This window comes from Talpa occidentalis, unplaced genomic scaffold (genome assembly GCF_014898055.3).
Source record: "Talpa occidentalis isolate TD23 unplaced genomic scaffold, MPIMG_talOcc4v2.1 talOcc4.2, whole genome shotgun sequence".
Classification (NCBI taxonomy): Eukaryota; Metazoa; Chordata; class Mammalia; order Eulipotyphla; family Talpidae; genus Talpa; species Talpa occidentalis.
In genome coordinates, this window is record NW_023602073.1 from 64470651 (window position 1) to 64733537 (window position 262887).

The following is a 262887-nucleotide window of genomic DNA, read 5'->3' on the forward strand; positions in this document are numbered from 1 at the left end:
GCCTGTAGGGGTGGCCCAAACCTGACGGGGCCAGATGAGCCCAGGTCTTCAACCCACCTTAGCACTTATGCGCTGTAGGACTTCGGAGCAATTTATTTCACTTACCTACATTTCAGATTTCTAATTGTGAAATGAGAGTGATAACAGTGCCTCCTCCCAGGGCTGCCCAAAAGATGAAAGGGGGGCCTCCCCGGTGGCGCAGCGGTTGAGCGCTGGGTTGCAAAGCTGCCCGGGGCCTCTGCAGCGCTGGTTCGATCCCCGACTGCTCCCAGGCCACTGGAGGAGGGTCCCACATGGCGCACAGACCTCTCCTGCCGCCCGCTGCTCCCCTCAGCAGTGTACTTCGGTCCTTCTGCCTGCTCTGCTCCCCGCTCTGGCTCTGGTGAATTCTCTCACCCTCCCGCGCTTCTGACTATACCCAGTGCTTGTATAAATAAATAAATAAATAAATAAAATCTTTAAAAAAAAAAAAAAAGATGAAAGGGGATACAGGTGGCCAGCCAAGGCATTTATTAATCTTAAGGCGTGGCTGGTTGTGCTGGCTCTCTTCTGCTGGCCCTTCCAGGGCCTCTCTCCCCACTCATGCACCACCCACCTGAACTGACACCCACAGACCCTGCAGGCACCTTCCCTCTGGCTTTTGGGTTTGGTCAATGGGAGAGGGAAGCAGCAGAGGGAGAAGGAGAAGGAGTAAGGGTATTTACCCCCTACCTTCCCTCCCCAAGGATCACCTCTGACTTCTGGGTCTGTCCACACAGCTCTCTGGCACTGAGGCCCTGATGTTGCTCCCCTCATCATTCTTTTTTTTTTCTAAAGTTTTATTTATTTATGCATACAAGAACTTGGGTACAGGCCAGAGGTGCAGGGGGTGAGAGGATTCACCAGAGACAGAGTGGGGAGCAGAACAGGTGGATTGCTGAGGGGAGCAGCGGGAGAGACAGGAGCGGTCTGCTGTGCCATGTGTGGGTAGCTCCCTGGCCGGGGATCGAACTCGTGCTGCAGTGGCTGCGGATAGCTTCATAGTGCTGTGACTTAAGGGCTTGTGCCACCAGGGAGGCCCCCCTCATCATCCTTGAGGGCTGTTACTAGTCCCAGGTACGGCATTGTCCTTTTGGATTTCCCTTCATGCTGCCATACTTCTGTAACTAGTCCCTTTATTAAATTCTCCGCAAATAACCCAGTGTGTGTCATCTGTTTCCTGCCCATCCTCACCAGTACAGGAACTGGTTCCAGGAGCCGTGTCAAACCAGCTACTGGGATTGGACTGGTCATTTACAGTGAAAGCCTCCTTGCAGAGCAGATGATGGCCCCAGGTAACTGCACATGGCGGTGTGCAGGGGTATCGCCATTACTTCAATTGTCACCAGGGTGGTGGGATGAAGTGTAAAGCACTGTGGTGTTCCTGTGGAGAGGCAGGAGGGGACATGGCTGTGGCTCCTCTTCACTGTAGCACGGAGTCATTTGGCTTCTTTTTTTTTAAAAGATTTATTTTATGTATGTATACAAGAACTGGGGTACAGGCCAGAGGTACACAGGTGAGAGGATTCACCAGAGAGAGCAGGGAGCAGAATAGGCAGATTGACTGAAATACACTGTTGAGGGGAGCAGCAGGCAAGACAGGAGAGGTCTGCTGTGCCATGTGGGTATCTCCCTGGCCGGGGATTGAACTCATGCTGCAGTGGCTGTGGATAGCTTCATAGTGCTGAGACTTAACCCCTTGCACCACCAAGGAGGACCCTCATTTGGTTTCTGATGCCCACAGGGGACATGTGCAGGGCGAGGAAGACTGGAAGTCATTGATGTTGGCTGCGGCACGTCAACAATCAGGACACCTTGAAGAGGTGCCTGGTCTCCCATTGACAGACGGGTTCAGAAGGCTAAGGACTGGCCCCAGGTTGTCATTGTAAGGGTTGCCAAGCTGTGGAGCTAACTAACTGCTTGACCTTTTAGTTCTCTTATGCTAAGGTAAGGGCATAGACGGGGAAGGGCTGGGCCCTGAGATGGAATGAGGACACTTGTGCAGACCTGGACAAAGCTGAGGACTTTGAACTCTCAAATTCTCTTGAAATTTTCTTATGTAGGGGTCTCCTGGTGGCCCAAGGGGTTAAGCACAGCACTATGAAGCTATCCGCAGCCTCTGTAGCACAGTTTCCATCCCCGGCCAGCCAGGGAGCTACTCACATGGCGCAGCAGACCTCTCCTGTCTCGCCTGCTGCTCCCCTCAGCAGTGCATTTCGTCAGTCTGTCTGTTCTGTTCCCCACTCTGTCTCTGGTGAATCCTCTTACCCTCCCACACATCTGACCTGAACCTCGGTTCTTGTATAAATAAATAAATAAATCTTTAAAAAAAAAAATTCTCTTGTCTATGGAGACCTCATCCTTAGTTGTCCTGTCTCCCAGGACATCAACCTCAGAGCCCTCCCCACATCCCTGCCTCCTTGGCCCCAGGCCCTTCACCAGTTAGATGGTAGCACAGCCAAATGGAGAAGCGCAAGGCCCACACTGAAAGAAGGCTGCCCAGATGGAAGAGTAACAGGCCTTGCCAAACTGCCTTGGCAGGAGAGTGTGGGAGCGGTCCTGCGGGAAACAGACCAGGACAGTGGAATGTAAAACTCAGTTTGGCCAAACTCATGGCCATGGGTGATCATCCAGGATTTGGGATTGAATGTGTTGGCTCCAGCACCTGGGAGAGGCATTAATAGTCTGCTAGGTTGGTTAATTAAAGCCTGGGTTTAATGGTAGCCTACAGTTAATAAACTCGAGATGCCAGAATTTCCCTGGCATTCTGTAAAGGAAGGAATCTGAAATCCCAGAAAGATGGGAAGGCAGAGTTGTGTGCAATCTGCTTAGCCACTCCTAGTCACATATTTTAAGGGGGCTGGAAAGCACACCCTTTACCAAAGCATTAAGAAATGTGGGTGTCCACTGCCAACACACCATCCAGGGACTTCAGGGCCACATGAACCACAGGTATGGCCGCATCAACAAGCACCAAAAGTGCCCAGGAGGCAGCGCCAGGTCGGTGGTCTGTGTCACCACAGGGTCAGCTTCCACAGATATCACCCAGGGTACGCTGGGAAGGTTGGGAGGCGGAATTACACCATAAACTGTCAGCCTGGAGGACCCGGGTGAGTGAGCAGACACGGTGGACACTGCTGCAAGCCAGACCAGAGCTGCCCCTGTCCATGATGTGCTGTGATCCGGCTTCTGAGAGGTTCTGAGGAAGGGAAAACTTCTAACATAGCCAAGTTCTTCCTTCAGCAGAAGAGCTAGTGAGGAGATGTGGAGGGGGTCTTTGTCCTGTAGCTTAAAGTCACTCAGAGGAAGTTTCATTAAATGCTCACAAGGGTTTTTTTTTTTTAAAGATTTATTTACTTATTTGTTTGTTTGTTTATTTATTTATTTATTTATTTATACAAGAACTGGGGTACAGGCCAGAGGTGTGGGGGGTGAGAGGATTCACCAGAGAGAGAATGAGGAGCAGAAAGGCGGATTGACTGAAATACACTGCTGAGGGGATCAGCAGGCGAGTCAGGAGAGGTCTGCTGCACCATGTGGGTTGCTCTCTGGCCCAGGGAGCAAACTGGTGCTGCAGAGGCTGTGGGTAGCTTCATAGATTACATCTTAGCCCCTTGCGCCACCAGGGAGGCTCCAAGGGCTTTTTGGGAAAAAAGAAAAAAGAAAAGCATTGGTGAGGGCCACCAGCATTCTTGATTTTCTCTGAAGTGCTCTATAGGTTGGAAAGGTGAGTCTGGGGGTGCTGGAAGTGTTATAGGACAGGGAGAGGGCAGCCCAAACCCCGCAAACCTGCCTATTCTAAATGGGTTCTGCCATCCGCCGCATCAACACAAAACATAGGAGACTTTAATGGGAAGGAACTTTAATAAAACTAGGAAACAATACAGGTAAGGCAAAGAGTCTAGTTTCTAAATGAAGCCTCCAGAGTTACCCATCCCCTCGTGGGTAAAAGTCCATCCAAATGGGATTGGCCCAGAACAAGGCCCCAAAGCCTGCTACAAGTCTAAAGCATCTTCCAGTGGAGACCCACAGAAAAGGGTCACAAACAACTGGACAAGCCCAGAAGGAAAAGAGCAAAATCAACATCAAGATAAAAGCTGCCATTGTCACCTCCCCACGGGTCTCACCCACATCTGTGTCACCCAGTCCACGACCAAAAGACAAGCACAGTTTCTTCACGTGTCTCTAGGCTCCATGCGCCTCCTCCAGGTCTCCTTGCTCCATCCTGCTTCCTTCCTCAGTCTCTTCTGCAGCTTCTCCTCTTCCTGCTCAGCTCCACCCTCCCTTGGGTGGGGCAGGGAACCTCCCCCTTTCCTGGGGACCACCCTGTTACAGAAGGATCAGTGGAACTGGATTCCCTGATCTCCATGAAAATGCAGGGACATGCTCAGTGACAGGGATGCGTTCTGAGAAGTGTGTCCTTAGGCCATTTCCTCATTACAGGAAGGGTGTAGAGTATCACTGCACACACCTAGATGGCAGAGCCTGCAACGCACCAAGGCCACATGGTTCAGCCTATCGGGACCACCGTCGTTGACTGAAATGTCATTAAGTGACGTGTGACTATCTATCCTATCGGGGAATCCTGTCAAGGTCAGGGGGTGGTGCTTAACAGTCAAGGGCAGGGAGCCACAACATGGTGCAGGAAAGAATGGTCATCAGGTGGACATAGTGATGGTCCCGTGATCCATGGTCAGCTTCTTTCCACAGGGGCTCCAGGGCTTGTTCCATGGGCCCATGGTGGCAGGGATGGGAGCTGTGCCCTCGCTCAATAGCAACCTCTCCTCTCCAGGCTAGCCTGACTGTGGCCTCTGCTGAGTACCGACCTTCTTACAGCCCAATGCTAAGTTCCTGTTTGTAGACTGATCTCATTGGCCTTATTAGCATGGAAGCATTGTGCTGGATCCTCACAGGAACAAACACATATTCCAGGCATGAAATCACCTTCTCTGCCTGCAATGCTGCTCTCCGCACCACCTCTCGTGGACTTTCAGGGTGTCTATTCCATCACCATGGCATGCCATGCAACACCGCCTCCAAAGGGCACGTACTTTGAAGTAAAAGAAAGTATAAAAGTTCTCACAACTGGGGCCTCCCTTGTGGCACAGGGGTTAAAGACAGCACTATCAAGCTATAGGCAGTCACTGCAGCACGAGTTCTATTCCCCAGCCAGCCAGGGAGGTGACCCACATGGCGCAGCAGACCTCTCCTGTCTCTCCCGCTGCTCCCCTCAGCAGTGTATTTCAGTCAATCTGCCTGTTCTGTTCCCCACTCTGTCTCTGGTGAATCCTCTCATCAACCCCCCCACACACACACCTCTGGCTTACACCCTAGCTCTTCTATGCATAAATAAATTTTTAAAAAAGTTCACACAACCAAGGAATTTACTGGTCTTACCATGTGCTCCATGACCCAGAAGCAGCTGGCTGGACAAAATGGTGGAGTGACTTGTTGAAGGCGCCGTTTGAGCAGAACTAAGGGAATTACAGCCTGCAAGGTAGAGCTGCCAGCCTACAGGACACAGTGTATTCTGTAAACCAGAACCAGAACCATGTATAACCAAGAGGTAGGGGTAGCAGCAACCACCTCACTATTATACCTAAAATCTATAACCGCCTAGAAGAATTGTTATACCCACCCGCATGACCCTGGATTTAAGGAGTTTGGCTATCCTCGTATCCAAGGGATGAACATTTCCACCATGGAAACTTTAGTACTGATGACTCTGAAGCTGAGATGGGCCCTGGCCTTTTGGTTTCTCATGCTACTCAACCAATGGGCACAGAAAGGGGTCATTGTAATATCTGGGTTATTAATCCTAGTACCCCAAGAAAATTAAATTGCTACTGCTAAGTAGAGGTGGGGGCTAGATTCGGAACACAGATCACTGAGGTGCTTCTTAATAAACCTGTCCACTAGTCCTGGTTAACAGAAAACGTTAGCAACCCAACAAAGCCAAGACTACCTAGAACTCAGATCCTATAAGAATAAAGTTTTGAGTTACCCACTAGGTAGAGAATTCTGTCAAGCCAAGGCGCTGGCAAAGAATAAGGAGGGAGATGGGCCTCCCCGGTGGCGCAGCGGTTGAGCACTGGGTTGCGAAGCTGCCCGCGGCCTCTGCGGCGCCGGTTCGATCCCAGGCTGCTCCCCGGTCACTGGAGGAGGGTCCCACATGGCGCGCAGACCTCTCCTGCCGCCCGCTGCTCCCCTCAGCAGTGTACTTCGGTCCTTCTGCCTGCTCTGCTCCCCGCTCTGGCTCTGGTGAATTCTCTCACCCTCCCGTGCTTCTGACTGTACCCAGCGCATGTATAAACAAAACAAACAAACAAACAAACAAACAAATAAAGCATGCCTCTATTAAAAAAAAAAAAAGAATAAGGAGGGAGATCTGGCAGCTGTGATTATGAATCCAATTTTCCCTGCTGACTGAAGTGAAGCACATTGGTGGTACCTAGTATTTTCATTTTCAGTGGGAACATGGCCAAACTAAAGCCCCATCCCAATGACATAGTACCTGCTGGGACATGGATTTTTCATCTGGACAAAGAATAAGATGACCTTCTCTGTGACCCTCCAGATTCATGCTCCCACCCCACCAACCCTGTGCCCTGGGAAGCTGATCTGCATCAAAGGAATATCACACCTTCCTTGGATTTAGTCTGTGGGGGCACCAGCTGGGGATCAGAAGATGGGAGGAGGGCGAAGTCACAGAATTCTCCGGCTTATAATCCTCTCTGCAGGATTGACACTAGGTCCATCGTCTGAAGGTCACAGCTATTAGCAGGCACCCTCTCTACACAGCCCTCATGGACTCAGAGTCCCTATGAGAGTTCCCTCCTCTCTCCTCTTCAGGCCTTGGGTACTGACGCCCCATTGTTACCATAGGGTGCGTAGAAACTCCAGTGGTTTCTCTATGCCCTGTCTACAAATGTATAAACATTCTCCTTAAAACTTTGTTCAGGGCCTCCCTGGTGGCGCAGCGGTTGAGTGCTGGATTGGGAAGCTGCCCGCAGCCTCTGCAGCACCGGTTCGATCCCCGGCTGCTCCCCGGCCACCAGAGGAGGGTCCCACATGGCGCGCAGACCTCTCCTGCCGCCTGCTGCTCCCCTCAGCAGTGTACTTCGGTCCTTCTGCCTGTTCTGTTCCCCGCTCTGGCTCTGGTGAATTCTCTCACCCTCCTGCGCTTCTGACTGTACCCAGTGCATGTATAAACAAAAACAAACAAACAAACAAATAAATAAATAAAACATGCCTCTATAAAAAAAATAAAATAAAATAAATAAAAATAAATTTAAAAAAGAAAAAGAAATACACTGCTGAGGGGAGCAGCAGGCGAGACAGGAGAGCTCTGCTGCACCATGTGGGTTGCTCCCTGGCTGGGGCTCGAACTCATGCTGCAGTGGCTGCAGGCAGCTTCATAGTTTGCGTCTTAACCCCTGCACCACCAGGGAGGCCCTGGACACTATTTCTACACATGAACATCTGACCCCTATGTGCCTGCTTGTCACAATCTGCTAATCTATGTCAGATTTACAGCCAGACCTTGGAGGTAAGATCAGCAATATTTCCAAGCAAGCACTGCTACTTTTCCTAAATTTTCTTTTTCACATCCTCACATCCTTTGTGGCTCACCTCAGTTTAAATGGTTTTTTTTTACCTGTTCGGGTAACATAAAGGAGGCAAGGGATCGTTTGCTAGGTGAAAGAGCTTTGGAGAAAGAGAGACCAGTTAATACATCCCTGTAGTGAACCCCCCCATGCCTGCTAGAGAATCTTCTGCCATGTAACTTCATTTTCTGACCCTGTTCCCCCAACTGTAATGCAGGGATGATGGTGCTTGACTTGCTAGTTGTGAGGATTAAGTGAGCTGTCCATAGGGACAGGCTCTTAGTAGCCAGAGGCAAATGGCACATTTATTCCCATGTGAGGAGCTTAGAGAAGGCACTCAGCTCCCCCTGGGTGCCCTGTCCTCACAGGCATCTTTAGGACCCTAAAGTTTGTGGGGTTAGAGGGAGATCTGGGGGGCTCCTGGAAGGTGGGAACAGTTGTGAGGAAGGGAAAGGAATGCTTCCTGTGGCCAGGGTGTTGGGAGTGGATGGGTGGAAAGGAAACCCCAGCAGCAGTGGTGGTCCACTTGGGCAGTGCCAGGGAGGCGCAGGCCCAAGGTGGGAGTGGGGGGCCTTCTGCTTTCCCATCTCTTGGAAAGTCTTGAAACCCTAAAGAGGCCAGAGACTCTGCACCACCTGTCATGTGGTATTAGAGCCCGGGGCCAGAACCCCCCCAGGCTGGAAGGCGGGAGAGTCAGTCGTTAGGGACTGCACCTGCCTGCCTGCCTCCCCCTCCCGGGGAGAACCCACAGCAAGGAGCACACCTGGGCGGGGCTTGTCTGGGAACTCTGGGTGCCCAAGTCTTCCAGGACTCTCCCCCCTAAGAGAGGCGGCAAAAACGCTATGTTGGCCATACGGGCCTCCCTTAGAAGTCCAAGGGTGCAATTGACCTGATCCTTAAAGTAATCATCAGGATGAAAATGGGGTGAAGAATCAAAAAGTTGGGCAAATGGGGAGAAATAAACCCGCCAAGATATGAACATTTAATAAAGAAAGTTCACAAATAATGTGGACAGAAGAGATTTCAGTTAGCTGGAATAACTGATGAGCTCTTTGGGTGGGAGTGGGATGAGGGGGTGAGGAGGGGGGGAGGGTTGGGGGAAGTAGGGAAAAAGGGGGGGAATGAGATTTAGATGCACATCTTCTATTATACCCCAAAATCAATTTCTGATAGTTAAATGGGGGTTGGGGCTTAAAGGACACAGGAGCCAAAAGACAATGAGACAATGTGGGGAAGAACCCATAGGCTTAAAAAATATGAGATAAATCCCAATAGGAAAGATGAATATGTTGGTTCATACAGAAAAGAAAAACAAAGCATCATAGAGGCCTTTATGCTAATTTTTTTTTTTTTTTTTTTTGGTCCCTGTCCCTTCCCTTCCCCTCCCCCTTCCTCTTACCCACCCAGCTCTTATCTGGTCATCGACGTCCACTAGTTTTTTTGGGGGGGTTTTAAAGATTGATTGATTTATTTATACAAGCACTGGGTACAGTCAGAAGAGCGGGTGGGTGAGAGGATTCACCAGAGCCAGAGTAGGGAACAGAACTGGCAGACTGACGAAATACACTGCTGAGGGGAGCAGCGGGTGGCAGGAGAGGTCTGCGCGCCATGTGGGACCCTCGCCTGGTGGCCAGGGATCGAACCGGCGCTGCAGAGGCTGCGGGCAGCTTCACAACCCAGAGCTCAACCGCTGCGCCACCGGGGAGGCCCAGTGTCCACTAGTTTTTGTGTATGTTTTACTTCATTGAATCTTCTTCTATGTAAATGTCCAATATTTGTTTTTATTCTTCTGACATGCTTTACTATACATAATCCTCTTAAACTACCTCCATTTTGTGAAAATGGCTGCATTGTATCTCTTCTTCTAAGACAAACATTTTAAACTTTCTGTGTAAATATATGACTATGTAAATATATGACTATGTATATACACATTTAAGAAAGAGAAGATGCATTGACTACATGAAAAGCACTGTGCCAACCCCTGTTCATGGGCCAGCTTGCTTAAATAGCACAGGGTCGGGGGTGTTGCGCGCAGGGCTGTGAAGCTGTCCGCAGCCTCTGCAGTGCCGGTTCCATCCCTGCCGGCCAGAGATACCCACATGGCAGGACAGACCTCTCCTGCCTTGCCTATTGCTCCCCTCAGCAGTGTCTTCAGTCCATCTGCCTGTTCTGTTCCCCGCTCTGTCTCTGGTGAATCCTCTCACCCTCTGGTGCATCTGGCCTGGACTCCGGTTCTTGTATAAATAAAATAAATCTTTAAAAAATAAATAAACAAATAGCACAGGGTCCCTGTGAGCTCTTGTCATCCCCATTGCACAGGTGAGGAAAGCGAGGGCTAGGGAACTGAGTGATCTGGTGAAAGTCACATAACTACCGAGTAGTGTCACCAGGATTGCAAGCTGGGCATTCTGGCTTCACAGCCCACACTCTGAACCAAACTATTCTACATCCGATGCCATTGAACATTCTTTGGAAACGTGATTTTAAAAACTGATGCATACCTTTATTCCTAAAAGACTGAAAGTATGTAATAAGTTCTTATCTGTGCCAAAATGTTACTTTATTTTGATATAATTGCCTATGTAACAGTTTTTAAACTTAAAAAAGAAAACTGATGCATAGTATTCACTAGTATAAATACCTCAAACTTCATTCATTTAATCCTTCCCCTCAGCATTGAACAATCCCGTTGTTGCCAATTTCTCTTGGCTTTTACACATACTACATCAAAGAACTTTTTGTGTATAAATCCTTGCTTTATAATGACTAAATATCTTACTATTTAGCTAGAATATATGCCTCCTTGTGAAAGTTCAGAGTCAAAATGACAGCTCTAGCCAAAATGTAATGGAGTCACCAAAAATGGCATTGACGAGAAGTTTATTTTTGAGCAGGGGTTTGATGTGAGGGGCCAGGGACTCTAAGAGAAATCTCTGTACCTTCTGCTCAATTTTGCTGTAAACCTGAAACTGCCCTAGAAAATAACTTCTATTTGAAGGGGAGAGTTTAACAACATGCCAATAAATGTGTCAGGCATCTTTTTAGCTTTAGTAAGGTCAGCCCTCAGGAAACAGTTGCCGCCCTGGTTCTGCCACCGCCAGCTGTGTGGCCTTGGGCAGGTCCTTGACTTCGCTGAGCGCTGAGCGTCTGTTGTCTTGCAGTGAAATGGAACTCACAGAGCTGGGGGGTAGAGGCCTGCTTGTGAAGTCTAGCCTGGGGCTCTGTTCCCTGTAGATGGCAGCTGCCCTCCAGCAGGGCTAGTGACAGGAAAAAGTCTTGCAGACTGTGAAGTGCTTTTTCAAATTTGGAAGGGAATATGAGTATCTGGCTCCTGATGTGGGAGTGACACCCTGGCCCAGTGAGAGAGGACTGAGTTTGGGGGGCCAGGGTAGGGGTGGGAGGGGCCTCTCACCCAGGGAAACGGCTCCGTGGTGGAGCAGCTGAGGTGCAGCTGGGCCTGTGGCCTGGGAGGCTGTCTTGTGGGCGCCTCTTCCCCAGCCCACACCTCAGGTCTGCAGCTGGGTCCTGCTTCTCTCATGTGGCATGGCGGAGACTTGGCTACTGCTCCTCCTGGCCCTCGGGTGTCCAGCCCTGCCCACAGGTAAGCCCTCTCTGTGCCTGACTAGGCTGCCCAACTCCACCCCCTTGCTCTGGTCTCTCTGGGTATGGTTGGATGTCAGGAGGCAGGATAGAGCCATTTGGTGTCCCCAGGGAGGGCCTCACCAAAAGGCCACCATCCTCTTCCCCATTGTACTTGACCTCACAGCTACCTCACTCTGGAGCCCCATGCCCTTGCTCCAGGTGTTGGTAGGGAGGGCAGTCATCCCTAGACATCCATGGAAATTGGGGATGGGAGAGCCAAGCCTATGTTATAGAACTGAGGTGATGAAACACTGGGTGGGCGGCCCTATTCCAACAAAGCTTAGAGTGTCTCACCTTCACTCCCCTTCATCAATGGGCATTCAGTATAGGTCCCAAGGTTATTGGGACCCAAATCTTAGTGACTTCCCAAGATTATTTGCCTCCAGTCCTCCAAAGATTAAGGCTGGAGCTGAAGGACTGAACAAATTCCAGCCTCATCTAGAAGCGTGTGTATGTTTGCATGTATGTCATAAGAGAAGGTTCTTGACTTTTGAGTCAGGGCATTTCCTTGATCTAAAACTGACCCCCAGGATGTCACAGGCTCTCTCTAGATGGGGGCATAAACCACAGCCAGTGGGAACAAGGAGACATCACAGCAGGACACCAGAGCTCTGAGAAGGAAGCTGCCAGGATGAGCAAGCGCCACCTTGGCAGGCTTCACGGAAAAGAGGGAAACTGAACTGAACTTGGAGTGTGTATAGTTGCACAAATGAAAAGGCTTGGGAGTTTGAGTGTCCTGCAACTCCCTCCTTGCCTTCTCTATTCCCTTTATTTGCAATGCCTTATTAATATTAACATGGATAATACACACTGACACACATTACATTCATGATCTCCACTGTGCTCTACCTCTACAATACTGCTGGGTTGTTGTTATTAATTCTATTATATTGATGAGACAATTGCGAATCAGTAAACTAAGTGGACGTCAAAAGTCAAATCAACCCTGTCCCATGAGGTCGTGTCCCAAGCTTGGTTCAGTATCATGCAGCAAAATCTTAGTCATCCTTCCAAGTGGGGTGGTCTGTGGAATTTGGAGTCACAGAGACCTGAGTTCAAATTCTGGGTGGGCTAGTTATTGGCCACATGCTGGGTTTCTAGGTTACTTTTTTTCTTTAAGTAAGTTATAAATGTACTCTTTATTAATTGTATGGTATGTGGATTACAGCTAAAGCAAGCTTTAAAAAAAAAAAAAACCCTCTAAGACTAACAGAAAAAAGACGACACCAAAGCATACTCCACTCAGATTAACAAGTGATTAAAATTCTGCCCTATTTGAATTAGATATATTTTTTAAAGAAACAAAATTTGAAGGCCTCTTTGATCTCATTCCAGACCCTATTTTCTTTCCTTCTCCCCAGAGGTAACCACCCTCCTGAGGCTGGCACAACAAGGTATTGTAAGTGTTTGTTTGTGCATCTGCTGTCTTTCCCATGGGACTGAGTTCTTGAGGGCAGTGACGATATCTAATTAATGTTGTATCCCCAATGCCTGGCATAGAAAAGGTCAGATAAGAGAGACAGGTAATAGAAGGAAGGAGGGTTAAGTGATGGATGGATGGATGGATAGTTAGATGGATCTATAGCTGGAAAGTGCAAGAATAGAGGTGGCAAAGATGGATGATGGCAAAGGGATGGATAAATAGATGGTGGATGAGTCATAGAAAGAAGGGTGGTTAGATGGGTACGTTACAAGAGAGGGGGGCTCCCTCATGGCGCAAAGGGTTAAGCACTGCACTATGAAGCAATCTGCAGCCTCTGCAGCACAAGTTCGATCCCTGGCCGGCCAGGGAGATACCCACATGGCGCAGCAGACCTCTCCTGACTCACCTACTGCTCCTCTCAGCAGTGTATTTCAGTCAGTCTGCCTGTTCTGTTTCCCTGTCTCTGGTGAATCCTCTCACCCCTCCCCCACCCCACAACTCTGGCCTGTGCCCCAGTTCTTGTATGCATAAATAAATAAATCTTAAAAAAAATTTTTTAAATAAAAAAATAAAAGAGTGGGCTGGACGAGTGGGTGGTGGAAGGATAGCAGAAAGGACAGAAAACCAGACGGAAGGATAGTGAGACGCGGGTCTGGGAGGGCATGGACGGGACCCACACAGGTGTGTGCTCTCTTGCAGGTTTGGGTGGCACGCCTTTCCCCTCTCTGGCCCCGCCAGTCACACTGCTGGTGAATGGGAAGCAACAGATGCTGGTGGTCTGCCTGGTCCTGGATATTGCACCCCCTGGCCTTGAGAGTCCCATCTGGTTCTCAGCTGGCAATGGCAGTGCACTGGAGGCCTTCACCTATGGCCCTTCTCTAGCAGCGGATGGCACCTGGACTAGGTTAGCCCAGCTCTCCCTGCCCTATGAGGAGCTAGCAGCCTGGGAGAGCTTGGTCTGCCACACTGGGCCTGGGAACCTCAGTTGGAGCACACAGCCCCTACAGCTCTCAGGTAGGAATGGAGCCTGGGTCCCTACTAACATACCTGGGGCTAGGATATGGGGGAGAAAGGGTGGGCTCCAGGCCATGGGGTCATGAAGGGTGTCCAAGTGCAGACCGTCTGGGTGAGGGGATGCCTGGGCTCAGAGCAGTGTAGCCCTGGGGCCCTGAGTCCTGGGATGTGTATTCATGATATCTCTCAAATCCAGGCTCTGATGCATGACTTCCAAGAAGTAATAGTGCCTCCTCCCTGTTTTATATATATATATACAGATACAGATATAACTCAAGATAAATCTCTATATCAATCTATCGCCCTATATTTGACCTGCCTATTAGGATCAAACAATAATTAAATACTGGGCCTCCCCGGTGGCGCAGCGGTTGAGCGCTGGGTTGCGAAGCTGCCCGCAGCCTCTGCGGCGCCGGTTCGATCCCCGGCTGCTCCCCGGCCACCAGAGGAGGGTCCCACATGGCGCGCAGACCTCTCCTGCTGCCCGCTGCTCCCCTCAGCAGTGTACTTCTGTCCTTCTGCCTGCTCTGCTCCCTGCTCTGACTCTGGTGAATTCTCTCACCCTCCCGCGCTTCTGACTGTACCCAGTGCATGTATAAACAGAACAAACAAACAAATAAATAAATCATAAATAAAAATAAAAATACATGCCTCTTAAAAAAATAATAATAATTAAATACTAAAGGGCCTCCCTGGGGGCCTAGGGGTTAAGCATCAGTGCTACCATCATGAAGGCCCTCCTGCTGCCTGAGTTTGAACCCCAGCCAGGGAGCTACCCACATGGCACAGAAGACCTCTCCTGTCTCACCTTCTGCTCCCCTCAGCAGTGTATATCAGTGGATCTGCCTGTTCTGCTCCCCACTGTCTCTGGTGAATCCTCTCACCCCACCCCCGTACCTCTGGCCTGCACCCCAGTTCCCCTACACAAAAATAAATAAAATTAAAATCTTACAATAAAGGAATAATTCTTTAAAACAATAATTAAATACTAAATTATTATCACTTCTTTAGTATTTACTCTGTTCTCAACATTTTGCATTCATGAAGTAAGTCATATTGCAGTCTCAGAGAAGCAAAGCAGCTTGTCCAAAGCCAGCAATTATTATTACTAACAGATGACTTACTTCCTCCTTTTGGATTATTTGGATTATGGTCACTCTGTCATTTCCCAAATGGAAATGTTTGCTGATTAAATGCTCTGCCTTCAAAAAAGGCTACTAGGAAAATCAGTTCCTTCTCTAAAAGTTCTGAGGCCCCTCTGCCTCCCTGGGGCACAGACAGTGCACAGAGGGGAGTGAGTAGGTGAGGGGCTCTCAGAGGACTTGCCGAAAATGGGCTCAGGGACCCCACGCATGGCTCATTTGTTCACTTATCCAATTTGCACTCACAGCTGCCCTGTGCAGGGCTGGAGTTAGCACTGGGGTGGAGGGCATGCCCCATTCCAGACGACTCACTCCCTTCTCCTTGGCTGACAGGTAAGGCTTCCTCAGCCAGGACCTGCCTCTGGGAGTCTCTCGGGGGTGAGTACTGGGGACCAGGACCTTGGCCTGACTGGTGTCACTGGGGGAGAGGGGTTTGATGGGTGACCCCTTGCTGGGTGGGGGCACTGGCTGACATGGGCCTCAATCCCAGTAGATAAGATGTTCCCCAGGAATTCTTAGACACGAGGTGAGATGCACAGGTGAGAGCTAACAGAAGGGCGCAGCTGTCCTGGACAGCATAGGTGGGTGGTTGCAGGCTTGGAGCCTTGTACACACGGGAGACTGTCTGGGGACTGGAACACCCTCTACCTACTGGACAGAGTCACAGGCCATGGAAAAATAGAGAATTCTGATCTGGTGACTCTCCTCTGCCTCAGCTCCTAATTCCTGCCTGGCCTGCATCCCAAATACAATAAAATGAAGGCTGGGAAGGTATGTTTTGTGATTACTAGCAGATGCTGAGGTCAGACACCAGGGAGGACTTTCCCTGGATTCGGGGGCCAAAGGAGAGGAGGAGGGCAGGAGCAGAATCCCAGCCCCGCCGCCCTGGTGACCATTTTCCTGGGCGTGAGGCTGTGGGCGAACTTCCAGGCTCCTGATCTGCACCTTCTCCCCGCCAGGAACGCGGGGCCTGGAGCTGCGGCTGGGGGCGCTGCGGCTGCTGCTGTTCAAGCTGCTGCTGGTGGACGTGCTCCTGACCTGCAGCCACCTGCGCGCCCAGCCCGCCGCGCGAGGGGACCCGGCCGCCACGCCGGGCCCGCGGGCCCGCCGCCTCCCCGCACCCCCCTCGGCCGCGCGCGCCGGCTGCCCTCTCCACCCGCCGGCTCGGCGCGGTAGGCAGCCCTCGGCGGCCCCCAGCCACCGCCTTCTCGGCTGCGACGCGGGGTCAGGCCGGCGCGGGCTCGCGGGGTCGGCCCCCATGACGCTGCCGTCTCGGGACGGTCGCGGGGTTCACGCCCGCCTTCCGCGTCGGGATCCCAGGGCCCCATTCTGAGGGGAGGGGAGCTGAGCGAGCTTGGGCCTGGCGCGCTGGACGAGCCCTCAGAATTCCTGCCGCAGGCCTTGGGGCTTTTCTGCGACCTGCCCCCTCCTGCAGGGCCGGAGCTCCGGAGCGCTGGCTCCCCCCTCAGACTGAGGGCTTTCTGAGGGGAAGGGCTGTGCCCCTTGAGAGTGGTGATCCATCTGGGCACAGGGGGCATTTGAAGTGCACATCATTAAAGGAGAACTTAAATGACACAAGCAAATAAAAAATATTTTAATTCATGTCTGCTCTGGGAGGAGAGAATTTGGCAAACGTCTGAGAAGTTATCCTTGAGGAAGAGGGCTTCCAGAGGGTGATCCTGGGAATTACAGAGTCGGGGTGGGAGCTGGAAAGGATGCTGTCCCATCTCTGTCTCCCCCACAGCCAGGCAAAGCTCCCACTCTGGCTCCTCACCCTGGCCAACTTCTGGGAGCTGTCAGGGCAAGGAGCCCAGGAACCCAGGAAGGCGGGGTGCTCGGCCTGATGTGTAATCTTGTACAGACTCGACATACGTGATCAGGGCCAGGATCCCCCTGTAATAGGATCACATCCAATGCCAAGAGTATGGATAGTAATTCCAAACTTCCACGTTATTAATCAATTGAGGGTCATTATTCATTTGACAAATATTCGTTGAGCATCACATCAACGCTGAGCCAGGTACTAAAGAGGTTTTTGTTTTTGTTTTTTTAAGATTGATTTATTTATGCATACAAAAACTGGGGTACAGGCCAGAGGTGTGGGGGGGGCAGTGAGAGGATTCACTAGCGACGGAGTGGGGAACAGAACAGACAAATTGACTGAAATACACTGCTGAGGGGAGCAGTGGGTGAGTCGTGAGAGGTCTGCTGTGCCATGTGGGTAGCTCCCTGGTGGGGTAGTGGCTGCGGATAACTTCATAGTTTGCATCTTAACCCCTTGCGCCACCAGGGAGCCCCTTGTTTTGTTCCTTTTTTTGGGGGGGGGGTCTATTTTATTGTTGCAGTTTTTTTTTTTTTTAAGATTTATTTATTTATTTATTTATTTATTTATTTATTTATTTATTTATTTATTTATATAAGCACTGGGTACAGTCAGAAGCACGGGAGGGTGACAGCGGGGAGCAGAGCAGGCAGAAGGACCGAAGTACACTGCTGAGGGGAGCAGCGGGCGGCAGAAGAGGTCTGCGCGCCATGTGGGACCCTCCTCCAGTGGCCAGGGATGGAACCGGCACTGCAGAGGCTGCGGGCAGCTTCGCAACCCAGTGCTCAACTGCTGCGCCACGGGGGAGGCCCTGTTTTGTTTCTTAAAGAAGCTTCTTGCATGATAGAACATAAGGTGCCCACCATGGGGTGTAATCTGTATGTCCCCAGTTTCCCCAGCACTGGCAGGAAATCCAGTCTTTCCCAGTTGTTCTTCTCCAGTAATTTCCCCAAAAATCTCTCAGCACTTTCATGTAAATCCAAATGTCCCTGGGCAACATAGGACAGTTTTCTGGGTCAGTGGTGCTAGCTTGGCCTTCCTCTCCCCCAGGTGGTGATGGGGAACTAATTATACACTAACATTCCCCCATACACACAGTGTCACTGGCATCTCTCAACCTTCTTAGCTATTGTCCCATGAAAACCCTCAGTCTCCTCCGCTGCCCATCTCTCACTAGCTTGCAAAGATTCTCATCTCTCTTTTGGATTCTTGGGTGGGGATGGGGGTTGTTGGCTATCCTACAACTGTAGCTGTGAATCTGCCCATCACCCTCACAGAGACTGCTCCTTCCTTAACACACAAGCCAAGATAGGAGGCAGGCTGGGTCAGGGTGAGGGTGTGGCCAGCTGTAACCTCAGACTTTCTCTAGTCACTGACCCTTCCTAGCTCTTAGCTCAGACGCTGAGCCCAGGGCTCCTGTCAAACTAATTTTTACCTCGGTGTCCTCTCAGAGATCATTTTGTTCATGCTTGGAAGCAGGGTTTTCCTTAGCTTCCACACACTTCCCCAACCTTGCCCCAACATCCCAATTGTGCCCTGCCCTGGATTCTGAGTTTCCAGTGTGGCTGATTGTTATTTTTCAGGAGGACTCCTGGGTCTACATAAATCTAGGACTATGGCCAGGCTCTGAGGCTCCCCTGTTCTTTAGAAGCCTAGAAAATAGAGAGGATATCAGAAGGGAGTTCCTGACCCTGTATACTGTAGAATTCTGCATACTGCAGCCCCTGCCTCTCCAAAGTACCTGCTCACCCACACAATTACCTTCAGTAAGAAGTTACAGTCAGGGTCTCCCTGGTGGCTCAAGGGGTTAAGTCTCAGCAATATGAAGCTTTTGGCAGCCACTACAGCACGAATTCGATCCCCGGCCAGGGAGCTACCCACATGGTGCAGCAGACCACTCCTGTCTCCCCCGCTGCGCCCCTCAGCAGTGTACTTCAGTAGATCACCAGTTCTCTCCCCACTGTCTCTCACACAAACACACACACACCCCCGCAGCTGGCCTACACCCCAGCTCTTGAATGCATAAATAAATCTTAAAAAAAAAAAATGTTAAGGTCAATAAATGACAGCAAAGGGCAGGATCTCTCAGTCCTTTGAAGTCTTCATAAAATAGGAAATTATTCACCCTCTAGGAAGGAAACAACAGGCACTAGGAAACAGGACTTCATGGCAAAAAGTGGGATTTGCAGACCATTTCCCAGAAAAACAACTTGGGCCTGTGTGTGTCCAAAGGGTGCTGAGCTCAAGCGCAGCCTGAAGCAGCCCTAAAGACCCAGAGAGCCCCCTCTGGATGACACAGCAGGCGGAGGTCTCACTGGGCATCTCCTTGTACCCGTTGTTGCTGAGGAGGTGGAAGGGAACTACAATCTCTCATTAGCTGAGTCCTGCCTTCTGAGAGATCAGAATTCAAAGAAGTAAATAATAGTGCAAAAAAGGGAGGTTACGCACTGAAAAGAAAATTAATGCATAAACTTTTTACAATTGGCTGGGTAAGCAGTAATTCTATTAACCACTTCGAGCTTCCCTGCAACAGGCGAACCTGGAACAGCAGCCAGGAGGGACAGAAACTGAAAGCCAGAGAGAATATTATTTCTTTCCATTTCTACCGGGGCAAACTAGGGTTACTGGGGACCGTCTGAGCCTTCTAGGTCTCACCCACAGCGCCGACGAGAGTGACTGGCAATGACAGCAACAACAACAATAATAATTGACAAGCAAAATAGTAAACTGTACAAGCAGGTGCTCGGCGAGGGCTTGCTGCATTTTGACCCCAGAGGGAAGTGACGTGTAGGCAGACGGCGAGGACAGCGTGGAGGGGCTCCCCCACGTCTCCAAGACCAGCGCCTCGAACCCTTGCACTCGGCGCAGCCCACCGCCGCGCGTCCCGGGACTTGGCCTCCCGCCCTCCCAGAGCCTCCGCGGGGTTGGGGAAAGACGCTGCCATAGGTCACTGCGGACACCATGCGTCCTCTCATTGGCCGACGCCGAAAAAATATCGGCCTCCCATTCGCTAGAGGGCAAACCCCGAAAACCCCATTGGCGGCGTAATCCGCGGGCCTTCCGGGCCTGCAGGCGGCCGCGGCGGCCGGAGGCGGGAGCGGGCGGGGGCTCGCGTTGCCGTGGTGACGCCGGGCACGTGTGCAGTCCCGGAAGCGGCGCGGGGAGGCCGCCCGGCGCCCGCCGCGGGAGGAAGCGCAGCCCGGTCCCTCGGGTCGGGTCCGGCTGGGCCATGGAGCCGTTGCCTGAGCCCTCACCCCGGCCCGGCCCCCGCTGTCTTCTGCTTCTCCCGCTGCTCCTGCTGCTGCCCGGCCCGCAGCTGGGCCCCAGCCGTGCCCACGCCGAGGAGACCGACTGGGTCCGACTGCCCAGCAAATGCGAAGGTGAGGAGGCGGGGCCCGCGGGGAGTTTCATGCCGGGGGGCGGGGCCTGCAGGTGAGGGTCCGGGGGGTCCTCGCGCGTTGCGCCTGCTGTGTGCTTGGTCCGGTGCTGGACGCTCCCGGCGCACCTGGGATTTACAAGTCGGTAAAAACAAGCAGTTACCATCCAGGGGAGCAGATGCGTGGTAGAGGAGGGCTGTGGGCCTGGTGAGGAGCATCTAGCCCAGAGATGGGGAGAAGGGTTGTGTGTAGAGTGAAGTCTGGAAAGGCTTCTTGTAGGAAACCCAAGAGGCATGCGGAGTTCGCGGGTGAAGAGAAGCGAAAAGAGAGGGTCCCGTTTAGGAAACCGCAGATGCAGAGGCCTCCCAGCTAAGAAGCAAAGGACAAATTTGAGGAACTGAAAAGACCCATATGACTAGCCTAGGGGGAAGAAGAACCTGAGACACTCCCTTCTGTGCTCACCGCCTAATCTGTAATTCACTGTCTCTCCCCAACTATCTGTGAGCTCCTAGAGGGCAGAGAATTGTCTCAGATTTATTCACACCATGCCTGGTGGCACTCAGTAACGGGGGGAGGGGAGGTGCTGTGTGTTTGTGTCGAGCAAGAGGGGAGTCTGAGGCCTAAGGGCTCACTTTGAGAAGAGCCTGGGAGAGAACTTGGTGAAGAAGATCTTAGGAATATGGAGAAAGAATGAATCCCAAAGACATGGGGGTGGATGTTTGGCACTTGGGTGGATGGGGATAATGTGGGGGGCAGGGGAGAGAAGAGAACCAGCATATAAGCCAACAATCTGAGACTATGAAGAGCCTCCTTTTTCCTCCTTCTCTTCAATTTCTGCCTTATCCTCAGATCTTTACAGTCACTCCTCCCTTCCCTCCTCCTTAACGCCAGCCCCCCCACCCAAAGTTGACTGTAAATCCCTTTCATTCCCATTCAAAGCCTACTGCAAGCCAGATGTCCCCTAAGCACTGGGAAGTGGAGGTAAATGCTCTTGGACATAATCCTTCCATTTGTGAGATTAAAGGTGAAGTGTTTCACAGACAGGCTGACTTCACTGCTCGTATGGATTCTAGTCTGTACCTTTGTTGTAGAGCAACCCCAATACAAAACGGGTTGCCTGACTGTGGGTCCTCACCCGCGCGCTTAAAAGGACTTATCAATGTTCTACTGCAGGCACACGCGAAAGGTTAATAAAGGTTTATTTACAAGGGAAGGGGAAATGAGGAAATGTACAGCTCAGGGAGAAAAGTGGGAGACAAAGTTTTAAATGAGTCCTACCCGATCCGCCGATCAGGAATCCCAAAATGGCCCTCTGAGAGCTGGCCGCGAGCCAGGAGCTGTGTAGCCAGGAGGCGAGCAACCCAAGGCCCACGTGTTTGGTTTTTATATCCAACCTGGCTGCCCAACTCCACCCTCAGGTCCCAGCCACCCTCCCTTGGTGGTGATGGGATTTGTCTTTCCCAGTGTCCTGATGGCTTTAGTCTGGAGTGGGGGTGGGGTCCACAAAGCCTGTATGGGATTAGCTCCGGACATCCTTTACCCCTAACACCTTCTCTCTTACTTCCTTGAATAGACAGATTGAGGGTCATGATGCTTTCTTTTTACTCTTTCTCTTGTACTTGCTGATACCCTTTGAGGATTTCACTTCCTCCTTTTTTTGTTTCCTGTCTTACAATTATATCAAAGAGTCTCTTTTTCTCATAGCCATTCTCATCTTTCTTTTTTTTTCTCAAGATTTATTTATTTATGCATACAAGAACTGGGGTACAGGCCAGAGGTGCGGTGAGGCGGGTGAGAGGATTCACCAGAAACAGAGTGGGAAGCAGAACAGGCAGATGGACTGATATACGCCGCTGAGGGTGTTGTAGAACAACCCCGATGATGGCTTTAGTCTGGAGTTGGGGTGGGGTCCACAAAGCCTGTATGGAATTAGCTCAGGACATCATTTCCCCCTAACAAGGGGAGCAGTGGGTGAGACAGGAGAGGTCTCCTGCACAGTGTGGGTAGCTCCCTGGCTGGGGATAGCTTGATAGCATTGTCTTTAACCTCTGTGCCACCAGGGAGGCCCCATTGCCATCTTTCCTTTAGGAGGTAGCTACAGAGTCATAGAAACATGACACAGACAAGGATCTTAGAGATCATTGTAGCCCAACCTCGTTTTGTAGGTAATTGATAAATTCATTTAAAAGGGATTTTCAGGGCCTCCCCTGGTGATGCAGCGGTTGAGCCCTGGGTTGCGAAGCTGCCCGCAATCTCTGCAGCACCCGTTCAATCCCCAGTTGCTCCCCGGCCACCGGAGGAGGGTCCCACATGGCGCGCAGACCTCTCCTGCCGCCTGCTGCTCCCCTCAGCAGTGTACTTTGTCAGTCTGCCTGCTCTGCTATCCACTCTGGCTCTGGTGAATTCTCTCACACACACGCCCCCTCCGCCCCCACTCCTGCGCTTCTGACTGTACCCAGTGCTTGTATAAATAAATAAATAAATCTTTAAAAAAAAGATTAAATAAATAGAAATGTTTGGCTACCTATTTAAGAAATAAATAAATAAATAAATAAATAAATAAATAAATAAAAGGGATTTTCAGTCACAGGATGACTTGGCAAACTCCAGCCCTTAGGCTCCTCTTAATAGTGTGTTACTTTTATTTATCATTGTTACACTTGATTATTAAATGCTGACTATGTCTGCCCCACAAAACCTGCCTCCTGGCTCAGTAGCCCTAGTGGAACGGGCCTTGGCACAGAGGAAGATAAACCTGCCCAGAAAAAGAGTGGGTGGATGTCCATGAGGGTCTGGGGTCTGTGCCATGATTCTCCTCCAAGTCTGGTTCTGGGTGGGATCCCCAGAGGGGGACTTAAAGAGATAAGGTTTGGAAGAGTTGGGAAGCAAGGTTGTGGGTGACGGGTATAAGAGATGGGTTGATGGGTTCCAGCCCCCCAGGCCTGGAATACTACATGTCAAGGGCGTGGGAAAAAGGGGCAAAGGAGCCAGAAAAATGATGAGCATGCACAGGACAAAAGAAGGGAGAGCGCCTAAATGATTCTGGGTGTGAGACGCCCTCAATTCATTGCACATTCTGAGATCACCCCTCCATGTTTTGGCATTTTCTTGTCTTCCAAGTTCTTCAAGCCCTCTGGTTATGTATATGTCATAAAACTTCACCAAGCAAGCCTCCAGGGGATTTATCTGTTTTGGTGGTAAATTGGTTTTCTACCAAACTCTGCTGTCAGTGTTATAACAACTCTGATGGCATTTAGGCTACAGACCTTCCATTTGGAGGCATCAGAAGCTGCTCAACCACACACAGTCTCTAGCAGCAATATTTTTCAAGTATCCAACACATAGAATCCCAGGATAGAGGAACCCAGAGAAGACCCAGAACATGATACTCACTTCAGGTGCCCAGTTGGAGAGACATAGATGACTGCAGGCCCCTATTGAAAGCGGGTTTCCTGTGGAGACCTGAATGAAATCCAGAGAGGTAGGATTCATCCTGAAGGGCTTCCTGGGGGAGGAGGCTTTTAAGGTGAGGTTTTTAAGGCTAAGGGCCAGAAAAGCCCCTCGAGGGCAGTAAGTGTTTCCCTAGACCTCAGACACTTCATACTCTACTGCTCCTCTTGCTTTAGTAATTATTTGTCTACACTTCTTTGTGCCCCGTTAGACCGAACAGCTGAAAGGGAGGCACTTTATATTCATGCCTGTATCCTCAGGCAGTGCCTGACACATCAGAGTTGCTTAACATTTGAGAAAAGGTAAGAGGAAATGAGAAAATAAATGTACAGAAACCAGAAGGAAGATCTCTGGGGAAGAGAGGGGTGGAACAAATTAAGTGATAGGAATAGAGAGCGGGTGCCGGAACAATATAAGAACTCAAACCTAATAAAACAGCTATAAGAGTCAAATGGGGAATTTTACATGTAGTCTGAGTATTAGATAATGATGGAATTATTGTCAGTTTTCCAAGTATCATAGTTACTGTATCATTAAGCAAGAAACAGTCCTTATTCTCAATGATGCATGGTGACATATTTAAGGGTAAGAAATCATGTCCACAGCTTTCAATATGTTAGCCAAAACTGGGGCCTCCCTGGTGGTACAAGGGGTTAAGTCTCAGCACTATCAAGCTCTCGCCAGCCACTGCAGCCTGAGTTCAGTCCCCAGCCAGGGAGCTACCCACCTGGCACAGCAGACCTCTCCTGTCTCGCCCGCTGCTCCCCTCAGCAGTGTATTTCAGTAGATCTGCCTGTTCTGTTCCCCACTCTGTCTCTGGTGAAACCTCTCATCCCCTGCACCACTGGCCCACACCCCAGCTTTTGTATGTATAAATAAACAAATCCTTAAAAAAAAAGTTAGCAAAAACCATATATGTTATGGAGATCCATTGTCATATTTTACATTATATAATCTAGATTGTGATAAGTAACAATTGTTGAATATGAGCTTTCAGTTCTTTATGATTTTTGAAAATTTAAAAAGTAAAATGATTGAGCCAGGTAGGGGCAGGGAAGAACAGGGAAAAATTATGTCGATAGAGTCAGGGTCAAGAGTGGATACAGGGGGCCTCCCCTGGTGGCCCAGTGGTTGAGCGCTGGGCTGAGGAGCTGCCCGCAGCCTCTGCAGCGCCGGTTCAATCCCCGGCCACTGGCGAGGGTCCCTCATGGCGCGCAGACCTCTCCTGCCGCCCAATGCTTCCCTCAGCAGTGTATTCCATCAGTCTGCCTGTTCTGTTCCCTGCTCTGGCTCTGGTGAATTCACTCACCCTCCCACACTTCTGACTGTACCCAGTACTTGTATAAATAAATAAATAAATCTTTAAAAAAAAAAAAAAAAAGACTTTGATTAAAAAAAAAAAAGAGTGGATACAGGGCAGTGTGTCTTGGAGCCAAATTTGACCCAGTGAAATCCATTTGGTGGTCTGATGCTGGGTCCTTCCTGCCTCAAGTGTTGACTCAAGCCTGGAAGAGGCACCCACCTGGTCTGTGCTGGGTGCTGCCTCCCACCAGATTTGCCTACACTCAAACTGTGCTGTGTCCCCCTCTTCCAGTGTGTAAATATGTCGCCGTGGAGCTGAAGTCAGCCTTTGAGGAAACTGGCAAGACCAAGGAGGTGATTGACACAGGCTATGGCATCCTGGACCGGAAGGCCTCCGGAGTCAAATACACCAAGTCGTAAGAGAATGGGGGACCTACTGGCTGACCTGCTTTGTTCCTGGAGGCTTTGGGGGCTTGGTGTTCCCTTCTCCCTTTCAGCTAGGCAGACTCACCAAAGGGAGGAAGCTCCACCTGACACATAAGTTTGCCTACTTAGTGGTTCTGCCCCCAACCTGTTGTGGGCCCTTCATAAATCCCTGTCAGACCTTATCAGTGATTCCCAGAGTCTTGGATTTCATGGCCCAATGTAATATTTTAAAATTTTGGTAATTTAGGATTACCTGCTTTTAATTTTGCCAGAAATAAATATTAAAAACAAACCAAAAAAAACCCTCCCATCAGCTATGATTATCTTTTCAGACTGAAGTATTTTAACATCAAAATTTAGTCCATTTTGCTTTGTAAAAAAATCAAAATACTGAACCATTTAGCTTTATAAAAAATTTTTCCCATAGAGCTGTTAAAATTTTGTCTCTCTGGTCTGTGTTCCAGCATTTCAGAGCCCCCAGACCAGATGACCTATCTTCCTTCCAGCTCTGACTTCCCGTTGGTGAGATGCGCAGGTGTTGGGGTAGCAGGGCTGGAGGGACGGGCCATAGGCCCGTGGGGGCTGGGAAGGGGGACTCAGCCCCTCTTGCACTATTGTCTCGGCAGGGACTTACGGTTAATTGAAGTCACTGAGACCATTTGCAAGAGGCTTCTGGACTACAGTCTGCACAAGGAGAGGACTGGCAGCAACCGGTTTGCCAAGGTTGGCTTTGTATTTGTCCTTCATCCCAGCCAGGTTGGGCCTGTGTGTATCTAAACTTGTCTGCTGGAGGGCAGCCCTTTGAAGAAGATGTCCTAGGGACTTCCCTCCTTGGCCTCTTCCCATTTTCCATTGACTGCCATTTGCCCTCCTCCTTGCTGGGTGGCAATACGCATATCCAGAGTGGGTTGGCCCATCAGCGCCATGCCTGTGTCAGGCAGAAACACTCCAAGGTAAGTAGGCCCTCCTGGGGCCTGCTCGTGCAGGGAGAGCTCAGGATGTGCAGAACTGTGGGGGTTTGGAAGAGACATTGGAAGACACTTGCGGGCTGGTGATGAAGTGCCCACTCCCTCCTCTGGGCCGAGAAGGCACCTACCTGGGCCTTCAGGGCCTAGTAGAATTTTAATGTACTTACCAAGTGCACAAGTGCTTCTCTCCCTGGATAATGAACTTAGAACAAGGCCTGTGTTTCCTTGTCTTTATGTCCTCCCATGCTAAGACAGTTGCCTCCCACATTTCTCCATCTCAGTACCTTCTAGTGAAGGAGATCAGTCAGAACCCCCTGGGAAACCTGGAAGACAGGCTTATGCTGCATAAGTCTGGGGTATTGTCTTTAAATTTTGTATGGATTTTGTCCTCAATAAGTCATCCCTGTTTGCTTTCATGTAAAAAATGTTTCAGATTATTTTCCATCGTGAAAAAATTAGAAACAACGTAGTCATTCACCAATATGGTGAGTGGTTAAGTGATATGGCCTTCAGTGGATTATTTTGCAATTGTAAAACAAAGAATGAGGTAGCTCTTTTTGAAATGAACTAAAAGTATTGGCATGGTATATTGTTAAGTAATAAAAAAAAAGTGCAGAATAGTTTATATGATTTATACTACTGCTTCTGTAAAAAGCAGGGGTGGAAGGGAGTATTTTTGTACGCACATCTGCATGTATTTGTATACACTCTCGAAAGATAGAGGAAAGAGATGGTGTGCTATCTCTGGTGAGAAGAGCAGAGTCAGCTGGAAGAAATCTTTGCAGCTCAAAGAGTCCTTCCTATCTAAACGTGCCCTCTTCCACCAAGGAAAGACACAAGCCCTGGGAAGAACCCCAGCATGCAGTGGCTTGGATGTAGAGGAGTGTGCCCAGCCACAGCAAGGGCAGAGAGCCAAGACAAACATGTTTCCTAGAAAAGGAGTATCTGTTCAAAGGCCTAAGGACAATGGCAGACCTTCTTGGAAAGATGAAGTTGTGTGTAGGTGTGTGTGTGTGTGTGTGTGTGTGTGTGTGTGTGTGTAGGGATGGTGGGAGGTAGGCCTAAAGGAGAGGAAGGAGAGGTCAAGGGTGAGAAGTTTGGGAGGGTCTTGTCTTTTCAGAGCTGAGCCCTTGGGCCTCCAGCACCACCCAAGAGGGGCCTGGGAATTTGAGAAGGTGTATCTGCTTCTCATGTCTGGTCACCTCCCCAGGGCATGTCAGAGACCTTTGAGACCCTACACAACCTGGTACACAAAGGGGTCAAGGTGGTGATGGATATCCCCTATGAGCTGTGGAATGAGACCTCTGCAGAGGTGGCTGACCTCAAGAAGCAGGTACAAGCCCTCGGGCCCTCAGAAGCTGCTGTGCCCAACAGGTGGGTGGGGGTTGAGTCTTGACAGGCTTCAGTTTCCCTAGAATCGCCGCTGCCTGCCTGTCTTGCAGTGGGTGGTGAGGCACAGGGATTCGTGGGAACGAGCGAGTCAGTGCTGGGCCTTTGCCAACGTGGGGTGTTTGATTCACAGTGCGATGTGCTGGTGGAGGAGTTTGAGGAGGTGATCGAGGACTGGTACAGAAACCACCAGGAGGAGGACCTGACGCAGTTCCTCTGCGCCAACCACGTGCTGAAGGGGAAGGACACCAGTGAGTTGTCGGGAGGGAGAGGGCAGAGTGGGCCAGCTCCTCATGAGAAGAGGGTAGGGAGAAGATGAAAAAGAAATAGGAAATAGGGATATGCTGGTATGTCTGCCCCAAGGGAGCTTGATGGGACAGGGTGAGGTAAGAGGCGCTGAAATCTGCTGGAGACTGACATGGCCCTAGACCAGGCCACTGTGAGCCAGAGGCAGGGACTGTCAGACACCAATTCTGATCACCACTGGCCCCAGTCATTGCCCCTCACCCAGCAAACCAGGCTGTGAGGTCTATCTCCTCCTCATCCAGGTTGCCTGGCAGAGCAGTGGTCTGGCAAAAAGGGAGACACAGCAGCCCTGGGAGGGAAGAAGTCGAAGAAGAAGAGCAGCAGGGCCAAGGCATTGGGTGGCAGCGGCAGCAAACAGAGGAAGGAGCTGACTGGCCTCGAAGGAGACCCCAGCCCTGAAGAAGATGAAGGCATCCAAAAGGCATCCCCCCTCACGCACAGTCCCCCCGATGAGCTTTGAGCCTAACCCAGCATCCCCGGTAGTGAGACCCTGACCTGGAAGCTGAAGAGTCTGGAGCGTGGCTCCTGCGGGCAAAGACAGCTTTCTGGCTTCCAGTCTCCCCGTCCGGGCAGTGCCCTCTTCGACCGGGAAAGATGCAACCTGGGGCAGGACTCAGATCAGCTGTGGTCAGCCGTGCTGGCCTCTTCCCTCTGCCCAGCGTTACTCTCCTGACAGGCTGCAGGCCCACCGCGCGTGTCAGGACTGCCGACGACTATGGTGTGACTCAGGAGGGGCAGGCTTCAAGCTGGGCCCCAGGACTGGAGCCCTCTGGAGCTCATGGGCCACGCCTGGCCTTCACCTCCCCTCACTTCTCCCCATACTGGGAAACAAGGCTGCAGGCCTCCAGTTCCTCCCACTTACCCCTCCTGTGGACACCTTGCTCTCTGCCCAGCCCTCACTAGGGCTCACAGAGTAAAAATCTTTTGGCCTTTTTTGTTCCGATTTCTAAGTCACCTTCAGTCCCATGGGTCCCCTTCAGCCCCATGGGGTCCTGGAACCCTTTTATTGCTCTTCCCTGCCTCTCCCTTCAGCCTTGGGGACTAAGGGTGAGGAGACTGAACCATTGAGGCTCAACCTGCCAACTGAGGGAAACCGCAAATGCAGGGAGGGCCTACATTTTGGGGTGAGGCCAGCACAGCACTCTGGCCTTGCCCCAGCTGCCCTTGGTCTCCCTGAGTGCCCCAAGCCAAGAGGCCTCACTGAGGTTCTCGACACCTGACTGCCCTTATTCCCTCCCTCCTGCCTTTCCTCTCCCCCAAGGCCTTCCCATCCAGTTGTGTAAAGTGTTTACCAGTGACTCCACTGCCCCCGCTGCACCCTGCCTTCCCACCTCCATCTGGCCCTGGCTGTTGGTCTTGAACCTTGCTCCCTGATGACCACACCTGGTCGCTGCTCTTCCAGCCTGGTATGCCTGGCGCTGGGAGGGGAGGACAGCCCAGTCCCCAACAACAGCTGGTTACATCGTGTTCTCTGGGAGCAGGAGAGGAACTGGAAGGCTGACCCCTGCAGAGAAGGGGTGGGAGGCTCAGGCCCCTCCCCAGTCTGTCCTGGGGGCAGGGATCAGGGCAGCAGTAGTGATGACAACTGCACATGCCTTCACTTTAACCCCTAGAGCACACTGTGAGGTGGGTGCTGTTAACTTATAGGCGAGGAAACTGACACTTAAGCTGAGGGATATGCAGGAAGACCTACTCTTAAGCAGCACAGCTGGCTCTCAGATCTGGCTTTCAGACACCATGTCCATTACGCCCCCACCACCCCACAGCTGCCAAGGCCCCTCCCCCCAATTCCTGGCACTGGCAGAGTGATTCAGATTGAACTGGTTTGTTTTCTTGGCCTTAACCCACCCCCACCAACAAGCCTCTTTTAAAAGGGAAATAGGAAGCAGCTGTTGCTTCTTGGAAGGCAGGAAAGGTGGGGAGTCCCACTGGAGCTGCCCCCCTTCCGGGTCACCTGGGGCACCAGTGTGGAGCCTCCCTCTCACTTCCCAGGCTGGGCCCAGTGGGTAGGGGCAGGAGGGGGTGGGGTGGGGTGGGGTAGGGGGTTACCACTAAAGTGTCTTCCAGGGAGGAGGCTCCAGGGTCAGAATTCCTGGGGGCCAGAGAACCCCTGAGAACCTGGGCTCAGCCCTTTTCCTCCCCCAAGTTAGGGCAGTGTGATCATAGAAAATGGAACAAACCTGAAACTTTCTGGCCAGTGAAGATTAGAACATGTCCTTGAAGGATACCTTTTTATTCTACCTCCAGGGCTGTTACCGACCTCTGCTAAAGGCATTATGGGTAGTAAGATTGCAGCCTAGGCTTGGGTGTCATCCTGGACATTGCTCTGAGCATAGGTGATAATGGGGAGGGGGTCAAGGGCTGGGAAACCATTTACAGCAGCCCTCTGGACTGTAAAGGATTTGGAGGCTAGGCTCCAATTCCCCCATTCTGTCACCCATAGCACTCCAGTACCCAGAGTGTCATTGGTCCTTGAAAGTAGGACAAGGCAAAGACCTGTCCTTTCACCGGGGTGTTGACCCAGTGGCCCAATCCCAGACCAGAGGGCAGACACCCCCGGGGGCTGCTTTGCTCTTTGACCTTGGCTTGTATAATGAGCTTCCTTCCCTCCTCCCCCAAGCCCCCACAAAGGTCAGGTTCTTGTACACTCACCACCTCTCCACCCACCCGCCACAGCAAGCAGCAAGCTGCTCCCCTGACCCAGCCTAGAAAGAGCTAAAATCAGGATTTGGCTTCCCAGGTTGTTCTTTGCCTTCCCCACCACATTTACCAGCCTTTTGGAACGTGAATATTGCCTCCCACTTGCTCACATCCCTTCCCTTTATGGGATGAGGGGATGGCCTGATTTCAGTCCCTTTTTAGAAACACGATTAGAACCAGGTTTCCTATACTTACCTGGCCGTGACAGCCACCTTGAATGCCTGTTTAACATTACAGGTGTCAGGGCCCATCTAGCCTTGCTGTGTTGGGAACCTAGGAGTCTTAACAAATGTTAGATGTTTATAAACGTCTCTTCTGGGTCTTTTTTTTTTTTTTTTTTTAAAGATTTATTTATTTATTTATACAAGCACTGGGTACAGTCAGAAGCGCGGGAGGGTGAGAGAATTCACCAGAGCCAGAGTGGGGAGCAGAGCAGGCAGAAGGACCAAAGTACACTGTTGAAGGGAGCAGTGGGCAACAGGAGAGGTCTGCGCGCCATGTGGGACCCTCCTCCAGTGGCCGGGGAGCAGCCAGGGATCGAACCGGCACTACAGAAGCTGCTGGCAGCTTCACAACCCAGCGCTCAACCGCTGCGCCACCGGGGAGGCCCTCTCCTGGGTCTTTTTTTTTTTTTATAGAGGGCATGTTTTCTTTGTTTGTTTGTTTGTTTTTTGTTTTGTTTATACAAGCACTGGGTACAGTCCGAAGCGCGGGAGGGTGAGAGAATTCACCAGAGCCAGAGTGGGGAGCAGAGCAGGCAGAAGGACGGAAGTACACTGCTGAGGGGAGCAGAGGGCGGCAGGAGAGGTCTGCGCGCCATGTGGGACCCTCCTCCGGTGGCCGGGAAGCAGCCAGGGATCGAACCGGCGGCGCAGAGGCCGCGGGCAGCTTCGCAACCCAGCGCTTAACCGCTGCGCCACCTGGGAGGCCCCTCTCCTGGGTCTTGAGATCAGCTAGAACCCACTTCATCAAGAGAGGTTCTGAGTTGTGCTAAAAAGGGGCTGGACTCACTGAAGTCACATTGTCAGGGTCTTGTCAAACCCCAGAGAGAACTTCTCAAAGACTTCCATTGTCCAGAACCACAAAGGCTGATGGAACCGCAGAACCACCGAGGTCAAGTTGTCCCAGTTCAATGATTAAAAGAACTATAGACCCATGATGTACCAGGAGTGAGGACTGTGTCATGTCTGAGGTGGCTGCATCAGGACCTCTATCCTAGAAGCTTCTAGAAGACAGGCTTCTCTCTATTTTCAAGTTTTTGGGTGGCATTTCCATGTAACTTTTTTTGCAAGTTAGAAAATGGTTCTCATCATACCATCAAGTTCCATCTGTCAGAAAGGTATTTTCAAAGATTTATTTATTTATTCATACAGTAACGGGGCACAGGCCAGAGGTGCGGGGGTGGGTGAGAGGATTCACCAGAGACAGAGCAGGGAACAGAACAGGCAGATTGACCCTAATAAATTGCTGAGGGGAGCAGCGGGCAAGACAGGAGAGGTCTGCTGCACCACATGGGTCGCTCCCGGCGAGGGATCGAACTCGTGCTGCAATGGCAGCATTTAGCTTCATAAGTTGTGTCTTAACCCCCTGTGCCACCGGGGAGGCCCCAGAAAGGTATTTTAATATAAATTTTGTTAGAATAAATACTTGGTTGCCAGAGCTCCTACCAAAAACTCGTAATAACCATATAAGCCCATGAGGCTTGTGATATGAAGGGTAACCCCTTAAATAGGGTGCCCTTGTGCAGTGCACAACCTGTCCATCTGTCCACAGCAGCCCTGCATCCCTTTAGTTGGCAAGTGTGAACAAAATTGCTCTTATTTTTTTTATCATAAAAAAGCACCCATTTTTGGGCAACAGATGGCATGGTCTATGCCTAAATGGTTTATGGAAAGACTGTACTAGTCTCAGGGCCGAGCCCTCAGAATCTCTTGAATACCCCCTGATGGCCTTGTTGGCTCTATTAAAGGGTTTCATTAAAAAAAGCTAGAGCAGGGACCTCCCCGGTGGCACAGCGGTTGAGTGCTGGGTTGCGAAGCTGCCCGCAGCCTCTGCAGCGCTGGTTCGATCCCCGGCTGCTCCCCGGCCACCTGAGGAGGGTCCCACATGGCACGCAGACCTCTCCTGCGGCCCACTGCTCCCCTCAGCAGTGTACTTCTGTCCTTCTGCCTGCTCTGCGCCCCGCTCTGGCTCTGGTGAATTCTCTCACCCTCCCGCGCTTCTGACTGTACCCAGTGCTTGTATGTATAAATAAATAGATAAATAAATAAATAAATAAATCTTTAAAAAAAAAAAAAAAAAAAAAAAAGCTAGAGCAGCCACTTTTTTTTTGAGTGTTTACAATGTGGCAAGCACAGCTCTACATGCTTCACATAATTAACTCACTTAATACAGCTAGGATCTCCATAAAACCATGGATTTAAAAAAAAAACAAAACTACTGAAGTAAAATACACACACAGAAAAGTGCATCTAAGTATACAGCGCAAAGAATTTCTATTGTACACCCAAGTCACCAGCACCAGATCAAATGATGAAACATTATTATTGCCCCAGAACCCCCCCTCCCTGACCCCCTCACAACCCACCAAAAAAGCAGGGTCTTTGTCTATTTTATTCACTGCTGTATTCCCCCGTATTTAGTAGACAAGATTAGCTGCTTAAAATCTGTTGAGAGACTGAAGCACAGGAAGGTTAACTAACTTGCCCACGGTTACACTTTCAGTAAGTGGCTCAGGTAGAACGGCCCGCATCCTGACGCCATAATGCCAAAGCACCTACCACTACAGCTTGCTGGAACCCCGTCCTCCCCTCCCAAGGCTCTCATGTGGAAGGCAGACCAGCTGCTGTCTGCTCGTCTAGCTATGTCTTCATGTTTAATGTTGGGAATGCAATCAGGGGAAAATTCAAGTCTTTCTCCCTTTTCAATGTTTACAGTTTTGCATAGCTAAAAGTCAACTTGACCTTTATTAAGCTGCCCTCCAGGACTGGCTTCTCTTTACAATTTTTTTTTTTTTTACGAGGTTTTTTTTTTTTTTTTTTTTTTTTAAAGAATTATTTATTTATTTATACAAGCACTGGGTACAGTCAGAAGCGCGGGAGGGTGAGAGAATTCACCAGAGCCAGAGCGGGGAGCAGAGCAGGCAGAAGGACCGAAGTACACTGCTGAGGGGAGCAGCGGGCGGCAGGAGAGGTCTGCGCGCCATGTGGGACCCTCCTCCGGTGGCCGGGGAGCAGCCGGGGATCGAACCGGCGCTGCAGAGGCTGCGGGCAGCTTCGCAACCCAGCGCTCAATAGCTGCGCCACCAGGGAGGCCCCTCTTTACAATTTTTTTAAGAGGAATACAGTTTTTTTCATTCTTTCTCTAAAGGTGTATTCCCCATCTATTAAGGTTGTGTGGGCCAACCGAACTTAAACTTGTGTTAAAATGATCGTGATTCTGGGCCTCCCCGGTGGCGCAGCGGTTGAGCGCTGGGTTGCGAAGCGGCCCGCAGCCTCTGCAGCGCCGGTTCGCTCCCCGGCTGCTCCCCGGCTGCTCCCCGGCTGCTCCCCGGCTGCTCCCCGGCTGCTCCCCGGCTGCTCCCCGGCCACCGGAAGAGGGTCCCACATGGCGCGCAGACCTCTCCTGCTGCGCCCGCTGCTCCCCTCAGCAGTGTACTTTGGTCCTTCTGCCTGCTCTGCTCCCCGCTCTGGCTCTGGTGAATTCTCTCACCCTCCCACACTTCTGACTGTACCTAGTGCTTGTATAAATAAAAAAAAATAAATCTTTAAAAAAAAAAAAGTCTTAAAAAAAAAAAAAAAAGATTGTGATTCTATACAGGGAAGTGTCACTGCATGCTGGGAGAGAAGCAAGCTGACCTCATCATCTCCAGGGTTGTGACACCATCAAACTCCCCTAAAATGTAAAAGGTTTTTTGGTCCAAAAAAGGAAAACCAAAAACGACACTCAAAAAGTCAGATGTTATTTTGTTAGGAATTACCAAAATGGTCCCGGCATTTTGCTTTTCATCTCATCAAAATGCTCTGGCCTCTGCTGAGTTGTCTGTTTCAGTGAGCCATGTCTAGCCTGTCGCCAGGGCCAAAATGGTGTATCGCTTTTACAGGGAAGAGTAGCTTAATGAGCAGATGGATGTATATAGACAAGATCTTTAAACTGCTTTTACCCAAACGTGACCTGGTCACAGAAAACCTTGCTTCATTCACATTGGTGGAGTTCTCATAGGTGCACCAAGGTTAATAGATTAATTGTAATGGAGTCACCTTTAATTAGTGTTACCACCCACCATCACAGGGACAATGTGACAGTCACTTAAAGGGGGGTTACTAAAGCAGACTGAGCTTACATGCTACATTAAAAAGTCCAGAGGGGGTGGTGAAAAAAAAATGAAAAAAAAAAAAAAAAAAAAAAAAAAGAAAAAAAAAAAAAAAAAAAAAAAAAAAAAAAAAAAAGTCCAGAGGCTCCATTGTCATAAATCTGCTAGCAGAGTCCACTTGAGTGGGTGGCTTCCCTCCTCTCCCCTCCCTGTGGCACCCCAGAGTTCCAGCTGGGGACACAGCAGAGAAAAGAATTTTTTCCTGCAGCTTGGACTGGAGTTTGGTGTCTGTCATCTGACAAGTGAATTTTCACCTGTTCAGAATCAAAACAAAAACAGCCAGGACCTTATGTACATATTCACTTCACAGGTCTAGGATTTTAATGTGTCCTCAAATAGGAATAGCCTTGAGGTTTGTCCAGCTGCAGTTTCCAAATTACAGTCTTTTTGGCAAACATATTATACAGTGGGGGATGAAGAATTTAATCTCAGCAATCCCAAATAATGTGTTGCATATTTAGAATATCACCTATTCTTGCTTTTAGTTAAGTACAACTATGGGTTGTTTCATATTCTGTGGCCCCGGGACTCAGATTTGGGTTACCAAACATTCACACTCAATCAATTCACTTCTCGGCCTTTTGGCTAAGATCATGTGTAGTATCAAAAATTCACAGTCAAGTAAACTAAAGCAAAAGTCAGTTTTGATATATTTCAGAGGACTGAGGACATATACCAATAATTTAGAGAGGAAGGACTGCAATTATTTGGTACACTTTGGTGTAATTAAAGAAGGTTATAATAATTAGATACAATTTTCTACCTAAAAAAATATCAATGACATCTTCATACAGAGAGAAGTTGAAACAAACATTTGTTTGGGTTGGCAGTATCAACTAATAGAAAAATTCCACTTGGAAACTGATTTTATCATAATCATAAGTTCACTCTGTTGAAAAGTTGTGGGAACATTTAAAATGTTCAGAACTATAGCGTGATTAAACAAGCCCCAGCCCATGCCCTTAGTGTAATCATCTAATGGCCTCCCCTGGTGGCGCAGCGGTTGAGCATTGGGCTGTGAAGCTGCCCACAGCCTCTGCAGCGCCAGTTCAATCCCCAGCTGCTGGCGAGGGTCCCGCATGGCGCGCAGACCTCTCCTGCCGCCCGCTGCTCCCCTCAGCAGTGTAATTTCATCACTCTGCCTGTTCTGTTCCCCGCTCTGGCTCTGGTGAATCCTCTCACCCCCCCACACCTCTGGCCTGTACCCTGACTCTTGTATGCATAAATAAATAAATCTTTAAAAAAAAAAAAAAAGAACAAAAGGGAAAAAAGAAGAGCTGAAATAGTCTGTAGACAAGAAAAGTTTTCCTGGGGAGTTGTGGGGTATCATGTTACACCTAATCAAAAAATCAAGTTGTTCTAGGTCATTTTTTCCCTGCCCTCTTCCCAGGTAATACTGTTCCTAGATTAAAAAAAAAGATTTATTTATTTATGTATACAAAAGTTAGGGTGTAGGCCAGAGCAGCAGGTGAGATAGGAGAGGTCTACCGCACCATGTGGGTTAACTCCCTGGCCAGGGGTTGAACTCTGGCCACAGTGATGTAGCACTGAGACTTAACCCCTAAGCCACCAGGGAAGCCCTGTGTTCCTAGATTAAATGAGCAAAATCAAAATACATTTTGGGGGATGTGGGGCAGGGAAAGGAGAGATTGGGGTCAAAATAAGGGGGTTGTAATTGTATGGGGAATATAAAAATAAAATTTAAATTAAAAAAGTTACATGAAAATAAACTCAGTACAAAAACTAAAAAAAAAAAATACATTTTGGAGGGCTTCCCTGGTGCAGGGACTAAGTCTCAGCCATCAATCTATTGTCAGCCACTGCAACATGAGTTCGATCCCCAGCCACGGAGCTGACCCACATGGCACAGCAGACCACTCCCGTCTCATCCGCTGCTCCCCTCAACAGTATATTTCAATGGATCAGCCTATTTTGCTCCCCACTCTGTCTCTGGTGAAACTTCTCACACCATATACCTCTAGTGCACACCCCAGTTCTTGTATGCATTACATAAAATCTTTAAAAAATACATTTTTTAAATAAGTGGCATACCTGAGTTTTTTTTTTTTAAAGATTTATTTGTTTGTTTGTTTATTTATTTATTTACACAAGAACGGGGTAAAGGCCAGAGGTGTGGGGCATGAGAGTATTCACCAGAGACAGAGTAGAGAACAAAACAGGCAGACTGACGAAATACACTGCTGAGGGGAGCAGCAGGCAAGACAGGAGAGGTCTGCCATGCCATGTGGGACCCTCGCCAGCTGGCCGGGATCAAATCAGTGCTGCAGAGGCTGCGGACAACTCCACAGTGCTGCGCTCAACCGCCTACTCCACCAGGGGAGGCCCTATTTTTTTTTTTTTTTTAATTTATTTTATTGGGCCTCCCTGGTGGCGCAGCGGTTGAGCTCTGGGCTGCGAGGCTGCCCGCATCCTCTGCAGCACCGGTTTTGAGCCCTGGCGGCCAGAGAGGGCTCAGACCTCTCCTGCCGCACCCGCTGTTCCCCTCAGCAATGTATTTCTTCGGTCTGCCTGCTCTGTTCCCCGCTCTGTCTTTGGTGAATTCTCTCACCCTCCCGCGCTTCTGACTGTACCCAGTGCTTGTATAAATAAATAAATATTTTTTAATACATACAAGAACTGGCCAGGGGTGTGGGGGATGAGAGGATTCACCAGAGACAGAGTGGGGAGCAGAACAGACAGACTGACTGAAATACACTGCTGAGGGGAGCAGCAGGCAAGGCAGGAGAGGTCTGCTGCATCATGTGGGTAGCTCCCTGGCCGGGGATAGAACTCGTGCTTCAGTAGCTGAGGATAGCTTCATAGGTTGCGTCTTAACCCCTTGTGCCACCAGGGAGGCCCTGAAAAATACATTTTTGTAGGCTTGTTTTATCAAAGAGTTCCTGAGTCCACTCTTTGAATGGCAATTTCTTTTTTTTGAGTATTTGAAAAGATTTATTTATTTATGCATACAAGAACTGGGGTGTAGGGCAGAGGTGCAGGGGGTGAGAGGATTCACCAGAGTCAGAGTGGGGAACAGAACAGGCAGATCTACTGAAATGCAGTGCTGAGGGGAGCAGCGGGCGAGACAGGAGAGGTTTGCTGTGCCATGTGGGTAGCTCCCTGGCTGGCTGGGATCTAACTCCTGCTGCAAAGGCTGCAGATAGCTTCACAGTGCTGTGTTTAACCCCTTGTGCCACCAGGGAGGCACCATTCTTCACTTTCTTAAGTGCATTTTAGAACTCCAGTGTGACAAAGGGAAATCATTCAATAGTCTGTTTCCTTAAAACAGCAGTTCTTATAACACGACCAAATTATTGGCCAACAGATTGAACTCAGTTTATCAACTTATAACTGAACAACTAATTCCTTAACTCCTGATTTAAGGTAAAATAAACATCAAATTTACTTTCAATAAATGAATGCACTTTCCTACCCAAGGAAGGAACTAATTTTCTTGGAGAAGACTTCAAAATAAGCCAACCCCTTGTGGAGGGAGGTGGTTACATATTATGCTTTGATTCAAGGACTTGGCACACAGGTTGCTACCCATGCCTGCTGAGAGGCTAATTCTTTTAATAGATTTTGTTGTTGTTGTTTTTTGGTTGTTTTTTTTTTTCAGTCTAGGAATGCTCAAGTGCATTTTCTCACAAATATGTCAATTAAAGAAAACTCGGAGTTTACCTGCCACTCCCCAGTGCAGTGCCTGTCAAAGGCTACTTCAAACGGCCTGCCTGTGGGGTCAGCATGAGCATAAGCCTCCATTACTTGGACATGGATAGGCCCATTTGAGGCAGACCATGTGCCTCAGAAAGTTAAGAATGATGATGTGGGGCCTCCCTGGTGTCACAAGCAGTTAAGAAGCAACCTATGAAGCTATTGGCAACCACTGCAGCACAACTTTGATCCCCAGCCAGGGAGCTACCCACATGGCACAGTAGACCTCTCCTGTCTCACCCGCTGCTCCTGTCAGCAGTGTATTTCAGTCAGTCTGCCTGTTCTGCTCCACACTCTGTCTCTGGTGAATCCTCTCACCCCCCACACCTCTGGCCTGTGCCCCAGCTCTTGTATGCATAAATACATAAATCTTAAAAAAAAAAAGAAAAGAAAGATGGGATTTGTGAGGGTGCTCCTGCCCCCAGATTCCATAGACAAAGGATGAGGGGAGGAAGGGGTCCTTTGTTCTAAATCCCATTCCCCACTCTTAGGAAGCCAGAAACATAAAGACAGGTAGGGAAGACTGTCTCTGACTCTGCTCAGTGGTATCATCCTTCTGAATTCACCTCAGTCCAGGGTCTACTGGGGGGAAAGGGGCACCTCCTGCTTTGGGAGGAAGGGTGAGTGTACCAGAACTAACCACATGATGGATTTCTGGAGTGACCATGAGCAAAGTAAAGCCTAGATACCAAGCAGTCCCTCTCCTGACCCTGGAGTTCACTCTCTGGGCACCTAGTGGAAAGCAGATGTTCTTAGCAAGGTACTCAGCTGGCAAGGACTTGGAAGGAAGGACCAGTCCCCTCCCTGGGCAGCACTGGAAAAGGTTTGGTGCAGCACCTACGCCACAGAGGTGCACCTGCCTCCAGGTGGGCAGGAAGATTCCTTGGACCAGAACCTCTCCTGAAAGTGGATGGCCAGGCCAACATGTGTGGGGAAACTCTCTGTCCTCCCTTCGCCGGGCTGACCAGGACTTCCTCCGGCAGGACAGTCCTTTAGGTACACCAGCACCTTCCTTCCTGGGGACGGGCCAAACCTGGGAGCTCAGCTGTATGGACTGTGAAGTCTTTTTTCCATTTGGGGTGGGGTAGATATGGACAACCTCGCTGCTCCCTCCTCTCCTGGCTCCTCCCGGGTCTTCCCACCAACTGGGCTAGGAGGCAGGAGCGGGGAGGAGCCTTTTCCACCTTGGAATTGTGGAGAGGTTTGGAGAGGTTTGCGTCTTCACGACGGCGAGAAGGATTTGTCCAGGACCGCCCGGCAGCGCCCTCCCCGTGGCGGGGCAGCAGCGGGCGCCGGGCCGGAGCCCAGCAGGGGCGTGTCCCCGTGCTCACCTGCCATTGGGCAGGTGGGGCCGCCGGGGCTGCTGCAGGGGCCGTACTACAAATAAGGAGCGGGTGGCCACCGACTCAGGCGAGTCGCAGGATGGAGGACAGCGTGTATCGGACCCGCTCCCTGGGGGTGGCGGCTGAGGGGCTCCCGGACCAGTACGCCGACGGCGAGGCGGCGCGCGTGTGGCAGCTCTACATCGGGGACACCAGCAGCCGCACCGCGGAGTACAAGGCCTGGCTGCTGGGGCTGCTGCGCCAGCACAGCTGCCAGCGGGTGCTCGACGTGGCCTGTGGTACCGGGTGAGCCCGGGCGCGGGGCGAGGGATAGGGGTACACTGGGAGCAGCCAGGGACGGCTTGGCCAAGGCCGCCCCACCGCGGGACGCTGCCGGGCCCGTCGGGGCAGCCTCCTCCGCCGCCAGCCGACCAGGACCCGGTGGAGGCAGCAAGCCAGGACCCGGAACGGGTGTGTGCCTGGGCAAGGCCAGCATAAGGGCAAGATTGCCTGGAGGAGGGGTCTGAGGAGACCTGGCCGCGAATAAGGCTGCAGGCACCCCGGGGTGGGGGAGACAGGTTTGCCAGGGCAGTGCTAGAACCAGGTTTCGGGCCAGACGGTCCTAAGCTGGCTCCTGGCTCCAGCATTGTTTCTTCTGGGGTGGCCTTGGGCAGCGTTAACATTTGTGCAGCGTTTGCCAGTGCCAAAGCCCTGTGCCAGGGGCTCTCCATACATCAGTTTTTGAAATCCTCACCAAACCCCATGAGGTAAGGAGGAGTAGAAATTCAACTCCGAGGAGTAAAGGTTTCCCATCCACTGGAAAGAAGATACAGACCCAGGTTGGTTAGGATCTGGCCTGTGCACTAAAGTACCCTGCTGTACACCCCCTCCTGTGCACGGGTTACTTAACTTCCCCAGCCTCAGGATCCGCGCACACTTGTGGAATCCCTGATTGAATAGGTGCTAATAAAACTCAAGCAAAAAGTTGCTACCTGGAGCCAAGAAACAGATTTGCCAGATCCCCTGAGGTCAGTGGAGAGGGCTTGGGGAGCTGCAGCAGAGGAACATATTCTAAGAGTTGGGAAGTGTCTGGCACAGGGCCTCCTTCTTGCCTTCACCGCCCCTGACCGCTCCGCTCTGCCTCTCATCCCTGGCCCTGTCAGGGTGGACTCCATCATGCTCGTGGAAGAGGGTTTCAGCGTGACGAGTGTGGATGCCAGTGACAAGATGCTGAAGTATGCGCTTAAGGAGCGCTGGAACCGGCGGCATGAGCCCGCCTTTGACAAGTGGGGTATGTGGGTCCAGCCAGGTCCTCCAGCCCAGTCACCAAGGACATGGTTCTCTCTGCTCTGGGCTCCTGTAGCTCTTGAGGTGGGGTGTTTATTTTCCTCAAGGAGGAAAAAATACTGTCATTTGCCTGAAAGGGAGGCTTAGGCACCCGAAAAAGGTATTGATGTGAGGGGCTAGTTTTACTCTAGTATATCTTGTCTCTTCAAATAAAAACCCAGGAGCACAAAGCCCTCCTTCCCAACCATGCCTTTCTCTCCCCTGATGGTCTTCCCCTTTCCCTCTCCATGTCCATAGTGATGCCCTCTTCCTAAGTGGATGGGGAATTCCTGTGTCTCAAAGGGGAAGCTGAGACAGGACTGCCTTGGTGGAGATGGGTACTACCAGTACCATGGTGCCACCTGATCCCTCTTCCCCTCCCTGGCCCCCCAGTCATTGAAGAAGCCAACTGGATGACTCTGGACAAAGATGTGCCCCAGCCACCAGGGGGTGGCTTTGATGCTGTCATTTGCCTCGGAAACAGTTTTGCCCATTTGCCAGACAGCAAAGGTGAGAAAGGGTGTGGGCTTGGGCATGGTCCTTCCTATACCCCTTTCCACAGACCCCAAGGCACCTACTCTACCAGAGTAGACTGCTTTTTTTGCCCCTCTCTGTCTTGGTACTGGCGCCCCAGGGGAGGAGAGAGATGGGAGGGAGACAGATGCTGGGGGCCCTGAGCCAACACAGTCTCTGCCCTGCCTGGAGCTCAGGGGACCAGAGTGAGCACCGGCTGGCACTGAAGAACATTGCAAGCATGGTGCGACCTGGGGGCCTGCTGGTCATCGATCATCGCAACTACGACCACATCCTCAGCACAGGCTGTGCACCCCCAGGGAAGAACATCTACTATAAGGTGGGGCCCTGGGAAAGGGAGGGCCCAGAGTGGGAGGTGTGAGCCTGGGGGCCAGGCCCCACAGTGGTCACAGAGCCTAATGCAGCACCACCAACGACAGAGTGACTTGACCAAGGACATCACAACATCAGTGCTGACAGTGAACAACAAGGCCCACATGGTAACGCTGGATTACACGGTGCAGGTGCCTGGAGCTGGCCAGGGTGGATCTCCTGGCTTGAGGTATCCACTTGGCAAGGCTGGGGGCAGAGGGGGAGGAAGGGTGCTGAGCTACAAGCCCTCATGGTTGGTCGGGGCTCTGTTGCAGTAAGTTCCGGCTCTCCTACTATCCGCACTGTCTGGCATCCTTCACGGAGCTGCTCCGAGCAGCCTTCGGAGGCCAGTGCCAGCACAGTGTCCTGGGTGACTTCAAGCCTTACAAGCCGGACCAGGCCCAAGTTCCCTGCTATTTCATCCACGTGCTCAAGAGGACGGGCTGAGGGCACCCACGCCCCTCTACACAGGCACTGCCAGGCCCTGTCCGGGGAAGTGGGCATCTGCCCAGTACCACCTGGTGTGGTCCCACCCCAAACCCAGCCCCCAGAGCAGATCCTGGGGTTGCTGGGAAGGGCTGGCAGTAGCTGGGGTACAGGGGCTTGGGTTCAGGCAAATGGAGTGAAGAACAATACAGTCTGTGCCTTTTTCAGTTCCTGTGTGCCTCTGTTTATGTCAGAAGGCCCAGACTCCAGTGGTACCCATCCTGCCCTCCCCTGAGGCTTACTCCTCCCACCATCCTGCTCTCTATGGACACCCTTTCAAATCACACCACCAGCAGGGGGCAGCAGACACTTTATTTTCAGCCACAGGCAGGGCTCTCTGGACCCATCCGTGAACTCCAGATCCTCCCCACCCCTCCTGAACACATGGACCTTAGTCCTGGGCTGTCCTGGAAGGTAGGCAGGGGATGTCTCTTGAGGTCTCAGGGACCACTCTGCAACCAGGGGATCTCCTGGAGGTAGGCAGGTGGGTGGGCAACAACCAGAGGAAGAGCCCTTTGCTCTCTCCGGTCTCTGTGGGGCTACCAGGTACCTTTCACCATGGAGGGTGGGGTTCCCAACTACAGAAGGCGCTTAGCAGGCGGCAAACTTGCGCTGGATGCGCTTATAGCGGAGCAGTTCCTGCTCACTGACTGAGGGCTGCAGCCGGGCAGCGGCCTGCAGCAGGTCCTCCATAGTGAGCAGCAGTGCAGAACTCCCGAGTTCCAGGCCTAGGGGCAAGGGGGAGGGAAGCCAGGGTCTCCATCCAGCTAAGGAACAGAGGTTGTGGTCTATGCCCAGCAGGAGAGAGCCCTGGGGAGACAGTGTCCTGCCAGAATCCCCCAAATATCAACAGTCCCTCCTCTGAAATCCAGAACCAGATTTGGTTCCCATGAGATTTTTGGTCAGTCTTTGGGGCTAGCGAGTGGCTCACCTTCCTCCAGGTCCCGAACCCGGCGTTTGAGGGCAGCTGTCATGGCATCAGAGCAGAGGGAGTAGAGGTCTGCGCCCGTCAGCTGGGGAGGGCAGCAGTCCAGCACGGTCACCAGGCTCACAGAGGGCTCTAGCTTGAATCTGTTACGGGGATATGGCAAGATTACCTGGCACTGCCTTCCTCCAAAGTCAAGGCTGACAGGCTTATTCTGCATGCTAACCCATCCCTTGACCATCTCTGGGGGTTGTCCTTGACTCCAAGTTTTTGAAGTCTCTCTCTCGCAGGGCATACTTGCGTGTGATGGCGCTCAGCACACGTAGCTGGGAGGCACGGTCCTCGCTCACCCCCACGAACACCAGCTTGTCAAATCTTTAGGGAGACAGGTCTGAGGACAGGCCCAAAGGGGTCTAGCAGAGATGAGAAATATAAGGGTTGGGGTACATACCGGCCAGGCCGCAGAAGCGCAGGGTCCAGGAGGTCTGGTCTGTTGGTGGCTCCGATAACAAACACATTCTGACTGTCGTGAATTCCATCCAGCTCGGCCAGGAGCTGAGACACCACCCTGCAAAGGAGGCCGAGAAGGCAGGAGAGTCCTTGACCCATCCTCAGCCTCTGCCCAGCTGTGGGGCCTTTCCTTGCAGGCCTCTTCACAGGACCTCTACTCAGTTGTGCCCTGTATACCCCCCATGTGTGTCCCTGTTCTCAATGTCCCAACTCCACATCCTCCTTGAGCTTCTATTAAACAATCTTATAAACGGAAGCGCAGGAATTCCCTCGGTTCTGGAAGCTGCTGCCCCCAGATTCCATTCCTGCTCAGACACTCACCTGTCCATCACACCTCCAGAGTCTCCACTTCGCCCCCGGCTTGGGGCCAAGGAGTCCAGTTCATCGAAGAAGATAATGCAGGGAGCCGCGGCCCTGGCCTTGGCAAACACTAAGGAGAGAGAGGCGCACAGGAGGGGAGCTCAGGGGGGTTGAAATTGGGAGATGGGGAGAGAAAGCAGGCGTGACAACCTCTCACTGGCATCCCAGGTACTAGGGCCCACTGCACAGGAACTGCTTGTGGAAAGAAGTGACTATGAGCAGCCGGAGGGTAGGGGTGCAGCACCAGGGCCACGGGAGTCTGAAAAGTGCTGGAAATGCTGCCTCTCCCCACTCACTCACCTTCCCGTACATTCTCTTCACTTTGTCCCACATACATGTTGATGAGCTCAGGCCCCTTGACGCTGAGTGAGAGAAGTGAGTGTGTGAGGTGAGACCAATCAGATGCGTGAACACAATCGATCTCTGCCAGCCCCTTCTGCTCCCCAGCCTCCTGCAGCTCCCAGTCCATCCCACCTGAGGAAGGTGAGGCTGCACTCAGTGGCTACAGCCTTGGCCAGGAGAGTCTTGCCAGTGCCAGGGGGTCCGTGGAGCAAAAGGCCCGAGCGCCTCAGGCCCAGGCTCAGCAGCTCAGGGTGCTCTAGAGGGAGCTGAATGGTCTCCAGAATCTCCTTCTTCACCTCCTGCAGCCCACCCACATCGTGCCAGGATACTGAGGGGATCTGGGAGATGGAGAGTGCGTGTTGGGGATATGCTGGTGGAGGAAGCTCCAGTCCCACCTCTCAGGGCCTGGAGTGTCTACCTTGGGGGCTCCGATGGCCTGCGAGTGAGCAGTCTGCAGCTGTTCCAGCGCCTGTGCGAAGTCCTCAGCTAGGAGGGGAAAGCCAGCAGCACACAGCTCCCCCTCATCCTCCTCACTCCAGCCACCTGCCAAACTGCAAAGAGCAACCCAGGGAGACCTCTGGAGGACCTCATCTCACCCCCCTCCTCCGGATCTTGGTCCCTCCTCCCTTCCTTGCCGCCCATGTTTCCTTTGGCTGTCATTCCCCACCCAGTGCTCAACTTCCTTACCCCAAGTTCTTGATCCTGGAGCAGGCTGCCCGGCTGCTATGGGTCAGAAGGGCATAGAGATCCCCTGCCACAAAGCCCTAGGGAAGCACAGGGAAGGACACATGAGCCAGGCACAGTAAGCAGGAACCCTTGGGGGTTAGTTGGAACAAAGCCCCAACATCAATGCCTCAGGGTTTTCTTTGCCTTCTTTTTTAAGATTTATTTTATTTATTCATGCATAGAAGAACTGGGGTACAGGCCAGAGATGCAGGGGGTGAGAGGATTCACCAGAGACAGAGTGGGGAGCAGAAAAGGCAGACTGACTGAAATACACTGCTGAGGGGAGCAGCGGGTGAGACAGGAGAGGTCTGCTGTGCCATGTGGGTTAGCTCTCTGGCCAGGGATCAAATTCATGCTGCAGTGGCTGGTGATAGCTTGATAGTGCTGAGAATTTAACTCCTGCGCCACCACGGAGGCCCTGCCTCAGCATTTTCTACCCTCACATGCAAGCAGCTGGATTGTGTCCTGTGACAACAAAAGCGGGGAGGGGGCCTGTCCCCTGCCCCCGTACTCACTGCACACCGCCGTGCCAGCTGTGCCAGGTTCACTTCTTGGCCTAAGGGGAGGTGGGCCGTGAGGGCCCGCAGAATGTTGAGCCGCTGCCCCTCTGACAGCACAGGCACTGCCAGTTCATGCAGGAATGCTGTCAGCACATCAGCAGGCAGGTCCTGGGCCCGGCTTGTGGTGGCCACAACCATCAGGGGAGGGCAGCTGCAAACAGGGAGTGGGCAGATGGCGTGTGCGGCTGGCAGCTCTCAGCACTGCCTGGTCCTGATGCCGTGTAGGAAGCAAGGTGGTGGTGGGTGCTGGATGGGACAGGGAAACGGGCACCCCAATGTTCCTGGGTGGAGCGCCAGGAGAATACCTTGAGAGGGGAACCTCACTGAGGGCAGAGGCTGTGCTTTCTCTTCAGACTAGTGTTCCCTAAAAAATACTAGGGAACACCCCATCCTCCTACCTCTGGATAACCCTGGGCTCAGGGCTGTCTGGATGGCAGAGAAATGGCAGCCATGGAGGGGGTGAGGAAGAGAGGCTCAAAAGGCTGAAGGAAGAGGGGACCCAACCCCTTCAATGAACCTGGCTCTGAATAATACCTGGTGAGGGGGTCTGCTTCGAGGAGAAGCTGGCGCAACGTGGCCACCACACGGGTGTCCTCACCGAGTCCATCACGGTCCCGGCCCAGAAGGTCCATAGCTGTCAGCAACAGAACCACAGGCCTGCAGCACCGGGCCTGGGAGAAGACGGCCCGCAACTTTGTCTCCACAGCCCCGCTACTGTCAGCACAGAGGCTGGAGCAGGGCACCTGGGGGAGGGGTCCTGATGAGTATGAGCCAGTGGCAGGGGTGAGTAGGGCAGGAGAATGGGGGGAGGAGTCAGAAGATGCAGATTATCCTGCATCATTTTTTAGGACAAGGATGGGGGAAAAAGTAACATTGGCCAAGTCCTACCTCTTCTTTACCCTAACCTCATTGTCTGGACTGTACACCCAAATCTGGGAACCCCCTCTGCTGCACCTCCCCCTGCAGTGACCTTTAGGAATGGCTTTCGCCATGGTCCCTAGGTCCGGCTGGGCAACCAGCGCGCAGGGGGAGAACAGCATAACACCCTGAAGCAGAGGAAGTACAGCAGAAGTTCCCTGAAAAGACAGAAGCTTATCAAAAGATAACGACCACCAGGAACCACTACAAGAATGCTAAAAATCTTATCCCCTCTTTCTAGAGCTACAAACTTTAATCCCTTATTGTCTTTCTAAACTTCCTTCTTTCTTCTATAAAAGTCATTGCTTGTGGGCCTCCCCGGTGGCGCAACGGTTGAGCGCTGGGTTGCGAAGCTGCCCGCAGCCTCTGCGACGCCGGTTCGATCCCCGGCTGCTCCCCGGCCACCAGAGGAGGGTCCCACATGGCGCGCAGACCTCTCCTGCCGCCCGCTGCTCCCCTCAGCAGTGTACTTCGGTCCTTCTGCCTGCTCTGCTCCCCGCTCTGGCTCTGGTGAATTCTCTCCCCCTCCCGCGCTTCTGACTGTACCCAGTGCTTGTATAAATAAATAAAAAATAAAAATAAAAATAAATCTTTAAAAAAAAAAAAAAAAGTCATTGCTTGTTATGTAGATCACCTCCCTGATGGTGATAGACTGAGCCCATGAGCAAGCCGATTTCATTGATATTCATTGTCCCTGCGCTTTTGGAAAACATATATATATTGGTCACAAACTCAAAGAAAATTACACTCAGATTTTCACTCTTGAAGTGTGTCTGCTTGTCATTTCTTTCACTGACGCCCTGACCACCCTGCACACTTCTCTCAACCCTGAGGTGGCCTCATCGTCTACTGCTGTGCTGGTCCGCGGCACCCCTCCACCTTGCAAGCTTCTCTCTGGTTTGGCATCATGAGAGCACGTCTGGCCTGCTGGCCCACAGCATAAGGCCAGGCTGGCAGCCGGAGAGCGGAGGAAGAGGAAGAAGGGGAGAATCTGGACTGGAGAAAAGATGTAGTTGGGGTTCTACTCTCTCGGTACCCTCACCTTCAGTAAGTGGAGCCCAAGGCGGTTGCAGGCAGCAGTGACTGCTGTGGTCTTCCCACTGCCCGGGGGCCCCTCAGAAGGACACTGCTAGTTCCTGTCAGCAGGGCGCCCCTGCAATCAGAGAACAGACATGTTTCCTCCATTCTGCCAACTTTTGAGTCCCTAGTAACACAGGGACCCTTGGATCCTGATAGCAGATACCCTTTTCTCTCAGCCCAGGGCTGTCACCACACAGTGAGGCCTTTCTCCCACACTTCCTCTGGTGCTCTGGCAGGGCAGGAGGCCTATCCAGCAGTCGACTAAAGCCTTAACTGTGCCTTCACTAAAGCCTTGACTGTCATGCCTGGTCTGGACTGTCCTGTGAGGAGTTGGGGAGGGATCTGGGTACATAAACTGAGGTCCTTTGTCTCTCAGGGCCAGGGTGGTGAAGGCCAGGATGACTAGTAGGCTCCCCAAAGGGAAGAGCAGTCTCAGAGGTTACCCCAGAAAAGGAGCCTGAGAATTCATTCACAGGCTAGCAGGTGGGGCACTAGTCTGAGGGAATCCTCCTAATGTCATCTAGCCAGGGCTTTAGGAACTTCAGAGCAGGCGCTTCTCATACCCCGAGGCTGCAGCCTCACTCACCCTGGCTGGAGGCGAGGCTTCAGGGCAGCACAGAGCTCGGTCACCAAGGCCTCCAGGCCTGGAGGAGACAAGCTGCTCCAGAGAGTGGATTCTCCTGAAGGAACAGGGCTCAGAGTAGAACCCACCTGTGACAGGTGGGAGGAAGCTTTAGTCTCTACACGTTGCTTCTGAGCCTTTCCTCACATCTACCCCCACGCCTGGGGCCTCACCAAGTACAAGGAGGTATGGATAGTGTCAGCCAAGTAGGCACTGGTTGGCCCAGCTGGAGCGTCCCCAACTGTTTTCTTCACTTTAAAAAACATCTCCCGCCACCTGCAGGAAAGAGGCCCAATGAAGACTAGATCCAGATCCCACATATTCCCCTTTCCAAGAGCAAGGGGGCTATGTCAGTTATTCAGATTCACCATAGGGACAAGCTCAAGAGCAGCACAAATGGCCCGAAACATATGGGGGCCGGGGGGTGGGGGGGAGGGGTGGCGGAGGAGGAAAGAAGATTCGTGCTTCTCATTTCCTTGCCTGGATCATCCACTGGTGGGGGGGCCGAGGCGGGGTAGGAACCCTGTCCTCTGTGTCCCTGTGACAGCCATCAGGGAACCCTAGGGGTACGTCTCTCCGGGTAAAGGGCTATTGCACCCCCTAACGAGAAGCCACTGCTGCACTAGGCTATGACCATCTGACCATTTTCACTGGTGTCAGAATAGTCTCTCCCTCAAATTCAGGCCCACCACAGCCCCCAAAAACCTCAGAGGGGAGGGTGCCTTGGCTCCTAATCATCCACAGAAATCTAGCTGCCGGTAGCTTCCTTAATATCATCATCTAACGTTGATGATTCTCTATTTTGGCTGCACATTAAAATTATCTGTGGAGTTTTTAAAAATCCACATTCCTCACAGATGGTAAGAGTCCACACAGTAGGAGGGAGCACGGAATAACTGCTAATGGCCAGGGGTTTCTTTTTGGGGGTCATAAAAATGTGCTGGAATTAGTGGTTTTGGTTGCATGACCTTGTGAATATATTAAAGCCACCGAATTACACTGTAAAAGATTACTTTATAAACAAATTTTTCTGGTATATGAATCATACTTTTATTTTAAAATGAACATTTAAAAATAATAAAAACATATTCCCTCCTCTGGGGGAAAAAAAAAAAAAAGCCTTCTTATGCCACAGCCTTGCCCTGATTCTGTTCCGCTAGGTCTGGGGTGGGTTTCGGGCATCTGTATATTTTGAAAGCTCCTCCAGCCATAACCAGGGCGGTGCAGTCACCAGTGGGTGTCAAAGTAGGGTCGCTTAGCCTACTAACAGGGCAAAGGGTGACAGCAGGTGGCAGTTACTAAGTCAGTTTTCCAGATAAAGACATAATCACTACTCCCCTCTAATCCTCAGGCAACACAATGACAGAGTCAGATTATAATCTGGGCCTCTCTAAGGGCCAATGAGGGAGCAAACCCCTTTGCTCAGAGTCCTGCTATCATAAAGCTGCTCCCTCTGGCAGCAAAGCAGGTGGGAAAGCCTCAAGGTGGAGGGGCAGGCACACCACGTTAGTATCATGAGAATCTTGTAACTATTACAGTTGGCAGTGATGGCAGCAAAAACTGGAACATAAGAAAAACTATGTCCTGCTGTGACTCATCATCATGAAGGCTGGGTGGGATATAACCCAGCAACTACCCCCCAGCAAGTGCCTTGGGTCATAGTGCTGATGCAAGCCCAGGACCCAAGGAGGTAGTGCTCTGGGGGTTGTGGAAAGACTATTCTCTTCAGTGGAGAGCAGTTGGATCACCTCAGGGAGAAGGGTCAGACCTCTGGAACATATATGGGCACTGCTGGGAAGCACTGGATTGTGTACCTGAGTCAGAAAGAAGACAATGGAGCTGACTCCTGTTAGGGAAGCAGAATATAGGGGAGAAGCTGACAAGGCCACTCTACCTTTAGTGAACTTCCTTTTTAGGGATCACAGGAAACTCCCTGCAGGCCTTCCCTTAGAGGGGCTAGAACACTCATATCTATCTGTCCTTGGACGCCCCCACTGCCCATCCAACCTTACTTTCTTAGGACCTGCTCAGGAGAAAGTTGTGCTCAGCCCTGAGAGGGAGGCAGGTCTCTACAGGGCCAAAAAGGCAGAGGTCCAGGAACAGAACTGGCTTGCTGGTCTGTCTGGGAAGGTTGACAGGGTCTAGAACCTGTTTTTCATTGAAAATTATGATTGTTCATAGACATTTGCTGTATTTAAGATGGGAGACTGACGTGGGAATGACTGAGTCATTGTGTGTCACACTGGCATTTTCCACTAGACCCAGTTGTAGATTTGATCTGGGAAAGCTCAGAAGTATCATGGAACTCTAAATGGGGTGATATACAGCACTGCCATCTGGGTACCACCATGTTGAGATTGGGGAGCTTGAGCACTGGCCAGAATCAAGCTCTGAAAATTTGAATCTAAGGATGAATGAGGAGCTCCACACAAGGCCTTTCTCTCTTGGCAGAAAATCCAGGCTGGCTGAGCCAGAAATCTTGGGCTCTTATGCCCCAGTTCCTGCAAGCTGCGCCTATCATCTCACTGAGATTTCCTTGAAAGTTGGGTTATTGTGTCTATCAGTTCTGTTCTCCTAGAAAATTGCTACAGGATAGCAGTCCTGACTAGAGGGACTGGCTGGGGTATGGGGTTTCTTTCTTCTACCTTCACATAAAGCCAAGCAATCTGAATTTTTTTTTTCTCCCCATTTTACTTGGAGCCTCTGTGGTCAGAGAACAGAAAGAGAAAGGTTAGATACCTTGTATGGAGTGTGGCTCATTTGCTCTAAAGAGAGGCTTTTCAAGGAGAGCAGTCACCCCCCTGCCTGCCCTTTGGGGAGCTAGGATTGAAAAGGAGCATGTGCACACTCCACCACGCCCGGCAGACGTCAGAGCCTGGGTCTCCTTCCGTCGAGCACAGGGGTGGAATGGTCCATGTTCTGGCCCATACCATACTGTGGTTGAGAATGGGAAGCCAGGAATCCCATCCTGGTTTAGGCCATTAAATTACCTTTAATGCTTTCCTTTACCTCGGTAAAAACAATCAATTTGAGGATGACACCTCCCACAGCCAACAGGCAGGGGTGTGTGATCTTTTTTTGTCACATGCCTATTGAGAACCTGCAAAGGGTACGTACCTTCTCTCTAGAAAAATGTACACAATAAATGTTCTTATGCACAAGATTATGCCATGCAACTTGGGAGGAGGGGGTCATAGGACTTCTGCATCAAGGTTAAAAATCCCACCCCCAGCTGAAGGACAGGAGGCAGCCGCATACCTGGGCAGTTTCTCGGGACTTTCTTCCAGGACCTCTACTTGCCCAACTGTCGGTACACACAGAACATCCCCTTCCTGGACTGCCCTGGAACACAGCAGTGGCCTCAGTAAGCTCACAGTGGAAGTCAAGAGTGACTTGACATATCCTCCATGCCCACCCCCAGCATGCAGACACCTGCTTAGTGGCCTACTGCCCACCCAGAGATCCCCAGCAGTTCTGCAGGAATATTCAGACCCAGAATGAGCTGGGGGCAGGAGCAGAGAATCAGGTCAGTGAGGGGTAAAGCAGGATGTTGGTTCTGGGCCCCTTTCAAATTAAAATGAGGTACCTAAATCTAGGTACCACAGATTAGGGGGAGGAACAGGAAAGGTGAAATGCTATCATCTTCCTGAAAGGGGTAAAGAGCTAACCTGGGTGTCTGAAAGTGCAGGTAAAGAAGGTGGTCATAATTTCCATTAGTGCTGTAGTGGGGAGAGGACACAATTTCAATGTGTAATTCTTTGGCAAACGGAGGTCCAGGCAGCACTGAGCAGCTTCCTTTGTTTTCGGGGGTGCTGGCGTCTTCCAGATACCTCTAGCAGAGAAATCACCACCTTACAACCTTTCCCCAAGGAATTAAGCTCTGCCCTATCTCTCAGCAGCTAATATATCTATTTTTATCCTCTATCCTTCCCATAACCACAATTCTTATGGGACACGTGGCCCCACTTACTAAAGCTGAATACCTATAGCCTTTAGAAAACAGAAACCTCTTCTAATGGACACCATTAAAGGAGATGTTACCTCCTTTAATCATTCTAGCTCCAAAAACTTCCCTGGTAAAGATATCCTTTCTGTGATACCCTTTGATTGGCACAGAGGTAGTGAAACAATACATTTAATTCCCATAAATTCTTTGAGTCATACCTGGCAACCACTAAGATTAAGTGGACACTGAATTCAGGCTGTGGGAAAAGGAGACACTGAATTCAGACACTGGAGACACTGAATTCAGGCTGTGGGAAAAGGGCATCCCATCTTGCTGATGCTGAAAGGTTTGGTCAGCTGAATGAGCTCCATTAGCTTTTCCTTTATTCAGAAGGAAACCCACACCTGACTCTTATTCATGCATGTTTTATCTTTTGGTCTCCCACAATCGTTAACAGGCCATGCCATTATTCTCCAATAGAACTTTCTATAGTGACAAAATGTTTTAGATCTACAGGAGGCTTTGAGCACTTGACAGGTGACTAAAGCAACTGTAATGAAATGAATTAACTTTATTTAATTTTAATTAATTTACAGAGTCACAAAGTGACTAGCAGTTTCCATAGTAGATTGTACAGGCCTAATAACATACACCACAAAAAGTACATTTGTTCCCCCAAACACAGTTATCTTTTTTCCCTTCCCCCACAATTATCTCCTTCAAGTAAGCTCCTTAAAGGAGAAACCAAAAAGGCAGAAACCAAAAACTTCTCTTGGATATATTTAATATTAAACACCAGCCACCAAAGATAATAAGGAACTCCTCCCTTCAAGGATTTAAAATATAATTGGGAATTAGATAGATTACATAATCATAACAAGGCAGAACAAAATAAATGCTCTAAGAAAAGCACAAAATGCTCTAAAGTTATGTTAAATTTGTGAGAGATTAAGTTTGTGATGGTGAGATTATGAAAGGCTGTGTGAAGGTGGCATCTTTAGATGGACCCTCAAAGAAAAGATGGTAGGATTTAAACAGATGAGTCTAGAAGAACAGAAGGAATTTGAAGTCAAGGGTAAGTATGAGTGAGACCATACTACCCAGCACAAGGCTGGACACATTGTAGCAATTCAACAAGTGCCTAGATTAATATACACACCTGGTAATTTGACTGTGAATCCTACCTTTCACTTGGGCTGGAAGCCCTCCCCACACCATGGGGGCTTATGATATTTTGATTATAGATAATGTGTAAATAAGGCTAAGTGACATTAAGTAAAAAGTCTACGATCTAAGGAGTAAGGAACCGAAATTCTACAGCCCTTGTCTTCCAATTCAATTAAGACAAAGAGGGGTTAAGAAGGAGAAAGCATTCCTGATCTCTGTCCTGTATCCTACCTGAATTCTGAGCTCTCCCACTTCCAAGGGATCACAGCCGAGATTAAAAGCCAGAGTAGCAGGCACGAGGGCCAGTCCATCAGCGAGGGGCTCTCCCAGCTGCCCAGAGCCAGGTCCCAGCCTCTCTGCGAGGTCCCAGTGAGGCTCTAGGACCTGCACCGTGGCCAAGTGTGGCTGGGAAGTGTTCAAGGACTCTCCGGCACGGGTCACCCACACCCATTCGCCCTGAAAGAGGCCGAGGGTACGGAGACAGCGCCGGCTCACCCCTAGTGAATCTCCAGTCCCTCCCAGAACTCCCCGAAGTCGCCGGATAGTGCCAGACACCGCGAAGGAGGACACCACCGGCGGGGGTGGGAGCTGGCTGCTGGCCCCAGTCTCCGGACCCAGTTTGGTCCGCCCACGGAGTTCAGTCACAGCCAGCCGCGTCCCCGGACCCAGCAGCCCTTGTAACGCCGGCCGCGTCTCCAGCACCCGCGGCCCGGGCACTGGCAGCGCCTCTCCGCGCCTCACCAGCAGCGGCCCAACTCGCGGCCCGAGCCCGGGCCCCGGTGAGGTGCCAAGCAGCGCCCAGCCCAGCGCCGGGGGTCGGCGAACGGGTCGCGCCCGCACCCAAGCGCCGGAGCCCAGGGCCAGGACCCTCAGCAGCGCGCGGCTGACCAGCAGCTGCGGGGCCCGGGCTCCTGCTCTTCAGTGCCCGCGCCCGGCCCCTCCAAGGCAGCAACTAGCAGTGCTGGGCCTGCCGGGCTCTCCCCTGCAGGCCGCAGGGCCAGTACCAAGCCCAGTCCCGCCGCGGGCCACGGACCCCGGGTGGCAGCAGCACCGCCAACGGGGGTGTCTCGGTCGGGAAGGGGTCCAGGACCCGCAAGACTGCCAGCGACATGGCGACAGGACACCGACCAGAACAGCGAAGAGCCCGGCTTCCGCAGCCAGCGAGCCAGGCGCGGAGGCGGGGCGCGAGCGGCTTCCGCTTCCGTGAGGGGCGGGGCGAGGAAAGTGGGCGGGGCGCCGGCGCCGCGAGCATGCGCCGAGAGGGTGAGCTGCGCGGGGATCGATCAGGTCGCGCCTCGACAGCGCTAATACCGTCCCTGCGGTTGCGTAGCCTTTACGCACGCGCCTTGAGACTGTCCATAGGAATTTCCTTTCCGCGTCTGTTAGAGGAGGAAAGTCCTCTCAAGTATCCTGCCCCGTAGCATGGACCTAACACTTTATTGAGCGATCAGTGAACTGTCCGGACCAGCTTGTCCTAGTGCTGGGAGCTGTGTGTGAGTGGAGTGTTAGGAGTTTACTCCTGGGTGGAACTCCCCCAGTTCCCACTGTGGAACTGCAGGCACTGAGGTTTGGGGGTTGTGGGGAACGGTGCAGGAGGGGTAGGATGGTAAAACTTACAGACATGCTTATAGGTAGGTAGTAGGTGCTGGCTGAATCACTGCATGTGATTCATGTATCTTGGTGCTGCCACACCTGTTCGAATACATCCTACACAAAACCCACGTTCCAATGCCTCCTGTCCTGTTGGTTCTACTCCCACCAAACTCGAAAAGAAAAGAAACCAGGGCCTCCCCGGTGGCGCAGCGGTAGAGCGCTCGGTTGCGAAGCTGCCCGCGGCCTCTGCGGCGCCGGTTCGATCCCCGGCTGCTCCCCGGCCACCAGAGGAGGGTCCCACATGGCATGCAGACCTCTCCTGCCGCCCGCTGCTCCCCTCAGCAGTGTACTTCGGTCCTTCTGCCTGCTCTGCTCCCCGCTCTGGCTCTGGTGAATTCTCTCACCCTCCCGCGCTTCTGACTGTACCCAGTGCATGTATAAACAAAACAAACAAACAAGCAAACAAATAAATAAAGAAAAAAAAAAACATGCCTCTATGAAAAAGAAAAGAAACCAGCATCGCTTTTTTATCCCTCCTAAGTCAGTTGTCCTCGTCCCTGCCCTCTCTCCCCTCCACCCCTCCCACCCCCGCCCCCCACCATCCTTGCAAAGGACTCTTTTCCTATTTCTACTCTGGAGTGCGACAGGCAGAAACAGTTTGAGGCTTCAGTCATGAGCACTGATCCAACAGTCTGCTTCTCCACATGTGTTGTTAACTTGGATTCCATCCTGTCTCCACCCCCACTCTCTGTAAAAGACACTTGGATGCTGCTAGGTCATACTTCGTTTTTTTTTTTTATATGAGTAATTATTTTATTTTATATATTTTTACATCATTTTTCATTTTTGCACAATGTATGCATTTTCATCTTGGTTATAGTCCCCATATAATTCCCACCCGCCCTTATTTTGATCCTACTCCCTCCTTCCCCCCCCACCCCCACGGTAGTGTGTCTCAGGTTTATAGTTGCTTGTTGATTTTGATTTTTACTTTATTATAATTAGTCTTTTTCCTGGTCCCTTATTTAGGTCTTCTAAATTCCTGCTATGAGTGAGACCATCCAGTATTTTTCTTTTTCTTTCTGGCTTATTTTGCTGAGCATGATCCCTTCCAGCTCTGTCCATGTTGCTGCAAATTGCATGTGTTTATCTTTTTTGATTGCTGAGTAATATTCCATGGTGTATATGTACCACATCTTCTTGATCCAGTCATCTATTTTTGGGCATTTGGGTTGTTTCCAAAGCTTAGCTATTGTAAATAGTGCTGCTATAAACATAGGGGTGCAGGTGCCCTTTTAAATTAATGTTTCTGTGTCCTTTGGGTAAATACCTAGGAGTAGAATTGCTGGATATACTTCCAGTTATTAACAATATATTTGCACTGAGAATACATGCATTGGTTTATGACAATGTATTCTTTCTATAGCTTCATCCAGAAAGTTGGCCTCTGTCCAACTTTCTCCTTTCTTTCATGAGCTTTGTATGAGACACTCTTCTACTTTGTACATTATGCATTCCTGAAAATTTCCTAAAAATCTGTATGGTGATTATTTTATTTACATGATATAAGGTATTTCTATCCACAGGAGGACATTAAAATATATTTTTAAATGGAATATGTTTTTACATATATGATTATAGTGCCAGGAGGTACCTCTAATCCTAAACTTGAAATTGCCTAGATGAACATTTTTAAAACAGCATGCAAGATGCACTAGGTACTTGAATTCACATGGATGAAAGTTCCCATTTGGTAATCCTAAACTATGGTTCTGGCTCCAGCCTCCCAGAGGGAGGAAGTAAGAGAAGGTGGTGGGAGGGCTGAAAAGGATATGCCTGCTTTGCATACAGCAGGCAAGGAGTATGCCTCAGGACTGTGGTGCTCCTTTAAACCTTGGGAATGGGTAAATACATCTGATAGTATCCTGCCCTGGTCAGCAACCATACATACACAAATACCCATGCACAAATAAATGTCATTTCCTCCCACGGTTTTCCCCCAGCAAATAATGGTTGGCATGCAGTCCACTTTGTATTACCTTGAAATCATCATTAGTCATTGAAAGCCAAGTACTACTTTTGTAAAATAACCAGGAGCCTACATTTGTTGCCTTTACCTCTTACCTCTGTTCATCCTTCCAGACACTATGACCTTAATCTTCCTTCCACTTCTCTGAAACTTTTCTGCAAAGATCACCAGCAACCTCTTAACTGCAGAATGAAGGTGATGCTACTTGATCTCTGTCTTAATCTTTTTCTGGAATCAGACTCTATTACTTCCTTTACCACTATGACCAGTTTTCCTCAGACATCTTGGACAGCCTCCAGTAGTCACCCTCAACTTCTCCCTTTCCCTTACCATTTGCCCCACAATCCAATGGGTCACCAAGTTCTGTTGATTCTACACATTTCCCAATTCCATCTTTTCTTCTTCATGCCCATTACCACTGTCTTAAAACTTTGTTCTCCTGCTGCAAGGACCACCGGCTTATTCTTGAGCCTTCTCCATTTTCTTCAGGTGGTCAATCTGCTACTGGAGTTCACTTTCTGAAACAAATTCCTCTAGCCACCTCTAGGTTTGTGTACTTTATAACATTGTATCTTAATCATCTGTTTATACACATGTGTGAACTTCATCAGACTCAATTCCTTGAGGGCAGAAACTGGACACTGGACACTTGGGAAGGATGGGGAGTAAAGGCTGTATTTTCCAGGACATTCAACTATGCGGTTGCTTCTCCACTGTGTTCCCAAGAGTCCAGTCCAGAGGGTCCCCCAATCCCAGGACAATACTGCAGTGCAGTGGGAATTTTTGCAGGAAGGACCCTCTTTACAAAATTACACAAAGAGGGGTTCTCTTCTCATCTCACCCAGATGCCTGCCCATTCAGCCTTCCCCTTTGGTCTTCTGCAAGCCGGGTCCAGGCAAACGGATACCCTCGAAGACTCCTGGGAGCTCTCGCCACCAATTTTGAGTACACAATTAGTGCAACGTGACCCTGACGCCGAAAGGTACTCCTCATTTCACGGCTCCTTCCTTCCCCTCGGACTGGGCGGAGTGGCAGAATGGAAAGAGAACGAGAACCACTTTAGAGCTGGGTTCCAAAGGAAGCGAAGAATGGCCGAGGCGGACGCACACCGACTTCGGAGTGCGGCAGTCGGGGCTGGGCTTCGGCTTCCCTCACCCCCGCCTCTTTGGCTGAGCTCGACCCACTTTAGGGCGGGACCTCCCGCTTCAGCCAATCCTGGGCGCCGAACCCTGGCGGTTTGTACTCTTCCCTTCCAATGAGAAAAAAGGGAAGCTGCTTGGCTCCAATGGCCAATCCGAGGAGGCGGCGCCTGGTTGTCAGGCAGGTTAGGAGGAGTTCGGGCCAATTGGAGGCGCAGACACCGCTCGACCCGGGCGCAGCGCGCAGGCGGTGGCGAACAGACGCCGAGCGGGCCGAGTGCGGCCGAGCCGGAGCAGGAGCGGGGCCACAGGAGCTGGGCCGGGTCCGGACGGGCCGAGATGCCCTATAAACTGAAGAAGGAGAAGGTGAGCGTGGCCTTTACCCCCGCACCTCTGCGTTGGGGCCTGCGTGGAGCTCTGGGAGGGGCCCGAGCCAGGCCCGGGACAACCCCAGACTGACCCTCCCGTCCGGCCCCTGCAGGACTCCCGGGGCCAGCCCTCCGCCCCCGCTGCTGCTTGCACCCCCAACCTGTGCCGCAGCTCGGAGAGCTCCCTCACCTTGCCCGGGATAGAGTCGCTCCACATACATCTCCCTCCGCTCCTCCCTCCTTCTACCGCCCCGGCCCAGGGTAACCTGCTCCCTCGAGATCTGCCCTACTCCCAGGTCACTCCCCTGCGCCCTCCACCCCACTCTCCCATCCCCCATCCGTTTGGGACAGACCCTTGTCTGAGACCGCACCTTTCTCCAGTGCTGCCCCCTTCCCTTCCTCTTCTCGCCCGCTTGGGCCTGGGCCTGAGGCGGCTGTCGCCACTGCCCCCCACAGCCCCTTCTCCCTGCCCGCCAAGCTCCCTGACCTAGAACAGCTCTGCTTTCTCTCTCCACCAGATCTGGCCTAGGCCCCTCCCTCTAGTTCTTCCTTCACACACAAACTTGTAAGCCCTTCCTGACTGAGCCCTTCCTTCTGCTGATGGAACCTCAGAACGTCAGTGCAGGAAGGGACTTCCCAGCGCTTCCAGTGCTATCCCTCATGGTACAGATGAGGAGACTGAGGCCCCCACAGGGAAAGGGACTTGGCCAAGGTCACACAGCCTTCTGGAGGCCCAGCTGCAACATCAGATCTTCGACTTAAATGCCTCTTCTGCTCCAAAGCCTCCTCTAACTGCTGGTCCTAAATCACTCACCTTTCCTGGTCTGAGCAGGCTCCTCCCCTTTTTCCTAATCTTGGGATAGTCTTTGCATCTTCCTCTTTTTTGCATCCATGCTGAATTTCTGTCTTTCTGCACACTATTCTCAAATTGGGGATCTGTCCTAACTGTCAGAATAGTTTTCCTTCTTACCCCAGAGGTCAGGTACCTTAGCCTCTGTCATAGTGTCCTGATACAGGCGACTTCTTGACATTGCCTTCTTTCACCCTTCTCTTCTACCTCTATACTGCCTTCCCCTGTTCCACATCCCTGCCTTTCTCTCCCCTCTGTTTCCTGCTGTTGCTGAGGTCTGACTCAGAGGTGTAGTTCCTTTGAGGTACAGACTCACACAGAGGATGCTAGGATACCAGTTCCAGCCTCCCCCAGCTTCTCCTCCCCTAGGCATGGCCCATGGTGGGGGGGGCTGGCTTTGGCCAGGTGTTCTGCTCACCTGCTTTACCACCCCAGAGTGGTCTTGCTTTCATTTGTCCTCCGATTGACTAGGATGCTAGACTACAATCCCTGACCTTATCTATTAGTCTCTTTCCCTGGAGCTATGGGAGATTTAGCAGACAGCTCTGACTCTTTGTTGTCCCCATAACTTCTCAGGACCTGAGCATAAGGTCGGTGATGGTACACTAGACACTGACCCTCCTGGGACACACAACCTGCTGATCTGGGCAGGGTTGTGTGTGCCCCACTCAGGCCCTGTTCTTGGGGAGTGAGCATGTAGGAGTAGCTTGGACAACTTAGCCATAGACGATGCCCATGCATTCAGCCACACCAGGCACTAGAGGACCCCTTCCAGGAGTGAGGAATGGCATGGAATTCAGGGGTAACTGCTGAGGTCCCCACCATCTATGGTTTTTAGTCCTATCCACAGAAGCCTTTCTCTACTAGGTGACTTGAGAAGAAAGAAATTCTTCAGTAGACTTGCTGAGACTATGGGCGTGAGTATTTGGAAGGACTACAGTGCGTGGAGCCGGGTCTATTTGATCCCCTTTAAGTTTTAACTTGCTGCTTTTGATTTCCAGTTGCATTTGGCCTCCTTACATGGTTGTCAGGTCTTGAGGGGGAGGCAGGTGATGATGTGACTGAGGCTTGCCTGAATGGTGTAGGAGCAGAGAGGAGGGGTGGGTGGAGAATCACCTCTCCCCTTTTCTGCTTCATCTCTTCGGGTCCCAATCCTGGCCACCTTGCCCTGACTCCTCTCTATAGCCTTCCCTGAATCCTTGGTTGGGAATTCACTGGCCCTCCTCCTCTGGATTTGCACAACTCTTGGCAGGTCACTTGTGTTCCCTTGGATCGGAATTAACTGTGGACAAGTCTTTTCTTTTTCCCTGAGATAATAATTAAGCTCCATTTTGGTGTGACTTCTCCTTTGCACACAGTAGGCCTCCATGCCTAGGCACTGAGTTATTCCCCTGGGGAAATTTGAATTCCCTCCTCTTTCCTCCTTTCTGGGACTGATTCCTTTAGGCACCTGGGTGAGGTGCTCTCTCCCACTTTCTTCTTGTAAATAATAATACTAACTTTGACTGACAGAAACATTCTAATGTGCCAGACACTTTGCTAAAGGCAATTAGGTACTCTGATTGTCCTCATTTTTATAGACGAGGATACTGAGGCTCAGAGAGACTAGTTAACTTGCCTGTGACTAGCTAGCAAGTAAGAGTTAGCCTGGAACACAGGCCTGGCTCCAAACCACGGTGCCTTGCAGCACTGGCCTGCTGGACTGGGCTAAAGTGTGTGCACTTCACCTGTTCTGCAGGAGCCAGAGAGCAAGGGTGGTGAGCCAGGTCTCCCCACGCCCACACACACCCACACACACCAAAGCAGCTGGGATCTCTGTAGGCACATTCCTTGAGAGCTCTGTCTGAGTGCTGTCGGGTGGGTGGAGAATTAAAACAAAGAATAAGGAGCTTATGATCAGGTAGACAGATGATGGTTCTGCTTTGTCCAGGAGCCCACATCTGGGGTGTGTGCAGATAGATAGTCCCCTCAGTGTTGTGTCATGCCTGCATCCCCTCCTCTTCCTTTCTACCCCATGCTGTGAGTCACTCCTGGCCCCTTGGCAAGGGTCAGCGTGGCCAGCCTGGTCCGTAGGCAGTGGGAGAAAAGCAAGGCCTTTCCCCTGTGTCACTGCTTGGCCCTGCTCCCCACACCTGGGAATGACTTTCTTCCTCCCCATCCCCAGGGAGCCTTCCCCCCACTGCAGCCCACACAGAGCTCTCATCTCCTGAGAATCATTTTGCCCCTGTAGTCACAATCATTTGATTTAACACTTCTCATTTCAAGGGCCTCAGTGCTATTGAGTTGCAGAATCTCTGAGCCGAAAGTGATTTCCGAGGTCCTCCAATTGGCGATTTAAGACTTGAATCCCTTCTGCAACATGCCTTAGAGGAGGCATGACTGTTCCTCTGCTTGGATGCTCTCAGGGTTGGGGAGCTTGTGGCCTCACTAGGTGACGGTTTCTGTGTAGCTGCTCTGGGAGAAAATTCTTCCTTGTTTAGAGCCTCAGCCAGTCTTCCTGGCCCTTCAGCCCATGGCTCTTGGCCTCTGGGTCTAGAGAACAAGTTGCATCTGTAGTCCACACGGCAGCCCTTCGTTTATTTGTAAAGATCCCTCTTCCCCACCCTCCCCAACCCCCATAACTCCTCCCTTCCATTGTTAACTATCCCAGTTCCTGCAGCTGTTGCTCTTGGGACTGGCCTTTGACTCTACTCCCAGTAAGGATTGTATTTCCCCTGAAGAAAAACTAGGATTTTCTTTGTCCCTCTCAAAGTCTGATGCTCAGGACTGGACTAGATCCTCCAGAATGGTCCCATCAGTGCCAAGGACAAGGACCCGGGGCGCTTCCATGTGCCACAGTACCACGATACAAGGATGATTTGTGGGCAGCTTGCCGTCAGACCTAAATCCTCAAGTCATTTTCACATATTCCCCAACCTGTCCCTGTGCAGTTGCTTTTTTTGGCCCAAAGCATAGGAAGGGATGCTGGGCAAGCCAGGGCTCTGAGCCAACTGCCAGCTCCCCAAGGGGAACTTCAGACTAGTGCTCACTCTTTGAAATAGTTCAGTCCCTCAGCTTGTCCCTGGCTGTGCTGTCCACCCAGATGTTCTTGGGGCAACTTCTAAATCTGGTCGTACCCCTGGGCCTCAACTGATGCCAGTAGCACCCGCTAGTCTGGCGTTATTTGTGATATTCCAAATAATGTCTCCAGGTCTTTCCAGATAGCCTTGGGAGGAGAGTGGTGACCACCTCCCTCCCTCATGAGACCCTTAGTACCCCTCTGCCCTGTAGCCAGAAGCCAGTCACCAGTTCACTCTGTGTTTTTTCCTTAACTCTCCTCATCCTAGTTCTTGCTTGACAGAACCTCTCCCAGGCCCTAAGGCCCTAACTTATCCACCTGCTTAGAAGGGAAAGAGCATTATCAGGCTTAATTAGTGTTAGGGATGTCTTCCTAACCCCTCCATACACCACCCCCCACACAAACACTGACTCTCCCTTTGTATACAACAGCCCTTCCCTACCCTTGGGCTAGGTCCAAAGTAGGTGCTTCTTGGTTTTAATTGACTGATTGATTCACTTGGATAGAGGATAATTACGAAGACCTGAGTGCCCCAGAGGAGACCTCTCCCTTCCCCTGGCATCTGCTAACTCTACCTCCATCTTCTCCCTTCAGGAGCCCCCCAAGCTTGCCAAAGGCACAGCCAAGCCCAGCAGCGCGGGCAAGGATGGTGGAGGCGAAAGTACTGAGGAGGTAATGAACATGGGCACTTTCCCAGTTGTGGTGTACGCCCCAAGTCCTTCAATTTAATGGCTAGTGGAGCAAGGAAGCCCGGGCCAGATGTTATTTGTGCAAAGGAAGGCTGCTTCTGCTGTCTGGGAGGGACCCAGGTGGCTCATCCAGAATGCCCTTGTGCGGGCTTTCCCTCTGCCTCGGGTAGACCACATACGTACGCTCTCTTGTTCTTCAGACTCCCTGGTGACCCCTGTGAAAGTCATTTCTCTGACTAAGCCTTCTATAACTTAGAGGGCTACGAATTCCTTAGTTCTTAGGGCAGAAAGCTAGGGATACTGGATCCTGGGGAGAAGGGAAAAAGTATATGGCTGCCCAGGTAGGTGACAAATGACTTCTGCCTGACTCTGGTGGGCCAGGAGGTAGGGAGAGACTGGTGTCCCTCCATCAGGCAGGGCTGACTCCACTGCCCTTAGTCCCTGCTGAAGGACAGTCTTAAGCAAAGGTCAGTGCAGTGATCTAGGGCTATAAGGCAATAAATGGCAAGTAGAAGGAGCACTGGAGGGTGTAAGGACCTAAGGAAGTCCAGGGTATGCATGTGCAGGTTGGGCGTGTGTACAGTGGCACGCCGGGACTTTGAGTGGGCTTGTGGACATGCTGAACACACATCTGTATTACCTGGAAGTGGATGCTCCCTGGTGCTGCCATAAGCCCTGCCGTATTAAACTGTCTGGAGGAGTGGAGAACAGCAAGCAGACCTCTCCAATTATGGGCAGGTCTTGTGGCTTTGTGGGGGAGAAAAGATCAATTAACAAGTGCTTGGGATTTCGATTTTTCTGGGCACTTCTGGTTCCTATCACCTTTCAAGAGATCAAGCACTGTTCACACTTGTAACCATCATTTTATAATGATTGGAAAAAGTAGACAGGGTAGTTTTCCCCCATTTTGCAGACAAGGTTGTTGAGGTAAATCTCTCCTTCCTTGGCACTTACACAGTCATCTGGTCAAGTCTCCAGGGTAGCCCTTAGCACTCGAGGTAGCATTGTGTCCCCATATGCGTTTCTTCCCACCACACTGACTCAGGGAAGGAGCTGGGTGTGACTTCGAATGTGCGCTTGGCTCAGAGGAGATCAGCAGTAAATGCTTCTGTGGACACTCCCCTTGGGCGCAGGCTCCCCTTCAGGAATGGTGACATCTGGGAGACCCACAGGGAAGGTGGCTAGGAGCCGAAAACTGACATTCAGAGCAGCAAGAGTGACTTAGAAACAGGGCTTAAAGGGACAGAAAGGAAATAGGGACCTGTTCCTGCCTTTTGCGTGATTAATGCCTACTTGTTCAGCTGTTAGATTGGATTGGCATTTCTGTAAAGTAGCCTTCTTGACTCGTGCCCCCCGCCCCAGGGTGGTCAGGGCCCCTTTTGTGTACTCTGCAGCCTCCCATAGTGCACCACAGCGGCACTTAGCCGGAGCTGTCGTAAGATAGTGCGTGTAAATGCCCTGGGTGTTGGGTGTCTCCTGTGTTAGAATGTGGGCTCCTGAGGCTCTCTTCAACATGGAGGGGCCAAGTGCCCTGGAGGCGCCCGTGCTTGGATGCTTTCGGAGTGAATACGTGAACAAGGGAACGAATAAATAAGCCAACCCCAAATAAGAGCTGGCAGGAACCTTTGAATCTAAACCTGTCTTTTTGCAGATGGGAAAATGAAGACTCAAACAAGTTAAGAAATAGGCTGAGACCAACGGCTAGCATTTTTGTGCTGCCTTCCTGGATGGTCTGTTTAGGGCAGTGGTCCATCTCCAGCCCTCTGGAAAAGGAATATTGAGTCCGCTTTGTGGTCTGTGCTGTGAAACACTGCTCAGGACTCACCTGTAGGAGGCGAGCTGCAGGGATTTTGCACTGTGACTTTCTAGAAACACACCCATATGGTCCTAGGCAGAGAGATGGTGGAAAAGTTAGGGGCCAGGCTATGTCGCTCAAGTCATCAAAAACTGTTTTGCACAGTGCTTCCCTTGCCCGTTTTCCAGAATTTGGGCCTCGTCCAGCCAATCGTGTCCGATGTCAGGCACTCTCCAGATCCCGTCCCACTCGATCTGAGTGCTGCCCTGCAGCAGGCAGCGTTCCTTCTCCGGAGCAGGTGCTCATGCGCTGGATTCCTAGGGCAGTCTTTACAAACTGCCACACAAATTGAGCAGCTTAAAATAACAGAAATTTATTCCTGCACAGTTGTGGTGGCCAGAAGTCTGAAATCAAGGTGTGCGTGGGCCATATCCCCCTGAGATGCAGGGAAGAATCTGTTCCATGCTGCTCTCCTAGTTTCCGATGACATTCAACAGACCTGGGCATTCCTTATCTGGTCCTGCGTCACTCCAGTCTCTGCCTCCATCTTCACATGGAGTTCTCCTGTGTCCAAATTTCCCTCTTCTTTTATTTATTTATTTAGTAGAAGAACTGGGGTACAGGCTGGAAGTGTGGGGGGTGAGAGGATTCACCAGAGACAGAGTGGGGAACAGAACAAGTGGATTGACTGAAAACACTGCTGAGGGGAGCAGCGGGTGAGATAGGAGAGGTCTGCTCGCCATGTGGGTATCTCCACAGCCGGCAGGGATTGAACTCATGCTGCAGAGGCAGTGGACAACTTCACAGCACTGTGTTCAACTGCCTGCACCACCAGGGAGGCCCAGAACAGGTAGATTGACTGAAATACACTGCTGAGGGGAGCAGCAGGCGAGACAGGAGAGGTGTACTGTGCCTTATGTGGGTCAGCTCCGTGGCTGGGGATCAAACTGACGCATGGCAGTGATAGCGCTGAGACTTAACCCCTAGGACACCAATCATTGCATTTGGGGCCCACCCTACTCCAGTAGGGCCTCCTTTTAACTTGATTACAGCTGCAAAAATTCAATTTCCAATTAAGGTCCCATTCACAGTTCTGGATCGGTGTGAATTTGGGGGAGTGAGTTTTGACACTGTTCAACCCAATAGATTGTCCTGGGCACTGTGCTTAAGTTCTTTGCTTATACTTAATCTTTTAATTGTCTCATTCAATCTTCACAACACTCCTTTAAGGTCATTCTGCAGTTGTCATCATTCCCATTTCATAGGTGACACTGAGGATTAGAGGTGTTAAATAGCTTTTACTTCACGAGTAAAGAGCAGGCTTGAATTCAGCCTAGGACTCCAGACTTGGGTCTCCTGTGTGCTTAAGGACATAATAATGCTGGCTGGGAGATCCTAGAAAAGTCTTAAAACAGAAAGGGGCCTTAGGAGATTAGGAGTCACAGTGACCTGTCACGGTAGCAAAGGTCTTTTCTGGTCTATCTTTGAAAAAAGCAGTCCCATGGGCCTCCCTGGTGGCACAAGGGGTTAAGCATCAGCACAGTGAAGCTATCCACAGCTACTGCAGTTCGATCCCCAGCCAAGGAAGTGACACAGCAACAGACCTCTCCTGTCTCGCCCGCTGTTCCCCTCGGCAGTGTATTTCAGTCAGTCTGCCTGTTCTGCCCCCCACTATGTCTTTGGTGAATCCTCTCACACACACACACCCCACACACACCTCTGGTCTGTACCCCAGTTCTTGTGTGCATAAATAAATAAATCTTTAAAAAAAAAAAAAAGAAAAGAAAAAAGCAGCCCCATGCCATGGTTGTGCCCTCTCCTGCTTTCTGGGAGTAGGGACAGAGGGAGGGAAGGGGTTACCCAGTTTCCCCCATTTCATCTGGTCTTCCCTATAGCTCGAGTTGGTACATTTCTGGCCTGATCAGTCTTCTACAAAAATCCTCAGTTGACATCTCACTGTTTACAAGTTAAAATCCAAGCTCGACCTCTCAACCCTTCCGAGCTGGCCGCACCCTGCTCTTCTAGCACCTCTCCTGATTTCTTGCCACACTGGGTTTCCCATCTTTAGATAGCCCTTTATTTTTGTTTAGATTTATTTATTTATGCATACAAGAGCTGGGGTACAGGCCAGAGGTGTAGGGGGTGAGAGAATTCACCAGAGACAGAGCGGGGAACAGAACAGGCAGACTGACTGAAATACACTGCTGAGGGGAGCAGCGGGAGAGTCAGGAGAGGTCTTCTGTGCCATGTGGGTAGCTCCCTGGCCAGCAGTTGATCGAACTCCTGCTACAGTGGCTGCGGACAGCTTAATAGACTGCATCTTTTTTTTTTAATAAGATTTATTTTATTTATTTATACAAGAACTGGGGTACAGGCCAGATTTGCGGGAGGGTGAGAAGATTCACCAGAGACAGAGCGGGGAACAGAACAGGCAGACTGATGAAATGCACTGTTGAGGGGAGCAGCGGGCGAGGCAGAAAAGGTCTGCCACGCCATGTGAGATTCTCGCCATGTGAGATTCTCACCGGCAGGCCGGGATGGAATGCACTCTGCAGAGGCTGTGGACAGCTTCACAGTGTGGTGCTCAACTGCCTGCGCCACCTGGGGAGGCTCAGCAGACTGCATCTTAACCCCTTGCACCACCAGAAAGACCCTGATAGCCCTTTAATGGCTCAGGGCTCCTCTTGATGCAGTTTCATTGGCCTGGATTGCTTTCTGTTTCCCTTCTCCCCCACCACCCTTTTTTTTTTCCTATTAAGCTCATGTTTTTCCTTTGAGAACCAAATCAAAAGTTGCCTCTTCTGGCACATCTTCCCTAATTCTTCTGACAGCTAGGTAGAACTCTAGATGCAGTATAGGAGAGAACGCCCCTGTCATTTGGGGGGAGTTAAACTAAAATGATCTCTATTCAGCTAATTCATTATGCAAGAGCTGAGACATTAATCTTTGCATTTTTCACTGCTTTTTATCTTTCTCTTATGGTGCTTTCTTTAGCGCTGAATTACATTTCTATCTCCCCTGTGCTTCATTATTTGGTATGATTAGTAATGGTGGCTGTGTTAGGATTGGATTAGAGCAGGATTTGTGCAGAATGGGCAAGTTTATTTGCCTGAGTGTGAGCATGGTCCTTAAATGCAAAATGCCACTTGGTTGCTGGCGGCCCAAACCTGGAAAGGCTTCTTGGTGTTTAGATCCTGTTGAGAGTTTAGAAGTGGGAGGTGAAGGTGCTTCAGACCAAGGAGATGGCCTCTCGAGAGTCTCAGAAGCGGGACCAGGCAAGACAGCAGGGAAGCAGGGGTGGAGGGCAGCTTGCTATCATCATTACCCCTCCTTGCTCAGATGACTGCAGAAGACGTCTGGGGACTCATCTGCCTCCCTCTTCCAGTGCAGGTGAGTGGAGGAGAAGTTAGAAGCTGGAAGGGTGAACAGAGCAGGCAATGGATATCTCACCGAGGCTGGCAGCCGGGGGCTTTGCAGGCTGGACCAGCTGTCTCTTAGATGCTTCTTATGTCTGAGCCAATGGTCCTTCTAAAACCAGGGTGGCCTAATGGGGTGGGGCTGGAGCGGGCCACTCCAGCCTGCAATAACATAATCCTATGAGGAAGGGACCTTAGGCATTGACTCATTGGGTGGTGGTTTGTTTGTGTGTGTGTGTGTTTTTTTAATTTTGGTTCGTAGCCTGCAACTCTGTGTTCTCTTGAAACCTTACTTGGAGAATGGTTGGGAAACCACTGATCTAGTCCAACTCCCTCCTCCTTGTTAGCAGGGAAAAGTCAGGTCTTGCTTTTCCCTATCTAGCAGAGAATGCCTCCTTTCCCTGGATGTCCCCTCAGTACTTGTTTTAGGGAGGTGCAGGGCAGGATGGAGAAAGACATGTTCTCCCTCAGTCTTGTTCCTCAGCTGTCACTGAGTCCTTCACCCTAGTATCACTCATGCTGCTCTCTCCTACTACATTCCTGCCCCTGCCCAGTGGTCTGTTCTAATGGTTCCCAAGTTGGGACAGGAAGGGCCTGACCCTGACCCCTGGTCAAACAACCAACCAAATATTCATGGAATGCCTGTTAGGTGCCAGTACCTTGGGGACCCAGAAGGGTACAAGTCAAAGTCCTCAATTTAAGAGACTTGCTGCCTAGTGGGGCAGATGACACATGAACAGACTGACGGGAGGCGTAGCTAGAGATGATCACAGAGCCAGTGGAATAGGGAAGAGTGCCAGGGGGTCAGGACGTCAGGGTGAGGCCAGGACACCCAAGGACTTCAGAGACCTGAGAAGCTTTTTAGAAGAAGGTGGGACTGAGGATGGTTTTGAAAGATGCAGTGCTTTCTTGGGTTCCCCCTTTTAAAACAACGATGAGGGAGGGCCTCTCTGGTGACGCAAGTGGTTAAGACGCAACCTGTGACGCTATCACCAACCTCTGCAGCGTGAGTGCAATCCCCGGCCAGGGAGCTACCCACATGGTGCAGCAGACCTCTCCTGTCCCCCTGCTGCTCCCCTCAGCAGTGTATTTCAGTCAGTCTGCCTGTTCTGTTCCCTGCTCTGTCTCTGGTGAATACTCTCACCCTCTGCACCTCTGGCCTGTACCCCAGCTCTTGTATGCATGAATAAATAAATCTTAAAAAAATAAAATAAAACAAGGATGATAGTAGATTCTAAGGAACATTTAAGGTGAACTAGCTTCAGGAATTTCCAGCCTGCATTCCTAAAATTCAGGGATAAGGAAATCATCATCATGGAAGATTCTACTAAAACACTTCTGTGTGTCATATACTGTCAATTTAAATCTAACTCTGAGAGGTAGGGAAACTCTCGTCATCCCCATTTTAGAGATGAGGAAACTGAGGCACAGAGAAGCTCTCTGACTTTCTGGAGCTTACTCAAAGTGGAAGTCAAATCCAGGCCATCTGGCTCAGGTCTGTGCTCTTGACCACTAACAAAACTCCACAGATAGGACAATTTGGTTCCTATAATAGGTAAGTGGAGGCTTGAAACAGGGAAGAGTCTGATGTACTCCAAGCTCTAGCTCCCCCAGCTTCTGTTTCTCTCCCTTTCTTCTCCTGTTGAGGTGAGATTCATCTGCTATATGCAGGAGGAGAGACGCCAGGTGCCTTGCACTGTGTAAGCAAAATCACATCGGCTGGCCACAGGAGAGAGGCGTGTGGTGGCTGCTCTTGCCCCAACTTCCTTGCTCACCCCTAGTCAGACTGGCCAAGGAGAAGGCAAGATAGATGGCCAAGGTGGTAACAGGCACACTGGATCCACAGGCCTGCCCCAGCCTGGATACAGGCTGATCTTCTCTGATCCCCCTCACCTCACACGAGGTCAGTCACAAGCTCCATAGAATCGTTTTTTTTTTTTTTTAAATTCAGATACAAAGATAAAACTATCAGTCACACTATAAATTGGGGGAGGGAGAGGGTCCAAAACAGGAGGGAAGAGCACAAGCATCTATGGTGATGGTTCACAGGTGTCTTGATGGTGGTAATTTTATGGGGACAACACCCGAGAGGAAAAATCAAACATTGTACAGAAAAGAACAGCAACGTGTACAAAAAAATAATCCAGATACAACATGCGCATGCAAAGCATAAAACCTCTGTCTCCCTCTTATCCCAGAGGATTTCAAATTTCTCCCATTCTTATGGTAAGGAGTCCGAGTTTGGGGAGGGGACTGGAGAGGTAAGGACAGCTTTTCCTATGGTGGGGTCCCCTGGTTGGATGTGGCCTCACTCTTCCAGCCCTCCTGAGTCTCCAAGTCAGGGCATGGGCTGTCCTGTGGCCCAGCCGCTCCTTTCCCAACAGGGTGTTATTACCTGGACTGTTGGAGTAGCTTTCGGTAGACGGCCTTGCAAGCACCTGTATTTAGGCTTCTGAAAAGGGCCTTTAAGGTGCTATGCTGCCTATGTCTGGGAGGAGGTAAAGGGATTACCTTTAAAAATTAGCTCTTTCAAAAAAGAAACTTCTCTGAAGAGGAAATGCAAATGGCCAACAGGCATATGAAAAAATGTTCAACATCACTTGTCATCAGGGAAATACAAATCAAAACTACCATGAGATACCATCTCACACCAGTGAGAATGGCACATATTAAAAAAACTAGCAACAACAAATGTTGGCGAGGGTGTGGAGAAGAAGGAACTCTCCTGCACTGCTGGTGGGAGTGCAAACTGGTCCAACCACTATGGAGAGCTGTGTGGAGATTTCTGGACCTACTAAACATAGAGCTTCCATATGATCCAGCAATTCCACTCCTAGGTATTTACCCAAAGGACACAGAAACATCAATTCCAAAGAGCACCTGCACCCCTATGTTTATAGCAGCACTATTTACAATAGCTAAGCTTTGGAAACAGCCCAAATGCCCAAAAATAGATGACTGGATCAAGAAGGTGTGATACATATACACCATGGAATATTACTCAGCATTCAAAAAAGATAAACACATGCAGTTTGCAGCAACATGGATGGAGCTGGAAGGGATCATGCTCAGCGAAATAAGTCAGAAAGAAAAAGAAAAATACCGGATGGTCTCACTCATAGCAGGAATCTAGAAACCTAAATAAGAGACCAGGAAAAAGACTAATCAATGCAAAGTAATAATCAAAATCAACAAGCAACTATAAACCAGAGACACCCTAAGGGGGGGATTAGGGAGGGGCAGGGAGAGGAAGAACTAGAGTCCAAATAAGGGGCGGGGGGGTGCAGTTGTATGGGGAATATAACCAAAATGAAAATGCATACATTTACATTGTACAAAGATGAAAAATGATATAAGAATTATATAAAATAAAATATTTTAAAAAACAGTTGAATAAAGAAATTGTGATACATTCAAAAAAAATTAAAAAAAAATAAAAATTAGCTCTTTCAGGCCTTCCTGGTGGTACAGGGGTCAAAGACACTGTACTATCAAGCTGTCTGCAGCCCCTACAGCACGAGTTTGATCCCCAGGCAGGGAGCAGCCCACATGGCGCAATATACCTCTCCTGTCTTGCCCGCTGCTCCCCTCAGCAGTGTATTTCAGTAGATCTGCCTATTCTGTTTCCCACTCTTTCTGGTGAATCCTCTCAACCCCCACACCTCTGGTCTACACCCCAGTTCTTGTATGCATAAATAAATAATTTTTTTTTTTTTAAGATTTATTTATTTACACAAGCACTGGGTACAGTCAGAAGCATGGGAGGGTGAGAGAATTCACCAGAGCCAGAGGGGAGAGCATAGCAGGCAGACTGATGAAATACACTGCTGAGGGGAGCAGTGGGCAGCAGGAGAGGTCTGTACGCCATGTGGGACCCTTGCCCACAGCCGGGGACTGAACCGGCGTTACAGAGGCTGCGGGCAGCCTCGCAACCCAGCGCTCAACCGCTGCGCCACGGGGAGGCCCAGTAAATAAATCTTTTTTTAAAAAAATTAGCTCTTTCTCCCATTGTAGACAATTTAGTCACCTTTCATTCCATTACCACAGGAGCGCATCATTACACAATGCTTGACTTGCTCTTGTTCTTCCCTTTATTATTTTTTCAATTTATTTTATTTATTTATGCATACAAGAACTGGGGTGTAGACCAGAGATGCAGGGGAGGGAGGGTGAGAAGATTCACCAAGGACAGAGTGGGGAACAGAACAGGCAGATCTACTGAAATACACTGCTGAGGGGAGCAGCAGGCAAGACAGGAGAGGCCTGCTGTGCCATGTGGGTAGCTCCCTGGCCAGGTATCAAACTCCTGCTGCAGTGGCTGCCCAGTGGATGCCAATAGCTTGATAACTCAAGTGCTTAGACTTTAACCCCTGCGCCACCAGGGAGGCCCCTTGTTCTTTCCTTTTCTTAACTAAGTTTTGGGTTGTGTGCTTGTGTTTTAATATGGCTGACTTATTTTGCATATGCAGTTTATCCTTGTTTAACTTAGCATAGGCAGCAATTTTGTCCCATTACATGGTTTTGGACTTTCTGTTGGGTTTTATTAAAATTTTTTTATCAGCATAATGTACTTCTTTCAGTCAGTCAGATAGTACGTATGGACTTGCAATGAAATGGGCAGCCGCAGCCCTTCTCCTATTGCTCTGGGGTCACCCTTGCAACTCTTAACTCTTTTCTTTTTTCCTTTTATCAATTTTTAAATTTTTTTATATTGTTGTTCATACTGTTGCAGTGTTTGATTTCTCCCCTCAGGTGTAGTCCCCATAAATACCCACCTCCACATCACCCATGAGCCACCACCTTGGTCCCTTATGCTCTTCCCACCCATGTTTTGATCCTACTCCCTCCTTTCCCCCTGCTTTAAACCTCAGATCTATGCAACTCTTAACTCTTTCCTTACAGATTGACTCCTGAATTTCATAGTAGGATTCTTTGACAACTTTAAACATTTTTTTTGAGATACTATCTGTTGACTTCCTGCTGTGAAACATTAAGGTCTCAGAGTCTTCCACCTCCATCAGCTGTCTCCCCTCCATCAGATGTCTCCCAAAATACTTATAACCAGTTTTGGGTAAATTATTAAGACTGTGTAAATATTTTTCACAGCTGAACTTTCTATGATTACATTTAGTGCACAGTTTTTGTAAACATAATTTTAACTCCATAATATTCCACTTATTTATTTGCTGTTCTAAATATGGCTGTGAAAAGCATGCTGCACAGACTCTTTTTTTAATATTTAGGATAGAAGCTGTGTTTCTAGCAGCTAAACTACTGAGAGACATTGGAATGAATTTCTTTAACTTTTATCTTTAACTTTTTTTTAAGATTTTTTTTTTTTAAAAATTTATTTATTGGGCCTCCCCAGTGGCGCAGCGGTTGAGCGCTGGGTTGCGAAGCTGCCCGCAGCCTCTGCAGCGCCGATTCGATCCCCAGCTGCTCCCCGGCCACCGGAGGAGGGTCCCACATGGCGCGCAGACCTCTCCTGCCCCCCGCTGCTCCCCTCAGCAGTGTACTTCAGTCCTTCTGCCTGCTCTGCTCCCTGCTCTGGCTCTGGTGAATTCTCTCACCCTCCTGCGCTTCTGACTATACCCAGTGCATGTATAAACAAACAAACAAACAAATAAATAATAAAGATTTATTTATTTATTTACACAAGCACTGGGTACAGTCAGAAGCGCAGGAGGGTGAGAGAATTCACCAGAGCCAGAGCAGGGAGCAGAACAGGCAGAAGGACCGAAGTACACTGCTGAGGGAGCAGCAGGTGGCAGGAGAGGTCTGCGCGCCATGTGGGACCCTCAACCGGTGACCGGGGATTGAACCGGCGCTGCAGAGGTTGTGGGCAGCTTTGCAACCCAGCGCTCAACCGCTGAGCCACCAGGGATGCCCTTTTTTAAGATTTTTTAAAAAGATTTATTTATTTATGCACACAAGAACTGGGGTACAAGCCAGAAGTGTGGGGGGTGAGAGGATTCATCAGAGACAGAGTGGGGAGCAGAACAGGCAGATGTACTGAAATACACTGCTGAGGGGAGCAGTGGGCGAGACAGGAGAGGTCTGCTGCGCCATGTGGGTCAGCTCCCTGGCCGGCTGGGGATCTGGGGATTGAACTCGTGCTGCAGTGGCTGTGGATAGCTTCATAGGTTGCATCTTAACCCCTTGCACCACCAGGAGGCCCTGTCTTTAACTTTTAATTGATGAGTGGTCATACATTTAGTAAGTAGGTTCAGTAATCTTTGGTGTACTGTTTAATGAATTTTTACATTTGTTCATGCTGTGAATCCCCTCCCAGATGTAGTCAAGACATAGAATGTTTCCATTACTCAGAAGGTTCCTCAGCCCCTTCTTAGTCAATAACTATACCTTACTGCCACCAGCACTGCCATCTCTGCCCTAGGAAGAAAGCCACTTGCCTGCCTTCTGTCACTATCAGTCCGTCAGTTAGTTTTGCCTATTTAGGAACTAGAATGAATATATTTTTTTAATTGAAATAACATTGGTTTATAGCACTATATAGGTTTCAGGTGTCCAGCATTATAAATCAACACCTGTATATACTATGTTATGCCACCAAGTCTAGTTTCCATCCTACACCAAACAATGGTCCCCGTTTACGCAATTTACCCTCCTGCTTCCCCTCTGGTAATCACTGTTTTGTTGTTATTGTCTAAGAGCTTGTTTTTGTTGTTTTTTTAATTCTTTTTTTTTTTAAAGCTATTTATTTATGCATACAAGAATTGGGTACAGACCAGAGGTGTGGGGGTGGGGGGGTGTGGGGAGGCGAGAGGATTCACCAGAGACAGAGTGGGGAACAGAACAGGCAGATTGACCAAAGTACACTGCTGAGGGAAGCAGCGGGCGAGTAAGGAGAGGTCTGCTGGGCTATGTGGGCAGCTCCCTGGCCAGGGATCAAACTCATGCTGCAGAGGCTGTGGATAGCTTCGTAGTACTAACACTTAACCCTTGTGCCACCAGGGAGGCCCTTGTTTTTGTTTTGTTCTTTCATTTATTTTGTTTCATCTCCTATGAGTGAAATCATATGGTGTTCCCCTAACACCCTCTAGGCCCATCCATGTCGCCACAAGTGGCAGGATTTCATTTTATCACTGAATAGTTGTAATGAATGAATATTTGGGAAGCTCCTGATGCACAGGCAACAGGCGTCGCTTTGTGAGATATGCCTTCTTGGCCACTCTCTCCAGGGGTTGCTGTAGCTCCTTCAGGGCAGGAGACAGCTACTCTACACCCAGGCCTGTGTGGGCACAAACAGACTAGGGGATTGTGGGTGGCTCAGGCCCGGGTGGAAGGTCTGTCTCGGGGAGTGGACTTCAACAAGTCACTTGTTTGACCAGGCCCAGCCCCCGCCCCAGCCCCCGCCCCAGTCTCAGACACCATCATCCAACAAGCGGCCCAGCAACAGCACGCCGCCCCCCACGCAGCTCAGCAAGATCAAGTACTCAGGGGGACCCCAGATTGTCAAAAAGGAACGCCGGCAAAGCTCTTCCCGCTTCAACCTCAGCAAGAACCGCGAGTTACAGAAGCTTCCTGCCCTGAAAGGTACTTGAAAAAATTCTCAGGGGCTGGTGCACCAGGCCTTGAGGACAGTGGGCATTATTGGAGTGGAAATCTGGGGTACTTTGGGGTGATGGGAGCTTTAGCGAAAGTGAGGGGATATTTCACTGGGGCTGAGGTACCCAGGTAACAGGGTGGCAGCAGGAGAAATAGGGGAAGGCCCTGTAAGGTGAGTAGGGTATAGTATGAAAGGACTGGTGAAGAGAACTTGACTTTTGAGCCTCCCCCTCCACCCTCCAGATTCACCAACCCAAGAGCGGGAGGAGCTGTTTATCCAGAAGCTACGCCAGTGCTGTGTCCTCTTTGACTTTGTGTCAGATCCACTCAGTGACCTCAAATTCAAGGAGGTGAAGCGGGCAGGACTCAACGAAATGGTGGAGTATATCACCCATAGCCGTGATGTTGTCACCGAGGCCATTTACCCTGAGGCTGTCACCATGGTGGGCACAGGGAAAGCGGGCAGGAGTGGGGGGCTTTGGAGAAGCCTGGATAGAGCACTAACCTGGGTGCCACCCCTCAGTTTTCTGTGAACCTCTTCCGGACGCTGCCACCTTCATCAAATCCCACCGGGGCCGAATTTGACCCAGAGGAAGATGAGCCCACCCTGGAAGCTGCCTGGCCACATCTTCAGGTACCAGGGAAAGGGCGCAGGTTGGCTGTGGCTGTAGGGAATGGGGCATTCTGAGCCCTGCAGCAAAGGGGTATCTCCCAGTCCTTGGGGACACTTCCCAAAGTGGATGCACCTTTCCTTCCACAGCTCGTGTATGAGTTTTTCTTACGTTTCCTTGAGTCTCCTGATTTCCAGCCAAACATAGCCAAGAAGTACATTGACCAGAAGTTTGTTCTTGCTGTGAGTCCTTGAGGTTCTTCTTCCGTTTTCTTCTACTCCATGAACATTAACCCCAGTCCCCTTACTCCAGTACCAGCGCTTTCTTTTTTTTTTTTTTAAAGATTTATTTATTTATGCATACTGGGAAGAACTGGGGTATAGGCCAGAGGTGCAGGGGGGTGAGAGGATTCACCAGAGACAGAGTGGGGAACAGAACAGGCAGACTGACCAAAATATACTGCTGAGGGGAGCAGCAGGCAAGTCAGGAGAGGTCTGCTGCACCATGTGGGTAGCTCCCACATGGCTGGGGATCAAACTTGTGCCGCAATGGCTGCGGATATCTTCATAGGTTGTGTTTTAACCCCTTGTGCCACAGGGAGGCCTGTGTAACAGCTCTTTCTTTGGATGCTGAGTATATTCAGTGGTGTCGTATGAGGAAACTTTAGGGGATTAAATGAACCCATTCTGCCCATAAGGAGCTTCCAGCATAATGAAAGGAAACAAAAAAGCAACACACTGGATATGCAAACATGCATCCAGAGGTGGTATCCAGACAGCATTTTGAGGGGAGTGGTATAATAGAATCACTCTTTCCTGAGGCTAGTGCCCAGGCCCCTTCTCCATGGGACCTCTGAGTTTCCCTGGCCAGAATCCTGTGTTACCCCAGTCTCAGCCTCCTGTTCATTTGCCACCTCTCCTCCTGCCTGCTCCCAGCTCCTGGACCTATTTGACAGTGAGGATCCTCGAGAGCGGGACTTCCTCAAGACTATCTTGCATCGCATCTATGGCAAGTTTTTGGGCCTCCGAGCTTATATCCGTAGACAGATCAACCACATCTTCTACAGGTGAGGGCAGGAGCCCAGGCTTAGGAGTCAGGCAAGCCCCTGCTAAGGTGGGGTGGAACAAGGGAGTGGGGGTGCTCAACAGAATACTGGTGGGACATCAGAGGTTATCAGGAGAGGCTTTTTCTTCTCTCAGGTTCATCTATGAGACAGAGCATCACAATGGGATTGCCGAGCTCCTAGAGATCCTGGGCAGGTGAGAGGTGGGGTACGGCACAGAGGACTGAAAATGGTTGGGATGAGTGGGGCATTGAGCTTGGACCTTTGACCCTTTGGTCCTCACAAACTTTCTTAACTCCCAGCATCATCAATGGCTTTGCCTTGCCCCTTAAGGAAGAGCACAAGATGTTCCTTATTCGTGTCTTGCTTCCCCTTCATAAGGTCAAGTCCCTGAGTGTTTACCACCCTCAGGTGAGCTGGCTGCTTCTGATGACCCCCCACTCTGGCAGCAGAGGGAGGGAGGGAGGTATTCCAGCTGGGAGCGGGTGGCAGAGGGATCAGATGGGAGAACCCCTCCATTTCCATTTTGGGGTCTTGCTTCATCACTGACCTCCCTGAGACCCACTGAACCCTGCACTTCTCCTCCTTTTTACCTCAACCTTTTGCAGCTGGCATACTGCGTGGTACAATTCCTGGAGAAGGAGAGCAGTCTGACTGAGCCGGTAATTCCCCTTCTGGGCCCCAGGGTCCACCTCTTCCTGGTGCTGTAAGCTCAGGAAGGAAGTGGCCTGACAGGTGACGTGGTTTCCTCCGAAGAAGCAAACCTACATACACCTAGGAAACAGGTCCAAGGCAGAGGAATAGGAACAGTTAGCTGAGGCCGCTCAAACTGTAACCACCAGGTTTGGGGAGGGAGGGCAGGAAAGGTGCCTGGAGAACCAGGCAGGTGTTGAGTGAGTGAGACTTTAACCCCATGTCCTCCTCACAGGTGATTGTAGGACTTCTCAAATTCTGGCCCAAGACCCACAGCCCCAAAGAGGTGATGTTCCTGAATGAACTAGAGGAGATTCTGGATGTCATTGAACCTTCAGAGTTCAGCAAAGTGATGGAACCACTCTTCCGCCAGCTTGCCAAGTGTGTCTCCAGCCCCCATTTCCAGGTGAGACCCACCCCCAGCACATCCCAGCCTATGCCTCCCAGAAACCGAGGAGGGTCTGCAGCAAAGCAAGCCGCAGCCTCGCTGAGTCCCGCCTGTCCCCACCAGGTGGCAGAGCGTGCTCTCTATTACTGGAACAACGAGTACATCATGAGCCTGATAAGTGACAATGCTGCCCGAGTCCTCCCCATCATGTTCCCTGCACTCTACAGGAACTCCAAGAGCCACTGGAACAAGTAGGGGCTCGGGTGGGCATGGGTGGTAGGGATTTGCTTTTGGGACTTATGAGGGTCTCACCCGGTCACTCAGCAAGTGGGGCTGGTGCCCGCTGCACGCTGATAGGACCTTAAAGAGGCAGAAGCTATCTATGTGAGAGGGCCCCAGCAGAGCAATGGCCTGCACTACATCTTTTCTTGCAGTCAGATATTCTGCAGCTTTGGAGACTTGATTCCATGCTGTGAGAAGCTGGTATGAGCCTCTTAGCGTATGTGCTGAATCCCTGTGTTGTACAGAGGCTTTCCTGCTAAAAGCAGGTGCACTATGGTGTAGATGCAGTCCATCAAGTTGCTGAGGCCATGAGTCGGGGCTGGAGAATGGGTAGGAAGTGGTGGGAAGCAGGTAGGAGGGGTGGGGCAAGGAAGGACTGGTGGACCAATATTTGTAAAGGCCCTAAAATGCCAACCTTAAATCACCTGACTTGGCCAGAGAGATGAGTTTACACTGTGCAGAGGTGTGAAGTGGGGTAGTAAATGAGAAAGCTTTTAGCAGAGATAACCGCCTACGAGACAGCAAGGTGGTGTTCTGGCACTAGGAGCAGGCTCTGGCCTCCTACACCTCATCTTTCTTCTTGGGGCAGGACAATCCATGGACTTATCTACAATGCCCTGAAGCTCTTTATGGAGATGAATCAGAAGCTGTTTGATGATTGCACACAACAGTACAAGGCAGAGAAGCAGAAGTGAGTATCTCTCCACTTGGGGGACTTTCATCTTTCCTCAGCAGCCTCCTTGGCTTCTCTCAAGCCTACCCCCAACCCTGTCTGTGCTCCTTTAGGGGCCGGTTCCGAATGAAGGAAAGAGAAGAGATGTGGCAAAAGATAGAGGAGCTGGCCCGACTTAATCCCCAGGTGAGGTTTTTTTGCTGCCACCCTGAACCAAGGGGCCCATCTTGGGCTTGGGGAGGGTGTGTTTGAGGAGGAACATGAAGCAGGCAGGTTCACAAATTCCCGGTGTGGCACTCACTCATGCGCCTGCCTACTTTCCTTCTCAGTATCCCATGTTCCGAGCACCTCCACCACTGCCTCCTGTGTACTCGATGGAGACAGAGACCCCCACGGCAGAGGACATCCAACTTCTGAAGAGAACAGTGGAGACAGAGGCCGTGCAGGTGGGAGGGCATGGAGGGAGGGGGGGCCAGAAATCAAAGACAGCTCTGGAAGGGAGAGAAGACAGGAGCAGCAGAATCAAATAAGGGGAGGAGACAAAAGAACTGCTTGGAAGTTGGTTGCCACGTCTTGCCTACTCCCTGTCCACACACAGATGCTGAAAGACATGAAGAAGGAGAAAGTGCTGCTTCGGCGGAAGTCAGAGCTGCCCCAGGATGTGTACACCATCAAAGCACTGGAGGCACATAAGCGGGCAGAGGAGTTCCTAACTGCCAGCCAGGAGGCTCTCTGACCCCCTCACCTTCCCACCACAGGGCCACAGCCCATTCAGCCCTGGGACGCTGCCCCGCCCTCCACCCTCTGCTCCCCACTGGCTGAATTGGGGCAAGGCAGTGTCTCTCAAGCTACTCTAGAGAGAGGATGCGGGCATGTGAAGCAGGGACTCCCCCGTCCCTCTTCTCCCTAAAATGTGTTCCTCGCCTCCCTGTGGCTAGTACAGACAGGCTGAGCACTGAGATGCTCAGTATTCAGACAACTTGGGGATGCCTGTCCCCCTCCTGCTCCTAACCCTACGGCTACCTGAGGCTGCTGAGAAATACACAAGGAATACATACGCTCCTCTTCTCTTCCCTTCATCCCCATTTGAACTCTAGGCATCTCCTCTCCCTCCCCTGAGAGGTACATAGGGAGCAGCAGGAGATGATCTTCACCAAAGTTACGTCAAGCCCCACTGGCCCCTGGAATGAGGAGGCCAGCCCCCAACAGCACAAATAGGCCCCCAGCCACAGCAGTGTGCAGGCTGATGGGTTGTATTATTTCCTCTTACCCCCAGCCTGACCAAGACGCCAAGAGGCCAAACGGAGAAAAGTATAACCATGGACAATAGGTGATGGATATTGTAGGGCCCTGACGGACCGGAGAAGGGAATGAACGAACACCTTACCCTGTGCCCCCTCTTTAGTGAGCAGCAGCCCCAGGATCACAGACATAGAAGGGACCACCCTGGGGCTGATTGCTTTCCTGTGCTGTTGGTTCCCAAAGCTAGGAGAAAAGAAGCAGGGAGCGATGCCCCAAGCATGGTTCCCCCCAACACCTATTTATTTCTCTGTGCTGATGCTGGGAAGGCCAGCCCTTACTTGTTCCTTTCAGACACCCTGGATTGGGGCAAGGGGCTGAGGAGGGCCACACCCAGGTTCCAGGGGCACAGGCAGTGCAGCTTTTGGCTGTGTACATAGGGTGCTTTATTCTCCACAGAGTGATACATGCTACGGTGGGTTGGGCTTGGGCCAATGTCCCCATATGTACAGAAATGAATAAAGTGGGTCTCTGAGAAGAAGTCTGATTTGCCTTGATGTGGAAAGGGAGATGGGAGGATGGAGATACATATGACAACCAGGGGTGTGTTCAGTCCTGTGCTGGTTCCGGCCTGGAATGCAGGGAGATAAGGCAGCTCTCAGGGTGGTCACTTCCACGCAGGGGTTGCCTGCCGGGCTTGGAGGGCCTTCTGCACCACATCTTCCCACTGGGCATCTGATATCTCCCGAGCCCAGGCAGGCACCCCTGGCGCAGGCAGGCTTACTCCAGCCATCGTCCTCTTCACCAGCTCTACATGTTCTGAAATCATAGCCAGAGACCAGTCAAAGGATAGAAATAATCGAACCAGCTACCCTCCCGCCGAGTCCTCAGAGGAGCCCATCACTCTCAGGCTAGCACGGTTCATCTAGTTATTTCTTTTTTTTTTTTTTTTTTAAATTGCTGTTAAGTTTTTTTTTTGTTTTTTTTTTAAGATTTATTTATTTGTTTATACATGCACTGGGCACAGTCAGAAGCGCGGGAGGGTGAGAGAATTCACCAGAGCCAGAGTGGGGAGCAGAGCAGGCAGAAGGACCGAAGTACACTGCTGAGGGGAGCAGCGGGCAGCAGGAGAGGTCTGCGCGCCATGCGGGACCCTCCTCCGGTGGTGGCCGGGGAGCAGCCGGGGATCGAACCAGCGCCGCAGAGGCTGCAGGCAGCTTCACAACCCAGCGCTCAACCGCTGCACCACCGGTGAGGCCCATCTAGTTATTTCTAGGCAAACCTGCCAGTCCCTAAGTCTAGCAGATTACCGTTTCACCTGAATTCTTAAATCTGCAAAACCTCAGCTTAAAATTAACTTTTCGGAAAAGGGTGTTCTTCTGTGATTCTGGCTCTTTTAGTCCGTTCCTTTCCTCCGTAATTATTCCAGAATGAAAGACTGATCTGTTATACCTGGGTCCATGGGAATAGAGCTGTGGTTGCTGAATGCTGTAGCTCCCTCTTCATCTTCATCCTCACTCTCTAATGGTGGGTCTGGCAAATGAAGCCCCAGAGCCTGCTGAGCCAGAGAAGATAGTTTAGGGGCAGCCCCTTCAAGGATCCCACCTTCACCTACACAAGAACAGTGCTTCTCTCCACCATACCTGGATCCTATCCTGGATATCAGCAACTACATCTTCTCCATCCCCCACTGGCGCCAGCTCCACCTCTTCTTGTTCAGGATCTTGGTTCAAGGGCTGGTAGGAGTAGCCAGCTGGGCCTGCCCCGTTTTCCTCCTGCTCTTCTTCAGGCTCCTCACTGCTCCAATCCCCAGTGCCTTCTGTAGGGCCTTGTTGCGGCCCTAGTTCCTCAGTGTGATTGGGGAAGATACGCTCAGGGCCCATGGTGTCTCCTCCTAGAACTACTGCTGCCATCCGGGCAGGGGCTGCAAAAACAAGGAGGCAGGACAAGTACTGGATGAAATAAGGTCCCCTCTCAGCCTCTCATTCAGCTCCTCGTAGTGTCTTGCATCTACAAACCACTTCAACGCGCCCAAGCTTCCTGCACTGCACCCCACTCCATCCCAGCCTCTCCAGTGTGGGCCCCCCACCTAAGTATGCTCTTAACTAGCACCAAGGCCCACCCCACTTGCTCCGCCAATTCTTAAACAACAGCCCAACCGGGGCCCAAATGTCACCCCGTCCAGAATCCTGCTCCCCAACCCCCCACGCCTGACTTGGGAACTTCGGGTAGCCAAACAGGCTGCCTCGAGCCAGGCGTACCCGCCCCTTCCCCGCCCCCCCCCCGGGGTCCCCTCTATACCGCCTGACAGCGCCCTTCAGGCCCCAGATGCTTCCCTCCAAGGGCCCCAGCTGCGATGTCTCCCACCCGCCCCCACCGAGTCTCGGCGCCGCGGTCGCCTCGCGCCTCACCCGCTCGGAGCCCGCCGTGGAACCCGCGCCTCCACTTCCGGCCGGGCAGGACGCGCCGGGCTCCCGGCTGCCAGCCCCGCCCGCGCCGCGCCGGACGCCCGAGGCCCGAGGCCCGCCCCTCGCGCCCTCGCCCTCCCCGCGCGGACGGCCAAGGACTACATTACCCGGGAACCCCCACCATTTTTTGACAATCGTCTGCTGACGCGCAGAGCCCCGTGCGGGCCCTGCCCACTCCGCCGCCCCTCACAGCCCCTCCGAGCCCCGCGGACTACAAGTCCCGGGAGGCCCCGGGGACGGCGCCGGGGCACGTGCGCCCGCAGCCCGCCGGAAGGACCGCGGCCGCCGTGTTTATCTCGTTGGGCATCGGGGCGTCAGTTGGCTGCAACGGGTTCCAGCCTGCAGGCAGCGCGAGGAGCCGCGGCCCCGCCCCGGCCCGGCCTGGCAGGTAGCCCGGGAAGGCCTGGGGCGCCGGGAAAATTGGAGGGGCTGGGGACGCCCTTTCCTGGCGTGGGGGGGAGGGGCCTGAGGGATGGGGTGGGGGTGGGGTGGGGGGAGAACCGGGAGCACCGAGGGCGAGGAGCGCGTTCGTGGGGAAGACGGGCCGGGGAGGATGGTGAGGAAGCGGGTGAGCGGGACCTGCTGGCTGGAGGGACGCTGGAAGGACTTGGAAGGCGGCTGGCTTAGGAGGGAGACGGAGCCGAGGAATGAAAGGAAAGGGGAGGGGGTTGGCGGAGGAGGGGTTCGGGGTGCCTGCGAGACGGGGATAGCGTCATGTGTAGGCAGGAGTATCTCTGTCCAAAAGAGGTTAATGAATCTTAGCTTTTCCCCCTGGGGGACGAGGGAAAATGGAGGGCTGCCGAGGTGGAGCTCGGAGTGGTGGGAGAAGGAAAACCGAGAAAACTGCAAAGCTCTCCGGAGATCAAAAAGGGCCAGAAATGGGGATTGAAAATTGCAGGAAGCCAGGGAGGGTGGTAGGTACATGAAGGGAAGAAGTTTGAGATGCGGCAACGGTGGAGGATTGTGGAGACCCAGAGATGAGAGGAGCCCTTGAGCTCTTGGGGGCTTGTTCTCCCTGATCTTGAGTTATCCTTATGGAGGAGAAGCTAAGATTCTCCACCTTTCGATGGAAATGCCTCTGTCTTCCCTGTGAATTCTTTACCTTGACATAGCTGAAAGGGGGGGAGGGGGGTTGTAGAAGGTATAAGGGAAGATGAAGGACTCCCTTGCTTAAGCTTTTCAACCTCCCATCTGTCCCCACAAGGCCTGACCCAAGATCTTTTGGATTGAGGACAGGAGTAATGGATTGAGAGTGGTTTCCCGCTGGGGCTATTTCAGGTTTGGTAGGGTGGCTATTTAAAGCATGGGGTGGGGGGTGGAGGAAGATTGGGTGGGGGTGCTGGCAGGCCAGCTGAAAGCCATGTCTCCTGCAAGGGGCCTCCCTTACATGAGCTTTCTCTGGGCCTGAGGTTCTGCCTGGCTCTTCTCTCTGCCAAGGATAGATAATCCATCCAAAACCCAGCAGGTGCCTGCCAGCGAAGGCAGTGCCAGTTGCAGAAGGGTTTGTCTGACAGAGCCTTCAAATGTACCCATTATCTTTATTTGGCAGGTTGTCTTTGAGAGACCATGATCTCTCTTGCCTGGGTCTTTTTCTTGTTCTGCCCAAGTGCATTTTGGCTTCCCATTGTCTTTCCAAGGCACTCTGCCACCCCTTCCCCCTCCCAGGGACCCAAGTGGGAGAAGAGCTGCTGGAAACAGCTTGTTCTCTACCACAGTAGCAGGCTTGGAGAAGTGGCTAGAGAGAAAACCCCTCCCCCTCACCACCCCCACTCCCTCAACCTCCAGCAGATACATACCTTTCTGGCTTAAAGTTCCTAGTCTTGGCAGCATACCAGGCACAGCTGTCAAAGGAACTCTTCGTGCCTGTGAGGGGCCCTGGGTGACCCTGATGAAAACAGCTCAGCTTGACAAGACCTCCTTATGAGGAGCTAATCATCCATGGTAACATAGGTAACATAGAGATCCGTGCCCTGGATCAGTCCCACCCTGACCTGTATGGGGGGCTGTTCCACTCAAAAAAACTAAAAGCTTTTCTACTTGGAAGCACCCATGCCAGCTTTCAATGGACCGTCTGGGGCTGGCTGAGCTATTAATAGCTCTGAGTATTTTGAGATCCCTCTCCCCACCTTAAAGAGCACAGAGATTCTTAGAGAGGTGGCAGTAAGCAGAGCAGAGCCAGAGAACAGAAGGGAGAGACCAGAAGGCACCAGGCCTGCAAAGGGGGCCTGGAGCTTGTTCCAGGCCAGGGATAGGGTGGAGCCTCCATAAGTAGGGGTGACCATGCTGAGTCCTTGGTCAGCAAATTCTGAGCTGGCATTCAGGTCGGACTGGCCCCACCCTTTGCTGTTGGAGAACACAGGGCCAGCACCAGCTCTCTGACCTCAGGAGCTCCCCTGGGGCAGGGCCAGCCACCTGAGCTGCAGAGGGGTGGTGTGGGAGGGCCATCAGGGTGACACAGGCAAGGGCTGGTCCTGGGCAGAGTCACGTTGGGCCGGGCAAAGACCTTGCCTGAGGCCCGTGGCCCTGATTTGTATGCAGGTAGCAGAGGCAGCAGGCCGTGCCGGGGGGGCATGTTGCTGTAACCAGTGGCCCAGGGGATGTTACGGTGGACAGTGCACCTGGAGGGCGGGCCCCGCAGGGTGAACCATGCTGCAGTGGCTGTTGGGCACCGGGTGTACTCCTTCGGGGGCTACTGCTCTGGTGAAGACTACGAGACGCTACGTCAGATTGATGTGCACATTTTCAATGCAGGTAAGCTGATGCTGGGACCTGCCCTGAGCGTCCACATCAGGGAGGGGAATGGGTGGCTGGCTAGTGAGAGCTGGTGGTGCTCCCTGTGACCAAAGGGATTGGGGAATGGAAGTCTGGTTTGGGAAAAGGTAGACAGCCTGGAGGGAAGTTCCCAGGGCTGAGCAGAGCTGTGCCCACAGTGTCCTTGCGCTGGACAAAGCTGCCCCCGGTGAGGCCCGCTGCCCGCGGGCAGGCTCCTGTGGTACCCTACATGCGTTATGGACATTCAACCGTCCTCATCGATGACACAGTCTTCCTTTGGGGCGGGCGGAATGACACCGAAGGAGCTTGCAATGTGCTTTATGCCTTTGATGTCAGTGAGTATGAGTCTCAGAGAGACTATGTTCTGCCAAATGGTACCTCATGTGGCTGGGAAAGGTATGGGCCGAGGGTGCTGGGAATAGGGCCCCCTGCCCCCCATAGTCTAGGAGGGAATGTCAGAGGTTGCTCACCCGGGCCGTTCTCTTACCTTTTTCAGATACTCACAAGTGGTCCACACCCCGTGTGTCAGGAACAGTTCCTGGGGCCCGGGATGGACATTCGGCTTGCGTTCTGGGCAAGACCATGTACATTTTCGGGGGCTATGAGCAGCTGGTAGGTTTGGGAAGAAACTAGAGCTATAGGGTGGGAATGACAAAGAGGAAGGGGAGTTGAGAGTGCTGGAATGGGAGGCTTTAGCTTGTTTGCATGTTGAGGGGATGGATAGAGGGCCTTGGTGGGAGGTCACTAACCCCCTCTTTTATTCCTCCCTCACTTCCTTTTCCTACTCAGGCGGACTGCTTTTCCAATGATATTCACAAGCTGGACACTAGCACCATGACATGGACCCTTATCTGTACAAAGGTTTGCCATTTCTTCCTCCCAAATCCTCACCCTCGGTTGAAGAAATTATAGGAAGTGCAAACAGTGACAGCAGTTCCCCCTCATCCTCCATGCTCACCCCCCCCCCCAACTTCATCTCTCTCTCTCTCTTGTCCAGGGTAATCCTGCACGCTGGAGGGACTTCCACTCAGCCACAATGCTGGACAGTCTTATGTATGTCTTTGGGGGCCGTGCAGACCGCTTTGGGCCATTCCATTCCAACAATGAGATTTATTGCAACCGCATACGAGTCTTTGACACCAAGACCGAGGCCTGGCTGGACTGTCCATCCACTCCGGTGCTTCCTGAAGGACGCCGGAGCCACTCAGCCTGTAAGTGTCTGGTGTATCCCTTCAGACTCCCCCTTTTTGCTCATTGTCCCCACACTCTTGACGTTCCTCTCTCCTTCCAGTTGGCTACAATGGGGAGCTATACATTTTTGGTGGCTATAACGCAAGGCTGAACCGGCACTTCCATGACCTCTGGAAGTTTAACCCTGGTAAAGAGCTCTGCCTTTAGAGGAGGAAAATAGGAGCATTTGATGGGGGAGGAAAAGAAAAGAGTAATCCTGAGTAGGTGAGGGGTGGGAGACAGAAAGGTTATCTGGATTGGGCAGATATTGAACCTCTGTATAAACTTCTCTTTAGTGTCCTTCACCTGGAAAAAGATTGAACCGAAGGGGAAGGGGCCATGTCCCCGCAGGCGCCAGTGCTGCTGTATTGTTGGTGACAAGATTGTCCTCTTCGGGGGTACCAGGTTCGTAGGAGAGAGGGTGCGCTCAGGAATGGACCTAAGTCTGTGGTTAACATGGGAGGTATTTGAGTGGAGAGTCTCATGGGTCATCTTTGTTCTTTTGCTGCCTGCAGTCCGTCTCCTGAAGAAGGTCTGGGAGACGAATTTGACCTCATAGATCATTCTGACTTACACATTTTGGACTTTAGTAAGTATGCTATTTCCAAAGGCATCACTGAATCCTAGTCTTTGGGTGGCGACATCCAGAACTGGGCTTTAACATCTTCTCCCCCACTCCTTTAAAGGCCCTAGTCTGAAGACCCTGTGCAAACTGGCCGTGATTCAATTTAACCTGGACCAGTCCTGTTTGCCCCACGACATCAGGTATAGCAAGTGGTTGGAAAGATGGGGGATCGGTTTAGAGTGAGTAGGCAGCACAGGCATGACCTGATTAGCTTGCTCTGGCTGGAAAAGATAAAATTTTTTATTCTGTTGGACTTACAGTCTACATGTGGAGAATAAGGTAGAAGGAGATCTAAAACTGTCAACTGGGTAACTTATATGAAAAAGTCCTATTTTTTTTAAAGATTTATTTATTTATGCATACAAGAACTGGGATGTAGGTCAGAGGTGCAATGGGTGAGAGGATTCACCAGAGACCGTGGGGAGCAGAACAGGTGGATCTACTAAAATAAACTGCTGAGGGGAGCAGTGGGCGAGACAGGAGAGGTCTGCTGCACCATGTGGGTCAGCTCCCTGGCCAAGGATCAAACTCATGTTGCAGTAGCCAGTGATAGCTTGATAGTCCTGAGACTTTAACCCCTGCGCCACCAGGGAGGCCCAAAAAAGTCCTGTTTTTAAAATGAAGTTCAGAATTATCACTTCCTGAGATCAGAGCCCATACATTTGTTTTTGTTAACATGCTGAGAAAGTTTGATTAAATCTTAAAACCTAACTGCAAAGTAAAAACAAGCTTAGGAGCCTCTGGATCACATTAGTTATAGAATTGAGAAGTCCTTCCTAGCTACTTCCCTTTGAATTCCATGTCTAAGTCACCGAAAAGTTATTTTGTGTGTAACTCTGCCTTTCTGGATCATTCCGAGATACTTCCCTCTCCTTGTGTCAGTTCGGTTTAACTCTTAGTTGCGGAGGGTCTATGTGTTCAGTGTTTGGTGACCTGGAATGTGCAAGGCTGAATTGATGTATCCCGGGCTAGCTAGGCTTAATACATGCAAGTACCTAATGCCAGGTAGATTGCAGTGAGGCATAAGTGGCATTAGGAGCTACTTGATGAATCTTTGTAGAAAGAATTGTCCAAAACAGAGGGAGAGATTTAATTTTAATATGGTGGAACAAGTGGGGTAGGGAGGAAGGCATTACAAACATGAGAATTGACAATGAAAACAGGCATTCTTGGTGGGATGTGGAGTGACTGGTTGAATCTTAGCACAGGAGGAAAGGTAGGTTGGGAAGTTTACTGAAATGTGTACACAGATGCTTCCCTCCAGGTGTTGGACACAGCAGTATATTTAGAAACATAAACAGAAGTCCTCATGAGCTTGTAGGTGGAGGAGTGGGTGGTACTCTTCTGGTGGTGAGTGAGGCATGACTGTTAAAGCTAGTAGGTAGGGGTATGAGGAAGAGGTGGCTGGGGTAGTTAAGCTTTAGAGGGACTCGTGTTTTATAGCTTTGTTGGAGCAATTCTGGGCTTGAGGGTGAAGCTCCATGTTCTGTCCTTTCTGCTTTTCCTGTTGTCCTTCTAGGTGGGAGCTGAATGCCATGACCACCAACAGCAATATCAGTCGCCCCATCGTCTCCTCCCACGGATAGGAGGACATTTCTGCCACTTCCCCTCCTGAGCCTGCTGTTGTCTTCACTGCCCCTACCCATCTCTCACCTGCCTGCCCCTTTGGATACTGGACTCGATATACCTCCATGTGGAGTTGTTGGACTAGAGGTGTCTTCTGTGCTGTGAACTCAGTGGGGAGCTATGGGGGGCGGGGGCAAGGTCCCTCCCCGCCCCGTGGGCCAAGGGCCCCTTCCCCTTGGTGCTTTGTCCCATTCACCTCCCTCCACTGCTCCTGGGTCTCTGTTCTGCCTCAGACCAGCCACTCTGCTGGGAAGTGAAGAGAGTGGGGGAAAAGGGAGAAGCAAGCGGTGTCTGAGCCACAGGAGCTTCCCCCACCACCACCTTATTTCCACCCCCTCCCCTTGCTTGAGCCACAGGCATTGGTTAGGAGCTGAGGAGCTGCAGCTGTTGGCATGAAACCTTATTCCCTCCCTGACCTGGGAGGCGAGGACCAGCAGATAACCCCACCCCGCCCTGAGCTGTTGCTGTACCCTGTCGCTCTCAGCCAGCTCAGATTTTATAAAAATGAATCAGAAACTTATTAACGTGTGGTCTGGTTTTGTGGAGTGGGGTGGGGGCGGAGACGTCTGCAAGCGGGCAGGGTGCTGAGAAGGGGTGCCCCTGAGGCTCTGGCTTCTCAACCGAGAGCATTAAGAAACCAAATGCGGCCCCGGCCTGTGCCGGGTTTCTCTTAGACCCGGACGCAGCGCCATGAAAAGGGGGCGTTTTCCGCTCTTTCGTCAAGTTGTGAGGCCCGAGCGCCAAGGCCGCCGGAAGGGGCGGGGCCCGCGCCGGAAGTGGCGCCATTTGTCCTCGAGCAGCCACGCGAGCCGATGCCGAAAGCGAGCCCCCGCGCCGGGGCGGCCGCCAGGTCTCCCCGCGGGGCACGGGGCGGCAGGGACGATGGCGCGGGCCCGGACCTGCGGCAGGGTGAGGACACGGAGGCGGGCGAGGGCCATCGTGAGCGCGGCGGACGGAGAGCGCACCGTGTGCGGCCGGCGCCGAGCCAGAGACGCAGCTCGCGCGTGACGCCAGCCTCCCAGAGCCGGGCGGACGCCGGACGCGGCGGCGCCCTGGAAAGGGGGGTGTGCGAGGGGCGCTGGCTGTGCTGTTAGGACGTCCCGAGCGGTTTCTCAAAGAGAGGATGGAGGTTTTCCGCAGGGAGCAAACATGTGCAGAAATAGCTCGGAAAGGGCATGGGCTGCTGGGGAAGGGCCCCGCAAACATTTATGGAGCATCTTGCTTGTAAACAAGCACAGGTGCTGGAGAGAGGGTGGTAAATAAAGCATTCAAAACCTGCCCTCGTGGAGCCTGCCTTTCGGAGACAGTACTGGTCTAGGTCATTTGGGTGCTCTCAGACCATTATGAAGCCTAAGGCTTTTACTCACAGCAAGGTGAAAGCCTTTGGAGAATTTTGAGTTCTAGGATAGCACAATCTGAAGTATGTGTGTGTGTTTGTAGGAGAAGAGATGATACAATCAGATTGCATTTTAGATGCCGCCAGTTGAAGTGGGGAGCATGGCTTTGGGGGAGTGAGATTTGTGGTGGGGCAACCAGTTAGGAAGTGCGAGCACTGCCTGAGAGGTGCTGACAGTATGAACTGGAACATTGACAATGGTACTAAGCAGGGAAAACAGAGGCTCTGGAGAACCCTCTTCAAAGAGGGTGGAGGGGCTTTCCTGGTGGCACAAGGAGTTAAGTCTTAACACTATCAAGTTAGCAGCAGCCACTGCAGTAGAAGTTCGATCCCTGGCAGGGGAACTGACCCACATGGAGCAGCAGACCTCTCCTGTCTCACCCGCTCCTCCCGTCAGCAGTGTATTTCAGTCAGTTCGCCTGTTCTGCTCCCCACTTTGTTTCTGATGAATACTTTTACCACCAGCACCTACCCCCTCAACACATACACACACCTACACACCTCCGGTCTACACCCCAGTTCTTGTATGCATAAATAAGTCTTAAAAAAAAAAAAAAGAGGGGGGGTGTCTGGAAAACAAGGGTACTGTGGCTTATTCTAACTCTGACCTTACATATACACCCACCTTAGCAAGGTGAGGCCTCAGGTAGCTGGAACAGCTAGGGATTTCTTTGGCAGCATAGCACCATTATAGCCTGTGCTGTCTGGGACTTGTGACTAGTCTGATATTGGAAAGGATAACTTACTCAAGGAGTATCTTTGTATCAGTGGGAAATGCTGAGCTGAGTTGTGCTCCTCCACCACCCTTCCACAGACACATCAGACATGTCATTTGAGGAGCTGTTGGAATTACAGCATCAAGTGGAGACTAAGGCATACAAACAATTGGCAACTGGAAACAGCAAGAAGAAGCAAGGTTCTAGACCACCTGTCCAAAGTGCATGTGTTGCAGATAAGCACAGGTGAGAAGCAAGACCTTGAGGGGCGCTCTGCTTTCTTGGGTGGCAGGTGGGAGACCTTTAACCAAGACTGGAATCCCTTTGACCTTTAATTTCTCCATAGGCCACTGGAAATGTCAGCCAAGGTCCGGGTGCCATTTTTGCGTCAAGTTGTCCCCATCAGTAAGAAGGTGAGGAAGAGGCAGAAAGTACTTTCTCAGTGAAAGGAGACTGAACAGTTGTTTCATATTCTCTTCGTCCTCTTCAAAGGTAGCTCGGGACCCCCGCTTTGATGATTTATCAGGGGAATATAATCCTGAGGTATTTGACAAAACATATCAATTCCTGGATGACATCCGAGCTAAAGAGAAAGAGGTATGCAGCATGATACTGACTCATAGGGGCTTTGGGGGTAGGCAAAAAAGAAATTAGGGCACAGATTGGCAGGGAGAGGAGAGTAGGAAGCAGAGTGATGGGCAAACTCTTACGTTCAAATCCTGACTCTCAGTTTACTGTGTGACCATTGGCAAATAAACCTCTCTTGGTTTTCTAATCATAAAAAGAGATATTGCTCATTTATAGTGTCATTGAATTAATATCTATGAACCTGTTAGAAGGTTGTGCTTAGCACAGAATCTCAGCTGACATTAACCATCATTCATTTTCCAATGTGGAGCTTGTGAAAAAACAATTGAAGAAGCACCGTTCAGGTGAGAAGCATGAGAAACTGCAGCAGCTTCTTCAGCGAATGGTGAGTAGATAAGAACTGTGGGTGGGGTGATTCAGTCCTTTCTATTCACGCACTTCATCCTTTCTCACCTTTGCACCTCAGGAGCAGCAGGAATCCACACAGCAGGAACGAAAGCGACAGCAGGAGCTGCGCCTGGCCCTGAAGCAGGAGCGGCGGGCTCAGGCCCAGCAGGGCCATCGGCCATACTTCTTGAAGAAATGTGAGTGGGGCACAACTGTTACAGGCTGGTTACAGGGAAAGGAGTTTGGTGAACATAGTAGCAGGATACTGGGTTGGGGGTCCATGAGCTCCCTAAAGAAGGCATGAAGTCTAGATCTCACAGTAAATTGGAGGAAACTTTTTTTTTTATTCCTGTCTTTTTTTTAAAAAAAAAGACTTATTTAAGCATACAAGAACTGGGTGCAGGCCAGAGGTGTGGGGGTGAAAGGACTCACCAGAGACAGCGTGGGGAGCAGAACAGGCAGACTGACTGAAAATCACTGCTGAGGGGAGCAGCGGGTGAGACAGGTCTGCTGCACCATGTGGGTCACCTCCCTGGCCGGCAATTGAACTTGTGCTGCAGTGCCTGTGGATAGCTTCGTAGTGCTGCGACATAACCCCTTGCACCACCAGGGAGGCCCTCCCATCTTTTTTTTTTTTAATCAAATGTTATTGATATACCTTTCATTTTCATGACTGTATGGTTTTGGGATATAGTGATTCTTAAATCCTTAATAAGATGATGAGCACGAAGCGTCACTTTTATCTCTTGCCCCCTCCTGCCCACATGCTAGGCCTGGCACACAGATGGTGCTCACAGTTGGTTGAACTGAGAAAGAGTGGACACAGAAAATGTCTTGCTTACATGCATCAGTGAACTCCAAACAACACTGCCCCAGCATAGTGGCTGAAAATTACTGATCTGGGAAAGGGAAAGAGAGGGGCCTCCTCCTTTGCTTACCAGCCTTCTTTATTTTTCCCTGTCGTCTAGCTGAGCAGCGCCAGTTGGCCCTAGCTGAGAAGTTCAAGGAGCTGAAACGCAGCAAGAAGCTAGAGAGCTTCTTGAGTCGAAAAAGGCGCCGGAATGCAGGCAAGGACAGAAGACATCTTCCTTTGAGCAAAGAATAATACAGAATTTCTTCAGCTTGGCCACTGCCACAATGAAAAATGGATCTGTGGGGACAAACATGGGCTTGGTCTGTTTTAGTTCTTTCCCATTCGGGGCAAAGGAGCACAGCTGCCCTGGAGCGAGGTTGGCTCAGAGAAGACCAGCAGGTTCTTGGATCGCCCCTAGGACTGGATAAGAAGAGCTGCTTAGCCTTCTGCCATGTCAGTGCCTCTGCTTGGCTCTGGTCATCATGTTCTCATACCCTCTCCCATCTTGTCTTAAACCAAGGAAAAGGGCAGGGAGTGCCTATAAAGCCAGTCAAGACCATGGAGTCTGTCCATGGTGCCCAAGGCTGGGACTTACTATATAAGAACCAGTTCATAAACATTATTTTCACTTTATCTCTTTTGCTCTGCTTTCTTGGGAAGGGAAGGGTTTTTGGGTAGCCTAACTCTTTTTAGTGGGCCATGTGAGTAGGCAGCAAAACCTAAGATTCCTGCAAAGTGTAAAGTCAGATCAGAGACCTATTTAAACCCAAACAGATGACAGTAAACCAACTCCACAACTCACCTGCTTAGCTTTGGTTTTGGATGTAAGGGTGGTTGAAGGTGGGCATAAAAGAACTTCCCCATCTAGGCAAAAGAAGCAGCAGCTCTCCTGCCTGCCTGTGGCTGTGCAAATGTTCGTCTTCACAAAACTGGCCCTTTGCAGCAGCAGCAGCTCTTTCAGCCTACTCTATATGCAAGCATTTCCTTTTCCTAATAAACCTGCCCTTTTAAAATGTTAAAAAAAAAAAAAAAAAAAAAGCCAAAAACTTCCCCATAGCTGGCACACTAGCTCTCAATTCTGTTTGGGTCTAGAATTCACAATAACCAAACTGTTAATTCTTTTTTTTTTTTTTAAAAGATTTATTTATGCATGCAAGAGCGAGAGCTTGGGTACAGGCCAGAGGTGCGGGGCCGAGGGGTGGGGTGGGGGGCGGTGTGGAGGGTGAGAGGATTCACCAGAGACAAAGTGGAAAACAACAGATTGACCAAAATACACTGCTGAGGGGAAGAGCAGGCAAGACAGGAGAGATCTGCTGTGCCGGGTGGGTAGCTCCCTGGCCCACTGGCCAGCCAGGATCAGCTGGGGATCAAACTCCTGCTGCAGCGGCTGCGGATGGCTTCACAATTCTGTGCTTAACCCCTTGTGCCAGTAGGGAGGCCATAATATTTTTTCAAAGATTTCTTTTATTGGGCCTCCCTGGTGGCACAGGGGTTAAAGTTTCAGCTCTGTCAAGCTATCCCCAGCCACTACAGAAGGAATTTGATCCCTGGCCAGGGAACTAACCCACATGGCACAACAGACTACTCCTGTCTATCCACCTGCTCCCCTCAGCAGTGAGTTTCAGTGGATCCCCCTGTTGTGCTCCCTACTCTGTGTACTCTGTGTCTGGTGAATCCTCCCACTGTTATTATGAATTATAGACCTAAACAGAATTGAGAGCTAGTTGTGCTAGCTGTTGCAAAGTTTTTGGGTTTTTTTTTAATTTATTTTTACAGGGCCCCCCCGGTGGCACAGCGGTTGAGCTCTGGGTTGTGGGGCTGCCCGCGGCCTCTGCAGCACCAGTTCGATCCCTGGATGCTCCCCGGCCACTGGAGGAGGGTCCCACATGGCGTGCGGACCTCTCCTGCCGCCCGCTGCTCCCCTCAGCAGTGTACTTTGGTCCTTCTGCCTGCTCTGCTCCCCGCTCTGGCTCTGGTGAATTCTCTCACCTTCCCGCGCTTCTGACTGTACCCAGTGCTTGTATAAGTAAATAAATAAATCTTTAAAAAAAAAAAATGTATTTTTACAGAGCAGGAAGCAGAACAGGCAGATGACAGAAATACACTGCTGAGGGGAGCAGCGGGCGAGACAGGAGGCCTGCCGCGCCATGTGGGATTCTCGCTGGCCAACCAGGATTGAACCCACACTGCAGAGGCTGCGGACAGCTTCACAGCACGGCACTCAAGCAGCTTCGCCACTGGGGGGGGGGGGGCCCTCAGCAGTGTATTTCAGTCTGCCTATTCTGTTCCCCTCTCTGTCTCTGGTGAATCCTCTCACCCCCACCCTACACCTCTAGCCCGTACCTCTATTCTTGTATGCAGAAGTAAATTTTTTTTTAATATTTATTTATTTATGCAAGCACTAGGTACAGTCAAAGCATGGGAGGGTGAGAGAATTTACCAGAACCAGAGCGGGGAGCAGAGCGGGCAGAAGGACCTAAGTACACTGCTGAGGGGAGCAGCGGGCGGCAGGAGAGGTCTGCGCACCATGTGGGACCCTCCTCTGGTGGCTGGGGAGCAGCCGGGGATCGAACCGGCGCTGCAGAGGCTGTGGGCAGCTTCGCAACCCAGCGCTCAACCGCTGCACCACTGGGGAGGCCCATGTTTGGAACATTTTTATAACTAGATCAACTTGTGGTCCTTTGAGTGTAAAGTAGCTGTAGGGGTGTAAGGAATTGAGGCTTAGGATGGTCTCAGGCAGTCAATTACCAAACTTCTGTCCTCTAAGTCATCCTGGAAGTGTTTGCCCTCCTAGGAATGGAATGTTCTGAGGATAAAGGAGGCTTCTATCTGTACAGGTGCTGGTGAGAGAAGCGTAGAGCCAAGACTGCTCCTGTGGATGCCTGGATTTGGGCAAATCAACCAGGCCAGAGTCTGGAAGTGGGGTGAGATTGTGTGCTGAACGTGGCAGGCAACACAGGAGCTGGACCACAGACTGCAACTTGCAGGGTAGGGGGCCAAAGCCAGTATGTTCTTGAGAATCACTGGAGACTCTTCCATTGTAGATGAGCAAGTGAGCACTCCTGGCTGAGGTATAAGATGGCTATGTAGAATGAATAAGGGGTTGAGCAAGTCTGGTGAGTAAAAAGCTGGTAATCTATGGCTCAGCCGTGCAGACCCCATGGGTGAAGTAGCAGCACGGGCAGCAGTGGGAGAAAGTCCCATCCTGTTCTCTACATTAGCATGCATGGCCTTATGACTAGATCTTGCAACAGGGGGCTTCTTTGCATTTCTGGAGGGACGAGATAGGCCCATAAAGAGCATGAGAAGCCAGGAAAATGCAAAAAACTCTGCTCTTGAGAGTCAGGTCAAGAATAAGGGCATGTCTAGTGGACACTAATAAAGTGTGGATTCTGAGGTTAAGGGGGAGGAGAAGAAGAGAGAAAGGGTCGAGGGAATATAAGGGGTAGAATGGAGGAAGTGTTAAAATTCTTTAACTGTCTTGGGAAAACCCACTAAAAATTACAAATAATTTTTAAAATATATGCAATGTTATGTCAATGTAATTAATATATTTTTTAAGATTAATTTTTTATTTATACAATAGCTGGGGTACAGGCCAGAGGCACGAGGGGGGGGTGAGAGGATTCACCAGAGACAGAGTAGGGAGCAGAGCAGGCAGACAGACCAAAAGCACTGCTGAGGGGAGCAGCAGGCGCGACAGGAGAGGTCTGCCCCGCCATGTGGGAATCTCCCTGGCTGGCCAGGAATCGAACCCGTGCTGCAGAGGCTGCAGACAGCTTCACAGTGCTGTGCTCAACCTGCTGAGCCCAATTAATATGTTTTTAAAAGATTTATTTATTTATGCATACAAGAGTTGGGGTGTAGGCCAGAGATGCGGTGGGTAAGAGGATTCACCAGAGACAGAGTAGGAAGCAGAACAGGCACATCTACTGAAATTCACTGCTGAGGGGAGCAGTGGGCAAGACAGGAGAGGTCTGCTGTGCCAAATGGGTCAGCTTCCTGGCCTGGATCAAACTCATATTGCAGTGGCTGAGGACAGCTTCATAGTGCTGAGACTCAACCCCTTGCGCCACCAGGAAAACCCCTCAATGTAATTATTAAAAAAAAAAAAAAAAATACAGGCATGGTCTGGGCCAGTAAAAGAGGATAGGTCATAATCTCTACACAAAGATTAAGAGGCACCTACAAAGTACAGCAACCCTAGTGTGCTGGGGCTTGGGGGTGGAGTGTGGGGGTGACACTGCTGCCTGTCTTCTGCCTTGAAGGGTTACCCTGGGCCAACAGGATGGTGCTGCTGCAGGAACTGCCAGCAGAACCCTGGGCCACCACACTGCAAAGCAAAGCAGGCATGGGGCCCTCTGTCCATCAGCCTCCTTTGCCTTCTGCTTTGTTGCCCCATCCTGGTTGTACTGACTCTCCTAAGTCCTGGCTTCCTTTACCCCTCATGAATTCTACAGATCTTACTTGATTTCCAATTGGGTTGCATCCCATTAAACCCATGGTAAATCTGAAGTCTCATAAAGTTGAAAAATGCAAATTTAATATGGGCTTCCCTGGTGGCACTGGGGTTAAAGACACAGTGCTATCACGCTATCGCCAGCCACTGAGGCATGAGTTCGATCCCTGGCCAGGAAGGTGACCCACATGAAGCAGCAGACCTCTCCTGTCTTGACCGCTGCTCCCCTCAGCAGTGTATTTCATTCTGTCTGTTCTGTTCCCCACTCTCTGTCTCTGGTGAATCCTCTCCCCCCACCCCCAACTCTGGCCTGTACCCCAGTTCTTGGATGCATAAATAAATTTTTTTTTTTTTTTAAAAAGATTTATTTAGGGCCTCCCCTGGTGGCGCAGCAGTTTAGCCCTGGGCTGCAAAGCTGCCCGCAGCCTCTGCAGCGCCGGTTGGATCCCCAGCCGCCCAGGGAGGGTCCCACATGGCACGACAGACCTCTCCTGCCCTGCCCGCTGCTCCCCTCAGCAGTGTATTTTGTCAGACTGCCTGTTCTGTTCCTTGCTCTGGTGAATTCTCTCACCCTCCTGCGCTTCTGACTGTACCCAGTGCTTGTAAAAATATATAAATAAATCTTAAAAAAAAATAATAAAAAAAAGATTATTTATTTATACAAGAATCAGGGTACAGGTCAGATGTGCGGGAGGGTGAGAGGAGTCACCAGAGACGGAGTCAGAACAGGCAGACTGATGAACTACACTGCTGAGGGGAGCAGCAGGCAAGACAGGAGAGGCCTGCTGTGCCATGTGGGACCCTCCCGGCCAGCAGGGATCAAACTGGCGCTGCAGAGGCTGCGGACAGCTTCGCAGCTCAGCGCTCAACTGCCTGCACCACCAGGGGAGGCCCAAATAAATAAATCTTTAAAAAAAAAAAACAACTCAATATTGCAAATGTAAAAGTCTTTAGTGTTGGTGGTTTACCCTCTTGAGCATGAGGCTAGGCGCTGCGGCTCATTGAGGCTGCCAGCATCACGACAGTATCATGGTTATCGACAGCCGGAGGAAAGACCAAAATACAGAATTTGAAATATAGTTTCTACTGAATGCTCATCACTTTCATACTATTGCCAAGTTGAAAAGTCCTAAAGGTACCCACTGTTTGAGGATAGTCTGTATTCCCAATCTCAGAACTGAGTCATTCCTAGTCCCTTCAGGTCTGTTCCTCTCCCACCATCTGACTCTTCCTTACCCTTTTCTCCCAGTGTTTTCTGTAGCTGCTTTCTCCCTCTTGCCTCTGAGCTGCAAAAACCACAGATTGAGGATGCTTGGGTCACTCATTTCCTCCTCCCCTAAAGGCCCCAGCCAACATGCAGAGCTCTGCCCTGCATTGAGTCTCCCAGCCCCGCCTGCCCTGGCTCGGTGTGGGTGGGGCCAGGGGAGCCAATCCCAGCAGCACAGAGCACACCTCCCCCACTGCGGTGCCACCAGGCCCTCAGGGCTACTTAGGGCCTGGCTTTGGCCACTGAGTGCAATTCTGCTGGGAGGGGCAAAGGCAGAGCAGGGGAGAGAGGGGCCCCCATGGCCTCAGGGCTGCAATCCTATGTTAGTTTATATCCAGATCCTGAAGCGTCTGGGATAGAGTACATATTTAGGTTCTAGGGTCTCACTCACCGTCACCCTACCCACCTTCTCCAGCACTGAACCCACTGGTGCGTGTGGTGGCCAAGAGAGGCCCTCGCTGGCAACACCTTCACCGGGTCAAATGTCCCTCAGAGCACCACAGGGATTCTCCTCCAATTCCACAAATGAGGGTAAGGGAGTCCCACTTGACAATGTCTGAGGGACATGTCATCTGGTGCATGGCGAGGTGGGCTGGGTCTCTGGCCTGCCAGGCAGAAGCACCTGAGCCTATGCCCACCCACCGAGCAGGGGCTGAGAATTCGTTCATGTTCATTTACTCCCCCTGGCGAGAGGGGAATGTTAAGGCACGCCTCACTCTCTCTCCAGTCTGCCACCCTTTTCCTAACACAATGATCCTGGCATGGTCTGCGACAACCAACCCAGAGGGCTCTTCTCCCCTTTCAGTCAGGAAAGCACCCTCCCTATCAAATCCCTAGAAGCCACCAAATGCACACAATCCATGTAGTCAAACTCCTGCATTTTATTTCTGTAGAAAGCTCCAGCCCTTCCTAGCTCTGACCCCATCTCCAGGGCTACCGGAAGGTAGAGAAGCTCTGGGTGCCGGTGCAGGAGGCATAGGGCACACCCCGAGAACGAATCTGGAGGGTGTGGAAAGTGAGTGGAGGGTTGGGGCCCGAGGAGCCTGGGTTCAGAGACTCAGTGTGAGGCTCCATCACGGTCACGGGGACTGCATAGGACAGCGTCTGGGGCCGATCATCGTGGCGTCTCACCGTGCCCCTGCCCAGCAGGTGTAGGATGCAGGAAAGGACATCAGTACTGCTGCAGGCAGACCCCCTCCCAAGGCTGCTGACCAAACCCCTGGGAGGACATGGGCCCTTCTGCCAAGCCTCCAGCACCTGAGAGGAGACAAGGGGACATGATAGGTCAGGCACCACCTACTTCCACTTCTGGCTTCCCCTCGGACCACAAGCTGCCAGGACAAGAAGCCCTGAGGACATTAGGCGCACCCCATCCTTGCTCTTCACCTACGCACGGGCTCCATAATGGACAGATGCTTCCAGTATGGCCCCACTTCCAGTGGCCTGCCCCTCCCACAGCTCCCTCGCAGCTCCGGCCCACCCCCATTTACCAGGCAGACTAGCTGGTCAATATGCAGCCCCTCATCCCCATGGGCCTTGAGGATCCGGACCACGAGGCAGTCTAGCAGGTTCCGTCTCTTCTCCAGGTTCCGCCCCTCCTCATCCTCAGCTTGCAGGTATGTCTGAGGTGGGATGAGCCACACATTGCCCCTCCTTGGCCTGGGCTCCTCGCTGCCATCGCGAACCTTGAGCACCCCTGAAATAAGCATCACTGGATGGGATGCCCACAAGGAGGCAGGCTCTGGCTCAGAGCAGAGGCCTCTGTGGCCTAAGTACCTACCTCCTGGGACATCCTTTGGCTCGTGAAGGTCCAGGGGGCCTCTTGAAGCCGTAAGAGGCCCAATTGCCTGGTTCAGCATGTCTGGAGAGAGCCCCGAGAGTGCTAGCAGACTCTCCACAGAGACCGCCTTAGAGAAGATGGGGGAGATGTTCAGAGTCTCCCTATGGGGTGGTGCAGAGAGGGTGGAGGGGAGGAGGACAGGGGATCAAAGTTTAAAGGAAAGATGAGGGACAGGTGGGAGAGAGCAGGGAGGTGCAGAGGGGCTGGGCCACCTGCAAGTCGTTGAGATACAGCAGCAGCCACATCTGCACGGTGGACACATGTAGGATCTGGTCCCCAAACTGTATTTCAGCCCGGCCTAGCCACGTCCACTGCAGTCGTCTCTGTGGCTCCCGCTCTAGGGCAGGGTAGCTATGATCTGAGAGGAGGTGAGGGAGGAGGGAGTTGGGGCAGGTGAGGACGTACCACAGGTGAGCTTTGTCCCTGCTCCCCTCTGCAGAGTGTGCTGCCAGCGTTGTGGACACAGTGGTCTCTGGCCTGAGCTTTCAGAGCTCAGCCTTCTCTGTGCCCACCTGCTCCCTGGGTAAGCCTCAGACACCTGCAGCCTGCCCTGTGCATAAGCCTGCTCCAGGAGGGCTCTATTAGAGCCTTCAAGTAGATTCACCCCCTTTTTTTAGGGAACCAATATCATCAAGCTAGGAATCAAACTGGAATGTCTGTGAAAGGAAACAATGTCCTCCGGATGAGTATGGGAGCTCCCTGAGGGCAGGGTCTGAGTCTCTCACCCACCTTTGTGACTGCCCAGATCAGGGATCAGCCCCCAGTGGGGAGCTTAGGTTACAGATTTTGCCACTAAAGAAAATCCTCTCTAGTGGCCTCCTGCCTCCATTCCCGACTGCACATTAAGAGAATCCTGGGTTTCATTTTAAGGACTGGAAAGGCAACAGTCAGGGGATCCGGTGTCTGATAGCACCCCCCCTCCACCTCCACAAAGTCCTGCCCTTTCTTCTCAAATCCACCCCATCAAGGCTCCCAACCCAGGGTCCTTCCCAATGTCCCATCCTCTTCCCAGCCCCCAGCTCCCGCCTCCTGGCTCCTCACTCTTGTTGTAGAAGTTGGAGTATCGGTTCAAAGTTCCCCTCAGGTAGGTGGGCAGGCAAGTTCTGGGGTTCAGCGTGTGGCAGATGGTGGCAACAGGCCAGCAGCGTGATGACAAGACCAGCACAGACACTTCAGGCATGGCGCCTTCATAGTAGAGGTCCTCGTTCTCCTCCTCCTCCACGTCTGCCACCGCCGCCCCAGGTTCCTTTGCTTCCTCCTCCGTCCTCCTCTCGTGCTCTTTGCCACTGGCCTCACGGCCCACCTGAAGAGGAACACGGGGTTGCTCACAGCCCACGGACCAACTCTGGATGGCTGCGTGGCTCTCTTCCTCTCTCCTCTCCCATCAGCGAATCTCTCCCCTGCACCCACCTGAATTTTCTTCTCCGAGTCCTCCAGCTTCAGGAGTTCCTGATCGAGCCGCTGGAGCTGGTAGACGTGGAACTGGCGCTGCAGCTCCTCGGAGGTGCTCAGGCTCCGTAACATCTGCTGGGGGAGGCGATTGGGGAAGCAGGGACCGATCTGCTCCAGCACAGCCCCCTCCAGCCAGCTCGTGCCCACGCCCAGGAGACGGTCCGCCATGTAGTGTCTGCAGCACACACAGCCCGGGTCAAGCCTTGGTGTGGGCACACAGTTTGGCCCAGTCCCCCGCTTCTGTACTCCAGGCTACCTGGACCAGGTGCCCAGGCCCGGTTGTCTTTCTGCCTCCCCCACCCAACTCCCAAGATCCATTCTCACTGGTAGTAATGCTCAAAGGTGGTGGCTATCTCCAGGCCAGAGAAAATGAGGACAGTTTCCAGGCATCGCTGCAGCTGCGCCAGCATCTCCATTCCTCGGGCGCCACCAATCCGGCTGCCCTGGATCCGCTGGTCAATGTGCCGGGCAAACTGCTCACTCACCTGCAGGTGGGGAGCATAGAAAACCATGAGTGAGGGAGTGAGGAGATGAGGGCAGCAGTGGAGAAGCTCTGAGGAAGGAGATATGAACGGCTAGCAGCTTCAAAAACTGGCCAATGCTTTTATAAACAGTTTTATCAAGTCTCTAAGAACAGTGGAAGCTAATAATATTAATAAAGATGAAAAATGTTTGTCACATTGAGCATGTCTAAAATAAAACTAATGATAATAATTAAAACAAGGAAACTATTTAGGTATACGGAGGGTCACACTGCAGTGTGACTGATGACATAGTGACCAGAGGCTGAGCGGTGCCCTTTGGTGCCCAGGCTGCTGGTGACAGTTCACTTCAGCATTTGCTTAACTGGGCGTCTCCCTTAGAAGGGCTTGGAGACGGGAGGGGAGGGGCTTGATCTATCTTCAACTCTTATCACAGTGCCTGACACATGTTAAGCACATGTTAAATATTTACACAAGAAGTGGGAATGGTGGATTAAATTATAGTGTATTCATTACATGGAATTTAAGCAAGAGTGAAAAATGAGGATGAATAACAGCACCAAAAAGGCTGTTAATGGCATGGTCAAGAGAAAACAAGACAGGTCCCTCCCTGGTGGTGCAGGGGTTAGTCTCAGCACTATGAAGCTATCACCAGCCACTGCTGTCTGAGTTCAATCCCCAGCCAGGAGGCTTGTCTCGCCCGCTGCTCCCCTCGGCAGTGTATTTCAGTCAGTCTGCCTGTGCTGCTCCCCACTCTGTCTCTGGTGAATCCTCTCACCCCCCTACACCTTTGGCCTATATCCCAGTTCTTGTATACATACATAAGTAAATCTTTAAAAAAAAAAAGCAAGACAGAGCATGTAGCACAGTACATGATGTTAAATCACGCATACCAACAGAAGGAAGGACATTGAGATATGCTGGGGGTCACCGTTTTTTCTTTCTTTTTTTAAATTTTTAATAATATGTTTAAAATATTTTTATTTTTATTTCATTTTTAAAGGTGTGATATGAAGTACAGCTATTTTTTTTAATTAATTAATTTATTTACACAAACACTGGGTACAGTCAGAAGCACGGGAGGGTGAGAGAATTCACCAGAGCCAGAGCAGGGAACAGAACAGGCAGACTGACGAAATACACTGCTGAGGGGAGCAGCGGGCGGCAGGAGGGGTCTGCGCGCCATGTGGGACCCTCCTCCGGTGGCCGGGAAGCAGCCGGGGATAGACCCGGCGCTGCAGAGGTTGCGGGCAGCTTCGCAACCCAGCGCTCAACCGCTGCGCCACCAGGGGAGGCCCAATGATACGTTTATATACCAGTGCAGTGCCTTGCTGAAGGGGAATGGAAGGCGGGTCACGTTGAGGTAGTGGGGGAGGGAGAGGCGCAGGGGAGGCTTACATGGGCAGCTTTGAGGAAGGGGAGCTTCAGCAGGGCACCAGCACAGCCGTTCTGCAGCGCCAGCAAGAAAGCTGCCCGTGGGCCAAACAGCTCAGAGCTTGACTTATGCAGATGACTGAAGTGTTCACAGTAGCGTGGCACAAAGTCGTCATCCCGCCAGTGTGAGGTCAGGAAATGGTTGACCTGGAGGGGAGGGAAGAGGAGGTAGCGTGAAGAGGTGACTCCACATGCCACCCCCTATTCCAGGGACCAGCCTCCCTCCCCCCCCACACCTGCCCTGCGCACCTGCTCCTCCACCACAGACCGCCAGCAGCGGGTCAGGTTTCTCATGATGCTGCTGGGCAGTCCCCGAGTAGCCAGGGAGCTCCAGTCATGGCTTCTATTTCTGCCCTCTATGGAGACAGAGGAAGGGGTCGGGGCGAGGTGGGGGCAGACCCTAAGCTCTGGATCCCCATTCAAGGGTGAGCCCTGAGGCCTTTCCTGACTTGCTGCTACCTGAAATGATGCTCCTGGGTGGGGGTGACACAAGCTTGGAGAATATATAAGCTGAGCATGCCGGGGGGGGGGGGGAGGTGAGGAGGGACAGAAGCCTGCAGTATGTGTGTGCGTGGTGGAGGGCATGGGGAAACGTTCCTAACTGAGCTCCTGCAGGAAGCCCAGCACTCATGGAGCCCAATTCCCAGTACTCACTGGGGCGAGCAGTGGTCACCACCAGAGGGGGCGCCTCACAGGGCTCCACGTGCACCAGCAGGTGGGTGAGGCGGCGCACTCTTGAGGAGAAAGCTGCTGCGCGGCTCTGGGGGTTGTGGGCAGCCTCCCGACACTCCAGGTACTGGTCCAGCAGCCAGCCCAGGGGGCTGATGCCGTCCTCATCTGGAGGCCAGGAAAAACAAGGAAGGGCATGACTCCAGGGCAGCAGGGAGACACTAGGCTGGGCTGGACGGGAAGGCAGAGAAAGAGCAATCGACAGTGATATGGGGGTGGCAGTGAGGGGGGGAGGCAGGTCCCTTCTGATTGGTTAAGCTGGCACCTGGGAGACATGGGAAAGGAGGCGGTCCGGGGCTGTGAGGAAAGTGGCACTAGGGCACATAGGTACCAAAGGGCCAATGGCATCATCTAGGTGGCTTAAGGCTAGAGTAAGCAGGAGCTGACTAGTGGGGAAAAGCAATGGGATGGGAAGGGGGCTGGGGGTCGGGACTGTTACCGGGGGAAGTGATGTTCTGCACCAGGGGGCTGACCAGGGCCTCCCAGCAGGTCTTGCCCAGTGCCTGGGCAGCTTCATTGTCGGGGAGGAAGTGATCAGCAAAATTCTGCTCCTGCCGCAGAGCCCCATTGAGTCTGGGGATAAGGGTGGGGGAAGGAAGGCGCCAGGGATGAGAGGCATAAATCACCCCGGTATCCACTCAGCCCAAGACTGCCGGCTAAGCCCCAGTAGCCAGACCGAAACCCCAAGCCCCACCCCCACCTGTGTTAATAGACACATCCCATTCCCAGCCCACCAGACAAATCTCTTTATTTTCCCTTCCCCAACACAGAACACTCCTGCCCCCTCCCCAAGCACATCAGACCCCTCCTCCATCCTCCTTCCTTTGTGTCCCTGGTCCACAGTCATCTGTAACATGCCTGCCTCTCACACACACCTAGAACTCAGGTGCAGGAGGCTCCTGCGGTCCTCGGATATGTCCTGGCTCCAGGCCTGCGCCCGAACCATGTAGAAGAGACGTGTGTGACGGCACAGTTGTTCCCTGAACACTGGCCAGAACGTGGGCTTGGGGCCCAGGATCTCCAACCCCCGAATGCGAGTGTCAATGCCGCCCTGCAAAGCACACAGGCCTATTATCACCTGCTCCATGTCCTCCTCAAGCCTCACCCTGGAGCGGCCTGTGACCAGGCAGGCGCACTGACCCAATATCAGCAACAGTGACAGGGCCTAGAGCCCCTGCCCAGGACCATGCCCCATGACCCTCCCCTACCTGCTGGCAGCGCTTTATGCGGATCTGTATGATGGGCCAGAAGCGGTTCAGATTCTCCAAAAGGATCACCCGGCTGGCGGAGGGCATCACGTTGACCTGGCAGGGGGCAGAAAAGGGCTGTCACAGTGTGGATAGAAGTGTCCAAAGCACCCACATCTGCAAGCATTCCCTCCTTGCGTCTCCCTTCCCCCAGCCCTGGGATGTGTGGGGTCCCGAGGAAGGGGTCCTAACGCCTCACTGCTTAGGGCCTGATGCAGTCACAAAGGCACAGGGATAAAGAATACGACTTTCTACAGGGCTCAAAACAGGGAGGAATTCAGGGATCTAGAGGTCTGGGCAAGAGGGTACATCCTGTGAGGGGTGGCCCAATGGCACAGAGGTCCCTACCGAGTTGAGTTCTGTGTTAAGGGAGCTGGTGCTGTCGCCGCCGAGCACCACCACTCTGGCCGGCATGTAGCTTGAGTCTTCGCCAGCCACCAGCAGATTCAGCTGCCTGGGAGCAGGTAAGAGGAATCATTAGGAACCGGAACCAGTCATATGCCCTTGCAGGCAGGCCCAAGGGGACTCTTCAGTCATGTTCAGGGGATGCTGCTCCCCGCCAAGACAAACACAGGGGACTCATGAGAAAGTGTATGTGCGGCTCAGCATGGGCATGGAGCCTGTTACCTGACGAGGACGCCCTGGCGCATGTGCAAGGTGATGTAGTGGGAGCCGGCGCTGCCGTTGGACTCCCAGTAGGTTTTGGGGTTGCGGTCTGTCAGCTTGCTGGCCCGGTGGGGGTTGGAGGACACCTCCACCTTCTCCCAGCACTTGTCCTCCTTCACTTCCACACTGGAGCCTGGGGGCAGGTGGGAAGGGGGTGGGCTCACAGCCTGGAGGGTTGAGAGAAGAAAGGGAAGGGACGAGGGAGCAGGCAGGGAAGGGGCGAACGGATGCTGGGGTGGGTGTCGGGAGAAAGCAGAGGGGCGCACGAACCCTGGCACAGGTGCCTGAGGAACACGTCAAAGAAGGGGATGTTGATGGGTCGGTGGGTTCGTCTGTGGTCTTCGATCTGGCCCAGCACCATCTGCAGCCATGACAGAGAGAGAAGCAGTGCGGGAGGAGGCAGGGACACAGAGAAACACATGGAGAAAAGGCCCAGCAGCAGAGGGACTTCCTCCAGGCCCAGACAGAGAGGGGCACAGGGGAAGAGGGTGCAGGACAAGAGCCCCCGTGGTCAAGACATAGCTGTTGTTCCCAGTTGCAGGAACAGCTCCCTTCTCCCTGACCCCACTGTTCTGGTTTCATACTCTTTCCCAGCTCTGAACCCACAGCTTCCCCCCACTTCTTCCTGACCTGGATGCAGCCTCCCAGGATGTTGGTGGTGAGCTTCCGATAGAGGTGGGCGTGCTTCTCACACTTGAACACCATGTCCCGCAGCTCCTGAGCCAGCTCCAGCTTGCCCAGGTGCTTTTCCAGGGCCTTGGAGATGGCATCTCGGGCTCCCAGCTGATTCAGCACCACGGCGTAGTCCCTGCTCACTGAGGTCAAGCGGTGCAGGAAGAAAATCAGTTCCTGGAGCACCTGGGATGGGAATGAGGAGGTGACGGTTGGGAACAAGGCCCAGGCCACAAGGGCATCTTCATCTTTACTTCCCTACACAGCGGAAAGTAGGAGGACAGGCGGGGGTGGGGGGAACGTGAGCGCCCGGTGACATAGGAGAACCAAAACCAAACAGAAATGGGAAAGGCAGGAGCTCCCCTGCCACTCTGGGTTCTCAGCTACTGACTGGCAATAGGGATAGAGACCACCCAGATTTGTTCTTTTCAGGCCCCGCTGTCCCAAGAACCAACTGCAGGGCTATGTTGTGAGATGCTCAGACCCCCAAGCACAGATACCTGGCACACGGGATGGGGCCAAGAGGGGCTGGCTGTGCTTGGACACACAGAGTGCCCCTGTCACCATGACAGACCCCTTGCCAAGCATCTGTGCCCAGGACCTTCATTCCCCTTTCTCTTACATGCCAGCCAAAAAGGAGTCACTGAGGCTCTTAATATTTTTAAATATATATAAAAGCACACATAGTTCATTTCGCAAAAAAAATATATGTGTGGAGGGAAACACAGAAGGTGACATGAGTTAATACAAGTGGTTACTAATAGGAGTGTGGAGGGGGCATTAGAACAGGGACTGGGGTGGTGTGAGGTTTTTCAGTGTATACCTTATTATATCATTTTGATATGTGAACCGTGGGAATGTATTACCTATTTAAAAAAATGAAATTCAATTTTAAAAACAAAACCCAAAGCAAGAGCAAATGCTCCATTGCATCCTCCAGAGTCCTGCCCAAGGGGTCGGCCTCCCCAGAGGCTGCCTTCTCCCTGCAGCCCCTTCCCGCTGCAGGGCAGGGGTACCTCTCGATCAGTGTCTGGGGACCGCAGGCAGGTCATGCAGGCATCCATGGCCTCATGCCAGGGGAGCAGCAGGGCCTCAGGGATATCCGCCAACTGCTTCAGGATTCTGGGGAACAGGAGGTGGGAGGAGAGATAATCAGCCAGCCTCGAGACCTGATTGCCCGAACCTGCCTTGAATCTCCCCCTCACCTGAGAACGGCCAGGTGCAGGGCCCTGTTGGCAGCTGGGGTGTCAAGGCTCTGCATGAGCACCAGGAAGGGCTGGGGCTGCCGCAGGAGCTGTTGGAGGATCGGCTTGACCTCACTCTCCTGGGCCCCCTCTGAGCTGAAGGCTCGTTCCAGGTCCTGGAAGATCTTCCCAGTTGGACCATAACCCTCCACCAGATGCTGCAGGGGAGTGCTGGGGCACTGAGCTGAGGGGTCTTTTGCTATAAGAAGGAGGAAGCCAAAAAGGAGAGACAGATTCATAAATCTCAATCTTATTTCCCAATTTTTCCTAAAAAATTTAGATTTTTGTCTTAAAAGATAGGTTTGGAGGGGCCTCCCTGGTGGCACAAAGGGTTAAGTCTCAGCACTATGAAGCACGAGTTCGATCCCCGGCCAGGGAGCTGACCCACATGGCGCAGCAGACCTCTCCTGTCTCGCCCACTGCTCCCCTCAGCAGTGTATTTCAGTAGATCTGCCTGTTCTGCTCGCCACTCTGATGAATCCTCTCACCCTTCTGCCCCTCCTCTCTGGCCTACACCCCATCTCTTGTATGCATAAATAAATAAATCTTTAAAAAAAAAGTTAGGCTTGCGAATCTCATAATAATACTAAGTGTACTTATAAGAAGATAGCTTCATAACAAATTTTAAATTTTATATTGTTAAAATAGCAGAGTGTTTCCTGTCTGCAAAGAGCAGGGCATCTCCTTACATCTGAAAGCATGCAATAAAGTTAAATATGAGGATTTTTGAAGGCTCAAATCTTTTTCAAGTTTCTAACTTCACAGTCTCCTTTATTCTTTGAGGGACCACAATGGCTGTGCCTCCATTGATTATTTATCTCTAAGTTTCAGATTTTTCCTTAGGTGCTATGTCTTCCAGATAGGATTGCATATAAATCTGCAAAGATCTCTCTCCCAGGCCGATGCCCTCCTAGAGGCCAGTCTGCAGAGCTGCTTTGTCTGTCTGGTTCCCACCTTTCACTTTGGCTGCATCTGCTGATTCCTGAGGTTGGTTCTGGGCTTCTAGCAGGGATGGGTAGACCAGCTGCCCTGCCAGGGCCTCGGGCCCATATTTCCTGTAGACACGGCAGTTGAGCAGGTCCCTGAGAGCGCTGTCATCGAGTCGCTGAGGCAGAGCCAGCAGCAGGTCCTGTGCCAACTCCATGGGCACAGCCAGCTCAGCCAGGATCTCATCATCCAGAATCTGTCACCAGGGAGAATTTCTCAGTGCAGGCATCCCAGCAAGCACAGAGGCTCCAGGACACTCGTAAGGGCAGGGACCTCTGTCTGTACTTTCTCCATCCTGAACCTCCCCTGGTTGGCAGCTGGCTCCTCCCATCGGGTTACCAACACCTCCAAACATTCTAGACCCCTGCTCTGCAGTCCCTTACTCTATCAACCTCTGCTTCCCATCCAGGGTCTTCTGAGTGCTCTATCACAGACCCTTCAACCCCTGTGTGTCTCCAAGCCAACTCTACCTCTCCATCCAGGTTTTCCTGGAGAATCTGGAGGACCTCCTGATGGTCAGGTCCATCCAGCTTCTTGATGAAGAAGAGGAGCTCCCACCACTCGGCCTGGGTCAGGTGTTCACTCTCCTCAGCGTCCTCATCCTCAGGCAGCACGTAGGGCACGGCGTAGAGCTCTGCCATGGGCTTCCACCGCCAGGAGGGCAGGGCTGTGGGGATGGGCCAGGGGCAGTGATGTCGCTGCCCATAAGGAACACTTTTCCTCTGCCCAGAGCTCACCCCTGCTCCCCCTCTGGGCTCACCTATACCCAGCGCTCCACTGATCACTGCCCCCCGGTACTCCTCAGCCTCGACCACGTCCTCAATGTCTTCCTCAAAGCCCAGGATCTCCAGCATGTGCCAGTGCACCCAATAGGTGCGGCCCGTTGACTCCCACAACACCTGGAGAGTAAGGGGCCAAGAGAGAGGTAAGACTCACTTAACATCTGACTGTAGACCAAAGATAGAGACAGTCTCTATCTCTCCAAATAGTAAAACACTGGCATTTGGAGAACATGAATATACATATAGAACACGCTCTCCTCAACCTGTTTTTGATAGCTTATGTCCCTATTCTTCCTCTTGGCCCCAACCACCCTGCCTCCCTGACCCTGACCTTTGGGTCTTTCTCTATCAGTTTTTTTTTTTTTTCCTGAGAGTGAGTCTTCTTGACCTCATAGCTTCCTAAACCCAGATTTTTGTCAGGCATCCAAAAGGCCCCCCTCATTGCAAACCCCCTCTCACCATCCCAGTCTTACTGATGGATTCTATTTCAGAGGCCCCTGCATAAAGCCCCAGCTCTGCCCCACCCAAGAGAGATCTCCACATCACACGGGCTCACCTGCACAGGGGGCACGCCATTATTGCTCTGCCGGAACTCACCCTCGTCACCGGCACTGATCTCTTCGTAATCATCCAGCATCCGCACTCGCATCCCTGGCTGCAGGGTGTCCCGCACATACAAGGCATAGGTATTGCCACTTGCAAACTCAGAGCGAGGGCGAAAGCGCCTTGACCTCCTGAGGGAGGGCCGAGAATGGGCAGCGGGGAGCCCTGGGCCTGCTTCTGCTGACTGGGGCTGGAAGATGGAACAGGAGGACCGTGTGGAGGGCCCCTCCTTGCTTGAAGCCCAGTCCCAGCGCATGGCCTGCACCAGCTCTGAGATCAGGGTGCCCATGGCCATGCAGAACTCCAGCTCCAGCCGACCCCTCTCCCCACTCAGCTCCTCAGGAGCAGCGTTGTTCTGGGCTCCGGCTTCCGTAGCACTGTCATTTAGCTGATCCAGGAGGGAGGTGACATACAAATAGTGCTTTACCAGGGAGAAGAGCAGCCTTCCAGGGACCTGTGGGATACAACCTTTGGCTTAAGGTCCACCTTGTTCCAGCGTTAGCCTCTCTTACCACACTGCCCACTGTGGACAGATGCAAAGGTATGGTGCCTAGATTTGTTCACAGCTCCCCACCCAATCCCTCCACAGAATACCTGTGGCAGCTGAATGCCCTCGAAAGACATGGGGTGTTCAGCGAGTGTGGCCTGTGCAAACAGAGCCAGCAGAGCACAGCGGCTGTCAAAATCCAGTTGTTTCTCAATGGCCTCTTGCTGGCTCAGAGACAGAAGAATCTGGGTCCGGGTTCCTGTAACCCACACTCCAATCAGTAACTGCTCCCTAACATCACCCTTCCCAGGATCTTTCTGAGGCCTTCTGCTCCCTTTGTTACATTTTTTCCCCCCATCACACACTAGGAATGGCATGATTTGCTGGATAAATCAGAACTATTTTACTCTTAACAGTCTAATAGTCTAAACTCTTCCTCTGCATAGAAAGCCAATTAACATGAGGTTCTTGGGGATTCAGTCCTTTCTCTGCAGAGTCGCCCCCACCCACCTCCCCTTCTTCCAAAGAGAAGGACAACAAATCATTTACGTACTGATGAGATCAGAGGCTCCTGCCACAGTGTCCTGTGAGGCCCCGAGCCGACCCAGCCCTTCTTCTGCTCCCCCTTCCTCCCCACACTGCCCCTCACCAGCATCATGGGAGGCCAGGGCTTGTATCATCCGGCCCGCGCTCCAGCGGATCTGATAGTCAGGACTACTCAACATGTGCATGAGCAAGTCCAGGACCCTTGGGTCTTTGAAGACCCCAGTGAGGGGCTCGATGCTGGCGTAGGCGCTGAGCACGTGCACAGTGTGAAGCAGGGGAGCAGGAGGGGTGCTGCCCACACACTCCTCCAGCTGCCGAAGGGCCCTCTGAATCAGAGACTTCACATCTGTTTCCATCTCTACCAGCACAGATTTGTCGAGGGTCCCAGCCTCCCCTGCAGTCTCCGGGGAGGGCGCGATGACCTGGCCATCCTCGCCCAGCATCTTGTGGCAATTGGCATAGATCTCATCGTTGGACATCCACAGCAGGATGTGCTCAGCTTTGCAGTCCACTTGGCTAGCACCTCCGTCCCCATCATCCCCACGCCTGAGGATGAGCCAGCGGATCTGGTACTCAGGATGCCCATCGTGGCCCACACGCTGGCGGATCAGTTCATCTGGATAGGCATGCAGGCCGGGGCCCAGGGGCACTCTGAATTCCCTGTAGCGGAGCTCCCCCACCATCCTGGCACCTGGGACACACAAGGAAAAGAGAACAGGCAAGCAAATGAAAGTGAGAGGGTGAGAGGGGAGGTCAGCAAATCAAGGGCATCTACGAGTTGGGGAAGCAAATGCGGCAACAGCTGTTGGTCTGGGGCGGGGGTGGAGGAGTAAAGCAGAGCCCAGGAGTTGCCTGCTGCACACAGAGTGGGATCAGGCCTAGGCAGAGGAACATAAGGGTGTTTGTTCTGGGAGAACACAAAATTTGGGTGCTAAAAGGAGGGTCCAAGACCCCACAGCCTGGAGTGGATTGTTTTGGGGCAGTGGGAAGGGGATAGTGCGGGTAAAGCAGGCTTGGGGTTACAAGTGAATCTTATAGGCCTGGAAGTAGGGGGGACAGCAACCCTGGGAAGAGGGCCTGCAAAATGCAAAGCAGGATGGGGGGAGCGGTGGGGAGTGAGCGCTTGAGTGCATATGGAAAGGGGTGCTACCTCCAAAAGTGGAAGGACGTAAGTGTGAGTCGCAGGGTTAAGAGACCCAGAAAATTGACGGTGAAATGAGGGTGTATGGAGCGATGGGCTTGGAGGAGGGGCTGGAGGAGCGGATGACTGGAGGCCCGGAGTGGCAAAGCCGATGGGGGGACGCGAGGCCCAGGACAGGGTGCACAGGAGACCGGATGGGTGAAGGAAGGGTGCGAGGCTTGGTGACAGGGGCTCAAAATCCCGAAAAGCTGGGGCACGCGCGACAAGATGGGGTCGGAGGGTAGGCCGGATAAACCAGAATCCCAAGTCATGGTGGAATGGGGGGCCGCGGGGCTCGATGGGCGAGCAGACGGAGGAAAACCCAGGGTAGGGGCAGGGGGCCGCGGCGGGGCTCTGGCCACCTCAGAAGTCGACGGGGGTCCTGGCGCGAGGCCTGTCCTTCGCAGGGCTAGGGACGTGGCGCAGGCGATGGCGGCGGCGCTGGCGGAGATTTGGGCCGCGCCTGGGCCCCCGAAGGGGTCGAGGAGGAGAGGCGGGCGGGGGCGTGCCTCTGCGGGACGGGAGGGCAGGCAGGGGGCGTGGCGCGCGGCGCTGAGCGCTCCGGGGCTGGGCCTCTGTCACCGCCTGCCCTGCTCGCGCGCCGAGGCGGGCCGGGGCGGGGCGGAATTCGGTCCCAGCCCCCGAGGACGCTGCCAGCCCAGCCCAGCTCGGCGGGCTCCGCCGCCCGCCTGCAGCTGCAGCTCATTTCCGCCAGGCCCAGCGGAAAGCTAGGGGCCCTCGGAGAGCGCCGGGGCGGAGCCGCCCGTGCCACCTCGGCAACGCTCAGCACCTCCTCCTTCGTGCCGCCCTTTCCTCTTCCTTTTCATCCTCCCTCCTGCCACCGGAAGTGCCTTCCCGGGTTCCCAAAGTCAGGACTGGAAAAGACCTTGGAGGTCATTTATCGTCCCGGCACCCCCTCCCCCATTCCATATAAAGGAGCTGAGGCCAGGAGGATGGCTGCAAATGAGGGGGTGTAGTCTCAGTCTTTGCTCCGTATTCTTTCCTTGCTTCTTACCCACACTTGTTTGCGCCTTTCCTTTACCGGGTGCAGTATGTACCTTCCCGCTCCCCGCCAAAACAGTAACCGATAAAATAGGGGGTCATTTTATTAAAGTCCAGACATCAGCTTTGGGCAGCAGCTGTGGGAAGATTCACATAACTCTTCATGGGGGGCAGTGGTCGAATCTTTCGGCCTGCCCAGCCCCCTTTGCGATGCCATAGTCCACTGGAAGGTCTCTTGCCCAGCCAGCGATTCCGCCCGGCCTTGCCAATGACTCGTTTATTATGATCAACGTTGGATACTCGTCCCACTATTGCTGTGCAGGTTTCCAGCACCTGACAAAGAAAGCAGACAGAGAATGCACTTTGGGGGGGTAAGGCTGACAATGCTGAAGCTATGGACTCTTGGGAGGCTTCTACACTCCTTGAAAGAAGGGACAGGACAGGGGGGAAGCATAACTTAATTGAACCTGGGGCCTCCCTGGTGGTGCAGGGGGTTGAGCCAGAGAGAAACCCACATGGCGCGGCAGACCTCTCCTGTCTCGCCTGCGGCTCCCCTCAGGAGTGTATTTCAGTCAGTCTGCCTGTTGTGTTCCCCGCTCTGTCTCTGGTGAGTCCTCCCCCCCATCTCTGGCCTGTACCCTAGCTCTTGTATGCATAAAAAAATCTTAAAAACAAACAAACGAACAAACAAAAAAACTGAACCTGAGAGTAGGTTCCATAGTAGTTGAAAGGACACACTTCCTTCCCACTATTCCTTATGGTACCAGCCTCACAAGGCATGCCTAGTTACACAGATCCAACTAAGGAACTTTGTAACACAAAATACCTGGGAGCTATCCTGCCCAGGAAGGAACATTCCCAAAATTCCTCCTCTGCAGATCCCTCCCCACCCACACACCTGCATCTGCCTCTTAGAAGGTAGCTGGATGATGGCTGTCCCATTCACCTTCCGTAGCAGCACACCACAGGTTCCTGGGGGAAGGGAAAAGCAGCTTTGCACTCTCCACAAAGGAGGAAGTGGTAGGGGAATTCACAGCAGGATATTAACAACTCTTCCACCCCCCCACTATTCTTGCTTTGCCATTTAGGAAAAGATACACTGAAGCAGGTGCATGTTAAGTTTTAGGTCAAAACACAAGCACTTCTTCATCTTCGTTTTCCTTGTTGGCCCATGGGTTCAGAGAATTGTGACCTCAGATTCCCTTTACCTTCCACACTGTAAGAGCCCCAAGTTCCTCCTTTCTTCATACCTGCGGCTCGGATATACTGGGCCCCCCGGCCTGGCTCACTCTCCACATTGTTGATAAGTGTCCCCACAGGCAAGGCCCCAAGAGGATGTGCATCCCCTTCCCGGGCAGCAACTAGAAGACAGAATTTCATCAGCACCAAAACCCTTGGCGCCTCCCAGCACCGCTGCCCCCCACATCAGGTGGCCATGTATCACCTGCCATTCGACCTATCTGATCAGAGTTCAGGATTATATCTCCAGCCTGCATGTTTTCTGTGGCAATGATCCAGCGTTTCCGTTTGCCCCCAGCAACCAGAGCTATGTCTGCCGACCTAGTCAAAGTGAGAGACAGGTGAGCAAACCATCTAGGTATCTCACATCTTTTGAAAAGTCACAGAGCAGTTATTTAGGCACGCATCATCACCGCATATCCCAAACTTGCCTACAGGGATCATAACGGACGATGATGACCTTCTCCTCAAAGGGTCCTGGCTTGGTTTCCTCCTCAGGCCGGAAACGCAGAAAGTCAATCATGCGATAACGTTGCTTGTGGCCCCCACCAATACCATGCACTCGGATTCGGCCTGTGGTCAGGACAGTGAATCAGATGAATCAGCTTCCAGCAATGGGAACAGGTCTGCCCTGGGCAGAGGGCAGTGCTTCCCACATTATGACACACAAACAAAAAATAAAAAATTAGAACAGCAACAAGTAAGTGGGGATAGGAAAACACCTATAGAATGCTTTGCAAAAACAATTATATGATTATGGAACTGTAACTTCCAGATAAAAATCTCTTCAAATTACCAATTTAGTAATAGTGTAAAATTTCAAGTAAATAGTACTCAATTTTTTCCTTTCCTTTTTTTTTTTTGTAGATTTATTTATTTATACAAGCACTGGGTACAGTCAGAAGCGCGGGAAGGTGAGAGAATTCACCAGAGCCAGAGCGGGGAACAGAGCAGGCTGAGGGGAGCAGCAGGCAGCAGGAGAGGTCTGCGCGCCATGTGGGACCCTCCTCTGGTGGCTGGGCAGCAGCTGGGGATTGAACCGGCGCTACAGAGGCTGCGGGCAGCTTCACAACCCAGCGCTCAACCGCTGCGCCACCGGGGAGGCCCAATAGTACTCAATTTCAACTTCTATAACCTTCTGTAACCTTTGAAGGTTTGAAGAAAAATATGATACTTCCTGTATGTGGCCAGGTATTTCAACTACCTAGATTGTCATTGGCACACAGACCACTTGCCTATTGCTTTATATTCTACTCGGGCTTACACACATACTACATGCAGAAGTCTACTAACTGCTTTTAACTTATATTTCTCTGCCTTACAATGTGTTAAGTATAATAATATACAGATCTTGGGTTCTACAGTGTTCCTCCTTTATTACTTAATTTCTCTTGCTCCCACCTGTGTGGTCTCGACCCCCAGATTTCCTCATCTTCACTGGTGTAACCGTATACTTGGTACGACTCTTCCAGGACCCAAGGTTGGCACTAAGAGCCACAGATGTAAGGAATGGGCGGCAGGGGAGCAACATCGAGGCAAAGGGCAGCTGGAGGACGGCATTATTTGTTACCTAGAGATAAACAGAAAACTCCTTCGCTTGAAAGCTTATTAAAGAAGCATCAGAGAACAAAGGAAGAGGACACAGATGAAGTTTAGATTATAGCCCACTTCTTCCTTCAAGTGTCAAACCAGCTGTCCAAAAACACCCGTCACAGCTTGCACAAATAGCAGCGCAGAATGTTTATCCAGGTGTATGTGTTGATTACCTCTCCTCTCACTCACCTCTGAAGTATTTCTTCAATGGAATGTTCTGCACTGGTGCATCTCCTTCAAATCTTACTCAAAGCTCCCCTTCTCCAGAGAACTTTTCCTAAACAACTTCCTTTTGTAGAGTAGGTAACTTCTACACATCCATGTACCACCATCAACACCAACCATCTACATTATGCTTCTGGGAGTTTTTCAGATATAGGTGGAGGAGAGGGATCATTTCTGTACTGTTCCCCACTGTATTCAAGCATTTCACAGAGCAGGTTGCTTTGGAATTTTAAGTATGCATCTGCCAATCTTCTACCATTAGCCCCAGAGAAGCAAGATTTACCACTTCTCTTTTCTGTGTCTCACCAATTGCCCACTAGGGACCTTGTGATACTTCATTTTAGGCTTTTATTCATGGTCTGTAGCCTCACATTCTGTAATTTCAGCAATAACTTATCCTTAATGGTTAAGAGCCCAGACTCCTTAATTCCCAATAGCTGGTGTATGATCTTGCCCCGTTTATCCATTTTCGCATATGTAAAGTGGGAATAACAATTCTTACGAGTAATTAAAAGGAGTTCACTTATTTAAGACGTCTATTACTTATACTTGACTTAGGATAGGTATTCAATGAATATCAGTTATTACTGAAACTGTACAACCGGTGTTCTGTAAGTCACTTTCACCTCTAATATCTCATCCGAAGAATCCCGAGGTCCGAAGAAACAGCAACACTTACAAAACTGAAAGCCAAGGCTGAGAGTGACTTATTCGAGGTCACCGGCCAGCGTGAGTTCTCACCAGGCTGACATTCCCCGCCTCCCATCTCAGGGTGTCCCCTCTCGGCGCACCGGAAGGAAACAGCCTCATTCCCGGGTAAAGTGAATTACCTGGGAGCCCGGGAACAGGCTCTGGCTTGGAACAGCGGCCGGGGGCGTCAGGCTCAGGGAACCCAGAGCGCGGGTTAGTGCCCGCAGGGCCATGAATGTGGCCAGGCTCCACGGGGCTCAGCAGGCCACCATTACCTTCAGCCAGGTCTCCCGGCGCTGACGGATGACGCTAACGGTTGCAAATGCCGTCGCTCTCTCCTACGTTAAGGAGGCGGGCCGAGAATCCGACAGCAGCTGGAGCCACACCTCCTTTCTGCCTTTCGCTAGACCAGAGCCAATCCTCGGACTTCTACGAGGTCGCGTGACTGGACCATAGGCCCCGCCCCGCGGAGCCGTCAAAACAATTGCCTCGAGCGGCAGCCATGATGGATTTAAAGGGGCAGTACCGGCAAGGGCGGTAGCCAGACTCAGAGACTGCGGGTGAGTGTTTGACTGTACTTTTGGGCTGAGGGTTGAGGTCCCGCTACTTCTTATTCCGCGTTCTCGGAAAGATGAACAAACTCCCTCCGACCGACCTTACACAACTCTAAACAGACTAAAAACTCCGCCCCCAGCGAATCTTCCCGCCCCTCAGTGATCAGACAGACAGACAGACAGACCGCCCCGCCCCTGCGCTACCGACTGACTCAGTGACCCTGGGATTGCCCGGCTCCTGTAGCTCCTTGGCGACGCGGACCTCAGCAGTTCACCCGCGCCCCCCACCCCTCTTCTGCGTCGCCCAGCTCTGTCTTTACCCACTCTGGGCCCCAGGTCTGGTCGATAGCCTGGATCACTCCTCAGTCACATCCCCAGGCCTGGAGACCAACTCCCAGCGCCGCATTTCCCTGTGACCCTGAAGCCGCTCCGCAGACCTGCCTTTCTTCCTGCTTCATCAGGCGCCCGCGAGGCACCCTAAAGTGACTCCTCTCAGAGCCTGTTAGTAGGTGATTGTGACAGACAAAGCTATGCAAGTGACTAGGCTTGGAGTGACCTGGTCTTTTTCCCTACCCTTTCTCAGACACGCCCCTTGCCACAAGGCTCAGATCTAATCTCGCTCTTTTCTTAGGAGAAAATAGCTCCCCAGGCTTGGGTTGGGAGGCTGGTTTCAGGCAGAGGAGGGACATGGGTCGTCTTGAAGACCTGTAGGCAAGGGAGGGAGGGTGTTTGTCCTGGGTGGGGCTCTGGCCAGGCCCTCTGGGTGGCTGTGAAGTGAGTGAAGAGGTGGGAACATTGGACTTCTGGACTTTGGGCAAGGCACATCCTTTTGAGTCTCTGGCCGCTGAGCAGAATTTCTTCTCTGCTCCTGCCTGAGCAGGGTAGCCAAGGGCTGTACTCTGTATACAGGTAAGAGGACTTTAAAAATGAGAAACAGGCCCTTTGGAGGAAGTAGGAAGACAGCCTGAGGTCAGGGTTGTAAGGTATGAAGGCTAATGTGGAAAGAAGCACAGCTGACCGGGTTTGGCTTAGTTCAGTGGGTGATAGATGTGCCTGAAGACCATGTGCCTTCTGGGATCCCTTCATGTGGGTCCTGCCATGAAGTCTTTCTTATTTTCCCTCTCTTCCTACCCCCCCACCAACATCTCTGCTCTTTTTGTATATCTTCTGTCTGCTTTAACCCCATTGCCTTTACAGCTCTCACCAAACACCCCTTGTGTACCTGCAGCGCTCTCATCTCTTGATTCCTTCTTGTAACCCAAGCTCTCCAACTCCTTTTCTGTTCTGTTCCCAAGTTCTAAATCCCTCTGCTAGTTCTAAGTATCTTCATTCCTTCTACAGTCATTCTTACTCAAGTCAGTTCTCCTTCCTTTCTCTGTGTCCACATCCTTGACTTTGTGTTTAGTATCGTATTGTGTTTAGTATAGTGGTCACTCTCTCTCCAATTCAACCACAGGGTTGCACATGCTCTCTCTCTTGTTCCTTCGCTTGGATCCCCACCATCCTGTAACCAACGTGCTCAGCCTCTTTTTCTTTTCTTTATGCCAAATGAGCTCTGTTGTTTCTCCCTAGCCCAGTCAAGGTCCCCTGACCAGGATGTCGGGCCTGGTGTTGGGGCAGCGGGATGAACCTGCAGGACACCGCCTCAGCCAGGAGGAGATCCTGGGAAGCACTCGGCTGGTGAGCCAAGGGCTGGAGGCCCTACACAGTGAACACCAGGCTGTACTGCAAAGCCTGTCCCAAACCATTGAGTGTCTGCAGCAGGGAGGCCATGAAGAAGGTCTGGTGCATGAGAAGGCCCGACAACTGCGTCGTTCCATGGAAAACATCGAACTGGGGCTGAGTGAGGCTCAGGTAAGAGAGAGGAGGTAATGTCAAGTGACCCAGTGTAGATAAACTGTTGTCTGATTAGAGATATGGAGGCCCTTGTCTTAGATTGTTGAATTCATTCAGCAAAAATGTATTAAATTCCCTACTATGTGCCAGGCATTTGAGATACCTCACTGAGCACAATAGTCAAAAATTTGACTAAATTTTAGGCAGATAATACACAAATAAGTAAGTAGTGACAGCATGATCATTGCCAAGCATAAAAATAAAGCAGGGAAGGGGGTTAGGGAATAAATGGGAAAAGAGCATCCTTAGCAGAGCAGGTGGCAAGGACAACCTAGAGCTTTGCAGTGAGTTCAATGAGGGGCTAGTGAGACTGCAGTAGAATGAATGAGGGGAAGCAAGGTAGAAAATGCTTTCTACCTTGGAGAGGCAGTAGGACTGGGGGGCGGGGAACAGGTCAAGCGGAACTTAAAAGCCATCCATCCTGAGGACTTTGCTTTTGCTTTGAATGAGATGGAAGTTACTGGAGGTTTTTTTTTTATATATAGTTTTTTTTTTTTTTTATAGAGGCATGTTTTATTTATTTATTTATTTTATTTGTTTGTTTGTTTTGTTTATACATGCACTGGGTACAGTCAGAAGCGAGGGACAGTGAGAGAATTCACCAGAGCCAGAGCGGGGAGCAGAGCAGGCAGAAGGACCGAAGCACACTGCTGAGGGGAGCAGCGGGCGGCAGGAGAGGTCTGCGCGCCATGTGGAACCCTCCTCTGGTAGCCGGGGAGCAGCCGGGGATCGAACCGGCGCCTCAGAGGCCGCGGGCAGCTTCGCAACCCAGCGCTCAACCGCTGCGCCACCAGGGAGGCCCTACTGGAGTGTTTTGAGTGGAGGAGTGATGTGGTTTAACTTAATATTTTAAAAGGCTCATCTGGCTGCTAGGTTGAGAATAGACTCTAAGGGAACAAGGGCAAAAGCAGGGAGGCCAGGGCCTCCCTGGTGGCGCAGGGGCTTAAGACACATCCTATGAAGCTGTCCGCAGCCACTGTATTAGAAGTTCACCTCCTGGCGAGGGAGCAACCCACATGGCGCAGCAGACCTCTCCTGACTCGCCCGCTGTTCCCCTCAGCAGTGTATTTCAGTCAATCTGCCTGTTCTGTTCCCCACTCTATCTCTGGTGAATCCTCTCACACACACCCCCCCGCACCTCTGACTTGTACCCCAGTTCTTGTATGCATAATAAAATAAATCTTTAAAAAAAAAAGCAGGGAGGCCAGTGAAGAGGCTATTGCAGGAATCCAGGTAGGAATTAATGTGGCTTGACCCACAGTGGTGGCAATGGAGGTGGTGAGAAATAGGGTTCAGGGTCTATTTTGAAGGTAGAGTCATTGCTATCCAACCCCACCACCAGGCCACTGCCAATCTTACTGCAGTTTTACCGGGCTCCCCTCCCACTTCTCCCTGAATACTTCTATTCAGAGTCTGGCATTCACAGAATGTACCCCCACCTAGGTGATGCTGGCTTTAGCCAGCCACCTAAGCACAGTGGAGTCGGAGAAACAGAAACTGCGAGCTCAGGTGCGACGGCTGTGTCAGGAAAACCAGTGGCTTCGGGATGAGCTGGCAGGTACACAGCAACGGCTGCAGCGCAGTGAACAGGCCGTGGCTCAGCTGGAGGAGGAAAAGAAGCACCTGGAGTTCCTGGGACAGCTGCGGCAATATGATGAGGATGGACACACGGCAGTAAGTTTGTGTAGGCTAGCTGGGGTGCTGGCAGGGCACAGCTGGGGGCAACACTCAAAACATGGGGGCAACTGCTCCATCAGCAACAGGGGCCAGCAGTGCTGCCTAACCTAACCCCGTCTGGCAGAATTTAGGTCTTGATACCATCTCTAGATGACAGCAACAGGAAAACAGTGTTCACTCATTCAGTCAATGTTTCATTAAATGACTACTATATATGCCAGGCTCTGTACACTCCTCTGGGTATGTAACAGTGAACAAGGCAGACAGAGTTCTTACTCTCACAATTACAGGTTTGTGGGGGCAAGACAGATAAGCACCTGGACAATTCAGGATCCTAAGTGCTATAATTAGGGAAGCATAGCCTAGTTGAGCAAGGCCTTCTAAGATTTGCTCTCAAAATGTGTGAAAGTTAACCCTCACTTAACACACACTTATACATCTCTACGCCTTGGAGCAAGAAGATACGTTTAGGGGTGCTATAAAGAACCATAAAAGGATTCCTGTCAGGCCTCCTTAGTGGCCTAGGGGTTAAGTCTCAGGACTTTCACCTGAAGGCCCATCTCAATGGCCTGAATTCAATCCCTGGCCAGGGAGCTAACCCATGTACACAAGTATGGCACAGCAGACCTCTCTGTCTCGCCCGCTGCTCCCCTTAGCAGTGTATTTCAGTAAATCCGCCTTCTCTGCTCCCCACTCTGACTTTGGTGAGTCCTTTCACCCCCCCACACCTCCGACCTGTACCCCAGTTTTCTATGTAAAAATAAATGAATAAAATCTTCAGAAGTATATAAAAAGAGTTCCTGCCTTCTAAGTTTATAATACCTATAGGGCCAAGGCTTATACATAAGCACCCTTTGTGACAAGGCAAAGCAGCAAGGGTTCAGTCTGGATAAGTGGTTCTGCCAATGTGGGTGGAATTCCAGAGAGATGGGTTCCTGGGGGCTAGAGTGGTCTGAGAAAGAGTCACTGAAGAGGTGGTGTCCAGGTAGGATTTTTTCATTTCAATGAATTAGGAGTTGGGATGGATTTTAATGAATGATGAAGGAGAGGAAGAGGCTTCTAGACTCAGGAGAGGGGTTGTCACAGATGAGGCTGGAAAGGGAAAGAAGGTAGATTTACATGGGACACATTGGTGAAGCTGGACAGAGGGGTTGGGGGGTGTTTGTACAAGGCTGCAGTGCCTGGTCGGGCAAAGCAAATTTTCCTGACATGGAAGGAGGTTAGACAGTGAGGGTAGGGCACTTACCCCAGAGTGAGCAATGGCACATGATGGGGACAGGCTGAGTTAAACACTTTGGGTATGTGTCAATAAGATCAGACACACTCCCAACCCTCAGGAGAGACAGGACAGACATATAATCACTGTAAACACATAGGGATTGGCAGAGGGCTATAATTATAAGAGTTGAGGAGCAGAAAGGTGGAGGCTGGAGATTGAGGGTGCTTAGAAAGGAAACTAGATTGGAAGGAAAGGTAAGTTATGAGATTTTGGCTGAAGCAGTTCTGGTTTTTACAAACAAGAGGGGCCTGAGCTTGGTGAGACAGATGCTGGTCTTCCCAGGGCCATGAGGGACATGAACAAGGTCTTCTCCTTGGCCCCACCTATCAGTGACTTCACAGTTTAGAGCAGCCTTAAAGAACCTCCTGGAGCTATCTTGGCCCAGACATGCTGCTACTTCCCTTCCAGGAGGAGAAGGAGGGTGATGCCACGAAGGATTCCCTGGATGATCTCTTCCCCAACGAGGAAGAAGAGGACCCCAGCAACGGCTGTGAGTTTCACATTGGTGCTGGAGGGTGCGGTGGGAGGCTGTGGCCCACCCTGTACACTGGATGTGCTCCATCCACTGCCTCTGCCAATGGGACAGGGACTTTGCTTTCCTCAGCCTTCCCTTTGTTCATCAACATTTACTAAATACCTATATTGTTAGGCACTGCTAGGGAGGTAGGAATGACACAGGTCCTTGCCAGGTTAAGTATTCAGTCAGGTGGGAGAATGACCCTGAAGTGGAAGAACACGAACTCCTTAGGGCAAAGAACTAAGTCTTTCTTATCTTTGTATCCCTGGCACAGCCCCTGGCTTATGCTTATTGAGTAAATGTTTGTTTAATGAATGAATATCATTGAATGAACTATGTGTACAGGTGCAAGAAAGCAGACAAAAGAATAGCTATTGAGGCATATCTTGAGTGAGGCTGGTGGGGGGCAGGCACAGGCAGGGAACAAAGCAGGGGGAGGCCAGACAACAGAGGTAAAAGGAGGACTCCCCTGAAAGTTTCCTGTTCATTTTCTGGGATGGTTTAGTGTCCCGTGGCCAGGGTGCCCAACACAGTGGATATGAGATTCCAGCAAGATTGCGGACACTGCACAACTTGGTGATCCAGTATGCAGCCCAGGGTCGCTATGAGGTAGCCGTGCCACTCTGCAAGCAGGCGCTGGAGGACCTGGAGCGCACATCTGGCCGTGGCCACCCTGATGTCGCGACGATGCTCAACATCCTGGCCTTGGTATATCGGTGAGTACTGCTTGTCTCCTTGTCTCCACATTCCCGCCTTGATCTGCCTTTGCCTCCCATTCCTCCTCTCCACAGGTTCCCTCTTGGCCTCCTGGACCTTCCACGTATACCCCACTTGGGGCTTTCTCATTCTCTCCATAGCTGTGCCCTTGACCTCAGAGAATACTTATCGCAGCCTATTTGCATCAGAAGCCTCTCCTCTGGATGGGGTCTCTTTCTGTCTCTTGCACCCTATAACTAGCAGCCTCCTCCTGGCTTGGCCATGTTCTGTGCCCAGGTGCAACTATGCAGGTGGGCTGTTCACACCAGGCTTCCTGTCTCCTTGGTCATCCCAAAAGGAAGGAGAGAATGAGATGGCTTGGAGGACAGGTTTTAGGGTAACTCTTTGTCACTTTTGTCCTTTTGCAGGGACCAGAATAAGTATAAGGAAGCTGCCCACCTGCTGAATGATGCCCTCAACATCCGGGAGAGCACCCTGGGCCGGGACCACCCTGCTGTCAGTATTCCCTGTTCTCCTGTGCGCTTTTGATTTCTCTCAGTTTGTCCCTCTGCTGCCACCAGCCTGCCTACTAGGGGTGCTCAGGAAGGAGGCATGAGGATTCCTTTCTTGCAGGCATTTGTCTCCCAAGGCCAGTGGTTGAACGTGCTGAGACCCAGTAGCTCCTTATAGTTAACATTTGTATATTATGAATTTAATTTATAAATAGTGAAACCTACTTACCTATGAAATTTCCCAGAAAGGTGAATAATAACCTATTAATATAAGAGAAATAAAGAAAATAAATTATAATAAAATAATATATAATACATTATAATCAAGTAAAAATACGATACAGTAACAGTTATATCCAATACATCTATGCTAGAAAGTAGATGTACTGGATACAACATCTGCTGTATGATAAATAACTTTAGATTTAGGAGAAATAAGACTAATCAGCTGTTCTGTGTTAAGAAGTGCTAGAAAAGGGCCTCCCTGGTGGCACAGAGGTTAAAGACACAGCACTATCTAGCTGTTGCCAGCCAATGTAGCATAAGTTTGAGTTTGATCCCCAGCCAGGGAGCTACCCACATGGCGCAGCAGACCTCTCCTGTCTCGCCGGCTGCTCCCCTCAGCAGTGTATTTCAGTTGATCTGTCTGTTCTGCTCCCCACCCTCTCTGGTGAATCTGCTCACCGTCCCCCGCACCTCTGGCCTGTACCCCAGTTCTTGTATGCATAAATAAATAAATCTTTTTAAAAAAAAAAGAAAAAAAAGAAAATCCAGGGTTAGAATAAGTAATGATAAAAAAAGGAGAAAAAAGGAGAGAAGTTTTGACAGACCAGGTTGATTTGGAGTGAAAAGAGAGAGCAATAACCTAAGTAGGGTGGCTTGCCAAGACAATGGATAGATTTTCAAAGTAGACAAAATGAGAAAGAAGATATTTTGGAAAATGAACTCATTGTGTAAAAATAATTCCCTGTCTTATGACCTGTGATAGGCAGGAATGATGTACCTTAGAAAGCCTGACTCCTGTCTTCATATCCCACTAGGCATCAGAGCTTACATCCAGTGTTGGGATGTCTGCCAACACATGCAGAAGCTGGCAGAACATCTGTGAGGTCCTTGCTTTCCCAAAGGTTAATGGTGCCCCTAATCTTGAATAGCAACTGAAAAAAATGCTTCCCAAAATGTCTAAAATTCCCCTAGAGGGCGATACCATCCCCCCACAGAGAACCTCAGAGCTATCCTACTCAGTAGTTTCCCCTCCCAAGCCTCTGGCTAGGGTAGACAACCCATTTCTCTTGGCATTGCAGTGAGTGGCCTTGCTGTGCTGTGGAGGACTCTGATTCTCCAGGTCCTTTGCAGCACCAGCGTCTGATGGGGACAGGCTTGTCTTCGTAGGTGGCCGCCACACTCAACAATCTGGCTGTGCTCTATGGCAAGAGAGGCAAATACAAGGAGGCAGAGCCGCTGTGCCAACGGGCATTGGAGATTCGAGAAAAGGTGCCTGGGCCCTCTCCCCATTCTTCCCTGATGCTCTGACCCCTCTGCCACCTCTCTTCAGGTCTGTCCTCTTTCCTCACATTTTTTTCCTCACCCCCACTATGTCTGCCTTATTTCCCCTTTTGTCATTCCTTCCCCCTGCTCCCCACATGTGTGTGTTCACGCAAGCCAGTGCCACACACACTCATAGTCATAGACATCATCCTTCTTTTGCCCCCCTTCAGGTCCTGGGCACTGACCACCCAGATGTGGCAAAGCAGCTGAACAATCTGGCCCTGTTGTGCCAAAACCAAGGCAAATATGAGGCTGTGGAACGTTATTATAGGCGGGCACTGGCCATCTACGAAGGGCAGCTGGGGCCTGACAACCCTAATGTAGCCCGGACCAAGAATAACCTGGTAAGGGAGGAAGGGCAAGTGGGCAGGAGGAGGGGAAGGGGAAGGCCATCGGGTCCTGGCATCTAGAGGCATCACAGTCTGGTACATTAACCTCACTTTGCGCCCATCTCGGGGGCTGCCTTTGTGGGTGAGGGATGTATCTCATTCAGTGGTAGCCTGTTGTGAGTAGAATGGAATGGGAATGCCCTTGACCATGTAGCTAGGAGAAGAGTTAGGAGTAGCAGCTCTGGCGAAAGTGATAAAGAGACCAAGAAGTAGAAATCTCTGAGCTGGCCCAGTCCCTGTCTTCGTCTCTTGCTCCTTTTTGCCTTCTTGCCCCCAGGCTTCCTGTTACCTGAAACAGGGCAAATATGCTGAGGCTGAAACACTCTACAAAGAGATCCTGACCCGTGCCCATGTGCAGGAGTTTGGGTCTGTGGATGGTGAGTGATAAGGGCTGGGGAAGGAGCTATAGGGAGGAAAAGAAATGTCGTTCAAAGGTGGGAGGGGGTTTAGTCCACAGTGATTCCCAGGGGGAGTAAGAACCCTTTAATTCATCCAGCTCTGTTCTCTGGCTCCCCCGATACTGTCCAGCTCTTTTCTCTAACCTCACCACCTGTTATATCACCCCCAGATGACCACAAGCCCATCTGGATGCATGCAGAGGAGCGGGAGGAAATGAGCAAAGTGAGTGGGGCTCCCTGCCTGGGGAACCAGGGCCTCTGTCTTACTCCTTCTGATAGCCCAGCTCCTTACTTCCCACTCGGGCACCAGTCCCAGATGCATGGTGCTTACCCAGTCTATACCCTAACCCCCTGCCAGCCTGTGCCCCAGCTTCTCTTTACTCTCATTTCTGGCTTCCCCTCACCCTCTGTCCTCCTGCAGAGCAGGCATCGTGAGGGCTTCACCCCCTATGCTGAGTGTGGAGGCTGGTACAAGGCCTGCAAAGTGAGCAGGTGAGCTGCCAGTGGTGCCCTCCATCCAAGCCCCCTGGGCCTATTTCCTTCTTCCCTCCTTTTTTTTAAAAAAAGATTTATTTATTTATGCATACAAGAGCTGGGGTACAGGCCAGAGGTTCGGGGGGGGGGTGAGAGGATTCACCAGAGACAGAATGGGGAGCAGAACAGGCAGATTGACTGAAATACACTGCTGAGGGGAGCAGTGGGCGAGACAGGAGAGGTCTGCTGTGCCATGTGGGTCACCTCCCTGGCCGGGGAGTAGTTGTGGATAGCTTCATAGTGCTGACACTTAACCCCTTGCGACATCAGGGAGGCCCCTCTTCCCTTTCTTTTAAAAAAGATTTATTTATTTTGGCTTAGAAGAACTGGAGTGTAGGCCAGAGATGCAGGGGGTAAGAGGATTCACCAGAGACAAAGTGGGGAGCAGAACAGGTGGATTGACTGAAATACATTGTTGAGGGGAGCAGTGGGCGAGACAGGAGAGGTCTGCTGCGCCATATGTGGGCAGCGCTCTGGCCAGCGTGTAGGGGTGATAGCTCTGAGACTTAACCGTTAGGCCACCAGGAAGGCCCTTCTTCTTCCCTTTGACCTTCACTTGGCCTTAACTCTGCTTCCTCTCTTTCTTGTCTTTTCTGAATTTGTTCTCTCGTCGTGTCCTGGTCTCTCCCCCCACAGTCCCACAGTGAACACCACTCTGAGAAACCTAGGTGCTCTGTACAGACGCCAGGGAAAGCTGGAGGCAGCGGAGACCCTGGAGGAATGTGCCTTGCGCTCCCGGAAACAGGTCAGCAATCAGGAGGGAAGATGGTGCCTCGGGAAGGCCTGCACTTGGAGGTTGAAGACCACCAAGGCTTCCTTTGAGTGTTCAAAAGAGGAGAGGCTGAGGAGAAAGATGGGGAGAGGATGGCGAGGCCCTCTAGTGGTTGTGGTTGTTTTTAATCATGTTCTTACTCCTCACCTGCCTTTTGTGGTCATGACTCCAAATTCAAAGTTCACTTCATGAAATTGGACCAATTTTCTTTTGTAAATTTTTTTAAAGATTTATTTTATTTATTTATGCATATGCGAGCTTGGGTGTAGGCCAGAGGTGCGGGGTCGCGGTGGTGGTGGTGGTGAGAGGATTCACCAGAGACAGGGTAGAGAGCAGAATAGGCAGATTAACTGAGGTACACCACTGAGGGGAGCAGCCAATGAGGCAGGAGAGGTCTGCTGTGCCATGTGGGTCAGCTGCCTGGATGGAGAGCGAACTCAGGCTGCAGAGGCTGCCAACACCTACATAGTACTGAGACTTAAATCTTTGTGCCACCGGGGAGGCCCTAAATTGGGCTAATTTTCTCACACCAACCTTTGAAGAATTCACTCAGGAGAGGCTGGGTGATATGGATGAGGGGTTTGAGGTTGAGGGGAACCCTAAAATAAGAGTTTCTCAAATTGTGGGTCTTGACTAACTAGTGGTTGGGAAATCAATCCATTGTGGGCCATGTATATAACTGTATGTATATATCTATACACAGGGCTGTACTGCCAATAGAAAAGGTGAGTGTGAGTCCAGTATGTGTGTTGTGGGACGTCACAAGGAAAAACATTTTCCGTACTGTAGGTGATGGTGAAAAAAAGTTCGGAAGCCCCATTCTGAGCAGTTAAGTAATGGAAAGTCCTAGCTTCTTCCTTTTCCTTCCAGGGCACTGATCCCATTAGCCAGACCAAGGTGGCAGAGCTGCTTGGGGAGGGTGATGGTGGAAGAGCCTCCCAGGAGGGCCCTGGGGGCAGCGTGAAATTCGAGGGAGGTGAAGATGCCTCTGTGGCTGTGGAGTGGTCAGGGGTAAGTCGGATCATTGCCCCTCCTGCTGCTGGTGGTGAGAGACTGTGAGCTTGTCCATGTAGGATTCAAAGACATGCCCCTACCCCTTAAGTTCAGTTAGCCCATCTGCTCAGGGGTGTCTCTGCCAGCAGCTTTTGACAGGGCTCTTGTTCTCACTAGGCTTTGGGAGGAAGGGGGAATGTATGCAGGAGAAATGGCAAGAGTAGATTTAGAAGCCAGTCTGTGTGGGTTCCCCTTAGCTTCTGTTCCCCATCCCTCTCCACCAGGATGGCAGTGGGACCCTGCAGAGGAGTGGCTCTCTGGGCAAGATCCGGGATGTGTTTCGGAGAAGCAGTGAACTCCTAGTGAGGAAGCTCCAGGGAACAGAGCCTCGGTCTTCCAGGTACACAGTAAGACTGAGATATGGCAAGGCAGTCAAATAAGCACCTGCTGCCAACTCCTCTTGGCCCCTCATCTCTGGAGGAGAAAGTATCTTGGAGAGAAATATAGGAATGACCATTGAGAGAGGGCTTGGGAACAGCAGGTGCTCCAGGGGAGGGATAAAGATACCCAAGGAGGTGTTGGTAACTCTGTGTGTGTGTGTGTGTGTGTGTGTGTGTGTGTGTGTGAGAGAGAGAGAGAGAGAGAGAGAGAGAGAATATGTGTGGTGAGTAGGGGGTGGTGTTAAATGGTAGGGAGGCAGTAATTCGATTTCCTGTGGCAGGGCCTTAGAGTCTCACCGCTTTAGAGCCTCTCAAGGGGAAGAATGAGGCCTCAATTTTTTCTTTCTCCGATGTAGCAGCAATATGAAGCGGGCAGCCTCCTTAAGCTATCTGAACCAACCTGATGCCGCCCCCCTCCAGGTGAGAGCAGTGCTTGTGAGTTGGTGGGTGAGAAGGGGTAGCCACTGAGCAAGCCCCTTGGGAGTTAGGAAGAGGGGTGAGTCCTCTGAGATGAAGACTCCAGCCAGGGATCTGAAGTTAGGCACACAGGAATCAGACAGACAGCTGGTTGGGTTAGTGATCACCAAGGGACAGTTTCAGGCCAGAAAGAGCACCAATAAATTCATCAGGAGGGGGATAGACATTGATGTTCTCTAAACTGGTGCTTTGCAGTTATGAATAATTCAAGAATGATTTGGGGGATACTAATTGCTCTTCCTCATGCAGTCACTATATTCTTCACTCTGGGGACTCAGATTTGAAGGGGTAAAATATTAAATCATCTCCATTTAAGGAAACAGTGATGACATCTTAATGTGAAATGGCTACTTATATCAACATATTCAAAGTATTTGCCAATATTCATGTGGCTCTTCCAGGTTATTTTCTCTACCAGATTGTGGCCTTCTAGAAAATCCTAGCAAAGGCTAAACAAAGCCCTAGAGTTTGTTGAGATTACAGGCTCGCTCCTAGGCTCAGGGGTAGACTGCAGCCACGAGCTGGCTCCATTCCAGGCCACAGTTTTTGGGAGGGTGAGTTCCTGGACTGATGGGGTGATGTTTTCTGTTTCAGGCCTCCCGGGGCCTCAGTGCCAGCACTATGAACCTCTCTTCAAGCAGCTGACATTCAACACCCTCCCCAGGTCTGCTGGGCTGCCCAGCAGCCCTCACAGCATTCCCTATTGCTCCTGGCTCTTCCAACCCCAAGAAGGGAGAGCAGTGAAGGGGGAGCAGTTAACCAGAAGATTGCTGCTGCCCTTAGGGTCTTGGCTCCCTCCTCAGGAATTTTCTTCCAGAAGGACCCTCAGGACACCCTTTTCCCACCCTTTTGGTCCTCTAGAGTAGCTATCTCAGAGGCCCCCAAGGTGGGCAAGAAGCAGGTATGCTCCTCAGAAATGTAGCCTGTTCTGGCTTTTCTGTCAGAGGGTTTGGGGCTAGCCACGCTGCCTTGCCCTGGCCTCTTGTTCCCTCTGCTGCCTCACTTCAGGTCCATGTATTTCACTTTTCTTAAATAAAAGATCAGGTAACTATTCTGTCACTTGAGTCCTGTTTGAAGAGGGTAGGAAGTTGTGTGGGGCCCTTCACAGAAGGACGAGGAACGGTGATGGATGGGGCAACGGGAGGAATGTTGATTCTTGGGTCTCTCCTCTCTTCCTTCCCGTTTGTGTCCTCTCCAGCAGGGCCTGCAGGAAGGCATCTGGGGGATGGGGGGAGGAGGCCCACAACCCAAGGAGAAGGTACTGTGGACTGGGTTGTCAGGGACATGTGGTGGCCATGTGGCAGGACCCTGGAGTCCTGGCGCCACTGCTCCCAGCCTGTGAGGCCCTCTGTGGTTGCCCCTCCTCTTCCCAGCTGTGTGGGGGAAGGGAGGTCTAAGCAGGCCTGGGGGGCCCTCCACAGTCAGAGGGGGACGAGACACTATCCATCCCTTCTCTGCATATCCTGAGGCCTGAGCAGCAGCTGGGGCCCATCTTCTAAAGCTTGACTCCTCCTGACCCGCCTCCTACACCCCTTGCTGCTTTCACAACAAAGAAAGAATGTGGGGGTGGTGGCGCTGGGGGTGGGGGTGCCTGGAACAAGGGCTGTGCTGGGCCTCCCCACAGCTGGAGACTTGGCCAAGCCCTGACACAGCCCAGACTGCCTGGAGATGGACTTGGGATGAATTTGTCAGTTTAACAGCCTTTAGCCGGGCTGCAGAATCCAATTTGTTTCTACCTTTGGGTTCACATTGGTCCAGAGCCAAACCAGACCCCAGCCATGCACTGGCCCCTGACTTCTTCAGACCACGTCTCTCCTGGGGCTCCACAGTATCTCCAGGTACCTTGGTCTGGGGACACCAGGGACACCCTCAGTTTCAGGTCAGTCAGCATTACGGGTTGCTGAGAAGTGAGCCAGACACCACTCGAAGAACTTGGTTGCATCCCCCAGGGAGGAGCCCCCAGAACTGACCGTCCCCTCCCAGGGGCCACGGAATCACAAAGGTCACTTGGCTTCCCTGCGTCTCCGCACGCTAGGCTACAAACGCACGGCCGACGCGCCGCTGCCTCGCTCAGGTCTCCCACACTCCCCGGGGCCTCTCTCCAGTCCACCATCCACTCCCAGACCCCTCCCCCAACCGCGAGCTCCTCCCCGCCCCGGCGGGGAGGGGGCGTCGAAGGGGCGGGGCGCTGCGCCGCGGCCGGCGGGGAGGGGGCGTCGTGGGCGGGGCTTGGCTGCGGCGGCAGCGCGCGAGGACTCGGAGGTACCGGGCGCGCGCGGCTCCGGCTCGGGACGCCTCGGGCTCGGGCTCCGGCTGCGGCTGCTGCGGCGGCGCCCGCGCTCCGGTGCGCTCGGCCTCCTGGGCCCGCCACGGAGCGCACTCCGCGCCCGCCCGCGCCTCTCCCCGAGCCCGCTGCGATGGGAGCTGCGCGGGGAGCCCCGATCAGCCCCCGCCGGCTGCCTCTGCTCAGCGTCCTGCTGCTGCCGCTGCTGGGCGGTGAGTCCCGGCGAGCCGGGGGAGCGCGACTCGGGAAGCGCGGGAGCCCCGCGGGCAAAAGGGGGCGCCCGGGGAGGTGGGTTTGGCGGCTGGAGCCGGGAAGACACCCTGGAGAGGTGGAGAGGTTCCCGGCGGAGGGGCGCAGGGAGCCTGGGGGGCCCAGAGGCTGGCGAAACCGCCGAGGAATGAGTCGCGTCCCCTCTCCGGGAAGCGTTTCCAGTCTCCACAGAGTTTTCCCGGCCTGAGCGGAGAGTTTATTCGTGAGCTGCCGGGAGTTGCCAGCTCTCGGGCCCTGGTGGGGAGTTTCTCCTCGGGAGAGAAAAAGACTGCCCCCTCCACCTACTTGGGGGGTGCAATTAGGTGGCCGGCGGAGGGGGAGACGGAGTCCCTCCGGCAGACGCAGCCCAGGTGAGGGAGGCCCGCCCGGGGCCGGATGCGGGACCGACCTGCGGCGCGCGGAGCGCAGAGCTTTGTTACCTACGCGGGCCCGACGCTCCCGGCTCCCCTCCGCCAAGTTCCCGGGCCCAGCTGGGGACCCCTTATGGCCCTGCTGGTTAGGAAAGGCGAAGGGGAGAATTCGGGGCCCACCATCTCCGCCGTATCCTGGGCCCGCACCCTGAGCCCACTCCCAGCCTGGGTCGAATTCGGGGAGTGGAGAGTCCCGGGCTGTCGCGGTGACTAACGTGTGAAGGCCGCTGCCAAAATCGGGCATGGCCGGCCTGCAAAGGTGCGGACGGGATTTGTTCTGCTCTTCCTGGATTCCCATCCTGTCTCTCCTCTTTGAGTAAAGACAATCTTTTTCAACGGGCAGAAAGGCAGGAGAGAATTCATTCTCTCTTTTCTTGGGAGGGCTTCAACATTTTGATGGGGTGTGGCCCTCATCCCTAGGGCAGACAGGATCCACTCCCCCTGCCCCTTGTTTCCTAGCTTGGTCACACCTGAGAGTCACCCCTGAGGTGGTGAGGCGCCTTACAGTAAAGCACCCATCTACCCGCACACCCCAAGCAACCTGGACTGGAAATAAGCCGCCACCTTCCAAAACAACACATCTTTGGTGATGATCCTTGCAACAGCCCTCTCTGGGGTGGCTCGCCCAGGATACCTGGTCTACCAGTCATTTCCCCCCCATCTTTGAAGAATGACCTTGGGGCGGGAGGCGGTAGAGAATTGCCTTTTCCAGTATCTCCCTAGCCTGCCAGTTGTCGAGGGGTTTTAGGGCTGATGAAATCAACATCTCTTCCACCCCTAGTTGGAAATGGAGAGAGGTAATTGTAACCCAGGACCAAGAGAGGTAAGCACAGGCTGCTGGTATTTGTGGGTGGTGTTTCTGGAGCTGCCCTGTGTTCCTTGTGATGTGTGGGGTGGTTATGGCTCATGGCAGAATCCACATCTGCTCCCAGAGGAAGTATGGAAGTTTTTCTGTGGAGCCAGGATGGGGGGGGGGGCGCCCAGCCATATGGGCGAGCAGCCTGAGCTCACAGGCTTCCTAGGTCGTCGGGCTGTTTGGGTTTGGTGTGTGGCTGCCTGATCCGCTGCCATCACTGCTCATGTTTAGAGTTCTGGAGTCAAGGGAGATTTTGGTGGAGACAGGCTCTTGTTCAACAAATGCTAAATTCCTAAATTCTTTCCGTGAGAAGACGACTCTGATGTTAATCGATGTTAATCCGGTGACGGGTGTTTAGCGAAAGGGGGGCTCCTGTGGGGGGGAAGTTAGGGCAGGCTGAGGGCTGGGGACTGGAGGTCTGGAATCTCCTTTGGGGGTGGGGAGATGTCTTGTGCTCAACAAAGGAACATTTTAATGAGAGCCTTAAATCAGTTCCACCAAATGTGCCTTGGTGTGGAACCTGTCCATGTGCTGTAAACAATTTGAGCCCAGGCTAAGGCGCCTGCTGTCTTCAGTGAAATCCAAGGACTCAACCCACCCCCGGACGACATGACTTCAGGGGGCAACGATTTTTTAATAGATTGCAGTGGATTTTTCCATCTTATTGTTTAACTGTGTAATTAACTGGAGTTGTAGTGAGACCCTGCTGTTAATAAGGCTGGAGTGAGGGACCTAGGCTGGCTGGGTATGTGGATTAGACCATTTTGAAGTTTGGGTAATTATGCTGTAAATGACTGAGTAACTTCCCAAGCTTTGAGATCCCTGTTGTGATAAATACGGTGGAGGAGAGAGCTTGATGTTTGAAACCTGGCATTCTTCGCCCCACCGACCGACTGCTTGGATGGCCAGTTGTGTCACTGCCTATCACTGTTCCCATCCCCCTCCCGGGTTTCCTTCCTCCAGGCTCTTGTTTCTCTGGGAAATTGAGTTGTCACATTCTGAGACGGCTGTCCTGCAGATTCCTCAAGGCTCTGCCGCCTGTAATTCAGATCTAGGAGTTGCTTTTATCAGCGATGACTTTCCTCAGATGTTGGCAAGTATGGTAGGAGAGCAAATCACTTGCCAAAGAGATGGAGTCAGCCTGGTGCTCAGAGCAGAGTGGAGTGGTGCAGAGTTCAGACCCAGGAGGTGCAGTGGCAGAACAACGGCTCTAACTCTTGACAGGCCTGTGGCCCTGGGCAAATTTCTTGACCTCACAGTTTGCCTCCTCTGTAAGGGGATTTACCTCTGGAGCTGTGCTGAGGATTAAATGTAAAGCAATATATAAAGGGCCCCTTTCTTGTTCTTCTCTCTCCCGTGGTGTTCTTCCAACTTACCTTTCCAGCTTTCCAATCAACCCCAACACTAAACACTTCTACCTACTGGAACCTTCCATTCCAGCCCAACTAGTCTGTTTACTGCCCCCTACAACATCTGTGGTTTCTCAGACCTTTTTTTCCCCTCTGGCCAGTTCCCTGGTGTGTAGTGCCTCTCCATCTCTCTTCTGCCATTCTTACCTCCATCTCCTCCCCAAAACTGTCCTGTGTCTCTTGCCAGAAAGTGGGTGCTTGTCGAACTTTGGAACTCTCATTCTTGGGACACCCTCCATATTTTTGCCCCAGTTGGGTTTTAATTTACTGAATTAAATTCATTTACTGAATTCCCTACAGTGTTTTAATTGTAATGGTCCCTTACCTAGGTTTTTTGTAAAGGTAAGTGGACCTTTTGGGTATAGGGCAGAACAATCAGGGCAAAGGTCAACATCCCTTTGCTTCGCAGGCATTGGGGGTCTTTTGTGCTCCTTCCAATGTCTTTCGGGTGGGAATGCCTTCTGATCCTCCTGTGCCTGCTCTACCTTGACCCAGGCCTCTGTTCCCCAGCTGTCTGTTCACTGTGGTGATTTTCTGAGTTTTGATGTGCCAGGGCTTCTGGCATTCTCTGAGACTTCTGGGTGTGGGCAGTCATCTCTGTGTATGAAGCTGACCTGCCACAAAAGGCTTAAAAACCATGAACTATGTAGCGGCCAGCCAGGTGGCATCAGTACCCTCTAGGAGCATGAGTCAAAATGAGTCTGCCTTTTAACAAGGTCCCAAGTGACCGTACCCCCCAATTCCAGAGTCAGTCTAGGCATCCTCCTTTGTAAACTAAAGGTACAGTGCTTTCCTGTTAGGACAGTGCAAGTTGGGAGTCCTGTGTCTTACAGTGTGAGAAGACTTGCTTTAAATAACTTTCATTTCGTGTGAACACTTTTGGTGTGATGTTTGCACTTAAAAATCACCTCACTTTAGCTTGAATTGAGTTCGACTTTGTCAAGGAACTTGTCCATTAAATATGTGACTAGAAAGTTTGCAACATTCAATGTGATGTTCAGTCCTTTCTGGAGTGCCCGCTTTTCCTAGTGGAACGGATGTCTCATTTTGTAATGAAAGCCAGCGAGGAACTTGGACTTGCTAGGAGAAATCTGGTGGATGGACTGCTTTTCAGGAATCCCGTTGGTTCATAAAGGAAGGCATGTCCCGCTGGGCTTTAGCAGTCGTGGTGTTAGCCCTTGAATGATTTCATGTTTTGGAGTGACGGGGTCTGTTTGAGTTTGTGTTTAAGCCAGTGCAGTTTTGTGAGACTCATCTGGGATGGAGAGTGGCCAGGTCAGAGCTCATGTTTGAGCCAAGGGCAGTTTGGGAATGCGCATTGGTGTTTTCCTGATGGAAGAAAGGGTCATTAAATAGGGTTGGGTGTCCTTGGCCTGTGTCCCTCAGCTTCCCTCTGCTCTCCCTAACCTCACTGCTGCTGTGCCCTGAGATACCCCTGGCTGCGCCACGTGGCAGGGTTACAGGCTTGGGCCATGGTTGCTGGCACTGGCTCTAGCCTTACCCTCAAGCCGCTGGCCTGCCCATCTTCTTGCTCTGGCCCCCATCTGCCTGGTGCTTTTTCTAGAAGGTATGGATGTCCTGTCATAGTGGTCGGATTAGAGTCCTGTCCCGGGGTTCTCTGAGTTCATTTGCCCACTGCACATTTGGCTGGGCCGAGCCCCCTGGCGCTTTAGTGGAGCTGGCGCAAGAGCTTTACAGCTAATCATTGGTTTGAGGAAGCCCTCTGTAGTATGTCACTTTTTCCATCCTCTTTTCTTCTTTGTGTTTAGGCCATTTCCCTCCCAGTAATGCTACGCAAGCAGCAGCAGCTCAGGGAGGAAGCTTTGCTGGAAGGGGCAACATACTCGGACGCCTTCCCCTCTTGCTGCTTGGCTTGGGGTGGCCAAGCCCTTGTGTTCCTGTGCTCACAGGCACTGAATGAATGAATGTGTCCTGCAGATTGCAAGTTTCTGTGAGAAGTTTAGGCCCAGATGAGCAGGGTACGCCCTTGCTGATTTAGGCTTGTATGTAACTTCTGAAAACTGAGGCCTGGGATAGGGATTGTGAGTGTTAGGAAGATACAGATTTATGTTCTCAAAAATGTAGTCCAGAGACCACTGGGGAATATAGTAGGGAGGGCAGGTAACCAGAGGTATTGGTTAAAATTTGAGTTGTTGGGGCCTGACGTAGACCTGCCCACTGGAACCTTTGGGGGAGGAGCCAGAGAGTGGACTTTATTTTCTTAGTTGTTAGATTCTGTTGTATTTTTTGAATAGCTGATCCAGTTATATTAAGTTCAGATTTCAAAAGGAAAAACCCAGGCCTCCCTAGTGGCACAGGGTTAAAACAGTACTCTCAAACTATCTCCATCCACCGCAGCACCAGCCACTGCAGTCTGAGTTTGATCCCTGGCTGGCCAGGGAGCAACCCACATGGCGTAGCAGACCTCTCCTGTCTCACCCGCTGCTCCCCTCAGCAGTGTATTTCGTCAGTCTGCCTATTCTGCTCCCCACTCTCTCTGGTGAATCCTCTCACCACCCGCACCTCTGGCTTATACCTCTGTCTCGTATGTATAAATAAATAAATCCTTTTTTTAAAAAAAAGGAAAAACTCCATTTTAAAAGAGCTCTCCAGGAGATTCTTACCTACATTCACGCTTCAGAACTATTAGGTAGCCATAAGGAGAATTTGTCTGTCTAAAATGGAAGTGTGTGGGCCTCCCTGGTGGCGCAGCGGTTGAGCGCTGGGTTGCGAAGCTGCCCGCAGCCTCTGCAGCACCGGTTCGATCCCCGGCTGCTCCCCGGCCACCAGAGGAGGGTCCCACATGGCGCACAGACCTCTCCTGCTGCCCGCTGCTCCCCTCAGCAGTGTACTTCGGTCCTTCTGCCTGCTCTGCTCCCTGCTCTGGCTCTGGTGAATTCTCTCACCCTCCCGCGCTTCTGACTGCACCCAGTGCTAGTATAAATCAATCAATCAATCAATCAATCAATCAATCTTTAAAAAAAATAAAATGAAAGTGTGGTGATGAGAAAGGTTGTTATTGAGCGGCTTAGGAAAGGGTCAATTCAAAGTGGTTATCTTATGGGTGAAGCTAGCCAGGTTGAGTGGGAGGCATGAGGAAGACAGAGATGTGAGTCAGATGAAGTACAATGAAAGATACCATTTGAAAAAGTACTAAACAAGATAGAAGAACTTTCCAGAATGTGTAGGACAGCAAATCCACAGTGCAGGAGCCAATGGGGAGTGGGAGGGCCTGAATGAGGAGCGAGGATTGACATTGCCAGTGATACAGGCTGCACAAAGACATTGGGCTGGCAGTCTGAAAACTCAGGTATCTTTTTTGACATCACACACCATCGATGCCTGATGAAGGAAGAGAAGCGATGTTTAGAGTCCTGGGACACCCACTTTTCTGTATTTAGTCCTGGTTCTCTTGCTGCCTAGCTGTGTGACCCTGAGCTGACTGATTAATCTCTCTGAGCATCAAGTTTCCTGAACTGCAAAATGCAAGCGGTGCTGCTCCCTGCCTTGCCCCCTCTGGGAGGCTATGGAGTTGGTTGATCCTGGGAATCAGTCTCTCTGGTTCAGCCCCGATGACTCTTTCCATTAACTGTCCTGACTCTCTGGCTCCCTTTAAGGTGTCAGCCTTTCTTTCCAGGTCTCTGGAAGGTTTGTGAGGGCTCAGCAAAGTCCCTCTTGACTGGCAGCTTTTAGAAGTGGTTTCCCGGTTCTAAAGCACAGCTTTCTGAACTGGTCTTAGTAATCCAACAACAGCTCAGAAATGTGGGCACAGCTGCTTTGTATTTCCTGGTGGGAACCCTTTCTTCCTCTATCCCAGCAACAGATTCTCCCCAGGGTGGTCCGTGCTGGTTCAGGGCCACCGTCTCCCCTGGCCTGCTGAGTTTCTTCCAGGGAATGGGTAGTAAACTGCTGCTTACGGCCTTGGCAGACTTTTATGATATCCAAGGGAAAGGCTTCTATCATCACGGATGGCTGTGGGGTTTCCTCAGTCAGTCACTCTGTAATTTGTAGGAACTTCTATCAGTGCACCGGGAGGTTTCTGAGGTGCTGTGTGGTCAGGGGTAGAGGGTGCTCCCTATAGGTGGTTAAGGAGGCAAGTGGGCACTAGCATGCACGCCCTCTCCCCCAGAAGATGCACCAGCTGTCTTTTGTCCCTTTCTTTTGTCAGCATCGTGGCCAACGCTTGTCTGCTTTGGGGGTGGCCGAGGTGTACCGGCAGCTAGCTCATGCAGTGCCTCTGTGCAAGTCAGAAGTAGATGCCCTTCCTCCACCTGAGTGCTGCTCCGTGCCAGGACACAGGGCTTCGCTGTGGAGAGCAAGCAGTGTTCTGGTGTTTGCACCTTGGTCGGGCACCTGGAACGGTACCCCATCTCTGCAGTCAGACATGGAATGAGGCTTCTTGCAACTAGTGGCTCTTTGCTTCTCAGCTGATGGTGCAAGATGATTTTGTCTGTTTTACAGTATGTTCCCCAGTGTTCTCCTGCCTCCTGTGGTGGTGGGCAGGCCCCTGCTGCTCATAACATCAACAGGGAAAACCTAGGAGGCTGGGGCCCGCCTCTATCAGTGCACAGGGAGGTTCCTGAGGTGCTGTGTGGTCAGGGGTGGAAGGTGCTCCCTGTAGGTGGTTAAGGAGGCTCTACCCACTCCACAGTATTCTGTAACTGCTGAAATCTTGACCTGTTTTCTGGGCTCTTCTCCAAAGGATTCTACAGCCTTGAAAATTGTGGCTCCTGTCCTCGTGTGATAATTGATAGGAAAGACTGGCTGAGTCTTCAGGGAAAGGGGCTGCTCACTGTTTCTTTGACATTTCATTGGCGCTTCAGGCTTGTCTCTTTTCTGTGTCCTCTCCCTGGGACACCAGGGCCTTCCAGGGCCCCGGTAAAGTGTGGGGCATTATTGATCTGGAGGAATTCCTGTGATAGAAGTGGAGTCACTTCAGTCACGAAGATAGTCCTCACTTCTGGGTACCTTGGAGGCAAACAGCCCTCTTAACCTGAGGAGCCTGGGAGGGACACCCAATGGATAGGCTCCCTCATTTGCCCCAGATGCCTCCTCGGACATTGGGCAGGCCCACCTACCTCTTGGACTCAATTCAGGGACAAAAGGCCTTGGAGGCCCTTCCCTGTGGTGACCTTTGAGGCTAACGCAGTATTGCTGAACACGGCCTCCACCTGTGTTTCTGTCACACCTTTAGGCTCCTCCTCGCCCTTGGTTTTGGGGAGAGTGCTTTAATCTGAGGGCTGCATTTCATTCTGAAGTCTCTAGTGCGTGGGCACAGATGCGTTTAGACTGGACCAACTGGTGATGTGGGTATTGGGGTGGAATTCCCTGGGTGCAAAAGGGAATAGAAAGATTGGAGTACATTTTGGAGAGGTTTGCCAGGGAGTATTGAGGATGAAAAGCAAATTAAAATGGGAGTTTTTCCTCTGAAAGTATGAGAAGGCTGCTTAGTCTTCAAGTATCTGAGGACTGCTGCCTGGGTGGGGAACACCCTTTCCTTTTTTTGCACAGAAGGGAGAACAGATGAAGAGAGGCTTAAAGTTGGAAGAGGGGCGTGTGTGCACTTTGGGGGTGCTGCCTCTGTAATAGACAACTGTGCCAGCTTTGCAATTCATAAAATGCTTTTCGGTCACACTGAGGTTTGATCCTATTGATAAAGCTCAGGTAGGCCGGATGAGGGGAGGTGGATTTTTATTTTTTTGGAGCGGTAGGGGAGCTGGGAAGCATTTAAGTAAAGAAACTGAGGCCCACAGTACGACCTGCTTAGGACGGCAGAGCTGGTAAGAATTCAAGCTGTGCTTCTGTCCTCTGTGTGTGTCATCACCAGAGCTATGAAATGTTACACACACGTGCTTTGGAACCAGGTGAATGCTGGGAAGTGGATTTTGCAGACAAGATACCTCTCTAGGGGATTCGCTGGTGGCACAGGGGTTAAAAACAGCACTGTCAAGCTATCACCAGCCACTGCAACAGGAATTTGATCCCCGGCCAGGGAGCTAACCCACATGGCGCAGCAGACCTTTCCTGTCTTGCTCGCTGTTCCCCTCAAGCAGTGTATTTCAGTAGATCTGCCTGTTCTGCTCCCCACTCTCTCTCTGGTGAATCCTCTCACCCCACATACCTCTGGCCTGTACCCCAGTTCTTGTATGCATAAACAAACGAATCTTTTTTTTAAAAAAGATACTTCTCTGGGCAGGCTTAGGTGCATTCCTGCTAGTCAGAGGGTGGCGCATCCTCTGCTCTTTCTACATAAGGTGTGTATCAATACCTTACACGTGGAGAACTCTTCCGGCCCACAACACGGAGCATGCAAGGCTGCCAGTTTCGCCTCCCCTCCCCCCCTTTTTTCTGTTCCAGAACAGCCAGATTAAGGTTTCTAATGTCTCATTCAGAGATTTTAAAGTTTTTAGAATTATGGTCAGACTCTGTCTGTGTCGCTTTGAAGTCCAGGATCTGGTCCCGGGTCCCCAGGACTCGCGCTTTTCTCCCGAATCCATGAGCCTCAGTCTCCTTGTCTCGTACTTCTTGGAGGTCACAGGTAGTTGCAGGCCCAGGCTTGCAGAAGTGCTGCCACATTCCAGGCCAGTGTGCCTGCTGGGAGTTGTGCCCTGGGAGACCACGTAGGCGGTAAGAGTCATCCTGCTGTGGTTAGAGAGCTTGCTGCTCTCACGACGTGTGTAGAGATGTGCCCACGCTTGGCAGTGTGGCCCTGCCACACGGTAGGGGCTCCGTGGATGTGCGTTCCCCTTTCATTTCTGATGCTGGAGGCAAGTCTTCCTGCTCAAGATATTTCAGAAGAGGTTGGAGAAGAGGTTGGTCATTACCTTTGACTGTGGAAGATGCACCTTTGCTGGTGTCAGGTCGCCTTTCCCTTGGGCCAGCCCTACTCAGTTTGTTCTTCTGCTTCTGAAGTTCTCATTTTCCAATCTGAGAACCTGTTTTCTGTCCTGGAAAGGTACAATGTCACACTTTGGTGTTGTGACTGGGTCATAGATCGTCTATTAAAGAAACCTTAAAGCTGAGCTGTTTTGGGGCTGGGGAAAAAGAGAAGGAGGCTTCAGGCTTGAGGGTTCTTAGAAAGGTGATGTATGAGGATAGTATGAGACCTCAAGTTCATTTTCAAAACAAATCACAAACGAAATCCTTGTCTTTCAGCCTTGGTGGTGGGAGTGTGTGCAACTCCAGCTACAAAGAGCAAATCATCTTAACCAATTAATTTAGCAGGTTAAACCAATGGTTAAACTGATCAATTAAAAAAAATGCCAACTTGCTAGCAGTGCCTGTGATCTGGGCTCCTCCTCCACCCCAGGGGTCTGGGCCTCCTGGTGGGGGAGCTGCCATGGAAAGGGGTGGAATGCTGGGCCCTGGAACAGCCCTGGGGGTCTGGAGGAGGATCTCTGTCTTCTTTCTAACCCCCACCCCCATTTTGAAAACTTAAAACAAAAGGCTTTTATTTAGTAAATACTCCATACCCTAACTTGGTAAGTGTCCTGAGTTGCTTGTTGGGGGGGGGGGAGGGGTGTGTGTGTGTGTGTGTTGAGCGGGGAGGGTGTGAACTCGCTCCTTTATTTCTGTATGAGAGGCTGGGTACTCTCTACCTTTGTTGTGAGGGCCTTTTGAAGATGGTCTGAGAGGTCCCTCTGAGCTGGCCTACTCTGTCTACATCAGTAATTTTGGGCGAGTCTCTACTTGAGCTTCCTATTGAGACTCACTTTCCCAGGTCCCCCAAAGCTGCCTCTGGCAACCCAGAAAGGGGGTAGGCGAGCGTGGATCCAACCAGGTCTGGGCTTGGGTGGCACCTCTCTCCGTCCCCTTCCCACCCCATCTGGATCAAAGGAACCTCCTCAGGGAACAGGGAAATGCCTCTCCTGATGCCCCACCAGTGAGTAAACAGCCAGGGCCTCTTGCAGCGTTTGAAGCTCCGTGCTTCAGGCCCAGAGGAATGCAGAACATTTCATTTTAGGAGTGGACTTAGGTTTCCACTGCTTTCGGGATTTGCAAATTTGAAACAAATGCCCTCATTTAGCAGCAGGCAGGCTGGGCAGTAAACCGGGGCTGTTTAAGGGCGTTTATGGCGGTCACAGGTATTTGTGGGAAGAGGGACCCCAGCAGGTTTGGGAAGGGACAGAGGGTTTATGGTTAGGTGGGCTGTACAAAGGCCTCAGCCAGGTCTCCGGTGGAGGGTTGTTGTTAGGTGGGCTTTGTCATAAAAAGCACTGCTGCCCCCCACCCTCCCAGCCCCCCAGGAAGTATCTCCTGGCAGACAAAAGGTTTTGGGATGGTGTTTATCCCCCAGGGGCTGATGCTAAGGGCCTTGTCCCTCTGGCTTGGCTGCCAAAGTATCGGATTTCCAACAAGCCCTTCCTTCTCCCACTCCCAGGGCTTGAAAGGCTCGTTAAATGAGCTTTATATATAACAAGTTGGCTGAGAGGTCCCCCCCCTGTCACTTCCAGCCAGATTTGTGAGGACGGAGCTCAGGGAAACCTGTTTTCCTGTTTTCCTTTTGTTGTTGTTTCTGGAAGTAGGAGCCTTGAAGATGCAGTTGCAAAAAGACCCTGATTTTAGGGACCAGCTGCCCTTGAAGGGGCTGCCTGGGGAAGGCTGGCTGCCTCCCAGGGACATTCTCCAGCCCTGTCAGCAACTGAGTTTTGGCTTCGCAGAGACCTTAGGCAAGTTACAACCCCTTTGAACCTCACTGTCTTCTTTCCTAAGATGGGGATAATAATACCAGTCCTCCTGTTCTGCTCCCCACTCTGTCTCTGGTGAATCCTCTCATCAACACTCCCCCCCACCCCTGGCCCACACCCCAGTTCTTATATGCATAAATAAATGAAATCTTAAAAGAAAAAGAAAATCCCTGGGTCCTCCCTGATGGCCTAGGGGTTAAGTCTCAGCACTATCACCACCATAGCCTGAGTTGGATCCCTGGCCAGGGAGCTACCCACATGGCGCAGCAGACCTCTCCTGACTCGCCCGCTGCTCCCCTCAGCAGTGTACTTTGGTCATTCAGCCTGTTCTGTTCCCCACTCTGTCTCTGGTGAATCCGCTCATCCCCTGCACTTCTGGCCTACACCCCAGTTATTCTATGCAAAAATAAATAAAATTATAAAACAAAAAAACTAAACCCTAAAGGAATCTAGAATGGTATAGCCATGTATCTTTAGGTAAATGACAGGATAGTGGTCTCGCCCACTGCTCCCCTCAGCAGTGTATTTTGGTGGATCCATCTGTTCTGTTCCCTTCTCTGGTGAGTCCTCTCACCCCCACCCCTGCACCTCTGACCTACACCCCAGGATACAATAATACCAATCCTGCTAGAATTTTTGTGAGAATTAAGAGAAATAGCATTTTTATTAGTTTTAAGATGTTCCCTCCTCCCCCACAACTTCATATCTTTGAAATTAAGTTGTAACATAACCCAGTCTGTTTAACTGGTACTTTCAGGGGAATATGAACAGGGGTGCCCCTTAAAATTGGTGGTATCTTCGAAATTCAGCATATGTGAAGGACTGTCATACTGTGAATGCCTGTAAAAGACAGAATATTGTGAGGTGATTTACCACAAGCTGTTTTTGGTTTCCTGTACATCAGTAATTTTCAATAGCAACTGTTTTCCTTTTGGCCCAGTACATAAAATAACAAATGATGATTCAAGCATAAGACTTCATGATAAAGTATGTGTGTGGTGGGGGCGACACTTTAAAGTTCTCAGAAGGCAAGAGATGTCCAGAGGAGGAAGCAGATATCCTCAAGAAGGCGAACAGTCTGCTAGGAAGAGAAAATGCTCTGTTGGGAGATTCCCATTTAAAAGGACCAAGCTATTCCTGGCAGAGACTGGAGACACACTCCCAGCATGGGTTTTCTGGTAGGCAACTGAAGGCAAGACTAGCAGACGGACTAATCCAGACAGAGAAGCCTGGAGTGAGAGGATGGAGACCTGAGTGAGGCAGGCCGGAGACAGGAGCTGTAGGTTTTCTTTTCTTCCCTGCAGCAAGGATGTGTGGGGTTGATCCAGGCTCTTCATGCTGCCTTGTATAGCTCAAGCCTTTGCTCAGTGTCCCCTGTACGCCTTCAGGTCACAAGTGCCCAGAGAATGGGGAGATCTTCATCTGATTGATTTGATGGTAGGATGGATACCTGTGAAGTTTGGTTCAGATAGGAGGTAGATGAACAAAGATAGGTCCCTTTTATAAGTATGAGTGATACCTAAAGCATGGCTTTTGGCCATGAGAGGGTAGATTATATGTAGATTTGTGTTCCAGCCTTCTGGGTGTTCACTTTGCAGGTTTTTAGTAGCATTCCACTTCAGGGGTTTCAGAATATATCCCCACACACACACCTTTTTTTTTTTTAAAGATTTATTTATTTATGCATACAAGAACTGGGGTGCAGGCCAGGGTGTGGGGGGTGAGAAGATTCACCAGAGACAGAGTGGGGAGCAGAACAGGCAGATTTACTGAAATACACTGCTGAGGGGAGCAGCAGGCGAGACAGGAGAGGTCTGCTGCACCACGTTGGTCAGCTCCTGCTGCAGTGGCTGTGGATAGCTTCAGAGTGCTGTGTCTTAACCTCTTGGGCCACCAGGGAGACCCCCCTCCCCTTTTTAATTGTAATATAATTGCTATAGAATACTGTATTTGTTTTAGGTGCATAGTGTAGTGATTTGATATATGTCTATAATATGAAATTAATGCATGGTTAGTTTTTTTTCTTGTGATGAAACTTTCAGGACCTCTCTTAGCAACTTTCAAATACACATTATGTATGGCATTAAGTACAGTCACCATGCTATAGGTTACAGCTCCCTGTAGGTTACGCCCCCTGGACTTACTTTCTCTTCCGGCTGGAAGCTTATGCCTTTTTACCCACTTCACCCATTTTTCCAGCTCCCATCCCATGCCTCTGACAGCCACCCTTCTGTTCTGGTATCTTCGAGTTACTTTTTTTAATGACAGAATGCATTCTTTTTCTGTTGTCTCTCAGAATAGGGGATGAATAATAGATTACCTCCGAGGCAAGAACTCAGATGCCCCAGGGGCTGGGAGTTGCATCCCCTGTAGGAAGTGAATGCTCTCCTTTCACTTTTTTTTTTATTAAAGATTTATTTATGCATAAAAGAACTGGGGTACAGGCCAGAGATGTGTGTGTGTGTTGGGGGGGGGAGAGGAATCACCAGAGACAGAGCTGGGAAACACAACAGTCATAGACTGACCGAAATACACTGCTGAGGGGAGCAGCGGGTGAGCCAGGAGAGGTCTGCTGCGCCATGTGGGTAGCTCCCGGCCGGGGATTGAACTTGTGCTGCAGTGGCTGCAGAAAGCTTCATAGGTTGCATCTTAGTAACCCCTTGTGCCACCAGGGAGGCCCTCCTTTCACTTCTTTTGGGGGTGTTTTGAAGAACAAGGCTTTGGAGATGATTTGCCTTCAACAGTCGTAGAAGGGTTGTTGAGGTGTTCATAGAAGGTCAGTGTTCTAGCCTGAAAACCTTTGATGTACTGGTTAGGTCATTTTTTATGACCTACAGCATATTTTGGGAGGCTTTCTAAATTTTCTACCAGGGAAGCCGATCTTCCTGTCTTCTCCATTCCTTGAGGGTTGAAAGAGTTGTGGTACTTTTCAAACCAGGTCAGTGAATACTTTGAAGTCCTTTTTATGTCTAAGGCACCCAGGGAGATATGTTTGGGCCCTCAGTTGTCCTGAGTTTAGCCAGCTGCCCAATTTGGGTCCTGTTCCTTATTTACACCCATGATCAGAAAAACCTGGAGAGGACCTGCAGGGTCCCCCATGGGTAACCTGCCAGCTGCTGGCCTTGGAGGTGATGACCAAGGCAGCTGAATTAACAGCTGCCTGTTCCCGGCCAGGCCACTGCCTCAGCCCTGCAAGAGGTGTTGATCAGGCTGAAGGGGCAACAAATCCCCCTGAGCCCCAGGTTGGAAGTAAATTAGTTAAAAGTTGCTCTTAGACTCCTGACAAATTGCTTTCAGTTTTTGCTGCCAAAGAGAACTCTGAAAACAGGGTGAAAATTGGGTTATTTACACCGTTTCTGTTTTTGTTGCTTCTATGAACTTGGTGAAGGAGGGCGCAGATCCAAGTGAGCTTTTCAGAAACTCTGTTTCTCAGGTAGCTGGCGCCAGGTGAAGGGGAGGTGAGGGTGGGCCCTTCGGGTGAAGTGCCCTTGAATGCAGGATGTGTGGTGACCAGGACAAGCCTTTTGAGGTGCTTGGGACCTGCCCCTTTCATTAGATCAAAGAAATACCTTTTGTTTTCAGCTCACACTTTCCTCTGCCCTGGAGCCAGAGTCATAAAGAGGTGGAGTTGTGAGGGTCTGCATCTGGTGGTTGGGGTGGTGGGTGGAGTGGGGGGTGGGGCTGGAAAGTGGATCTGTTCCTCACACTGTGTACTTCCTGCCTTCTCTGCCTCTGCCCTGAGTGTGTAGGGTCTGCCTGGGCCAACCTGGGCACTTTGGGTTCTGCTGGGCCAACTGCCTCGTAGGGCCCAGTCTGAGCTGGGCTATAAGCTGGTGAAACAAGCCACACAAAGACCGATTTCACTCCAGGCTAAGTGTTTTGTTGCTGAATCATTTGCATTCATTAAAAGTAGTGAAGGGTGAGTGATATTTAAGGCAACAAGACTGGGTTTGCTGGGGAGGCCTCTGCCTTAGAACCTCATTAAGAATTCTTGGGGCCAGGGAGAGGATGGTGCAGCTCATTCAAAGCTTACTTAACTTCTGACTGCCTTGGGCATAGGCCAGCTACTAAAATATGAAAAATGTTTGCCCAGCAGCCCCCAGAGCTTGGCCAGATTGCCCTGGCCAAAGAAAACATACACTTACAATTCATTATTTAGCCTCCTCCTGCGAGCTTGCTTGTGTCTCTTCCTCCCCTGGGACTTTGCTGGGGGCGGGGTGGGGTGGGGTGGGTGGGGGGGGTGGGGTGGGGGGGGTGGGGTGGAGGGTTTGCTGGGAGGCGAGTGTATGTGCAGAAAGGATCTTACCTAAAACACTCCTCCTCATCCTCTCTTCCCTGTTCCCTACTGATGGACTTTACCTTGTGGCTGAGGGGTTGCTGTTTAAAACAAAGCCACCACAGATACCTTCTACCTGTCTTTGCTCCTGTGCTGATATATCTAGGATAAATTGCCAGAAGTGGAGTCTCCTGTTAAAAGATGTGAGCATATTAAAATTGTGCACAATATTAGGTGTCTCTGTTTCTTTTTCTGGAGAGGGATTTTCATCTTTCATCCAGAGTCACTATAGTGCAGTGGAAATCCCATGGGGTGATGTGAAACTGGAGCATTGCAGGGGGGACCCAGCAGATGTTGTTAATAGTCATCCCAAGACAGCCAGCCTAAAGCAGGGTGGTTCCAGGTAACTCAGGGTGTACGGTGGTCCAAGTCCACAGGTCAGATTTGCTTGTCTCTGAGACGTCTGTGTTCTGTATTCTACATGATTGAGCCATGAGCCCTACTCTTTTTTGTTTTCCATTCTGTCAGAGTGGAAACTTGATGATGAGCTTGGTGAGGTGGGTGACGTTATCGTCCTCAGTTTTTCCTCAAAGCCTGATCCTGTCTCATGTGCTCAGAGGTCGCTCAAGAAGTTCTTAGATCCCCAAGACCAGAATTTGAGTCTTGGAAATGGCTTCACTTTTCTGAATACCAGTTCTTTTTTTTTTTTAAAGATTTATTTTATTTATTTATGCATGCAAGAACTGGCATGTAGGCCAAAGATGCAGGGGGTGAGAGGATTCACCAGAGACAGCGTAGGGAGCAGAACAGGCAGACTGACTGAAAGACACTGCTGAGGGGAGCAGGGGGTGAGACAGGAGAGGCCTGCTGCGCCATGTGGGTCACCTCCCTGGCTGGGGATCGAACTCCTGCTGCAGTGGCTGGGATAACTTGATAGCGCTGAGACTTTAATCCCTGTACCACCAGGGAGACCCCTGAATACCACTTCTTTGTCTATAGTATGAAAATAATAATACCTCGCAGGGCTGTGGTGAGGGTCTAGTGAGCTAGGGTCTGTGCAGGTTGTGTGGTGTTGCCATAGCTCATGGGAGGCGAGCCTCAGGGACAACCACAAGACCTCACCAACATGCTAGGAGCCCTAAGGTGCTGCTTGTTGTCTAGGTTTGTTTTTCCCTCTTCTCCATTAACTACTATCCCATAATTGCTCTGGTATCTGTTCCCTCCCCTTATAGCCCACTGTCCACGGCTTACATCAGATCTTTTTTTTTTTAAAAGATTTATTTATTTATTTGTTTGTTTATTTATTTATTTATATAAGCACTGGGTACAGTCAGAAGCGCGGGAGGGTGAGAGAATTCACCAGAGCCAGAGCGGGGAGCAGAGCAGGCAGAAGGACCAAGTACACTGCTGAGGGGAGCAGCAGGTGGCAGGAGAGGTCTGTGTGCCATGAGGAACCCTCCTCCAGTGGCCGGGGAGCAGCCAGGGATTGAACCGGCGCCACAGAGGCTGCGGGCAGCTTCGCAACCCAGCGCTCAACCGCTGTGCCACCGGGGAGGCCCTAACATCAGATCTTGTCAGTTCTCTTTTTGGACACTGCCAGGGAAAAGACTTTTAAAGGCAGCATCTTTTCCTCTCTGTGTTCAAAAGTGTCAAGACGTACTTGATGAACCTGAGCTTAAGAAGTCAGATGAGGGCCTCCCCGGTGGCGCAGCAGTTGAGCGCTGGGCTGCGAAGCTGCCTGCGGCCTCTGTAGCGCCGGTTCAATCCCCGGCTGCTCCCTGGCCACCAGAGGAGGGTCCCACATGGCGCGCAGACCTCTCCTGCTGCCCGCTGCTCCCCTCAGCAGTGTACTTCGGTCCTTCTGCCTGCTCTGCTCCCCGCTCTGGCTCTGGTGAATTCTCTCACCCTCCCGCACTTCTGACTGTACCCAGTGCTTGTATAAATAAACAAACAAACAAATAAATAATAAATAAAAATACATGCCTCTTAAAAAAATAATAATAAAAGAAAAAAAAAAGAAGTCAGATGAGAAACAACAGGCTGAAATGAAGGGAAGCTGACTTATAGGATGAATAATAAGAAAGGGACTGACTGAGATAACAAAGGAAACAAAAATGCAGAATTAAATTTCCCACATAATTTTTTTTTTTTATTGGTTTCCTTTTTTTAAGATTTATTTATTTATTTATACAAGCACTGGGTACAGTCAGAAGCACGGGAAGGCGAGAGAATTCACCAGAGCCAGAGCAGGGAACAGAACAGGCAGACTGAGAAAATACACTGCTGAGGGGAGCAGCAGGCAGCAGGAGAGGTCTGCGCGCCATGTGGGACCCTCGCCGGCAGCCGGGGATCGAACCGGTGCTGCAGAGGCTGCGGGCAGCTTTGCAACCCAGCGCTCAACTGCTGCGCCACCAGGGGAGGCCCTCCCACATAATTTTTAAAGATGAGATGAAAATGATGAAATGCAAAGATATTCAAGATGATAGAAAGTAATAAAGTAGTGTTAGCAGAATTAAGAAGCAAGGAGTATGCCTCGGCAATCCTAGGAGGCCATGAAAGCAAGTAAAACACAATGCGTACTACAAAGGAAGAAGCATTGTAGTGTTTAATCATAACAGCAAAGATAAATATACAGTTATGATCATAAATTTTAGTGGAATAAGTCTCCCACTGAATTAAGACAAAATTAAGATAGAATAAAAAACTTTCATGCTTTTGACATGAAACCTCTAAAAGAGGGACATTTGTTTTATTCTTTTTTTTTTTTAAGATTTATTTATATATACAAGCGTGGGGGTACAGGCCAGAGGCATGGGAGGGTGAGAGAATTCACCAGAGACAGAGCAGGGAGCAGAACAGGCAGACGACCTAAGACACTGCTGAGGGGAGCAGTGGGCGAGGCAAGAAAGGTCTGCTGCACCATGTGGGGATCTCCCTGGCAGGCCGGGAATCAAACCTGCGCTGTGCACTGTAGGGGCTATGGACAGCTACACAGCACTGCGCTCAACCCACTGTGCCACTGGGGAGGCCCTATTCTTCTTTTCTAAACTTTGGGCCAAGACCTTAACTTCACTCATTATTTATTTATTTAATATTTTATTTATATAATTCTTACATCATTTTTTATTTTTGCACAATGTATGCATTTTCATTTGGGTTATATTCCCCATACAGTTGCACCCCCCCTTATTTTGACCCAAATCCCTCCTCTCCCAGCCTCTCCCCCCCTAGTGTGCCTCTGGTTTATAGTTGCTTGTTGATTGTGACTTTGATTTTGTATTAATTAGTCTTTTTCCTGTTCACTCATTATTTAAAAAGTACTTTGATTATTGATTTTCTTCTCAATGTAACTTTTTTTAAAAAGATTTATATATTATGCATATAAGAGCCAGAGGTGTGGGGGGTGGGGGCGAGAGGATTCACCAGAGACAGAGTGGGGAACAGAACAGGAAGATCGACTGAAGTATACTGTTGAGGGGAGCCGCGGGCGAGACAGGAGAGGTCTTCTGTGCCATGTGGGTTGTTCCCTGGCTGGCCTGGGGATTGAACTTGTGCTGCAGAGGCTGCTGATTGCTTCATAGGTTGCGTCTTAACCCCTTGCGCCACAGGGAGGTCCCTGAATGTAACTTTGAAGTAAATACATTTGACATGAAAATAATGTAGAATTGATAAATTAGATCCATTGCTTAAAAAAAAAAAGTTTGGCAAGTCCAGTGAAGAAAAAAGAGAAAAGGTCAGTAGACAAGAGATTGAAAAAGAGGCTTTATCCACATTTTAGCTTTGCAACAATTTCTTGTAAAATACTGGGGGCTTATAGGGACTGAGAAGCAGCTTACTGTAACATGGGGCAGACTTAGAAATGTATACTAAAATTATAGGTGTGATGATTGTCACAGACAAGATTTCTAAAATGATCAAGTTTCCCAAGGTTCAATGCCATGTTACGGAATCTATGCTAGGAAATCACGGAAATGTATTCTAGAACCATTAGATTTGCTGAATAGACCAGTCACTATTAGAAACAGATGCAAGATAGTAAAAACAAACCAAAAAAACACTGCAGAATGTTGTATCAGAGGGCTTTGAAGGGACATTTCAAAAAATGTTGAGGAAACGATCCTTATGGTGCTTTGTAGACTGTCACAGAGCCAGGGCATGACGGCCACCCTGTGCAGGTCACAGTCGCTTTAACCTTGCTCCTGAATGCTGACAGTGCAGAAGAGAAGAGTACCCTACTTAGAGATATTGGTATAAAAGTCTCAAGTAAAATACTGGTAAATTAAATCAAATAGCATGTTAAAAGATAATATACCATAAACAATTAAAGGATTTAGTCCCTCCACAATCATGGATCATTTATTCTCACATAATTTATCAAAAGAAGCCAGAGGAGGCACATGTCGTATCTTAGTAGATACAAAGATGACTTCAGATACAAATGAACAGATACAAATGAATTCCTGGTGGCGCAAGGGGTTAAGATGCAACCTACAAAGCTATCTGCAGCCACTGCAGCATGAGTTCGAACCCTGGCCAGGGAGCTACCCACATGGTGCAGCAGACCTCTCCTGACTCACCAGCTGCTCCCCTCAGCAGTGTATTTCAGTCATCTGCCTGTTCTGTTCCCCACTCTGTCTCTGATGAATCCTCTCACCCACCACATCTCTGGCCTGCACCCCAGTTCTTGTATTTATAAACAAATAAATCTTAAAAAAAATCTCAAACCACAGCCAACATTATCCTTAGAAATGAAACTATAATGCTGTTCTCTCATTAAAGAAGTCACTACATTTAAAATACTGACTCCTATGTAATATTATTCTGGAAATTGTAGCTGAAATATTGTAAGAAAACTTAAGTCAAAGTAAAGTTAATGTTATTTGCAGATGGTATCATTTTTTCACATGTGAAACCCAACTATCAACTAAAACTACTCAAATCAGTAAGAGTTGAGTCATTTGTCAAATAGAAAACTACACAAAATCCAGAAGGTTTATTACTTATCAGTGAGTAATCTTTTAGAAAATACAATGGAAACATTTACCCCATTCACACAATCAACCAAAAAGCCATGAAATGCTCAGGCACAAAACAAAACATTGGGAACTGTATGTTGACGGAGTCAATGCAACTCATCTGCCTTCTGAATTCAAAACCATTAGCGGAAGGGGAGAAGGAACTGGACAGAAGGAGTTCAGTGGTCACTGTATTAGTGATACAGGCTCGGTTAAGGAACCTAGTTTTAAGTTTGTCTGATGCATCTCTGGAAGAGAGGAGGGGAACACAAGACTATGTGCGGGGTGGGTTGGGGGTGTGGACAGTTCATCCCATTCTAAGTTGGGGGGGGTGGAGGACGAGTCAGAACCAAATGTGCCCCATCAGGCATCCCTTCCCCTGGGGCTCGTGGGGGGAGATGGAGTGATGCCCTGGTGGCACCCCCTCTGCTGGCATTTCTTCTCTCTGCTCTCAGAACTCAAGGGTAGAAAGCCCTGGATGTTGGCGGAAGGTGTGAGCGTCTGGATTCTTCCTTCCCGGGAAGGGGCGCAGCTGTCTGTCATTTCTTCCTGCCTTTACCTCAGGAAGGGCTCCTTTGTAGATCCTTCCAGACACCTGGAGAGCAGGGTAGATTTTCCCCTAGGAGCCTCTCAAATAAATGAAAACAGGACAGTATTTAAATGAATTTCAAGTCAACTCGCACCCAAATGTGAAATTCACTTCCTTTCTATTTCCCAGTCCAAATCATGTGCAAACACAGTTTCTTCAGACAAGTAATGATCATTGAGAATAGGAATCTTCCTGCCTCTTCACTGCTGCAGTCCCAGCACCTAGAACAATGCTGGCACATAGTAGGTATTCCATAATTTAATCATCATTTTGGGGGTGGGGAGATGTACAACATGTAATGCAGGACAGGCCTTATATTCTTTTTGTTTTTTTTTAAAGATTTATTTATTTTATTATTTATACAAGCACTGGGTACAGTCAGAAGTGCGGGAGGGTGAGAGAATTCACCAGAGCCAGAGAGGGGAGCAGAGCAGGCAGAAGGACCGAAGTACACTGCTGAGGGGAGCAGCGGGCGGCAGGAGAGGTCTGCGCACCATGTGGGACCCTCCTCCGGTGGCCGGGGAGCAACCGGGGATCGAACCGGCACTGCAGAGGCTGCGGGCAGCTTCGCAACTCAGTGCTCACTGCTATGCCACCAGGAAGGCCCAGGTCTTATATTCTTGATCTTAATGACGACAAGGGGTTAAGACGCAATCTATGAAGCTCTCTGTAGCCACTGAAGCACAAGTTCGGTCCTTGGCAAGGGAGCAACCAACATGGCGCAGCAGACCTCTCCTGACTCGCCTGCTGCTCCTCTCAGCAGTGTATTTCAGTCAGCCTGCCTGTTCTGTTCCCTACTCTGTCTCTGGTGAATCTTCTCACCCTCCACATCTCTGGCCTGTACCCCAGTTCTTGTTTGCATAAATAAATAAATCTTTAAAGAAAAAAAAAGATAAAGATGGGGAAAAATAAGTACATTGAGTAGAAAACTTGCAAGACATTTAGCTAACAAGTAAACTCTAAAGATTGCTTTATCCTGTTAAGGACAAACTTTATCTCAAATGAATTGTAAATGAAAACAAAGTAGTATTTTACGACTTTCAAATTGGAAAGATTAGTAAGTATCAGAGTTAATAAAGAAGCATGAATTGGCCCAACATTTTCAAAGAGCAATTTGTCATTTATCAAAAACTTAAATTATATTCACTTTGTTTCAAGGGGAACTGTGTTTCTAGGAAGTTATCTAAGGAAACAGTCATTAATAATATTGCCTGGTGTCTGTACAGAGAGATTCAGTTGGAACTTTGTTTGTTATAGCAAAACCTTAAAACCATCTGAATTATTGGGGTATTGGGCAAATAGATTATGGGTCACTGATACTGTGAAACAAAGCGGTTGAAATGAGCAAGCTGGAGCCATGTGAGCAGACATGGAAAGATAATCTGTGTTTAACTGTCCAGCAAAAACAAGTTGCAGAACAACAGGTGTTGTGGGTTGAATTGTGTCCCCCAAAAGAGTATAGTCACCTTCTAAGCCCTGGCATCTCAATGTGACCTTATTTACAGATGTAATCAAGTGAAAATGTCAGTGGGGTCGGCTCTAATCCTCTGAGATGAGGTATCCTAAGGAGAAGAGGGGAGGCCCAGAAAGAGAGGGTTGCCATTTGATGAGGACGGCAGAGATTGGAGAGATGTGTCTACAAACAAGGAGCACCAGAGATTGCCGGAAAGTCCAGAGGCTCGGGGGGAGGTGGGGAATAGACTCCCTGGAGCCTCCAGAAGGAACCAGCCTTTCCAATACCTTGATTTTGCCCTTCTGGCCCTTAGAACTGTGAGACAATAAACGTTTGTTTTAAGCCACCCAGTTATGGTGTTTTGTTTAGGCAGTCTTTGGAAACAAATAGAACAGGGAAGCATTATTCCATTACCATGCCTTCTGTCCGTGTGCCTGCCGCTCGGACCTTGACAGAGAACTTCCAAAGCCCGTTTTCTATCCTAATGACCACCTCCTCCGAAACAGGACTTGCTGTGGTGGTGACTTGCTTGGTCAAGGGACAGCCTAACAGGGTAAATTTAAATTTGTTTTTCACTTCCTTTGTCCCGCCTTCCAAACCAGTATTCTAATAGCCTTTTGCTGTGTTCCCCTCCTCATCCCTTAAACTCCTTAAATTGACATCCCGTTACTTGGCGTTCTTCTGTTTTGTCTTTGTCCTTCTGTTTTGTTCTATTTGTCAAGCCCCTTTCTTCTAAAATCTTGCTTTGAAGACTCTTCTTCCAGGATTTGTCCCTGCCAGCTTGGGCTCTCATTGGGAGGTCACAGCTTGCCTTTTATTTTTATCTGTCACTCTGGGTGATGACTCTCCAGAATCTAGTAATTATGATAAACTTGCCTCTGGAGCCAGACATCCTGAGATTTGAATCCTGCGTTTGTCACTCACTGGCTGTGTGATGTTGAACAAGTTGCTTTACCTCTCTGTGCCTCAGTTTCCTCATCTGCATGATGGGGGTCATAGTACCTACCTCACGGGGTGGTTGTAAGCATTAACAAGCTGTTAGGGTTAAAGCTCTTGAAACAGTGTCTGGCATATAGTAAGCGGTCAGTAAGTGTTAGCTATTATTGTAATTATATGTTTACTTGCCTGACTCCCCCACTAAACCGAGATACTTAAAAGGCAGTAATTGTGTGTTTTTCTGTCTCCATCCCCAGTGTCTTGAAGAGTACTTGGCACAAGGTAGGCTTTGAATAAATGTTTGTTGAATTAATAATGATAATTAATGTAATTGCTTACCAGCATCCCCTGTTGGACTTTGCCCCCTCCTCGTTCCCCATCATTCAGTCTCTGCCTTGTGAAGCCACATGGACCAGCTGGTGTTCCTGGCACCTCCCAGCAGGCAAGCCACCTGCCATGGAGAGGACCACCAGTGTGAGACCAGCCTCTGCCCACAGGAAGCTTAGAATCTAGTGGGGGAGACAGTTTTTTTTTTTTTAAAGATTGATTTATTTATGCATACAAGAATTGGGGTGTAGGCCAGAGGTGTGGGGGGCAAGAGGATTCACCAGAGAAAGTGGGGTGCAGAACAGGCAGACTGACTGAAATACACTGCTGAGGGGAGCAGCGGGCAAGACAGGAGAGGTCTGCTGTGCCATGTGGGTTGCTCCCTGGCCGGCCTGGGATCGAACTTGTGCTGTTGTGGCTGGCAATACCTTGACAGCGCTGCCTTTAACCCCAGCGCCACCAGAGAGGCCTGGGAAGACAGTTTTGTAAGCACATGGAACATTCCACAATGTTAAGGTGTTTTTTGAGGAGATATAATCAGATTACCCCCCACCCCCAACCCTTTGCCGGGAAACTCGATGATATTTGCTGCTTTTGTTAGAACAGCATTAAGTTTTTTTTTTTTTTTTTTTTTTAATAAATTTTATTGTTATATTCCCCATACAATTGCAGCCCCCCCATTCTGACCCCAATCCCTCCCCTCCCACCCCCGCCCCCCTAAAAGTGTCTCTGGTTCATAGTTTTTTGTTGATTTTGATTTTCACTTTCTTGTAGTTATTCATTTTCCTGGTCCCTTATTTAAGTTTTCTAGATTCCTGCTATGAGTGAGACCATCCGGTATTTTTCTTTTTCTTTTTGGCTTATTTCGCTGAGCATGATCCCTTCCAGCGCCATCCATGTTGCTGCAAATTGCATGTGTTTATCTTTTTTGAATGCTGAGTAATATTCCATGGTATATATGTACCACATCTTCTTGATCCAGTCATCTATTTTTGGGCATTTGGGTTGTTTCCAAAGCTTAGCTATTGTAAATAGTGCTGCTATAAACATAGGGGTGCAGGTGTTCTTTGGAATTGATGTTTCTGTGTCCTTTGGGTAAATACCTAGGAGTGGAATTGCTGGATCATATGGAAGCTCTATGTTTAGTAGGTCCAGAAATCTCCATACAGCTTTCCACAGTGGTTGGACCAGTTTGCACTCCCACCAACAGTGCAGAAGAGTTCCTTTTTCTCCACACCCTCGCCAACATTTGTTGTTGCTAGTTTTTTTAATATGTGCCATTCTCACTGGTGTAAGATGGTATCTCATGGTAGTTTTGATTTGCATTTCCCTGATGACAAGTGATGTTGAACATTTTTTCATATGCCTGTTGGCCATTTGCATTTCCTCTTCAGAGAAGTTTCTTTTAAGCTCTTCTGCCCATTTTTTGACTGGATTATTTTCTTTGTTGTTGTTGAGTCTCATCAGCTCTTTGCAGATTTTTGTGATCAGTCCTTTATCATTAGTGTTGGGTGCAAAAATGTTCTCCCAGTTGGTGGGGTTTCTCTTTGTTTTTGTTATTGTCTCTTTTGCTGTGCAAAAGCTCTTTAATTTGATGTAGTCCCAGCTGTTTATCTTTGCCTTCACTATCACTGCTTTGGGTGATGTGTCTGTAAAGATGTCTTTGATGTGCAAATCACGTAGTGTTTCGCCTATATTTCCTTCTATATATTTTATGGTTTCAGGTCTTATGTCTAGTTCTTTAATCCATTTTGAGTTGATTTTTGTGTATGGTGTGAGGTGGTGGTCAAGCTTCATTCTTTTGCATGTAGCGACCCAGTTTTCCCAGCACCATTTATTGAACAAACTTTCTTTGCTCCAATGCATATTCTTTGCTCCTTTGTCAAAGATTAGTTGACCATAAATCTGTGGGTTTATTTCTGGATTTTCTATTCGATTCCATTGGTCTGTATGTCTGTTCTTGTTCCAATACCATGCAGTTTTGATGATTATGGCTTTGTAGTATAGTTTGAAGTCTGGGAGTCTGATGCCTCCATTCCCTTCTTTTTTTTTCAGGAGAGCTTTGGCTATTCGGGGTTTTTGGTGATTCCATATGAATTTCATCAATAATTGTTCTATTTCTTTGAAGAATGACATTGAAATTTTGATTGGAATAGCATTGAATCTGTATATTGCTTTTGGTAGGATGGCCATTTTAATAATGTTTATTCTTCCAATCCATGAGCAGGGGATGTCTCTCCATTTCTTTGTGTCTTCTTCTATTTCTTTTAACAGTGTTTTATAGTTTTCTTTGTATAGGTCCTTTACCTCTTTTGTTAGATTTATTCCCAAATATTTGATTTTTTTTGTTTCAATAACAAAAGGGATGGTCTTTTTGATTTCTTCTTCTTCAGATTTATTGTTTGTGTATAGGAAGGCTACTGACTTTTGCGTGTTGATTTTGTATCCTGCCACTTTACTGAACTGATTGATGAGTTGAATTAGCTTTTCTGTGGAGTTTTTGGGGTTCTCTATGTATAATATCATATCGTCTGCAAATAGTGATAGTTTGACTTCTTCTTTTCCTATTTGGATTCCTTGGATGTCTTTCTCTTGTCTTATTGCCCTGGCTAGGACTTCCAGTATTATATTGAAAAGCAATGGTGAGAGTGGACATCCTTGTCTTGTTCCAGATCTTAATGGAATTGCTTTCAGCTTTTCACCATTGAGAATGATACTGGCTGTTGGCTTGTCATAGATGGCCTTTATGATGTTGAGGTATGTTCCTTGTATCCCCAGAATTTCAAGGGCTTTTATCATGAATGGGTGTTGCACTTTGTCGAAAGCTTTCTCAGCATCTATTGATATTATCATATGGTTTTTATATTTCTTTTTGTTGATGTGTTGGATAACGTTGATTGATTTTCGGATGTTAAACCATCCTTGTGCCCCTGGAATGAATCCAACTTGGTCGTGGTGAATTATCTTATGGATACATTGTTGGATTCTGATAGCTAAAATTTTATTGAGGATTTTTGCATCAGTGTTCATTAGGGAGATTGGCCTGTAGTTTTCCTTTTTTGTGTTGTCCTTGTTCGGTTTTGGTATTAGTGTAATGTTGGCTTCATAAAACGTGTTTGGTATTGTCCCTTCCTTCTCAATTTTTTGGAAGAGTTTGTGAAGGATAGGCACTAATTCGTCTCTGAATGTTTGGTAGAATTCATTTGTAAATCCATCAGGTCCTGGGCTTTTGTTTTTGGGGAGGTTTTTTATTACCATTTCAATTTCGCTAATTGTAATTGGTCTGTTTAGGTGTTCTATTTCTTCTTTATCTAGCTTTGGGTGATTGTAGAGTTGTAGGAATTTGTCCATCTCCTCTAGATTGTTAAACTTGTTTCCATATAACTGTTCATAGTAGTTACTGATTATTCTTTTGATTTCTGCTGTGTCCGTTGTGATTTCTCCTCTTTCATTGATGATCCTATTTATTTGTGCTTTCTCCCTTTTTTCCTTTGTGAGCCTGGCTAGGGGTTTGTCTATTTTATTGATTTTTTCAAAAAACCAGCTCTTGGTTTCATTGATCTTTTGGATTGTTTTTTTAGTTTCAATTTCATTTATTTCTGCTTTGGTTTTTATTATTTCTTTTCTTCTACTGGTTTTGGGGTTTTTTTGTTGTTCTTTTTCTAGATCTTTGAGCTTCGAGATGAGGTTGTTTCTTTGCGTTCTTTCTTGTTTCTTGATGTGAGCTTCTATTGCTATATATTTTCCTCTTATTACTGCTTTTGCTGCATCCCATACATTTAGAATATTAGTGTCCTCCTTGTCAGAACAGCATTAAGTTTTAACAAGCATTTGTGGGCACAATAGCAGACAGAATGTGTATTCAGTTATTTCTGTGGTGGCACACTGTTACCTAACTCCTTACTCGTTCTCCAGATTTTTTCTAGAAAGCTTCATAAGCTTTTTAATAATGAATCTTAGATCCTGAGGCTTCATCAGGTTCATATTTGACTTTTTTTTTCCCCCCATGTAGGTTCCCTTCAGTAAACACATAACAACATCCGGTTGTCTCTCTGGAATTAACAGCCATCAGTAATCATTGCTAGGTTTCATTCGGGTTTATATTAGCTGGTGACATCTATAAAGACAAACCTTTCCTTGTTAATGATTTGGTTACCCTGAGGTATAGCTGTGTAATGAATGTATTAGTTTTCTAGCATACTTCAAAGGTGACCAATGGAAGGTTGGGGGACCTTTTTTTAAACAGTCATGAACCCTTAGATTTTATATGTATCTGGTGTGTTTAAGTCAAGATGGTTCTTATCCTCCTGGGTGCTTAAATAGTCCTGTCTTTGGCTCACTGGGGCCTTTTCATGTCTGCCCAGAACCTGAGACATGATCTTGCTGGTTGTTGCTCGTCTCCTCATATATAAGATGTACCAGGCTCGTCTTGTACATTTCCTGCCCCAGAAGTGAGTCAGCCACTTCTCCAAGGAGGAAGGACATGAATTTTTTAGGCTATTGGTACAATATTACCAAACCACTTTCCGGAAGCCAATTATTATAATTTACACTCCCATCAGCAAAATATGAGGCCCATTTTCTCTGTATCCTCACCAGTGTTGTATTATTTTGAAAGCCTTGGCTGTTCATTGGATGAGCTGTTTAACTTGTTCTCATTTGCATTTCTTAGATGACTAGTGTATTGGAATGTTTTCTTCTATTTATGAATCGTATTTGTTTGGAGAACTCTTCATGTTATTTTGACTGTGTCACAACTAGAACTTTAGTAATTATTATGTAGAATGTTAGTAGTAGTTCTATTAGGTTCTAGTAGGTTGCCGTTCATGATGTAGAACACTGGAAGTTAGAATTCCATTTATCAAGGCTAGCAGCCCCTCTTCTGTTATTTGCTGGAAATAATTTTCCTAATTTGCCGTTTTCTGTTGAGAGTGGTTTACAACTCCTATTTTAATGCAGTCAGGGAATTTTCTTTCTAAAGCAGAGAGTTCTCCAGTCCTCTGTGGAGACCTCATAGGATCAGAAAGCTGAAGTCTAACCATCTCTAGGTGGTGGCTGGTGCATGTGCGCTTGGTTTACTCTCCTCACCTAATAACTGCAGTTGTCATCCTTGAGGCCAGAGACCTGCTTCCTACCAAGATGGTCTGGAACTGCTTCCACCCAGACAGACTCTTGTTTATACTGAAGGTGCCTCTGACCTGAAGAGCTTTCGGATGGGAGTGAATGGAATTGTGAACAATTGCTAATCAGGGCATTGCCCAGGCTCCCCGGGCAGCAGGTGACAGACTGAGGCTCCAGCAATCAGCAGCTACGCCAGGGGCTTCACCAACCCAGGGAGGTGCCCCTTGATCCGTGTGGCCCCATGTATGTGTGTCCAGGGGCTGGGGGCTCAGTGTTTCTGTAGGGCAGTGGTGGGACAGAGATTCAGACCTAGTGTCTGTGCAGAACTCCTCCACCCAGATGGCAGGGACTGAATGAGTGGTGAATGGTGTGGGCACTTTGTAGCTGCCTGAAAGGAATGCCAGCAAAGGCCTGGGAGAGAGATGGGTGTGATAGGATGTAGCTCCTAAACGAGGAGAAATAATGGCTAAGAGCCCAAACTCCCATCATATCTAACTTAATGCCTACCAGGCACTGTTCCCAGCGCACTACATTGCTTGAGATGCGCATGTCAGAACCTAAAAGGTAGACCGTGTTATTAACACCATTTTATGGATACAAAAAAGGGATAATAGGATCACAGTTCACACAAAGCATAGTTGAGCTGTTCATAGTACAAGCACCATTTGAAGACAGGAAAGAATAGACAGTTCACCCAAGACCAGATTCTTAAAAAGTGGGAGAGTGGAATTTGAGTGCCGGCAGTCTCAATGCAGACTGGAGCTCTCACTCCCCCTCATCCTGCCTGTCCGCCATCTATTCATGTAGCTCTTCCAGCTTCCCAGAGAGCATTTTATCTTGTAAAGGACCTGCAAGGGTGCAGAGCAGCTGATTTTACCAATTAAATTAAGACCTGGAGAACAGTGATGTGCTCAGAGCCAGGTCCAGGATGCATTTGCTAACTAACTCATCTAGCATCTAGGTCAGAGCCTTTGAACTTTCTAGGAACATCATCGCCCTCAGATAGGCACACAGTGCCAACCTGGTCCCTTGGAGAGTGCCCAAACTGCCAGGGTCTCCTGAACATATGGGTCTTATTCAGGGCTTTGCTGGGCACAGCTCTGACCTCTGGACTCTTGGGGTCCACGTGGGGGATCCTGCTCTTGAAGTTTTCGGGTCTGAGCCCAGACATGGTCCTTTCTGAAAGTTGAATGCTTTGCCCTTTGAGGAGCAGCTAACTGAGTTCCAAAAGTAGCAGGACTGCTGGGTCAGGGTTCTGGAAAATTGGGTGGAAATTGCCCTGCCGTCTTCTTGCTCCTGGCTTAATGGCTCAGGCCATTTTTAGATGTCAGGAAGTATAACAATAGGGTGCATTTGTCTTGGTGAATAATGGATGAACCTGAGGAAGGTACTGTACTTTTCCCGGTGAATTATTTACCAGGAGCCTCTAATTTGAGGGTTTTCCATTATAAATGGTCTGAATCTGGTATGTGTAGAGCCCAATTCCTCTCCTCTCGCCTTCCCACCCCCCGGGTATCCTTGTAGCCTCTCATGTCTAATGCCTGGTGTTAGCATCCCTGGAGCCTGATGCTAGGGACTGTCTGAGTTTGGAGTACCGGGGGTTGCTGGGGGAGGGTAGCAGGAGGCGCTGGGGAGAACCTCCCTTCCAGAGACACAGGGAAGACCTACCAGGGGTTTCTTGGCCAGAGGAGGCTGCGGGAGATGAGGGGCTGGGCCATGGCAGCCCTGTGTGTGCACACCCGCATGCACACACAGATTTTGTCCCTGTCTCTGGTCTCTCTCTGACTGTTAGTCTCTCTCTCACTCATTTTGTCTCTGTCTCTGTCTCTGTCTCTCTGCTTGTTGATCTCTCACCCTCTCCCTCTGTCAGGGTCTGCATCTCTCCTTCAGCTTGTCTATCGCTCTGTCTCTTTCACTCTCTGTTTCTGTCTCTCTGTCAGTCTCTCCCCTGTCTCTGTCAGTCATTCATTCAGTCTCTGCCTGTCTCCTTTTTTGTCTCTGTTTCTTTCCATCTCCCCCCAACCGCTTTGTCATCTCATGTCCTCTGTCTCTGTCATTGTTGCCTGCCCGCCCCTTCTCTCCCTCTGCGTGACTTCAGAGCCTGTAACAGGCACCCCCTGGAATGGAGGGACATCCAGTTCCAGACTTAAGTGAAGCCAGACCTCGGTGCCTTCCAGACCCCGACTTAAAGATCCACAGAGTCAGCATGAAATAAACTTTAGGTCTTTGTCATTTTTTTGGCTATTTGACTCAGTCTTTGTGTCAACCAGTCTGAGGGGCTTATTTCTTCAGCTGTTTGTGTGTGCTTTATGTTTTGTGTTTGCCCCCAAAGTAGCTTATCCGGAGACTTTAAGCATCTGGTGATGAGTTGCAAGTTTTTTGGTGCTTTTAAAAATAACTTAGAAGGAGTTGTATCTGTCCATTATTCATCAGTCTGTATGTTTTCATCTTGTTATTGATTTGGAGATTGGAATACATACTTTGCTGTCTTTAGCCAGAATGCTTTTTCCAAACAGCTGATTTTTGGGAAACACTGTGACTCTTTTAGGCTGTTTTCCTTTAAAGAAAAAAAAAAATCATTGGTAATGCAGTTACGAGATTAAATAAAATAACAAAATTAGTTTTGCCTTATTAGAAAGTTTGTATTTTAGGCAGTAAAATGAGGACTCTGGGAAGTCTTTAGAAAAAGTCTGGTAGTCGGACTCTAATGTGGCAGCTGACCCCCCCAACCCCTACCCTGTCCTCTCCCTGCTGCTGAGCTCACCTAGTGACATTACGCCAGTCTCCATATATCTGAGAGATAGTTGAGTTGAGAACATGGCTGCAGACACTCCCTACAACTAGCCTTCTCCCCCTCCCATGTCTGCCCGGGCACACGTGGCTGAGAGGAGAGTGGGTGATGGCAGGCGTGGATTTCCAGCACAGAGCCAGGAAGGAGCCCAGCGTCCAGAGGGCACCCGTGACTCTACAATCCAGTGGCTATTCCAAGTTTCCTCCCGTGCTCTGGAGTTTTCTCTTTGTGTCCCAGGTTGTGGCCTTAAGTCTAGAGCATCCCTTCCTTGGGACTCCGCCTGGAGAGAAGGGTTGGTTTCTAGAAGCAGCTGTTGGACAGACAGGTGGAGAAGGAAAGGAGGGCTGGGAGAGGCGCCCTCTCGCTCCTGGACTCTGCCTCAGATCCGGGTGCTCAGGGGACAGCCCTTAGGCTGCCATGGGGTGCATTCGCCCCCTGCACACGTGTTAAGCATCCCTGAATGTCACCAGCTGTGTGGCAAATGCAGCCCCCAAGCCGCCTTGAGCGGCTTGTGCTTTCCACATCACACATAGCAAAGTGATTTCCTCATATTCCCCACTCTTGTCTGCTCCGGGAAGTGATTTGCAGAGCACTTCTAAATATAAAAGCATGAGGCTGACTCTTTCTCTTAGCCTTTAAAACCAGCTGAGGTCCAGCTTCTTAGTGACTTTTTGGGTTTGGGGCAGGAAAGGTAATAGGAGAAGCTGGTGTGTGTGTGTGTGTGTGTGTGTGTGTGTGTGTGCGTGCATGTGCGCATGTGCACACACGTTTCTCTGGGTTCAGTGACACCCAGGCCAGGGCAGGGTGCTGGGGGAAGGGGCACAAAGAAGAGTGTAAAATTTTCAAATTGTGGACAGCTATTTTCAGCTGCTTTCTTGTTTAAAAAAATTCATGTGCTTCTCTCCCCCAACATTCATCTTTTGGCAACATTGGCAGGATATAGGAGATGACCACAGGGAAGGACTCCAAAACAAAGGGCTAAGTGGAATAAGCAAGAAGCTGAGTGTGAGATGCCTTGTGCAAGATCACTTCTGTATGTTAAAAATACCTGCATGCGAGATAACAGTCCTGTTTTTCCAGAGCATATGCAAGCAAAGGGGCTTACATTAGCTAGAATGTACATAGAATGGTCACGGGGTTAGATGTGGATAAAAGGGAGTAAGTGAAAGAAATGAGAAGCAGCCAGTGTGGCACTTTTTTTTTAAGATTTTTTTTTTAAGATTTATTTATTTATGCATATAAGAACTGGGGTACAGGCCAGAGGTGTGGGAAGCGAGAGGATTCACCAGAGACAGAGTGGGGAGCAGAACAGGCGCATCTACCAAAATACACTGCTGAGGGGAGTAGCGGGCCTGACAGGGGAGGTCTGCTGCGCCATGTGGGTCACCTTCCTGGCTGGGGATCGAACTTGTGCTGTACTGGCTATGGATAGCTTGAGTGCTGTGTCTTAACTTCTTGTGCCACCAGGTAGGCCCCCAGTGTGGCACTTTGGGGACGATACAGACATGGGAGCCACACAAGTCCAGGGACACTGCCTTTTATGGGGGATAGCACTGATTTCAGTTTCCTCCTCTGTGAAATGAGACTGATCAATGTGGAAGGTTCTTTGAATTAGCAGTGATGTGCCCATGGGGGGCTGGAAGTGGACAGAGGAGCAAAAGCAGCACTGTCTAGTGGAACTTTCTTTAGGCATGGAACTGTTCCATGTCTGCTCTGGTCGGTATGCTGCAGATAGCCACATGTTACTCCTGAGCACCTGGAATATGGCTAGTGTGACCAAAAGAATGAATTTTTATTTTATTTTAATTCAGTAAATAGTCCCATGTGGCAAGTGGCTACCATATTGGGCAGAGCAAATCTAGGAGAGATTTTTATCTCTAAGAGCTAGCTAGGAAGGGTTTTCCTCATTGAATGGAGTTGAGGCCACTCCATTCTCTTCCCACTCCGAGGATTCAGCAGTGTTGGGATGTACGCAGGGTATAAAGGGCAGGAAATTTGGAGTGATCTGCTGTGGCCATTATGGTTAGGTCTGGGGTCTATGCCTTATAAGCCTCCAGGGGTGAAGCAGAGGTGATTAAAAAGATCTCAAAAAAAAAAAAAAAAAAAAAGAGTCTCTTGGGGTTTCTGAGCCTGTCTTAAAAATTTTTTTAAAAGATTTATTTATTTATTTATTTATTTATTTATTTATTTATTTATTTATACATACAAGCACTGGGTACAGTCAGAAGCGCGGGAGGGTGAGAGAATTCACCAGAGCCAGAGCGGGGAGCAGAGCAGGCAGAGGGACCGAAGTACACTGCTGAGGGGAGCAGCGGGCGGCAGGAGAGGTCTGCGCGCCATGTGGGACCCTCCTCCGGTGGCCGGGGAGCAGCCAGGGATTGAACCGGTGCTGCAGAGGCTGCGGGCAGCTTCGCAACCCAGCGCTCAACCACTGCGCCACCAAGGAGGCCCTGTCTTAAAATTAATAAAGTATGATTGGGTAAAATCAGATAGTAAACAGTTTTTAGTTTGCCCTTGGTCTCCCAGGGAGGACCATGATGCACTTACCCAGGCACTGTTCTCCACTGTGATCTCCCAGAGCCTTTTATTTTTGCACCTGAAATCTGAGACCTGGTTTGGACCAGGGCATGGGTCCCCCTAATGAGTGGTGTGGAGCCCACACATGTCCCTTTCCACTTCTCTGGATGACACGTGCCTGGACTCTTCGTCCCCTCTGGGGTCCCTGCATGCACTGGCTGAGCACCATGGAGGTCTTCCTAGGGTTGAGCTCCTGCCTCATTTCTCTGTCTGTCCAGCAGCCCTATCACCTTCCTTATGACGTAGATGTGTGATTTCTGCAGGCCCCTCCCTGTGTCTTCAGGAGAATGCTAATTGCTGTCTCTGTCCTTGAGAGGGCTGGAATGAATCTATCCTTGGCATAGAGGATAGATTGCCCTGGCAATTCTGCTCTACACCCCCACTAACATTCAGCAGGCCTTTGGGCTCCCCTTAGTCCAAGGGCATTTTAATCAGGAGAACACAGTTCTCTAGAATTTGCTGGATTTTTTACTTCCTTGAAAAATATGCAGACGTGTGTGTGTGTTTCACTTAAATGTCATTGAGTGTCTGAGGGTCTGAGAGAGAAGCCCTAAACCCAATTTCGAAGGCTGTCATTTTCCAAGTGAGGAAACAGAGGCCCAGAGAGGAAAGTTAGGTTGGCCAAGATAGGGTAAAGGCACACAAGATTTCAGGTCAGACAGACTCTTGTGACTTTATTCTCCCATAAAGGCTGCGGGGTCTTTATAGTGTGGCCCAGGCTCCTTGAGGGGTCAGCAGTGTCAGGCAGGACACAGAATGCCCGCTCATAGTCTAGCTTGGAGTCACAGCACAAGGGGGTGGTGGGAAGGCAGGCTTATCAGTGCGTCACAGGCAGTGAGTGCTCAGCACCAGTGTGTGGCCAAGCGAAGGGGAGATCTCTCAGGGAGGCAGGATACAAGCTGAGTGGCAGGAATAGAAGTAGCTTTGTCAGAAGAGATGCTGGTCTCTGTTTGCCGCCCCCAGCTGCTTCCAACCTGCACACCTGCCATTGCTAGAGTCGCTTGTAATCCCTCCAAGCCTGGCCCTTCATTTGCCAGGCTTGAGGGAATGGCTGCGCAGCCAGCAGTGCAGCATGGAGGCTGGGGAGTGAGCCCTTTGTTTCTGTAACTGCCTCTGAGGCTGCAGTGAATCCAGAGTTAAGGCTTGGTGACTTTCCAGTCATCCTCTCATTTGTCTAATTTTACAGATAATAAAACTGCCGAGGGGTGGGGTATTGGTTGGCTGAGGCCATTCTGCTTGTTAGAGGTTGTGTGGAGAGTGGAACCCTGGTTCCCCTGTCCCGTGTTCCTTCTGCCTCATGCTGTGCTTCACTCTCACTGTTCTTTAATTCATCACAAGCATTTAAGGGTCCCTAAGGCTGAGAGGTGTGTCTTGCCTACAGCCCTCCCTGCTCTAGCAGAAGACAGGCTGTTTCCAGGGGCACATGATTTTGCCAGGGGGGCTAGGGGCACATCTTTACATCTTTTTTTTTTTTTTAAAGATTTATTTTTATTTATTTATGCATACAAGAACTGGGGTCTAGGCCAGAGGTGCGGGGGTGGGGGGTGGCGTGAGAGAATCCACCAGAGACAGAGTGGGGAGCAGAACCTGTGGATCCACTGAAATACACTGCTGAGGGGAGCAGGTGGCACAACAGGAGTGGGTCACCTCCCTGGCTGGGGATTGAACTTGTGCTTCATTGGCTGGCAATGGCTTGACAGCACTGAGACTTTAACCCCTGGGGCACCAGGGAGGCCCCTGTGGCCACATCTTTAGCCACATCTCTGCTGGCATATTTGTCCCTCCTGTCTTGGATACACTTGATACTGGGCAAAAGGACCCACTCCTGCCTTGGAGATTGAACTCTAGGGCCTCCCAGCAGTGGGCAGGGTAGGTCTGAGCTGTGGTTTTCATCTGAGGTAGAAGAACTGGCCCGCTAGGTTGTTTCTGCCCTAATCCCCTGTGATTTTGCTCTGTTCCTCTAATCCGGATGTGGGAGCCTCTCCAGATATTTACAGTTAAATCCCAAGACAGGAAAACTCAATGGACTCCCTGGCTCTCCTCCCTCCCACACTGTTCAGAGAAGGGCTGGGGTGGATCCTGGAGGGCCCGGGGTGGGGGGGGGGGTGTTGGTCAGGAGCTTGGAGAGCTGGAGCTCACCTCCCTGGCGGTGCAGGGGTTAAAGTCTCAGCACTATCAAGCTATTGCCAGCCACTGCAGCATGAGTTTGATCCCCAGCCAGGGAGCTACCCACATGGTGCAGCAGACCCCTCCTGTCTTGCCTGCCGCTCCCCTCAGCAGTGTACTTCTGTCAATCTGCCTATTCTGCTCCCCACTCTGTCTCTGGTAACCTCTCAACCTGCACAACTCTGGCCTATACCCCAGTTCTTATATGCATCAATAAATAAAAATAAATCTTTGAAAAAAAAAGCACTTTCACCTCAGCTTTTCTGTATCCACTGTGGTTGGTTTTCAGTGACCTTCTAAATCTGGATGTTCTGGGCTTAGTAAACCTTCTGGGTTGCTGGTTGCTGGCACTAAAGCCAAGTACAGTATACTGGTGGTAAACTGACTGTAGCTAAGAGGGACGTTCCAGGCCCCCAGATTCCCAAATAGCACTGCAGCATTTTGTGTTTCTGCCAACCTGGGTGAACCGGGAGGGTGGGGGGAATGCTGACTTAACTTGCTGATGGTCTAAATAACTTACTCCTGCTGCAACTGAGAGTTGTTCCTTTAAAAATTACAATTGTCTGTGGTCTGTGAGCCTGTGGCATGGCTCAAGAACATGCAGAAGTGTGCCAATTAAAACCTTGAAGGCCACGGGCTCGGTGAGTAGTAAATTGACCCTTTTGAGGTGAAGAGTGGGGAGGGACTGTTCTGTGCCAGGGAGGAGCCCTGGTTCCCCTGGGTCTTCTCGGTTGCCACCTGAGAGTTTCCAGATGGATGGGACTTGTGAGGAAGTCTGTCTTCTTGTGGGTGAGGGAGCCTGGGGCTGCTCTCTGGCCTGGAGTATTGATGCTGTTGGGGTGAGGGCTGCCCTCCTGGACTGTGCCCTGATGCTGTCGCTCCAGACAGGGCGCAGGAGGTTGGCAGGCATTTCCCTCGGGTGTCTCTGTGTGCCTTGCAGGACCTCCCTTGGCCTGGACTCTCAGGTCATCTGGGAGTCAGGCTGTCTCCCCCAGGGCTCTGGAGCCAGACTGAGCCTTAGGTGTGGCCCTGGTGTGGAGGAGTAAGCCTCCCTTGTGTGGCTGGCTGACCTCAGGTGTGGGAGAGGTCACAGTCACTCACGTGATCACACTTTGCTGCGCTTATGCCCAAGCCAGAGCCAGCCCAGGCCATCTTGGTATCTCAGCCTGAGGCATCTGTCCAAAGGATAGAATTTTCTTTAGTGACAGAGAGAGAAGTCAGATAGAATCAGTGGGTCAGGTTTGGCAGGTTCTGGGGCCTGTGAGGGTGCTGGGGGGTGCTTTTCCAGACTGGGAGGACTAGCCGCTGAGAGATGCCGGAGTGGCCCAGATGGGGACTTGGACTGAAGTAGCCGAAATTACTTCAGAGCAGAAAAACTTCCTGCTGCTCTCTGCTCTCCATAAAATCATGTTTACACATATGTGTGTGCACACACCACACGTATATACACATGGTAGCCTGGGCCTGGAGCCCAGAGAGCAGCAAGGAGGGTGGGCATCGGACCAGACGCTAGTTGGGTGGTGGGGGGCGGGGAGCCGGGGTTGGGCTGCTGCCCACACAGCCTTTGTCAGGGGACTGGGGCCAGGGCACAGGCAGAGTGAGTGTCTGCATATAGATGGCTGTTGGGGAGCCAAGGAAATGGCTTGGAAAATGTCCTTATTGGGTATTTGCAGCTCCAGTTTGGCTGGGGTCGGTGCCTGGTATGGGCAGATGGCTCTGCCTGCCTGTCTTTATGAAGGGGCTTCTTGAGCTCCCGGCGCCCAGCCGGGCTGCCCCAGACTGGGGAGCAGCACCATCCATGTGCTTTGTGCTGCGAGGAAGTCTGTCTTCTTGTGGGTGAGGGAGCCTGGGGCTGCTCTCTGGCCTGGAGTATTGATGCTGTTGGGGTGAGGGCTGCCCTCCTGGCCTGTGCCCTGATGCTGTCGCTCCAGACAGGGCACAGAAGGTTGGCAGGCATTTCCCTCGGGTGTCTGGGTGTGCTTCACAGGACCTCCCTTGGCCTGGGCTGTGACTTTGTGTTTGTGAAACCACTTAGCCTCACACAGCCTGAGTGGTAAGGATGGCGCTACCTTACAGCAAGAGAAAGGGGACAGAGGCCAGGCTGGGGTGGCATTGCTGGAAAGGGCAGGGTCAGGGCTTCTGGGCCTCAGTGTAGCTGCTACACTGGGCCAGCTGTTCCACGAGGGCCTATGCGAGAAAGGCATGATTCCTGGCGTGGCTAAATTGTGAAAGGGGACAGTTGGGAAGCCCAGGACCAGTGTGTCCCCAACCCACAGTACTGGGAGGAGTACTGCCTCAAGTCAGAAGCAGAAAAGAGGCAGGAGTGTACTGGTGGCTGTACCACCTCAAGGCAGGTACTGCCTCAATCTCCAAAAACTTTGCCCTCCATTTCTTATTGTTGGTATCAACCAAAGCTTCTGGACTCTTCTTCACTTCCCAGACCTGCCTAGGGTCTGGCATTTCTGCTCCTGTGTCTGCCTCTGAATCTCCTGCCCATTTCACCCCAAACACTATGACAGACTAACCCCTCCTTCAAACCATACAGATGGCCAGTCTGGCACCCCTCAGACTGTCTTCTCAGCAGATGTGGGTGCCACAGTACCAGGCAAGCCTCTTGAGTGAGGAACCTCAAGGCCGAGGTGGGAGCTCCCAGCTGGGTTTGGGGGCTGGGTGAACGCTGGGTGGCTGCTCTCCCCACCTTCTGTAACATGTAAAGTCTGTTCCAACCAAGCACTAACCAGGACCTGCTGTGAGCTGACGTCAAGACAGAGGACCCCGTGGCGCTGGCTTTGATGTGTCCCAGGGCTGCCGTGAGGGCGCACGGGGTTCTGAGTGGCAGTCTGGGAATGCACCATCTCTTACCACAGCTCTGGAGCAGCCCTGGCCCCAGGAAAGGATGCTGGAGGCTGAGCTGGGGTCCCTCTGAGTCATGCCATCTTTTCTCCCAGCTCAGCTTTCTGTGGCAAGCAGTCTGTGGTTCCTGCAACCCCACAGGCCCTTTTTCTTCCATTCTACCCCCTACCTGATTATTTCCCTTCAGCTGCTCTACTGTGGTGACTCCTCCACGAGGGTCTGGAGAGGTCCTGGGCCCGCAAGGAGGGAGGTTTCTCGTGCTCTTAAAATGCTGTCCTTGGGCAGGAAGTCGGGTGATAGTATTATTAAGGGTAGCTGCTGTTTGCTGAGTTAGCACACTCCGGGGCGCTTCCGACAAGTAACGGAGTTCATCCTTCATGACTGCCTGGTAAGAGGCAGAGGGAGCTGAGGTGTGGACAGTCTGCATTCCTTGCCCAAGGTCAGAGCCACTGAGTGTGATGGTCAGAATTTCAGCCTGACCTGTCTGACTCTTAAACTGATGCTCTGATGTGTGGGCGAGACTCCTGGCTCCCCCTGTGTCTGGAGAAGCTGAGCGGGGGTGGGAGGTGAGGGGGGCCAGTTTGCCTGTACTTTGACTTCAGGTGATCCTTCTTTGACCTCTGGCAAGCATCCCAGAGTTCGGGACTAAGGGTCCCAAGCCTTTGGTGAGTCACACTGGCAAGGACCCTTTGGAGCTCAACCCGTCCATCCGTGTCAGGAAAAGGTGATTGGGAAATGTTCCAGACGCCTCCACGTTCTCCAGCTCTTGCCCCACATTTCCTTTGAGGTTACTTCAGTTCAGCCAGTGCTCGCTGAGTGCCTTTGTGTGCCTGGCATTGTCTGCAAGAGGCGTGTCTCTCTACCTGGCCACGGAGAGTAAGAAGCATTGTAGGATCAGATGCTTCCAGGGTTGGTTTTGAGTTCCTGGGCAGGGCTGGGAAGAGCATGGGGCTGGGAGCTGTCTCCCTTGGCCTGGACCTGGCTCAAATTTGCTGTTTGTTCTTGAGCAAATTCTCTCACCTCCAGGACCTCAGTTTACCCATATGTACCACATAGTTGTGCTAAGTCCAGCAGGGGCAGGGCCATCCTCCTGTGTGGGAATAGGAAGTGAGATGAGGATGTTTGGATTGTCAGGGTGTCTGGGGGTGCTGAGCAATGCCCAGAGGGCAGATCTGTTAATGTGCACAGTGGGCGGGTGAGCCCAGCCTGGTAGAGAATTGGTCTACCTATAGAGCCGACACTGCCCCAGGGACAAGTAATATGCTGCCCTGGGCTGCTTCCTGCTCCCAGACTTGTCTTGCAGGCTGACCCTGTCGATGTGTTGGGAGATGAAGCAATGTGAGGGGCAACCCCTCATCACAACCCCATCTTGGGGGATCCTTGACTAGTGTTGATACTGATTTTATGAGATTGGTTCTTGTGCCCTGAAGAACCAGACTTCTCTAGGGACTTGGAAGCGCATTCTTTGGGGCCAAGATTAGCCTCTGGTTTGGGAGGGGCTGGAAAGGCCCCCACCCCCACACCTCCCAGCCTCTTCCTTTTGGTCCTGGCTAGTCCCACTTTAGCCAGAGGCAGAACCTGCTGCTTCATGTAGCAGCCCTGGATGACCCGTTTCTTCTTCCTGGAGGGGAAGTGTGTTTTCTTCTGTGCCATCATCCACCCTTGGCAGGTGACTGGTGTTTCAGGTCCAGCGGCCTTGGGCCTCTATGTGGTGCCCACGTGGGCCAGGAACAAAGCCCAGTGTGTTACTCCTGCTGCTATAACCATGCCACCTGCCCAGCCCTGCCCTCTGCCTCCCAACCCATCTGCTGCTCAACACAGGCTTCTCACCCTCCCCTTTGTTCCCTCTGGCTACAGTTCTGCCTTCAGTTGCAGTGGCCCCTGCTCTGCGGGTGGTGCCAGTTGGAGCTCACCTACACCAGTATAGGAGTGGGGAACAGGTTCAGGTGCAAACCTGGGAATTTGCCCCACCTCAACTTACAACAGAAAAGCCAGCTTTGGCCACCTGTGGGATCTTAGGTACAGAGTAGGATGTCTGGGTGGCCCTGGCATGTTTTTGGCAGTAGCCCCATTTCTGGAGATCATCCGCTTTTCCTGTGATGGAGTGAGTTCTCTCAAAGAAGTCCCTGGGTGATCTCTGGGCTGCAGATTCTGTGGGTGGTATTAGAGCCCTCCTCCCTGACCTGTTGGCCATGTCTGATGCCAAACCCTCAGTGGATGTGTGAGTTTGAGTAATCTTTCCAGGGTGCTCTTTGGATTGTGGCTAAGCTTGGCTCAATGTCCTGGATCCTAAAGATGGTGGGGAGGGTTGCCTGCCAATGTCCCCCGCTCCTAGGCCCTCATCGGTACCTCCTGTGATCTTGTCTCCCAAGCTTAAGACCACTAGGGAGCCTCCCTGTGCTCCTTACCACTTTTTGGGCCTCCCTCCCTCTTCTGTGCTCTAGTGGCACCACCTGCCCATACCATTAACTTGGCAGGAGCTTCACCGTGTCCTGTGTAATTGTCCCGTGTCTCCCCTGCAGACTGGTGTCCTGGACGGTACTGATCTTTGCATTGTGCGGAGTGCCCTGCACACTTTAAAAGTTCCTCTGTGGATACTAGGCAGTGTGGTCTTCTGGTCATTCTTACTGCACTTATTGGACATCTCCTGTTCATAGGGTGCTGGGGCACCTGTTAGGACAGTGACTGACCCCAACTCTCCATGTGCCCATCTGCAGGTGCCGAGGCAGCCATTGTCTTCATCAAGGAGCCGTCTTCCCAAGATGCACTGCAGGGGCGCCGGGCGCTACTCCGCTGTGAGGTTGAGGCCCCTGTCCCTGTACATGTCTACTGGCTGCTGGACGGGGCCCCTGTCCAGGACACGGAGCGGCGTTTTGCCCAGGGCAGCAGCTTGAGCTTCACAGCTGTGGACCGGCTGCAGGACTCTGGAGCCTTCCAGTGCGTGGCTCGGGATAATGCCACTGGAGAGGAGGCCCGCAGTGCCAACGCCTCCTTCAACATCAAATGTGAGTACCGGAGCCTGTGCCCAGCCTCCTGCTGCTACTCCCTCAACTATGGAGTCCTCCAGCACCCTTCCTTTCCCCCTGCCATACCCTTTTCCCGTTGAGCAGGACAGGCAGAATGCAGTTATGTTCAGCTTTCTGCTTGTGTGACTAAGAGGAGGTGAAAAGTGTTCTTTTTTCCAAAGGCTTATTCTTTCCCTCCCAGTCTTGAGCCCATTTGTCTGCTGAATGCTTTTGAAAATGGCAACATGGCCAAGTGTCAGGACTGATCTACCAGGGACTGGGTGGGCCTCTGGTTCCCTTGTCTGGACCCTCCGCTCCACAGGCCTCCCACACACAGCCTCTTAGCTTTGGAGCCTCCACGTTCTGTCATTTCCTGTGCGTTCTCCTTCCCTTCGGCCCTTCCACCCTTGCCCTGTGCTGCCTTTAACTCTGCAACCATGGTACCTGCTACAGGGATTGAAACGGGTCCTGTGGTCCTGAAGCATCCAGCCTTGGAAGCAGATATCCAGCCACAGACCCAGGTCACGCTACGTTGTCACATTGATGGGCACCCTCGGTAAGGAGTCGACTTTGAGGGTGGGGGATGGAGAAGGGTATTTGAGACAGGTAGATATGTCTCCCCAAAGCCTGGACTCTCTTCAGAGGCACCTCCTTTCCCACATACGCTTCAGAGGCACAACCCTTTCCCATATATGCTCCACGCCAGCCCTTAGTGACCCCAGAAGAGGTGACATTGTAATACAGAGTGATCTTGGATTCTGGGAGCTTCGAGATTTAGTATGTCAACCTGTTTCTGCCCCTGATTTGTTATGTGCCCTTGTGCAAGTCAGTTTCCCTCCCCAGGGCTCAGTTTCCCCCTGTAAACTGAGTAAGGATTGGCTCATGTCCTCTGATTTTGTATTGTCTCCACTGGCCACTTGAGTCTCTCCAGCCCCCCTGCTTCTGACCTCATTGGCCCCACAGGCCCACCTACCAGTGGTACCGAGATGGGAACCCTATAGCCGATGGTCAGAGTAACCACACGGTCAGCAGCAAGGAGCGGAACCTGACCCTCCGGCCAGCTGGCCCTGAGCATAGTGGTCTCTACTCCTGCTGTGCCCACAATGCCTTTGGCCAGGCCTGCAGCAGCCAGAACTTCACCTTGAGCATTGCTGGTGAGCTTGGGTATAGATGGAGGGGGTGAGGTGAGGGTGGGAAGGGCCTCCCTACCCAGCCTGCTCATGAGTCTCTTCTTACCTCTGCCCCAGATGAGAGTTTTGCCAGAGTGGTATTGGCACCCCAGGATGTGGTAGTGCCAAAGAATGAGGAGGCCATGTTCCATTGTCAGTTCTCAGCCCAGCCACCCCCGAGTCTGCAGTGGGTCTTTGAGGATGAGACTCCTATCACTAATCGCAGTCGGTAAGGCTTTGGCAGGGGGCCCGCAAGTGTGATGATACAGGTTGTGTGCTGTACACGAGTCCTCTAAAAGAGAATGCAGTTCCATCACAGACATCAGATGTATACATGTATTACTTCACATTTACAGCAGATGGCAGTGAAATGTCCTGCTATTATAAAATGAATCCAACAAAAAGAAGAGCCTCCAGGAATGGCTCCTTTTTCCAGTTTGCACAAAGGCACGGTGTGAGCTAGCAATAACTCTCTCCCCTCCTCCCCACATGGTTCTGGGGGAGGGGGAGCCGCATAGAGACCCAAGGATGGAAGGACACAGGATCTGGGTAATAGTAGTCTGTATTGTAAGGTCCTAGATGGCAAGGATGCCTTACACACACACACACACTCTCTCTCTCTCTCTCTCACACTCACACACACACACACACACACACACACACTTTTTGGAGGGAGCAAACCCTTCCAGAAAGTGCTAGGAGGCTAGGCAGTACCAACCCCGCTATAGGGACTTATGTCCTTCCCCAGGTCCCGTGAGCACCTTGGGGTCTTTGTGGGTATGGCTCGTTAGATTGGGGGCTTCAACCCTGACCCCAGCTGTCTTCCACTCTGGGGACAGACTCAGTAGTTCATCTGATGTAGCCTCTGGACTTTGGACTATTAGGAGCAGCCTTTTCTAAACTCTGTGGGAAGGTGGCTCCTCTGTCTCAACAGCATGCTGTTGATTGCTCCATCTCTCACTTGCACTCTTGCTCACCTTGCCGCCCCAAAGACTGAGTCTCTTGTAGCTGGAGTACACCCACATACAAGTGTGAAAATCTGCACACATGCATATCTATACACACACACACACACACACCCATACACACACACACACACCCATACACACACACACACACACCCATACACACACACACACACCCATACACACACACACACACCCATACACACACACACACACACACACACACACACACACACACACCCCATTGTGGTTTGTGGGCTTCCTTTGCTCTGCTCTGTCCTTGGCTGATTCTGACATCTCTGACCCCTGCTGAACTGGGTTTTATCACATGCCTTGCCAGAAGGAGACGCCTTCCAAATAGCACTCTCTCCCCTCTGCAGTCCCCCACACCTCCGCAGAGCCACGGTGTTTGCCAATGGGTCCCTGCTGCTGACCCAGGTCCGGCCGCGCAACGCAGGGGTCTACCGCTGCATAGGCCAGGGGCAGAGGGGCCCTCCTGTCGTCCTGGAGGCCACGCTTCACCTGGCAGGTGGGATTCTGGGCCTGGGTTGCTGAGATGGGGACTCTTTTCAATGTTGGGATGAAGAGATTTAGACTCTTGACTCCACTAAGAAAGCAGTTTGCAGGGCAGAGGGAAGAAGAGGCTGCTGGGGGAGGAAGAGGTGATGCAGAAAGTTGTAGGCGAGGGTGTATGTTAGAAAGGGTCAGAGCTTGCTGTGGGAGAATGTCAGGTACCTTGAGACCCATAGTAATTGGGCTGTTTCCCTCCCGCTCACTTCTCCGCAGAAATTGAAGACATGTCACCGTTTGAACCACGGGTGTTTACAGCTGGCAGTGAGGAGCGTGTGGCCTGCCCACCCCCCCAGGGTCTGCCAGAGCCCAGTGTGTGGTGGGAGCATGCAGGAGTCCGGCTGCCTGCCCATGGCAGAGTCTACCAGAAGGGCCACGAGCTGGTATTTGCCAACACAGCCGAGAGTGATGCTGGCGTCTACACCTGCCATGCAGCCAACCTGGCTGGTCAGCGGCAACAGGATGTCAACATTACCGTGGCCAGTGAGCACCTGGAGGTCGAGGCGGGTGGAGGGAAACCAGGTCCCAGGGAGTCTTGGCCTCCGGTGTGATGGACAGAGGCTTCCTTGGTGCTCACCTGCGGCCCTTTCAGCTGTGGGCCCTGCAAGTTTGGGAGTTAGCCCTCTGCTGGGAGGGAATGTTGGAGAGAGCCAGCCACAGAGGTTGGGGTGACAACCTTCACATCTGATGGTCCTTTGGCCACAGACTGGAAGTTCTCGAGACCCAGATCCTAAAGCACAGGGTGGCCATGAGTGGCAAGTCACCCACCTTGCTAAGGCTCAGTTTCCTCATCTATAAAATGGGGCCAATAACTACACAAAATGGAAAGATCCATTGAATAAGATTTAAGATCTTAAGACATAAAGATTTTTCCCTTTTGGGAAGGTGTTGGTCAGCAAAGTTATAGGTAGTGGTTCTTTTATTTGTTATACTTTTTAAATTTCTTTTTTTAAGTCATAAAGTTTATTTTTAGTCATTGAGTTAAAAGTTTCATTTGTTTTTTTGAATTTTTGCATAGACGAATTGGTGGGTAGGCTAGAGATGCGTGTGGGGGTGGTGGTGAGAGGATTCAGAAGAGACGGAGTGGGGAGCGGAATAGGCGGATACACTGAAATACACTGCTGAGGGGAGCAGTGGGTGAGATGAGAGGTCTGCTGCACTGTGTGGGTAGCTCCCTGGCCGGGCGTGGAACTCGTGTTGCAGTGACTGGCAATAGCTTGATTGTATACTGAGACTTAACCCCTGTGCCTCCAGGAAGACCCCCTTTCTAAATTTCTATAATGAACATATTACTTGTGAAATAGGAGGAGGGGGAATACAATAAGTATAACTGAGAGAACATATGATACAGACTTATATGCTTATGATTTATTCACGTTATTTACTTTTTTCCTCACACCATGCCTGTTTTAAACCCCTGCGATAGCTTAACAGGATACACAAGGCAAACTCTTAAACATAAACACACACATTTTGCAAATCTGATTCTTCACTGACCTTTACATCTTTCCAAGTAAGGAAATTTTGGAAATTTGGAAAGATTTTGGCTATGGGCAGGGCTTGGAAATTTGAAGTTGTAATGATATTATTGCTATTAAGATATGAAACCGCAGAGACAGGCCCTCTGGTGCTCAGGTGCCTGGTGGGCTGGGTATGGACAGGTACCCTGTGCTTGTTGTGCCCCAAGATGGCAGACCCTACGGCAGGCAACCTTTCTCCAGTCGGACTCTACTGGGGGTACCTTTAGGAATCTGGCATCCCACTCTAGCTCTCCTCACCTGCACACTCTGGTGGTGGGACCCAGCAGAGTGTTTTACGAATGCTCCTGGTGATGCCAGTGGGTGGAGAATGTGGCTGTGGGCAGGCACCAGCAGGGCTGTGGCCTGTGCCTCATGCTGTCCTCTGAGCCATCAGCTATTGAGGTCCGAGTTGAGGTCGGAGTGCGCACGCACACAGGGCCGGACAGGGCAAAGGGACAGGGCACAGCGTTGAGAGGAGTGCGTGCTCTGCTACTGCATTCTTTCAGCAGATTTACCCAGGGCCTTTTTTGTGCTGGGCACCATTCCCCTTACTGGGAGTGCAGCAGTAAGCAAAGGAGACTGATACTGCTCCTCTGGTGGAGCTTACAGTCTAATGGGAGACCAAGCAAATGAGAAAGACAGCCACATGAACAGAGACATCATTTTAGGTGGCAGGAGAGCCTTAAAGAAAAACAGGTGGTAGAGAAGACAGGGTGAGGGCATGGGGTTGTTTAGCAAGACTTCAGTAGGGACCGCTGTAGTGGTGCAAGGGGTTAAGATGCAGCACTATGAAGCTATCTGCAGCCACTGCAGCACAAGTTTGATCCCTGGCCAGGGAGGGGAACCACATGGCACAGCAGACCTCTCCTGCCTCGCCCGCTGCTCCCCTCAGCAGTGTATTTCGGTGCAGCTGCCTATTCTGTCTCTGGTGAATCCTCTCACCCTCCGCATCTCTGGCCTGCACCCCAGCTCTTGTATGCATAAAGAAAGAAAACTTTAAAAAAAAAAATTAAAAAAAAAAAAAAAGACTTCTGTTAAAGGTGAAATTTGAACCAATGCTTAAGTGAATGAAGGAGCCATTGTGGGAATAGTCCCTGAAACAGAAGTGGTGGTGGAGGGACAGTGTCACTTGTGTGGCTTGAGGTGCAAAAGTGTTGGTGAGTGGGATGAGGTCTTTGCTGGTTTTGAGAAGGAGGGTGAGGTTTTCATGAGCTCTCCTGGCTTTCCAAGGAGACTGGAGTATTAGAGGTCAGTGTCTAAATAGGGTGACCAGCTTGGAGATGACTATAGCCTAGGGGGGACTATAGTGGTGGAAGTGAGAGGTGCTTAAATTTAGGACCTGTTTTGGACCTACAGTAAGTGGGGTCTGTGTGGAAAGAATGTGCTGGAGAGGGCTGTAGAGAGATAAGTCAAGACTAGGATTTTGGCACTTGGCTGGTGGTGCTGCTGTTCACCGTGATGGGGAAAACTGTGATGAACAGGTTTGGGGGGCAGTCAGGAGTTTACTTTCACACACAGGAAGCTTGAGATGCCTGTTAGACTCCCTGCTGGAGATGCCAGAAACTCAAACATGGGGTTGGGAGTGGGTGGGCAGGCGTTGGGATATGGGTGTGGGAATCACCTATTCATGTGGTATGGAAGGCTGTGGACTGGGTGAGATCACTCAGGGAATGAACGTGGCAAAAATGGAACAGAGATCTGAGGACTGAGCCTGGGGACATAAGGGTGTAATAAAAAGAGGAAGGGTTTTAGAGTTGTAAAGACCAAAGTTTTCATTCCTACCTCTGTCATATATTAGCAGATAACCTTACCTTTGAATCTCTCTTTTCTTCATTGTAAAATGCTATTATAGATATACACATCTGGGCTGGTGGGGGAGCAGTTGTGGCCCTGACTGAAATAATGTCCAAAGGTGCTGGCACATTGTTCTTCACTAAGGCCTAATGCAGCAGTTACCACCTGAGAGGGGGTTGGGCTTCAGATTTCAGGGCCTACTAAGGTATTAGAGTTTGTTGAGATTGGATCACTGTTTCTTCTCTGCCTTGCTAGCTGTGCCCACATGGCTGAAGAAGCCCCAGGACAGCCATCTGGAAGAGGGCAAGCCAGGTTATTTGCATTGCCTGACACAGGCCATACCAAAACCCACGGTCATCTGGTACAGAAATCAGATGCTCATCTCAGAGGTGAGAATGAGGATCACTGGTGTGTGTGTGTGTGTGTGTGTGTGAAGTGATGGACTGCCCCCCTCCCCCCCCACTGCTTTCTTCTGTGTTCACTTCCATTGTCTCCTTCCTGGCTGCCCCCAGGGAGGTGTTGGTGTGGGCTCGGGATGAGACCTCTCGTGGTCCCATCTTGTGTGCTGCAGGACTCACGGTTTGAGGTCTCCAAGAATGGAACCTTGCGCATCAACAGCGTGGAGGTGTACGATGGGACATGGTACCGCTGTGTGAGCAGCACCCCAGCTGGCAGCATCGAGGCTCAAGCCCGAGTCCAAGTGCTGGGTGAGCGGGCACGTGTGGCATGGGGAGAGCGCCTTGCCTGGTGGGCAGGAGAGTGAAAGGGGAGGAGGAACTCAGGGTTCAGGATCTTCAGGCCTGGTCCCGGACTATCTAGTTGCCTCAATTCCTCCTCTGTCCACCCACCCACCCTCATTCTACTGAAACAGAAAAGCTCAAGTTCACACCACCACCCCGGCCGCAGCAGTGCATGGAGTTTGACAAGGAGGCCACGGTGGCCTGCTCAGCCACAGGCCGAGAGAAACCCACTATTAAGTGGGTACGGGCAGGTGGGTACTGAGCGGGCATGGGATAAGGGGCAGTCAGATGTGTGCATGTCCGAGGACCGACTGAGCGCCCAGCACTGTGCCAGAAATTGTGGGGTAGACATGAAATAATACAGCCAATGTATAGTCCGATTAGGAAGGAAAAAGCCAGATACAAAAGTCTGATTACAGCATTGGGCAGCATAGAAAGTGACCAAGATGATGAGTGATCAGAGAGGACCAGACAGTGCTGTTAATCCCTCCTCCCTCCTCTCTTTTTCCCTTTCCAACATAAAAATAACATGGACTCCTTTAGAAAATTTTGGAGGAAAAAAATGCACAGTCCCACCATCCACCATCTTTGGGTGCACCTCCTCTTTTTCTCTGGGCATCTTCCTGTTTTTGCATAGCAGCTTTACTGTACAGACAATTTTCACTCGTTTAACTTATCTGAGTAAATCGTACTTACTATAGAAGCAGAAGGGGCAGATAACTGTCTGACTATATCCTTTTAAACGTAGCATTACAAGCTTTCCCCCACATTTTATACATAAACCTTGGTTTTGATGGTTGCAATAATACTGCAATGATTAGATACACTGCTTTTACTCAGATATTCCCTAAATGTTAGATTTGGGTAGTCAGCCGTCCTCCCTGCCTCCCTCCCGTTCTCCATCTCCCTCTCTGTTTCTCTCTTTTTATTGCCGCAATAAACATCTTTAAACCAGAGTTTTTTCTGGATTTGGGTTTATTTCCTTTGGGAAAGATTCCCAGAAATGGAATCATTATGTAGAAAAGGGCATGCACATTTTTACAACCCTTGATGTGGTTTGCCAAATTGTTTTTTAACGGGCTGGACCAGTTTTTACATTTCCATTAACAGAGAGGGTTAGAGGTTGTAGGTTCTAAGGAGGAAGCCTGCTCTCTCTGCTCAGGTGGTCTGAGGGAGCTTTCTGTGGGAGGTGGGGCTCAAGATGCATCTGAAGCCTGGGATACTTTGGGTTCTGGGAGTGAGAAGTGACGGGCAGGAAGCATGAAAACAAGGCCAAGTCTCAGCCCTATCAGGAGTCCACTTTGGCAGAAGTGGAACATTATATAGGGTAGTAGAAGGAGGTGAGGCTGGACAATTGGAAAAGGAGGAAATCATGGGGACTGAAAGCCTGGCTCAGGAGCTTGGACTTTGCGGGTAGCCAGGAGTGGTGGCCCGCTTTGACGGAGAGGTGAGTGACTGCGGGCATTGCCAGCCACCATGTAACTCTGGCCCACCTCTTAACTTCCCTTTGTTGCTCCTACAGATGGGAGCAGCCTCCCAGAGTGGGTGACAGACAATGCCGGGACCCTGCACTTCGCCAGGGTGACCCGCGATGATGCCGGCAATTACACTTGCATCGCCTCCAACGCGTTGCAGGGCCAGATCCGGGCCCACGTTCAGCTCACCGTGGCAGGTACACCTGGGCCCGGGGCTGGCAGGCCCTGCGGGACAGAGCCCCGCACCCTGCTGCCTCCTTGCTCACTGCTTCCTGCCCCTGGCCGGGCTCTTCCCACCCAGTGTTCATCACCTTCAAGGTGAAGCCGGAGCGCACCACCGTGTACCAGGGTCACACAGCCCTGCTGCGTTGTGAAGCCCAGGGGGACCCCAAGCCGCTCATTCAGTGGAAGGGCAAAGACCGCATCTTGGACCCCACTAAGCTGGGACCCAGGTAGGGCCGTCTCCTGCCCATACTCACCCCGTCACCCCGGGGGCCTGTGAGGTGGGCAGCACCATGGCTTCTCTCCTGGCAGGATGCACATCTTCCAGAATGGCTCCCTGGTGATCCACGACGTGGCCCCTGAAGACTCAGGCCACTATACCTGCATCGCAGGCAACAGCTGCAACATCGAGCACACGGAAGCCCCCCTCTACGTCGTGGGTATGGGCCAGGGAGGGGGTCCTGCTCAGGAGTGGTGGGGCTAGACTTCTTTCTCATCTTCATACTCAATGGCCCCCAAGTACCTGGAAAGCACTTAAATCCTTGTGGTGGTGGTGGGAAAAATAGCTGTGTCCCCATGGCTTTGCCCTGCCACAGGCCCCGTTTCCTTACTTAGAGCTAGACTGCCATTTATTTCACACCCTATGGCCGTGTGTGTGTGTGTGTGTGTGTGTGTGTGTGTGTGTACACTCATTTCAAAATGCTTCCTCTCGGGGCTCCCCCCGCCCCAGCCACACATATCCCTGGGTGTGCAGGGAGGGTACTGGGTCACCAGGCAGCCGAACCTGGTGCTTGTGCCTTGGAGGGAAGCTGTGCCAGATGAAAGGATCCATTAGGGTCAGGGACTTGGGGTTCGGGAGCAGCCTGTCCTGCCTACCAGCTCTTTGCCCTGGGGGATGTTCTTTCTCCTCCAGGGACTTTCTCCTGCAACTGTAGATGGGAGAGGTTTAAGTGAGCAGTTTTCAGACTTTTTTGATTGAGTAGCAAAATGATTCTTCTAGACAGTGTTATGTGGAACTTTACATAGACAACAGTGTAACAACAGGCCCCTTGGTTGAGATCACTAGGGGCAGTCCAGTTTGGGCTTTGTCCCTTCATACCCCTACTTACTCCTAGGCCCTCTTTCTGGGACTCTATGCTTTGAAAAGCCCTGAGCTAGTGGATCCCCTTTAACAAATGACATTTCTTGAAATGCCAGGCAATGTCTAGGATTCTAAACTGGAATCCCAGATGATGCTCTTCAGGGCCTGACTTAGGAAGCCTGTTAACACACACTGTGTTTGTGGTGGTGCTTTGGCAGGTGTGTTTTTATCTTTGTCCCTGGCTGCACAGCCAGCTTGAAGATCACCAGTCTTATCTTCAGAGCTCCCATGGCATGGCCCTCGTTAAAACCAATGAAGGTGGTGACCCTACCTGGTCTCTCAGGCCGACGAGTGTTGGGGAGGTTGTCCATTGTGGGGTGCTAGTAGAGAGGGAGGGCTGGGGCTGGCTGCAGTGGCTTCTACCCAGACCTGCCTGTATGTGTCTCAGACAAGCCTGTGCTGGAGGAGTCAGAGGGCTCGGGCAGCCCTCCCCCCTACAAGATGATCCAGACCATTGGCCTGTCCGTGGGCGCAGCTGTGGCCTACATCATTGCCGTGCTGGGTCTCATGTTCTACTGCAAGAAGCGCTGCAAAGCCAAGAGGCTTCAGAAACAGCCTGAGGGCGAGGAGCCAGAGATGGAGTGCCTCAATGGTGAGGGGCCCCTCTAGGTGGGAGGTGGTGAGGGCCCGTTCGCTGCATGGAGGAGAGCTGCAACCCTGAAGGGAAGGGTCGGCCATGCTGTAGTACTGGGTGTGGGAACCTGGGCCTAAGCATAGCTGCCTCTCCTGCCCTCAGCCCCGCTCCCCCAGCAGGATGCCTGAAATTGGCCTATTCCCAGAACCCTGGCTTCTGAGCAACAGGTGTCCAGACTTCTTTATTGGTGCCTCTTAGGCCAACCTCCAATGTTTTCTTTGATATTTCCAGTTTTTTTTCTTCCTGCTAGGTTAATTAGCATAGGTGTGCAGGTCTCTGTTACACCTGTTTGTCTACTTCCATTAGTCTTTAAGTTCCCCTCACTGCCATCTGGCTGGTTGCGTCCTTGGACCCTCCTCTGACTGGGAGCTCCCTGGGAGTGCTGCTGGGTCTCCTGTCAGCAGAGGTTCTGGAGCAGGGCCTATGTCTCCATCACCGTGATTCCCCTGGTGCTTCTTTAGGACTTTGTATATAGGAGGCCCTGTGAAAGCAAAATCCTTGTGTGGAAATGGTGTCCAGGAGCAGTGACTCAGATTAGATGTGTGCAGTTTGTTCCATTCCTGAGGTCTGACTGACAGCATCAATAAGTGCTCATGTCCTACGGGATGCCAGTTTCTCTGGCCTCATCACTGGTTTGTGGAACACCATGACTGTGTCCACTGGGCAGAAGTCAGGGGTTGGGGGAGAGAATCGAGGCCCCTGTGGTGGAAAGAATGTCAGGTTTCTTCTTCATGCTTCCTGTGCTCCTTGTCCCCAGGCGGTCCTGTGCAGAACGGTCAGCCCTCTGCAGAGATCCAGGAGGAAGTGGCCTTGACCAGCTTGGGCTCCGGCTCCGCAGCCACCAACAAACGCCACAGTACAACTGACAAGATGCACTTCCCGAGGGCCAGCCTGCAGCCCATCACCACACTGGGTATGATGCTGTGCCACAGCTTCCCCCACTAATATAGGCCACCAGTGGTGATTTGAGACTAGATCAGGCTGGTAACTCTGAAGTTCCTGAAACCTTGCACATTGGAAGGGGCGGGGGAGCATGGGGTGATCCTGTCCAGTGTGCCCCCCGTGCCTTTTTTTCACACGCCTTCATTCCTCTGCATTATCATTGCTTGATATTTTCTTCTCATGTGACTCCATTTTTCTCTTTCTATTTTTTTTTAAAGATTTATTTTTTATTTATTGATGCATACAGATACTGGGGTATAGGCCAGAGGTGTGGGGGATTAGAGGATTCACCAGAGAGAGAGTGGGGAGCAGAACAGGCAGACTGACTGAAATACACTGCTGAGGGGAGCCACAGGCAAGTCAGGAGAGGCCTGCTGCACCATGTGGGTAGTTCCCTGGCCGGGGATCGAACTCATACCATAGTGGCTGGTGATAACTTGATAGTGCTGAGACTTTAACCCCTGCACCACAGAGGTCACATTTTTGTCTTTTTAAACCTAAGGACCTCCCTGATGGCACAGGCAGTTGAGCGCTGCACTGTGAAGCTGTCCACAGCCTCTGCAGCGCAGGTTCAATCCCAGCTGGCTGGCGAGAATCCCACATGGTGTGGCAGACCTTTCCTGTCTCGCCTGCTGCTCCCCTCAGCAATGCATTTTGTCAGTCTGCCTGTTCTGTTGCCCGCTCTGTCTCTGGTGAAGCCTGTTTTAATGTGGAAGACAGTGAAGCCCAGGAAAGGGCAAGTGGGTTGCCTAGGGTACACAGCAGAACAGGGCTGCCACACAGTCCAGGGAGGTGGGTGCAGCAGAGACCCTCCCCACCCAGCGTGTGACAGGAGAGACACCTCCCGAGTAAGGGGCTTCTCTGCTTGAGTGAAGGCAGCTGACTGACTCCAATCTGTACCCACAGGGAAGAGTGAGTTTGGGGAGGTGTTCCTGGCAAAGGCACAGGGCTTGGAGGAGGGGGTGCCAGAGACCCTGGTGCTTGTGAAGAGCCTGCAGAGCCGTGATGAGCAGCAACAGCTGGACTTCCGCAGGGAGTTCGAGATGTTTGGGAAGCTGAACCACGCCAACGTGGTGCGACTGCTGGGGCTGTGCCGGGAGGCTGAGCCCCACTACATGGTGCTGGAGTATGTGGACCTGGTATGCTGTGGCAGTACCCTGACGGGTGGGGGTGGGGTGGGACGAGGCCCCATGGGATCGTGTCATGTGGCGTCAGCCATCCTGCCATAGCCACCTTGAGATGCTGAGCTTCCTGCCCCCAGCTCTCAGACCCCTGCTTCTCCTTGATCAGCACACCACCCCTGCATTTTGCCAGCCCCTGTCTGGGGATTGGTCCTATCTGGGTAAGACCCTGAGCATGTTCCTGGCTTCTCTGCACACTTCATGAGTGCCTTCCAGGTGCTTCATGAGTGCTTCCCTGACTCATTTTTGGTTTGTTATTTTTTTCCTTTTCTCTAAGCCTTGTCTCACTTTGACTTATCTAAACCCAGTTTCTTTCCTTCCCAGCACCCCTGCTGTTTGAGGCATCAGTATGGACCCCATCACCAACCCTTCTTTGTAGTCTAGTTGTCATGCCCAGATCTGCCTCTTGGTCTCCATTCTCTGACTCATCCCAATCCTACCCCTTAGGTCTCAAAGTGCTACTTACCAGCCTCCCCACCCTGGGGCAGGAGGGGAGGAGCAATCCTTGATCTCTCAATTGGCCAGTGCTTATGAGTCCATATTTCTGCTGCTTGTGTTCCCCCCTTTTTGTTTATGTTTTAGATTAGAGGGCAGGGGCTTTGGGGCTCCCCTGTGGGTAGGAATGACAGTCCTCTCTTTCTGACTGAGAAGCTTCTGGGATGCATAGCCTATATATGTTTAAATTCTTGTCAGTCTTGCCCTGGGAAGGGTCAGACTGGCCAGGGGCTTCTCACACCTGGCTGAGCAGGTACTCAGGGTGCACCTGCTCTGTTTGATGCTTTGGAGATAATGGCTGGGCACTGACCTCACAGAGACACCGCTCCACTTTTCCCTCAGGGGGACCTCAAACAATTCCTAAGGATTTCCAAGAGCAAGGATGAGAAATTGAAGTCACAGCCCCTCAGCACTAAGCAGAAGGTGAGGACAGGGAGGGAGAGGTCCTCAAGGGTGGCCTGGGAGGGAGCTAGGGCGGAGATGGTAACTGAGGTTCCACTGAATGATTGCTGCCTGGGGGCCAGGTCCTGCGGTAAGTACAGTAACCCCCTGAAAGACGTCACTCTCACTCTCCTTACTTTGTGGATGAAGAAACTGATGCGTGGGGAGGTTAGGTGACTTGTCCCAGTTCATGTGGCCTGCAAGTGGCTTCATATCACTGTGTGCCCTCCACATGGAAGAACTGTTCTTTGCCCTTGCTGCTGGAACAGGACAGCTGCCCCCTCATGGCAGTACGCTGGAGTAGCGGCCTGTCTGGGGGCCTGCTGGACTGGGTGTGGCCCTGAGCATGTTTCTGTAGCCTCTGAGCTGGAATACTCCTCTGTGAGTGGCCTGCCTGTGTCTCTCACTTTCACTCTCGCTTAGACCGTAGGCTGCCTGCCCAGCTTTTCCTTCTGGCTCTCCTGCGTTCTGGACAGTTTTCCTATGCTGGGCCCCATGTGGAGCAGACCTGGGTTGACACAGTAAAGAGCTTGCCCATTACCCTCTGCCCCACCTTATTGGATGCCTTCTCTGGTGCAGCTCCTCCTGCCCACAGCTTCCTCCCCACCTTTCCCCTCTGAAAGGGAGCCACCCTTTCGTGAGGCTGGGTACCCCTCCTCCAGCTGACAGCAGAGTGTCCTTATTAGCCAATCAAAATCAGGGGCAGGTAGCAGGAACTGCTAGGACTCTCCCTCCCAGGTGACCATTCCTTGCCTTGGAGTTTGACCCAGGTCACAGACTCTGGGGACACGCCAAAAGCCCGGGTTGGTTGATCAGTCGTGCGAGAGGGACAAGATTTGTGCCCTTCAGGCTGGCTTCCTCCCATTAACAGTGAACTTACTAAGGTCCAGGCAGGGCAAGTAACCTGGGCCCCTGTACGAGTCCCTGCCTCCATCCTGTGAAGCTGTCTGCGGTGATTAGGTGGGAAGCCACAGGACAGGAGGTGCTGTTCTACTGAGGTGGATGTCAGGACCTCAGAGCTCACAAATCAGGACTCACGTGCAGCCAGCAAATTTACTGAGCTAGCCATGGCCCTGCGAATCATCTGCCAGGCACTCTTGGGGCCCTTAGGATCTAGTGGGGAGCTTAGGTAAATGAGGAAGATAAGTGCTTTAAGCACTTCAGGTAAGATGTGAAAAGTTAGTGAGTGGCATAAACTTACGAGATGTCGAAGACAATTCATGTAGCTAACGTGGACAGTGTGGTTAATGAAGATGGTTTCCTGGTAGAGAGAGCCATGTGAGTTCACTTCTCAAGGGCAGGAAGTAGTTGAATGGCAGGAAGGGAATGGCTTCAGGAGAACAGGGAATCAAGGTAGGTTTCTCTGGCTGAGTAGACAGGCTGACAGAAGTCACTTACTTTCGTCACGTGACCTGAGGGACTCTTATTTGGCGGAAAGTCATTACCACCTTTGTTAGAGAGCTCACCCACACTTATTTGTTTTTCCTTTGCCAGAACACCTTAAGTAAGTTGAGTCCTATACTCTACATAGATTATATCTTATCAGGATGGAGGGGGAATTGGTTTTAAAAAGTACAGATTTTGGGCCTCCCCTGGTGGTGCAGTGGTTGAGCGCTGGGTTGTGAGGCTGCCCGCAGCCTCTGCAGCGCCAGTTCAATCCCCAGCCACTGGTGAGGGTCCCACAAAAAAAAAAAAAAAAAAAAAAAAAAAAATGGTACAGATTTCTGGACTAGACCTCAGATGGACGGAATCAGAATATCTGAGAGCAGGGCCTGGGGACCTGCATTTTTCAAACAAGTGCTACAGCTGATTCCTAAACTCCTTAAAGTTTGAGGATCCCTGGTGTCTGACAGTGGCTTTGAAATGTTTTTGGATACCTGACCAGAAGCAATTTTACATCCTGACCAGAGCATACATACACACACATGACTAAAATTAAACTTGCGTAAGACTGTATCCAACATACTTATTTCCTATCCTATTTTTTTCCAACCTACTAACCTGATTTTGAGATCCATACAAGTCCCCATCAGCAGTAAGACTTGTAGATATGTGTGCTTATAATTTAGCGAGCTGCTGTATCACTTTATATTTGAGGGTATGGGGAATGGAAGGAGGAAAAGTTACCTTTTTTTTTTTTTCAATTTTTTTTTTTTATAGAGGCATGTTTATTTATTTATTTGTTTGTTTGTTTGTTTTTTGTTTATACATGCACTGGGTACAGTCAGAAGCGCGGGAGGGTGAGAGAATTCACCAGAGCCAGAGCGGGGAGCAGAGCAGGCAGAAGGACCGAAGTACACTGCTGAGGGGAGCAGCGGGCCGCAGGAGAGGTCTGCGCGCCATGTGGGACCCTCCTCCTGTGGCCGGGGAGCAGCCGGGGATTGAACCGGCGTCGCAGAGGCTGCGGGCAGGTTCGCAACCCAGCGCTCAACCGCTGCGCCACCAGGGAGGCCCGGAAAAGTTACCTTTTTAAAGGCAGGTGGAGTGGGAAGTGGCAGGCAGGGTGTTCCAGCCTCCAGTTGGAAGGCAGGTGCAGTACTTGGCGTGAGTGGGCGGGGGTGTCTCCGGAGAATTTCAGGACGACAATGAGATAGTGATGGAAATCAAAGACATGGGCCCTGGGTGTTGGCATAATTGTAGGTAGTGCTTGTTAGGGTAGCTGATAAGATGATGGAGATTTTGCAGTTGAAGTATGGTAACCTGTGATTTCTCCATGGGTTACATGTAAGCTAATGACAGAGCAGTAACAGGGTCAGCTTAACACACCTGGTGAACAGCACATTATGCAGTCCGATGTCAGGGTGGGCGACAGAAAACCTGGATGCAAAGAGTGCAATAATGTCAGCTAGAACCCCAGGCAATCCTTTGGAGTTTTCAAATTGGAAAGGAAAGGGTGTGTCTGGACTTAACCAAAGAACAGGTTTTCATAACAGTATTTGAAAATGAATCCTCTGACCATGTGATGGTGTCTTCCCGACAGTAAGGAAATACTTAATTGGCGTGGGCCTAACAGAATTCCCTTTTACTGCTCTTGCTTAGCCAGTATTTCCAGAAGGACAGCCTCTGGAAAGATAGCAAGTTAGTCACCATGCCAAGTCCACTCTCTTATGATTCCCTCGACTAGCAGTAGATTGCTTAGCTTGTGAACCAGATCAGAGAGCAGCCTGCGGGAAAGGTCCAGGCTGAGGAGGGCAGTTACAAAAGGCTTTGTCTCTTAGGCCACCAGGCAGGGATGGACAATGCCCTGGATTTTGAAGCCTGAAGCAGAGTCTGCTTATGACGACTCTTCCAGGATCCTCTGGCCCTTTGACTGCCATTGGCTCTTGGGGCAACCTGGCGATGGCAGTCTGGGGACAGTTTCGGGAGGGTGGCCTCTGCTTGTCTGTGGAGGCCCAGCGCAGGGCTCCACACTCAGGAATGGCTCAGTAATCTTGTCATCTGACCTCTTCTTTAACCCTCTTCATTAAACCCTTTCAGTTGGAAGCTATCCAGGAATTTTGTGTCTTTTGAGAAAGAAAATGCACCAAGATGGGATTTCCCCTTCCCCCCAACTCTGGCGGTGTCCTTATTCAGCACCACTGCATGTCAGTCAGTGCACTGTTGTGTACGTAAGTGGTTTGGGTCAGCACTAATAGAACTTGCAGCAGTGGTGGAAATGTTCCTGCTAGAAGAAACACACAGCTGGCCTGCAACTGGTTAAATAACCCTCCGCAGGTCACAGGAACTTGGCATTTCAGTTTGCCTTGCTCTTATATACAAGGAAGTGCTGTCGATCCCACATCCCCCTCAGCGTTTGCAAGCTAGGTTTGGATAAGCAACAGGGATGAAGGGGCCCTGGGTCTTGGCCAGCACGCTTCTGGGGCTCTGATTTTCCCCGTTTGCCAGATCACTTCTCCCTGGTGGCAGCACCCTCTGTGGGTACAACTCTTATTGCTTCTAGAGGAACCCTGTCTTGGCCATCCCTGCTAGGTTCCCTCTGTACCAAATTGTGTATGGTCTCCAGAGGATGCACAGTTAATATTTGTTCAGTGCATCGATACCTACCATAAAAGTGTTAGTATAATTTAATTGCCATTACTTTTAATGTTGTATACTCTATGTATTATAATACATTCACATGGTTCAAAATTTTAAAATTCAGCAAAAAAGTGCCCAGCTCTCTCAGACTTTGGAAAATAGTTTGAGATTATTTTGTGGAACTTGAGATACTCATAGTCCATGATCCAGGCCAGGGTACAAATTCCTCATGCGTGTGTATACCAATGAGAACGTTCACGTTCTGTTCTTCAAACTAGAACCAGCCCAAACAGCCATTGGCATTAGAATGAGTGCGTGAAGGTGTATCGATGATGGGAAAGGGTTCAGTACAGTGAGTGAAAGATTCAGGCATAAGAAAGTATAGAGTTTTAGGTGTTTTCAACCTTCAGTCCCATCTGGTTTCACAACCGGAAGAACTGCGTTATATTATTTAGGAAAGTAGGTGTAAGTGGTAAAGACATAACAAACAGCCGAGAAGTTATCATTATTATAAAAGTTGGGATCATGGTTAGCTCTTGAGGGGAGGGGGAATGTATGATGAGGAAGCAGCCCTTGGGGGCTCCTGGAGGGGGTGCTAACATTGTTGGGTGAATCGGGTGACCATTGGGTGTGGGTTTTATAATTATTTGTGAAAGCAAGCTATATTCCCTGAATGTATCTATATGTAATTCACAATTGGGGGGGGAAACATAAACCCATAATAAACATAAATTGAGAAAAATGTGAACCCCAAGCTTCCTTCAGTTCTATTCTCAAGTTTCCAATCCCCTCTGCAGAGGCAGCCAGCCTTGGGTGTGTATCTACATTCACACACAACGCAATACATTTCACGTTTTGTTTTTAATTTTTTTTTATTATTATTATTTTTTTTAATAGAGGCATGCTTTATTTATTTATTTTTTGTTTGTTTGTTTGTTTATACATGCACTGGGTACAGTCAGAAGTGCGGGAGGGTGAGAGAATTCACCGAGCTAGAGCGGGGAGCAGAGCAGGCAGAAGGACCGAAGTACACTGCTGAGGGGAGCAGCGGGCGGCAGGAGAGGTCTGCGTGCCATGTGGGACCCTCCTCTGGTGGCAGGGGAGCAGCTGGGGATCGAACCGGCACCGCAGAGGCCGCGGGCAGCTTTGCAACCCAGCGCTCAACCTCTGCGCCACCAGGGAGGCCCATCATGTTTTGTTTTTAAAACAAAACCAGTAGAAAACATGTAATTTCAAAGTTAAAAAAAAAAAAAAAAGAGCACCCCATGAAGAATGTAAGCTATGCTTACTGCCCAGCTTTTCTCATAAAGGTACTATGTGTTCTCCCTGGCCCCAACAACACCCACCTAAACCAGCCCCCCTGTTGGAGTGCTGGGGTGGTGGCCCAGGCGCTTCATTTCACTTAATCCAGTTCTTTCTGGCACCCCCACGAGGCAGGAGTGCTGATCCAGGCCAGGGTACAAATTTCTCATGCGTGTGTATACCGATGAGAATGTTCACGTTCTGTTCTTAGAAGCTTCAAACTAGAACCAGCCCAAACAGCCATTGGCATTAGAATGAGTGCATGAAGGCGTATCGATGATGGAAAAGGGCTTAGTACAGTGAATGAAAGACTCAGGCATAAGAAAGTATAGAGTCCCCATTTTGCAGAGAAAAACGCAGACACGCCTGTGACTTTGTGGTTGGGCTGTCTAACCATCACGCCCATGGTACCGAGTCCCCACCATGAGGTATCCAGGGTAGTTACCCTGGTTCTAGGTAGTTCTGACCAGCCTCTTTGTCACTCCAGGTGGCCCTGTGCACCCAGGTGGCCCTGGGCATGGAGCACCTGTCCAACAACCGCTTTGTGCACAAGGACCTGGCTGCTCGCAACTGCCTGGTCAGCGCTCAGAGACAAGTGAAGGTGTCCGCGCTGGGGCTCAGCAAGGATGTCTACAACAGGTAGAAGGGCATAGGGAGGGGGGATGGTGGGGCAGAGGGCAAGTATAGGGGACAGCTTAGTGGCTAGAGGCCTGGAAGAGGGGCAGAGAGATTTCTCTCTCCAAAGGGGCAGCAGGGTTCTGTGCCAGCGGGCCCCAAGTCCCTGATGCTTTTATATATGTGTGTGTATGTATATGCATGCACGCACGCACACATGTGTATACATGTATGTATATTTGTTCCTGTGTACACACATGTATAAATATATGTAATGATAAATATACTTTTTAAAAATAACTTGTCAAACTTTATCACGTTTGATCTGTATTTTAACCGTTTGTATGGTTCCCTTGGTAACTTTCATTATTTTGAAGTCTAAGTCTTCAAGCTCAGCACCCACAGCTGGAGGTTACTCTGGAACGCCTATGCGGACCATGTTGTGTCTCTGAAAACTTCCCCCTCAAGTCACCCTGGTTCTGAGTCACCCGGTTTGTGTGACTCTTGCTTTTGTCCTAAGGTTCTTTAAATGGTCTTTCCTTTTAATGTGTTTTTGCTTTTTTTACTGTTTTTTGGCATCCCTGGGTGCACTGAAATGATTTTTCACATTTATTAAACCAATATAGAAGTGATTATCAGTTTTTTAATATAAGTATCTAGACAAAGTTTGATTCTTTTTTTATATAAGATTTATTTATTTAGGGACCTCCCTGGTGGTGCAAGGGGTTAAACACCGCATTATGAAGCAATTCTCAGCCTCTGCAACACAAGTTCGATCCCTGGCGGGCCAGAGAGCAACCCACAGGGCGGAGCAGACCTCTCCTGTCTCGCCTGCTGCTCCCTTCAGCAGTATTTCAGTCAGTCTGCCTGTTCTGTTCCCCACTCTGTCTCTGGTGCATCCTCTCACGTACCACATTTCTGGCCTATACCCCAGCTCTTGTATGCATAAATAAATAAATCTTTAAAAACAAAGATTTAGCTTCACAGTGCCATGCTTAATCCCTTGTGCTACCAGGGAGGCCCCAAAGTTTGATTCTTTTTTTTTTTAAAAGACTTATTTATTTATGCATACAAGAACTGGGATATAGGCCAGAGGTGCAGGGCGGGGGGTGAGAAGATTCACCAGAGACAGAGTGGGGAACAGAACAGGCAGACTGACTGAAATACACTGCTGAGGGGAGTGGCGGGCGAGACAGGAGAGGTCTGCTACACCATGTGGGTAGCTGCCTGGCTGGCAGGGGATCGAACTCGTGCTGCAGTGGCTGCGGATAGCTTCACAGTGCTGTGCTTAACCCCTTGTGCCACCAGGGAGTCCCCAAAATGTGATTATTAATGAAATTTTTTTAACCATCTAACCCCATGTGGATGTCTCCAAACTCCATCCCATATCTACCCTCACCTCTACCTTGTGCTCAGCAGGATTGTCACCAATTTCTCTGAGTATCTTGATCTAGAAAAGATGGGTTCTGGTATAATACCGAGACTTGGGGTGAGTGTGGGCTGTGTCCCTCACCATACCCTGTGAGCCGCAGAGGTCTCACCTTCTCTTTGCGTGATTCTCTTCCTGCAGTGAGTACTACCATTTCCGCCAGGCCTGGGTGCCCCTGCGCTGGATGTCTCCTGAGGCCATCCTGGAGGGTGACTTCTCCACCAAGTCCGACGTCTGGGCTTTCGGCGTGTTGATGTGGGAAGTGTTCACCCATGGAGAGCTGCCCCACGACGGACAGGCAGACGACGAGGTGCTAGAAGGTAGGCGGCAGTGTTGCCGAGGGGGGATGCCAGATGTTCTTCAGGTAGAGAGCTTTCTTGGGGTTCTGGGACCTGCTCGGCCTGCATCCCTCTCTGGTATTAGCAGGTACACAGACGTGGCCACCCTGGTTACTGAAACGCTGAAGTACCTCCATACTGGCTGGTGAATAGTCCTTGCCCCTGGGGCCCATTGCAGCCCTGGGCACTGTCTGTTGCTCATATTGTATGAACCCTGCCTCCAACAGCTAGAGAGAGTTGGGGCCGAGAGCATCACCCCCATAGGAGGCGGGAAGTTGTGTAGACTCCCAAGTCAATGCCCACCCGCACTGGCAAGTGCCCCTGCTGTCAGAGTCACCCTCAAGTGGCTGCCTATGGGAACTGCAGGCTCCGCAGATAATCAGACAGGTGGCTAAATGTTTTCACTGACACTCCACCCACCATCTTCCTGCAGACTTGCAGGCTGGGAAGGCTAGACTCCCCCAACCTGAGGGCTGCCCTTCCAAGCTGTACCGGCTGATGCAGCGCTGCTGGGCCCTCAGCCCTAAGGACCGGCCCTCCTTCAGCGAGATCGCCAACACCCTGGGAGACAGCCCCGCAGACAGCAAGCCGTGAGGAGGGAGCCCTGGCAGGCTGTGCCTCAGGATGGCGTGGGCGGGGGAGGACCTCTTGAGGGGCACCTGCAGTATGCTGGGCAAGATCCCCATCCTTCTTGGCCCCGGGGGCCTCGCCCTGGCACCACAGGCACTGCTGAGGTCTGGGCAGAGCCTGGGCTTTCCTCCTCTTCCTCTCCCTAGCCCTTGGGGAGACTGATGCAGACCCAGACATGGTGACTAGGACCTTGGGCTGGGCAGTTTTCTCTGCCACCCCTCCCCCCATCGGGGACAGTGTGGGTGCCTCAGGTAACCCCAATATCTGGCCTGCGTCTCCTCCCCTGACCAGGTTCAGTTCTGCCACTCACCTGCCACCCTTATCCAGGGAGGGTGGAGGCAGGCTGGAGATGAGCTGGATTGAGGGGAGTTTCTTAATATACTCAAGTTCCGGGGGTAGTTCTGGCCTACTGGCCCACCTCGGGGTATGTAGCAGGGTCATGGAGGACAACGCCAGTGAGTCCTCCCCCGTGGACTTGTGCACACCGACCCTGACCCATGCCTCCCTCCCCACCCTTCTCTCCTTTCCTCATCCTAAGTGCCTGGCAGATGAAGGAGTTTTCAGGAGCTTTTGACACTATATAACCCGCCCTTTTTGTATGCACCTTGGGCGGCTTTTGTATGTAATTGCAGCGTGGGGTGGGTGGGCAAGGGAGGGAGGGGAGGCCCTGGAGGAGATGGGGAGGGTGGGCCACCCTGCCTCACATCTTTATTGTTGTTGTTTTTGTTTGTTTGTTTGTTTGGTTTGTTTTTTTTTTTTTTTTTTACACTCGCTGCTCCCAATAAAGAAGCCTTTTTTACAACCTGTTTCTGAACCTCATTCCCTGCTGATGTCACTTCCTCCACACCCCCCACCCCAGTAGAAGGGGCCATGTGGCCTCACAAGTCTGGGGGAGGCCTGGATGGGAGTAACTGGCAGACACTGGTCATTCTGTCTGGTGTTGAGAATGTGGGCCTGGAGGAGGTGAGGCTCTCTCTTACCCTGTGACCCCGTGTTGGTCTCACCGCCAGCTGCTTATTCTAGTCCTCATGCTGAGGTGGGGAGGGTACAAGTGTGAAGTGGGGACGAGTTAGAGTTGCATTGGAGGAGTTAATGACAGATTCCAGTCTCTGGAACTCTTTTAGACACTAGGAAGGAGGACTAGATGTTGATGAGCTAGGAGATGGTACTGGAGGCTGCTTTGCTCCAGGGCTAAACTTTTTTTTTTAAAGGATTTATTTATTTATGCATACAAGAACTGGGGTACAGACCAGAGGTGGAGGGCGTGAGAGGATTCACCAGAGACAGAGTGGGGAACAGAACAGGCAGATTGACTGAAACACACTGCTGAGGGGAGCAGCAGGTGAGACAGATGTCTGCTATGCCATGTGGGTAGCTCCCTGGCCGGGGATGATCTTGTGCTGCAGCAGCTGCGGATTGCTTCATAGTGCTGTGCTTAACCCCTTGTGCCACCAGGAAGGCCCCCCTCAAACTGTTTGATTCCTGCCCAATATTATTATTTCGGTTACTTCAGCCTGGTTTCCGCCCTTAGCTCTAATTCCTTCTAGTTCTCACTTCTTATTAATGAAACTAATAACTAGTATTTATTGAATCTTTGCTCTGTACCAGTCACTTTGCTGAGCGCTTAACATGTGTTATCACATTTAATCTCTGCCACTACTCTGCTAGCCAGATGTAATTGTTCCCATTTCATAGGTTAGGAAACAGACTCAGGGAGGTCAGAGTTTCCCCAAGGTCACCTAGTGCTGCTGTTTTTAGGCAGCATGTTCCATCCCTCAGGTGTGTTAAAAGTTAAAAAAAAAAAAGAAAACAATTTCTCTAGGGCAGAGTTTTTCAAACTGGGTTTCCACCAGCATTAAAAAAAAAAGTAGGGCCTCCCCTGCTCCTGGTGGCGCAGTGGTTGAGCGCTGGGTTGCAAAGCTGCCCGCAGCCTCTGTAGCGCCGGTTCGATCCCTGGCCACCGGGCGAGGGTCCCACATGGCGTGCAGATTTCTCCTGCCGTGACCGCTGCTCCCCTCAGGAGTGTACTTCATTTGTCTGCCTATTCTGTTACCTGCTCTGGCTCTGGTGAATTCTCTCACCTTCCGCACTTCTGACTGTACCCAGTGCTTGTGCAAATAAATAAATCTTTAAAAAAAAGTTAACAATAGAAATTATCCAATTATATGCCTTAAGGGTTAGTATTGTTTTACAACATTTGTAATATTTGATACCGGTTTTTGTATACTGGGTGTGTACTAGGTAACGATGCTGCATAAGAAACCTCAAATCTCATTCACAATTTATTTTTCTTACTCATGGACCTGAGGGTTGGTGAGGTTTGGACTTGGCTGAGTTCAGCTGGGTTTGGCTCCACACCGTCGGTCTGGCTGGGGTCTGCTCTGGAGCATGGTCTCATAAAATGGCAGGAGCCTGGAATCTGCATGCAGTCTGCCTCTTTCTAGTCCTGTCCCTAGAGTGTTTGACCTCTCCAAGCCAGATCATACAAGAGCATTTAAAACCACAAGTCTGTTAACATTTTATCCATCAAAGCAAGTCACAATTTGAAACCACCATCAATACTGGCAGGAGTTACTGCAAAGTCACATGATAAAGGAAGTGATGACTAGTTCTAACACAAGGTGTGAAGAATGGGAGCAATAATCTAATCACCACACTGCTGTGTAAAAATGATTTCTTAGGTGGGCTGTCCTCAAATACCAGAAAGGCACTATTCTAGAAGGTCTAATCACTCCCTGGCTTCTTGACTCTGCAGTTGCTGCATTGCTGGCCATCTTCCTCTCCAGATACTCCTCTCCTGCCTGTGGTGATGGTAGGTCCACTCCCCCTTCACTGGCCAGGCCTTCTCCAGCACTGGGTGGGATGTCTTCCTTTTGCCTGCCCCAGATGTGGCTGTCCTTCTGAGAATCTGCCCTGGGCCTTCCTCTCTCCACATTCTCCCCCTCGGGAATCTCACCTCACTTTACCTGGCTTTCACTGGCCTTTCAATGTGGGCAGTTCCCAAAGCACTAGCTCTATTTGCAGCCTGTACCTCAAGCTCCAGACACATTCTCCCCATTTTCCAGTGGATATTTCCCTTTGGGCCCAAACTGAGCTCTCTCCCTAAACTATGCGCCTACTAAGTCACTGCAGTATGAGTTTGATCCCCGGCCAGGGAGCAATCCACATGGCGCAGCAGACCTCTCCTGTCTCACCCGCTACTCCCCTCAAGAGTTTATTTCAATCTGCCTGTTCTGCTCTCCACTCTGTCTCTGGTGAATCCTCTCACCCCCTGCACCTCTGGCCTGCACCCTAGTCTTATATGCATAAATAAATAAATCTTTTTTAAAAAACCCACAAAATTATTCCCCTAGTACAATTTTCTGTTTCCATTAGTGGTAATACCACTGTATGGAGAAAAGTCACCCTTACTCCATCTCTATCCATCATAGTCTCTGTTCAGCCCCTCCCTGTGCAGTCTACTACCAAGATCCATTTATTCTACATCTGCCCTGTTTCTATCTTGCTTAATTTTAAGAGGGGAAAAAAAATTGTGTAAAAGTAATACTGATTGGGCCTCCCTGGTGGCGCAGGGGTTAAAGTCTCAGTGCTATCAAGCTATCGCCAGCTACTGCTCATGAGTGCCAGGAGCTAACCACATGGCTCAGCAGACCTCTCCTGTCTTGCCCGCTGCTCCCCTCAGCAGTGTATTTCAGTAGATCCATCTGTTCTGCTTCCTGATCTGTCTCTGGTGAATCCTCTCACCTCCACACCTCTGGCCTTTATTTATTGTATGCATAAATAAATAAATCTTTAAAAAAAAGTAATAATTGGTCCTCCCTCGTTGTGCTAGGGGTTAAGATGCAACCTATGAAGCTATTTGCAGCCACTGCAACACAAGTTCAATCCCTGGCTAGGGAGCTACCCACATGGCGCAGCAGACCTCTCCTGATTTGCCCACAGCTCCCCTCAGCAGTGTATTTCAGTATATCTGTTTGTTCTCTGTTTCTGGTGAATCCTCTCACACCCCATACTTCTGGCCTGTACCCCAGTTCTTGTATGCATAAATTAAAAAAAAAGTAATATTAATCACGGAAGAATTCAAATGGCACAGACTTCATAAAGCAAAAAATACACACCTCTGGTCCCCAGACACCACTCTCACTGGTATTATTAGTGTTTGGAGCATGGCCTTCCAGACTTTTCCTGGACATACTGTCTCTATCTATTTCTCTTCTAATGTTGCTATCATAATTGAGATGCCTTTACTTCTACATGAAGTTAATTCCATTGAAAAATTTTAGTGTTAGCAATTGATTTTTTTGGTGTCAGTAATTTTTTAAAATAATTCTAATTATTGTTTTGATAGGGAGATAAAGGTCAGGAGAAAAAAATATGAGTCAAGATGGAATGGTATCATATGAGGAAATGTGTATGGAATTTTTTAAAAAAGATTTATACATGTAAGAGCTGGGGTACAGGCCAGAGGTGTGGGGGGTGAGAGGATTCACCAGAGACAGAGTGGGGAACAGAACAGGCAGATTGACTGTAGCTGGAATTTCTGATGGAGGTCTCTTCGTGGCCTGGGTGTGAGTGCCGCTATTTCCAGGGGGCTATTGTGATTTAGGCCTTATCGGAGAAAGACTGAATTCACATTCCAGAGAGGGCTGATGGGGCTTATCTGAGCTCAGTGGCTGTGTGGCGTCTATAGTAAACTTGAGAGCAGATGCCTCATCTGTGATGACCACTCAGTTTCGCTCCTGGCTGCAATGCTCCAGTGGCACTTGGGTCCACAGTTGCTAAAAATCCCAGTAGTGAGAGAAGCTACTCACATTTTTGTGTCAAATGATATTCAGGTTTCTATGTCAAAATAAGATTTTAAAATAATGGCCCAGGGCCTCCCTGGTGGCACAAGGGGTTAAGCAATGCACTATGAAGCAATCTGCAGTCTCTGCAGCACAAGTTTGATCCCCGGCCTTGCCATGGAACTACCCACATGGTGCAGCAGACCTCTCCTGACTCACCCCCTGCTCCCCTCAACAATGTACTTCAGTCAGTCTGACTGTTCCCCACTCTGTGAATCCTCTTAACACACACCCTCCCCCCACCCCCTGCATCTCTGGCCTGTACCTCAGCTCTTGTATGCAAAAGTAAATCTTTAAAAAATAGGAAGGGCCTCCCTGGTGGCGCAGGTGGTTGAGCGCAGCGCTGTGAAGCTGTCCACAGCCTCTGCAGTGCCGATTCGATCCCCGCCGGCCTTGGAGCAACCCACATGGTAAGCAGACCTCTCTTGTCTCGCTTGCTGCTCCCCTCAGCAGTGTACTTCGTCAGTTTGCCTGTTCTGTTCCCCGCTGTGTCTCTGGTGAATCCTCTCACCCTCCCGTGCATCTTGGCTGTACCCTGCTCTTGTATAAATAAAGTAAATCTTTTAAAAATAAATAAAATATGGCCCAAACAAAATACACTTAGGAGACAGTTTTTGGTTTTGACCAAACAGCAGGGTCGCTGCACATGGAGTAATCCAGTACAGTGTGGGTGTCGGTCCCCTCCTACCCTGTGGTGACAAGTAACTGAATATGAAGCTATCCTAAGCCAGGGGAAGGATCTGTGGTACTAACACTGGTGCTAGGAATAGGGTGAAATTGGAGAGAGGGCAGCCTATTCTCTATGTGAAGGAATGCTGAGAATTGTGCTCATCCTGGTCACCCTGCCCTGTGGTTGTGGCAGAGAGCAGTTCTCTGAGGTGTCACTGCTGAGGACTCTTACCCCGTGTCTAAACTTGGGGTCTCAAATGGAAGTCTTCAGAATGAAACCCCAGGCTGTGGTGGTAAGTCTGTGCTGCAGACAAACCATATTCCCAGATACCATTTGTGGCCCACAAAGTCCTTCTGGAACCTATTTATCCATTTGACCTGTTCTTCCTCTTCAGCTCATGTGTTACATACATTTAACTGCCTGTTGTGTAGAGTAAGTTAGGAGGGCCTCCCTGGTGGCCAAGGGATTAAATCTCAGCGCTATGACCTCCATCACCTGAGTTCAACTCCCAGCCAAGGAGCTGACACACACATGGTGCAGAAGACCTTTCCTCTCACCTGTTGCTTCCCTTAGTAGTGTGTTTCAGTAAATCCACCTGTTCTGCTCCTCACTCTGTCTCTGGTGACCCTGGCCCTCGCACCTCTGGCCTACACCCCAGTTGTTCTATGCAAAAATAAATAAAATCTTCAAAAAAATTGGGTATTGGGGAGTAGGAGGGCTTTTAACTCCCATATATAAGGGGCTTGATGCCCAGTGTGTATACACTATCTTAGAAATCTCAGAACAAACTGTTTTTGGATTGTGAGTCACAGTAAGAAAATGTAGTTGACATTGTCATCTAGTAAACATATGCATGGAATCATTATGAAATCTACAATATCCTACCCTCTTGACCTGTAAAGTGGTGGTTGTATATGGGTCAATCTAAAAATAACAAGTCTTATGCAATACTATTGTAGGGTAAAGAAAATATCAGGCTTTTCTGCCCTTCCGCCATCAGGATAGATGATGGATCCTTGTCCTGAATGCATGCCTGATGGTGGGCACCTGGAGTAGGGTGTGGGCATAGGTAGATGGGATTCACCCGGGGTGAGACTGTGCTTTTAAGGGCGGCGTCACCGGGTGGGGGGGACGCCAGCAGCAGCAGCAGCAGTAGCAGCAGCAGCAGAAGCCGAAGCAGAAGCCGAAAGAGAAGCCGAGAAGCAGCAGAACGAACGCCAGAGAGCCCAGATAGAGTGAAGACTTGCTGGGGGCTGGGAGGCCTGCCAGCACCCCTGCCTGCCATATGCCTGGTGAACCCCAAATAAAAAACCTGCAAAACTACTGAGGACTCTGACTCCTCCTTTACCCGGTCTGCATGGGATCAGAAAACCTGCACTGTGGCCAGTCCGGCCCTTACAACTATTTACCCTTGCTTTTGGTGATACCCATTAATTTATTACTTTAAATATTGGTTGCAGTATACGAAATTGATTTCGTTACCAGTACAACTAAAGGGTCACACCCAACTGCTTTATTTAATCTTCACTAAAAAAGTTTAACGCGGCCTCCCTGGTGGCACAAGGGGTTAAGCACAGCCCTGTGAAGCTATGCTCAGCCTCTGCAGCATGAGTTGGATCCCCAGGTGGCCAGGGAGCAACCCACATGGGCAGCAGACCGCTCCTGACTCACTGGCTGTTCCCCTCAGCAGTGTACTTTGGTCAGTCTGCCTGTTCTGCTCCCCACTGTCTCTGGTGAATCCTCTCTCTCTCTCTCACACACACACACACACACACACACACACACACCCCGTCTCTGGCCTGTGTCCCAGCTCTTGTATGCATAAATAGATAAATCTTTAAAAAGTTTAACACAGGAATCATTTTTTCCTGCCCCCTTAAACATTATACTTACCTAGAGATGAGGTGATTATCTCTATTAACTCTATGCTTCAGTCTTTATGGCTTTAAAAAATGTGTATCACGAACTTCACGGCATGGGTACCAACAATGAATACGGTTTGGAGAGGTCAAACAATTGTTTACAGGTACATTCCAAATTTGAATGATTGCAGCAAAGCCCAAGATCCACACTCATTGTGAACCTGGGCTCTGCAGTACCCCAGTTCTAATCTTCTCCCCCTCCTACGGGAGCTTTCCCCGGCTTTTCAGAGAAGGGTGTGTGTATGTGTGTGTGTGTGTGTGAGCGCGCGCGCTCGCTAACTTTCTGTGCAGACACTTGGCCCCAGGCCTTTGCATAGCCGTGGGGTGAGCTTTATCTGCGGGAACACCTCCTCCCCCAGCCCAGCCCGCAGCTGGAAGTCCTCATTGAGCTCCCCCCGCCCCCTCCCTCCGGAACCGGGAGGCCCGCAGTCTTTCCCGGTCTTTTGCACACGCACGTCTGGCGAGGACGTCCCCTCCTCTCTGGTGCCGGGAGTGATGAATGCGGGCCGGGGAGCCGCGCTGGTGGGAAAGTGACGGCGTCTTGAAAAGAGAGGGAAAGGGAGAGGAAGTCGGGGGGAGGGGGGGAGGGGGGCGGGCCGGCGCTCGGCGGCGGGGGCGCGACGCGTCTAGACGTGGGGCGCCCAAACTTCTCCCTGCCCGATAACTTCGCTCCCTCGCGGAGGCGCGCGGGGGGCGCTAATGCCTGCGCGCCCTTGGCATCTGGGTGCTGGTTTATCCTTCCCCGCGACTCGCACCAGCTCCCCAGGGGCTGCCAGCGTCTGCCCCCAGCCCCTCCAGAGCCGGCTCCCGGCGCCGTCCCCTCTCCTCCGCGAGTCCGCGCCCCGGTCCCCTCCCGGGCTTCCTCTCCGCGGGCCCCTCCCAGCTCTCTCCACCATTCTCCGGCCGGCGGGGCGGAGCTGGCACCTCCTCTCCTGTTCCTTTAAGAGACGTCAGCTCCTCCTCCTTCGGAGTCGCCGTCTGACGCGCGATGACAGCAGCGAGTTCGGCATGTTTATGCAAATGAGCGCCCCCTGCGGGCCAATAGGGAGCGGAGGTGCCGGAACCGCGGACCAATGGGGCGGGGGCGCTGGGGCTCACCATATAAGGAGCGGCCTCGCCATAAAAGGAAACATTGTATCTCTTTATATGGGGGGAAGGGTCGGGGGATCCCTCCGCCGCCAGCGCGTGGTCCCGGCCCCCTCCACCCGCCGTCTCGGCCGCGGCCAGCAGCCCCTGCCCCCGGGGGACGCTGACGGCCGCCGGGCGCGCCGCCCTCGCACACGGACAGGGGCGCTCCGCGCGGCCTGGGGCAACCCGGGCCCCAGGGGCAGCAAAGTGAGGGCCCAGGTCGGCCCGGGCGTGCAGGGGCCCCGGGTTCGCGGCGACGGCGGCGGCGTCGGCAGCGGCACTCGCAGCAGCAGGCGCGCCGGGTTGCGCCGGGAAGCCCATGGCGGCGGCGGCGGCCCCGGTTCCTCGCTGACTGGCCGCCCGTCCTCCTGCACCGAGCGCCATGTTACCGAGCCAAGCTGGGGCCGCGGCGGCGCTGGGCCGGGGCTCGGCCCTGGGGGGCGGCCTGAACCGGACCCCGACGGGGCGGCCGGGCGGCGGCGGCGGGACTCGCGGGGCTAACGGGGGCCGGGTCCCCGGGAACGGCGCGGGGCTCGGGCCGGGCCGCCTCGAGCGGGAGGCTGCAGCCGCGGCGACAACCACCCCGGCGCCCACCGCGGGGCCCTCTACAGCGGCAGCGAGGGGGAGTCGGAGTCGGGCGAGGAGGAAGAGCTGGGCGCGGAGCGGCGCGGCCTGAAGCGGAGCCTCAGCGAGATGGAGCTCGGCGTGGTGGTCGGCGGGCCCGAGGCGTCGGCGGCGGCCGCGGGGGGCTACGGGCCGGTGAGCGGCGCGGTGAGCGGGGCCAAGCCGGGCAAGAAGACGCGGGGCCGCGTGAAGATCAAGATGGAGTTCATCGACAACAAGCTGCGGCGGTACACGACCTTCAGCAAGAGGAAGACGGGCATCATGAAGAAGGTACCGGGCCGGGCGGCGGGCGGCCGCGGGAGACCTGGAGGGTGGGGACGCGCTGGGGGACCCGGGCGGGAGGCAGAGCCGAGGCGGAGGCGAGAGGCGGCCGGTCCGCGGGAGGTGTGTGGGAGGGGAAGGCTGTTACCCCCGGAGGGTGCGAGGGGAGGGGCCGCCCGGAAAATGTGGGGAGAGGGGAGATGCCGGCAAGGTCCGGCGAGGAGGGAAAAGGCGCGGAGGTGGGAGTGACGGGCGCGGGAGAGGAACTGGGCCCCGGCAGGGCAGCGTGAAGGGGCAAGGAGCGGGAATGCGAGGCTGCCCTGGAGGTAGCTAATGGGACGCGGAGGTCAGCGGTCCAGAGCCTCTGGTGTTGCGGGGAGGGCGCCAGAAGGGCTGGGAGCAGAAGAGACGGTGTGGAGGTGAGGAGGCTGGAGCTGTATAACAATGAGCGAGCATGTGTAGGAGGAAGGTGGGCTCCACTATAGTAGTGCCGGCTGCGAGGCAGACAGGACTGGGGACCAAATTGGGACTCAGGAGCTCCCAAGGTAAGGGAGCAAACAGGTCAGGGGAACAGATGTCGTCTCCACCAAGTCCCCAGGTCTTCCATGGCATCCACTGGAAACCCGCACACTCCTTACAGGACAGGCTTCAGAACCATCTGGACTTGGGACAAGTGGATTTTCTAGGGAGAATCTGTGTGTGGAGTTTGGGGAGAAGTCAGGGAGGGCTGCTAAGTGAGGTGCCTAGATATTCCTCCTCTTATAGCCAATTATCCAGTGAAAAGTTGAGGAAAGGAATGGTGGTTGGTGGGCCCAAGGCATTGGCTGGCATAGATGATATGGAATAGAAGCTGAGGAACTGGGAAACCAGAAACTAGAACCCTGGAAAATTGGCTGGTGTTTATGTCTGTCCCATATAGAAGCCAGACTGCTTCCAAAGGGGGGTCATGGAACTTTATTGGGAGTGAGGATGCTATCTGTGGGTCCATCCTTGAAGGTCCCCTTCCTGGGCTCATGACAGGGGAGTACCTGCTGCTGATCTACTCCATCTCCCATCACACCAGACACTTGTATCAAGACAAAGAAAGAAAGAAAAAAAAAAAGAGGTAGCACAGTATTATAGGGCAGAAGGACAAACATGACAACAGGTCAGGGCCTGTGCCATTTCTGGGAAGAAACATGGGACAGGTTAGAGCTCAGATGGCCCCTTATTGCTAATGTCTGCATGACTTCCAGCGTAGTATCCAGGTCATCTTGGTCCCTGAGACTGTGAGGAGGGCGTGGGAGCCATCTTCCCTAAGGCTTCAGCTACCTGAGCCCCGTTCCTCCTGAGGCTGTCACCATGTCATCAGGGGGCCATGACTGTTTGGGGTGTCCACAGGTCAGTGGGGTTGCACCTCAAAGGAGAAGCATGGATAGTTTTGCTGCTCTCTAGCTTACCTGCAGATATCCTGATAGGACCCCCACCCCAAAGAGTAACTGGAGGGGAAGGTCATTGTGGGAGTGGGGGCTTGAGAAACAGTGTACTTCCTCTCTTTCCTACTTCCCAAGGAAGGTTGAGATCAAAAGTTTTGCTGACCTACCCATCTCCTCCCCACCTATCCCCAGGCCTATGAACTGTCCACGCTGACAGGAACACAGGTGCTGTTGCTGGTGGCCAGTGAAACAGGCCATGTGTATACCTTTGCCACTCGCAAACTGCAGCCCATGATCACCAGTGAGACTGGCAAGGCACTGATTCAGACCTGCCTCAACTCGCCAGACTCTCCACCCCGCTCAGACCCCACCACAGACCAGAGAATGAGTGCCACAGGCTTTGAAGAAACAGACCTCACATACCAGGTGTCGGAGTCGGACAGCAGTGGGGAGACCAAGGTGTGTTTGGGTCGACTCTCTGAGGGGAAGTAACAGGAGGGGTTTGATTGGCAGAGGGGGGGTTCCCTCTCACCCTCTCCCAAAACAGGTGGATAAGTGCCCAATGATGTGGAGTGGAGCTGGGTTAGTGCTCTTCTTCCTACTGGACAGGTGTCCATCCTCGCTATCCTGACAGGAGGCCGGCCCCCTAGATAAGCGGGCGGCCTCCGTGCCCATATAAGGCCGGCTCCGGCTCCCCGCCGGCCTCCTGCTCGGAGCCCGCCTGCCTGGCAGGGCCCTTGCATTCCTCCCGCCAGCTGTCTCCCCATGGGGGCGGGGGCGTAGCTTAGCCCGGCCCTCCCGGCAGGCTGGGTCTCAGGGGAGTAGGAAGGGGCATTCATGGGTTCCAGGGTCCTGGGAACCCAGCACTGCGGGCTGGCGTACTGACTGATGGAAGCTACCTTACCAGCCAGCTGCCTACCTCTTCAGGAAGTCCGGGCCGGGCACGTTAGGGAGTGTATTCAGCTGTTAGGGAAGCCGGCCCTAGTTACGCCTCCCCCTTCCTTTTCCCGGTAAGGGGAAGGGGCGGGGCTTCCTCCCTTGCTCGACTGGGGAGCTCCACCTTCCGGGTGGCCCTTCACTAACTGACCAATCGGAGGAAGCGGCACTGTTTGCCTTAGCAACGCCTCCGCCAATCAGGGTTTTCAAGTGCGACAGCTTAGCAAACATTTAGCGCTGACCCAACCCCAACCTCGAGTCCCCACAGTTCTCATCTGGTCTCAAGGCTTCCTCCTTACCCTTCTAAGAACAAAGGCTCCCTGAGGGGACAGTCTGCCCTCCCTTCAGTGGCATGTCATCTTTAATAATTTTCAAATTCTTAGCAATAAGGTTCATTTATTTCCAGAAAATTTTCTTGAACGAATAAATTCATTTTGTAGTTTAAATCTTAAGTTTTTGTTGGGATAAAGTGCTTTACTGCCAACCTCCCAAGATCTATCAAACCCTAAGTTCCCTGAAAAACTTTGTTTCAAAAGTCTGGCAAATCAGAGCTGGAAGATCCCTTTTAAAGAGGATATAGGAGACCAGCCCACTGATATTTACCAAAGAGGAAAACTGAGGCTTAGATAGAGAAAGTCGTATTCCCAGGGTCACACAGATGGTCATTGCCAGTACTGGGAACAGACTCTCCCAGCCAATGTGATGACCACAACCCAATGGGACAGAGAACTCAAGGAATTATGATGATGATATCATTATCATGTGAGCAGCAACTACTTATATTGCCTTTTTATGTGCCAGACATGCTCCTGAATGCTTTGCTTTTGTTGGTCTATTTAATCTTTACAACACCAGTGGGATGGGTGTTATTTTCCTTTTATAGACAGGAAACTGAAGCCCAGGAGCTCAATAACTTGCCTAAGTGTCTAGCAGCAAGTAAATGGCACAACTGGGATTTGAACCCCAACTTACTGGTTCTGGTCTGGGCTGTCAATTCACATGAAGCTTCTGTAGGGATGGGACCTGGTAGAAGCTCACTGCTCCATCTTTACTCTGGGTGTAGGACACACTGAAACCAGCGTTCACCGTCACCAACCTGCCGGGTACCACCTCCACCATCCAGACAGCACCCAGCACCTCAACCACAATGCAAGTCAGCAGCGGCGCCTCCTTCCCCATCACCAACTACTTGGCACCAGTGTCTGCTAGTGTCAGCCCCAGTGCTGTCAGCAGTGCCAATGGGACTGTGCTTAAGAGTACAGGCAGTGGCCCTGTCTCTTCTGGTGGCCTCATGCAATTGCCTACCAGCTTCACCCTCATGCCTGGTGAGTCACAAAGGACACATTGAGCCTGCTAAAGAGTGGGTTTAGGGCTGGCACAGGGAGAACCTCTTCCTCAGATCAGAAGGAGTATGACAGGGGCCAGAATTTGAGGGGAGCCTCTTCTGTCCCGTTGGTAGGCATGTACCTCTCCACTGGGGCCCCCACTGTCCTTGTCTTATCTAGCTTGTCCATCCCTGTGCCCCCATTGCCACAGAGACAGTAGTATTCTGTCACGTCCCTACATTAACTGGGGTGCCCATCATGTCCTTGATGGTTTGCTACCAGCTCCTGTGTCAACTGAAGAGAGCAGAGTCAAGGGCTGGGGGTGAGGGAGGAGGGGAGGACAAGAGTAGAGTGTGGAGCCTTGGGACACAAAGATTTAGGACCTGAAGGGTCTCTTGCGCCTAAGGAAAGATAAGGAGTACAAGTTGGGGACCAGTGTGCCAGTCCCTGGGCATGTTTGAAGGTGCTTGTTGCAGGTGGCCAGAAATAACAGAGAATGAACAAGTCTCTATGTCTCATAGGAGGGACAGTGGCCCAGCAGGTCCCAGTGCAGGCCATTCAGGTGCACCAGGCCCCACAGCAAGCGTCTCCCTCTCGTGACAGCAGCACAGACCTCACGCAGACCTCCTCCAGCGGGACAGGTATAGCTTGAAACTCTGTCATCTCCCTGCCCTGCCTCCCTCAAGAGGCCTAGCAGCAGGTGCCCAACAGTATCCTATAACTAAGGTCAGAGAATTTCTTAATGTGAGACTGAGGCTTTTGACTTAATCCTAATCCTTATGGGAAAATCAGGTGAGGGTGGCTGGGTTTTGAATCAGGCCCTGCAGTATGGCTATGAATTCCAGGAAGAAACTAGGAAGGAATCTTTGAAGGCACCCTCTCATTTAGATGAGAAGTCTGAGGTCCAGAAAGGAGAAGTTACTTTCCAAAAAACATACATTTGCTTAATTACCAGGAAGGATTTATAGAGCAATTGTCTCCTGTGGGAGGATGTCCTAGGTTTTGAGTAGACTTAATTCCCCTCGGGTATCATTTCAGAAATGATGAGACCCTTTTTACAATGAAATTACTTTTAAGTTCTGGTTATTTATAACCTGTTACACAAAGTGTGACCTATGGGCAGGGAGCAACAGCAATCACCTGGGGACTTGATAGAATGCAGGATGTTATGTTTTTGTTTTGTTTTTATTTTTGCATTTATTTTACACTCAGTTAATTCCAGGGCTATAAATTTTTGTTGCTTTGGTGTCTTCTGAGATATCCTTTTCTTCTGTGCCGCCTCCTCGTCTGGTTTAGGATCAGTCTATTCTTTTTCAGTGCGGTCATCTGAAGTGGGGAGGGGGAGCCCAGAGGGTGACCTGACCACAATCTCTGGAGGTCCTGTGCCACATCTTGGGGTTTTGTTTACCTGGATGTGCTCAATGACCCGAGAAACTATATCTGAACCCTCAGTTCAGCATTACTCTTTGCATTTTTAAGCATGTGCAGTAAAAATTCAGCACCTTTTTGAGACACTGGTCCCGCATCCAGCCCCACTGTTTGGCCTGAACACACCTACCAACTCCACCCGCCACTGTAACAATGGATGGCACGCATGGCTTCCAGAGAGTAATGTCCCTCAGATTCTGGGTGGCTTTTTGGATATGCACGCCCTTGACAGCCTGGGCGGCTTCATGAATTTTCTTAAAATGAACACAAAGATTTGAACCTCTTGATTTGCATTGCATTGTGGGGTTTTCAGGGGCCAGTAAGTAGTGAACCTTTTTGGAGATTACCTAAGGCTCACAGGAAGAAGATCAGAAGTGCAGACTCTTGGGCCTCCCTGGTGGCACAGGAGTTAAAGACAGCACTATCAAGCTATCGCCAGAAATGCAGATTCTTAAGCTTCATCCCAATCTCCTAAAACAGAATCTGCATTTTAACAAGATCCCCAGGTGACTGCATGCACATAAACATTTGAGAAGTACTTGTTTACAAGATGAATGTGTTAGGCACACATTTAGGAAGAGGAGGGAGTGATAACAAAAAAGGGGACCATGGAGCCCCTAAAATGGGAGTATCTTAATTTCCTTAGGGTGGCAAGGGCCTTAAATTAGAGTGCTCAGCTGAGCACAAATAGTGCTACTCACAGGAGTGCTCACAAATAGTACTCAAACAGTGAGTAGCATAATGTGACAGGATACGGTAAAAGGTTGGGGCTATTGTGGTCAAGAAAAAAGTCAGGTTTTTCTTAAGTCTTGTCTAACTTCTAACCTGGGAAGTGGCAAGAGGTGTGGAATTCCTGGGGTGGGGTGGGGGAGATCGGTAGGGACCAATGCTGACCTCCCTGATGAATGTCTGTGTTTGCCAGTGACATTGCCCGCCACCATCATGACGTCATCCGTGCCCACAACTGTGGGCGGCCACATGATGTACCCTAGCCCCCATGCAGTGATGTACGCTCCCACCTCGGGCCTGGCTGATGGTAGTCTCACCGTGCTCAATGCCTTCTCCCAGGCGCCATCCACCATGCAGGTGTCCCACAGCCAGGTCCAGGAGCAAGGTGAGTGGGGGGGGGGCAGGGTGGGGAGAGTGGGATTGAGGAAAAGAAGACCATCTCCTCCCTTAATGACATACACTTACATCCCCCCCCCCCCCGATGTGCACACTTACACACACACATACACAAACTCAGATGCCCACAAGCACACCTACACATAAATACACACACTCTGGTATCATGCTTATCCACTTGGACACTCATGCACATATGAACATTGACACCCATTTGCATAATTTTCTTTTAAAAATTTATTTATTTATACAAGCACTGGGTATAGTCAGAAGCACAGAAGGGTGAGAGAATTCACCAGAGCCAGAGCGGGGAGCAGAACAGACAGACTGACGAAATACATTGCTGAGGGAAGCAGTGGGCGCGGCAGGAGAGGTCTCTCGCGCCATGTGGGACCCTCGCTGGCCGGCGGGGGATTGAACCAGCGCTGCAGAGGCTGCAGGCAGCTTTGCAGCCCAGCGCTCAACCACTGCACCACCGGGGAGGCCCCCCCACTTGCATATTTTGACACATTTGGACATACCCCTTTGACATATATGAGACTCTACCTGGTCTATGCTTTTATCATTATCCCTCCAATATCTGGAAGTTTCACTTGAGCAAATGATGTATCTCCTGGTTTTCCAATGCAGGTGGTGTCCCCCAGGTGTTCCTGACAGCTCCATCTGGGACAGTGCAAATCCCTGTTTCTGCAGTTCAGCTTCACCAGGTAAGTAGAGGCAATTTTCACCCATCCCAGCCAACCAGCCATTTCTTTATCTTGGCCTTAGGAATTGAGCACGGTGAGACTTACCAGCACCGTGCTGCCGGTCTGTCAAAGGCAGGAGGCCTGTTTTCCTGGTTAGGGCTGTGGTGGGCAGGCAGGCAAGCAGTGGGGAGCCTGAGCTGACCCTCCCCTTCCTTATGTACTCTCTTCCCTCCAGATGGCTGTGATAGGGCAGCAGGCTGGGAGCAGCAGCAACCTCACCGAGTTACAGGTGGTGAATCTGGATGCCGCCCACAGCACCAAGAGTGACTGATCCGCCCTGCCGCCCTGGGCAGATGGCCCAAGGGACGGCACCACTTATTTATTGTTGCCTTTTCACGTTTTCTTTATACACATGTTGACGGGCCGCAGGAGGGAGGCAGGGAGGAGGAGTGGGCAGCCACAGGACTGAGCCCTCTCACTCCAGCCAAAGAAATGGGCCAGCCTGCCCTCCACCCGGCCCTCCCTCATCCTCCCCTCTTTCCGGCTCCACCTCCCATTTCTGTTGATGGTGAGGCTGTCCTCCCCTCTCAAGATTCCCCTTGCCGGCTTGACTCCATGTTTGCCATGAGTATTAGCTTACCCAACGGGACCGTGCCCCACCTTCCCACACACAGGCCTCTGTGGGACTAGGCACCGCGTCCCCCCTCCCCCCTGAGGAAGCAGTTGGGGTCCTCTCCCCAGCCTCCTTGCTGACCCCAGGTCAGTACTATGTCTGCCACAGGCTGGGTCAAAAGACCCCTACCCCTGCCCCTCAGGGAGCCAGCTGGGGAGATGGGCTTCTTCCCTCATGCCGCTGCCCGCGGCCCCTGCAGCTCTGGAGAGCCGGGCCTGTGTGCAGAGCAGGCCATCCGCCCTGCCTCGCCTTGCCTCTCTCCTCAGACCTCCAGGGGCTCCTGGGTTGGAGGGAACCACCACTGTTCCCTTCTCCTCCTGTCTTCCCCCCTCCTCCCAGCTGCTTTACTTAAAGTTGATTTTGAACTTTTTATTTGAGGAGACAAAGTGAAAACAAATCTATAAATATATATTTTTAAAATATTTAACTTTTTTTTATGGCGTTTTTCTCGTCCCCCTCCCCACCCAAGCTCCCCTTCCCTGGGGAGCCCTGGGGCTCCCCAGAACTGGCTGGGCCTCTGGGGGGAAGAGCCACCCCAAGAGCTTGGGGCCCACCAGTGTGGGGGGGGAGATTCTGGGATTGCCCGGTCCTGGATTGTTTCCAGGAGAAAACCGGGGGAGGGGCCCTCAGGCCATGCCCCAACGGGGTGGGGAGGGTGAGCCTCCGCTCTGGGCCTCTTTTTGCCCTTTAGGGCTGTTGCTAGGGAGAGGGAAGAGGGAGACCAAATGTGGGGGAGGGGGGAGGGTGTCAGATAGAGGCAACTGACTTCATTTGTGCCACATGTAAGGGCATTGCAGCCTTGTGCTCCCTCAGGCCTGCAGCTGCCTGGGGCCCAAGTTGCAGTGAGCAGGGTGGGATCTGGGAGGGGGTGAGAGGTCAGAATGGGGGTCAGAAGAAATGGGAGCAGCTCTTGGGCTGAGTGCAGAGATAGGGGAGCCAGTAATGGGCAGCTCTCCCAGGGAGTGAGCAGCTACTGTAACTTTTTTAAATTAAGACAAAAAGCCTTGAAGAAAATGACTTTATTTTTCTAAGTGTAACCTCAGTATTTATGTAATTTGTACAGGGGCCGTGCCCCACCCCCTTCTGCCCTCTTTGGGGTAGACTTTGAGGGTGGGCCAGCATAGGGGGAGGGTCTTTTACCCTGTGTCAGAGCCTACCTTCACCACCTATATCCAGAAAGGGAGCTTTTTCAGAACTGGGCAACACTTGGGGTGGAGTTTTATAAACCCCTTATGACTGCCTACAGTAGGAACAAGCCTGCTTCTGTGATTAGGTGAAGGGGTGGGGGAAGTTTTTATGCACAGCCTAATTATTAAGGGGATGATTTGCCTACATGTTTGAGAACCCCCTAACCTCTAAACCCATTGCTGTCTTGCCCCGATTTGGGGTGCCAAGATGGAAGTCACCTTTCTGGGCTTTCTCCTGGACATAGCTGGGGCTTATGGGTGGCTTACAAGGCTGGGGCATGGCAAATCAGGGGCCAGAGAGTAGGGGAGCTTGGGACTCAGGTCTGTAACTGCCCAGGCCCTTTTCTCTGCTCTTGTTTCACTCCACCATCACTCACTCACTCCCCGCTCCCCCACCCTGGGGAGGAGACCTTGATGAATTCCTCCTCTCCTTCCCACAAAAGACAGACCCTGTGAGTGAATCAGGCAAAGTGCTTATAATGTGTGTTGTGTGAGCATGGCCTTGGGAGAACATGGCATTCGTCAGGGATAAGGTGGCATTTATATGTGCGGCGACCCTTGGTGTTTCCCTTCCTCGGTGGCTCTGGGGGGTGTGTATGTATGTGTGTGTGCCCGAATGAATGTGTGTGAATGTGGGGTGTGTATGTCAGTGGTTTCTACTTCCCCTGGGATGCTGACCCAGGAATAGTGGACATGGTCACAGTCCTATGTACAGAGCTTCTTTTTTGTATTAAAAAAAAAATACTCTTTCAATAAATGTATCATTTTTGTGCACAGACTGTGGGGTCTTTGCCTTCATTTTTCTATATAGGAAGCGAGGTGTGGGTAACACGAATCAAACTTCTAAAACTAATCAAACCTCCAAAAGTTGCTGCCTGGCTGCTTGCGGAAAGAACGCTAACAAAGGTGTGCTTTGGCTTGTTGAACTCATTGAAGCATCATGGTGGGGGGGGGCGGTGAGGAAATGTGTCGGCCAATCCGAAGCAATGCTGAAGGGTTTGGGAAAGTCGTGGGCACGTGACTTAAAAAGCTCAAAAGACAGTCCCCTAGCCGGGAGTGTGGTTACGGGGGTTCCCCCGGGATGAGGAAGGCACCTGTACTGAAAATCGATTGGAAGATGGAAGAGGCCGCCTGCTGCGGCAGGGCGAGAAGCTGGGGGACCGCGACGATCCGTGGTCCCCGGCCGCCCCCGCCACGCCCACGCCCCGCCCCGCCCCCGCGGCGGCCTGCGGCGTCTGCGCATGCTCCACGGCCGAGCTGTTGCGTCGCGCTCGGCTGTGGGCCGCGGCGGGACCCGTAGACGCCGGGTGGTGCGCGCTCTCGCCGTGTGACTCGGAAGGGAGCTGCGGAGGAGGCGGGGCCAGGACGGCGGGACCGGCCGCTGGGTTGCCGCGGCCACGCCGGGCGGTGGGGAGGTGAGAGGAGAGTCCTGCGCCCACCCGGTCCCTGCCCCGACCCCTCCCCGGGCCCTTCCCCACTCTGGGGGACTGAAGAGCCACGTCTTGCTCTCTGAGATAAAATCGGTCCTGACAGCGTCCCCGGACCGCACCCCCCAATCCTCGCCCAACCCCCCAAACCCGTTTCCACTGCCTTACTGACCTCGCCCCGCACTGGGCTGCTCTGCAAGCTTGGGCCTGACCTCGCTGTCTGCACCTTCCTGCCTGCCGCCTCCTCCCAGAGTCCACATCTCACCCCCACATCTTCGCTTATTGCTCGTTTCCTAGGCCCGCCTTACCTTCCCTCCGTAGGCCTGTCAGATGGTTTTACTTCTCCAGCCTGCTCAGGAGTCCTCCTTCGCCAGGCATCCCCTCATGCTCACCGGGTCCCTACCCTCATGGAGGTCCACATCTCCTGTATTTCCCCTTCTCCTGCTCTCATCTATGTCTGCACCCCAACGTGACGCCTGCCCTGCTCACCATTTCTTCATCTGGGTTTACCTCCCAGTTCTTACCCCACCATTCCCTGTTGCCCCCACAGGACTTCATATCACCCATGCCTTTTTTTTTCCTGATCATTTGCTTAGCCATCACCCTGTTCCCATTTATAATCTTTGGGCTTAATCACTTTCCATTTATCTGAATCTGCTCTTCCCTTCATCTAAGAATAATATAGATTATGTTTATGTGTACTCTGAGCTATATGCTGTTATAAATGCTTTACCTATACCAACTTAATTAAGTTTTACAACTTTATGAGGGTGGGTATTATTACCATCTAGCAGGAGGAAACTGAAGCTCAGAGGTTAAGTAATTTGTCCAAAACTAAGACATAGTAAATGAAAGAGCCGGAATTCAGAGTCACGTGTTTGCGACTCTGAAATCTGCGCTATATTGCCTTTCTGATATCTCCACCCTCTCCTGACCTCGTTCCTTGCCCATCAGTTGTATGATTACGGCCTTGATCTACATGTACCTGACTTAGCTCCTCACCATACATACAGAATAACTGCAGTATGGGGGCCTGGTCTTTTTCTGCCATAATTTTTTCTATCCGCAGGCCACTTCTCTTTTCATAGTTCTCAATTTTTCCATCCACTCATCTGGAATTGGGGGCCCATAGCCCAGTCTCTTTCATCTCTGGTTTCCATATCTGCCACGACCGTTTATGTCCACATTCCAGTTGCTTTACCTTGTCATTTGCAGTCCCTATCCTGCCCTTCTTAACCTGACTTTCCTCACTTGTTCTGACCCCACTATCTCCTGTTGCTGTCCTCCCTGCTCATGCATGTCATCCTTTAAGTCCTGTCTCTTCCATTTCTTTTTTTTTTTAGATTTATTTTATTTATGCATGCAAAAACTGGGGGCTAGGCCAGAGGTATGGGGGGTGGTGGTGAGAGAATTTACCAGAGACAGAGTGCGGAGCAAAACAGGCAGATCTACTGAAATACACTGCTGAGAGGAGCAGCAAGCGACACAGGGGAGGTCTGCTACGCCATGTGGGTCAGCTTCATGCCACAGTGGCTTAGGCTTGATAGTGCTGAGATTTAACCACTGCGCCACCAGGGAGGCCCTCTCTTCCATTTCTTAAACCCTTTCATTTCATCCTCTCTGTTTTTGGTCCAATCTCATACTCTTAAATCTCAAAACGTGTCCTTCCTATTCTTGGCCTTTCTTCTTTGGCCTCTAACTTCCACCATGCACCCTACACATCACCACCCATCCTATCTGAGTCTCCAGATTTTACCCCCTCCAAGTCGTTTTTTTCCCTTCCCCATACTTCCTGTATCTTTCTCCTTGTGTCCCAGGAGGTCAGGATGGTGGGGGAACGGCGCACTGGGGACATCATGGTACCCTTGGGGCCCCGGCTGCAGGCATATCCTGAAGAACTCATTCGACAGCGGCCTGGGCACGATGGGCGTCCTGAATACCTGATCCGATGGAGTGTCCTGAAGTGTGGGGAAGTGAGCAGAGTGGGTGTGGAAGAGGGCAAGGCAGAGCACATCCTCATGTGGCTGTCAGCTCCCGAGGTCTATGCCAACTGCCCAATGCTGTTAGGTGAGCGGGCACTGTCTAAGGGACCTCAGCATGAGCCAGCAGGGGGTTCAGGCAGCTTTCCCCGAGATCCAGGAGGCATGGATGACGTGGCCATGGGAGAGATGGAGGCTGATGTACGGGCGCTGGTGCACAGGGCTGCCAGGCAGCTGGCAGAAGGTGGGACTTCAAGCCTCACGGCTGCTGTACTACACACCATCCACGTGCTCAGTGCCTACGCCAGCATCGGGCCCCTCACTGGGGTCTTCAGGGAGACGGGAGCCCTGGACCTGCTCATGCACATGTTGTGCAACCCTGAACCTCAGATCCGTCGGAGTGCAGGCAAGATGCTGCAGGCCCTGGCAGCCCACGATGCTGGTAAGAGTCAGCCCGGGAAAGAAGGAAAACATTGGAGAAAGTGGGGCCATGAGGAGTAAGATCAGGATGAGGAAGGATTTCCCAGCCCTGTAAGAACATCTAGTATTTTTTGTGACTATCAATTCATTACAAAGGCAAAACAGTAGGTTAAGAAACTATTGCAGGTATATAAACATAAAATGGTAGTACCCGGTTTATTTGTCCATTCTCAGTACAGTAGCAGAGAAGAGAATGAGGTAGGTTTGTTTGTCTTTTTAAATCGTAGGTTGGGATTTACTGGTTGCATTTTTCAAAAAATGCAAGATAGTATGTAACAGTAAGCTAAGTTGTACAGCATGCAATACATGTATCAGTTATATGTATCAAGTTACTCAGCGAAGTGTATATGTGTGTATAGCTTACCCGATCTCACTCACAAAGAAGCTGGAAAGCCTCAGAGGCAGGACAGAGAGAGTCTGAGAAAGGCAGGGGAAAGTATTGAGATTGCTAGAGGATTTGGATTGGGTGTGGATTACAGGGAGTCGGGCTCACGTCCTTCTGTCACTGAGCCAGCAAGATGGCATCGAGCAGCACATGGATTTTGACAGCCGCTACACTTTGCTGGAGCTGTTTGCAGAGACCACGTCCTCTGAGGAACACTGCATGGCCTTTGAGGGCATTCATCTGCCGCAGGTACTCTGGCAGCTGTGGGGGAAATGTGTGCAAGGTGTAGGGCATCATTTCCAAAAATGTGGTTCAGGACTGTGCATCAGCACCAGAGCCACCTGGTTAAATGGAGGTTCGTGCCCCCTCCTCACTGAGAATTTGTGAGCTAGAACCCAGGAATCTGTGTTTCTAAGACATTCTGATGTGTTTCTGACATAAATCAGTTTGAAAACTACAGGTCTGGGGTTGAGGCCCTTATATTCTTCTGTGGAGGATGATATTCAGGGGAAAAGAGAGAGGGGCTGAAGCTGGGAGAGGATGAACCTACACTGAGGACTGTGTCCTACAGATTCCAGGAAAACTGCTCTTCTCCCTGGTGAAACGCTACCTATGTGTCACTTCCCTGCTGGATCAGCTGAATAACAGCCCAGAACCAGGGGCTGGAGACCAAGGCTCCCGGTTCCCAAGGGAGGAGCCGGGCCGGGAGAAAAGCCGGAGCCAGAGGGAGCTGGAGTTCAGTATGGCTGTGGGCAGCCTCATCTCAGAGCTGGTGCGGAGCTTGGGTTGGGCCCGGAACCTCAGCGAACATGGCACGTCGCCGCCTCGGCCTACTCGGTCCATCTTTCAGCCCTGCATTTCAGGCCCCAGCCTTTTGCTCCCCACCATCACTGCCACCCCAAGACGGACAGGGCGGGCCTTCCGCCAGCGCTCTGAATTCTCTAGCCGCAGTGGCTATGGTGAGTACGTGCAGCAGACGCTGCAGCCAGGGATGAGAGTGCGGATGCTGGATGATTATGAGGAGATCAGTGCCAGAGACGAGGGCGAGTTCCGGCAGAGCAACAATGGTGTGCCCCCTGTGCAGGTGAGCCCGTGCGGTGGGGCGGGGTTTCTTCCGGGGGCTTTTTTTGGTCAGGCATAGGTGGGTTTGCCATTCAGGGGGCTCTGACAAGGAGAAAACCCCCAAGGGAGTTGGAATGGTAAAAGGTGTGCCACTTGGGGGACTGAGATGATCTGGTGGGCTGTGAGATCAAGGAGATACTCACACCCAGGAAACAGAACTAGTATATCCAGAGACCCCTCCACCCCCGAGCCCTGGAGTTGACTAGGAGGGGACATTGGAGCAGGCGTCATCAGTGTTCGGGTGAAGATGAGAGGCGGGGTGTGCATCCTGGGCTCTGTGATCCAGGTTTGGTCCCAACCATGTCCTTGTAAGGCCTGCATAGTCCAGGGTGTGGAGGGCTGAGCCCTCTCTATTATTCTTTCCCCTTTCTTCCTCCCTCCATGCCAGGTCTTCTGGCAGTCGACGGGCCGTACCTACTGGGTGCACTGGCACATGCTGGAGATCCTGGGCCCTGAGGAAGCTTCTGGGGATACAAAGGGGAGAGGGGCTTCTGTGTTGGGCACAGGTGAGCTTTGGAGGGAACACATACAACATGTTTCTAAACAGAGGAGCAGTGACTGGGATGAAACACGCCTGACCGGGCGCTACCCCAGAGATTCAGATATCCACACCAGTCCAGGTCGATGCTGAAACCCCATGCTTGTATCCTTAGCATTTCCCTCCTGGGACTGGAAACCTGCAGATGGGCTCTACTCCTTGCCATACCTCCAGCCTGAACCTCAGAAGAAGGAGGAATTAGGATACCTGACCCAGGCTGAGTGGTGGGAGCTGCTCTTCTTCATCAAGAAGTTGGATGTATGTGAGCAGCAGCCAATTTTCCAGAATCTTCGGGAGAACCTGAACGAGGTATTACAAGCCTGAGATACCGTGGTTGGGGGGCCAGGGGGCGGGGTGAGGGTGTTGTAGTGGCGTTAGAGAGAGGATTCTCCCTATGGAGTTCTGGATACGGGACTTCTTAGCAGGAGGCTGGAGCTGGAAGTTACAGATTGAGGGGTCCTACTGGGAGAAGAGACAAATGCTGTGAGGGGCTAGTACATGGAATGTGTGCATGGCATGGTGGGAGGTGGCCATCCTCCCTGTTCCTGAGACCTTGGTGTCTGCTCATCCCTGTTGACAGGCCCTGAGTGAAAAGGCTCTAGGTGACATCTCCGTGCCTGTAGAGATGGCTGAAGGTCTGCTGCAAGTTCTCAGTAATCGGTTTGAGGGCACCACTCTCAGCGACCTGCTCAACTCCCAGATCTACACCAAGTATGGGCTGATACCTGATGAACTAAGCAGCTTGTCTGCTTCACAAAGTCACTCCTGTACCCCAGATCCAGAAGAGGAGTCCAAGTCGGAGACCAACTTCTCAGAGGAAGAGACTGAATGTCCCAGAGCAAAGGCTGAGCCCCCTAAGGCAGAGCCTTCCAAGGGAAAGACTGAGCCCCCCATGGCACAGAGTGACTCCCAGCTGTTTAACCAGCTGCTCGTGACTGAGGGGATGGCTCTGTCCCCCGAGATGAAGGAGGCAGCCAGTGGTGAGTCAAAGTTGGAACAACTATGGTCCCCATAGAAGTGGGCTGACAGGGTAGAGGGAAAACCATGGAGAAAGGTCACATCTGCATGGGAAATGCTTGGAAGCATGCCTCCAATCTTCCTTTGACCTTGACCTCTGCAACTGCACCCTTCCTTCAATATCCCCAGAAAAAGAGTCTCCAGTTTTCAGGGTTATCTTCATCTTCATTGTTTGACCATTAAATTCCTCACACAGAACTGGAAAGGCCTTAAATGCAAGATCTAGCACGAAACGTGTATTAAAATGTCAGTACAATAACTGACGCTTAGCTTGAGCTTTAGAGATTTCCAACTTGGAGGTGCCACAATTTCTTTTAAGCCACTGCCTTTCCCTCACCAATTTCAGAGATGGCCAGAAGCTTGCGGGGGCCTGGTCCACGCAGCATCCTGGATCAGCATGTGGCAGCGGTCGTGGCCACCGTGCAGATATCCAGCTTGGACACAAACCTGCAGCTGTCAGGGCTCTGTGCCCTCTCTCAGGCTGTGGAGGAGGTCACTGAGCAGGACCATCCTCTGGTTCATCCTGACAGAACCCTGAGGTTAGCATGGAGGGAGGGAAGACATTTTGGTGTAAGCGGTCAGCAGAGGAAGATGGTGGTAGGGAAGGAGGAGCTGTGAGGTCAAGAATTAGGAAGCCGAGGGGAGAAATGGGAGCAGTGATACAGGACAGAATATTCAAATGACTAATGTTCTTGAAGTCCTTATTCTCTGCAGGTGCTGTGCTTAAAGTTTCACTCGCACTCTCTCATTAAATCCTCCTATCACCCAAGGAGGAGTTGATAACTCTTCTTAGAGAGTTGTATGGGTGAGGAAACTGAGGTTTAGAGAATTCAGTCAGTTGCTGAGTTTACAGCAGAGCTAAGGGTTCACATCTGGGTCCTTTTGGTTCTAGCACATGAGTGCTATTTTCTTGCTTTTCCCCCTTCTTTTTTATCCCTCCTTCCTTTCTTTCTATTAAAAAACCCCCAACACTTCCTAGTTACATAAATGCACAAATACAGTCTCTTTTTAGAAGAGCTGAAGACTGTGAAAGAACAGTTGTCGCTATCGGGCCAGCGTGTCCTTCCTACCTTCTATATAGCCTTACATTGCTGGTGTCTTTGGAACTAAAACATTTTCTGAGTTTCTGCTTTAGTATATGTCATCACACCCTATGTGTTTCTGCAGTGTTTCCCCCACACTCCAGTATGTCTTAGAAGACTTCCATGTGTGTCCGCTTAGAAGTGCCTCACTATTTTCCCTGCGGTATCATTATATCCGAGTTCAAATACAGTGTTCCTGTGGAGCTGTTGCCCTCACATCTGGCAACACCAGATATCAGCATTTTCAAATACTATCAAATTGGCAAAATTTAAAATCATGGGTATCTCCTTGTTTTAATTTCTAATGAAGTTAGGCATGCTTGTGTGCATTTGTTGTGTCTCCTCTATAAATATTCTATTCTTTTGGCCTTTTTCCTACAGGGAGTCTTTGTCTTTTTCATATTGATTTATAGGCATTTTTGATATTGGTGCTTCAGACCAGCATTCCACTGAACCTTCTTCTAGCCCACATTGCTCATCTCTTAGCTCTGTCTGTAGTGTCTTGTGGCACTAAAGGTTTAGATTTTTATGTTCCTGTATTTTTTAACTTTTTTATGACTTCCAGCTTAAAAAGGGTCTGCCCTATTACTGGGTTATTAAAGCATCTCCCATATATTTTTTAAAAGTATGAATAGGAAAAGGTTTCCCTATGTTTTCTAAAAATATCTGTGATTTATTTTACATTTATTTTAGGATCTGCTTGCAGTTTAATTTTACAAATGGAGTGAAGCAGAGCTTCAGCCTAAAATTTTTCAGATGGGTGGCCAGGTGTCTTTAGGTCTGGCCTGTCCTCACTGGCTAGGACTCTGCTCTCATCTCTCCAGCCATCTATTGTTCTGTTGGATACACGCTATCATTTCCAGAGATTGATTATTATAAGGTTACATTTTGATAGATAATAGGCAAGTCTACCATTATTTTTTTCCCAAACACTTTGTGCCTCTTCTTGCCTGTTTTTCTTCCTGTGCTGGAATCTGCCTGTTATTTTTTTTTCCCCTAACTTTTTAGGCACTTTGATTAGAATTACATTGAATTATAGATTTGCTTCCTCTATGAGGAGAGAGACAGAGACAGTTCAACTGCAGAGGAGGGGGATCAGGAATGAGACTAAGGCAGGCAACAGATTGGATAGGAGTGGTGGGGGGTGACAGATTAGATCTTGACTCATAAGGTTGAGCAGGTAGTCAGGCATACCTCTTGGGTTGGGATACCCCAATGTCTGTTCTCTGTCTCAGAGAGAAGCTAGTGAAGATGCTGGTGGAGCTGCTGACAAACCAGGTGGGAGAGAAGATGGTGGTGGTGCTGGCTCTACGCCTCCTCTACTTGCTCATGACCAAGCATGAGTGGCGCCCCCTCTTTGCCAGGGAAGGTGGCATCTATGCTGTGCTGGTTTGCATGCAAGAATATAAGACTTCTGTCTTGGTGCAGCAGGCAGGGCTGGCGGTGAGTAGACTGGGCCTTAGGGGGGATGGAAAGTGATGAGTGAGATGGGCAGGTTGAGAACTGCTGATTTTGAAGAGGTACTGTAGTAATTTAGACCAGAGAGGAGATGTTGGGGCACAGAGATGCTGATGGATTTAAGAGTTCCATCTAGACAGTCTTGGAGAGTGAATGCGTATTGAGAGAAAGGGAGAAGGATATTTTCAAGAATGACTCCTGGGTCTAAAATTGAGCAGCAGAGTAGATGAGGTGGCCATTTACTAAGTGGAATGTTGGCAAAGGAAGAGGTATGGGAAGAAGGTCAAGAGAGTTTTGAGGTATGTTGAATTTTCCCATGACTTTTCAGTTACAATTAGGTATTTGGTTAAAGACTGATTTTCTAGATGTGACAAAGTATTTCTTTACCATTTGATCTGAGAGATACCCTTACATAAAAAATACCCCCTCACCATATTTGGGTAAAACAGTCATCATTGTTATTGCTTTGCCATCCTGGGTCAGAGAATAGAGAAGTGGAGGGTTGGAGGGGGCCGAGTTCATAGAAGACCTGGCCTCCTAACTACTCCAGACTGAAGCATTGGTTGCTGGGAGCCATGGACAGGGTGTGTTCTGTAGAGCCTGGGGGTTGCTGAGGGGCCAGGTAGGCCTCATCCAGAGCAGTTAGAGAATGAATTCCAATAGTATAATGCAGCGGCAGGCATTGGACACGTGTCCTGTTAGAGCACGCTGTTCCAGGGAGAGGCCAGGAGACTCCCTTCATGGGACCAACTAGATGCTGCTCCCACCAGAGCAGCTAAGCAGTCATAGTCTAAGAATTCCCTTGTCCTTTTACATTCTTGCCCTGCAACAAAATTGTATTTTTTCAAAGTCTACGGAATCCAGATGATTGGGGGATAGTGGGGAAACCAAAGGGAGAAAGCCTCATTAAGAGGTAGGATTTTTCTTGAAGGCTCCAGGCCATATAAGGGGGGGTTTTCCTGAAAATTACTTCTAATTTACTTAAGCCCTGGAGGGTTTCTTCTCAAAAGTCACCCCTTTCTCTAGGAGAGACACTCTCCACTATGATGAGATAGTGTTCCTCTTAATTTAATTTTCTCTCTAGTACCAACAAACAAGTTTGCACATTACAAGCTTTTTAGCCCCCTTTAATTCCAGTCACTCTGCCTGTGAGGAGAGCTGGATACTGGTTTCGGATGGACGTAGGTTTGGGAATGTTGGCGTCTATGTAGTTATTGAAGCTATGGGAGTGGAGGAGGTGATCAGGGGAGGGAGTGCAGAGTGAAGAGAGAAGGGAACAAAGCACTTCCTTGTTGAAGGACTGAGCAGAGGAACTCCAGAGAGGTTGACAACTCAGAGGATGCAAGAAGGAAATCAAGGGAAGAGAGGTTTGCAGTGGGATGTGTGGCTTAGTGAGGCGGAAAGGAACTTTAAGGAGCGCCATTGAAGGCAATTCTATTCCGCTGTCCCGAGGGGTATTTGCAGGAGGGTGGTTAGCCTGGGTGCTGGCAGAGAAGAGTTGCAGGCTGATTTTACATGCAACTGTAGACTTTCTTTGTCCCTGTTTTGTTCCTACATGTGATATCCTTTTTACATGTGATACCTCTTTCGTCTGCCTCTGCTCTTATTTGCAAACAAGTCAGCTGCCCTAAAGTTTGAGGTCCAGAATGATGACCTGGCTCTTCCCTTCCTCTGCCCATTCCTAATTCTGCTTCCACATCTCTCTTGCAGGCACTGAAGATGCTGGCCATCGCCAGCTCCTCGGAGATCTCCACTTTTGTTACTGGCCGAGAGTCTATCCACCCTTTGTTTGATGCCCAGATGACCAGAGAGATCTTCGCCAGCATTGACTCAGCCACCCGCCCGGGCTCTGAGAGCCTGTTGCTTACTGTCCCGGCTGCCGTGGTCCTGATGCTGAACACTGAGGGGTCAGGGCCTCCCCCTCCAAACATCAACCTCCTGCTAAACCCCAAGCCCTGCAACTCCTCTACCCTTTGTTTCCTGTGCCTCACAGAAATTCCCATCTCGTTTTACCTTTGAATGAAACATTGGTGGCCTGCTCTGACTGTTTTTGGAAGAGAGGCCAAGTAATTGGAAGAGTCCCAAAGAGGACAAAGATACCCTGACCTCTCTTCCTGGGTTTAGGAAGAGTGACCTAAGGTCAGGGGCCCGATGTCCTGGCCTTGGAGGGGCCACTCCTCCCCAGCTGCTGGGCACGCCCCTCTATACTGCTTCTTATGTCACTTGCATTCACTCTCTTTGAATTTCTTCCTGCTTCCTTCTTCCCCCCAGGTGCTCCTCTGCCGTAAGAAATGGCCTGCTCCTGCTCAACCTGCTTTTGTGCAACCATCACACTCTGGGAGACCAGATCGTCACCCGAGAGCTAAGAGACACCTTATTTAGGCACTCGGGTATCACGCCGGGGACAGAGCCCATGCCCACCACACGCACCATCCTCATGATGCTGCTCAATCGCTACTCGGAGCCACCGAACAGTCCCGAGCATGCAGGTACCATGTGGAGGGGGTGCGCCTGCTGAGGAATGGACAGTGGCAGCTGTGGTCAGGAAGGCTAATCTTGACATCCTGAGCACCTAGCATTAATGGAAAGCTGTGAATCTTTAGGAAATAAGTGAGGGTTTTGGTGTTCAAGCTAGGTTCTTCCTGGCCTAGAGGAGAGGGGGACTTTAAGTAAGTACAAGGAAATTGCCTGCTCTGAATGGTTTAAACATCCGAGGATTCACATCTGTCTGGGCGGGATTTGTCTTAGTGGACAACGGAAGGTTGGTTGAAATGACTTGCGAAGAGGCTTTCTTTGCAGGAATCGTAACTTCCGTAGAAAGTTTGTGACTCAAAACATGAAATATTGATGTCATGGGGAAGAAACTGCTTGTATTTAAGAAATAAGTGAAAACACAGAAGTATGGGGGGATATTGAAATGATCACTAGGTGTCTCTTGATCTGTATATCTAAAGCCACCAGCTAGGTAGGGCAGGGTGTGGTTATAAACCTAATGTGTTTTGCTTATGTAACAAAATAGCTAACATTTAATATCAAAAGGTTTGTATGGCTGTATATTATGTACACGGTTTTTTCCCTCTGGTGTGTCTGGGCAGCAGCACTGGAGACCCCCGGCGCCCAGGGCCAGGATGGGTCCCCTGAGCTGTTGATCCGATCCCTGGTGGGGGGCCCATCCGCAGAACTCCTCCTGGACTTGGAGCGCCAGCTGTGCCGGGAGGGTGGCCCAGGGGGCGCAGTGAGGCCCCTCCTCAAGCGCCTCCAGCAGGAGACCCAGCCCTTCCTCCTGTTGTTGCGAACTCTGGATGCCCCTGGGCCCAACAAAACTGTGCTGCTGACCGCCCTGAGGTGAGCCAGGCAGGGCCTGTGGGGCTGGTGCATGAGGGGGTGAGGGGAGCTGGCAGGTGCAAGGACCTCACTTGTTTCCATCCCTTCACTCAGGGTCATGACCCGGCTGCTGGAGCACCCCGAGGCAGTGGTCCTCCCCTGGCATGAGGTCTTGGAGCCCTGCCTCAACTGCCTGACTGGCCCCAGCAGTGACTCTGAGGTACCAGAACCATGGCAGGGTGGGGAAGGAGGGACGGGAGCCTCTGGGGCACCAGCTACCTTGTGAGGCCCTGGCGCACACAGCATAGACTTTCTGGATGGGTCTGCACCCTGGAAGGGGCAGGTAGGAAAGAGAAGGCTAATGTCATCTAAGAGTCTCCAGATTAGGGTCTTTGAAGTATAAACCTTTTGGCTGCACCTGGATTTTAGATTCTGGCTTTAGGAGAAGCCTGTCTGCACCCATCCAAACGCGCTCTCTTCTTGTCAGGATTTGCGAGTCATGGAGCAAGGTTCAGGCACCTGCATTGGCTCTTGAGATAGTGGGCCCTGTAGAAAGAAGCCTGGGAAGCGCTGCTCCTGCCTTCTTGCTCTGGGGGTTCCAGCACCCCAATATTCTGTTCCAACCTGTCTTTGGTACTCTCCTTTCCCTGGCTCCAAGTGTCTCCAGAGCCTTAACCCCACTTTCCTGTTACAAAATCTACCCCTCACCCCTCCGTGGCCTGCTCCCCGCTTCCTATCTATTCAAGTCTTTGCTTTGGGTTCAGATTGTTCAGGAGCTGCTCTGCTTCCTGCATCGCCTGGCCTCAAAGCACAAGGACTACGCGGTGGTGCTGTGCTGCCTGGGAGCCAAAGAGGCCCTCTCCAAAGTCCTGGACAAGCACTCTGCTCAGCTGCTACTGGCCTGTGAGCTTCGGGACCTTGTGATAGAGTGTGAAAAACACGCCCGGCTCTGTAGTAACCTCACCTCCAGCATCCTGGCTGGCTGCATTCAGGTGAGGCGGGGTGTCTGCAGCTGGGAGAGACTACCCCCAAAGCAGGAGATTGGGATTCATTGTGTATCCTGTTTAGTATCCCTGCATGGCACGAATAGTAGCAAACCTGGGGTACTCGTTCCCCAGTCCTTACCTCACAGTCCTTACCACTTCTACCTAAAATTAGGAGGAAAGGGATCGGGTATTCTGCTGCTCTTGACTTTTTCTCCATACCCATTTCCGTGTCTTTCTCCTCCTCCTTGCCCCCTTCTCTCTCTGTCACGACTGCAGATGGTGCTGGGCCAGATCGAAGACCACAGACGAACCCACCGACCCATCAACATCCCCTTCTTTGACGTGTTCCTCAGGCACCTGTGCCAGGGTTCGTGCGCCCCTCTGCTTTCTCCCGACATCCACCCCAGCATCCTTTCGCCCCTTCCCTGCCTGTTCCCTCGTCCCTTCCCTTTCTTCTCTCAACCCGCCAGGCTGTGAGCCCACCCCCTTCCCACCTGCCCCCAGGCTCCAGTGTGGAAGTGAAGGAGGACAAGTGCTGGGAGAAGGTGGAGGTGTCCTCCAACCCCCACCGGGCCAGCAAGCTGACGGACCGCAACCCCAAAACCTACTGGGAGTCCAACGGCAGCACCGGCTCCCACTACATCACCTTGCACATGCACCGTGGTGTTCTGGTTAGGTATGAACACACCGATACACATGCACATACTCACACAGGTGTGACTGTTCTGACATGCCCTAGTGTACATCCCCAAGTGCCCACATATGCACAGTTCCCTCCCTCCTGGCACCCTTGTGTCTGAGGGACACACTCAAACCTTTTTTGTGCAGTGAACAGACACATTGACCTGTTTTCCCTGTGCTAAGTACAGACATCCCCTCGCTCCCTGAGCCTGAGGACGTGCTCCCCACGCAGGTACAGATGTCCCTCCCTGTGCCTGGTGTTGAGGGAGATCAGCAACTCACTTAGCCACTCCTCCTGGGGCCATTTATTTAAGGTATACTCTGGGCCAGGCACTGTGCAAGGGACTGGTGCTACAAGGACAAGACATATGGTACCTGTCTTCAGGGGCCAGACAAGTAGGCAGAGCCAGATCACACATAGTTTCGTGAGCTAAGACATTTGAGCTTTGTTTCAAAACTTGGGGAACCCTTGAAGGATCTTAAGAAGGGAAGAGACAAAGCTAGATTTTTTTTTTCTTTTAAAGGTTTATTTATTTATTTATACAAGCACTGGGTACAGTCAGAAGCACGGGAGGGTGAGAGAATTCACCAGAGCCAGAGCGGGGAACAGAACAGGCAGACTGACGAAGTACACTGCTGAGGGGAGCAGCGGGCGCGGCAGGAGAGGTCTGCGCACCACCATGTGGGACCCTTGCCCCGTAGCCAGGGATCGAACCGGTCCTTCAGAGGCTGCGGGCAGCTTCGCAACCCAGTACTCAACCGCTGTGCCACCGGGGAGGCCCAAAGCTACATTTTTTATTTAGAGTGCTCTGCAATCATGGGTGTTTGAGTCAGAGGCCAGGAGAGAGAGTTGGAAGGTATATGCAGGGGTCTAGTTAGGAAATGATGACCATAATGTCCTCAGTTAGGTCAAGGGAATGGGGACAGACAGTGAAGAGACAGTGGACTGGGAGATTTTAAAATTCCCCTGGGAGGTTGGGTCCATAGGACCCCACTCTTGACTGGATGAGGGAAGCCGTGAGAGGAAGTCACAGTGACAGTGAGCATTCTGGTGTTTCCCAGGAGAGAGAGATAGGAAGAGGAGCAGGTTTCTGTGGACCGATGGTCATTCCATTTGGCCATGTTGATGCTGAGGTGCCTGTGGGGCAGGACACGGAAATGTCTTTGGAGTACAGAGCATGAAAGCTCGGCAGAGCGGTCGATGGTTGAGGGTATCCAACTCCATACTCTAATTGGAGTTACTAGGATATTAATACTTGGTTGAAACCCTGTGTTTAAATGAAATCACTGGGGAAGACAAAGGGAAACTCAGAGGGGCTGGGGAAGATTGACACTTCAGGAGCCAGCACAGGGACAGGGTCCAGAGAGGAACTGGGGTGGAAGTTGCTTTGAACAAGGCCAGAGCCCCTATCCTGAATGATTGGTTCTTCCTCTCGCAGGCAGCTGACCTTGCTGGTGGCCAGTGAGGACTCAAGTTACATGCCGGCCAGGGTGGTGGTGTTTGGCGGTGACAGCGCCAGCTGCATTAGCACTGAGCTCAACACGGTGAGCTCAAAGCCATTTTGTACAACGAACAGGCTCCCACAGTGACCTGCTTCCATGTCTGGAGTTTAGATGTGCCCTCCCTCCCTGAGCCCGGCATGCTCCTTGCCCTTCTCGTCCAGTTTGTCCCAGGTCCTTCCTTATCAGAAGGACCTAGTCCCTGGGGAGTCCTTCCCCCTCCCCCCTCAGCAGGCATTCCCTTGAGTAGAAAGAGTAGAATTAGGGAGGTGGGCCCACATAGACCCCTGCGCTCAGCGTAGGAGGCTGTGAAGGGCATACACAAGGGAACCATCACGGGCTTAGTTTTACCATCAGAGGTTTTTTTTTTTATTTTCAGGATTGATTTATTTATGCATTGAAGACCTGGGGCACAGGCCAGAGGTGTGGAGGGTGAGAGGATTCACCAGAGATGGAGGGGGAACAGAAATAGGCAGACTGACAGAAAAACACTGCTGAGGGGAGCAGTGGGCGAGTCAGGAGAAGTCTGCTTCACCATGTGGGTCACCTCCCTGGCCGGGGATTGAACTCGTGCTGCAGTGGCTGCAGTAGCTTCATAGTGCTGTGTCTTAAGTCCTTGCGCCACCAGGGAGGCCTGTCAAAGGTTTTTGCAACTGTACTTCTGGAGGTTACAACTGTCCCTCTGCCTCTTCTCCCCTGTTCCGCAGGTCAACGTGATGCCCTCCGCCAGCCGGGTGATCCTCTTGGAGAATCTGAACCGCTTCTGGCCGATCATCCAGATCCGCATAAAGCGCTGCCAGCAGGTGGAGTGGGGGATGAGTGGGGGCTGGAGGTCGCGTAGGGCTCGAGTGGCTAAGTTCGGTAACTCTTGCGGGTTCAGCCTCTCGCCATGGTTTTGCCTTGGTCTGCTTGAGAAAAGACCAAGAAGCCTGTTAGGTGCAGAGCTTGGGGATGTCTTGAGTGGCTCTAGGGAACTCCGGGCGCGAGACTTGGTTTTGGTAGTGCTTGGTGTCTGGGTGGCTTAGGTGACAGATATATCTGTGTGTTACAGGGTGGCATCGATACCCGGGTTCGGGGTGTGGAGGTCCTGGGGCCCAAGCCCACTTTCTGGCCACTATTTCGGGAGCAGCTGTGTCGCCGTACATGTCTCTTCTACACAATCCGGGCACAGGCCTGGAGCCGGGACATAGCCGAGGACCGCAGGCGCCTCCTTCAGCTCTGTCCCAGGTGGGTGGGCAGGAGCTGGGCAGCCTTGCAGGAGGAAGGAAGGTGGCTAAGGGAGCAGGACATTGTTAAGAAGTAGGTGGTTCTGTGCTTCTGAAAGGCAAAGCCCAGGTAGGGCACCAGGGGAAAATGAATGTAGGTGCAGATAGGGAGAGCTGGGGAAGGGACCAAGCATGGTGATGGGGAGCCGACTGTACTTGAGTGGAAGCCTCTGGGAAATCTGTGCCTCTAATCCTTGATGGTACACTGTGTCTTCCTAGGCTGAACAGGGTTTTGCGCCACGAGCAGAATTTTGCTGATCGCTTCCTCCCTGATGACGAGGCGGCGCAAGCACTGGGCAAGACCTGCTGGGAGGCCCTGGTCAGCCCCCTGGTGCAGAACATCACCTCCCCCGGTAACAGTCCCGACCTCGCCCCACTAACCTGCTCCTTGTTTTTTAAAGATTTATTTATTGGGCCTCCCTGGTGGCGCAGCGGTTGAGCGCTGGGTTGCGAAGCTGCCCACAGCCTCTGCAGAGCCTGTTCGATCCCCAGCCACCGGGCGAGGGTCCCACATGGCGCGCAGACCTCTCCTGCTGCCCGCTGCTCCCCTCAGCAGTGTACTTCGTCAGTCTGCCTGTTCTACTCTCCGCTCTGACTCTGGTGAATTCTCTCACCCTTCCGTGCCTCTGACTGTACCCAGTGCTTGTATAAATAAATAAATAAATCTTTAAAAAAAAAAAGATTTATTTATTTATGCATATAAGAACTGGGGTACAGGCCAGAGGTGTGTGGGGGTGAGAGAATTCACCAGAGACAGAGCGGGGAACAGAACAGGCAGACTGAAATACACTACTGAGGGGAGTAGCGGGCAAGTCAGGAGAGGTCTGCTGCGCCATGTGGGTAGTGACTGCGGAAAGCTTCCTAGGTTGCATCCCAATCCCTTGTGCCACCAGGGAGGCCCTAACCTGCTCCTTGTGCTTATTCCCAGGGGTCACCTGAGTTAATGTTGTTGGTTCTCTTAATTCCTCTCTTTATCCCTAAAGGCCCATCACCTCAGTGCTCCCCTCCCTTCTGCCCCAGGCACTCACTGCTCCCTAAGACACTGGTATTTCACTCTTCCCTTCTGCCCCTTCTGACTTGTTGCCATATCCCCAGACTCTGGCTGAAACCAGCCTTTGTGAGGGTCGGACACGGGCCCTGGTGTCCCCAAAACCTTTTTGTACAGTTGTTCTTGTCTCTCCTCCTCCCGGCCTGTCCTGTTCCCATTTTCCATGGAGGCTTGTTCCTAACCTGTCTTTCAGATGCAGAAGGTGTGAGCTCCCTGGGATGGCTGCTGGATCAGTACTTAGAACAGAGGGAGAGCTCTCGGAACCCCCTGAGTCGAGCAGCATCCTTTGCCTCTCGAGTTCGTCGCCTGTGCCACTTGCTGGTACATGTGGAGCCGCCTCCTGGGCCTTCTCCTGAACCACCCACTCGGCCTTGTACGTGTCCTGGCTTTGGCTGGTTGAGCTGAGGATCTGGGCAGTGGTGATATCTGGCTCCTCCCCTCCTGGGTCTTTCTCTTCTTACTGCTTTGCTGTGGGCCTTCTTGGGGTCATTCCCCAAGGTCCCTGGACTCCCTGCCGGGTGAGATGAAGCCCCTTCCTTTGCCCTCTGTCTCCACAGTCAGCAAGAACAGTAACGGTCGGGATCGGAGCCCCGAGCCTTCACCAGTGCTGCCAAGCAGCAGCCTGAGGAACATAACCCAGTGCTGGCTGAGTGTGGTGCAGGAGCAGGTGGGCAGAAGGAGCTGAAGTCTGAGGAGGGGGCGGGCTGCTGGAATGTCCACATCCTGGGACTGCTTTGTATTTTTCCTTTCTCCTCAGGTCAACCGGTTCCTGACTGCAGCCTGGAGAACCCCAGACTTTGTGCCTCGCTACTGTAAACTCTATGAGCACTTGCAGAGAGCAGGCTCAGAGCTCTTTGGGCCTCGGGCAGCCTTCACGCTGGCTCTGCGCAATGGTTTTTCAGGCGCCCTCCTGCAGCAGTCCTTCCTCACTGCTGCTCACGTGAGTCCTGCCGGCTTCCCTGTCAAGCTCATGTTCAGTGCTCATCTCTTTCTGCTTTGCCCTTTGCCCTCCCCTCCCTACTCTCCTACTCCATCCATTCCCATTAATGGTTTGCCAGTGCCCTTTCCATTGCCCCCAGATAAGTGAGCAGTTTGCCAGGCATATCGATCAACAGATCCAGGGTGGCCTGATTGGTGGAGCCCCTGGCGTGGAAATGCTGGGGCGGCTTCAGCGGCATTTGGAGCCCATCATGGTCCTGTCTGGCCTGGAGCTGGCCACCACTTTTGAGCACTTCTACCAGTGAGTGCAGGTCTGGAGAGAGAGGATGGGAAGCCAAGAGTCTAATGGGGAAGATTTGGGTCTTAGAGGGAAGAAGAGGGAGGGGCACGGGAGGAGAGACTACTGTGGCTGTGGCAGTGGTGGAAAGGAGAGGGAAGGAAGAGGTGAGGTAGGGCCTGAGACTCAGGCAGGCTGCAGCAGAGGGAGTGAAGAGCTGAGTGCCCACACTGAGACTTGGCCCGGGCTGTGTGTGCTGCAGACACTACATGGCGGACCGTCTCTTGAGCTTGGGCACGAGCTGGCTGGAGGGGGCTGTGCTGGAGCAGATCGGCCTCTGCTTTCCCAACCGCCTCCCCCAGCAGATGTTGCGGAGCCTGAGCACCTCCGAGGAGCTGCAGCGCCAGTTCCACGTCTACCAGCTCCAGCGGCTTGACAAGCTGCTCTTGGAGCAGGAGGATGAGGAGGAGCCAGGTCTGGAAGAAGAAGAGGTAAGAACAAGGGAAATAAGTGGGAGAACAGGAGAGCAGGAGAAGACTAGACCAAAGAAGGGAGCCCAAGGGCCTTTGAAATCCTTCTCTCTCTCAGGACGAAGAGGAGGAAGAAGAGACTGAGAAAGAACTATTTGTTGAAGATCCGAGTCCAACAGTTTCTATACTGGTCCTGTCACCACGCTGCTGGCCGGTGTCCCCACTCTGCTACCTGTACCATCCCAGAAAGTGCCTTCCCACAGAATTCTGTGATGCCCTTGACCAATTCTCCAATTTCTACAGCCAGAGTGAGGAGATAGGGAAAGGAAATTTGAGATTGGGGTGAGATCTGGGGTGGCGAGAAGGAAGAGGCGAGAATTAGCGCAGAATTGTGTAGATAAGAAGAAAAATGGTTGTGGGGGTCAGCAGTGTCCTAGAGGTGGATGAAAAATCCTAGGGTTAGAGCTCCATTGTATCTGTCTTAGCTCTTTCATCTTTGTGTGAATTTGTTCTGTGTTTCTTTTTATAACTTCAGGTTACATGCTTCTTTAATTTTTAGTCTTTTCAGACTTCTATCAAAATAAAACTGCCTAAGGCTATTCCTTTCCCTCTCAATATTGCTTTAGCTGCATCCTGTAAGGTTTTTTAATTTTTGTTTAAAAATACTTTTTTAAAATTGAGGTATAATTAGTATTAAGAACACAAGTCTTATTGATAAGACTTAAGGAATTTTAATATCCAGTTGCGCCCACATTACCACCTACCAGATATAGAACATTTTTAGCATCCCAGAAAACTGTTTCCTTCATGACCCCTTCTAGTCAGTCTTCTTCCAAGAGAAACCTTTATTCTTACCTTTATCACCATATTTTTTTTGCCTGTATTTAAATATCATATAAATGGAATTACGGACTATATATATTTTGCTATGTCTTTTTCTTCTACTCAACATGTCTGTGATAGTTATTCAGGCTATCAGTTGTATCATTACTTTATTCTTTTGTATTACTGAGTTATATTCCATTGTAAGAATATATTTATGCTTTCTGGTTTTTTTAAAGATGTATTTATTTATTTATTTATTTATTTATTTATTTATTTATGCATAAAAGAACTGGGATGTAGGCCAGAGTTGCAGGGGGTGAGAGGATTCACCAGAGACAGAGTGGGGAGCAGAACAGGCAGATCTACTGAAATATACTGTTAACGGGAATAGTGGGCCATACAGGAGAGGTCTGCTGTGCCATATGTGGGTTAGCTCCCTGGCCGGGGATTGAACTCAGGCTGTTGTGGTGATAGTACTGAGACTTAACCCCTATGCCACCAAGGAGTGCCCCCCCCCTTCTGTTGTTGATGGACATTTGGGATGTTGCATAAATTTTTACAATGTGGTATTTTAATTGTTTAATTCTAAGAATTTTCTAGTTTCCATTATTATTTCTTCCTTATTAGGTATTTAGAAGCATATTTTAAAATTTCTGAACAAATTTTTCTTTGTTTAGTTATCCTTTTATTTTGGATTTCTACCTACCCTCCATTGTGGCCAAAGAATGTAGTTTCTGTGATTCTGACTCTTTGCAATTTATTGAGACTTCCTTTTCCAGCCTAGGAGATGGTCAAATTTTATGTATTCCATGTGTGATTGAGAAGATTGTGTATTCTACAGTGACTGGTAGGAGATTCTACATAGTTCACTAACTTGACCTTGTTAATTGTATTGTTCAAATCTGTAACCTTACTCATTTTTGTTACTTGAAAGAAGTGTTGAAATCTATACTGATGATGATTTTAAACTTCTAACATGTCTGTTTTGCTTTTTGTATGTTTTTACTACCGTCATAGATACAAGTTTAAAATTATTGAGCAGTGCTGTCTAGTAGAACTTTCTGCAGTGATGGAAAAGTTATTTTCTGCCCTGTTAGTATTGATAGCCATTCATGACAATTGAATACTTGAAATGTGATTAGTGTGACTGAGCAACTCAGTATTTAATTTTATTCACTTTAAGCAGTTTACATTTAGACTGCCACACCTGGCTTGTTGCCGTGCAAGTTTATACACATTTAGAATTTCCGTGGTCTTTTAAGCCTTATTATGATATAACCTTTCTTTCTGGTAAAGCTTTTCCTCATAAAATCTATTTTGACCTGGTTTTAATAGTCCACCAACATTCTCTAGTTGTTATCTTTCTATCCTTTTACTATTTTTGTATGAATCTTTTATGAATACATAAAATTTTCCATTTTAACCATTTTAATTTAGTTATCCTTTCTCTTTAAATTTTATTTGGAAAGAATTTCAAATTTACAGAAAAGTTGAATGAATCATACGAAGAACACCCACATACACCTTATCCAAATTTTTAAACTTTTGTTCATATTTTGCCCCATTTGCTTTTATCATTTATGCTCTCCCTCTCTCTGTATGTGTATACCATGTTATGTACATAGATGTGTGTATATGCGAGTATACACATACTTGAACCATTGAGAGTAAATTATATATATTCTGGCCCCTTGCCTCTAAATACATATAGCCTAAGAATAAAGGTATTCTCTTCCATAACCACAGCTCATATGTCATTTCAGTGACTTAACATTGGTATGTCATAATCTACTTTCCATATTTCTGTTTTGTCAATTGATCACATAATATCGCCTATGGCTTTTTTTTTTTTTTAAGTCCGCGACAGGATCAAGTATAGGATCACCTGTTACATTTAGTTGTCTTGCCCCTAGTCTCCTTTAATCTGGAACAGTACCTCAGCCTTTCTTTGTCATTTGTGACATTGACATTTCTGGAGACTATAGTCCTTTTAAATTTTCTAAATAGTTTCTCCTTTTAAGTTTGTCTGGTACTCCTTCATGATGGGATTCAGGTTATGCGTTCTATACCCTTTACTAAATCAATGATGCTGGGTACTTCTCAAGGCATTATATCTGGAAGCACACAATTTCCATCTACCATTCGTTGGTGGTGTTAATTCTGACAACCTGTTCAAGAGCTCTGTTTGATTTCTCCGCTGTATTATTTTTTCTCTTGCTACCATAGTAAACAATCTGTTAGGAGAGTTACTTTAGAACCATACCAGTTTGTATTCTCATCAGAATTTCTCCCACGTCATTTTACTTTTAATTTTGTTATGCTGTAACGTTTTAGTCATGTGTCTTGTAAATACCTACTGTTTGTTCTTATTCAACCTATAGTCTTTGAGTTGTCCATTTTGGTCTGTTTATAATTATTATGAGTAGTTATATATTTGCTTTTATTTTTAATTTTCTGTTTTCTGTTTTAGTTTTCCCTCACATTTTAAAATTTTAGATATTTCATATATATAGAAAAGTATACATAAAACATGTACAGTTAGAAGAGTAATAATAAACTGAACACCTTTATAGATATAATTCTATCCTGATTTTTTGTGCTCTTTTTTCTTCTTTTGGGTTGATTTTTTAAAAATTCCCATTTTGTTTCTATCCGTTTTGGAAGTAACACATTCTGTTTCTACAGTTGACTACTCTTGTATTTCTAATCTATATGTTTAACTGGTTATTATCTCTTCCCACCATCTTGAATAATAAAAGCACCATAGAAAATCTGAGCTCCAGCTCTGACGTGCATGGTACTTGTTACTGTTGTTTAGTATTTTAGCATTTTCTTTTTTTTTCACCTTCCAACTTAGTCATCATTGATTTGTTGATGTACAAACTTGTTATCATACTGATTGCTTCAGTCACCATTCCTTTGCATTTTGATCTATCTTTCTGAGTTCAGTCTTCTGATGTTTAGCCTTTTGCAGTTTCTTCATTGAAAATTTATCAGTTATTATTTGAGAATGCCTTATTTTCACTCTCACTTACAAATATTTTCATTATGATAAACGTCAGACGTCCACAAACACAAAAATAAGTGCAACAGATAAACTCCAATGTACCAACATAGTTGAATTCTTGGTCAATCTTGTTTCTTCTCTGCCCACCCACTTTCCCCAACCCTTAAACTTAAAAGATTAGGACTCTTTTTCTAAAAGTAAGGACACTACAATCATCAAATCTTTGGAAATTAAGAATAACTCCTAACATCATAAAACATGGAATCAGTGTTCATATTTTCCTGATTTTCTCAGTTATTACAGTTACTCATTGTGCTTATTGAGGATTCAAACAAAGCCTATCCATTACATCTGATTGTATCTTTCATCTCCCTAATCTATAGGTTTCTGTCTCTCCCCAACTCCCCCCTTGGAATTACTTAATTATTTCTGGAGGAAACTGGGTTGTTTGCCCAATACTTGTCCACGAGGTAGACTTTGCTGCCGATATCCACATGGTGTCTTCTGGCATGTTCTTCTGTCTCCTTTATTTCCTGAAAACTGGTAGATGTAAATGCTTGTTTAGATTCAAGTTTGATTTCTTGGGCAAGAATACGTCTTAGGTGGTAGCTTGTGCTGTCCCGCTGCGTGATGTCAAGGTGCATCCATGGGCTTCAGACTGAGCTACAGTTTATATATAGTTTTCCATCAACTTTTCACTAGACAGTCATTTGTCATCATTGCTCTGATGTGTCATTTTAGGATTCTGAGCTGATAATGTGCTAGCTTTGTCGTTCCTTCTTCATGTACTAGCTGATAAAGAAAAAAAAAAACCTTCTCATCAACTTTTTGGTTGCCCTCAAGTTTATCCAGGAAAGACTTGATTCTTTCTTCCTTCCCCTATTTTTAACCAGTTTTCAAGATAATGTGCTGCTTCTCTAGCATCCTCCAAAGATGATAGTTTTTTTTTTTTAAATGTCATTATGAACTCATGGATTTTAAAATAGTACATGTGTTTCATTCTATCACAGGCGTTATCTTTTGATGTTCAAATTGTTCCATCTTTGGCCAGAGGAAACCTCCTGGTTGTCTCCTTTGAATTCATTGTCTTTGATAGCAGTGTCCTCAGTTTCTAGTGTGAGCAAAGCATCCCTGGCTCACCTTGCTCAAGGAAGAGGGAGAGACCCAGCCTCATAGGTCTGGAATACTGTTGGCTCATTGAAGACAAAACCAGGTTTCTCTTTTTCCATGGAGACTGCCTGCTCAGGGCTAGCACAGGATGGATACCTGTGGCTTGCCAGGGAGGTAGGCACAGAGAAGGCTGAGCTCTAGAAGCTTGATGAAGCACCTGTAGGTCTGTAAATGTTGGGGCCCTCCTTCCCGGAGAGACTAGCAGGAGCAAAGCTTAACTAATGGTACACCCTCATCTCAACCCCTAACGCCCTTGTTTCCCCTACTCTGTCCCTGCCCATCTCTTCCATACTTTCCCAGGTCAGAACCATCCAGTCCTAGACGTGGGACCACATCGGCGACTGCAGTGGACGTGGCTGGGCCGGGCTGAGCTGCAGTTTGGGAATCAGACCCTGCATGTGTCCACCGTGCAGATGTGGCTGCTGCTGAATTTCAATCAGACCGAGGTGCCTCAGATTTTCAACCTCTCCCTTCTTTTCCCTCTTGTCTACCACTCTGCTCCGCTTCCATCTTTCCTCCGCACTTATTTTCTTTCCCTGACTATCTGCTCCTGACTGGCCCTGTTTCTCCTCACCAGGAGGTGTCAGTAGAGACCTTGCTGAAGTGGTCAGACCTCAACTCAGAGCTACTGCTCCAGGCACTTCTGCCCCTCACCTCTGAGAATGGCCCTTTGACCCTGCATGAGGGTCAGGACTTTCCACACGGGGGTAGGTCACTGGGGCCTGCACTAAGCCTCTGCTTTTAGGGGATAGATTCTATGAGTGGGGAGTTGTGTACTAGGGAATAAAAATGGGGTCTTCACCCCACTCCGGTCCCTTTTCCTCCTCGGGTCCTGACTGGGAGTGGATTCCAGGTGTGCTGCGGCTTCGTGAGCCTGGGCCCCAGCCCAGTGGGGAGGCCCTTTGGCTGATACCATCTCAGGCGTACCTGAATGTGGAGAAGGATGAGGGCCGGACCCTGGAACAGAAGAGGAACCTCTTGAGCTGTCTTCTTGTCCGTATTCTCAAAGCCCAAGGGGAAAAGGGCCTCCACATTGATCAGTTGGTTTGTCTGGTAGGCAGAGGGGACCATGAAGTTGGGAGGGGAAGGGACTCATGCTTGGTGGTGGAGGTGGGGCTCATGACAAGAGAAGGGAGAATTCTATCTGAGACCCTGTAGGGTGACATTTCCATCTGTGCTTTCTAGTCCTGACAGGGCTATTAGATAGAAAATCGAGGCAAGACCTGCTTGTTTACCGTGTGCTAGGCCCTTTCAGAGTTTACAGGATTAAGCCATTTAATCCTCACAATAACGCTGTGATGGAGGTATTTTTATTCCTACTTGACAGATAAGAAAAGTGGGGCTTGAGAAAGTTAGTAATTTATCTATAGTCACATAACTAGTAAGTGGCAGAGCCAGGCCTTGAACCCAGGCAGACTGACTCTTCTAGGTCAGAACTGCCTGTCTGTTTGCTCTCTTCTCTTCCAGGTACTGGAGGCCTGGCAGAAGGGTCCAAACCCCCCCGGAAGCCTGGGCCGTGCTGTTGCCGGGGGTGTGGCCTGTACCAGTACAGATGTCCTCTCTTGCATCCTGCACCTCCTGGGCCAGGGCTATGTGGAGCGGCGTGATGACCGGCCTCAGATCCTGATATATGCCACCCCTGAGCCCACAGGGCCCTGCCGGGGTCAGGCGGACATCCCTTTCTGTGGCAACCAGACCACCAAGACCTCCAAACCCAGGTAACCGCCCCAGCCGCATCCCATCCCCCCTTTGTGTTGCTGTCCCCCGCCTCCTAGAGCTAGCCTTAGGCAAGGGACCCAGATGCAGAGCTCATTTTTGGATGTCTCTTGTTCTAAGCATTTGTGAACTACTGTGCCGATATGTATTGTGTGCTCACTGTGCTCTGCTCAGTGAAATAATATAATCTCTGGCTTCTAAGAAGCCTGTTCTACAGAGAAATTTGTCATTGGCTTTCCCTAGTTAGCTGGGACCCCTAAAGCTTTTATATCAGGTCCAGCTCACCAGAGGTGGTTGTGGCACTGCTTTTCATGCCTGCTATTTGTATTGCGTATAAAATGAGTTCTCTAGAGTAACATTCCTCAAGCTTTCATGTGCACACCCGGAGTTCTTGCTAAAATGGAGATCCTGGCTCCCTCATGGGGAGTGGTGCTCCCTGCTACCTGTGCTGCTGGTCCACAGACCACACTGGGTAGGAGGGTGGGACACTGCAGTTTCTCACCAGACATGCTGTTAGCACTTTGGGTGGGACCTAGAGGGGGACTGTCCCATCCACTGAAGGTCAGAGCATTCTGGCCCCCGCCCACTGGATTCCCACAGGGCCCCAAGTCATTGCCACAGCGGGCCTCACCCCAAACCATTCTTGCTTCTAAGGAGGGCCGTGCTCTGACAGTTGGCTTGGATGGTTATTTGCAGGCTGGCTAAGCAAGCGTGAGCAGGGGTGCACAAGCCAGAGGCCCACGGGGGTTTACTTGGGAGGCTGGATCAGCAAGGCAGGGAGACTGACTGCTGACTCTTCTCTCCACCTAAGCCCCAAAGCTGTGGCAGCTCTGGCATCCCTGCAGCTGCCTGCCAGCCGCACCATGAGCCCCCAGGAGGTGGAATGGTTGATGGAGCAGACGGTGCGGCAGGTGCAGGAGACACTCAACCTTGAGCCAGATGTGGCTCAGCACCTTTTGGCTCATTCCCACTGGGGCGCTGAACAGCTGCTGCAGAGCTACAGTGATAACCCTGAGCCACTGCTGCTGGCCGCGGGGCTGTGTGTTCCCCAGGCCCAGGCTGCCCCTCCACGCCCTGACCACTGCCCCGTCTGTGTCAGTCCCCGGGAGCCCGATGACGACTTGCCCTCTCTCTGCTGCACGCACTACTGCTGTAAGGTGAGGCCTGCCACTTTTCTCCCATCCCGGGCTTTCCCCACGAACACAGTTCCCAGGGGGTTCTTGGGTTCCAGCCTCAGCACTGCCGGTTCCTAACCTGGACGTGTTTGACAAGCCTTAGTCCCTCTTAAATTTGTTTTGTCTTCTGTAGTTGGTGCCACCTGCTTTGACACTCTGACGGGTGGTGGTGAGGAGCCAGTGATACCTGTCAGTGGTTCTCAAACTTTGTTGCATATTATCATCTCCGGGAGCCTTTACATATCCTGATGCTTCTCTAACCCCTAAATCAGAATCTTTAGGGCTAAAACCCAGGCATTTGGTATTTTAATACCTCTGCAGGTAGTTTCAGTGTTCAGTCAAGTTTTGAGAATTTCTGATACACACACCATACATTAAGGCACTTTGTAAATGAGAGGTGCTGCTAAATTGGTATGATGATAGTTATGGTTTCCTTGTCACCATTCAAGTCTCTTTATCTCAGAACATCACTTCCTTTATCATACGCTAATTTGTTACAAAAATAAAGAACAAATGGTGTTAGCCAGAAAACAGCACAAAAGGAGAGGGGAATTATGGAAAATCAGGGCTTGCTGACACAGAGAAGGCTGCAGATGGGGGCAGAGTAGTCCTCAGTGGAAGGGGATGAGGGGCCCAAAGGCACCAGGAACTAGGCTGCTGAGTGTCTGCTATTCCCCACCTCTCAGCTCGTCAGGCCTGGTGCCAGCACCAAATGCGCCAGCTTAGCAGGATGAGCACCCTTGTTGCCACGAATTCTAGCTGCCTCTCCCTACAGCATCTCCCCCGTGGTGGGTGATCTGGGACACCTTTGCATGCATGTGTACATCGACTTTTTGGCTTACCTTTTGCTTGGCTTCAAGTTGCTCTTCTCACAGGGTTTGCTTATGCTCCCTTTTTGCCAAGGTCTGATTTCCCTTACACTTCCATTTTTTTCATTCAACTAATATTTATCTTGAGTTTACTCTGTGCATAGCACTGGGTGCTGTCTGAAGGAGAGTTAGGCTCTAAGCAAGAAATGAGAGCTAGGGCCTCCCCGTTGGCGCAGAGGTTGAGCGCTGGGTTGCGAAGCTGCCCGCGGCCTCTGCAGTGCCGGTTTGATCCCCGGCTGCTCCCGGCCACCGGAGGAGGGTCCCACATGGCGCGCAGACCTCTCCTGCCGCCTGCTGCTCCCCCTCAAAGGTGTGCCTCGGTCCTTCTGCCTGCTCTGCTCCCCGCTCTGGCTCTGGTGAATTCTCTCACCCTCCCGCGCTTCTGACTGTACCCAGTGCTTGTATAAATAAAAATAAATCTAAAAAAAAAAAAAAAGAAAGAAAAGAAATGAGAGCTAATAATACCAGCAGTTCGTGTTGATGGGGGTCTCCCTCGGGCCGTTGTGCTGTTTCCATGCATTGGCCGGCTTACTTCCCGTAGTAGTTCTGTGAGGGAGGTATTCTTACTACCCCCATTTTACAGATGACAAAGGGAAGTCCGCAAAGTTGAGGTCAGGATTTGGACTTGGGGAGTTTCCCTCCAGGGTCCTCACTCCACATTGGTGATAAGTGACAGGAAGGGAGCACAGTGGGGCCACAACACATCATGGGAAGTGACTGCAATTGGAGTGGGGTGAGGGCTGGTCAGGGACGGCCGTCTGAGGAGGTGTATATCTGGGGGGAGAGTTGTAGCCAGAGGAACAGCAACTGCGAAGAAGTTGAGCTTGTGTCTACAGTGTTCACAAAGGAGATTTGAGGGGTGCACAGGGACCCGGTTGGGATTGGGTCTTGCTTTATGGGAAGCCGCCATGGGTTGTAAGCAGGGAGTGATGTGATCTGATTTATATTTTTGAAAAGATCATCATGGCCATCATGTGGAGAAAAGGCTTAGATGGAACAGGAGTAGAAGCAGGGACACCTGTCTGCAGACTGTTGTACAGAAAGGTGAGAGCTGGTAGTAGCTTGGCCTGGGGACAGCAGATAAGTGAGGAGCTGACAGGACTTGAGGATTAGATGTGGGGGCTTAGGACAGTGCAGTCAAGGATGGTTCCTGGGTTTTTGACCCGAGCATCTGAATGGATGGCTGTGACACTTTTTACTAGGTGCGGGCAAATGTTGGGGCTGGGGGTGGAGCAGCTTTCTGAGGGCAAGTTCCATCTTTTGTGGCCCTGTGAAGTTTGAGCTGCTTTTCGAACACCAGTATGGGACTGGTAAGTGGAAAGTGGATTTTTGAATTTGGAATTAGTGGAGAGGCTTGACTTGCATCACTCAGGGAGAAGCAGGCCCAAAACATTGAGCTTGGGGTAGTCCCCCCACACACACACACCCCCCTTCTGTGGACATGCAGAGACAGGGAACAGGAAAATGTGACTGAGAACAGGCTGACTGAACAAGGCCTGGCCAAGGAGGAACCTGTGAGTAAGTCACAGTGAGTGGCCCAGGTGGAAAGAGGAGACACTGCTGAAGTGAATTTGGGGGTCTGGAGCAGTGGGGGGAGGCTTGCGTCTGAGGTGGGATGGGCAGAGGGCAGGAGGGATAGTACAGCCTGCCGCCCGCCTTCCAGATGGGCTGAACAGCAGGGACAGCGGAAGCCAAGAATAAGCCCAAAGCAGAAGCTCCCTAGGGGGCTGGGCAGTGTTCCCCGTCCTTGGCTGTGAGGGACCCTGACACACCATTGTGCCTGCCAGTCTGGGGTCTGAACTTGGGAAACTTTTCCCTGTTTTATCTCAAAGAGGCAGGAATTTTGCATTCAGTTTCTCGGTTTGTGGTTTTGCTCTGAAAAGGGTTTGGGCTTGTTTACTTCAATATTTTTCTTTGAGAAAAATAGGCTAGTCAAGTGTTTCTCATTTGTCCTGGAGCCTTGACACCATCGACCCACGTAATCTCCGGGGGGGTTGGAGGCATCATTTTGGAAAGCTGGGTAGTCAGGGTTGGGGGGCATGAATGGAGGCTCAGGACCTGGTGCATGGTGCGTGGGGAGAGGTGGCGGCGGGAAAAGCATCGATCAGACTCAGCAGTCTAGGGGGCGAGAGAATAATGGATTCGAGCAGGGCACTGACATGGGACGCTGAGGACTGGGGAGTGAAGAACCACTGATCAAGATTTGGGGGATGCAGTGGGCAAATCTACCTTTTGGGGAGACAGGAGCATCGAGGCAGGCATTGTGGTGAGCAGGTAGAAAGGCCGTGCCGCGTCTGCAGCACCCAGGCCAGCCACCCAGTATGGAAAGGGGGGCCCATCGCCCGCGCTTCACTTCTCAGACCTCACTCTCTCCACATCTCTGCAACTGAACTCTTTCTCCTTTGTCTTGATTCTCCTCTGTGTGCCATTCCCTCTATGTCCATCCCAACAAAAATTATAATTCCGCGACTACCCCTGGCCCAGACACCCTCAGAACAACTGTAACCGCTGCTCGTGGATGGTGGAAAGGTCGGGATCCCTCCTGAGGTTGTTGGAGCAGCAGCCTCGTCTCTGGTCTGCCATACATCACCCTCGTCTTCGGGGCGGGCGCTCCCTTAGTTCCTGAGACGCTGTCCTCTTGTGCTGCTGCCCCCAAGTAGTCCCCTCCTCTCCCCCTCCCAGTCTTGCTGGAATGAGTACCTGACAACTCGGATCGAGCAGAACCTCGTGCTCAACTGTACCTGCCCCATTGCCGACTGCCCCGCCCAGCCCACCGGAGCCTTCATTCGTGCCATCGTCTCCTCGCCAGAGGTCATCTCCAAGGTACCCTCTCCCTGGAGAGTGGCTGCGGTGCACAGAGAGGCAGGCCCTGGAGAGCAGGGCATGGGAGCGGGGGCGTGGGGGGCAGCTATCCCTGAGAGTCCTGTCCTTACTTCCTGGGCCAACGTCCCACAGTACGAGAAGGCCCTGCTGCGTGGCTACGTGGAGAGCTGCTCCAACCTGACCTGGTGCACCAACCCCCAGGGCTGCGACCGCATCCTGTGCCGCCAGGGCCTGGGCTGCGGGACCACTTGCTCCAAGTGTGGCTGGGCCTCCTGCTTCAACTGTAGCTTCCCTGAGGTGGGTGCCTGCCCAGCCCTGGCCTCTAGCAGCAGCCCGCTTTCCACCTTGCACACGCACAGATGGCCTGCTTTCATGAGCCCTCCCCATGGCCCTCTGCATGAGGGCTCAGCTGTGTCCTCACCACCCCCTCCAGGCACACTACCCTGCCAGCTGTGGCCACATGTCCCAGTGGGTGGATGATGGTGGCTACTACGACGGCATGAGCGTGGAGGCGCAGAGCAAGCACCTTGCCAAGCTCATCTCCAAGCGCTGTCCCAGCTGTCAGGCACCCATTGAAAAGAACGAGGGCTGTCTGCAGTAAGAGGGGGTATTGTGGCACAGGGGCAGGGTGGAGGCCGGGCAGTGAAGAAGGGGCAGTGGGCTTATGGGAAAGCTGTACAGTGTGGGCACAGAGTGCCCTTCAGAGTGATCCCGGGATTTTACTGTTTCTACACCCACCTTTAAGTCTTCTCCGTGTAGACTATATGGGGGGGATCCACAGCCAGGGAGCATTCAGTAGGGGTTGGAAGGTTAGGAGACTAGAAGGGCACAGGGAGGCCAGGGCATCTTCAGGGCATTCCTGCTGTGGCCCAGGCCAGAGGCAGGTGCCCTCTGGCCAGCTGACTTCTTCCACAGCATGACGTGTGCCAAATGTAACCATGGATTCTGCTGGCGCTGCCTCAAGTCCTGGAAGCCAAATCACAAAGATTATTACAACTGCTCTGCCATGGTAAGGGGCTGGGCTTGGGGAGGAGGGCAGCGGCCCAAGGGGGGTCAGGATGGGATGCTGTCTCAGGCCCTGGACAGAGGGCTTGCATCCAGAGCAGCTGAACAGTTGTTGGGACAAAGGCTCAGTGGGGGAGAAGACAGAAGCTACCTGACGCACAGGTGCTGAGAGGTCTGTCTTGGGGGGGTCTTCGCATGGGGCTTTTATGTCCACATGAGTTTTCTCACACTGAGGTGGCTTCAGGAAGGCTGGGGCAGGCTGGGCCTTCTCAGGAGGTACAAGGACAGAGCAGAGAAGCACACAGACCCTTGAGCCTCAGCCCAGCTCCTCCCCATAGTGTGTGGCTTTGGGCCAGTCAGGTTACTTGTGCAAGCCTCAGGATCCTCATCTGCAAAAGGGGTTGCTAAGATGACCAGAACCAGAGTTCAGAAGGTTTTAGAGAACATCTGGGCAGCCGCTCATCCCATGCTGTCCTGACAGCACAGCAGCCCTGTCATGTGCTCTTCCCAGGTAAGCAAAGCAGCTCGCCAGGAGAAGCGGTTTCAAGACTATAACGAGAGGTGTACTTTCCACCACCAGGCACGGGTAAGCAGGGGCAGCAGCTGGGTCGGTGGGGTCAGAGGGTTGGGGGTGGGGGGCAGGGCAGGGACCAGAGATCCCTATGGACGGGTGCTGTTCTGACCTGCACACGCAGCGCTGCTCTGCCCCCCACTGCACAGGACTTTGCTGTGAACTTACGGAACCGGGTCTCTGCCATCCATGAGGTGCCCCCAACCAAATCCTTCACGTTCCTCAGTGATGCCTGCCGGGGACTCGAGCAGGCTCGAAAGGTTGTGGAGGGTGGGAGAGGAGCTGGAGAGGGAGGTGTCCAGGGGGCATGGAATGAGGAGAAAGCAGATGGGAGGGGAGGGAGGCCTTTGGGAGGCCTGCAAAGGGGGCGGGCTGACCTGGGCTCCCCTAGGTGCTGGCCTACGCCTGCGTGTACAGCTTCTACAACCAGGACACGGAGCACATGGACGTGCTGGAACAGCAGACTGAAAACCTGGAGCTGCACACCAATGCCCTGCAGATCCTCCTGGGTGAGGCCACCCCCAACCCTGGTCAGACCTTTCTCCTGCCCACCTCTCCCCTCTGAGCATGCTCCCCAGCAGACACACAGGCGGATGAAACAGCAGCCCACCCAGTCTCTGCCAGCACTGTCCTGATGATTCCCACTGAAACCTCCATAGCCTTGCCGCCAGCGCCTTGTAAAATTCCGGAGGAGGGTATAGAGCGCATGCCGTAGGTGCCTAAGGCTGCAGCTCTTCACCTGCCCTTTGACTTGATGGCGATTTGCCCCTACCAGGAGGGTGACAGCCCCCTGAGAATGAGTGTTGAGGGCAGTACCTGGCAGACACTGGTGAAAAAAATGTGGTAGATGATCAATAGGTGTTTGTTAAAGGAAGAAGTGGAGGGAAGGAAGAAGGGAGGGAGGGAGCCCTATGGCCTGCCCCCTCTGCAGAGGAGACCCTGCTGCGCTGCAGAGACCTGGCCTCGTCCCTGCGCCTCCTGCGGGCAGACCGTCTCAGCACAGGCCTGGAGCTGCTCCGCCGCATCCAGGAGAGGCTGCTGGCGATCCTGCAGCATTCCACCCAGGTACGTGTGCCACCCATCCTGCGCCCCTCCTTCCCTCACAGCTGTGGGGGCCCTCCTGCGCCCAAATAGCCCCTGTCCTGGGGGGATCCAGAAGGAACAGCAGTCGGGAGGAGTGGATGTTAGGAGACGGGTGTGCGTCCCAGCTCATTGGCCAGCCTGCTGGATGCTCCTGGACCTGCCACTTAACCACCTGATGCTTCTCATCAAGTAAAGGAATTAGTTAGCTCAGATCAAGGGTCTGTGGGCACAATCACTTGAGAATTTTTCAGACTATACTTCCCAGATGTGAAGTCAGACTCCCAGGAGTAGGGTCAAGGGATTGGAATCCTCTGGAATAAGGGATCCCTGAGGTTCTTCCCAGCTCTGATACACTCATGTTGAGTCTAAATTGTGAATCGTCAGGTCCACAGACTGCTAAGTCACTTGGGAAGAAAAGACATGAACAAACACTAAACTCCCGACATGTGGTTGGGCGGGGGCGAGGGGAGGGCTGTGCCCCACTGTCCTGTCCTTTCCCCCCCCCCGGATCCCACCTCTGCATTTAGTCCCACAAAGGCAGTGGCTTGTGAGGTGCCGTGCTGGGGCAGGCAGAGGAGGGGGCAGCAATCTGGCGGGTGCCTGGCACCGAGCAGATGCTCAGAGGCCCAGGGCTGCTCCTCCTTCCCGACACCCTCCTGTCTCCTGGCCAGGATTTCCGGGTTGGCCTCCAGAGTCCATCATTAGAGAATGAGGAGACGAAAGGATCTAACGTGCCAGGCCACCAGTGAGTGGGGAGGCAGAGCCCCTGGCATGGGCGGGGGGGTGGGGGAGGTACAGGCTTCCCCCGGGCTGAACAAGCGCCCTCTCCCTAGGCTGCTGGGCTCCTCGGGGCTGGAGGGGGATGACGAGGACGAGGACGATGTGCCCGAGTGGCAGCAGGATGAGTTTGACGAGGAGCTGGATAATGACAGCTTCTCCTACGACGAGGAGTCTGAGAACCTGGACCGAGAGACTTTCTTCTTTGGTGATGAGGACGACGACGACGAGGCCTATGACTGAGGGGGCCGATGCCGGGAATACCTGGAGCTCCCACAGTCCTCTGGCCAACCAGGCCGGAGTGCACCGCCCCACCTGCATGGGGGAGGTGATTCCCAGTGTCTACAGCACCTTCTCCTGTTTCCTGAATAAACTTCTTTTTCACATACCTCTCTGGAGCAGGCTGGGTAGCTTCCCCGAAAACCAGCTTCAAATCCCACCTCCCTCCACTCACACCTAACCCTTCTCGTCCCTTATGGTTTTCTTTAGACCTGTAGACGCCTCTCCTCAGAGGATGCCCAAAGCAGACTCACTTGACCTCTGCGGTGGGAATGAAGGCCCACATGGCACGCACAGGGCTCGCGCAGACCCAGCCCAGGCGCAAGAAGACAGGACTGGCCGTCTCGCTGGTCCTGCGTGTTCCTGGTGGGGGCTGGAGGACCTCAGGAAGTAATTTCCTCTTGGGGGCCTACAGAGTTTCAAAGGGTCTGACAATATCTTAAAGTGAAGTGGGGGGAACAGGATATTAGTAAGGTCGCCCCACCCACCACACATACAGACATCAAGTCAGAATTGTAAACACACCTTTTAATTTTTTTTAACTTTTTCTATTTTTTTTGATTTATTATTTATTTATGCATAGAGGAACTGGGGTGTAGGCCAGAGGTGGGGGGGGGGCGCTGTGAGAGGATTCACCAGAGACAGAGTGGGGAACAGAACAGGCAGACGGACCGAAGTACACTGCTGAGGGGAGCAGCAGGCAAGACAGGAGAGGTCTGTGTGCCATGTGGGTCAGCTCCCTGCCTGGGGATTGAACTCAGGCCATCACGGTGATAGTGCTGAGACTTAACCCCTAGGCCACCAGGGAGCCCCACCTTTTAATTTGTATGGGACTGAGAGGTAGGAATGGTATAGAGCAGAATCTGGGATCAGAGGAATTTAACAAAGTGGGGTTGTCAAGTAGTTGGCCCAGGGAAGGCAGCCAACTGCTGCGGAGGATCAGCCTCAAAGTACCGATCCAGCACGGCCTCCACCTCACTCTCTTCGTAGTCCCACACCTGGAGCCGTGTGCCATCTGCCGCTCCCCGGATCATGGCTGAAAGCACTGCCAGGGCAGAGGAAGGTGAAGGGGTCTCCCTCCTACCCTCCCCACCCCACTCCATTTCCCTCCTGTCCCTTGGAGGTGGGCAATGTACTCAGAGTACCCCGGGAAGGAGCTCAGGGCTGGTCCTGGCTAGGATTTCCAGGTTGGCCTCCAGAATCCATCATTAGAGAATGAGGAGACAAAAGGATCTAACGTGCCAGGCCACCAGTGAGTGGGGGGGATGACCATCCAGGGCTGGGATTGCTCACCTCGGCCAGACTGGGGGCGGAACAGGCACAAGATTTGCTTGTTGAGGGCCACGGCCCGTCCTAGCTCATAGCCTACACCCAAGGATGGCTGGGTTACTTCTGCCACGACCACTGTGAAGAAAGATGAGACTAAGGCTCAATATCTGGGACTTTTGGGGAAGAGGTGACAGTTTGGGTGTAGTGAGGAGGGCATTCTAGGGAGCCCCTATTGATATGGAGGCCAGAGTTGTCTAGGGCCTCCTGTCCAGACAGGAGTTCGCAGTAGGAGGGAGGGCCACTCACCATCCGCCTGCTGTAGCCAGGCCAGATCCCTCTCGTGGATGAGCCTGTCGCCCCCAGCAGTCTCTTCCCCTGTGGTGAAGGGAAAGCTGGTCAATGCCAGTCCTCGGTACTCAGTAAGTCTCCCCTACCCTCGTCATCCCCCGCAGCCCTTCTGCTCAGGAAGAGGGAGGTGCACTAGATGACCTCTGAGAGCCGCCCAGCTCAGCTCCACAAAAACAAAGGAGGAAACAGAATAGCCCAGGACAAATTCTGTCCTGTGCAAGGTGGGATGTATGATGAGGGCCAGATGAGTGAGAGAGATGAGATTAAGGGAAGAATGAACCTGCTGTGGGTCAGAATGGGTGAGAAGGAAGAAAAGCATCAGAGGTGGGGAGAATGGCAGACAGGAGGAAGACAGGGGAAGGACAGAGAACAACTACAGCTTAACCTAGTGGCTTGCAAGCTCTGGTGGGTACCAGACTCGCCTGAGACCTTGATAGCACTACAGAGACTCAGGTGCCAGTGTGCTTGCGGTGCTGCATGAACTCTGCAGGCAATTCTGGCTCTCACCCAAGTTCAAGAACCACTGCCCAAATGCAAAGTGATCAGTACAAGGTGGTGGAATGAAGGTAGGAGAGGCATGCTGGGGTCAGAGTAGGGATCTCAGGGTTCCAGCTTGATTAAATGTGATCTTTTAGGTACCCTGAGGCTCATGGCCACCCCATCAGAGCAGAATCACTGGAGAGCTTGTTAAAAATCAACTCCAAGGCTTTACCTCAGGCTCTTGTATGAGAATCTGCATTTTATTTATTTATTTTTTTTTAAAAGACTACTTTTTTTTTTAAGATTTATTTATTTTTTTATTTATACAAGCATTGAGTACAGTCAGAAGTGTGGGAGGGCGAGAGAATTCACCAGAGCCAGAGCGGGGAGCAGAGCAGGCAGAAGGACTGAAGTACACTGCTGAGGGGAGCAGCAGGCGGCAGGAGAGGTCTGCACACCATGTGGTACCCTCCTCCGGTGGCCGGGGAGCAGCCGGGGATCGAACCGGCGCTGCAGAGGCTGCGGGCAGCTTCGCAACCCAGCGCTCAACCGCTGTGCCACCGGGGAGGCCCGAGAATCTGCATTTTAAACAAGCTTCCTTGATACTTGGGCACACTAAAGTTCAAGAACGAGCAGGCAGGGATAGCTATGAAAGCATGAACCTGGAGTTGTGTTGTCCCTCATTTGCACAGGCCCTTTGCCACACCCTACCAATTTTGTGAAGTCATCTTTGTAAAGAGGTCTTCCAAAATTGCATTAGGTCCCACAAATCCTGGGTCTGCTTCTGGGTAGGGCAAGGGGAACCACTTAAGTTTTTCTGAGCAGAAGTACAAGAGTTCTAGGCACAACCAGGAAGAGTCAGGGAGATTACAGACCAGCTGATCAGCTATGCATTAGGAACACTAGCAACAAAAAAGAAACAATACTGAGACTTACTGAAAAAGAAGCAATCCCATTTACAAAGAGTATCAAAAACAATTAAATACCTAAGAATAACTTTAACCATGGCAGTGAATGATCTCAACATTGAAAACTATAAGACATTAAAGAAATAAAAAAACTACACTTGAGAGGAGAAAGCATGCACTGTACAAAAAGGAAGAATGATGTAGATATAAAATAAATCAAAGATACAAAAAAATGAAAATTATCCCAGGTTTGTGAACTGAAAAATTTAAAATGTCTATGCCACCCAAAGCCATCTATAGATTCAGTACAGCCCTTGTTAAGATAGCATTTTTTATGAAAGGAGGAAAAAAAATCCTAATATTTACATGGAACCACATAAGGCCCTCAATAGCAAAAGCAATCCTGAGGAAAAAGAACAAAGTGGGATGCATCACTTTCTTATTTTGAGCTATGTTATAAAGCTATAATATTCAAAACAGTATGGCACTAGTATAAAAGCAGGCACATAGGCCAATGGAACAAAATCAGGAGCCCAGAGATAAACGTGTATATACTGTCAACAGATATTTGACCAGTGAATTATGAATACAAATGGAGAAAAGAGGGCCTGTTCAGTAAGTGGTGCTGGAAAAATATTCACATGTAGAAGAATGAAACTAAACCCTGTCTTACACCACTTACAAATATTAATTCAATATGGATTAAAGACTTAATTTTAAGAGCAGAAACCATTAGACTTCTACAAGAAAGCAGGAATGAAGCTCCTTGACATGTGTTGGCAATGATTTTTCAGATATGACAAAGGATAAGCAACAAAGCAAAAATAAGTGGGATTACAGCAAACTAAAAAGTTTCTGCACAGCAAAAAGGCATCCTATGCAAAGTAAAAATTCCAATTATATCAGATAAGTGATTTATATCCAAAATATATAAAGAGCTCCATAATAAAAAAAAAAAAAGTCAATTTAGAAATGGGCAAAGGATGTGAATAGGAATTTTTCCAAAGAAGATACAGAAATGGCCCATAGGTACAAAAAAAGGTACTCAACATCACTAGTCATTAGAGAAATGCAAATCAAAACCACAATAACAGATCACCTCACACCTGGTAAGAAGGCTAGCATTAAAAAGACAACCCAGGGCCTCCCTAGTGGCACAAGGGGTTAAGCACTGCACTATGAAGCAATCCGCAGCCTCTGTAGCACGAGTTCGATTCCTGGCAGGCCAGGGAGCAACCCATATGGTGCAGCAGACCTCTCCTGTCTCACCCGCTGCTCCCCTCAGCAGTGTATTTTGGTCCTTCTGCCTGTTCTGTTCCCCACTCTGTCTCTGGTGAATACTCTCACTCCCACATCTCTGGCCTGTATCCCCAGCTCTTGTATGCATAAATAAATAAATCTTAAAAAAAAAAAAACCTACAGTGCTCCCTGGTGGTGCAGGGGTTAAAGTCTCAGTGCTATAAAGCTATAGCCAGCCTCTGCAGAATGAGTTCAATACCTGGGGCACATATGGCACAGCAGACCTCTCCTGTTTCACCCATTTCTCCCCTCAGCAGTGTATTTCAGCAGATCAGTTACATAGGGCAGGGAGAGAGGCAGCCCAGACCCTACAAACCTGCTCCACCCTCGTTTGGGTGGGGCAGGAAATCTGGAACCTCCCCCTTTCCTAGGGACCACCCTGTTACAGATCTGCCTGTTCTGCTCCCAACTCTGTCTCAGGTGAATCCTCTCACCACCATCCAACACACACACACCTCTGGCCTACACCCCAGTTCTTGTATGCATAAATAAAAATAAATCTTAAAAGAAAAAGACAACCCATGGTGGCGAGCATGTGGAGAAAACGAAAGTCCTGTGCCTGTTGGTGGGATTATAAATTGATATCACTATGGAAAAGCAGCATGGAGGGTCCCAAAATCTAGTAACAGAACTACCACATATGCAGGAATTCCACTTCCAGTAATACATTGGAAGGAAACAAAAACATTGTGTTGGAGATATCTGCACCCTTATGTTCACTGCAGCATTATTTACAATAAAGACATGAAAGCAACCTAATGGATGCATGCATAAAGAAACTGTGGTACACACACACACACACACACACACACAGAGAGAGAGGAATATTGCTCAGCCATGAAGAAGGAAATCCTGCTATCTGCAACAAAACAGACACAACTTGAGGGCATTTATGCTACATGAAATAAATCAGACAGAAAGGCAATGACTGTATGATCTCACTGATATGTGGAATCTTAGGGGGGGGGAAGTCCTAGAAAAAAAGATCAATTGTTGCGGGGGATGGGGGGAATCAGGTGAAGGTGGTCAAAAGGTACAAACTTCAGTTACAGGACAAATACGTGCTGGGGATGCACAGCGTGGTGCCTCTAGCTAGCGCTTCTGTATAGCACATTTAAAAGTCAAGTCAGTCAATCCCGAGTTCTCATCGCAAGGAAAAGAAAATCTTTTTTTTCTTTTTGTAACTGAGGCGATCGATGTTAACAAATTTACAGTGGCAGTCGTTTCACAACATGTGAGCGCCATGAGGCTGCACCCCTTAAGCGCACGGCGCTGTGTCCAAGGGGGAGAGAAAAGAGAAAGACTCAGCAGCCGGGGGGAGCAGAACAGGTGGGCGCCAGCCTGAGACAGGGCGCGCGAGAGACTGAGGTCTACGCCGGCTGAGAGAACGGCCGAGACCTGGGGAGCAAAGGCGGAATAGGGGGTACGCTCTGTGCTCGGCGGGAGAGACGGCGCCGGCGGGAGAGCTGGGAACTGGAGTCGCCCCGTCCACTCCCGCTCGGCTCGTCCCTGCAAAAGCCCCAGGAAGTTGCCCCAGAAAGTTCCCAAGAAGGTGAAGATGGTGACTGAGGCGGAGACCGGAGCGCGGCTCCCACAGCACGCGGGGTCCCGCGGCCCGAGGGTCCGCACCAGGCGCGCGTTCCCGCCGCGCCCGCCCCCCCCCGCCCCGCCCGCCCCCCCCCGCTGCGCCGCAGCCCGCGCCCCGGGGCCTCACCGCGCGCGCCCAGCTCCGCGGCCGCCACGTGCTCGGTGAGCACCGCCCCGAAGCGCCGCAGCCGCGACACGATCCGCCCGTACAGCGCCTGGTCCTCCCGCCCGCCGCGGATGCTCCCGCAGAAGTACAGGGCCGGGCGGCCCGGCTCCCCGCGCTCCCGCGCCGCCATCGCCCGCGCCGCGCCGCCCGCCGTCCCGCGCCAGGGGGCGCCAGCGCGCGGCCCTGTGGCCCGAGCCGGGGCGGGGGTGGGGGTGGGGCTGGGGCTGGGGCTGGGGCTGGGGCGGGCCCTGGCCGCCCGCACCTGCTAATGGGGCCTAGTTGGGCGCGTGGAGAGAGGGCCCGGGTGCTGGTAACACCACGTGTGGGACCCCACCCACCCAGACTCCCCAACTTCAGCCTATCCAGCCGGACTTCGTGTTGGTCTCCTTGTCACCCCCTCCACTCCCCTTTGCCCCCCAGTCTTGCCCATCTCAGCTAAACGCAACTTCATCCTCCGAGCTGCTCAGGCGCCACACCTTAGAGCCATTTTTGATGCTTTCTCTCAAGCCATATTGCCGACTTCTTACAACTGTGTCTGGCACATACGGGAGCATTTATCAAATATTTGTTGAAAGAGTGAGTGAATTAGGGCCTACCCTGGTGGCGCAGGCGGTTGAGCGCCGTTAGATCCCGGCGGCCTGGTGAGGGTCCCACATGGTGCAGCAGGCCTCTCCTGCTGTGCCCGCTGCTCCCCTCATTAGTGTATTTTGTCAGTCTGCCTGTTCTGTTCCCCACTCTGTCTCTGGTGAATCCTCTCACCCTCCCATGCATCTAGCCTGTATCCCGGTTCTTGTATAAAAATAAATAAATCTTAAAAAAGAAAGAGTAAGTGAATTAAATGAGATGTTGCATTTGATAGCATTTTTGCCATGTTTGGCCCAATTGTAGGCTGATAGAGCAGGGTTTGCAGGGAGAAGGCAAGCACACTATTGCTCACTAGTAATAATGATTATTTCCCCTCTTTTTATTATGAGTCCAGAGACCCCATCCCATTCCCAAAGGAAATGCCATCAGTGGTTTCTTCTAAATCCTTCCAGAATGATAACAGTAAAAGTACCGAAATTGGGGGTCACAGAGCATACACTATCATATTTTTCAAAAATGCAAAGACATAAAGAGGAAACAATAATTTCGGAGTATTTCTGCCAACGGATGCAACCCCAGGTGCAGCAACACAAACATGAGGTAAATGTGTATACACAACTGTGCCCTGGTGTCCCCAGGCGTGCACACATGCACACGCACTCTTAGGAAGGCAGCCTCAGGTGCCCCATGGTGCTATAACCTCCCTTACCTTCCTTATCAAGGCTTACAACTTCCCTCCACTTCTTCCCACAGGTGAGGGATATGCACACACACATATATATCCTGTTTATGTAGATAAACACGATCCAGAGAGCATCCTGTTTCCGCCTCTGTGACTTAAAAAAAATAAGCCAGCCTCTGCCTTCTTAGGGTCCACACCTATAATTTGTGGGCACCCCCTTCCACTATGGGTTGACAGAGAAAAGGTAGGATATTTTGTCTGTTTCTCCTGATGAAAAACAAGGCCAGGAGAGTGAGCTATACCCACTGTGAGCTGAGTGAGGATGCAGAGCCAGGGGTGGCTGCAACTCAGACCTTCGGGCTCCATGCAGAGGCAGTGGGAGGCAGAACAAGGCTGGTGGGCAGAGAGAGGCAGCTGGATGGGGACAGACATCTGACCAGGTGAGAGGAGAATCGGGCCCTAATTCAGATAAAGCACTTGACAAAACACAATGTATTGTAGAAATGTGAGTCATTGTTCAATTCAACAAAATGGCCTTTATTACGGAAAGTCAAACCTATATACTAGTAGAAAATGCACAAAAGAACTTACTGTATGATTCTAGTTAAGTGAAATGTCCAGGGCCTCCATGGTGGCACAAGGGGTTAAGCACAGCACTATGAAACTATCAGCAGCCTCTGAAGCACAAGTTTGATCCCAGCTGGCCAGGGAGCTACCCACATGGTGCAGCAGACCTCTCCTGTCTCACCTGCAGCTCCTTTCAGCAGTGTATTTCAGTCAGTCTGCCTGTTCTGTTTCCCACTCTGTCTCTGATAAATCTTCTCACCCCTTGCACCTCTGGCCTGTACCCCAGTTCTTGTTTGCATAAAAAATTAAGTAAATCTTTAAAAAAAAAAAAAGAAAGGAAATATCCAGAAATGCAGTGGTATTTCAGCCAGTGTCTGCTTAGAACTAGGGTGTGAGTGGGGATAAAGGTGGGGGTGGGAATTGACTGCAGCGGGACCATGTGACCTTTTTGGGGGTGCTGGAGATGTTAGAAAACTGGATTGTAGTGATGATTGCACAACTTAATAAAATTTACAAAATATTATTAAATCGTACAGTTATACCCAATCTCATCTCCTTACTGTTTTGATGCAAATTTAAGATCATTATTTCACTTGAAACATTTTAATATGGCTCTAATAAGATACTTTCTAAAAATGTAATCAAAAACAATATCATAGCTAAAAAATTTAACAAGATTTTCTTAATATCATCAGTTTTGATACTCCCAATTGTCTTAGAAATATTATAAATATTTGTTTATGATTGACTTGTTTAAAATAGGAGCCACGTAAAGTCCACCTGTTGTGATTTGTTCACTTGTCTGTTAAATCCATTTTATTTTAATTTTTTTAAAGATTTATTTTAAAAAAATTTTTTTCAAAGATTTTCTTTTTTTTAAAGATTTATACACTGCTGAGGGGAGAAGCCAGCAAATCAGGAGAGGTCTGCTGTGCCATGTGGGCAGCTCCCTGGCCAGGGATCGAACTGGTGCTACAATGGCTGCAGATAGCTTCATAGTGCTGCATAGTGCTGCATCTTAACCCCTTGCACCACCAGGGAGGCCCTGTTAAATCCATTTTTACCAACACGTTTCTCTTGTGTATCTTCTACTCTCCCCTCATTGTGGAATTTCCTATAGTCTGGAGTTTGATGGTTATAGCCCTGTGGTGTCATTTCAAGTGTCCCTCTGGCTTGTAAGTTGGGGTTGGTTGGCTGTAAGAGGCATGAACACATTCAATTTTGGGCCAGACTCTTCACAGGTAGTGGTTTGTACTCCCCATCATGTACACTGGTGTCTGGATGTCTTAAAAAATTTTTTTTTTTTATTTTTTAGCAACTATCGGTGCTTAATGCCTGGATGGAGTCTTTCATTCATTCATGGGACATACCAATAAAAATGTATTCTTTGTAAAATAAAACCCCCTTTAAAGCAGAAAACCACCTTAAAGCAAATGAATTACTATAAAACCAACAATCTTGTAAACATAGATTTTCAGTCAACTAGAAGTTTCCATGTATCCAGTCCCAATCACTGCCACTACTCCCTCTGGAAGTAATGACTGCCCATACTATTATAATATGGACCTCCTAAAAAGGATATGAATAAACTTCCTTGTGTTTCCTTATGATTTTATCACCTAAATGTGCATCTCTAGATATGCGGCTTAACCTCACTCATTTTGAAATATCTTTTTTTTTTTTAAAGATTTATTTATTTATTTATATAAGCATTGGGTACAGTCAGAAGCACAGGAGGGTGAGAGAATTCACCAGAGTCAGAGTGGGGAACAGAACAGGCAGACAGAGGAAGAAATACACTGCTGAGGGGAGCAGCGGGTGCCGCAGGAGAGGTCTATAGCGCCATATGGTACCCTTGCTGGTGGCTGGGGATCGAACCAGTGCTGCAGAGGCTGCAGACAGCTTCGCAGCCCAGCGCTCAACCCCTGCACCACCAGGGGAGGCCCTGAAATGTCTTTTAATATACAATTTGGGGAATACATTTCTTTAAGCATTTGTTTTGTGTGAGACACTCAATAGCACTAAAGAAGGTCCAGAAAAGAGTAAAGAAGAGTCTGAGACTTTAGACTCCGGACTTTGGGAAGGGTCAATCTTAGCTCTAGAATAGAAGTCAGGTTATATCACACAGTAATGGGCAAAGGTTGAGCGATTCAAAGAGGACACAAGTCAGGCATGCAAAGGATCCCTTCTAGTTATCCTCACACCCCTGCCACTTCACTGCCCAAACCAACATCTGTTTCTGGCCAAGAAGGAGCAGCAAAGATCAGATTTACCATTGCGAGTTTGTTTTGTTTTATTATTTTGTTTGTGGTTTTCAGATGTGACTTTCCTTTCTCAGATATGTTGTAGAGAAACAGGGCTGGAAATCTCTGTCCTAACATATGCTATATCCACCTTACTTAGGCACAGTTTTAATCTGATTTCTTCCCCATCCCAGTTGCTAGGCTGTCTTCTTGCAGGTGGCATCCCTTTCTTGCAGGTGACATTTCTTGTAAGTGATGGAAATTTTGTGAAAGGAGGGAACACCAGGCTCAGTTTTCTTTCAGGCCTTTGTAGAGACCAAAACCAGAAATTCAACCTTAGTGCTCAATTTTAGATTGTCTTGAGAATAATTAATTTTAAAATACATTATAAAATATATCAAAGATGGGAAAAGTATGAAAAAGAGAAAAATCAAACCTCCCTGTATCCATTATCCATATTTATTAAATCTGGATATTATTAAAATGTTGTTATATCTATTTCAAATCTATATATGATAACTACTGTTGGCATTATATTATCCATTGTAAAATAAATGTATGTATGTAATATCTGCATATATGTATATGCATATAATAGATAATAATATAAAAATAGATATATAATATACAACATATCACTTCATTATATTATATATTACATATTGTAGTTTATATACAAATGTGCATTAGATCCAGCTTATTAGTTATATTTTTATTTTACAAATTTTCTATATCTTTACTATTATTTTCCCATTTAATTTATTGATTACTAAGGTAATTTTGTTAAAAATCTTCCTTTGACAGTGGATTTAAAATTTTTTCCTTGTAAGGGGCCTCCCTGGTGGTGCGAGGGGTTAAGATGCAGCACTGTGAGGCTATCCACAGCCACTGCAGCACAAGTTTGATCCCTGGCCAGAGAACTAACCCACATGCACACAAGAGCTGGGGTGCAAACTAGAGGTGCAGGGGGTGAGAGGATTCACCAGAGACAGAGCAGGGAACAGAACAGGCATATTGACCAAAGCACGCTGCTGAGGGGAGAAGCAGGTGAGTCAGGTGAGGTCTGCTGTGCCATGTGGGTTGCTCCTTTGCCGGCCGGGGGATTGAACTAGTGCTGCAGAAGCTGCAGACA

The 262887-nt window shown here is 50.8% G+C and overlaps 14 protein-coding genes and 1 long non-coding RNA gene across 30 annotated transcripts; 9 read left to right on the forward strand and 6 right to left on the reverse strand.

The window, feature by feature from the left end:
- Positions 1–10788: 10788 nt before the first annotated feature.
- Positions 10789–16182, forward strand: PTCRA (pre T cell antigen receptor alpha). The gene is made up of 5 exons (XM_037518714.1): positions 10789–11229; positions 12632–12664; positions 13393–13707; positions 15183–15227; positions 15809–16182. The coding sequence occupies exons 1-5, from the start codon at positions 11172–11174 to the stop codon at positions 16180–16182; spliced, it is 825 nt and encodes a 274-aa protein (XP_037374611.1). The 5' UTR covers positions 10789–11171.
- Positions 16183–19848: 3666 nt separating this feature from the next.
- On the forward strand, positions 19849–29857 carry CNPY3 (canopy FGF signaling regulator 3). 3 transcript variants are annotated; one of them, XM_037519732.2, is made up of 7 exons: positions 19852–20051; positions 25093–25216; positions 25691–25749; positions 25816–25949; positions 27405–27527; positions 27717–27834; positions 28132–29857. In XM_037519732.2, the coding sequence occupies exons 1-7, from the start codon at positions 19901–19903 to the stop codon at positions 28347–28349; spliced, it is 927 nt and encodes a 308-aa protein (XP_037375629.1). In that variant the 5' UTR covers positions 19852–19900; the 3' UTR covers positions 28350–29857. The 3 variants fall into 3 exon arrangements, with proteins under 3 accessions (XP_037375628.1, XP_037375629.1, XP_037375627.1); XM_037519730.2 differs by lacking the exon at positions 25691–25749 and having other exon boundaries at positions 19854–20051; positions 25853–25949; positions 28132–29855; XM_037519731.2 differs by lacking the exons at positions 27405–27527; positions 27717–27834; positions 28132–29857 and having other exon boundaries at positions 19849–20051; positions 25691–25748; positions 25853–25920.
- A 10207-nt stretch (positions 29858–40064) lies between these two features.
- GNMT (glycine N-methyltransferase) lies at positions 40065–42793 on the forward strand. The gene is made up of 6 exons (XM_037519733.2): positions 40065–40303; positions 41161–41288; positions 41717–41833; positions 42034–42176; positions 42277–42398; positions 42484–42793. The coding sequence occupies exons 1-6, from the start codon at positions 40098–40100 to the stop codon at positions 42653–42655; spliced, it is 888 nt and encodes a 295-aa protein (XP_037375630.1). The 5' UTR covers positions 40065–40097; the 3' UTR covers positions 42656–42793.
- On the reverse strand, positions 42262–55016 carry PEX6 (peroxisomal biogenesis factor 6). The gene is given in 20 exon segments (XM_037519729.2): positions 42262–43422; positions 43626–43765; positions 43917–43994; positions 44071–44187; positions 44451–44559; positions 44790–44851; positions 44964–45169; positions 45250–45382; positions 45519–45595; positions 46073–46268; positions 46652–46860; positions 48078–48151; positions 48154–48188; positions 48702–48826; positions 48911–49013; positions 51996–52079; positions 52406–52569; positions 54082–54752; positions 54755–54886; positions 54889–55016. Coding segments are annotated over 20 exon segments (2925 nt in total). The 5' UTR covers positions 54962–55016; the 3' UTR covers positions 42262–43285.
- A 3865-nt stretch (positions 55017–58881) lies between these two features.
- On the forward strand, positions 58882–81868 carry PPP2R5D (protein phosphatase 2 regulatory subunit B'delta). Its single transcript, XM_037519734.1, has 16 exons — positions 58882–58977; positions 63482–63559; positions 76140–76344; positions 76600–76799; positions 76880–76990; positions 77117–77209; positions 77903–78033; positions 78167–78226; positions 78333–78441; positions 78639–78692; positions 78959–79129; positions 79235–79362; positions 79983–80084; positions 80180–80252; positions 80396–80512; positions 80665–81868. Exons 1-16 carry the CDS (start codon positions 58951–58953, stop codon positions 80800–80802), a joined length of 1797 nt encoding a protein of 598 aa, XP_037375631.1. The 5' UTR covers positions 58882–58950; the 3' UTR covers positions 80803–81868.
- Positions 81735–85624, reverse strand: MEA1 (male-enhanced antigen 1). 5 transcript variants are annotated; one of them, XM_037519737.2, is made up of 4 exons: positions 85570–85624; positions 82949–83229; positions 82758–82863; positions 81735–82124 (listed from the first exon to the last, which is right to left on the reverse strand). In XM_037519737.2, exons 1-4 carry the CDS (start codon positions 85601–85603, stop codon positions 81973–81975), a joined length of 573 nt encoding a protein of 190 aa, XP_037375634.2. In that variant the 5' UTR covers positions 85604–85624; the 3' UTR covers positions 81735–81972. The 5 variants fall into 5 exon arrangements, with proteins under 5 accessions (XP_037375634.2, XP_054554790.1, XP_037375635.1 ...); XM_054698815.1 differs by having other exon boundaries at positions 82758–82860; positions 85570–85620; XM_037519738.2 differs by lacking the exon at positions 85570–85624 and adding an exon at positions 83717–83774.
- Positions 84062–94889, forward strand: KLHDC3 (kelch domain containing 3). 2 transcript variants are annotated; one of them, XM_037519736.2, is made up of 15 exons: positions 84062–84161; positions 86312–86524; positions 86704–86880; positions 87042–87157; positions 87335–87406; positions 87543–87756; positions 87837–87923; positions 88072–88180; positions 88291–88364; positions 92237–92384; positions 92485–92551; positions 92631–92735; positions 93037–93111; positions 93193–93310; positions 94082–94889. In XM_037519736.2, the coding sequence occupies exons 2-15, from the start codon at positions 86371–86373 to the stop codon at positions 94216–94218; spliced, it is 1653 nt and encodes a 550-aa protein (XP_037375633.1). In that variant the 5' UTR covers positions 84062–84161; positions 86312–86370; the 3' UTR covers positions 94219–94889. The 2 variants fall into 2 exon arrangements, with proteins under 2 accessions (XP_037375633.1, XP_037375632.1); XM_037519735.2 differs by lacking the exons at positions 92237–92384; positions 92485–92551; positions 92631–92735; ... (1 more) ...; positions 93193–93310; positions 94082–94889 and adding exons at positions 88462–88540; positions 89920–90544.
- A 4490-nt stretch (positions 94890–99379) lies between these two features.
- Positions 99380–114528, reverse strand: CUL7 (cullin 7). Of its 2 annotated transcripts, none has more exons than XM_037519742.2 (26): positions 114406–114528; positions 112871–113554; positions 112425–112576; positions 111784–112284; positions 111206–111344; positions 110916–111112; positions 110413–110641; positions 109420–109657; positions 109231–109336; positions 108173–108400; positions 107813–107903; positions 107504–107675; positions 107225–107330; positions 106838–106933; positions 106505–106680; positions 106069–106202; positions 105555–105737; positions 105150–105256; positions 104865–105047; positions 103309–103469; positions 102943–103159; positions 102574–102835; positions 101745–101890; positions 101473–101599; positions 101183–101388; positions 99380–100949 (listed from the first exon to the last, which is right to left on the reverse strand). In XM_037519742.2, exons 2-26 carry the CDS (start codon positions 113544–113546, stop codon positions 100626–100628), a joined length of 5157 nt encoding a protein of 1718 aa, XP_037375639.1. In that variant the 5' UTR covers positions 113547–113554; positions 114406–114528; the 3' UTR covers positions 99380–100625. The 2 variants fall into 2 exon arrangements, with proteins under 2 accessions (XP_037375639.1, XP_037375640.1); XM_037519743.2 differs by having other exon boundaries at positions 99381–100949; positions 112967–113554; positions 114406–114527.
- A 443-nt stretch (positions 114529–114971) lies between these two features.
- MRPL2 (mitochondrial ribosomal protein L2) lies at positions 114972–119263 on the reverse strand. The gene is made up of 7 exons (XM_037519749.2): positions 118933–119263; positions 117686–117854; positions 116716–116857; positions 116490–116605; positions 116296–116406; positions 115944–116017; positions 114972–115378 (listed from the first exon to the last, which is right to left on the reverse strand). The coding sequence occupies exons 1-7, from the start codon at positions 119023–119025 to the stop codon at positions 115166–115168; spliced, it is 918 nt and encodes a 305-aa protein (XP_037375646.1). The 5' UTR covers positions 119026–119263; the 3' UTR covers positions 114972–115165.
- A 9-nt stretch (positions 119264–119272) lies between these two features.
- Positions 119273–132528, forward strand: KLC4 (kinesin light chain 4). 4 transcript variants are annotated; one of them, XM_037519746.2, is made up of 16 exons: positions 119273–119352; positions 120919–121200; positions 122686–122916; positions 124607–124688; positions 125221–125431; positions 125840–125927; positions 127316–127417; positions 127642–127815; positions 128138–128237; positions 128429–128481; positions 128680–128750; positions 129429–129537; positions 130435–130575; positions 130842–130957; positions 131354–131417; positions 132069–132528. In XM_037519746.2, exons 2-16 carry the CDS (start codon positions 120943–120945, stop codon positions 132117–132119), a joined length of 1851 nt encoding a protein of 616 aa, XP_037375643.1. In that variant the 5' UTR covers positions 119273–119352; positions 120919–120942; the 3' UTR covers positions 132120–132528. The 4 variants fall into 4 exon arrangements, with proteins under 4 accessions (XP_037375643.1, XP_054554792.1, XP_037375644.1 ...); XM_054698817.1 differs by having other exon boundaries at positions 131357–131417; XM_037519747.2 differs by lacking the exon at positions 119273–119352 and adding an exon at positions 119536–119855.
- Positions 132529–133729: 1201 nt separating this feature from the next.
- PTK7 (protein tyrosine kinase 7 (inactive)) lies at positions 133730–198920 on the forward strand. Of its 2 annotated transcripts, XM_037519744.2 has the most exons (20): positions 133730–133970; positions 176212–176499; positions 176953–177055; positions 177463–177653; positions 177747–177897; positions 179014–179162; positions 179420–179686; positions 182773–182906; positions 183089–183224; positions 183389–183508; positions 184780–184929; positions 185034–185184; positions 185267–185394; positions 186484–186687; positions 187487–187642; positions 188578–188810; positions 189690–189770; positions 195595–195746; positions 197293–197471; positions 197923–198920. In XM_037519744.2, exons 1-20 carry the CDS (start codon positions 133892–133894, stop codon positions 198081–198083), a joined length of 3213 nt encoding a protein of 1070 aa, XP_037375641.2. In that variant the 5' UTR covers positions 133730–133891; the 3' UTR covers positions 198084–198920. The 2 variants fall into 2 exon arrangements, with proteins under 2 accessions (XP_037375641.2, XP_037375642.2); XM_037519745.2 differs by lacking the exon at positions 183389–183508 and having other exon boundaries at positions 133739–133970.
- An 8130-nt stretch (positions 198921–207050) lies between these two features.
- Positions 207051–217121, forward strand: SRF (serum response factor). Its single transcript, XM_037519753.2, is given in 8 exon segments — positions 207051–207276; positions 207279–207577; positions 209176–209442; positions 210983–211244; positions 211766–211885; positions 213595–213786; positions 214428–214504; positions 214719–217121. Coding segments are annotated over 8 exon segments (1524 nt in total). The 5' UTR covers positions 207051–207065; the 3' UTR covers positions 214815–217121.
- Positions 208473–210044, reverse strand: LOC129146458 (uncharacterized). Of its 2 annotated transcripts, none has more exons than XR_008553219.1 (3): positions 209903–210044; positions 209407–209461; positions 208473–208634 (listed from the first exon to the last, which is right to left on the reverse strand). It is a non-coding gene; the product is annotated as an uncharacterized LOC129146458 (long non-coding RNA). The 2 variants fall into 2 exon arrangements; XR_008553218.1 differs by lacking the exon at positions 208473–208634 and adding an exon at positions 208925–208964.
- A 607-nt stretch (positions 217122–217728) lies between the features above and the next one.
- CUL9 (cullin 9) lies at positions 217729–251725 on the forward strand. Of its 3 annotated transcripts, XM_037519754.2 has the most exons (41): positions 217729–217758; positions 219588–220191; positions 220709–220863; positions 221186–221698; positions 222125–222242; positions 222390–222583; positions 222855–223254; positions 223638–223830; positions 225609–225816; positions 227542–227738; positions 228103–228320; positions 228927–229176; positions 229270–229375; positions 229920–230147; positions 230418–230508; positions 230646–230817; positions 232262–232367; positions 233030–233125; positions 233374–233549; positions 233807–233940; positions 234829–235008; positions 235193–235302; positions 235393–235575; positions 235715–235875; positions 236114–236342; positions 236440–236629; positions 241624–241769; positions 241901–242030; positions 242177–242376; positions 242791–243041; positions 243851–244196; positions 247766–247906; positions 248039–248203; positions 248340–248503; positions 248822–248915; positions 249423–249497; positions 249632–249742; positions 249874–249991; positions 250414–250547; positions 251237–251310; positions 251399–251725. In XM_037519754.2, exons 2-41 carry the CDS (start codon positions 219597–219599, stop codon positions 251583–251585), a joined length of 7539 nt encoding a protein of 2512 aa, XP_037375651.1. In that variant the 5' UTR covers positions 217729–217758; positions 219588–219596; the 3' UTR covers positions 251586–251725. The 3 variants fall into 3 exon arrangements, with proteins under 3 accessions (XP_037375651.1, XP_037375652.1, XP_037375653.1); XM_037519755.2 differs by lacking the exon at positions 217729–217758 and having other exon boundaries at positions 217767–220191; positions 228930–229176; XM_037519756.2 differs by lacking the exon at positions 217729–217758 and having other exon boundaries at positions 217767–220191; positions 229011–229176.
- Positions 251726–252126: 401 nt separating this feature from the next.
- DNPH1 (2'-deoxynucleoside 5'-phosphate N-hydrolase 1) lies at positions 252127–257808 on the reverse strand. The gene is made up of 4 exons (XM_037518715.2): positions 257640–257808; positions 253197–253265; positions 252915–253025; positions 252127–252666 (listed from the first exon to the last, which is right to left on the reverse strand). The coding sequence occupies exons 1-4, from the start codon at positions 257806–257808 to the stop codon at positions 252518–252520; spliced, it is 498 nt and encodes a 165-aa protein (XP_037374612.1). The 3' UTR covers positions 252127–252517.
- Between the last annotated feature and the right edge of the window lie 5079 nt (positions 257809–262887).

Excerpts from the sequence above, each read along its gene's own strand:
- GNMT (XM_037519733.2), top strand. The coding sequence starts at position 40,098 with ATGGAGGACAGCGTGTATCGGACCCGCTCCCTGGGGGTGGCGGCTGAG. Across the intron at positions 42,177-42,276 it reads GGAAGAACATCTACTATAAG|AGTGACTTGACCAAGGACAT; the intron begins GTGGGGCCCTGG and ends CACCAACGACAG. Across the intron at positions 42,399-42,483 it reads GGTGGATCTCCTGGCTTGAG|TAAGTTCCGGCTCTCCTACT; the intron begins GTATCCACTTGG and ends GCTCTGTTGCAG.
- DNPH1 (XM_037518715.2), bottom strand. The coding sequence starts at position 257,808 with ATGGCGGCGCGGGAGCGCGGGGAGCCGGGCCGCCCGGCCCTGTACTTC. Across the intron at positions 253,266-257,639 it reads CGCGGAGCTGGGCGCGCGCG|GGGAAGAGACTGCTGGGGGC; the intron begins GTGAGGCCCCGG and ends CCTTCACCACAG. Across the intron at positions 252,667-252,914 it reads CCGCCCCCAGTCTGGCCGAG|TGCTTTCAGCCATGATCCGG; the intron begins GTGAGCAATCCC and ends CTGCCCTGGCAG.
- MEA1 (XM_037519737.2), bottom strand. The coding sequence starts at position 85,603 with ATGCTGCCAAGACTAGGAACTTTAAGCCAGAAAG. Across the intron at positions 82,864-82,948 it reads ATATCCAGGATAGGATCCAG|CAGGCTCTGGGGCTTCATTT; the intron begins GTATGGTGGAGA and ends TCTCTGGCTCAG. Across the intron at positions 82,125-82,757 it reads CTCTATTCCCATGGACCCAG|AACATGTAGAGCTGGTGAAG; the intron begins GTATAACAGATC and ends CTATGATTTCAG.
- PTCRA (XM_037518714.1), top strand. The coding sequence starts at position 11,172 with ATGGCGGAGACTTGGCTACTGCTCCTCCTGGCCCTCGGGTGTCCAGCC. Across the intron at positions 11,230-12,631 it reads GTGTCCAGCCCTGCCCACAG|AGGTAACCACCCTCCTGAGG; the intron begins GTAAGCCCTCTC and ends CCTTCTCCCCAG. Across the intron at positions 13,708-15,182 it reads ACAGCCCCTACAGCTCTCAG|GTAAGGCTTCCTCAGCCAGG; the intron begins GTAGGAATGGAG and ends CTTGGCTGACAG.
- KLC4 (XM_037519746.2), top strand. The coding sequence starts at position 120,943 with ATGTCGGGCCTGGTGTTGGGGCAGCGGGATGAACCTGCAGGACACCGC. Across the intron at positions 124,689-125,220 it reads AGAGGACCCCAGCAACGGCT|TGTCCCGTGGCCAGGGTGCC; the intron begins GTGAGTTTCACA and ends GGGATGGTTTAG. Across the intron at positions 128,238-128,428 it reads GGAGTTTGGGTCTGTGGATG|ATGACCACAAGCCCATCTGG; the intron begins GTGAGTGATAAG and ends TATCACCCCCAG.
- CNPY3 (XM_037519732.2), top strand. The coding sequence starts at position 19,901 with ATGGAGCCGTTGCCTGAGCCCTCACCCCGGCCCGGCCCCCGCTGTCTT. Across the intron at positions 25,217-25,690 it reads GGAGTCAAATACACCAAGTC|CATTTCAGAGCCCCCAGACC; the intron begins GTAAGAGAATGG and ends TCTGTGTTCCAG. Across the intron at positions 25,750-25,815 it reads CAGCTCTGACTTCCCGTTGG|GGGGGACTCAGCCCCTCTTG; the intron begins TGAGATGCGCAG and ends GGGGGCTGGGAA.
- MRPL2 (XM_037519749.2), bottom strand. The coding sequence starts at position 119,025 with ATGGCCCTGCGGGCACTAACCCGCGCTCTGGGTTCCCTGAGCCTGACG. Across the intron at positions 116,606-116,715 it reads GTCCGTTATGATCCCTGTAG|GTCGGCAGACATAGCTCTGG; the intron begins GCAAGTTTGGGA and ends CACTTTGACTAG. Across the intron at positions 115,379-115,943 it reads CTTCTAAGAGGCAGATGCAG|GTGCTGGAAACCTGCACAGC; the intron begins GTGTGTGGGTGG and ends TTTCTTTGTCAG.
- CUL7 (XM_037519742.2), bottom strand. The coding sequence starts at position 113,546 with ATGGTGGGGGAGCTCCGCTACAGGGAATTCAGAGTGCCCCTGGGCCCC. Across the intron at positions 109,337-109,419 it reads CTGCACCTGGCCGTTCTCAG|AATCCTGAAGCAGTTGGCGG; the intron begins GTGAGGGGGAGA and ends CCTGTTCCCCAG. Across the intron at positions 107,676-107,812 it reads CCTCAGGCACCTGTGCCAGG|GCTCCAGTGTGGAAGTGAAG; the intron begins GTTCGTGCGCCC and ends ACCTGCCCCCAG.
- KLHDC3 (XM_037519736.2), top strand. The coding sequence starts at position 86,371 with ATGTTACGGTGGACAGTGCACCTGGAGGGCGGGCCCCGCAGGGTGAAC. Across the intron at positions 88,365-92,236 it reads CTTACACATTTTGGACTTTA|ACACATCAGACATGTCATTT; the intron begins GTAAGTATGCTA and ends ACCCTTCCACAG. Across the intron at positions 92,736-93,036 it reads TCCGAGCTAAAGAGAAAGAG|CTTGTGAAAAAACAATTGAA; the intron begins GTATGCAGCATG and ends TCCAATGTGGAG.
- PPP2R5D (XM_037519734.1), top strand. The coding sequence starts at position 58,951 with ATGCCCTATAAACTGAAGAAGGAGAAG. Across the intron at positions 76,991-77,116 it reads CTGCCTGGCCACATCTTCAG|CTCGTGTATGAGTTTTTCTT; the intron begins GTACCAGGGAAA and ends TTCCTTCCACAG. Across the intron at positions 77,210-77,902 it reads ACCAGAAGTTTGTTCTTGCT|CTCCTGGACCTATTTGACAG; the intron begins GTGAGTCCTTGA and ends GCCTGCTCCCAG.
- PTK7 (XM_037519744.2), top strand. The coding sequence starts at position 133,892 with ATGGGAGCTGCGCGGGGAGCCCCGATCAGCCCCCGCCGGCTGCCTCTG. Across the intron at positions 133,971-176,211 it reads GCTGCTGCCGCTGCTGGGCG|GTGCCGAGGCAGCCATTGTC; the intron begins GTGAGTCCCGGC and ends GCCCATCTGCAG. Across the intron at positions 177,654-177,746 it reads CTTCACCTTGAGCATTGCTG|ATGAGAGTTTTGCCAGAGTG; the intron begins GTGAGCTTGGGT and ends CCTCTGCCCCAG.
- CUL9 (XM_037519754.2), top strand. The coding sequence starts at position 219,597 with ATGGTGGGGGAACGGCGCACTGGGGACATCATGGTACCCTTGGGGCCC. Across the intron at positions 236,343-236,439 it reads CAGGTCTGGAAGAAGAAGAG|GACGAAGAGGAGGAAGAAGA; the intron begins GTAAGAACAAGG and ends TCTCTCTCTCAG. Across the intron at positions 236,630-241,623 it reads CTCCAATTTCTACAGCCAGA|GTCAGAACCATCCAGTCCTA; the intron begins GTGAGGAGATAG and ends ATACTTTCCCAG.